This window comes from Hippocampus bargibanti, linkage group LG03 (genome assembly GCF_051943395.1).
Source record: "Hippocampus bargibanti isolate YZ-2025 linkage group LG03, ASM5194339v1, whole genome shotgun sequence".
Lineage (NCBI taxonomy): Eukaryota > Metazoa > Chordata > Actinopteri > Syngnathiformes > Syngnathidae > Hippocampus > Hippocampus bargibanti.
In genome coordinates, this window is record NC_142736.1 from 17,022,101 (window position 1) to 17,309,577 (window position 287,477).

Below are 287,477 nucleotides of genomic sequence, written 5' to 3' on the forward strand. Positions count from 1 at the left end.
ATAGGTTTCAGCATTCCATTCAAGCAGACTTCATTCATCACTTTGTGCAGAAAGGCTCTGAAAAAAATTCTCCAGATTGTTCGTGTGGAAAACCAAATATTCATGTAAATACAATATACAATATCATTTAGGATATAAAAGAGAGAAGCAGTCCCATCTAAGTCTTTATGATAGTTTGGTGAGGCGTCTGCTTATAAACAGGTCATTTGGGTGGAATAGGATCATCTCAGCCAACACAAAATTACCACCAGGAGGTCTCCAAGCAACACAAATTCTTGTTATGTTACATTAAATTACATCCGTTGCAATAAGATTTTGAAAAAACTCTAATTGAAGTTAGCACGCAAAATATCCTCTCCAAAGCATTTGTGACGTATCTGAAATATGGATTTTCACACCATCTGTCCCCCTTGAGCTTTCCTCACCAATGTGCATGAATTGATGAAGCCTGCTTAGACAAGAGGCAAAACGCCCTCTCAGACAACCAGACCAGACCGGTTCCAATCAATAGAATGCCTTGAGAAGCCAATAACCTGGATAAATGAGAATATCCAAAGGCTTGATATACTTTATTACATAACAAAATGAGTAAGAAACTTTTGGCATATTTGAACAAACCCCCCTTTTGTGCTGGGAACACTTTTTGCACAGCAGTTTGGCAGTGCATTCATTACCTTAGCTTTTTTTCAATTATTCAATACTTGCAAGTTTCGGGTCATCATGTTAAAGGGGTATGCAATTGATAATACCAAGGTCAAACTCAAGATAAAAAAAAGCATTGAGCTCATGGAACACAGACAAGTAACACATTTTCTGTAATTACAGCAAGAGTGCAAGATTTTCAGCAAAAATGATCAATTCTATATTTTTCAATGTTGGTCAGTAATTTCCAACAACCTCGCACCCCCTTGACATTGGGACATTTCCGGCTAATGTCTCACACAGACATGATTGGGGAAGTGCTTTAATTTGACGACTTATGACATTCGGAGAAGCAATCAGTCAGAAATGTTATTGCGTTGGTAAGCGAACATCACAGTGGTGTGTTTGCCGTCAGTGTAAAAAAATGGTAATACAGCAAAAACTACAGTGTTTATCTGAGGTTGTGTGCCTCAAAGTCATTCATGTAATTAAATAATGGCCTGTTGTTGTACACGTTAAGGGGGGGGGGGGGGGGGGGGGGGGGGTAATTTTGAATTATCTCCAAACATGAGAATGTTACGGAGAGAAATTCTGTTGTCCATTTTTCATAGACATCAAGCCTATTAATACGGCCTAGCTTGAGACTAAAATCATTTTTCCCTCTTGAAATGAATGGATATGCTCTCAATCCATACCGGCCTCCCCCAGAGCCGACAATTTTTTCCCAAGTGTTCATAATATGAAAAACACTGATGGACATTTTATTAAAACAAAACAGTTAAAACATTATTCAACAGTATGTAAAGAAGTGAACATGTTTCATGTGAAATTGCGCTATTCTTAATGTGCGCGCCTCGGCCACCCGCGGGCAGAGGGTAAAAAATGTCGGCGGAGTATTGTCATATGATCAATCGAGATGGTTGTGTTCAAACGCTTCAAGGCATCCACCACTGCAACGTTGAAGCAATTCATCAGTCCATTCAAGGCTTTTGTTTTTGTTTTGTTTGGGTGCATTTAGCTACACGCACTTAACTTCGGAACAGCTTTGTGGTTGTTGTATTAAGTTCATCCTGTCTACTTGATATCTAATTTTAAGCAGATTCTTTACTTAGGAGTAAAAATTCTTTACTTACTCTGACGAAGGCGGAAGTAGTTGCCGAAATATGTCAGCCATTTGAACACCTACACTGTCTGTAAGTAAAGAATCTGCTTAAAATTAGCTTTGTGGTTGTTTTAAATAATACGCAACATTGCATTTGATGGTCAACTGGGAGTGGCATTCAACAGCTTGAAGCCACTTTTTTGGAAGAATAGCTTATTATCTACCAAACTGATGCTTGTTGTTGAGTTGAATTCACTTCCACCAAACGGCGGTCACATCTCAAATTTTTGGCAACAAGTCAAAGCAAACAAACCCCCCAAAATAATAATAATAATGACAATAATAATAACTGTACTAATGATGGCTTATATCCCCCAAAATCTCACAGGATGCGTTACAGAGCATCACTGTACCAACGCAACCTTGGTGGATTTTTCTAAGAAACATGCTATGTGCACTTCAATCCCCCATAAGAATTTCTTTTATTCGTGAGAAAACAATAATTGGCTGAAGGTCATGACTTATTCTAGCCCCGACATTGCTCTTTGCAAGAATAAAGTTTGACGTGTGCTATTTGAAACACAATTTTGGGGGGGGAACAGGATTCTTTGAAAGGCCATTTTCCGACACAAAATGCTCAATTTCGTATGAAGATTTGCAGCATTGTGTTTCGTTTGAAGTGGCCTTCCCAAGCATTTTTGACAGATTAAATTTTTTTGGAAATGCTCTCACCTTGCGTATCACTTTCCTTGTGTCTTGACATAAAACCTATAATTTGTTAGTGATGTCACAACCCGCCACTTTTCATGCAACCCCTTCACCCTTTAGATTATTTTTAGCATGTTGTGCGAGCCTTAGAAAATGGACGGCAGACCGCAAAATTTCCCCTGGCTATAGTTTAGACCCCCCGCATGATCATTTCATTTCTTAATCATCAAATTCACCATTTTGAAAGTTTGGGGGGAAAAAAGCACAAAGGTATACAGCGTTGATTGACAATAGCCTGCAGACGACTAAAACTCCCCAAATGTACATACATTATGTAGAGTCCTTAAAACAACCCACAGACTGGTGTTGTGGTAGTTTCTTTCAGTGCTGGAGTCCTGGATGCATACTTGTGTGTTTGCCAGTGAAAAGATAACATCTCGGTCCTTTTTCATTGTTTGGTCTGTTTCAGCTTCTCAATGTGATGACAAAGTTTGAGCGCAGGTCCCAACTTCAGTCCCATGTACTTCATAATGACGTCACTGCGCAGCAGCATCAGGGCCTTGCCATCAATTTCCTGCAGGGAGACAGCACACATGTTATCAGGCAGTCAGTCGGATGACAAGTACTTCGCCCCAGGCTCCAAATAACGATGACTGAAAAGGTGATGATGGCAATACAGTGCAGACTGTTGTGGATTTGAGCAAAGGAAGTGGCTGGCTTGGGGGTGGTCGCCTCCACCCCATGAAGATCTGGCATCTTAAAAACGCTATTTGCCATTTTATTTATCTATTCTCATTTATTCTTTTATTCATTATTTTAAAGGTGTGTAATATGGATTACAAAAAAAGTGTGTTCATATAGGTAATGTCCAATTCCTGAGAACAATATATTGACCAATTTAGCATTTTCACTTCGAATTTCAATTAATAAGTAGTAACATGTAAATGATTTCGTTGTAATTGTAATTTGAATTAAAGGACATGCATGGCTGAGAACACGTTATTCAGTGGGAATTATATTCTCTTGTGTGAACATTAAAATGTAATGTAAAATGCAACGTGTATATGAATACATCTTCTTTTCCTTTCGGCTTTTCCCTTCTTGGGGTCGCCACAGCGAATCAGTGTCCTCCATCTTCAGAGGTTTGATTGGCATGTTTGTTTAGACCAAGCTTTTACGTCGGATGCCCTTCCTGACACAACCCTCTTTATTTATCCGGGCTTGGGACTGGCACAAGAAGACATATGAATAAATAAACAAGTAAATTACAATGAATACAAATAAATAAAAGAAAATGTCAGTGAGATGGCCCTTTGAAAAAATTGAATAAACAAAATGGGTTTCATGGAACTGAAATACTCACATGCTTCCTAAAGAGCTCCACATGTGGACCAAGGGTGAGCGGGTCAGCCTCTTGGACAAACCGGATCACATCATCCACTGACCAGGAAGATGCATCGTTCACTGAACTCTCTTTGTCTTGTGTTGCATGCTCGGGGCCTGTTGTTGAACTGGCTGCTGAAGAAAAAAGACAACGATCATGCCTGGAAAATTTCAGAGGCGGGAGACTTTCCAAGGCAATTTATGGAAACAGATGGAATCGAAACTAATCTCTGGGATTCTGCGCACTCCCGTATGGTAGCCACATTCGCCAAGCATGCGTTTGATTTTGAATACATCGCCAGTGTCACCAACAATTTACCAACTGCCTCATAACATGTGTGCTGTCACCAACAGTTTAATCCCCATACCGTTACCCTTCTTTCTTGATATAGGAAGGGTGTGTGTAGGGATCTTCCGCTCACCTTTATGCATATTACAACAACACGCCGATGGGAACCAAAAGTATCACATTTGTACTCATCAGACCAAAGGACAGATTTCCATTGGTCTAATGTCCATTGTCTGTGTTCCTTGGCCCAAGCTATTTTTGTTCTCTTGTTGGTCTTCCTGAGAAGTGCTTTCTTTGCAGCGATTCGACCAGAAAGTCCAGATTCACGCAGTCTTCTCTAGACAGTTGATGTTAAGATGTGTGTGTGACTTGAACTTTGTGATGCATTTAAGTGGGCTCCTATTTGGGGTGCTGTTAACTCACGGTTTCTCAGACTGGTCACACTGATTAAGTTATCCGAGGTCTTCCTTTCCTGGGTCGGTCCTGATGAGAGCCAGTTTCATTTGATGGTCTTTGTTACTGACAAAGCTCTTGAAATGTTTCGGACTGAATGACCTTCACTCCTTAATGTAATGATCGACTGTCATTTTTCTTTGATTAGTTGAGGAGTTTTTGCCATAACATAGAATTGAATAGCTGTCAAAAAATTGGTGTATATAAACTCTAACACCTCAAAACAAAAACGAAGGTCTCACACATCATTGAAAGTTCATCATAAAGCTGACAGGAGAAAATACCATGATGTGCATAGCCAGTAGATGGGCAAAAGGGTCTCTACTTTGAAGCGCCTAAATCAGAGGTCGCCAACCTTTCTGAAGCTGAGAGGGGCTTCTTCACCCCTGATTAATGTGAAGGACTACCAATTTGGTACACACTTCTGACAAAACAAATGTTCTCATATTACATTTGTCAATTGATTATAGTCATTGAGGCAAATATATTAATCATGTGAACCATTGCTCACCTACATCTCCACCAGTGATCACTTTCTTTAGCATTCTGAGAAAATTACCACATCCTCTCACCGGTGAGCTATTTTTCGTACGGAATCGCAGGCCACAAAGGTGGTCCATAGGGGCTACTCGGTGTCAAAATAGTGTACTTCCGCTTTAAGTCCACTTGCCGATGCGATGAGTAATTTGTTGGACGCGAGCCCCACATTGGTGGCGGCGACTCCAAATGAAAAAAAATAAAATCAATAATTTTTACAAATATTAATGACTCAAGTATTCATCTAAAAGTTCTCGATTTTTTAATGTTTTAATCTGGGGTTGTTTCCAAAATGTAAAACTCAATGGACTAAAATAGCAAAAGTATGATTTTCATACAAGAGCCACATAAAAGTAAATTGTCAAATAAGAGTGAAAAAAAAAACCCGTCATAATTATGTGATCCTACCTTCCACGCGTCTGTGTGTGGGCACTTGTCCGAGTTCACTTGGGTTGGAGCTCACTCTCCTTAGAGGAGGAGGCGTGTGCGAGTGTGTGGCGTAATACGGCCGCTCCCTCTTTGTCGCCCGATAGTCCACCGCTATGTGAGAGGCTCGTGAGTTAGGTGCAGAATCTTTTGATGAGTCGTTGTTAGATGGACTGTGTTCCGTGTGAGGCAGTGGTTCTGAAAGAGAAATAAATATGACATAAGCTGGGCTTTCTTCAGAGCAACGGATTTACTGTATGCTAGCGACTGCGGCAAATGATCAAAAGTCCGAGGGGAAAAAAATACATTCACATCATGAATTCATATTTTCATTGTTTTCATCTTTCTACAAAAAATGCAAAGAGAGTACAGTGATATCTCGGTTTACGAACTTAATTGGTTCCCAGAAAGTGTGTGTAAGGTGAAAAGTGTGTCTTTCAAACATTAATTCCCCATAGGAAACAATTAAAAATGAGAATAATCTGTTTCCAGGTCCCCATAAAACATAATTTTCTCCTAAATAAGCCTTAAAACTACACAAAATATACCTTATTTTATGTATCGTATATGTGCTATTGTATTGTAATTAAATAAATAATATGTACAGTATAATAAAGTCGTTTTATTTACCTTAATAATAATAATAATAATAATAATAATAATACATTTTATTTTAAGCGCCTTTCAAAGCTCTCAAGGACAGTTTACAGTCACAAACAAGCAATAATAAAAGTACAATCACAAATAGAATACAATAAATAAAATACAATTATAAATAGAAAGAAGAGAAAGAGCTACACAGAAAATGCCATTTTAAATTGGTGGGTTTTGAGATGGGATTTGAAGGTGGGATGAGAATCAATGTTACGAATGTTGGGAGGAAGTGAGGTCCAGAGTTTGGGGGCAGAGCAGCTGAAAGCTCTGTCCCCCATCGTGCTGAGACGGGCAGGGGGGGCACACAGAGGTGGAGGGAGGAGGAGGATTTGAGGGAACGAGAGGGAATAGAAATTTGAAGAAGGTCAGAAAGGTATGAGGGGACAAGGTTATGGATAGCTTTAAATGTATAAAGAATAATTTTCAAGTTGATTCTATATTTGACCGGGACCCAGTTGAGCTCTTGGAAGGCGGGGGTGATGTGGTGAAAGGGTGGGGTTCGGGTGATGATCCGGGCTGAAGAATTCTGGACGAGTTGAAGTTTGTGGAGAAGTTTCTGAGGGACACCAAAGAGAGGTGAATTGCAATAGTCTATCCGGGAGGTGACAAGACTATGAACGAGGATAGCAGTGGTGTGAGGGGTGAGAGACGGGCAAAGACGATTCATATTGCGTAGGTGGAAGTACGCAGATCAGGTTAAGTTATTTATATGGGTGTGGAAAGATCATGTGCTGTCAAGGATGACACCTAAGCTTTTGACCTGATGGGAGGGAGAAACGGTCGAATTGTCAATAGTGAGAGAGAAACTGTTAGCTTTGCTCAAGGTGGATTTGGTACCAACGAGGAGAATCTCAGTTTTTTCACTGTTAAGTTTGAGGAAGTTATGGGTAAACCAGGATTTAATTTCAGAGAGGCAGAGTGAAAGAGAAGAAGGTGGAAGAGAGGTGTCGGGTTTGCTGGAGAGATAGAGTTGGGTGTCATCCGCAAAGCAATGAAATTGTATACCAAATTTACAAAGAATATTGTCAAGGGGAAGAAGGTAGGGGATAAAGAGGAGAGGATCAAGACAGAGCCTTGGGGCACACCAGAAGATATAGTAGACTGTGAGGTGAAGGAGTTAATTTGGATGAACTGAGAGCGGCCAGAGAGATAAGAGTGGAACCAGCGTAGGGGCGTATTGGTGATCCCCATGGATGAAAGTCTGTCAAGGAGGATGGGATGAGAAATGGTGTCAAAAGCTGCAGTGAGGCCAAGAAGAACGAGGATGGAGAGTAAACCGGTGTCAGGTGCCAAAAGAAGATCGTTCGTGACTTTTAAGAGAGCTGATTTTGTACTGTGGTGGGGGCGGACACCATATTGAAATGGTTCATAGAGATCATTCTGGGAGAGGTGAGAGTGTAGCTGGGAGTACACAACTTTTTCTAGGATTTTGGAAATAAAAGGAAGGTGAGAAATGGTGCAAAGGTTCTTGAAGTCATTGGGATCAGATCAAGGCTTTTTAAGAATTGGTGTGACAGCCGCTGTTTTAAGGGGGGCAGGGACGATTCCTGACAATAGCGAGGAGTGAATAATGGCTAAAATGAATGGAAGGATATATGGCAAGCAGGATTTGACCAGAACTGTTGGGAGGGGATCTAGTTGACAGGAAGAATTCTTGGATTTAGTTATGAGGTTTGAGATTGTAGAGGGATGAGGGAGTTCAAAAGAAGATAAGAGATGAGAGGAGATATGAAGATTGGGGGAGGGGATGGGTACAGAGGAGCCAAGATGCTGTTGGATTTAGTTGACTTTTCAGAAAAGAATAGGAGAGAATTGCAGGTGTCAGAGGAATAAAAGTGAGGCGGGAGAGATACAGGGGGTTGAATAATTCTGTTATAAAGAGAAAAGAGAGCCCGAGCATTTCCAGTATTTGAGTCAATGAGTCCAGAGTAGTATTGTGATTTTGCTTGACAGATACTGTTCTTTTAGAGAGAAAGTTGTGTGTAGAGAGCAGTGTACACATCTTTTTGAACAGTGAGTCTGGTTCTTCGATAAAGTCTTTCAAGCTGGCGTGTTTTCGATTTCATGGAGCGGAGATGAGCGTTGAGCCAGGGTGCAGATCGAGTAAATAAAACAGAGCGGGATTTGACAGGAGCGAGCGTGTTGAAAATGTCGTTGAGGTCCGAGTTGTAGCGGGAAACCAGTTCATCGGGAAGGAGCTTGGGTCCAGAGATAATGAGGCGAACATCGAAGCAAGGGAGTCCGGGTTGATGCCTTTGATGTTACGAAAGTTGATAGTACAGGGTGTTTTGGTGGTGGAGAGTGTGATGGAAACGTTACATGTAACGAGGTAATGGTCTGTTATTGGGAGTTCAACAGCTGTGCAGTTGGAGGGAGTCAATCCAGAGCAGCATATCAGGTCAAGTGTGTGACCTTTTATGTGCGTAGGAATGTCTACAATTTGGCTGAAGCCAAGGCTATCAAGGGAAGAAGTGAAGTCAATTGTTAGCGGAATAGTTGGATTGTCTATGTGTATGTTTGAGTCTCCCAGAATAATTATATTCGGTGAGAGAGAGGAGGGGTGCGTGAGAATCGTAGAAAATTCATTTAAAAAGTCACATTGTGCTTTGGGGGGGGAGAATCGTGGGAGTTGGACCAGAAATTTGGCATGCAATGCATTCAAATGAACACGTTTCAGGGAGCGAGACTGGGAGGACTTTCCATATGTCACAATAAAAAATAGCTAGGCCGTCTCCACGGCTAGAATGGCGAGGTTTGGGAATAAACACAAATCCCGGAGGAGTAGAGTCATTTAGCTGCGAAAAGTCACCAGGAGTTTGCCATGTTTTGTGAAGGCAAAGAAAGTCACGCTTACGGTCTTTGAGGGTGTCCTGGATTAGTTCCCCCTTTCCAGTAAGCAAGCGGATGTTTAGTAGGCCAGAGGTGACAGCGGGGCAGTCCTTCATGGTGGTGGTGGTGTCACACCTAGCAAGGCTGGCTAACGCTCTGTGATCCACTGATCGGCGGTTATTTCTGCGAGGCCGGCGGCGGGCTGACCGAAGGGAGGTGAAGTCCTTCAAGTCATAGACGGGGGGATCTCCGACGAGACACATGGTGGATGTATTTTCGCGGAGGACGACAGGTGATGTCAGCGAAGTGGAGGATCGGCGGGGAGCTCGTCCATTTTGAGCGGATAGCAAGGAGCTCGTCCGCTAAATATTTGAGCCGTCCTTCTGTGGGTCGATGTCCGGGTGGTGTTTAATCGAGGGTGGAAGGCTCGTCCAGCGGGAGCAGAGCGGCTCTGTTGCAGGATAGTGAAGCCATCGTTCAACCGTTGGATGAATTGAACGGGCGGTTGGAGCCGACAGGTAGAATGTCGCAAAAAGTGATCAGCAATAGCAATGAAGTGATCTCTCATAGCAATCAAAACGGTAGATATGATTGATTCTTCTTCTTCTTTTCCTTTTGGCTTTTCCCATCAGAGGTAGAGATGATTGATTGAAGGTTCAAAAAATGTAACGGGATGAGACTGATGTAATCCTATGGTGGCAGAAAATCAAAGGTTTTGCCAGAGAGCAGCGGCAGCACAACGCGCCAGTGTACACTCAAACCGGAATGGTCGTTAAAGTAGTTGCCTCTTGATGATATCGGAGTGAAGTTGCCGTGCTTTGTCTGCGATAATACCCTCACACACTGTCCCCATTCGCTACTTTTCGTTCATCCAAATCAACATAAGTTTTTCAACCTCTTCTATTGCCTGAGACTGTTGCTTAGACAACACAGAAACACCCTTAGCCACACGTAGCAATGGTCGACGTAGCATACTGGTACTGGGACGCTAAGTCACACAACTGCACACCTCGTTTGTGTTTTTCAATGATCTCCTTCTGCTCGAATGTAATTTTCTTTTGTGTCCTCTTCGGCTTAAGACTAGCCTGTGGTGGGGTCTTTTTCGGTTCCCAAAAAGCAAAAGTATCCATTTCATAACAAATCACCTTTGCACTGAGTGCACTCAAAGAAAGTGGGTGTGGAAAAGTCGTCCGGCAGCCACGTTGGCGCTGTTCGTCCGTGTGGTTCGGTGGTGTTCTGCCAAAAACTAGTCCGCCAGCCATTGTGGCGCTCCGTTTGTTTCCTGAAACCTAGTTCGTATGCCAACTATTCTCACAAATTTAATGTTCGTAAGGCGAAAAGTTCGTTAGCTACAGTGTTCGTAAGCCGAGGTATCGCTGTATATGCCTGTATCAGTGCAGTTTATAGGATGCACAATAAATGCAGCCTAATTAAGCTTATAGGACAACCGACGCCTCCGGACAAGCTGTGCCCATAATTTGTAAAATTGCGTCAAATTACTTATACTGGGCGTATTTTACAAAGATTCCACCGCATATAGCTATATTTTACGTTTTAAGACTTGCGCTAATTATTCAGGAAGTCTTGTTTTTGAATTTGTGACGGTTCCTGATGTTACGTCAAGGAAGAAACGCCCCTGACCGAGAAAAGGACACACACTGCATTTTGCGGTACTTTGTTTGGTCTAAAAACTTTGTGTTGATCCGTGTTGACGGCGAAATTAGAAGGAAAACATAAATAACGCGATGGTGAATCGTTGTGTGTTGCACCAAGACAACTATTTGATATTCGCTGACCCAAATTCCGAGCAGACAAATCAGCTCATTTCCAACGGAGTTTGGCGCCATCTTCTGCATTTTCTGGGTGCTACATGACAGGGAACTTCTTTAATTGATTGCAAACATTTATGCTTTCCTCTTCAGAACTATTTGAATCATATTCATAACTGGATGAGTAACAAGAAAGTATTTTCTCCGAATCTGAAGCCATTGTTTTGATTCTCGAGCAAGGCAAGACGTCTTGGCGTGACATCATGAACAAGGTGGCTGGACCTTCTGAAACTGGCCACTTCCGGGTTCAATTTGAAGTAGTTTTTGGACACTTTAAGTCATTTTGGTGTTTTGCATTTGACTAAAAATATCATGTTTTGGGTATTTTAGATGCTATGAAACGTTTTTCTGATGTCAGGAAACAAAAAAAGTGGTGTTGGTTGTCCTTTAAAGGACAGCCGATGTCTCCGGACAAGTTGTGTCCATAATTTGTAAAATGGCTTCAAATGACTTCTACTGAGCGTATTTTACAAAGATCCCACCGCATATAGCTATGTTTTACGTTTTAAGACTCGTGCTGAATATTCCGGAAGTCTTGTTTTTGAGTTGGTGACGAGTCCGTACGTGACGTCACTGAAGGAACGCCCCTGACTGAAAAAAAAGGACACATTGTAGCAGTCCTTCCATCACGTCAATGCTTGTTTGGTCTGAAAACCAGAAAGAGCCAGAAGAGGGCGTCCAAGCTCCATGTAAGGAATTCATCAGCCTGTGGAAACGGGCTGATTAATTCCTCACAGGAGCTCAGTGGCCATTTTATGCCTCTTTTTGGGTGAGACATTTCCCCCCAATGTTGCCTCAAAATGGCACAGAATAAATTCTTTAATCGATTGCAAACATGTATGCTTTGCTCTTCACTATTTGAATTATATTCATAACTGGATGTGTAACAAGCAAGCATGTTTTCCGAATCTGAAGCCATTGTTTTGATTCTCCAGCAATGCAAGACGTCTTGGCGTGACGTCACGGGGGCGGGATGTTCTGGGGGCAGGACTTTCTGAAAATGCCCAATTCACAGCTCAATTTTTTGCAGATTTTGAACACTTTAAGTCATTTTTATTGGTGTTTTGCATTTGAATAAAAATATCATGCTGCGTGTTTTGGGTATTGTAGATGCTATAAAACAGTCAGTTAGGAAACAAAAAAGTGACGTCGGTCGTCCTTTAAGAAGAGGAACTATTTACAAACAACAAAAATGCTTTCTATACTGTCACTCTGCTTTTACAGATCACGGTCGGAACTGGCATGCATGACTCACTTTAAATTCATAATAGGCATTCTCAACATGACATTCACAAACAAACAAAAGATCAGTTATAGTGGACATTTGAATATTTATGCAGGCAATTGTTGAATGATTGACAGAAGACCTCAGGTCTTCTATCAGGGTGCAGTCTGGACTGTCTTGGCTCTCCAAAGAGTGAAAAAAAAACTCCAAAGAGTGGAAAAAAAGAGAAATGTATGTGTGACAAATGACATCTTTGTCAAGGATGAGTAATTCAAATGAGTGAATGATATAAAAAAATTGTAGACTTATCAATACGACTGAAAAAGTGCACATGTGGGCACCAGTGTGAAAATACAAATGATTGAATCCAAAGTTTCTCATTAAAAGTTAATCACTGAACTGTACATATAAAGATTTGATTTAACTAGACTAGAATTACGATTAATAGGAGGCTGTTTGAAAATTCAGGAGGCTGCTCTACTGTTTCAAAATAGTTTTTCACCTGTTTCCAATTATGTTTTTGTTTTAGGGTAGGGTGGAAATGTTTGAACACATTTATATTTGCATTTGTTTTTATACTGTACACACAAACCTGACTTTGTCCTGTCAAAGAAGTGCGTGTTTTTGCTGAAAGGTCTGAACGGCTGTGAGCTAAACAGGCTGACACTCTCCAGATGCTGACACAGGTTCTCCAAGAACCTCAGCACTGTGGACGCACTGGAGACAGAGGGGAGCTTGACATAACGGATACCATGCTCGGAGCGCACTGTAAGACACAACATCACCGCATACTGTATTAGTGTGTGTGAGGAGGAGGCTTGGGGGGGGGGGTCTCTCACACCTGCTCACATGTGGGTTGAATGCATTCACAGTTAAAGGAAAACAGCAGATGGTTTGGGGTTAAGCGCCCTCCTTTTATCAGAACAAACCCACAACCCTCAAGCTGCACAACACCCTCCCACCCAAGCCAAGCTTGCACAAACACACAAATTAATGTTACCCAACCCCTCCCCAGCCCCACTCCCTCAAGGGAGACTCAATCCGAGGTTCCAAAAATAGGTTAGATGCACATGTCACTTCTGATTATAGTCCCAGCATTCATGTCAGACGTGGCCACGGGGGTTTTCTTTTATTTTCATCCCGCATATTAGTAATTTCATCCAAAAATGCAAACGTGCAGTCAATCACATTCATTTCGGAGTGACTTACAATTTGGTCTGGATGATTGCCTCTATGGGGTAGGCAATGTGACATGATGACGGTAATAACCTCCACAGCCCCAAACAGTTGACAAGTGAGTCCGAAAATGGTTTAATGTATTTTATTAGTGTGTTTCTTTGTTTGTATTTGTGCTACCAGCATAACGTGACCATTTTAATCATGTTAACTGCATAAAACAGGCCTCCATTATACTGTACAGAAGCCAACCACCATGTTATATGACCATCTGCACCATGTAGTCTCCTAATTAATATTGTAATAAGGGATTCATCTGATTTTTTTGGTTTCCATTTCTGTGTTTAAAAATAAGCAATGATTTCAAATAAATAGAGCAGAAAATGCATAAAGATAAATCATTCATGATGCAGCTACTGATTTGGTCCGTAACACGTCACAAAATAGATAATAAAATGTTAATCATGTTTTTTTCATTGTTTTGTATGTGTTTCAGTTTTAATTCAACATAAATATGATCCGTGTTCTCTCATGGAGGGCTTCAGAAACTGGAGAATATTGAATGATGAGAAGCAGAATTTCTGAGGATGTGTACCATTTCACATTTGAAAAGGAATCATTATGATTAATTGAGTACCCTCCCCCTAACTGGGAGGAATCAATTACAGTAAAGTCTCGTTATATCGATATCGGATATATCGATAGTCCCGGTTATATCGATACTATTTCTATGCACGCACGGAGAAAATTACATGCAAACAGGGTCGGATATATCGATAGTCCCGGTTATATCGATATTTTTTCGGACTCCCTTGAATATCGATATAACGAGACTTTACTGTAATTTAATGCTCAACGACTTGTCAATGAATTGATCAAATGTTGCACCTCGAAAATACACTCAACACTTTATAAGACACAAAAGACACCCAACACTGAGTAAGAGACTCAACACGCAGCGGCTCCCCTCTCCCGGCAAATTGGCGTTTTCATGTTTATGTTTGTTAAGTAATTATAAGTACCTTGCATGCTGGGTTCGAGAGGACAGTAATTTCATCTGTGCTGTATGTCATGCATATTAGCATATTTAACAATAAAGCTGACTTTGACTTTGACTTTTGAGACGCATGGAATGATCTGCCTTTACAAAGAAACTTAAGATTCATGAAAAATAATCATTTTACAGTGAACTTCCACCGTGAGTGACCAAAACAACTTCAAGCAAGCACGCTTGGATTCTGATTTTGAGAACTGTGTCGCAACAGTATTTGATTTTCATTTGGTATAGGATAGTCTCCTATTTCTTGACAGCAATAGTAGGAAGGAATATTTGCTAGTGTGTGTTTTCTTAAGTGTGTTTTTATTTAGTCTTGCTATATTGCAGTTTTTCACTTTTTGCGAATAGGTCTGCAGCCAATCCCCTACGATGAATACGGGTTCACTTTGTAGACTGAGTATCCATAATATTGTTGCCAAAGATGCGCATGCCGAAAGAAATGATCTCTCCACCTTTATCACATTTTGTAAAGGGCCAAACTGCTTTCAACTATAAGCACCACCCAAATAGCAATTACGCCCTTGTTAATCTCACCGAGACTTTCCAAATCAGCATACACAATGTTCACAGAGCGGAATTGGACCACCAAAATCAATAGAGCAAAGCCCTTCAAGAAGAACAAACAAATATCCTTCCAAATATTAGAAAATTTAATCCATAACACAAGCTAAAAGCAACACAGCGGTGTCAACCCACCCAATATGAAAAGTCCCGAAAAAATAATTCCGTTTTTTTTCTCTCTCTAAAGAATTGTGTTCATGTGTGTGCATTCAAGACTACAGACCTCGAATGACCTCTCCTCCTGTGTGGGACTGGCTTTGCAGGAAGGAGAGCAAAACTGAGGGTTGGTACGTACAATCCACACAGGCTTGGACGGCTTGCTGCAGCACTGCGTTAACTGGAGCTGGCCCAAAGTGGTCTGGGAGCTGCTGCACTAGTTTGCGATCAAGATGGGGGCCGTAGTCACCATGTTTGTTCACATAAACACACACTGGATGGACACAACCAGGGAGAGGACAAAAAAACACATCCACGTGTTTTAATACATTTTCTCACACTGGTCAGTGCATTCCAGCTTATCTTTTACTGTACCGGCTATGACACTAACCTGTGCAGACTACATTTGAATTGTTGTTATGGTGGTTGTCCACTGATACATGGCTAGTATTCAGCCTGGTCTCTCGAGGAGACGTTGGATTGGATGATGAGCCTAGTGACTGTACCACCCGAGGCTTCCTCTAAAAAAAAGAAAGAAAACACCCACCACCAAAAAAGCCTTCGATCATAAGGTAATGATTTACTTAAATTGCATTTGAACAGTGCCAACCATAAACTACACATTACACATTCATCACACCTGACACATAAGATCCATCTCTGTCCTGTTTACGGTTTATGGTGAACCTTCGCTTTATCGTTATTCCAGAGTGCACAGGTCCACATTTGGAGTTATGTGCATTACGTCTAGTGCCATGTTGTGCTGTAACATTTTGACCTCAATGAGCTTTACTGGATGTAGATGCGGCGAGATGAAGAGAAGCTCGCTTACTCAGCCCACAGAGAAGTTGCAATAAATTGTTTGGTTGAACATTTTGGGGCTATAAATCAATATGTACGGTATGTATGTTTGTCTGTCTATCTGTCTATCTGTCTGTTTATACTGTTTGAATTCCTTTTTGTTGTATCACACACTGTTAAAAGACAACCGACACCATTTTTTTTTTTTTGTTTCCTAACTGACATCAGAAAAACGTTTTATAGCATCTAAAATACCCAAAACAAGCAGGATGATATATTTAGTCAAATACAAAACACCAATGAAAATGACTTAAAGTGTCTAAAAACTACTTCAAATTGAACCCGGAAGTGGCCAGTTTCAGAAGGTCCCGCCCCCATGTTCGTGGTGTCACGCCAAGACGTCTTGCCTTGCTTGAGAATCAAAACAATGGCTTCAGAATCGGAGAAGATGCTTTCTTGTTACTCATCAAGTTATAAATATGATTCAAATAGTTCTGAAGTGTTTGCAATCGATTAAAGAATTTATTCCGTGTCATTTTGAGGCATCTGGACAGAAATGTAGCACCAGAAGATGGCGCTGGAGCTCCGTGGAAATGGGCTGATTTGTCTCCTGGGAATTTGTGTCAGCGAATATCAAATAGTAGTCTTGGTGCAACACACAATGATTCACCATCGCGTTATTTATGTGTTTTCCTTCTAATTTCGCCATCAACACGGATCAACACGAAGTTTTCAGACCAAACAAAGTACCGCAAAATGCAGTGTGTGTCTTTTCTCAGTCAGGGGCGTTCCTTCCGTGACGTGACGTCAGGAATCGTCACCAACTCAAAAACAAGACTTCCTGAATATTCAGTGTGAGTCTTAAAACGTAAAATATAGCTATATGCGGTGGAATCTTTGTAAAATACGCTCAGTAGAAGTCATTTGAAGCAATTTTACAAATTATGGGCACAACTTGTCCGAGGCGTCGGTTGTCCTGCTGCTGTTTGTGTGGAATTTTTTCAACAACCAATGACCCATTTAAGTAATTTATGCCTGGTGTGGTGCATTTGAGGAATGCATCCCCTCTGAAAAAGCCATAGTTTCAAAGCATCTTTTCATAAAATATAGCAATATATCGACTCACCTTGCTCCCAGGCTTGGGCCCTCTTTTCCTGTGGGGTCTGGCAGCCAATTGAGCGGCTCTGACTGGGCTCTGTGATGATCCATTGACCGCTGCAGCAGCTGCAGCCTCAGCCGCGGCCTTCAACAATGCAATAGTCTGCGACTTGGGACGGCGACCTCTGACACCCTTGCGAACAGGCAGGGGAGGCAAAGGGTTTGGCAGTCGGTATGAAGTTTGCATCGTGGATGAGGACGAGTTGGAAGTGGAGCGGCGTGTTGTGAGGGAGGCGGACGGGGATGAAGCGGGGGCGAGGAGAGCACCTGGAAGGGTGACTGGAAGAGAAAGGAAAACAGTTTCATGAAACATACTCAGTAAAACGCCAACTTAGTGGTCAATAATGCATTTGTTGTCAAAGGAATTTAACAGAACTCTATGGCTGTTTTGAAATCATTAGGTGGATTACTTCCAGGTTGAGTGAACGCTGGCACATGTGGCTGCCGCTGCTCACCCGCAGAAAATATGTCCTGTGACTGTAAAGTTATATATGATGTGTATTATAAATGAAATGTATTATTATTATTATCATTTCATTTTCCGTACCGCTTATTCCTCATTAGGGTCGCGGGGGTTGCTGGAGCCTATCTCAGCTGTCTTCGGGCACGAGGCGGGGGACACCCTGAATTGGTTGCCAGCCAATCGCAGGGCACACAAAGATGTAAAACAGTCACTCTCACACTCACACCTAGGGAAAATTTGGAGTGGTCAATCTGACTGCCATGCATGTTTTTAGAGTGTGGGAGGAAACCAGAGGACCCGGAGAAAACCCACGCGGGTCCGGGGAGAACATGCAAACTACACACAGGGAGGCCGGACCGGGACACGAACCGGCGACCTCTGCACTGTGAAGCCGATGTGCTAACCACTCGACTACCGGGCCGCCCATTATTATTATTATTATTATTATTATTATTATTATTATTATTTACATGGAGCCATTAATTGTAATGAGAATATATCCAAATGATCAAAGGGCATGAAAATGCTAAGGTACATAAAACTCCTTGATTGGAATAAAAAGGTGAAATCCGAATGGAATTTAATTTAGATTAACAGGGGTGCGAGCGTCATGCAAACAGTTCAACAAAAATAGCCAATGCTCTTGATGGAAATGCATGTCATCATATACTGTACGCTGAGTGAAATGACAGCATCTTACCAGAGTCTGTCTGCGATGGGAGAATTAAAGTACGTGAAATGTGTTTTTGTCAAGATGTTGATTTTATCAAAGTGTCCAAAAACATTTACAACTACTGGGTTCTGGGTTAATAATACAATAAGAAGGTAAGCAAAAAGTTTAAAGTTTATCACGTCTTCCTTTTCTCATTTCCAAAGTTCTACCCACAATAAATAAGAATGATATTACTCAAATTATGGAAACCAGAAATACTCCATCAAAATAATATCAATAATAAAAACAAATAAATAGATAAAATGCAAGGATCAGAGTCATTTGGATGGTATTTTCTGGGAAAAAGAAGAAGAAGAATTTTTTTGGGAAGGACTGGCACCACCAACTCATTTTCCAGAGCAACGTAAAATAACAGAATCATCACATTAGAAGTGATGTAAAAAGGAAAAAAAATGGAAAACGAGAGTGACAACTAGATATTTCGATGCAAACACCTTCGTAGTGGTTGTGCATGGATCTGGCAGTGAATGTGAAAAAGGGGTCAAGGCTTTCATTTAAACCTCCCGGAGAGGTGTTTTGAAGGAACTAAAAGCTGCTTAATTGAGAAGTGGGTGTGGAACCACACAGTGCTTTGTTCCAGTTGTGGAGGGGACAGCTCAATTGCTCACTAGGAGCAGTCACATGAGCAAGCAGAGGGAAAACCACAGCAGTGTGCTTATTTACAGCCAACCCGAGGACTACGTCGCCTGCAAGGCCAATCACAATTTGAGACCAGGGGCCAACTCTCATATTTATGCATTTGCATCTGTTACAATAGTTACACCCAAGCAGGAACATTTTTAACTGATTGTAAATTTAAGTTTGATAGATAGCTTAAATTGGATTTGATTGGCTAAAAATGGACTGGGCATTTTTCTCAAACTAAATGTGCATGTGAGAAGCAAGTGTTATTGTTGGAGATTTCCATCTCATGTTCCAAGTTGTGACAGTATCGGTGACTTTGAGTGTATTTACTTTTAAATGGTGGGTCCAAGCCTGGCAAATGCCATGGGAGTCACCAAATGAGGGTGTATAATTGGCTGTTGTGAGGTCATGTTAGCGACGAGCGGTTCATTGGTTACCATTTTTTGTTGAGAAGTAAATCTAAAAATACAAAACTGAAAGTCATATTAATTCATGATTAATTTTCAAAATGTCAAACCTTTAAGTAAAGAACATTTATGGATCATAAATCTGAAATTGTTCATTGCGATACCTGATTATATTCAACGTTTTGTGCAGGCACCACACATCCCATTCAACAATGGACATATGGCCCAGATCACGACTATATTATTCCAATTCGACCCTCTGACCTCTGTAACATAGCCTGAGGAAACACGCGTGTGCGTGTTGTGTGTGTGAGTGTATGTGTGTGCGCAAGCACATACACCAGAATGAGGTCGGTGAGTGTGTGTCTGCTGCCTGATGGGTGGGGGAGGGGTCCAAAAGAGTTCCTTCTCATCTATTTACACTATCCCCGCTTTTCACAAATTGAGCTTCCTCACATTATCAGTTGTTTCAACCACATACAAATACACGCACACACACACACTTGTTCTGAGCATCGTAAAGGAGCTGAGAAAAGTCCCTCAAACAACCAAATGCGGATGTATCTCTCCTGACTGACATACATGTCTCAAAACACACACCAATAGTAATGAGAGCGCCTAATAACGAGAGTATACGGAGGCTCAATCTTGTGTTAACTGCTTCCTGATGCTCTCTCGCAAACGCACATGATGAAAAACAAATGGGGCTCCAAATTTCCAGCCAATAAAAACAGCTCCAACTGCGGACAATTGAAGTTGAGTGCAGGAAAATCCCTCAAATTACAAGAGTGGATGATTAGAAGTTTTACCAGTTTAAATGCAGATACAAGTTTTACGACAATCAAAACCACACAATTCTCAAATTTAAACAAGAGAACAGTACTTCCTGAATGAGATCAGTGACCAATTTTACCTTATTTCACATCTTGAAGCCTTAACTGATAAATTCATGAGTGTGGCTACCCTTAAATACATTTTGTGTGACTACAAAGAAGTGCAAGTCAACATAGTTGTATTAAGTTCATCCTGTCTACTTGATATCTAATTTAAAACAGATTCTGTTAAAATTGCAAGTCAACATGTTTTGGACACAGCAACAAAAAAAAAAAACTACAACAAAAAAAGACAAATCGAAGTGTCACAAATTTTCTATTGTTAATGCAAACAACATGCTCACCAGGAAATTGCTTCCAAAAAGCAGAAATAATTCAGTGCTCCAGTTGCGGCTTCCCAAATTGTAATAGTAGCAACCGTGGTATCTGTGGGAAAGACAGACTGTCGCTTCCTGTTCCTTTCTCTAAAACAACGCTCCGTTTACAGATTTTCTCTCTCACTCTGTTTCACTCCAAACTTTTGAATGTGCTCTCATCCTCCACACTTCATATCTTCATGTCGGGCAATCTTGGTTCCTTCGCATTACTCGACGCACGACTCTCGCCTGTTTTGAGTCTACAACAAAGCCTGCTGGTGGAAGCTGTTGCGAAGCTTCCTTCCAAATGAATGGGAGGGGGGGTGGGCATTAGAGGGGATAGGGAGGGGTTAGGAGCAAGAGGAGTGAGTGGGTGTGGTGAATGGCATTGGGGGGGGGGGGGGTAAATCCTTTATTCTTGTTATCTCTAGACCATATCGACAGTCTGCATCAGTCACCTGCTTCACAGCGAATCCCCGGGGGAGGGGGCCGTGTCAGGGGAAAAGGGTTAAAGCCGAGGCTCCTGGGAGCTTACAGAGTTGAGAGAAGGGTAGTGGGGTGGGGTGTCAGCTTGGGAGACTGGGTAGAAGGTTCAACTGGATGTGAAGCATTTGAACTCAAACTCATAGTGGGAGCTGCTGTGCACAGAAGCATGCTTTCACTCAAAACACAGTCCAGCACACGCGCACACACATGCTCACTGAGGTCCCCTTTGGTGTAACCCGAGCTCTTTTCAGATGAAAAATGGCCTGGCCAAACGTCAGGATATAGTGGCATGATCAGATATCAGCCTGTCTGCAGAACAATGTGAAGCTTAGAAGGCAAAGGAAGCCCCACAAAAGTCACTGATATCTTTATCAGGCTCTGATAACCACACTTGAATATTGGGGTATAAAAACCCCACATGCTGACGTATTACTACTCTATTTAATGTTGCTTGATTATGTCATTTCCTTAATTGATAGCCACAGCTTTCCACAACAATTTGGCTTTTTGGTTAATATGATACAATTTGGAATTATTTGAAATCATCAACATTGAAATTGGGATGTAATATGACTAGCAGTTTTCATGTTTCATGAAACCCTGACGTAAACATGTGGACTGAACTTCTTAAGCACTGGATTTAACTCAAATCAATGTCATCTAAATTCGACTAAATGCTCAGTCAAAAAATACACAGTAAGATATATTTTTTATATAATACATGTATATTAATTCAGTGCGTTTTTACTTGATGATGCGTCTCCATGGAGCAGCACATTCACAATTTGATTCATTTTGTCACATCAAAACGGCTGCGGTGTTGACGTACTCAATAGGTGTCTTTGTACATGTAATGTAAATGTTACTTATGATTGTCACTAAAAGCACCATTCAAAATGGGATCGGCAGTGTTACACATCTGTATGAAGCAGAGTAAGTGGTATCTCGTCTGTATGGTCTTAACTGCCCAATTTACAAATCTAAGAAGCAAAAGGGGACAAGGCTCAAATTTGGGCACAGTTTGGGGGAAGACAAAGTATGTAGTTCTTCCTATGAGGGTACAACAGAAAATAATTGAGAATAACTGCTTTCGTTGTGTCTGGCAAAAATGTACAGCACAGAACAGAAGATAATAACAAAGCAAAGCCCTCAATGCAAACATGGCACCTGTCTAACTGTGCAAGTTAACCTCTTTAACTGAAGCACACACACACACACACACACACACACACACACACACACACACACACACACACACACACACACACACACACACACACACACACACACACACACACACACACACACACACACACACACACACGCACACACACAGACACACGCACAGTAGGTGTGAAAACATGGTGAAAATCTGTCTTAAATCCCCCACATGAAGTCTCCATGCGAGGACCTCATATCAAGTCGGTGATGTGCAACCTCGAGGATTAACTTAATCTGTTGGCCATGGAGTCTGGTATGGAACTACATCTCGTGCAGACACTAACATATTTGAGCATGAATATAATAATATTGCATAAATCCTGCGAGAATATGGCATATGTCAGTGGTTGCACCAGATGCCTTCATTGAGTAAACCTTCTCCAAATAGACACGTACATTCACCATATAGACCAGTGGTCTCAAACTTGCGGCCCGCGGGCCAACTGCGGTCCCGAAAGAATATTTTTGTGGCCTGCCTCGACATGAAAGATTAATGTTAGTGCGGCCCACATGATTGATATGAATGAAACTTGTGTGTGGAGCTTAACAAACCACTGAACAAACCATGGAACAAACCACCATTTTGGAGCTACAGAGGGAATTTAATCACAGATGACAGACAAGACGCACAAAGCCACATTTCAAATTTTTGCGGACCCATTCTCTTTTGATGTGCAAGATGCCCCTCCTGTGTTCCAAATAGAGTCCTGTGACCTACAGTGCCACTCTGCACTAAAAGCCAAGTTCAGGGATGTGAATGGAGAAGCAGACAAGCTTGGGCAATTTTTGAGAGTTAACCCCCAGCTTCCCTGAACTTTCCCGAATATTCAAGCGGACCATGTGTCTTTTTGGGAGTACATACTTATGTGAGAAGCTCTTCTCCACCTTGAACTTCAATAAGTCCAAGTACGGGTCCAGACTTACTGATGAGCATCTTCAAGTCCTACAGAGTCTCCACTGCCTCCTCCCTCAAGCCAAATGTGGCTCGGCTTTGTGAAAAGAAGCGCTGCCAGGTCTCTAGCAGCAAGAAGTAGGCAAGAGAAGCCATGTTTGGGACAGTTTATGTTCAATATTTTATTTATGTTCAGAAAGTTAAAGGTTAAAGAACCGTGAATACAGACATTTGAAACGTTATTAAAATAATTAGTTTCCTGTGTTTTTTTTTCAGTCGTCTGTATCTGCCTTATGATCTTCTTCTTTTCCTTTTGGATTTTCCCTTCAAGGGGTCACCACAGCGAATCAGTGTCCTCCATCTTCAGAGGTTTGATTCGCATGTTTGTTTTGGCCAAGCTTTTACGTCGGATGCCCTTCCTGACACAACCCTCTGTATTTATCCGGGCTTGGGACCTGCCTTATGATCATTATCATTATTTTATTTATTTATTACTGGTTAATTTATTTTTTATTCATTTTTTCCATTTATTCATTTAATTCATTTTTTTGTGTGTTAAAAATAACGATTTTGAGAACATTGGAATGTTTTATCTGTGCTTTTCTTGTGAAAATCCTGATGCGGCCAGGCCTCACCCAGACTCTGCCACCAGCGGCCCCCGGGTAAATTGAGTTTAAGACCCGATATAGACCATGATTCATGTTTAAAATGTAATATTGTGGTATCGCGGCAAAGATGGGGATAGACCTTCCATTTTCTTTATAGTTTTTGTAAGATTTGATAAAATTCTTCCCTGTACCACATCCTAGAATCTTATAGTATCCACAGGATATCAACCCATTTGTGTGTGATTTCCAGGAGGTAGTCTGCATTAAGCTTTATCGTTTGTCATAAAAATTACATGCCGACATAATCATGACGGCAAACACGTCAAAATAAATATCTTAGTTTAGCCATCACATTTTAAGAACATGAACCATTAACATCAGCGCCAAGTCATGCACAGGCATATACAACTGTTTTGTACCACATCCAACAATTCCAAGGGCCGATTGACATGGCTGGCTGCAATACAGTGGATGATTCGATCAGTTTGATTCATTGGTAATATGATTCTATATTGAACGGCTCAACTTATGATGAGGAGATGTTGTCATGAGTTTCTTGTCATTTGAACAATTCAGTTACAAGAAATGTTGACCAAAGACCTAAGAATAAGGTTGAGTTTTCATTGTCATCCTAAAATATTGTCAAGAGATGCAAAAGAAGCTAACACACACCTGTGGTACTTCATATAAAAAGGACTTGTCGTTATTCATTTGTGGTACTTGACTACTGTAACAATGAATTTCCTTTTCAAATGAATATGGTTATGTATAGGATGTCTTAATCTACCTATCCATGCATTTGATTGATCTCACTTTGTGCATTGTGGCCAGTGCTTCAGTAAAAGTGCAGGTTTTCACATGCAACTCAACTATGACATGAGGTAGCCTCATTCTTTCGTAATGTGTAATGAGTTAGTGTTTACCATTCCTCGGGTGCCAAGATAAGTTCTGGATTAATTTTGTCTGAACACCAAGATAACCACACAAGGACATGCTAATATCAAGTGTACTTCCGAACACTAGGATGTCTGAAAATTACCTGACTGATTACCTTGTTGTTTTTTACTTACAACTCATGATTTATTTTCTTTGGCCAGCTATCTTTTTTTTTAATCAAGTGGAGCTCAGTCAGGAGTAGATCTTTGATTTGTTTATACCGCATATACATATCCTTAGTCATATCCAAGTGTCCTTGGGTGTTTTGAAAGGCGCTTGAAATAAAATGTATTAGTATTATTATTATATGAAGTATATAACTATGAAGGTCCTAGATCAGGGGTGGGCAAACATTTTGACTCGCGGAAGGGGCATTTGGAGGGAGTGTTTGGGCCGGATATACTAAACCTAAAGCATTAAATGTTCAGCTCAGAGCTTTTCAGTTCATAAAATTGTCTCAAGGTATATGCAAGATATGGCATTTACATAATATTTCGCAGAAACTGGGAGGAGGAAATGTAAATAGATTAAAATAACATACGCACTGTGATTTATCAAGATTGCGTCTGTTTTTAATACGTTTCAATCGAAGGTACAAAGTTAAAGAAAGTTAAAGAAAGAAAAGGTTTGTTGAAAAATGGAATCACTTTCAATATTCAAAACATATTATTACACAACGAAATACTCAAGCTCAATAATATCTACATGGGTTAAACTCTGCAAAATCATGGATGGATTGTCCTGACCGCGCGCTCTACAAACTCGCCACGGACACCCTTGCTTTCACACCCAAACAATACACGTGTCTCATTGCCAAGCACACAGACATAGGCTACCTGCAGTTGAAATTTGCATACTCGGCACGGCAGCCAATCGGAAGCCTGCTCCGTGCTTCGGACTTTCCCAAGCGTTATAAGGTAGTGCATTTGCATATCATTTTCCAAAATAGATGCACAGAACCTCAGACCTAACAACATTTGTGACGCTACAAAACTTACAATGTACTTACATCATACCGTGACTGTAAAGTGTACTTGAGAGTTATAAAGGGCGCTTAGAGGCTTGTAGCAGACAACGCAACGCTAACATTGCATTGTGCACCATGACGACAAGCGACAACTGGAGCAACATCTTCAGCCACGGATATTTACCATGAATTAAGCAAGGTGGCATTTGTGGTACGTACAGCCTTAATTTAAAAAAGAACTTGATACCCTGCGACAATGTTTTTTTTTTCCAGTTACTCGTCTTATTGTGTTTCAAGTTGTGAAAAATGGGGCAGGAAGCATTATGGCCGGGCAGGCAACTTTTCAGAGTTGTCTGCCCTGTTGTCCGCTAACTTTTTGTCATACACTGTTTTTACTATAATTTGGACAAGTTCGGCGGGCCGGATTAAAAAGATGGCCGCAGTTTGCTCATGTCTGTCCTAGATCATTAAATGTCCTCAATCATGGACAAATGTAACCAACCCACATAGCACATCCACCGTTTAGGGGGCGAAAAATTAAAGCCTGAAAGGTGAAGGCGATAAGTGTGTATCTATTTCGTGAGCTCAAGAAAAAGACCCATGCTCTCTGGTGTTTCGGGACCTTTAGAGGCAGTTGGGTTTCAAGTGACAACAACAAGATATACTCTGTCCAACCTGCTATTTGACACTGGCCAAAAACCCTAATGGCTCTAGTATCACTATACATTTATGTGCACGGACAGGAAAAAAAAAATCCTAATCTGACTCTCGTCTACATCAATGATTTTCAACCACTGTGCCGCGGCACAAGAGTGTGCCATGAGAGATCGTCAGCTGTGCCGTGAAAAATTATCCAATGCCCCTTTTTGAAATTTACAAACATTTATTAATCATTTTCTGCCAATATTATGTCATTATCCTGTGTCCGTGACGAAAAGACTGGGAGGGTAATTTAATATTCGTCCTTGTGGCAACACGTCACTGATTGCCTCTTTCCTGCGAGATGGTTCGTGGTGTGCAGCAAAAAAAAAATCCAATGTAAAAAAACGTGCCCTGGTTCAAAAAGGTTGAAAAACACTAGTCTACATTATGACATGTATGCCTCCTTCAAATGGATGATGTATCTTGCACTGCCGTCTGGTGGTAAGGGTTGGTAATGCCACAACTCTTGGAATAAGAAAATCATGAGTCAATGCTATGCTAAATTTATGTTTCACACGAGTAGTTTTGTACTGAGGTCTGTACCACAACAAAATATGTATTATATAAAATGAATGGGCGGAAGGAATTTGATCTTGTTTTTTTAATACTCAAATTTGTCATGGGATGTAAAGTTGCCAAAAACAAAACTGGATTCAAATTGGTAAACTGGTGAGAAACATTAACAAAATTCAAAATTACTTCAACTAAAAATATGCTCTGTTTTATTCTGTAACGTGACTGGTATGAAAACCTTTTGAAATTGCTACAAAATATTTTGAAAAGCACCACCCACATCACATGCAGAGTACACGGAGAGTTGGAGTTCTTTAAGCATTTGTAATTACTGTTAGAGCCGTTTAATTTGTATAAGACCATTGTTGATGCTAGTATCCTTTCTTTAGTTGAAATTATCAAGTTTGGTTAGACGTGTTATTGTTTAAATACTCTTTTTTTCATGATACTTTTACACTAAATGAACATGCTTTTCCTTTTACTTTTATTTTTACTGAGCTCACTAAAACTGATGCTACATGATGGCTCCCATGGCTCAACAGTGAGCGTGTGAATGCAAATAATAAGTTACAATCAGCATGAAAAACACATAAATGTCAGTCGGAGACTACTTTTCATTATAAAGTCTGATAATATTGTCAATTTTGACAGATGACGGGGTGGTGGTCTGAAAATTAAACCTCAGAATAAACAGGGGTTGACGATAAAATGATGTGGTTGGTTTGCTCAGAAAGTTACGATGCCTTTGATGATAAAAACAACAAAAAGTAAAATGCTGTTGTCAATTTGTCTGCAATACAGTCAACACTGCTGCGTCATTGAGGAAAAACATCGACATCAAAATAAAATGCAAGCCAAATTAAAGTGAAAGCTTTACTCACAGAAGTTTCCAGGCGGCTGTAGACTGTGTTTCGTCAGCACACACCAACCGACGGGGAAGATGTCTCTGGACTCGAAGGGGCACCAATAATCAAAGGCACCTCGCCAGCCATCAAACATGACAAAGATCTCCTGACCTTTGACCTCGCCCACAGTGGCTGGACAAATAAGGTAAGGGTTCTTCCTGTCCACGGCTTCCAGCTTCATACCAGGCTTGAAGTAGTTTTTTATGGGGCTAACAGGTTCCTAGACACAATTTATTTTTGAGTGAAACATTGTATTTATATCACCCCCCCAAAAAGAAATACATGTATGTTTTTTTGTTGCCATAATTCAAGAACAAACCTTCTTAAAAGCAGAGGCTGGTGCCATCTCTGCTCCACTCAGGGTTCGGAGAAGGAACATTGGCCATGAGGATGCGTTCATTCGAAAGCCTGAAAACAAATACAAGCCAATATTTCATTTATTTTATGATGCTAGTGTGGACAAGCAATGTATTAAAAAGCATGGATCAATGAAAATGTCTTCATTTGCAACAAGATTAAACGTAGCGCCGACTGAAGGATGACTGACATTATGCCAACTACGGTTGGACTGAATTTTTACTGGAGCATTGTACACCTGAAATAGAATCCAAGATCGATTCATCACAAACACAGAATGATTAGGGCACAAGCTGTTACACCTACAGAATGGATTTAGAGTGAATTACTCTTGTGAATGAATAAATATGGATCTATATCTTTCTATCTATCAATTGTTCAATCATGAGTAGGAGTCTCTCATTGGCAGGCTAGAACAGCTTCCATTTTTATTTTAGTTCATCGAAAAGATGTTTGCTGATGTAGACAGGGGGCTCTGGTTATTAAACACCAAACCCTCCCAAACTTTATGGTGCACTGCGACAAAGTTATGCTGGAAAAGAAAAGGGCCTTCTCCAAACAGACCCATGTTCACAGAGTAGAAATGTCTATAAAAATATTGGGAAAGTTTCTAGTATACTTGTGAGTATTTATTTACATGCTACACATGTAAGTGTAGCAGAGGATTTGCCTTGGTAGGAAAAGACGAGTAATAGTAACAACAGTGACAATGGATTTTCTCCATGAAAGCATCCAATTAAGTCGGCCTCTAAAACAGATGGTGCTAAATGGAATCAATACTTTTGTACTGTCTGAAGATGCAAATGTGTAAGGTGGCATCATGAAAGATGGTTATTGGTGGATTAAACGTCTCAATCTTAGATGCAGTCCACTTACTCGTTACCATTTTATGATATTTGGGATATGCTGTTGATTCAATCAGGTTCATAAATGTTTGTGGATCCATCAGGAAGCCTCAATCCTCTGTATGAAAGGGCATGCTCATTTAAGTGTGATCTCACCCAGTGGAGGCTGCAGCATGTCACCATTCCTCTCACAAGTTCCTATAGGTTGGATGTCAGACGAGTCGACCAGTCTCCAGAAGTCATTGGTGTTGTCGCTCCCATCTAGACGCAGGCGTAATCGAGTACCCACCATTCCCATCACAGTGGCGATGCAAACAGAGTTGGAATTGCGCGGGTCACGAGCCTCAAGCTTCATGCCAGCTTTGAAGTCATTGCAGGGGGGGATTCTGGACTGTACACACACAAGCATGCGCACACAAAGGGAATATCCATGACAGGAGTGTAAAGCGAGGTTCATTGGAGTGAAACCATTGACACTACAATGTCCCACTTGAATAATGCAAACCATCTTTTGCTCCACAGCTCAATAGATCATGGATTTTTTTTGTACTTCTTATGAACACAGACATAGGAACTATTCCATGTTGACAAAAAACATTTTTAAAAATCCTTCCACAAGTTCGAATTCAGAGTTGAGTGCATTGAGTGCACTGCAGCAACAAGTTACAAAAAAGGGACTTTTCATGTGAATGGAACACATTCATGAAGTGACGCATGAGCCGTAAACACGGTGCGCTGTATATCCACCTTCTATCTAACGCATTTGCAAGTTCACAGTTTTGCTCTTGAGTCAGTCCCCCGATATGTTTATCCGTTCTGCAATCTACTTGTTACCACTGGCTGCTTTTTGCTCCTTCATCCACCATTTCCTCTTTCATCTAGAACTGCTTCAAACTACAAAGCACATGAGGGAAAAGTGGTTAAGATCGCATAACTGTCCGTGTTTCATGTTGTGTTTATTATTTTACTTTTTGTTCATTATTTTGTATTTTGCTTTGTTATAGCTGCAGCTGATATAAAAGTGCTATATAAATCAGTGAGGGTGCCCTTCTTTACAGTTTCTTCTATATTTTGTTATTCTACTTTTTCCTTTCATAACTTTGCTGCTGTGCATTGGGAATTTCTCCATTGTGGGACTAACAAACATTGTATTATCTTATTGTATTACATTGCATTTCTTTTCGTGCCAGTATGTTTTGTCGACCAATTGCTATGAATTTTTTTCCCAGGGTGGATAGGCAAGACTTAAACACATTAAAGAGGTCTATGTTAATTTTGTGTGTGGAGGGGGTGAATGAATCATACAGTTAATATTAATACGGAAACAAAAAGCCGACAGATAACACAATGGATGAACAAAAAATCTCAATTAAACTGCTGTATGAACATAACTTTACCAATAGCACTTGTCTTAAGTACTGTTGCTCTGTGTGTGAAGCAGTAGCTATATTAGCCCATTTGCAGGATTTTGCATACATCAATTTACTGGACCATCATGTGAAATTATATGCTTTGATTGAACATTTCTCAGTTCAAATATTATTATGTTAAATCTTTTTGAATGCTTATGTGTCATATGGTTGTCAAATAACGTAGCAATTGTTTGAAAATTTATCTGACCCAGATATCCACACAAATTTCCATTAGCCTATCAACGCTGTCTTGTATGCCAAATAATGAGAATAGTTGTTATGTAATCCCGTTAAAAGAATGGTACCGTATGTTTGAAGTTTGAGGGAGTCTTAAACAATATTTTTGATGTTGGCTCTATTTTGCTAATTTTCAAAGGTTGGCGCGGAAGGTATATGTGAAAAGCTTCATATTTAGTAATAATCAGCTACCTGTTTGAAGCAAGTCGGTGAAGCTGCAGTGGAAGAGGTCTCTCTCAGGTAGTCTTCCCAACTAAATGGCTCTGGGGAAAAAAATCAAACAAGGCTGTAACAAATAACACGGCATACACTTTTGAAAAGAAAGACAGCACTTTCTTGCCATTAAACACATTCACTCACTCAAATTAAGAAAAATACATTTTACATATGACTTGGCTGTTTGGTGCAATAAAATATAGTTTTATAGAGTTTTGTGTAGATTATGGTTGCCTTTTTTTTGTTTAGTTGGTTTCCCGGGAAGGGACTAGATTGCCAAACTGCTTGAAAACAATGGGCGCCTAGCATTTCTCACTTTTTCACAGTGAATAGGGTAACCAATGACAAAATTAAGGGGAGCACTAACCATTAGATTTGTCGAGCGCAGAGCCTGCGCCGATGCTCGGCCTCTCCTTCTTCTCTTCTTTCTGATCTGGAATCAAATAATGGTCATTTGCATTGCATACAGTAGGATCACCAGACACTTCATTAGTTGCACCTGAAAACTCAACAGAAAACCATTATTCTTTGCTCTATCAAAAATCCAACTGAAACAAATATTACTAGCATGAGAAGAGACAGACCAACCTTTGTGGGGTGTTCGGGCCATGATGAACAAGATGTTAGCCCACAGCAGCAGAGAAAGTCAAACAGGCTCTTAACTAAAACAACACACCATAGCCCCTCATTATTTAAAAAAAGCACACAAACACCACAGGAAAAAGCAGTGGAATCATAATAAAACAAGAACATGGTTCACTTGGAGCAGTTATTGGGCACACTTTAGCATTATTAATGTTTTATATTTTTACCCATCCATTTTCAAATGCGTAGGTAATTTTACACCAACAGCAGACCCAAAAATATTTTTAAAACAGTCTTCAAAATGAATTATTTCTGTATTGGATTTTAATTACAGATTGTTATCCACCTTCACAGGCTTTCTCAACTAAATCGCGGTTAGAAAACCCACAATGTTTTAAAACATTATATATATTTTTTAATCTCCTGTCTTGAAAACAATGGTCAAAGCAAAAAAAAAGTCATTATTTATTTATTTGTAGTTAGTGATTTATTTAGTTATTAATTTTATTGTATTTGTGTATTTGTGTTTATTTATTTAAACATTTATTTGTTTTATTTGCTTGTTTATTTATTTGTTTATTTGTGAGAAGATTTTCAGATTTTAGTGCTTTACTTTATATGAACCACTGTTGAATTACAGACATAAACAGAGGTAGACATCATCTTTGGATACTTGTACTCAAAAAAAAAAAAATCAAGACAACTGTGATAATTTGGATGTGGTTGTCATTTTCTTCTCCAATGCATTGCAGAGGTAATGAAGAGCCCGGATGTTGGAAATGGCAGCTGGCCAAAATCAAGTTACTTTGACTCTATCTCTGTCATGATCTGGTTGGCGACCAACGTGTGGTGCTGTCGGCCCCGCCTGCACCTGCACAGGTGCTGGTCGTCGGCAGACTGCCACGTTCGGATTGGCGACCAACGGGTAGCGCTGTCAGCCCTGCCTGCAGCCTCGCAGGTGCTGGTCGTTCCAGTCAGGGGCAGTCAAAAGGACTCCCGGCACGACCGTCACTGTATGCAATTGTATGCATTGTGCATTGTATATGCCTTGTATGTTGTGCATATGTTTGTTTCATCTTGGCAGACTTTTATTCTTGGTTTTTCTTTGATACTTTGTATTTTTCTGTTCAGATGATTTTGATGTTTTAGATTTTGTTCCTATTGACTTTATTTTAATACAATTTCTTAAATACAACCTGCTGCTCCCTCCTGCCTGCTTTTTGGGGATCCACAACCGCCATCACCACCTTGCAAACCGTGACAATCTCGGGAGTAAAAAAAAATATGTGACATCCCCACTCTTTTGTGTGTTGAATTCATTGGTTTTTAGAGTAACACTTTAACAATTAATTGTAATATTCATTAAGGTGAAAATCTGACGAAAGATTCCAGCTGAACCATTGTCTAGTTTCCAATGTCGGTTGTCAATATTTAGCTGGGAGAAAATGAAAAAGATGGAAATAATTCAAAATACTGCAGAATGTTCACCAGAGAAGTGACAACTCTGCAATGCCGTGTAATCGCCACTCCCTGTGCGCTTTTGTGTCTTTGCAGAGAAAGCCTTTGAATGGGAAGGAGCCATAAAGATTCCAAGGTGCTATAAAAAGCCATTACGACATGTGGATGTGGGACGTCTCCAGACCCACTTGAAAAGGATTCCAGTTCTGTCACTTGCTCAGCGACAGACAGATTCAGTGTTTGCACACCTCAGTCTGCTCCACTCATGAGGGTCATGCTTCAGAGCTCTGAGAGCAGGAAGCACTTCATTTTTTACAGCCTCCATTTCCACTCGAGCGGCCCCTCGACTGTGATTAGTGTTATGATGCTTCACATGAGCAAGATGAGGGGGAAAAAAATTGGTGGTTTCATGAGCAGTTATAACTTTTGATTGACAGGAGTTGTCAAAGGCATTATTAACATGAGCAGCAAGCGTTGAATAGATGACACCATTTGTGAGAACAAATAGGGCCTTTCAAAATTAACTGCGCATTTCTCACCACACCCACAAAAAAATTGAGAGAAGTAGAATCAGATAGGGTAGTACATGAAATGTGAGTGAAACAAACAAGCGAGAAATGGCATGAGCTGATTTTGCAGCTATACGTAACGTAAATCGTGGTCAGGAAAAAGGATACGGGCAAAATGAGAGATGACAGGTAGAAGGGATCATTTCCCCTCATGTAAACATTTTTAAATTAAACAAAAATTAGCAGGACATAACATCTCCACAGCAATTAAATTTTGAAGCATTTATCGAGATGCCTGATTTAGGATGTATTCACACCAGCATTGTTTGGTGCACTTCAAACGAAACAGGACTTATTTTCCACAATGCTGTGGTCTCAATACACATAAAGTGCGGACCAAAGATTGAGATCCATTTTTTTCAGTGACTCTCGGTGCGTTTCCAAATGAACTCGATGCGGTTTGCCACAGTTCTGAAGAGAAAACACAGTTGATCCACACCAAAATTAAGATCTAAGTGCTTTTTTGAGATTAACATGCCATCATACCCTAGCATCATAAGAAATATTAACCTGTACTAAATATTGATCCTATGTGATTGTTTGTCTTTATCCATGCCACTGCCAGCATGTCCTGAGTCACAGATTCTCCACCGCGTTCCAAAATGTTGAAAATATAATTGCAAAATGTGCATAGAACGTGCAACTCTCCATACTCAAAATTATTTTCTAAGAACTGCAGAAACATACAGATCAACAATGCTGAATGTAGAAATTCCGGGTTTGTGCTTTAGGTTCTGCCTTCATTATGTCTGTCCAATGGAGTCAACCAGTCATCATAAGCGTCGATGTGCTTACAGAATGTGCACTTAGTACGGGGTGGATAAGAACTTCAATAAAAAAAGAGATCCACTTAAAAAAATTAAGCTGACCATAACAATTTTTAATTGTGATGTTCCAATTCATGCATTCTAAATACTATTGTATACATTATAATTATTGTTATTATGAAAAAAGAAATAAATACTTCACAGATTTCATTTCCACTTTCACTGTTTTTTTTTGGGGGGGCGGGGGTCATAACACTTGCGATAAACAAGAAATAACTACATTGGGACTCATAATGACTGCACAACATTGACATTTTTTTAAAATATTGAGCTATGCATTATTTAATGGTATAATTAACGAAAAAATACTTTTTGTCATATTACTTTTCAAAAACGTACGATACCAATGTACTTAACGTTTATCTACAATACATTTAATACTGAAAAAACACTTGTTTTGAAACATTTACTTAGACATTGTGGTGATGCTAGGAGAGCTAATAAAATGTTATCCTGAAGAAAGAATTGATTTTAAACATTTATTTGGTGATGATTGCGATAGATAGGTAAATACAGTAAGTACATCGATAGACATAAATGAGTAATAGAAAAAAGTGTATGACGCATTTCCATTCTTCCCAATTTGGTGGGCGGGACTCCGGTCATTATTCTCAAGGCTAGCGGCTGCTAATGCTGAATTAATAAACACCACACTGGGCTCCAATCCTACTCAGTGGGAGCACTTGTTTACTAAACAGCGCGTGGGAATACAGCGAACACAAGCGTAAAGCGCCGCATTTCAACGGAAACCACTAAACTGTAACAATAATAAGAAGTCGCCTTCAACAAGCGACATGCAATACAGTGGAGTAAAAACACACTGCCAGGACATATCCTCCATGGGGATGAAACGCCGCTATTCTGTCTCAAATGAGGGAACTGGTGGGTGGAATAACATCTTGGGAGTATGCGCTGGAGAGGAAAAATAACAAAGGAACACGTACCGAGGGTTGAAAGTGATTATTTTGATGGTGGAGCCCTCACTTTCTGTCAAATGCAGGCGGCCGCCATGTTCGCTGCAGCTACGCGCATGTCCGTCGTCGCCGCCGCCACCACACACGCACGCGCGCACACGCGAGTACTCAGAAATCGGGGGGGGGGGGGGGGGGATTGAGAAAATAGTTTCCCTCGCCCCAAATGCTATTTTTTTACGCTTTGGTTTGATTACAAAGATGGGACATGATAACAAAAACAATGTTTGCGTCGTTTCCAGATTGCAGGGAAATAAGGACAGTTGTGTCATCGATGAGAAGGTTTCTTCAGCCGTCATCTGTACACATTTGAAGGTTTCGGACGTTTCGCCTCCTATCCAAGAGGCTTCGTCAGCGAACTAAATATATATATATATATATATATATATATATATATATATATATATATATATATATATATATATATATATATATATATATATATATATATATATACAGTAAAGTCTCGTTATATCGATATCGGATATATCGATAGTCCCGGTTATATCGATGCTATTTCTATGCACGCACGGAGAAAATTACATGCAAACAGGGTCGGATATAAATCGATAGTCCCGGTTATATCGATATTTTTTCGGACTCCCTTGAATATCGATATAACGAGACTTTACTGTATATATATATATATATATATATATATATATATATAACAAAGTAATGTAGTTTATTAAATACATTGTAAGAATAAAAATTGTAAAGAGCAGTACATCAGAATCAGAATCAGAATCATCTTTATTGCCAAGTATGTAGAACACACAAGGAATTAGTTTCCGGTAGAACACGCTGCACTAGTATCGTTGTCAAAAAAAAACTGCTAAGTGGCACACATACATTGGGGAGACTCAACAAATTCTCAAAAAAAGACTTTATCAACATCGCAGGGATAATACAAGTGGGCCTCAATCGGCAGTACATTTGCACCTAAAAGCTAGCAACCACTCATTTGACGACAATGAGGTTAAAATCTTAGCGAAAGAACATAGATGGTTTGAAAGGGGGGTAAAAGAAGCGATTCTTATAAAACAACAAAATCCTTCATTAAACCGGTCTGGTGGGGTGAGGTTCAATTTGGATCGTTCATACAATAGCCTGCTTAGGCAAAACAGGTTAGGCAACATTTGTAATGCTGATGAGGTGATACCGGTGGGAGTGGGGCAAATAGGCCAGTCGTTAGTCAGGAATGTAGGAACAATCAGTGGGGGCATCAGGGAGTGGTCCTCTGCTCCCCCCACCCTGAGAGTAGGGACCTATCATAGCTGTGTCCGGCGCCGCCATGTCTGGACATTAGGGATATATAAATAGGGCCGATACGACCAGTCAGACTTTAGTTCGCTGACGAAGCCTCTTGGATAGGAGGCGAAACGTCCGAAACCTTCAAATTTGTATGGATGATGGCTGAAGAAACCTTCTCATCGATGGACCAGTCCTGTACGACTGAGAGCTTACACAGACGACAGTTGTGTCAGTACCTCATCGGCATCTCGGTGGACAGATGACATCATTTTTTTCAGTGGGAGAGCATTGTCGACAGTTCGCACAGTGGATCGGAAACGCGTGCAAACACTGTGTGTGTGTGTGTTATTCTTCTTCTTTTCCTTTCTGCTTTTCCCTTCAGGGGTCGCCACAGCGAATCAATGTCCTCCATTTAACCCGGTTTTGTGCATCATCTTCTCTCACACCAGCTACCTTCATGTCCTCTTTGACCACATCCATAAACCTCCTCTTCGATTTTCCTCTCAGTCTCCTGCCTGGCAGTTCAAGGCTCAGCATCCTTCTCCCGATATAGTCACTTTCTCTCCTCTGGACATGTCCAAACCATCTCAGTCTGGCCTCTCTGACTTTCTCTCCAAAGCCTCTAATATGAGTTGTCCCTGTAATGTACTCATTCCTGATCCTATCCAACCTGGTCACTCCCAAAGAAAACCTCAACATCTTCAGCTCTGCTTCCTGTCTTTTCTTCAGTGGCACTGTCGCCAGTCCAAACATCATGGCTGGTCTCACCACTGTTTTATACACTTTTGCTTTCTTCCTACTGAAACCCTTCTATCACACATCACACCTGAATATTCTTCTCCAGTCGCTCCAGCCAGCCTGGTCACGCTTCTTCACCTCTTTTTTTTTCAAGATGGCGCCTGAGTATGGTCGTGCCGGGAGTCCTTTTGACTGCCACTGACTGGAACAATCAGCAAGTGCTCTCATGAGCCTTGCTTTTTTGTTGTTTTTGTCTTGTTATTGTGTTTTCTTTTGTCACTTTATGTTGTTGTGCGTCACGTGGAACGGATACAGATTGTTTTTGAGCATTTTTGGCCACGACAATCATCAAGGAGGAGATTGTGCTGAGCAGTTGCGCCTTTCGGCAGCATGAATATGCCAGTACTGTTTTTGAATTGAATTTGAACAACTTAAACCCTGACCCTAAGCTTCTAGCCTTGCTCCCTTTCCACCTGGTCTCATGGACACACAGTATGTCTACCTTCCTTCTCTGCATCATGTCAACCAGCTCTCTACCTTTACCTATCATAGTTCCTACATTCAAAGTTCCTACTCTTAGTTCTATACTCTTGGCGTTCCATTTCTCTCTTTTCCTCCGGGCACACCTCCCTACTCGTGTCTTATTGAAAACCATAATAAATGCATAAAACAGCCATGAATTTGAGTGGGAATCATTTTAGCCTATCTCTGTGTAACTGCACCATCTAAATCACAGGTGTCAAAGTCAAGGCCCACGGGCCAAATCCGGCCCGCCACATCATTTTTTTCGGCCTGCGAAAGCAAATCAAACTTGTTAAATTCCATGATGATTGCTAAAATCTGAGCCAAAATTTAATATTTTTGGATGTCAACCACAATAAAAGTCATTCTTGACTTCAGATTTGAAAACAAGTTATTCATTAATTTGCTGTGTGCTCTATATGTAATATTTGAAGGGATTTAAACATTCTAATGGGTTCCCCAAATTCATAACGGCCCTCGAGAGGAAACCATAACTACAATGTGGCCCGCGGCAAAAAATGACTTTGACACCCCTGATCTAAATATAGTGAAGGTTTCGGACGTTTCGCCTCCTATCCAAGAGACTTCGTCAGCGAACTAAAAACTTTTTAGTTCGCTGACGAAGTCTCTTGGATAGGAGGCGAAACGTGCGAAACCTTCACTTTTGTACAGATGACGGCTGAAGAAACCTTCTCATCGATGGACCACTCCTGTACGACTGAGAGCTTACACAGACGTGATCTAAATATACATTTTATTTTCAAAGACTAGTTTAATTTTTGATCATAAAAGGTATAAAATCTAAATACAAACTCAAATTTCTGGAAAACATCCAAACGTGCAGTATATATATATATATCTCTAAGTGTTGACAGGAAAAAAATAGGATTATTCTTGTGAAATTTGTGAATCATCTGAAATTGAATTTGTATGCTCGGATGTGTTGCACCCGTTATGTTGTGCACTGTGGCCGCACCAGCCAGTCGAGGACTATGTATGTATATATTCATTTTTTCTTTCTTTCTTTCTTTCTTTCTTTCTTTCTTTCTTTCTTTCTTTCTTTCTTTCTTTCTTTCTTTCTTTCTTTCTTTCTTTCTTTCTTTCTTTCTTTCTTTCTTTCTTTCGTCGTCCGTCCGTCCGTTCGTTCGTTCGTTCGTTTTCTTTCGTTCGTTCGTTCGTTCGTTCGTTCGTTCGTTCGTTCGTTCGTTCGTTCGTTCGTTCGTCCGTTCGTTCATTCATTCATTCATTCATTCATTATCCAAACTGCTTTAATGTCACTCGCGTCGTTTGGGGATCTGGAACCTATCACAGGTGACTTCAGGCAGTAGGTGGGGGACACCCTGAACCGTATGCCAGCCAATTGCTGGGCACATTCAGACAAAAAAAACATCCACTTTCACACTCACATTCACACCTATAGGGACAATTTAGAATGTTCGTTAAGCCCATCATGGATGTTTTTGGAATGTTGTTTTACAGTGTCAAAGAGTATTTTCCTCACACTGAGTGGGGATTTGTTTTACTCCATAAATGAATTGTGAAGTGGACATGATCTAAAGTTTGTGTCCTGGAGCAAAGAGTGTATATTTGTGTACTAAGAATTGAATCAGTACTCTACTTTTTTCACAATTGTTTTCTAATTGTTTGTAATTCTCCCTCAGTAAAGTATGTGTACATGTTGCACTTCAACTTAGTACTTAAATAACCATCATTCTATCCATTTTTATGAACTTTTATTGACTTTATATCATGCTTCTATTTTTACCTGTCTATTTTTTTCAAAGGTATCTGTAGTGCTCCTTCAGTCCAGAGTTTTTGCTTATTTTTTATGACACTGTGCAATTCAGACCCTCAGACCCTTTACTTTTGTATTGAATTAATTGAATCAGTTCTACTTTTAGCAAAGCCTTTTACACATCTTTCGGCACTTTTACGTAGGGGCAATGTGTGAGTACTTATGCCGCCTCATCTTTTGTACTCCAGTACATTTCAAAGTATTTAATTATTACCCTGATTCATGCATTAAATAATAAATTTTTACACAAGTACTGTATTGGTGTTTTATTTTTAAAAAATGTGACAAAATACGACTTGAACGGACAGTTGGGACGGCAGAAAACATAATGGGCACTGCCCTACCAGCTCCTGAGGACTTGCACACTCCAAGAATCAAGAAAAGGCCACAGAAAATCTTACTGGACCCTGTGCACTAAGCAGGGTTCCTTTTCCAGCTACTCCCCTCAGGCAGACGCTACCGATGTATGTACATTTAATCAGCTTCTTCTCCCTAGCTATCAACTCTCTAAACCATAACCCAAATGCTGTACTGTATAACTGTATAGTGCCTCTTTGCAATTTTGAACAACCCTGCGGAACAGCATTCCGTTATAATCATTGTAGCTCCAGCTCTGTACTCACTTGAACCACTGTCTGCTTGATATTTTGCACAATGTCTAACAGTTATTGCTGTGAGGTACCAATTACACTAAGGAATTCAATTAGATTAGATTAGCCTTTATTAGTGTCCTCCATACTTATTTGTCATGTTGTGGCGGGCACTAGGACCAGGCATCTCACCCAGCAGGTGCACGGGAGTGGGCGGGTGCATGTTACATATATTTCACTGCATTTTCTGTTTGGGAGAGATCCACTTGTTAGCCGTTGGAATAAACAAGCCTTCATATTCAGTCGTGTGTGCTCCTTTACTCAACGGCTACAATGTCTTTTTTATGATAAAGATGATTCTGATTCTGAGTATTTTTACCATATCTGCCTTTATACTTCAATGCTGTATATTTGAGTCTGCACTTTTTTGTTTCATTTTTACTTTTGTGGAAGAAGTGATTCAACACTTCTATTTCGTCCCTTCATTTTCTTTTACATTTACACTACAATTTAGCATGACGTAATCTTTGCAAAGGACTTGTTTTCAGTGCAGAAATGCCACGTGCGGGGTGGTTTTCCTTCCTTTGACGCGGGGTGGGGTGTGCAGTGCGAAGAGAGTGAGGACAGACTGCCGCATGATATGAGCACAACATTCAGAGAAGGAGTTCACGGACTAATCCTTAAAATGTTCGATTCCAATCCGAAAATTGGATGTTATCTTGCCGGTTCATGATGGTGGATGCTGAATGCGATTCTGCAAGGTTTCCATTGGTTCACAGCGGTGTCATTCATTTGCCTGATATTTTTAATACCTACTTGTAATTGGAACCAGCTGTCGATACCCAAGCAATGAACGTGGAGCTCGGGAAGAAGTAGTATCACATAATTTACGCCCCGTTGTCGGCGTTTTATTGACCGAGGATTTTCGCTCTCACCTCCGTCCATTGAGTGAGTGATTTTTCATCATGTCACGACGCAAAGGCCTGATTGGACTTTTTCTCCCCTCTGTCTCCTCACTCTCTCTCACACGCACACGACTGCCTCTTCATTTTCCAACCTCGTCTCCAATGTGCATGACGCCTTCTTGAGCATCCTTACTTCACATCTGTAAGGTAAACACACACACATATACATGCAGATTTACACGCGCGGGCGCCCAGATGCACACAAAACACCGTCTCCGGTGGCATTATTAAATCTTAGTGATCTTAGTGATTGTTCGTTGAGGGCTTTGATTGTGCCGATTGATTTAGTCGGCGCAACGTTGTCGTGGACATACTCGTGAATATAATGTACTGTATGCACGTATGCATTGCTGTGTAGGCTGAGGGCGAAGCGTGGACAGTGCTGGAATGGTGGCACGCTCTGCAACGCAGTTAAACGGTGCAGCGGTGTCAGTGCAACAATCTGTGCATCCGCTCTTGGTCGCATTTTTTAAATCTGTCTCACGTATAACTACAGGAGACGTGTTTGTTACATCTACGCTATCAAAGTCATTCTTGAATTCAGGGTATGTAAGATGCACACACAATGTGATCAGGACAGGATTGTCACAAGGATGTTTCTACATAAGGTTTCTCCACCTTTTCATCGGTGGACCACTCCTGTGCGACTGAGAGATTACACAGACGTATTGTAAGCACAATTTATGTGTATGGGTGACATTGATCTTTTGGACAGATCACTTATTACTTTGTCAGGACAATTGATCTTCAAAGTACAGTGACAATGTAACTGTTAATGGCAAGTCGCATATTCATATATGAGGAAATGTGCTCAAGATAATTCTAAAAGAGGTGAAAACCTGCAATACGGAGGCAACATTACACCCACTAACTTTTAAATAAATGTGAACAAATTTATGAAATAATATATCGGTCACCTTGTAAAGTCATTTTCATGATTTCATTGCAAGACTAATAAAGGCAAATTCAATCCAATACAATACAATGATTTCATTCTATATTTATGGAATTTGTCTGAAGATGAATGCTGAAAAGATGCAGAACAATTTCCTACTGAATTGTTTAGATCAAGGGTGTGAAACTCATTTTTTTGCCACGGGCCACATTACAGTTACAGTTTCTTCTCGAGGACTGTTATGAATTTGGGGAAACCATTGGAATGTTTCATCTCCTCCACATATTGCATACAGAACACACAATAAATCAATGAATAACTAGGTTTCAAATCTGAAGATAAGAATAAAGACTAATTGTGGTATACATACGACAATTAAAAATGATGGTTCAAACTTTTGCAAGCATCATGGCACTTCACATGTTTGATTTGCTTTTTCAGGCCGAATAAAATGATGCAACAGGCCAGATTTGGCCCCCGGTCCTTGACTTTGATACCTGTGTTTTAGACATAAGGTCCTATTTTCGTGCATCTTCATTATCGTGCCTGAGAAAATCTAGTTTAGACGCTGTTTCACCTCACTGTGCGCTCCAGCCCGAATGCACATTAACACTTCAGCTGTGTCTGCTGTAAATTCCAACTGGTGAGCCCCCCCGATGTGTCCTGAAGATTTGGTGACAGAAATTAGATTGTGCTTAGCATAAAAACTGGTGTATTATCAATTTAGTGCTGGGGTAAGTCTAATTTAGATTGTGGACTGGTGTCTAAAAGTTAGCAATTTTCCCCTTCGTTGTAAATTCATTTTGCATGCATTGATCTCCTGCATGGACTTCGGTGAGTTCTTCCACTATGCAGACCACAACGGCGCACACCACCACAAACACACTCTTCCACCGCTGCACGTCTAAACCCCCACACCCCCAAAAATGAAAACTCCTCCCAGATACAAAATTAGACGATTCTTTGTTGTTTATCAATATTGAGCACCTTGATTTCATTCGTGGATCTTAGTGTTAACCACAAGTGATTAAAATAAAACCAAGCGGCATTCCTATCACTAAACTGTACAGTTACCGGCAAAGAACTCCCCAAAAATACATCGTTCTTAATGTGTTATACCAAGGGTGTTAGACTTATTTTTGTCGAGCCTTTAGTTGCAGTTTCCATTGGAGTGCCATTATGAATAGAAACCATATGAAGTCAAGAATAAGTTTATTCACCGATTGATTGTTTGGGGAAAAAAAAACAAAAAACTGGAAACCTGGAAATATGGGTTGATGCAATACAGCTACATATATCAATATGCCTTTCTTGATACTTGCACGATTTACATTTTTTTTCTGAAACGGTTTTGCACATTTACTTTTGCACAGTATACAGTTGACATTTTTATTTTGTTATGCTTAGAATATCTTCTTTTCTATCCTTTCACCCCCCACCCCATCCCCTTTCAAATTGCTGCTGTGGACTGCAAATGTCCCCATTGTGGGACAAATAAAGGCTTTCTGATTCTGATTATTGTCATGAGGGGGTTGGTTACAAGAAAATACTGAGAGTATCACTCATATTTGTCACAAATGAGAATCTGACATTTCGGTTGAGATTTTAGCAAGCATCATGAAAGTTAATATTTTGATTTGCGTTCCCGGGCCACATAAAATGTTGTGGCGAGCCAGATCTGGCCCCCGGGCCTTGGGTTTGACCACAGTGCGTTATGCACATGGACCGAGCTATTAGTGGACTTACAGACTGACTGGCAGACCTGCATTGGTTCCATGTTCTGCTCCACAGCCTCGCCCTATGAGCCACGTGAAGATCCACACAACATAGACACTTAAGGGAAAAATGAACTGTTTATTACATTCACTGGCATGCGAGCTAAGGAGCTTGGGGTCATCCAATACGTAGGCCGCTTGTACGTTGTTGTTGTGTGTGGGTCCCACATAACAAAGACACACAGTTTTGGAGCCTTGTTTTTTTTAGGCGATTTTTTAAATTCATTTAAATTTGGCAAGCTTGTTACCAATCGTTTTCTCGGTGTGGTATCAAATTCACAAGACATTTTTCTGTCTTTTTATAAGGCCTTTAAAAAGATCTTCCACATCTTTTTTAAAAAAAAATATTCTTATTAAAACACACTTTACGGAGTAAAACATAGTCCGTGTTCTCAGTCTGGCTGTCAAGCGATGGGGCATTTTCACTTGGAGGAAATATAAATAAGACAATATTATAATAGGTCTAGTGCGTATTTAAACACCCACATATAATCAAAGAATATCAATTTGTCCACTTGTGAAAGGCTAATTTACAATGTGAAGCAACATAGACAGGCTAACAAAGCTAGCATAAAGGAATTGCTACTTTAACATGGAGCATACAAACTGCATAATTTTTTTCCTAACTGCGACTTGGTAGTTATGCACCATCTCTGCTTCTTGTTTTTGCTCTGAATGACATTGCAACGACCCAAAAAAAATGCATATGAAATTGTCTCTGGTCAAAATGCTGAGTGACGAGTATTTCTACATGGAATCTGAAATCTGAATAGTCCATATTACTAAAACAGAAAAAAATGCACTGACAAGACATACAAGGTGGAATGAAGACAAAAGATGTTAGAAACTAAGTTGTAAAATATTTTAAAAATATATACAATGTTTTAAACACAGGTCAGTACTTTTGATATTTCAGTCCACAGAAAAGGCCATGAAAGCACAACATAAAAGATTATCACTTAAAATCTTGGATGTAGAGAGTTCACAAAAAGTAGAAGTACAAATTAGGTAAGTAATTCTAATATCCTAATTGCTCTCCTCTCACTCATCTTGATGAGACTGAAAGGGACCGGGAAGGTTCAGTGTTGCGGAAGTCATGCTAAAGTCACCCATGATTTATAGATGTCCTCAAGGAAATGTTGCATCTCTGTACATTAACAACCATCTGTGCAGGAATATGACATTCTTGATGTAAGCAATTACACATATAAGCGGAACTTGGGCTGATCCCTTTGAGAATCGGCATTTGAAAAAAAAAAATAACACCTATTTTTCTATAGAAAGCAAAACCTGTGGAAGAGACTGTCTTGAAATTATGAAACAAACACAAAATTATTTTCAAATAAATCTACCAATGACTATTTCGTGCCCTTTGTTGAGTAAGCTGAAACCAACACTGACAGAGAAAAACCACTGCAGCTTTTGGAGAAATACAGTCAATTTGCTCAGTCCTGACAACCATTGAAAACATTTACTTTCTGAAACAGAACTTGGCCAACCAGGAGGCACTTTGCTCTTCATTTTGCAACAGTCTGTGTTACGTTGACAGTGAGATTTGTTGCTGTTTAGCTTGCAACAGTTTGTATCAGACATTGCCTTGTTTTCTTTAAACAAGACCGTTGTGTTCTGCTGCTAGGAGGTCTCACACTCTGTAGTGCATATATATATATATATATATATATATATATATATATATATATATATATATATATATATATATATATATATATATATTTATATATTTATTTATTATTATTATTATTATTATTATTATTATTATAACTTTTTGCAGTTAATCGAACATACTAAATTGTTCATAAGTGTGATTGTGTGTGCGTGAAAGATTGTTCAGAAAAGTGTTCTCTGCGATGAGCTGGCAACTATTTCAGGGTGCGGGCAGCCATGGCTGACTGGTAGGAACGGCCAGGAAACCAACAGTCATATGTCATATGTTGTTATGTCCTTGGGCAAGACAGTGCTTCCAGTACCTGTCTCACTGGTGGAAGGCTGGATGTGAATGTTTTGTGGTTGTCGGTGGGGGTGTCGGCGCAAATCTGGCATTGATGCTCTTGTCAGTTAGCCCCAGGGCAACTGTGGCTGCAGAACATGGTTCACCACTACCCTAATATGACTGTGTGAGTGCATGAATAATGTCACCATTGTGATCCTTTCAAGTGTCAATTTGTTCAGAAAAAAAACATCACATAAATATGATGGGTTCCTCTTAACTCAATAGGGCAAGGAATAGTCGAAAACATACAGTTATCCTTTTTTTCAAATGGGTGAATAAAGTGCAAGACTAACCTGCTAAAGTACAGTGAACAAAATCATTATACCGCTACACTGAGTGTTGGATAATTTCTTGAGCGACATGTCAAAACTATCGAAGCAAACATTGAAATGGTCAAGTACACCATATGATGAACAATAATCTGTGACACATCCCGGCCTGCAATCCTTTCCTTCCTCATCAACGTACAGCTTTCTGACCTTTGGCATGTTTGTTTTTGTCTTCCAGGCACAGCCGCGTGGATTCTTGAAAAAGACAGAGAAAACAGGAGTGATAAATAAAAGAAAATGACATTTACATGCAGCCAAACAGTAGCTTGAGGCATCCAGGGGACGTGAAGACAAAGAGGACTTATGAAGATGGGGTGTGGTCAGAGGCTCACCGCATTTGTAGTGGACTCTACAGTTGCCTCCATCTCCATCAAGATTGTCATCGCTAAAACGCAAGCGTCACTTTTCACCTGCTGGAGGAGCCCTGCCAAATGGTGATGTGATGAATAAGTTTGAAGTCCTTGGCATTGTGGGTGAAGGTGAGTTGCCGGATGTTATTTTGTTCATACATTAGGCGTTCATATGCCTTGGCCATTGGAGACAGAGGTCATTCTCGTCTCAGGTCATGCTGTATAACAACTTTGGGATGTTTTTTTTGTGTATATGACACTGTCTGTGTCTTGTGTCTTGTGTTGTATTGTTTGTCATTTTATGTTAACTGTTATTTTGATGACGGTGCGGGCATCTGTGCTGTATGTGGCACACGGTGCACATTTAAAAATAAAGTTGACATGAACAGGAACATGTCAATGAAATTCTATCACTGTGCAGATGAAAACAGCAGACACCAATGAGAAGGATGTCATCTATGGTATTTTAAACCACAAAAACACTCAGCTCTCCAAGTGTGACAATCATAACCTACTACGTATATTAAAAGGCAATCTCTGCAAAGTGGAGTGGGAGGTTACAGGCGGGAGGGCCGGGGGATTTTCTGGACGAACGAGATTGAGATTTACTGCGGATGTCTTCGACACACATTATGCATTTGGCAGGTTGATACTCATGCATCAAGTGTATTTTAGTGTTTGGCGTCACGATTTGCAAGGTGGCGGTCGACCCTAAAAAAGCCGGCAGGAGGAAAAGAAAAGAAAAGTCATCAGAAAAGAAAAGTCCAAAGTAGCAAACAAAACCATGAGTAAAACATGACAAAAAAAAAACAACAAACCTGACCGGGTGAAACAAACAATGACCCGACACTGAATGGTTATGCCAGGAGTCCTTTTAACTGCCAATGATTAAAATGACCAACACCTGTTCAGCTGCAGGTGGGGCCCTAAAGTGCCACCCGTTGGTCACAAACTAAAACATGACAGCCGTTTATCGCAGCTCTGCCCAGTCAAAGTTTTTCTTTGGGAGGATAACACAGGAGGATGCTCGGGGCCACTGCCAATCAATAACTGCTAGATTTAGCTGCTGAATTCATATTCCACAAATGCAATATTAACTGGTGTACCGTGATTAGACGAGTGGGGCTGCATCGAACATATTATTGTTCAGGTGTTTTGTGGGGTTAGCTTCTCCTCTCAGAAATAATTTCATATAATAAATAAAATAATTTCCAAGGACACTGATTCATTTATTTACTGTGGCGACCCCCGAAGGGAAAAGCCTCAAGGAAAAGAATAAGAATAAAATAAATGTCAATTAGTTTTCATTTTCAATGTTGTGAGTTCTGCATGTGCAATATTTAAGGCAATGCAGTATTCGTAAAAACAAGTGAAATAAATGTTTGGCAGAGTTTGTGCTTCGAATGGGGTCGGTATTTTTATTTTGTTGGTTCTCACTAGTGCGTGTGTGGGAGTCCACAACATAATTATCAGGTTGCACCTTTAAAGCACATCACAGCCTCACGTCTTATCGATCCTCTTTTTCTGTTTCTCTATGAAGGTGCATATGGAGTGGTGCTCAAGTGCAGACATAAGGTAAGGATTCTCATCACTGCAGGTCGATCGTTTATTTTTATGGCATCAAATTTCACAGTTAATATTTGAGGCATCCTTGTGATTAAACTGCGACAAAGTTCAGTCGGAAAATTCTGTAAAATAGGATGAATGTCTATTTTCAGTTTCAGTTTTCAGTCATTTGGTCGATTTCCAGGAGCTCTTATGAAGGAAGTTTCTAAATACGAGACATTCATGGATTTGACAAGAATTGGACTTCCAATGGTGCCTTTATATAATCAATACGTGTGTGTCTTCCTCTGCCTCCGGTTTCTCAGCAGTATGTTTATCAAAACATCGGCAATGTTGCCGCGCTGTGAAGTCTTGCGTGAGTGAATTGCACTCACACAAATTGCTCGGCACTCTTACAGAAGTTACATTCCATTTGAAATCCAAGGGAAGATGACATTTTATGAGATAGGACATGCCAGGGAGGCCAGAGGACCAACAGAACAATTGACAGTGAACACTGCGTTGACAAAATGTTGGGGATATTGGGCTTTCAGGTGAAATTGTTGCAGGATGAACTGAATAGCGGGGCAGATTGCAACAGCTGTGTTTTGGCAGTTGAACTTGGCTTACTTTGATCAACCAATCAGAGGACAGCAAACTTCTTACATCAAGTTCCTTGTGAAGATACATTTGAAATGTGATTGGTTCAAGAAAATTAATCTTGCTTACTTTGGTACTTCATGGGCCTTGCTGTTGTGACCAAATTGAAACTGGTGTTAAAGGAAGATGACTGTTGCTATTATGAACACACATATCAAAATCCCATGACTGGAGTCATCCTATGAATTGTTTAATTTTAGTAAGTGCTACAAAAGGGCCACACGCGATTGACGAATCTGTTCTACTTCTCATCATCAATTATCAGCTTTTGGGATGGCCAATTTTTTTTAGATGGATTTCTCACTGATGTGATTTGTCAACTATTTCTGGAATGCTCTGTGATCGACTGATGACCAGTTTAATAAATATTAAGTTCATAGAGTTGCTTGTTCTTTAGCCACAAGATGACATAAGCCAGTGTTTTCTTGTTTCGGTCCCAAGCCCGGATAAATACAGAGGGTTGTGTCAGGAAGGGCATCCGACGAAAAAGCTTGGCCAAAACAAACATGCGAATCAAACCTCCGAAAATGGAGGACACTGTTTTGCTGTGGCGACCCCTTGAAGTGAAAAGTCAAAAGGAAAAGAAGATAAAGCGTACTGGACTATATGGCGCACCCCCAATGAATGGTGTATTTTTAAACTAAACAGTTCCTTATAAAAGGCAGCCCCAACTATAAGGCGCACCTTCAATGAATGAAAGAAGTTTTCCAAATATAATATATACATCTTCTGCCCTGACCAATAGTTGGTGTGTAGACAGCGAGCTTAACAATCTTCCAATAAAAACACAAAGACGAGAATCCACCATTTAGTATTTTTATGGAAGTCTTTCTTGTAAAACTGCATCCAAACACAAAAAGAATACGAGTGTTGTACAGCATCCAATTATACATATAAAATTACATTATTGAAACAGGCCTATTCTCTAGCTCAGCCATGGGCAAACTACGGCCCGCGGGCCACATACGGCCCGTTAGGCTTTTTAATCCGGCCCGCCGAACTTGTCCAAATTATAGTAAAAACAGTGTCTGAAACTCATGACAAAAAGTTAGCTGACAACAGGGCAGACAATTCTGAAAACCTGCCTGCCCCATTTTTCACAACTTGAAACACAACAAGACGACTAATCACATTAAAAAATAACATTGTCAGTATAAAGTTTTTTTTCATTACGGATGTACCTATCACAAATGCTACCTTGCTTAATTTACGGTATAAATCCATGGCTGTAGATTTAGCTGCAGTAGTCATTTGTCATCATGGTGCACAATGCAACGTTTGCATTGCTGGCTACAAGCCAATAAGCCCCTTTCATAAGTCTCACGTACACACTACAGTCACGGTTTATTGTAAATTTACGTTTTGTAGCCTCACATATGTTGTTAGCTTCTTTTGAATCTGTCTTCTGGGCTGAGGTTCTGTGCATCTACTTTTGAAAATGATATGCACATGCACGACTTTATAACGCTTGCGAAAGTCCGGAATAAAGAAGCAGGCTTCTGATTGGCTGCCGCGCCGAGTATGCAAATTTCAACTGCTGGTAGCCTATGTCTGTGTGCTAGGCGACGCTACACGTGTAAAAATGACTTCAAAATGAATCCGGTAATGGCCAGTTTCAGAAGGTCCCACCCCGTTGTTCGTGACGTCACGTCAAGACGTTTTGCCTTGCTCGAGAATCAAAACAATGGCTTCAGATTCGGAGAAGATGCTTTCTTGTTACTCATCCAGTTATGAATATGATTCAAACTGTTCTGAAGAGGAAAGCATACATGTTTGCAATTGATTAAAGGAGTCCTCCCATATCAATTCGAGCCGTCAATGACAGCAATGTAGCACCTAGAAAATGCAGAAGATGGCGCCCAAGCTCTGTTGGAAATGGGCTGATTTGTCAGCTGGGAATTTGTGTCAGCGAATATCAAATAGTTGTCTTGGTGCAACACACAACGATTCACCATGGCGTTGTTTATGTGTTTTCCTTCTAATTTTGCCATCAACACGAAGTTTTCAGACCAAACAAAGTACCGCAAAATGCATTGTGTGTCGCTTTCTCGGTCAGGGGTGGTCCTAACGTGACGTCACATGGGGATCGTCATCAACTCGAAAACAAGACTTCATGAATATTCAGCGCAAGTCTTAAAACGTAAACTATAGCTATATGCGGTGGAATCTTTGTAAAATCCGCTCAGTCGAAGTCATTTGAAGTGATTTTAAAAATTATGGACATAACGACGTCCGGAGGCGTTGGTTGTCCTTTAATGCTTTAGGTTTAGTATTTCCGGCCCAAACACTCCCTCCAAATGCTCCTGGCCCGGCCCCTCTGTCAAATTTTAGAACCCATTGCGGCCCGCGAGTCAAAAAGTTTGCCCACCCCGCTCTAGCTCATTCAACGATTCTATGGAAAGCATGTGAAATGCTTAACTGACGAAATATTGATGTAGGCTTATAAATAACTTGCACAACAACAATAAAATGTATAATAGTGTAAACGTACTGACAGTTGTGCCTGAACAAGTCAAAAGAAAGAGGATGGACATGGATGTAATCACACCTCTCCACAGTCAGATTTCAAAATAGCTTAAGTGGTTTTAACTAGTTCCACCGCTAGGGGGCACTTTACTGCATTGTAACGCAATTACTGGGGGCAGAACAATAAATGTATAAATGCTTTCCGAACATAAGGCACACCACATTATAATGCACTACAGTAGAGGCTGGTGTTACACAATACTTCTACGAAGGAAAATTGAGTCGGTGGCTGCTGACAGGTGGCGTGAGACCTGGTTTGGCTCAACAAGACTTCACATATAAGGCACAGGGTCATCTTTGGAAGAAAACCAAGGCTTTTGGGTGTGCCTTATACACCGGAAAATGGCTTTTACTTCCATTACATTACATTGACAGGGTTTCAACATCGGATTACTTTCTAATATATTTTGAGTATTTTCAGTATGACCTTGTCGAATGATGTTTCATAGCATTCCATGTCGTGCTGTTGAAATATGTTGAGTGGAGACCCAGGCAGCTGATTTCTGGTTTTCTGATGGAGTGGCCTGCCAAATGATTCCCTTTCATATGAAGTCAATGCAATTTATGTTCACGTGAAGCCAGTCGTACAATTGCTGTACAAGAGCAGTTATTTTTCCTTACTCTGCAGGAATGGTGGGAAAAGACAAACAAGTTGGGAAGGTATAAACAAATCAACGTGAGAGTGAGCATGCTTGAAAGCATGCGCGCGCTGGAATGGAGGAGGTACTGAATTGAATATGTCGACCTTGCCGATAGTAAGTGGGTCACCAGATTAAGAGTCAAAAGCTGAGCTGGAAGTGCTTTTGAGTTACTCATACGAACACAGGAAATAGCGCAAAAGGTACTGGTCCGTGACCTAAGTGAGTGACTGTGATGGCACTTAACTTAATGCATTTCATATGTGTACATCTAAATAATATATTCTTGTATGCAATAGTGTAACTTGGAAGGAATATTTAATAAGCCGAGCAAATGCGTGCCAGCGTTGTGCAATGTTCTACCACTCTGTGTAAGTGTTGTAGCGTATGTGGGTGTGTGTATGGAGGCTTACGTGTTATCGTTTGAGGAATGATGATAGGACAAGCTACATGCTAGCCACTGTTTCCTGATTGCAGTTTTTTCAGTGCTAAAGTGACCTGTGACTGAATCACACGAAACACGGTCAAATGCCTTTGTAAATAGAAGGTATGCTGAATCAAAAACTTGCTGCTCATTGTGAACTTGTGCAGTTTGTGTTGTCGTGAGTGTTAGTGAACCCGTGTTGGCTGGATTCAGTCGTTCAATAATGGAACGCAAACAAACCACCATCACGTGAAGGTCAGTGGTGTATTGGCTCGAGTTGGGATACTTTCCAAAATAACTCAGTGACATCCATTCTCCATACCGCTTATTCCTCATTACCCCCATCATCACCCTGAATTGGTTGCTAGCCAATTGCAGGGCACAAAAAGACGTACAACAGTCACTCTCACACTCACACCAAGGGACAATTTGGAGTGGTCAATCTGCCCTCCATGCATGTTTTTGGAGTGTGGGAGGAAACCAGAGGACCAGGAGAAAACCCACGCGGGCCCGGAGAAAACATGCAGACTCCCCACAGGGAGGCGGAGCGGGATGCAGACCTCTGCACTGTGAAGCCGGCGTGCTAACCACTTGACTACCGGGCCGCCCATAAAGTGATAATAATAATAGTAATAGTAATAATAATAATAATAATAATTATTATTATTATTATTATTATTATTATTATACATTTAATTTACAAGCATCTTTCAAAGCACCCAAGGACATTTTACGAATAAAACCATAAATAGAATGACAAATAATAAAAGAGCTGATTAATTTAAACTGTGAATGCAATTTTAAACAGATGGGTTTTGAGGTGGGATTTGAAGGTGGGAAGAGAGTCAATATTTCAGATATTTAGGGGGGCAAGGTTACGGACACCTTTAACGGACAACCGACACCTCTGATCAAGTTGTGTCCATAATTTGTAAAATACCTTCAAATGACTACTACTCAGCATATTTTACAACGCTACTCAGCATATTTTACAACGATTCCACCGCACATAGCCATATTTTACGTTTTAAGACTCGCTCTGAATATTCAGGAAGTCTTGTTTTCGAGTTGATGACGATCCCCTACGTGACGTCACGGACGGAATGCCCGTGACCGAGAAAGCGACACACAATGCATTTTGGGTACTTTGGTCTGAAAACATCATGTTGATCCGTATTGATGGCGAAATTACAAGGAAAACTAGATAAATAACGCAATGGTGAATCGTGTGTCGCAGCCAATTGCGTTAACATGCATACATAATGTGTATGTTTACACAAATTCATTTCCAACAGAGCTTGTGCGCAATCTTGTGCCTTTTCTGGGCACTACATTGTAGTCCAGACGGCTCGAATTGATATGGAAGGACTTCTTTAATCGATTGAAAACATTTATGCTTTCCTCTTCAGAACTATTTGAATCATATTCATAACTGGATGAGTAACAAGAAAGCATCTTCTCTGAATCTGAACTCTCTGAAGCCATTGTTTTGATTCTGGAGCAAGGCAGTGTGTGACCAATAGTGACTTCACGAACAAGGGGACGGGACTTTCTGAATCTGCCCAGTGCCGAGCTCATTTTGTGGCAGTTTTGAGATACTTTAAGTCATTTTTAATGGCGTTTTGCATTTTACTAAAAACATCAGCGTGTGTGTTTTCGGTATTTTAGATGCTATAAAACGTTTTTCACAAGCAACTTTGAAATAATATGTGTAACCACCACATTTGTGCAGGGTCCTGGTCAAGGGGGCACGTTGAAACCGTAAAATAGTTCAACCCTGACCCAGTCATCAAATGTTGGCCCGGAATATAGTACAGTGGGACCTTGGCTTACGAACTTAATTGGTTCCCAGTCAGAGTGTGTAAGGCGAAAAGTGTGTATCCCAAAAAATAATTTCCCATTGGAAACCATTAAAATGAGAATAATGCGTTCACAGGTCCACATAAAACATACTTTTCTAAGCCTTAAAAGTACACATAATATACCTTATTTTATGTATAATAAATGTAAATAAATATTATTATGATTAAAGAAATAAACTGTACTGTACAATAAAGTCATTTTATTTACCTTTGTGATGGTCGTTAATGGCTTGATGGAATGGAGTGTCCGGTTTCCTCAGCATTAAACACTTTATGAGGAACGTAACCTTCTTCTTTCACCATCTTGAGGAATTAGGTGCTTTCTCTCTGATAATTGTATCTAGTTCTTCACCAATTGTGATCTGTTTAGCTGGGTTGATAACTTTTTGCATCAAGTGTACAGATGACTTGTGCGGGTTATTTGTGGAGCCTGATTGATGGGATATTTTAACCTTCCAGTCTACACTCTGCTTTTGAATTTTCAAAGTTGAAACGAGTCTAAATTTCACTGTTTTCTATCCATTTTCTAACCTTTTTTTATGTTTTTCTTTTATTTTTCACTTTTGTGTTTTAGTTTAAAACTGTCATCTCCCTTTCGTGTTTGTGTGTGTTTTCTCTCACTCTCTCTCTCTCTCTGTCTGCCTGTCAGTCAGTTAGGAAACAAAAAAAATGGTGTCGGTTGTCCTTTACATGTAAATAGAAGTATTTTGTATTCAATTCTTATTTGGTAGGGAGCCAGTGGAGCTGCTGGAGGATGGGGATGATGTGATGAAAGGAGGGTTTGTTTTGTGATGATCCGGGCTGAGGAATTCTGGACTAATTGGAGTTTATGGAGAAATGTTTGATGGACACCGAAAAGTGAGTTGCAATAGTCAATACGGGAGGTGACGAAACTATAGACGAGGATAGCAGAGGTGTGAGGGGTGAGAGAGTGACGGAGGCGATTGGGATGACAGAGGTGGAAATATGCGGATCGAGTTATATTATTTATATGAGAGTTGAAAGATAGTGAGCTATTGAGGATGACACCAAGGCTCTTGACCTGGAGGGAGGAGGACACGGTTAAATTGTCAATAGTGAGGGAGAAACCGTTGGTTTTGTGTTGAGTGGATTTTGTACTGGTGAGAAGAAGTTCAGTTTTTTGCTGTTAAGTTTGAGGAAGTTATGGGAAAACCAGGATTTAATTTCTGAGAGGCAGTGTGCAAAGGATGAAGATGGAAGTGAGGCGTTGGTTTTGCTGGAGAGGTAGAGTAAGGTGTAATCCGCGAAGCAGTGAAAGTGTATGCCAAAATGACGGAAAATATTTCCAAGTGGAAGAAGGTAGGTAAGAAAGAGAAGGGGCCCCGGGACAGACCTTTGGGGCACACCAGAAGACACCAGAGAGCACCGTGAAGTGAAGGAGTTGATTTGGATGAACTGTGAGCGGACAGTGAGATAGGAATAAAACCAGCAAAGTGGGGTGTGAGAAATGCTCAAAGTGGAAAGTCTGTTGAGCAGAACGGGGTGAGAAATGGTGTCAAAGGCTGCGGTCAGGTCGAGGGGGATGAGAATACAGAGTAAACCGGAGTCTTCGGGCATAAGAAGATCGTTAGTGATTTTTATGAGGCCCGATTCTGTACTGTGGCGGGGATGAAACCAGACTGGAATTGTTCGTAGAAGTTATTCTGAGTCAGGTGAGAGTATAGCTGTAAACTTGTGTGACATCGCACATGGGTAAACCTAATATGTATGCCAGCAAAAAATAAATAAAGCACCAGAATATCGTGTGATTAACTTTGAATATAAAAAGAAGCTAAACCTACGCAATTTCTACCAATGTGCATGAAATGGCACGAATCGTCACGTTTTAAACTGCTTTGAGAAATTCTCGAGTGACTCGTGTCCTAAGCAGAATACAAGTCAATGGTTATTTATAACTGAGCTGACACCACAGTGGCTCCAAAGGCCGATGAGTGAAGGTCAGAGGTGCCACATAGGATTAAAACAATCAGCAGCATCCTATGAGATGCTGTCACAGAGCTTGAATGCATCATTCTTGAGCACTGATAATGGGGAAGTCCCTCTCTGAAATTCATATCCGCTTGCCTTCAGCTTCTGCTGCAAGACCCTGTCAGTGGATTATTTTTTCTCTCCTCCGACAACATGTTGACATGATGTGGGTTTTTATTTTTGCTCTCTGATGCGTCTTGAGCCAAACAGTGGGTTTGTGTGGGAGATCTCACGGCCAGCCCCTCACTGTGCACCACCAACACTGAGGCACCTCTGTTGTCTGACCCTTCTAGAAAACAGCACAGTAGAGAGGCATTCGAACACAAGAAATGACCGGCGGAGACTCACATCTCCTGTAGTTCTCATTAGTCTTTCTCCTTTGTATGACTCAATCGTTCAATCTCAGTTTATATTTTGTTTGAATTCTTCAGTTTGCTGAAGAAGCATCTTGGATAAGAAGCGAAACGTCCGACACCTTCAAAGAAGTACAGATGACGGCTGAAGAAACCTTTTCATCGATGGACCACTCCTGTACGACTGAGAGCTTACGCATGTTTTGTAGCGTCATACATTTTGTTAGCTTCTTTTGAATCTTGCTTCTGGGGCTGAGGTTCTGTGCATATACTTTTGAAAATGATATGCAAATATGCGACCTTATAACGCTCGGGAAGGACGGAAGCCGAAGCAGGCTTCTGAGTGGGTGCCGTGCCTAGTATGTAAATTGCCAAATGAACCGAAATTCAGAATTTTCCAACCCGAATGAAGATTTCTAAATCGGAATAATTTATTCTGATTTCGAAATCTTCATTCAAACGTTTGCTTTATCAGAATCGGAATCATCTTTATTGCCACGTATGTAGAACACACAAGGAATTGGTTTTCGGTAGACCTATTAAATAAAGCAAACATTTTCGTTGGACACGCTTGTTCACCTCTTTTCCACACTCTCCATTTCTCTTGACAGTTGACCCCAAGAACTTAGAATTCTCCACCTTCTTTTCTTCTTTCCCCTGTAGCCTCACTCTTTTACTTGGGTCCCTGTCATTCACACACATATATTCCGTCTTGCTGCGACTGATCTTCATTCCTCTTCTTTTCAGGGCAAGCACATTTGCATCATGAAGCGGGAGCTTGGAGAACGCTTCCCATCCCTGATCATTCCTTTACCCCTGACCAACTCCCTCCCACTCATAGCTGTACCGACAAATCGGATGTTTTCAAAAATATCATACAATGATTCCAAGAGTTTGACATACATGCTATAAATTTATTTTTTGTTGACCCCTCGGGGCGAGGGTTTCATAAAGGGGAGGGTAGTGTAACGTCCGGGGCTTGTGAGTTGCATGTCTGGAGGCTGGGCTAGTCGGGAGAGATTACGTCACGGACAGAAGGGAGCGAGAGAGAGGAAATTTCCCCATTGCGGGACGAATAAAGGTATTCTGATTCTGATTCTGATATGTGAGGTCTACTCTGCCCCTCGACATAGTCTGGTTCTGAGCAAGTGTAGAACCATGAAAATGGACACCTAACTTACAGTTTTGACCCAATCAGCTCCTTCTCTCTGGTCGGTAATATTGCATTATTACATGGATGCCATAACAAGCAGACATTGCAGTACCTCCTTTATCATTAACTTGTTAACTAATATGCTTGTTACCTCATTATGAGATGCTAATTTGCATATCTCTAATGTGCCATAATTACTGTTTTCATCTATGCAGCTCTGTCAATCTTTACCACAAGATTTGATTGACTCCAACTACTCGAGATAAATTCCTTTAAACACACTAAACTAATGCAGATGATTTTCGTTCTGAAATCAGGAGGGGGAAAAAATTAACACTATGTAAAATTTGCATGTTGACACGGTCCCCACATGGGCTTTCTCCAAGTAGTCACATTGCGAAAACATGCATGATAGGTTAATTGGGCACTCTAAATTTTCCCCGAGTGTGATTGTGAGTACAAAGGGTGGTTCGTCATATGTGTGCCATGTGATTGGCTGGAAACGAGTTCAGTACTACCCAAAACAGTGGGGATAGGTCCAAAATGCCTGCGAACCTCATGAGGATTCGCGGATCAGAAAATAAATGGATGAATTAAAAAATAAGAAACGAAAAAAAGAAAAAATACAAACAAAATAAAAACAATCATTATAATGAATCATCCAAATCAGTCATCAACCTCATGACATCTCAAGCAAACAAGAAAGAACACGAAAGACCCCCCAAAAATCAGCTGACATCACTACACCAGAGGTTGAAAGAGATACTGATATGAATCACTTTTCACCATGGAGACAAGATCAACATAATTGTTGTCCAGCACTTATTGGATGTTGTTTGATCACGTGATCAGGCAATGAGTGTGTGTGCGTAACCTCTTGACGAGAGCAACTTTTCGCATAGAATGATTCATAGCTGACTAGTGGTCATCTCACTTGTCCGTTTTCCATTTTTTTGCCTTTGTGGTGATTCCTAAATGTTTTTTTTTCTCTCTCCACAGCAAAAATTAGCATGCTTATTCCTGTGACGGACAACACGTGGAATGAATGGCATGCCGTGCATTTGACATTGTGATGCAAAAGCAGACATTTTATTTGACATTTTTTGATTCAGTAAAATAGTTTTGATACCAGGTTGAAGTGAATAGTGTTGTTGATTTTAGGCTAAAAAACAACTAACATTTATTGAATTGTATGATGGCATTTTGTCACGGTTTGTAAGGTAGTGATGGCGGTTGTGGATCCCAAAAAGCAGGCAGGAGGGAGCAGGAGGTTGTGTTTGGCAAATTGTATTAAAAATACAAAGTATCAAAAGAAAACCAAGAGTAAAAGTCTGCCAAGGGGAAACAAACACATGCACAGCATACAATGCATACACAATGCATACAATTGTATACAATGACCCCACAACGAATGGTCGTGCCGGGAGTCCTTTTGACTGCCACTGATTGGAACGACCAGCACCTGCGACGCTGCAGGCAGGGCTGACAGCGCCACCCGTTGGTCGCCAACCAGATCATGACACATTTGAAATAATTGTACTTAGTTATTTATAAAGTTATTTCACAAGTGAGATATACTGTGTATCTACGGAACATTCTGTAATAGCAAGTGGGAAATATCGACAGCATATCTGTTTATCTTTATGTAAATGATAGAGAATAGACAGAATAGAAATTATCTAGAAGTTTCATTGCGTTGTAGGCTTAGTTGGGTGAACACAAGGCCAACAATGGAAGCACAGGAAAACTGGTGTCAATCTGAGATGAACAAACACAGACTGATAAACTGTCATCCTCATGTAGGAGATCTGGTCTTGGACAGAATTTAGGACTTGGTAACTCATTCCCAGGAAGAGATCATTAGCCGGGTTACAAATCTATCAGTTCATGGAAAGACAACCCATTAAAATGTCCATGGTCAGCTGGTTTATGGATGTTGGTGCTTGTAGCATGGGTTGTCCAGGGGTGTGATTTTCAAATATAGAAAACGGACTTTTACTAATGTATCATTTAAATTTGCATATACTGTCAATAAATAGCTTTGCAGAGGGCTGCAGAGATTGGGCGTCGGTCATGAATGGCTGCGTCCCCTGCTGGCATTAAAAGACAATCTTCCTGTGTTCGAGCCTTTGTTCACGTTGAAAAGCTGAATCTGGAACTTGACCAGATTTTTTAATTCAGTGTTGTTACGATACAAACATATAGAACAAAGAATCAGAAGGGACCACAGATGCATTTTAACTATCCGAGCACGTGATGTTTTTTTTTTTGTTGTTGTTTTGCTCTTTATGTTGGTGTCCTACAGTGAAATACTGGCTTCTTGCCAATTACTCGATCTGTAAAATGTTGTTAAGCTGTTCCCTTCAGCATTGTTTTTACATATCAGTTCTTCTGTTCATACAGCAAATCAATTTCTGGCCATTATGAGGCATCGAATACATAGCTAGGAAAAGGACAAGATTGGACACTAAGGATTAGAATTATGTGAATTCTTTTTTTATTCATAGTATATTCAGATATTCATAGTATCCATTCATCCATCACTTTGACACATATGCTTGTGTATTGACAGGAAACCAATGAGCTGGTGGCTATCAAGAAGTTCAAAGACAGCGAAGGTGACCAGGATAATGACAAACACAAAAGAAAAGTCACATCATCACCATTGCCGTCCCCTTTATAATTGTTATTGTTGTGATTAATTTCTCCACACAGAAAATGAGGAGGTCAAGGAGACGACCCTTCGAGAGCTGAAGATGCTTCGCACACTGAAGCAAGACAACATCGTTGAGCTGAAGGAAGCCTTTCGCCGCAGGGGGAAGCTCTACCTCGTCTTTGAATACGTAGAGAGGGTGCGCACTTGTATCTGTCACTGGAGAGTGGATATTTTCACTGTGCCGCATCCACACGCTTAGGTTTCAACTCGTTGAGCCAGCTCAGTTACCTATTAAAAAAATGCATCGCCATGGCAACATGTTAACTTTCTTTTCAGTGAAGAATGGCATTCCCTCACTAAAATGCATCGGTATCAAGTCACTATTGATGCAAAGTTTGAACATTTTATTCAACGATTATTTTGCTGAATGCAAAACACACTCTGAGGAATCAGTGGTCCAAATGAAGCTTGTCATCTCCCTTCAACATAGTTACTTACTTCAACATAGTTACTTGAAGCCCACTTGCAAACAGGCAGTGACAAGATACCATTTTGCCTAAATTGGGCTTCTCAACTCATTGCAGCATAGTTCATTGGCTCCAGGATGCCAAAAGGTTGCAGCAAAGCAATAATTTTTGAAATGCTGAACCACAAATGGCAGAGGGTTACTGTAAAAAAATATATATACAAAAATGTGTTCGCCTCAAGTGGTACTCAACCGACAGCACCAATGGAAAACATTCAAAATATGAATGGCCATTAAATTATTTCACTTCCAATGCATGTACCGCTTGTTCCCTGCGGATTGACTAACAACATCACTCGCCCAAATGGATGGACTGCAGCTACCACACGTCCCTGAAAGAGAGCAAGTGCAATAGAAAGTGGATGACTAATATTAACCTGGAGAAGTAATGTAATGTCAAATTGTTGACTATGCCTCTCAGAACATGCTGGAGCTGTTGGAGGAACTTCCAAATGGCGCAGCCCCAGATAAAGTACGAATCTACATCTACCAACTCATCAAAGCCATTAACTGGTGCCACAAGAATGAGATTGTGCACAGAGGTGAAAACATTTTTTCTTTCTTTCAATTGCGATGTTAATGGGTTTCTGTCTCTTGTGCCAGTCCTCTTGGGTGAAATTTTTGGATGAACCTAAATATGGAGTCATCCTTGTATGTGAACTTGATTTGACCTCCTTTCTGGATCATCATTAAAAGACAACCGACGTCTCCGGACAAGTTGTGGCCATAATTTGTAAAATGGCTTCAAATGACTTTTACTGAGCGTATTTTAATAAGATTCCACCGCATATAGCTATATTTTACGTTTTAAGACTCGCGCTGAATATTCAGGAAGTCTTGTTTTTGAGTTGGTGACGAGTCCGTACGTGACGTCACGAAAGGAACGCCCCTGACCGAAAAAAGACGCATTGTAGCGGTCCTTCCATCACATCAATGTATTTTGCTGTACTTGTTTGGTCTGGGGACCTCGTGTTGCACCCAAAAGCCGCCAGAAGAGGGCGTCCAAGCTCCATATAAGGAATTTGTCAGCCTGTGGAAACGGAGGTGGCCACAGGTGGTCGCCATTTTGTGTCTCTTTTTCATTGAGACGTCCCCCCTCAATGTTGCCTCATAATGGCATAGAATAAATTCTTTAATTGATTGCAAACATGTATGCTTTCCTCTTCATAACTATTTGAATCATATTCATAACTGGATGTGTAACAAGAAAGCATATTCTCCGAATCTGAAGCCATTGTTTTGATTCTGCAGCAATGCAAGACGTCTTGGCGTGACGTCACGAACTGGGAGCGGGACTTTCTGACACTGCCCAATTCGCAGCTCATTTTTTGCAGATTTTGGACGCTTAAGTCATTTTTATTGGTGTTTTGCATTTGAATAAAAATATCATACTGCATGTTTTGGGTATTTTAGATGCTATAAAACATTTTTCTGATGTCAGTTAAGAAACAAAAAAGTGACGTTTGTTGTCCTTTAAGATATGTTGTGAATTTTACTGTGCAAGTCTCATTCAGAGAACAGCACATTTGAGCAATGTTTTGGACTGATAAATTCAATGTCCAATTTATTCACCTATGTTTTTGCTCTTTTGACTTCAAGATGGCACCACGAGAGTGGCTGCCTTTCCATCAGCTCCCGTATTTTGTTTCTCTGCTTCTTCCTTTCCTTTCCTTTCAAAACTTTACTGCTGTGAAATGTAAATTTCTACATTGCGAGACTAATAAACGTAAATCCAATCCAATTAGTTCATATATATTCATATCGGAGTTTTCCTGAAATTTCAACCAAAAACTGAATATCCCTTTTGCATGAATAATACAGCATTGTTTAAAAATTAACAATGAAAAAAGTGGACGGACTATTTTTCCAGATTCGGATATTGGAGTGGATTGGATTCGCCTTTATTCGTCTCACAGGAGAAATTTACATTTCACGTCAGCAAAGTTATGAAAGGAAGAGGAAAGGAAAGAAAGAAGTAGAAAAACAAAATGCAGGAGCTGCTGGAAAGCCAGCCACTCTCGCAGCGTCATCTTGAACTCAAAAGCACATAAAAACATAAATAAATAATATGATAACACAAAGACACAGAGAGTCATTCACTCTTCAGCATTTGCTGTACCCTCTTTGTGACATGAAGCAGTTTTAGATGAAAGTCATTATAAGTTTCTTGCACGCTGCGTCCGAGAGGACAGTCATTTCATCTGTGCTGTATGTCATGCATATTAGCATAGTTGGATTGGATTTGCCTTTATTAGTTAGTTAGTTTAGTTTAGTTTATTAGTTTATTAGTTTATTAGTTGACCATAAAGCTGACTTTAACTTTGACTTGAGAGGATCAAAGCGTCCTTTTCAGCAGTGGATCAGGGATGTCATGGTGGAATGTGCACGTCTACTACAAGCTAAATTTTGAAAGCAAACACTCAGCTGCCGCATCCATTGACGAAAAGAGATTGATAGAGAATAGACAGAAAAGAAGGTATCATATTTAAAAGTTGTGTCCATAATTTGTAAAATCACTTCAAATAACTTCTACTGAGGGTATTTTACAAAGATTCCACCTCATATAGCTACATTTTATGTTTTAAGACGTAAAATATATTCAGGAATTCTTGTTTTTGAGTTGGTGACGATTCCTGTCGTGACATCACGTCAGGAAGGCACCTGACTGAGAAAGCGACACACAATGCATTTTGGGTACTTTGTTTGGTCTGAAAACTTCGTGTTGATATGTATTGATTGGATTGGATTTGCCTTTATTAGTCTCACAGTGGAGAAATTTACATTTCACAGCAGCAAAGTGATGAAAGGAATGAAAGTAGAAAAAAGAAATACATGAGCTGCTGGAAAGGCAGCCACTCTCGCAGTCAAAAGAACAAAAAAAAACTAAATAACAAATAATATGACAGAACAAAGACAACATGACAAAACAAAGACACAGAGAGTCATTCATTCTTCAGCATTTGCTGTACCCTCTTTGTGACATGAAGCAGTTTTAGATGAAAGTCATTATAAGTTTCTTGCACGCTGCGTCCGAGAGGACAGTCATTTCATCTGTGCTGTATGTCATGCATATTAGCATAGTTGGATTGGATTGGATTTGCCTTTATTAGTTAGTTAGTTTAGTTTAGTTTATTAGTTTATTAGTTTATTAGTTGACCATAAAGCTGACTTTAACTTTGACTTGAGAGGATCAAAGCGTCCTTTTCAGCAGTGGATCAGGGATGTCATGGTGGAATGTGCACGTCTACTACAAGCTAAATTTTGAAAGCAAACACTCAGCTGCCGCATCCATTGACGAAAAGAGATTGATAGAGAATAGACAGAAAAGAAGGTATCATATTTAAAAGTTGTGTCCATAATTTGTAAAATCACTTCAAATGACTTCTACTGAGGGTATTTTACAAAGATTCCACCTCATATAGCTACATTTTATGTTTTAAGACGTAAAATATATTCAGGAATTCTTGTTTTTGAGTTGGTGACGATTCCTGTCGTGACATCACGTCAGGAAGGCTCCTGACTGAGAAAGCGACACACAATGCATTTTGGGTACTTTGTTTGGTCTGAAAACTTCGTGTTGATATGTATTGATTGGATTGGATTTGCCTTTATTAGTCTCACAGTGGAGAAATTTACATTTCACAGCAGCAAAGTGATGAAAGGAATGAAAGTAGAAAAAAGAAATACATGAGCTGCTGGAAAGGCAGCCACTCTCGCAGTCAAAAGAACAAAAAAAAACTAAATAACAAATAATATGACAGAACAAAGACAACATGACAAAACAAAGACACAGAGAGTCATTCATTCTTCAGGACTTGCTGTACCCTCTTTGTGATGGTGAAATTAGAAGGAAAACACATACATAACGCCATGGTTCGTTGTGTGTTGCACCAAGACTACTATTTGATACTAGCTGACAAATTCCCAGCAGACAAATCAGCCAATTTTAGTTTGGGCGCCATCTTGGGCATTTTCTGGGACGCTACATTGGAGTCCTGACGGCTGAAATTGATACGGAAGGGGACTTCTTTAATCGATTGCAAACAGTTATGCTTTCCTGCATATACTCTCAATTAATAGCTTGGCAGAGGGCTGCAGAAGTTGGGCGTTGGTCATGAATGGCTGTGTCCCCTGCCGACAACAAAAGACAATCTTCCTGTGTTTGAGCCTTTGTTCACAGTGTCTGAGCAAACATATCTGACAGATATATTTATCATTAATGAAAATGTGGCATTAATTTGTGTTTGGATCTCCCGCTCCTCCAGATATCAAACCAGAGAACCTGCTTATCAGCTCTGAGGATGTCCTCAAGCTCTGTGACTTTGGTGAGCTTTTACTCGCATTGTAATGCATTTTCGCACATGCTCAATTCACTCCACCTTACTCCTAGGCCCTTTCGTATGAATGATTAACATGTTTTCCATTATGAACCAGACCAAGCTTTTTGTTTTCATGGTAACTGATTGTCCATTTTTTAAGAGACATTTTTACAGACTTTCTCAATCTGGCCATGCAATTCGTCATAGTTTGGAAATATGTCAATCCAACGTTCTCCCATTGTAATGGGTTTGGACATAAATGAGGCCTGCGACAAAGTAGTCCCATGTTTTGCTACTTTCTGAACTCCATCACTTCACACAGTAAGGCAGTGAGCAATCTCAAAAGCTCTGATGCGTATCAGGAGCTACTCTCAATCAAGGTTGTTGTGGTTTGCCTTATTTCTGTGCTGCCTTATTTGCCTTAAAGCAGCCAAGCGCTTCATTATCCACAAAGCCCACAATTTCCCACCGTATAGATGGATGGATGGATGGATGGATGGATTTATTCAAATGTGCAATCAAATGTATTTGTTTTTAGTAACTTTTTTTCCCTCGGCTCAGGTTTTGCACGTAATCTCTCTGAAGGAACCGATGCCAACTACACTGAGTATGTGGCCACAAGATGGTATCGCTCGCCTGAACTGCTTCTTGGGTAAGTGAAGCTCAGAAAGAAGGCTGAACACATGAATGCCATTCATGGAAATATGATATACTATAATCAGGAGTATTTTTTGTTTTGTTTGATTTGTGATATGCAATAACCAATGTCAGAAACTGTTTCCATTGTATCTTCTCATTCTTAATATTAAACTTCGACATTTAGCTCTGAACCTTAACCTCCAATTTTGGTCAGATTTGACCTGCTTTGACAGTTTACAGCAACAACAAAAAATCTCATATGAAAGTTTCACCTTGAAATTTGGTTTTTCACCCAAAACTAAAATGTAATTCTTTTGTATGGGGGCAACAACATTTGTGTTGACTAAATATGTCTACTTACATTAATTTAGATTGACCAGCTTGGCAGCAATGGTTAGAATCTTGAAAAAAAACCTACATTCCAGATGTTTTTTCCCAACCGGCTTCAATGGGGGACTTGAAACAGTCTTCAAAACTATCTGTGTTCCTACTCTTTTTCAAAGGTTCCCACAAAAACATGCAAACGTTTGTCTTTGATGGCTTATGAGGGACTGTCACAACAGCGAAAAAGTTAAACAGCATAATAATGATCGTACATTCCAACAGTGCTGGGCAGAAACAGAGCACCGCAGAAATAGAGCTCTTGTGAGATTTTCATGATCAAAAATGCCAGGAGGCCACTTATATGACACATTGTTGTCAACGTGCCCCCTAAAATAGTACTTGCCGAAGGTCGACTTTGCTTTTTGGGTTATTATGTTGAAACACCACGTGTTCCTGGAAAATGAACAAGTTAAGATCCTCATTCTTGTCATTCACTTGCAGATTCCACTTTTCACAAATATTAAAACCTTTGTGGAAATAGGCGAGCAGCCGTGTTGTTTTATCAATATTGTCTTCATTGACACAGACTTTTCCTTCTTCCTAACGACTTTCACCTTTTTTTTTTAGTTATAGTAGTCTTGAGATCAAATATTGTGTTCAGGCAGCTGTGGTTTGTAAAATGTGATTTTCTGCATTAGAAGTCCAGGCTTGCTGGAAGATAGCTGAAGTCACGTCGACTCGGTGCGTTCGCCTGATTTAGCAAATGCCCTGGAAAACTTATCGAGACGGTGTTAGAATATCGCCCCCTCAAATCTTCTCTTCCACCACCACCACCCCCACCTTTGTTCAGCTACTGCCAGATGACTCGCCTTTTCTCACCACGCTCCTCAGCTCCATTCTCCTGCAAATGACCATTTGCTTTATGAGCATCGCTTCCCGTAGGATGTCGTATCATTTTTTCTTTTTCTGCACCAGCAACAATTGTTTTTCTTTCTCTCTCCTCTTCATTTTTGGTGCTGCCACCCGTGTTTTCTCATTTCCTCATTGAAGTCATAATGCGCTGTTAACGACGTGGCACATTTTCTTGTCCATGTTATGTCAGGGCTCCTTATGGCAAAGCGGTGGACATGTGGTCAGTAGGGTGCATCCTCGGGGAGCTGAGTGATGGGCAGCCTTTGTTTCCAGGGGAAAGTGAGATTGATCAGGTTTGTTAACACCCCTTCCCCCTTAAATAAAACATTCAATCATTAAAACCAAGTATATATATCATATTAATTGTTCTTTTTTTACAAGTAGCAAACAAGTAGCAAAAAACTGAATCTACTCATAAAATTCCAAATCCAAATTTTCTACACTAAAGCTAGAAAAGTGTTTTTTTTTTTTTTTTCATTTATTAAATATACATATTTAATATCCAGCTCAAGGTACATGGACCATAATGTTCTCTGTATTCACCATTAAGACAATTCACTACAATAAATACTAGGGAGCAATGATTGTGTTGTGTCTGTTGAAAGTGTTTTTTTCCCCCATTGCTGTTTTTTTTACTACTATATGACATTTATGCACACTTGTCCTCTCTCTGGCATTTTGGCATAAACTGTTTACCAGGGGTGTCATAAAATCATTTTAACCGAGAGCCACATCGGCAAAATGGCTGTCAGGGTCAGATGTAATTTATAATTGTAATTTATACTGTTAATTGAATGCAATGTAAAATAGATTATTCTTTATTTTAAATAACCCCAAATTACTTATGAATGTGAAAACATTACAACTGCATAGAAACAATGGGTATTGCTCATTTAAAACAAATACTTTAAATTTGTCATCTTGAAGAGCAAAAAAGTCAGGCTCGTATTTCTTGAAACAGTCTTCTGTATGCATCAACGTTTCCCATCCTTGACATTTTGGGATAAATATTTTCACCCGAATCTCATCATGAGCATTGATGTGTAAACACCGTCAAGTAGTCGTTTAAATTAGACCGCCAAGTAGTGTCGGTGAGCCGTCACTTCATGCACAAGTAACGTTCTCAACAGGAATTATTGGAAATGTATGCTTTCAAACTTTGGGAATTTCGGGCTTTTCATGCTCTCGCGGGCCACATAAAATTAGCGGGTGGTACTCATCTGGTCCACGGGCCTTGAGTTTGACACAGGTCAGCAATAAGTACGGCATACAGATATACCATACTTATACTTATACCATACTTATTGCTGACATCTGCACACTATCTGCTGCATACAAAATTGTACCGCTTAAAATCTAACATTTTAGTTGTAGTACGAGTAACACGGAGATGGCGACTTATGCAGTTTTACATCAACTGTAACATACGTGTATTAGAGATGAGATGAGATGAGATAACTTTTATTTTATTTTTTAATGTAAAACAGACAGTGTATTGTCCGCCTTGAGGTCCGCCTTCGTCAGAGTGACACTCTGACGAAGGCGGAAGTAGACGCCGAAACATGTCAGGTATTTGAACACCGACAATAAACTGTCTGTAAGATAAGAATCTGTTTTAAATTAGATATCAAGTAGACAGGATGAACTTAATACAACTATAACTTTTATTTGTTTCTCATAAATGTCATACTAAAATGCCCAATACGTGTGTCCGACGTGTGTCCATACTCTATACTACAGAATGCTTAAGATGGAAAGAAATAAAGGCTGACATGGCCTTCAATGACTGAAAAACATTTCTACTCATCAGTATAGCAACTACTACGACTCCTCCAACTACTACGGTGACTACTACTACTACTACTACCACTACTACAATAACTGCACGTTACGAGTAAAAAGATGACTACTTGAAGGCATTTTAGTGATACAAGTTGAGTCCAGGGATCTAAAAGGGGATCTAAATTTGTTTGTATGACTGAAAGTTAGTGCCCCCCCCCCCCCAAAAAAAAAAAAAAAAAAATACATTAATTAATCAACACCAGTCAGTAATGTTTTGACAAACCTAATTCCATAGCCCCCACCACCACCACCACTATCACAACAACAACCACCACCACTACCACAATATCTATCACATTATTAACACAAATAATTGTATGTTATTATTATTTCCAGCTATTCACGATTCAGAAGGTCCTTGGGCCACTTCCTGCTGAGCAGATGAAACTCTTCTACAACAACCCGCGCTTTCACGGAATCAGGGTACAACATACTGTTTTTTTCTCCTTTGTGTCATCTTCCCCGTATAATCTTTCAACCCCCTCTGCCTCATCTTCTTCATGACTGTTTGCAGTGCTGTGACTCATGAGATAGAGCCACAGGAGAAAATGTTCCACAAGGCTTACTATGAATAAGTGCGTCAGAGTGTGTGCAGTTCATTGTTTGGGATCCAGACGTCGAGTGATGTGTGACCTTACCCAATCAGAACATCTGACAAACAAGGGAAAAAAAATGAATTACAAAAATCAAGGATTAACATTGTCGCTGTGTGTATGTGTGTGTCTCAGTTTCCCTCAGTTACGCATCCTCAGACATTGGAGAGAAGGTACCAAGGCATTTTAAGCGGTTTGATGTTGGATCTTATGAAGGTAAAACTCAAACACAATAATGACATTGTTGAATCGAATTTAGAGACAACAAACCCCGCGCCATGTTTTGAGTTTTGTAACTTGACAACCAATGTATTTTACCTATCCTGTGTCGTTTTCTGAAAAATGATCACAAATATTGTGGGGTTAAAAACACTTTCTTTAGATAGCAGAACAGAATAAACCATTTGTTTTAGGGAAGGTGATCATTTCCACTATTCCAAAGTCAAAGTCAGCTTTATTATCAAATATGCTAATATGTATGACATACAGCACAGATGAAATTACTGTCCTCTCGAACCCAGCATGCAAGGTACTTATAATTACTTAACAAACATAAACATGAAAACGCCAATTTGCCAGGAGAGGGGAGCCGCTGCAAGCAGGGCTTAGTGCCGATATTCACATGAATTGTCAGGTTCACTGTATTCAGAATCATAATCAGAAAGCCTTTAATAGTCCCACAATGGGGACATTAGCAAACCCAGTCGTAAATTATGGAAATGTGGTTATTTTTAACTTATGTAATCAAAAAAGAGGGCACCAGGCAGACTAATGACACACAGCGGTTGCTAATGTTTGGCCGTCGCAATTCAAGCCATAGGGCAGTTTGATGTCAGTTTCAGCCGACTATAGATGGTGGGCAAAATGGCAAAGGGGATGAAAATGACTAGATTTATTTGTTGAATTCTTATTGCACAAATGCAATATTAATCAAAGTGCTACGATCAGACTAGGGGGGCCACATCTGAGTGCAAAAAAAAAATCTGCTAGACTTCCCTCTGAAAGCACTAATTGTCTTACTCATCAGAACCTGCTGCTTCTCAACCCGACCGAGCGCTATCTGACGGAGCAGAGTTTGAATCATCCAGCCTTCCAGCCTCTGAGGCAGGTGGAGAGCGAGAGGCCTTCGCCTGCCTCGCCCAACCCTCCACGTTCCTCCAAGAGGAAAACACACCATCATGGAGAGAACACAGTCCCAACAAGGTCCAGTAAACCGCTCTTATAATTACATGTACATGTATGCTATCGATCAATTATCATAATAAGAAAAAAATTCTCTTAAATATCTGTCATGATTATTTTTATTTTAACTGATTATTTTAAATGATTTTTTTAAATTATGATCTCATGGCATCACCAAAGTATCATTTCACTGACTAAACATCCGATCAGACTGCCTCGATGTCCTTCTCATTATGCTCATAGCTACTTCTCAACATTTGCATGAGGACTAAAGTCTGTTATACGGTATGCGATGCTGCTCCATTATATGCTTGTTCGCTACGCCTCTAGTTTACATTTTTAATTATTAACTCATTCACTGCCATTCAGGAATTGAAAATATGACTAAGAGTGCCATTCCCGAATGTGTTTTTTTTTCATGCTTGGGTGCTGATGAGGCATGGCCTCTGCCAATGTTTTTTTCTTTTCCACAAGGGGGCAGCATTTCCATTTTTTTCCATGTTAGGGCTTTGTTCCAGCTTTAGCTGCTGTGAAAGCACTATACTGTATAAACCAATATGTATGTATTGCATTGTATTTTGGACAGCCACCCTCATTTCGCCCATATAATTTTGGAATTAATTCTGTGGGCCCTGGAATTCAAGAGACAATGACAAAACCCCTGGCACTGTAGTGGACACATTTTGGCACGTCTGGCAGTGAATAAGTTAATGTATTTATGTATTTTACAGAGCAAGTATATGCCTGTATTACATTGCTCATGTTGTGCTTTGTATGTGTGTTGATGTTTAAGATCTTAAAGGGTTTTTGTAATCTAATCAAAGTCAGCTGTATTGTCATAACATTGAGACTAATTTCTGCTCGCTCATCTCTGGCGTTTAACATTGTATCACACTCGTTGGTTGTCATCACAAGTCTTGCAAAGCATTTTGGTGTTGAAGTATAACAGACTTTAAGATCTTTTGTTTTGTATTAGTGTTACAACAAACTTAACTGTGTTGGACAAAGTATGCTAAACTGCCCTTCGAAGATCCTCAAGGTGCATTTTTAGTCTCCCATTTCGTGACAGTGAGATCATCACAGACACTTGTGCGCACACGCACAGACACACGTGCACACGTCACACGCGCACTACGCACACACACACGCACACGCACGCACACGCAGACACACAAAGACACACGCAAACGCACAAGCGCTCAGACACACGCTCACAAGCACGCGCGCGCGCATACGTATACAGATTGAAATGTTATACAGTGAGACCTCAACTTACGAACGCCTTATAATACGAACTTTTCATCATACGAATGTCAAATTTATGAAAAATAAGCCTTATAATAAGCATTATTTTCATAATACCCACCATGGCACGTCCATCAAGCACACGACCTTAGGATCTGGCGAAAGTGATCTTTGGTGGTAGCACACGACTGAACAGCGCTCCAGCCGGCGCTACTTTCCACACCCCTTCTCATTGAATGCACACGTCGATCGCCTACTTGGAGCTTTTTGCTGATAATTTTACTATTATGGGACCAGAAAATAAACACCACAGGCTCGTGTTCAGCCTCAGTTCAAATGTGGTGCGTTACTATGAATAAATTGAAGAAACTACCAGCCGTACACGTCTACTCTGCTCTGTTTGTTTGTCATCCAAGACTTGGGGTGCGTTCAGGTTCGAGAATAGCGCACGACTTCTTATGACTCTAGGCTCTTTGGAAAGCATTGTCTAACTGAATGAGCGTCGACAAACACTTGCCAACGTTTTTTGTGTTGCTACACTTGAACACACCCCCCTGTCAAGATGCGATAGAAGTGATTGTGATTGGCTAAAGGGTAGAGTCATGTGTCATGGTAAGCCAATCAGAGCTAGTGTTTTCAGACACACCGGAACAGCGTGTCAATAGTCACGCTAAATTGTAACGTGCGAGTTGACAGCTCGCGCGTGGCTGCCGCTCGCGACAATTCAATTTCATTTCATTTCAACGAGTCACTGTCACCTCACCAGTGACACGATTACGATGAAAGTGCATCGCTATGTCTTTTGCTCCAAAAGTTTGCTTGTGCTCCAAAAGTTTGCTTTGCACGAGGTGATTGTTAGACACGAGTGTGCCATTTTATTCGCCCCGCCCGCCTTCTTTTGTTGCGTTTTATTCCGCATCCGTGGAATCATCGGACTCGCGCCTTTTGTTGTCATAAAATCTCTGCCAGCACCTACGGGACTCGAAGTGAATGCAGATGACATCGAGGAGCGTGTTGCTGACCATAATGAGGTCATCAACACAGAGAATTTGATTTGCCTTCAAGAGGACAAGCAGAAGCAGGCCATTCAACAGTTGATGTGCAAGCATTTATTGAACAGTTCCATTCAGAAAAGGCTATAAGAATCATCAACATGATGAATGATAATGTTATGCCTCAGTGTCGTAAGACCTTACAAGTCAGAACGCAACAGGTGTCAATTAAGAGCCATCAATGACCATCACAAATGTAAATAAAGTGACTTTATTATACAATACAGTGTATTTATTTCATTACAATGCAATAGGAACGGATTATTCCCATTTTAATGGTTTCCTATGGGATTTTTTTTTTTAGATACACACTTTTCGCCTTACACACTCTGTCTGGGAACCAATTAAGTTCATAAGTTGAGGTCTCACTGTACAGTATGCCGGTAGTCATTATGCCACCCCCAAGTGGCCAGATATAGAAAAATCGCACTGAATTTTTAAATGCAACCATAGGAGTCACACCAAGAGCTCAAGCCAGCGCCGCTCCAACAGCAAAGAATGTTCAAGTCTGCCACGTCATGGTGACCTCCATCACCTTGGCAACGAGAATTTCCTGAATGGTAACAAACCCCCATCGAGTTTAAGCCCAACCCTTCACCCCAAGAGCCAGTACCTCTCGCAGACCCTCAATCGCTCTGCCCCGCCCAGCAAAGACCTGGCGAATAACAATCTGCCGCACCTCCTCAGTCCCAAAGAAGCAAAAAACAAATTGGAATTTGATTTCAACGTGGTAGCCTCGCCCAAGTTGCCAGAGCGAGGACATGGTGCAAAGTATGGCCTTGTCAAGCCCAGTGGTTCCTCTCGCACTCAGCAGCAGCAGCAACAACAGCAAGGTGGAAGGCACACCTTCCTGGAAAGCAAGACCAACACGTTACAGTCAGGAGGAGACAAACAACACGGCAGACACACCCACAGCGTGGCCGACTCAACCCACGGATCCATGTCGTCGTCGTCCAAAAGCTCCGCCTCTTATCTCAGCCTGTCGAAGAGTCACAGCGCTCTGAGCGATGCCAAATCTGTCGGGAACCTCAGCGACGGTCGACTCCACCCCGACGACCTAAACTCCAACGCGACGGCCGCAGTGGGACCCGGCGGCCGCTTCTTCCCCGCCAGCTGCCTGGACCTCAATGTCCCTTCGGGGGCCCCGGGGCCACCTGGCAGCCCCTCGGCACGACACAGTGATCGGTCAGGGCACAGCCCCGCATCCCGTAGCAGCAGCAACGTCCGCATGGAGAGCAGCACACTCGACTCCTCCTCCAGGCACAAGTCCAGACTGAAATCTTTGGCTCCCGGTAGGTTGAATGAATATTTACACTAATTCAACCTTCTGTCATGTTTTCACTGCAACCGGACGAGGAGCTGAATGGTAAAATTATCCAACAGGTGTTTAATCCAGTGGCAAGCTGTGGATTTTATTGCTAGGCCTTCAGTAGGCTATGTCTGAATCAATCAGGACTGAAATAAGTGTGGTGTGATTTACTACATGTCCTCTTGAGGGTACCCTAAGCCAGGAAATAACTGACCGGCCTTTCTTAATGATTTTTTCTTGAAAATGTCTTTAACAGTGGATCTCCAACCAAATCTAATTCTTCTCCTTCAGCCACTGTGGGTTGGCAAAACTGTTAGTAAATTAAACAGTATATTTGCTTATGCAGCTCACTACCGATACAGTGTGCTAGCTCTGGCCAGTATGATCTTGTCATTAGGGACTTTTGACCAGAGCAGTTTTCGCCTTCAAGAAGGTGTTGGTATCCCTTTTGGGTTGCCAACTTGAAATCTGATTTGTTAGAGCAACAGTTTGATTGACATATTTGATTGTGAAGGCGTCCGGGTAAATTTCTGACTCTGGTAACAAATGATGGCTGAAACAAGTACAGCAAGTGCTGGAGAATAAATGTCTGTCTGTGTCATTGTGTTGTCATATAATTTGTTATTTAGTTTTTGTTGTTGTTGTTGATTTTTTACTTCAAGATGGCGCCGCGGGAGTGGCTGCCTTATCAGCAGCTCCTGTATTTATTTTTTCTACTTCTTTCTTTCCTTTCCTCTTCCTTTCATAACTTTGCGGCTGTGTTACTTCCGGGTAGAGTGAACGCTGGCGCGGATGGCTGCCGCTGCTCACCTGCACAAAAAATCCCATGACTGTAAAGTGTCCTTGAGAGTTTTGAAAGGTGCTTAGAAATTAAATTTATTATTATTATTATTATTATTATTATTATTATTATTATTTGGAAGCCGCGCAGCAGGGGAGAAGTAATGAAAGAAAACTGAAAGACAATTTGAAGTTATTTAAAAAGAATTCATGGAAAAATATATTTAACATCTCTCTGTGATTCAGATATGTGTAGGCCAGCAGAGAGGGCTTTGCGGGCCCTGAAGGTCCGCCACTGGTTTACTCCAGGAATATGTTTTCTCTTCTATGCCGCCTTTTGATTGGCCCAGCCTTTCATTTCTGGTTCTGTTCCAGAGATACTGAGAGACTTTGTGAATGTTTGTGAATATGTTTGGCTGGGCGAGCCTGTAGAAATTTTATAGCTCAATTGTAGCTCATTGCAAACGTGCCATAAGTCTTCCCTCTCGTTCACAGACGAAGCCAAGGCTCCAGAGCTTTTAGACCCAGGAGGTGGGGGGATGCCCTCCACTCACACGCTGCCCTCCCCACACGACTCATACCATTACGGCTTGGGTTACTCGTCACCCTTCTCCTCTCAGCAGCGGCCTCAACGACATTCCATGTACGTGAGGAGAGAGCGACACCGACCCCACGCCGTAGATCCCGGGATGACGGGCTTACCCCCGCCTGGTCAGGCGATTCCAACGCGAGCTTCTAGTCTGCAGCTTCTCTCCCCGCAACTACAGCACCGGACTACACTCACAGGGCACTCAGTGAGCTCCTCCAGGGAAGACTGCACAGATGGCATGAGCAGGGTGAGCGTGTGTTATCACAATGATTGCCCATGGTGTCAATATCACATTAAACTGATATTTACAATATGGAATCGACGGTCAAGCAACTTTCCGTAAATCTGCTCTGACCTGCATATCTCTCCAACAGAGCGAGCAGTCCCCTAAAGATATGAGTCACCCTTGTGCCCCCATCAAAGATTCAACGAGGGATAACACTGCTGCTTTTCATGCCCAGCGACCGCCTAAAAATGAGGTTTGACTTCCATCGAAGGCAGCTTGTTTTGTTCCGCATCGGTCAATGTTATCAATGCAATGTTGGGCCGTGGATTTAATCACTAGGCCTTCAGTAGTGCTACGTCTGAATCAACACAGACTGAAAAAAAGTGTGGTGACTAAAAGTCCACCAGAGGGTCCCTTTAGCCAGGAAATAACTGACAACTTAATGAAGTCCATTTTTTCATTAAACGTCCCTCTTGAAAATGGCTTGAACAGTAAATCTCCAACCAAATTAATTTTTTCTCATCCTTCAGCCATTGTCGGTTGACAAACCTGCAATGAAATCAGCACAATATATTTGCTTATGCAGCTTGCTACCAGTACAGTGTGCTTGCTCTGGCAGGTATGCTCTTGTCACTAGCGGATTGTGATCATTAAAGCCAGCGCCTTTAAAAGGCCGTTTGTGTGCCCCTTTTGGATTGCCAACTCAAAATCCGATTGGTTAGACCAACAGTTTGATCGACACATTTAATGCTGCAGGGCCCCAGAACTGATTATTCGTACCCTGGTAACAAATAATGGCTGAAATGTAAATGCTTCAATACGAAAACACACATCTGGAAGCAGTGCAATAGGGGAAAAGTAATTAAAGGAAGCTGAAAGACAATTTGGAATTATTTAATAAGAATTCATGGACAAAATATAATTAACATCAGTCCGTAATTCAGATATTTTTAGGCCAGCAGAGAAGGCTTTGCAGGCCTTGATGGTCCGCAACTTTATCAATGTAACTTCACTAAGAAGCTTGTTCTGCTTTTCTCGGTGTCTTGTGCCACGACAAAAGTGTGACTGTACCCTTTTGTATAACGTACAGGTCGGTATGTATCACGACCCTCATGGAGAGGATGGCGTGTCCTCCAAGGAAAACCGGATGATTTTTACAGAGTCCATGCCTCGAAGAGTTGGTAGCTTTTACAGAGGTAATCACTTGGGGTTTTTTTTGGCACACTTAAAAATTATTTATTGAGGCGACCTGGATAAGCTTCAAGATTAATCTTTTCTCCCTTCTGTCCAGTACCGTCGCCCAGACCAGATAACTCCTCATCTTTCCATGAAGGTGTTGGGCAGGGTCGAGGAACGGTCGTACCTGTTGTACCTGGCAACCCCGTTAACATGGTTAACCACTCCAAACGCCAGACTGCATTTGAGTGGTGAGGATCATCCTTTAAGAAAACTACCTTTTCTTCAAATGAACAGTGGCCTCACTTGCATTGAAAATATTATCTGGCCACATTCGGTACCCCAATACAATTGCTTAATAAAAATTCTCCAGCACTACAAAAACAATGATGCCTCATCATACCAGGTGGGATTATAAAATAAATAACTAAATAAAGTGAATTTCTGGGCTGTGATTTTAGTGTTTTTTTTCCCTCACTCTTCGCTCAGTGAACTTATTTATCACATTATAATGGACAATGATTATGTTTTCCCTTTTCAGGAGTGCTGCTGAAGCAATGGTGATGAATCCTCCAGAGCCCACAAAAGAGAAGGAAAAACAAGGCTTCTTCAGAGTCATCAAAAAGAAAAAGAAGAAGACACTAATAGTAAGAATGCTTTGCTGTAATTGATCCATTTATTTCATGACAATTGGGGGAAAATGATTACCATGATGAGTAAAAATCAATGGAATACATCTGAAAATTATTATTTTCGGACGGAGTCAGCTTTGTCCGATTATGAACAAAACTTTCCATTTCACCTGCATTTTAAGAAATGTTTAACCCCCTTCAAGTTTTTTGGTACATTATACAAATGCAATCATAACGTTTTTTATATTCTTAATTTTTTTTCTCTAGTTTTTTTTTTTTTTTTTTAATAAAAATGTCCCTATTTTGTTCATAGGCACTAATGGAACACGCCCTTGGGCCTTTTTTTTCAATACCTTGATATGCAACTAAAGATCCATGTGGTATCTAACTTTTTATTTGGGATAGCCTTGTCGTATCTGTCTGGTTTCATTAAAAAACTTTCAGTTTGTATTCAACCAGCAATTAGAGAACTACAATTGTGGACACTGTTGAGTGGTCATGTGGAGATGATGAGACAAACAGTGAGGCATTTTCCTTTTCACAGACAGACATGGCGGATGGGAGGAACCAAAGTATCAGGAAAAGCATCTTCCCACTGTTTCGCTCCAAGACCACCCTCAAGCACAACTCAGCTGTCCTTCCTGCGGTGCCCTCGCCGATGCTACAACAGCAGCCTCCTCCGCCGCCATATCCTGCCACAACAGTAAGCTTAACACAATAGTAAGACATGACCGCTTCCGTGTGACAATGCGCAGGCCAAAGCTGCACAGGGATTTTCATGGGTCCAAAACCAGATGCCCCCTATGGAAAGAGCATTTTTGCATTCTTGATAAACAGCTAAAATGGTATTTTAGTTGTAATTGTATTTGTGGAATGTGAATGAGGCAAAACAAATCTACACATTTTTATCCTTCTCATTTGTTGACTGAAAGTGTCATCATGGTAACTCACGTACCAGGGAATGACCAATGACAGTTCACCTGTGTCCTGAATCTGTCAAGATTTGCAAGGTGGTGGGTGGTGGTGGACCCCAAAAAAGCAGGCACGAGGGAGGATCAAGGTGTATTTGACAAATTGTATCAAATAAAGTCAGCAGGAACAAAATCTCAAATAACAAAGGTATCAGAACAAAAAGGTCCAAAGTAGAAAACAAACCATGAATCCAACTTGACAAGACGAAACAAACCTGACAGGGTGAAACAAACAATGACCCGACAGTGCATGGTCGTGCCGGGAGTCCTTTTGACTGCCACTGATTAAAAGGACCAACACCTGTGCAGCTGCAGGCGGAGCTCTACGGTGCCACCTGTTGGTCGCAAACTGAAACGTGAAAAAATCTAGTCATGTGATGTTTGCCATCTGAGTTGTGATTGTTCATTAACTGGGAACACAATTCAACACAGAATTACCACAAAGAGGATATGGACCATCAGGCACATAGCAAGTATTTCTGTATTTTTCACATCCTTGTCATCTTCGCCACTTTTAGTGTTTAGTTTGGTGCTACTACGGGGAAGCATGAATCAGTCATTTGTAAAATAATGCTCACCTCATATATTGTTGCTGAAAGGGACATGGCGCTGCACAGGAGCATATGTCCCTCCAGCGGGGCTCCAAGTCATCCTCTCACCACGGAAGCCGTCGGAAAAACCGTGAACGTTCCAGAGACAGAGACCGGGAACGAGAGCATAGCCGAGACCGGGAACGAGATAGAGGAAGAGAGCGAGTGAATGAATGGCCGACAGAGAAGGCAATGGACTCACATTCTCAGGTACATGCTTTGTATTTTCTCTCAAACATGAGTGGCTCTGCCTTGTCTGAAACTAATTTTAAATAAAGCACCTGAAAGCCAAAAGTAGAAGTGTTTGGCCAGAAAATAATGTTGGTCAACGTTTAAATGAACTGGTAGAATCAAATTTAGAAGCACTCTAGTATCAGACAATCAAGATAGACAGAAGTATCACAATGATTATTATTTTTTCAGTAATAAAGAAGTACTGGTACATTTTTCAACTAACTGTACCCTCGGACAACCGAGGGTACAGTTAGTTGTGGAACTGTCAGAAACCCAGAAGCACTGTGCTTAAAGGACAACCGACGTCACTTTTTTGTTTTCTAACTGACATCAGAAAAACGTTTTATAGCATCTAAAATGCCCAAAACACGCAGTATGATATTTGTATTTTATGCAAAAAATTGAGCTGCGAATTGACGTCATGCCAAGACGTCTTGCATTGCTGGAGAATCAAAACAATGGCTTCAGATTCGGAGAATATGCTTTCTTGTTACACATCCAGTTATGAATATGATTCAAATAGTTCTCAAGAGGAAAGCATACATGTTTGCAATCGATTAAAGAATTTTTTCCGTGCAATTTTGAGGCAACATTGGGGGGAAATGTCTCACCCAAAAAGAAAATGGCCACCGAGCTCCTGTGAGGAATGAATCACAGGCTGATAAATAACTTACATGGAGCTTGGACGACCTCTTCTGGGTCTTTCTGGTGCAACACGAGGTTCTCAGACCAAACAAGCATTGACGTGATGGAAGGACTGCTACAACAGGGGCGTTCCTTCAGTGACGTCACGTACGGACTCGTCACCAACTCAAAAACAAGACTTCCGGAATATTCAGCACAAGTCTTAAAACGTAAAATATAGCTATATGCGTTGGAATCTTTGTAAAATACGCTTAGTAGAAGTCATTTGAAGACATTTTACAAATTATGGACACAACTTGTCCTTTAAGTACTCTATTTTGCTATTCTCACGATATTTTACTACGATATGTATTTTTCTGACAAATGTTTACTTTTACCCTCTAAATTTGGGAAATACAGTATATAACTGTTTGAACCGATGATAGTAGTAGTAGTTAGGTTTCTATCAGCTGTGCACTTCATGATGGGAAGTAACAGGTCGACTCGTAAACAGCACCTGATGTCATTCTCAAGCTGTAATTGACACTGACGAGTTATTGAGATGGTGAATTTGTTTGTTGTGGCATACCCGCCATTGTTCATGTTTGATTCAATGAATTGTGAGATGAGGAAATCACCAATGCGTGTTTCTACTTAAATATCTGATTGTCATGATACGTATGATGACCCTGTTAGTGTGAAATTGTTTTCCATATATTTCACCTGAAAGCCAAATATCCCTGACTTTTTGTTTTATGTAATTAATTATTCTTGGGGTTATAGTACTTGGGTTTTCATCCAGTGTTATAGTCAGTACTGGGGAAAAAAGGTTCAAATATGTTCTTGCTTTTGGTATCCCTTGAAAGAAGCATAACTATTTATTAGTTTCTTGACAGAAACCTAATTAATTAAGTTAGGTTTCCATCTGAGTTCGGGCTGCCAAGTGAGTTGGAGCCAGTACGAAAAATGGAGTACTTAAGTAGATTTCATCAGTTGTCCTTACTTGACTTGAGTGTTGATTTTTCAAATGACTTTCCTTCATGTTTCTTTCCCTTGCAGAGCCAACCATTGAAGTCCCTTCGCAGACTCCTTCACATCTCCCCTTCTCCAAACCAAGGCCAGCCTCCTCCTCCTCCTCCTCCTCCTTCCGCAGACTTGCGCTTCCAGCCCCCTCTTCCCAACCCTGCTCAGACCTCCTCCAAAGTGGCCTACACCGAAAGCCGGGGGTACACCGAAAGCCGGGGCCACTCCGGAGCAGGTGGCTCGTCCCAGGCCAAGAGCCGCAAGGCCAGCTACCCACTGCCGGGCCAGCTGGAGTCCGCCTGGCATGTTTCGGCACTGCAGCGGGCCGAGGGCGTGCAGTTCACGGCCGAACAGCTGGGCATCAAACCGGGACAGAACGGGCCCACCTTTACCCGTGCCTCTCGCACCAGAATGCCAAACCTCAATGACCTGAAGGAGACGGCGCTCTAAACGTCCACCTCAAACCGTACCACTTCTGCTACGGTTCATTGTGGCCACACCAGCCGGATTGAAGAGGATCTTGTCTGACTTTAGTTACAGTTTCCGTGAAAGAGTTTTGCACGCATTCGGCGTGATGATATGGAGCCAAGACCGGGTGTGGAAATGCCACAAACAAACACTTGCAAGGGGTCCCACCCATGGAAAGCTCTTTGGTCATTTATTCCAAATTATTGATGTCCAGTTTAGCGTACAGGTCTAGGGTCTAGCTTAGGGTTGATATTATAGTAGTGCTCTCATTGTCCTCACGAATAAGATAATTCAGCACATTCATACAAGGGATGTCTTTTTCCACAACTTATACTTGGCAAACTGGTATGCAAAGAAATCATACGACTAAATTGTGCTGTACTAGTAGCACTTATAACTAGTAGGCATGTGTCACATAAGAGTAACCACCTACACCCTATTAGTTGCACCAAAGTACCCATTAGTAGTTTTGCCTTACTAATAACGTGGTTGTCTGGTATGCGAAAATATCAGACAGTCGTGGAAGACAACCGTGTCCAGGAGGCTTCTAGTGTATGACACACGTCTCCTAATGGGGACAAGATGTGCTACTTCAGAAGCATAGGAGTTTAATCGATCAGTATGATAAACCATACACTGGATATGAAGAGATTGGACTAAATGCCGAAAGTGTTTTCCATCGGTCTCGTCCTTTCGGTATTGCTCTTCTGCCTGGCGGAGTAGAAAACGTCTTCTGCTCCCACCTTCTCACCCGTCACATCCCTCTACTACAGCACATTTGCTCTTCCTGATGGTCAATAAAGCAAATTTTTTTCAGATATTAAAAAAAATCGAGAGAGAAAGAGATTTATATAAACATAATTTATTGTTATTTGATTTACATTTGAAGATATAAGCTATAGTTCCATCTCTAATAAGATATGTGGGATTGTTTAAAGGATATACAGTGTTAAATGTGTAATTATAAGAGCTTTACTTTGACACAGAGATGAAACGATATGTATTTGTTGACAATTCAAAACGTCACAAAGATTATGTAATAGTGAACGTCATTTTTTGTTCAGGTTACTATGATATGAACAGATTTTCATTTTTTTTCTCACTTTTCCGTTCCTTTCATAGACACGATTACCCTCCATGTGGGCAAAAACATATCGTATTAGAGGTGTCGTTCAAGAATATACGTGTCCAGCAGTTAAAAGCATTTTGAGGCTGTTTGTCAACAGTTCTCCTCTTCCTTGCTGCTACTTTTGATTGATTTATTTTTTTGGGTGGGGGTAGTCAAGAAATTGTTATTGTGAAAGTTAAGCATCTTGGAATGACGATAAAACGCAGTCTTAACACAAGTCATTTGTCACTCTTAAGATCTTCTAAAAAATATTACTGTAATGTGTGAAATAAAACTTGGTAGAAAGGCTTCAAACAACAATTATTGCATCCCACTCTTGCTCAAATTTCCAGTGAACAGCTAGTCGCTAAGACAAGCAACTGCATGTTGATGACAGTTCTGTCTTTATGATGTCTGCCTACTATATCGCCACAGGCTCATTCTTTTAAAATGAGTGTTTATTTTCAATTGACTGATACTTGTTTATGGCTCAAGAATTGTTTTCAATTGTCATAATCCGGGGTAATTTATATTTGGAATGAATATTTAGATAGTTAACTAGCAAGATATCTAAATATTATCGATGGATGGATGGATGGATGGATGGATAGATAGATAGATAGATAGATAGATAGATAGATAGATAGATAGATAGATAGATAGATAGATAGATAGATAGATAGATAGATAGATAGATAGATAGATAGATAGATAGATAGATAGATAAAACCAGGACACGCTGCTGTTTAAATGTCAGGTTTTCCTGATGTAAATTATTGCTTTTTTTGTTAACAACCCCCTGCCCCTCCCAGGATTTTATTGACTATTTAGTTGTGTCGGCTATAGGACATTTAATCATGTTTTGTTTTGGAAATTATTTCTATTGGCTTCAGTTTTTTTGGTATTCTAAACACCTGACATATGAAGGCTTAAATTTCTCCATGGTAGATAGACTGATTTGTCTTAAAAATCAAATTGGGGAAAAAAGCAAAAGGCTAGATAAACGACTATATCAAGCTACTGGGCTGATTTAAAGCAATACAATTAATTGATTAACTGACAGAACTGATTAACCAATGTCACTTAAATAAAGTGTAATTGGAGCGGCATATCAGTCAGACCGTTTTTCAGGTGTGCATTGAATATCTAAGAATTTTCCTTGACCTTCCTCATCTTGTGGTTATGGAAATCAATGATTGTATTGGATTTATTTACATCTTGACATAGTTTGCCTTGCCTGTGACCCGAAGCCTTACATTCGCTCATAGACATGAAATCAGCGGCTTCAACCCCCAAGAGCAACCCCAGTCACTTCACCTACCTTCATTTTTTTTCTGCTCTCGACTACGAATGTGTTTCCAAGAGCAGCAGTTCATTGTTTTCAGTAGTGTTTGACAGATGACGTCTTCTTACAAGGTGTAAATAGAAATAACAGAGTGCATCTAGTCAACACGAAAAAGATATCATGATTAAAAGCTACATTTTTTTCAAATGTGTCCACATTTATTGATTTTGGTGATTGAGGAGTCCATAGTAAAACGAAAATACAATGTTGCTTGAAATATGACTTACATTTCAAGGGGTAACAAATAAGTAACTAGAATTGCTATGGTGGCAGTGACCTGACTTCAACTCATCTAGCAGAAAGCGGCGGCTTAGCAAATAGTGAACACGTCATTGAATATAAATTTCAGCTGTTTGACGCTCCCAATTGAAGTTTAATGTCAAATGAAACATAGAACAAAGAGATGACACAATGACTATTTAAAAGAACCAAGCAGTGTTTCCTTAAGACATAATGACAAACACCATTTGTGTACTTCATGTTTAGCACCAATAGTCAAATTTAGAAACATCTATATTAAATATAACATAACAATACTCTAATGGGCACACTGTATATTTTTCCTCCTTTATGAAAAATGACAACATTACAGCGCCTTATTAATCTTCTAAAATGTGTACAAGAAGACCTTCGTTTTTGTCTGCATGCTGTTATACTGCAGTTTATAATGCACAAGCAGGAAAATTCTTGGTCTATTTTTCTGAAGTTTTGGGTGAAGTGAGTTGAGGAGCTTCATTCAGGGAAGAAAACGTACTATGTTGCATTTATTTTAAATATGTAAGAAAATACAGTACACTCAACCTTTTCAGGGATTAGAAATATTTATGGTCTGGGTAGCGGAGCTTCATGCCAATACAGAGTTCACTGTAAAAATACTGAATAACGACTAAATGACATATTGAGGGATTCTTTGAAGATATCTTTAATATCAATCCCATAATCCACGATGGAGCAATTGCACAGGACGAATTATTCTGAAAAATGTATTGGTTTAACCAATAAATTTTTTGCATTCAAATTCAACAACCAGGAAGACATTTGGGAGGGTGCTACAATAACCATCAATGTTTCGCTTCTGATTTCTTTTTTTTTTATTTAACCATCACATTTATAACATAACAGAATTCAACAGAAGAGGGAAAAATAATCACCAAATATTTCCTCATCTCAGCAATTAATTGAATCAATTCAAAATAGATAGCACCAAATGACAAGTTATTTCGACTACCTGATTTTTTTCACAGATGTGAAACAAATGTCGAAACAACCACAAGCTATTATGTATCACCCAATGTATTTATTTATTTGTTTTATAATTGACATTTTCTTGTGAGTCGGGTTTTTTCATTATTTTGAGTATCAGAAATTTAATCAATGTTGAAAATTCGACATTAGAAAAAAAAAATATCCAGTGTAAATTAAATTAAAAACAAATCCAAAAAGAAAGACAGCATAGGTTTAGATAGGAAATGAGATTGTGAAACATAGATTCAGCATTAGGAACATTTATCGAAACAAAATTAAGGAATTGTCATGGGAAATAGGGCAACAACACCGTGGGGTGTTTCTTTCCATTACAGATGATTATAGTCAAGTTATCACCTGTCTTTTCCTTGGAGGCTTGTAAGGAGATGCTTAGTGAGGGCTGTAAAATTCCCTGCTGACCATCTAGTGTCAAAGGAAGGCAGTGAGCGTTTCGGTGAGTTGTCACACACACGAGAGGTGTGTTCTGATTGTTTGTTTTCACATCTGTGCATATTTCCACCATAGCAACGTGCCTCGAATAATTACTCCTTTGATCCGATGCTAGTTCAGTGTGAATGTAACAATTTACGATCAAGGAAAATGAATGCAGCCCGTCTTAGACTGCCCGAAACAAATACAATGCAGAGTTCATTTGCATGCAAAAATGTCAAGATAAACCTTTGGAAAAAATATTTGTGTATGCTCATTACAGAATTGAAGGACATTTTAGAATGAGATGATATAATTTAAGAAGTGCAACAAATAACGTACAAATCCAAAATATATAGATAAATTGTCTCTTAAAACAATGTTTTGGGTCAGATTCTTTCTTCTTTGTAATCATCAAAACATTTTATTTAATCACAGAGGCATTTGGAATAATGGTTATTCTGCTCTGAAGTGTTTGTTCTCTCAAGTCGCACCCGTGGTCCTAAAACCTTTTTAGCAATTAAGAGGAAGAAAAAAAAGAAGGCCCACGATTCAGCAGAGATCACAACACTTTTGCGATTCACTTTGTTTTATGGGGGCACAAAACCCTAATTTTGATTCCCAAAGTGCAATGCTCAACCACTTATTTGGAGCCTTGGTAGTAACTGCAACGGGGTTGTGTCGTACAAAAAAATACGACAAATTAAATATTTAATTAGGGGTGCCAGACAGATTCTAGTCACCGGCCACTTCAAAGTTACATCTTTCCTCTGAAGGCCAATATTAAACATCATTTTTTAATTGACTTGTTGCATTATTACTAGTACACGACAACTTGGTTGATTACTTATTTTGGAATTAGTAAACCACAATAGCATTTTCAATTATTCAGGTGTCAGGTATTTGAACACCTACAATACACTGTCTGTAAGTAAGGAATCTGCTTAACATTAATTTTCAATTATTGTTCAATTGACTGTAAAGAGAGTAACAAAAGTATTGCAAAATCTCAATTGTATTTTTTACATATGACAATTTGACATTTCAAACAGATTTTGGCAAGGATCGTGCAAGTTGACACAGATGATTTGCTTTAGCAGGCCACAGAACGTGAGGCTTGCCAGATCTGAGTGTGACACCAGAAGATTACTTTTGAGAGTTAAACTGGATGAATTAAATCTGTTAGAGGTTTATTCCCTGTTCCTACCAGTGTATTGTTTCACAATACCAGTGCTCAAAATGATTCCCCAATCCTGGAATGTTCTCCAACTGTAATGGAAAGATTCAGAAATAATCAAGGTTCACACATACATTTAGAGTGTTTGGATGGATGAGGTTGGAGGTGAAGGCCTCGAGCAGAGCAGAAGTCGAAGGTCAGGCACATTTGCTCATGCAGAGCAGCAGCTCCAGACGCAGAGCGATACGTGTGTGCCAGCCCAAGGGCAGGATGCGGATATAGCGCGCCACAATGGGCGGCCGCAGGAGGTTCTGTACTGACGAGGAGCGGTCAGAATTCCCGTAAAACACCTGGGGAATTATTGAGAGAAGCGTAAAAGAAAGTTGCGTCTGACAGCTATCACTTGTAATCGTGTCATTTAATACAAAACGTTTTATTTAAGGAATTCTTCTAAACGGTTGGCTGTTTTCAATCCATTATGTAATTCGCTTTTTCTTAAGAAGGTCACTGGCATGCTGGAGTCTATCTACGCACACCCGTAGGGACAAGTTAGAGTGTTCCGTTGAACTGCTGCGCATGTTTTTGGAATTCGGGAGAAAACCAGAGTAGCCGGAAAAAAACCCACTGAGGCATGGGGAGAACATGCAAACTCCACACAGGAAAGCCGACCGTAACCGGAATCGAACACAGCATCTACTAACCAGTTGACCACTGAGCCGCCCTTTTAAATATAATCATTCATTGATTTTCCAATCCGCTTTTCATCACGAAGGTCGTGGGGGCTGCCAGAGCCTATCCCAGAAATCTTTGGGTATTAGGTGGAGAACACCCTGAACAGGTGGCCAGCCAATTACAGGGCACACAGAAACAAATCACCATTCACACTCACAGTCACACCTAAGGAAAAATTGCAGTGTTCAATTTGCTCGCCATACATGTTTTGGAATGTGGGAGGAAACCGGGGTACCCGGAAAAAATCCACACAGGCCTGGGGAGAGCATGCAAACTCCACACAGGAAGTGCGAAGCGTGACATGAACTCACGACCTCTGCACTGTGAAGCCGCCGTGCTATCCACTCGACTACCGAGCTGCCCTCTTTTACAGTATAAAACACTATAAATATAGTGTCCCTACACAGCACAACAATTTGGACATTTTTCTTTTGAGATATACTCACTTTTGTTGCCAGTGGTAAAGACATTAATAGCTGAATTTTGAGAAAATTAAAACAAGTGTGAATATACACTGGATGCAACAAAAGAAATACAATGAGTTTCTCATTGTGTTTAGTTAGTAGATATGTCCACCAAAACTGACCATTCCTATGTATCTCCATGGTTTGTTTTTTTTTGACACCTAACAAAGAGGCTGATGATGATGTTTTTCCAACTGACCCTGTTATTCCCAGTCTGGTCCTTGTAAAAGATCCAGTTGAGTTTTTCATCTGTACGGTACTGCACACTGTATTTGGTCACCCACTCGTCAGCATCACAACGGCCTTGAGTGAGGATTCCCGAGACCACCATAACGTCCCTCAGGTCGATCTGAAGCCACTGGGTGCTGTCTTGGAACTTGGAGAGCCATGCACAGCTGCAGCACAAAGAGGCTGGTCAGTGATTCATGAAAACACAACTGGAGCTTTTTTCATTTTTACTCCTTTCTTCATTCCATCACAGGTTTGCAGGTTGCCTACCCAAATCCTTGACTGTTGAGTCGAGCCTTGTTTGGGAGCCAAGAGGAGAACCACCCGCTATACTGGTCCTGATTAGAGCAGGTGATCTGGTCCGGACTTACTGATCCGGCCTCAAAGCCAAAAGGTTTATGGTATGGACACTCTACAAGAAGAAGGAAATACGGTACTTGGGAAACGCTAGCATAATTAACGCATGAGATTTTGGCCTCTGAGGACTTGTTTGGAGATGGAATGGAAGCTTTATGATGATAATGATGATCAGTGGAAACCTTCAGACCAACAAAAAGAGTGAAACTTTTTTTTAAATTGGGAAGTTACCATCAATTTTACCATAACATGCTTAACTAACACCAGGATGAAAATATCCCATCCTTATTATTTTTTTCTGAACCATTTGAATACAATAAGGTGTGTTATTTATGTATTTATTTTATTTATTTTATTTATTTATTTATTTATTTATTTATGTTTGTTTAGGGGTGGCCCGGTAGTCGAGTGGTTAGCACACCGGCTTCACAGTGCAGAGGTCGCCGGTTCGCGTCCCGGTCCGGCCTCCCTGTGTGGAGTTTGCATGTTCTCCCCGGACCCGTGTGTTTTCTCCGGGTCCTCCGGTTTCCTCCCACACTCCAAAAACATGCATGGCAGGCAGATTGACCACTCCAAATTGTCCCTAGGTGTGAGTGGGAGAGTGACTGTTGTATGTCTTTGTGTGCCCTGCGATTGGCTGGCAACCAATTCAGGGTGTCACCCGCCTCGTGCCCGAAGACAGCTGAGATAGGCTCCAGCAACCTCCGCGACCCTAATGAGGAATAAGCGGTACGGAAAATGAGATGAGATGTTTGTTTATTTATATGTCCATTTGTTTATTTTTGTATACTGCCCAGTTTGGAAAACAACCCAAAATATGTCATTTTTATATAGGTTTGTTTTCCATCGATGAGGACAGTCTTATGACAGCAATTAAAGGGAGTCTCCACGTCGTTATTTAATAATAAGTAAAATGCAATTCTGCTCCATGGTCACCAGAGGGTAGCTCGTATTAAATTCTAAATTGTGTCATTCTGTCATGCTCCACTGGAAATCAACAAACCCAGAAATGCAAATTTAAATTGCTATCTTGTTCAATAAATGTATGACTTTTTTAAGTGTATTTCAATAGAATCTCAACTCAACATTTTTAGTGTATAAAACAGGGGGAAAAAAATCCATGTAGTCCAAATTTTGTGATTCAACCCGGGCGTATAAGAAAAATCCGGTTTGTTGTTTTCAGTAAGCCAGTGTAGCCAGAGTCGCCAAGAAGGAGTCAAAAGGTGCAGTGATACAAACTTTATTATATTGATATATTTTTTAAAAATCCCCATCCTCATGACGTTCTCCCTTGCAAAATGGTTCATATATGGATGTGGGCTGACACAAATGTCCGATAATGTGCCTGAGGGTTAACAGCCAACACTGGAGATCCTAAAAGCAACCATTTTTAATTCTCCACTGCGAGCGATCAGTCAGGGCCATTAGTGGAGGCGTTGGACAGATGGCCATGTTGAAACCCTATGAAGCCGCGAGTCTGTCTGCGCCCTTATGTCCATGACTAAAATAACGACTACAATCCTCAGTTTACGGGGAAAAAAAAGATGAGGCAAGAAAGAGACTTTCACCAAGATGGTTGTAGTCTCTTGAAAAAGAAGTGTGTTGCAACATGCTGCAATTGTGATCAGGCACTGGAAAACATCCAGTCTAATCCCAGCATTACATGGCACAGAGCAGAAGCTCTGTGCAAGGAAATCTGCTGGAAGTAAATGTTTAGAACAGTAAAGCCTCAGACTTGGATGCAATGTAGCAACATAATGAAAAGGTTTGCCTTCATACTTTTTTCATCATCACACAAGACCTATTACGTGCATTTTTGGCTATCTCACTAAAAGGTTTGAGAGCTTGACATTTCAAAATATTTTATGGTAAAAAAAATGTTTGAGGTCTTTAAATTTTATCTGAAATCCATTTATAATTTCATTTTAATACTACATTTCTTAACCAATTGTGTTACAAATTCACTTCCTTAAAAATTTTGGGTAAAAATATTTTAACCATCATAAATCTCACAGACAGACAGACAAACACAGAGAGAGAGACAGAGAGGCAGACAGACAGACAGACAGAGAGAGAGAGAGAGAGAGAGAGAGAGAGAGAGATGTCACAATCTGTCTGTCTGTGTCTCTCACTGTCTCTCTCTGTCTCGCTCTGTGTTGCTCTCTCTATCTCTCTATTTCTCTCTCTCTCTTTCTCTCTCTTTCTCTCTCTCTCTCTCTCTCTCTCTCTCTCTCTCTCTCTCTCTCTCTCTCTCTCTCTGTCTCTCTCCTCTGAAAGCAACTTCTATTGCTTCAACGGGCAATGAAATCATGACTGTCAATTAGATCATACTTCCGACTGAAACCGTAATTACAGAAATATCACAAAAACATATTGCCTTTTTCTTCTTGCTTGGACTGCATATTTAACGACTTTGGGGTGTCGATGTTCCTTGCTGATGGGTCCACCTTTCCTCTCTATAGGAACACATTCACCCTGCAGTGTGATGCATTCATGCATGCATGCGGGTATAAATAGACATCTTCAAACATTTTCCTACCCTTGCACACAGTCTCCCCTCAGTGAGTGATACTAGATTGTATTATTCTATTTGAAAGTAAATGCCAATCTTTTTTTCAGAAGGGCTTTTTTATGCCTACTGGAAAAAAATGTTTAAGTGGTAATGACATTGGCTCTCACCTGGCATGCAGTCCACTCCCCTCACTGAAGAGGAGCCAAAGAAGGAGAACTCAGTTGGTGACACACCTTCTTCACAATTGCATCTGCATGACCTGCTGGTCCATGCTTCGGACATGGTCGCCTTAAAAAACAAAAGCCAGTATTAATATACAACTCTACAGACATATACAACTCTACGTATATTTTAAGACAAAACCGCCAGATATCAACACAGTAAGAGAACTCATTTTAGAACAGACTATTGTATTTGTTTGCCGCCCCCCACCCCCCCACCCCCATAGTGTACAGCATTTCTGACACTAGTAAGAGACCTTGGGCAGACGAGTATGACAACTGCATGTTACGAGTGTATCAAAGGATGCGAACTCGTAGAATTTTACAAAGTCACTAGTACAAAATATCACTTGTACATCGCAAACACCAATATGCCCACGAGTAGTTTTGCCTCAATGGTAACATCTAATTTGTCCTACTTGTGTGTGGAAATGTCATACAGGAGCAGGACAATGTCACGGGAAAGACACAGCAGCTCTGCTCATGCACAGATATAGTTCAAAAGTGCAGCCCAATCACTGGTGTCATCATCAGACACAGAAATGTAACCTTACCTCCAGATGATGCTGCAGATCATCAATACAGTAAAGTCTCATTATATCGATATTCAAGGGAGTCCGAAAAAATATCGATATAACCGGGACTATTGATATATCCGACCCTGTTTGCATGTAATTTTCTCCGTGCGTGCATAGAAATAGTATCGATATAACCGGGACTATCGATATATCCGATATCGATATAACGAGACTTTACTGTAATTTGAATTAAGGACCTGAAATTGAATTCAGGACCACAAAACTGAAGCTAGTAAAATTGTCACATCTTGTACATATGCTTTCCACATAGAAACATGTACTGTAGTTGTCCTACTAACATGCCAAATGTGTCCGAGCACAGTGTAGAAATGTCTTATCGTGATGGAGGGAAATCACATTACGAGTACGACAATCATTGGACTCCCATTCTGAATTTTATTATGAGTGAGGAGGAAAAGCGTACATGGACCTGAAGCTTGATAGGAAAGTTGTTGAATAAATTCTCAAGTAGATTTCAAAAAGATTACCAAAATATTCGAAACAACGTTCTGCTTCAGAGGATGCCACTAAAGACTACAAACTCTGCAATAAACATTGATCTTAGTCTATCGTGGTGGACTCATCATAGTCCAGTATAATTGATTTATCATTTCCATTGTCTGTGAATCACAACTTTTATGTAATAAACAACAGTTTTATGTACAATGCTGTAGTGTTGGTGCAGTTACCGCATACCTCTTGAGCATAGCTGCTGGGGATGACTGTTCAACCAGATGGAGAGCGACAAAAAACAAATGTACAAGCAGCCACAAATGACAATGAAAGACTGTTAGCCCATATTTATCCCCATTTCAAACAAACACAATATGTACAACAATCTGTCAGCATGTGTAGCCACTGAAAATAAGCATAAATACTGTCTGCTGTCAAAATATGAAAGGGAAGCTGTTAATTTTAAATGTTTAATTCTGAGAATAAATTCACAACCAGATGGCATAGATGTGACTACACAGTACGGAATCAGATCTGGCATCACAAGTCAAGAAAGCGAATTATATATCCTACCGTGAGTTCCCATCAAAAGCAGAGTGGGCAGGAAAAGATGCGCGTTTAGAGCCATTTTGCAGCCTCCACACATGCAGGACACAACTGAGCAAGCAAGGAACAAGACAACTGGCACTCATACAAAATGTGGATTACAATAATCCACAGGACTCTGGCGACCCAACCTAATGCCATCTTTATCTGGTAAAGCCCTTCCTATAATTCCACAGATGGTGTGTGTGGTGGGATACTATACCGCTGGTATGTTTGTTATCATTGTGGCAGTTTATGATGGGATTTGCTGCTGAGCAGGAATCTGGTACAAAAAAAAAAAGTCATTTCGAAGAGATTTATGTTGAGTTCATTCAAGGCTGTACACATGTTCTCAAATAAATCGAGGTAAAATGTAACTTGGACTATATAGTGTACTATACTACATACAATATTATATTTATGTAGTTTTAAGGTACATTTATAACATAACAGTACTTTTAAAATGAATGAATGGACGTTTCTGTTGTGGGGAGTAAAACTGACAACAATGTGCATCTAAACTGCATGCATCAAATTCAAAAGTAGACATTGTCACTTTTTTTTAATGGAGTCAAGTTGGGTTTTTTTGTTTTTTGTTTTTATTTCTGGTTTTTGGGGTGAATCAACCCTTTTAGGGTCTTTTTTTAGGTAATATACTGTCTGCTTTTAACAACACTAATGAAAAGCTCTAGAATCCAAGATGCTTTACAAAAGGTACATTTTGATAAATACTATTTGACATCCATATTTCAAACCGTTTTTTAATTGTCATACAGATTTTTTTATGGTGCACAATTAACAAAAAAAAAATACTTTTAAACGGAGATGACACGAAAATCTCTTTTAGACCAAATATTTACATGAATGAACACTTGAAATTTAAATTTAGTATGTCGAATGTAGATGTAGAAGAATTTACAGCAAACAATTTTGGTATCAAAATTAGATGGTATAAAAATTGTGCTTAAAACCACAAAATCAAACTTTTTTTAATTAAAAAAACGGGAAAAAAGTGTTTGGGTCTGTGTTTCCAACATACCAAGGTTGTCAAAGATGGCTGTTTGAGAGTAATTAGGCCTTATTAGGACAAGCTGTTTTTAATTGGATCTCATTTAAAAACACCGCTTTGCACCCTTGCGAATTTTTCATCCAATGCATTTGCTGACTTTTAACTACGTCCTTGCTGTGCTTCAGGAAGGGAAAACTTGCTTGGTGAAGCGCATAGAGACGATCCAGACGATTAACAGACAATCCAGAGCAACAATAACAATGAAGGCTCCTACCCAAGCAAAGATGACAAAGAAGAAGAGGCGTTGCGCTCGTTCTGCTCTCGGAGCTCATCAAGAGGTCAGAATTCCAACAAGAGCAGTAATTTTGTTGCATGTTTGAAATGAAGTCCTTGTGTTTTTGATTGAAATCTATTCCTGCCACGCCAGGAAAAAAAGCTCAAGAACTCATTTCAGTATCAGTCTGAGAAGTTAAACCTTCACATTTAAAGCACAACCGATGTCACTTTTTTGTTTTCTAACTGACATCAGAAAAACGTTTTATAGCATCTAAAATACCCGAAACTTTTAGTCAAATGCAAAACACCAATAAAAATGACTTAAAGTGCCTAAAAAGTACTTCAATTTTAAATCTGAAGTGGCCAGTTTCACAAGGTCCCACGCCCATGTTCATGGTGTCACGGCCTTGCTCGAGAATCAAAACAACTTAATTCGGAGAATATGTTTCTTGTTACTCATCCAGTTATGAATATGATTCAAATAGTTCTGAAGAAGAAAGCATACATTTTTGTAATCGATTGAATGATTTATTCCGTGTCATTTTGAGGCATCAGGGGTGGGAAATGGCGCACCCAAAAAAGGCAGGACATGGCCACAAAGTTGTGTAAGGAATTAATCAGCCCGTTTCCACAGGCTGATTAATTCCTTACACAGACCTTTGTTGACCTCTTCTGCCTCTTTTTGGTCCTACACGATGTTTTCAGACCAAAGTACAGCAAAATGCATTGACGTGATGGAAGGACTGCTACAATGTGTCCTTTTTTCGGTCAGGAGCGTTCCTTCAGTGACGTAACATACGGACTCGTCACCAACTCAAAAACAATACTTCCGTAATATTCAGCGCGAGTCCTCAAACGTAAAATAGAGCTATATGCGGTGGGATCTTTGTAAAATACGCTCAGTAGAAGTCATTTGAAGACATTTTACAAATTATGGACACAACTTGTCCAGAGACGTCGTTTGTCCTTTAAACGTGATAAGTTTGATTTCTGCATTTGGCAGAACAAAATGATTAAATTCCTGAAGATTTCAGTTGAAATGTGGACCCTCTCTTAATTTGTTTTTCACTTTTGGCCTTATTTCAAAGTCTAATATGGAATCTTTCATAGATTTATATATTTATTTAGTTGACTGCCTTTTTAGTTTTATCACTTTTGAATGTGAGACTTGTCACATTGGAAAATCTTCTTCATATTGATATGACGGCAAGGCACATTTTGTAGTTTTCCTTTCCATCTCCTTGCGCAGGTCACAGCAGCCAGGAAGGGGGCTTTGGGCTTCCTGCTCGGTCGTCACAGTTTGCCCAGACCACTTGTACTTGAATTGGTGAGCTTGGAGGCTTCCAGGCTCTCGAGAAGAAAGCGATTCCAAGTGATCACCCTGCCCGAAATTAACGCCGCTGTCACTATTGTGCGACACAAGATTTGTACCAAGGTTGCTGCATGATATTTGAAATGCCAATTGTCTATTATTAAAGTATTTTATTTCAATATGAATGTATGTAATTAAATCTTGCTCTTGCACTTTTTAAAACCCTTTTCAGCTTGTGCTTGCCCATTTTGGTGTGTTTTCAGTAGTGCAGACTGTTCTTAAAAACTTGTGAGTAGTGAGTCAAGTGTTAAGCTTTGAAATCGCAATTTGTTTGCAAAATGTTGCCAATTACTTGTTCTGTAGTGGTGTCATGCTCTTAAAACTTCCATCTCAAAGGATCTGTTTCAAAACAGTTTTTCTCTGAAATGGCAACAAAAGTAGCTTAGAAAATGCCTTAATGATGCAATCAATATTTTTTTGGCAACATTTTCAACGTAATTTTCCTAAATGTCGTGCTGCTTCTGTGTGTGCTTAAAAATTATTATGCGCTTTTTCGCTGCTCATTTCCTGTTTGGGCTTCCGTTGGCAATTTCAATTGAATGCGACTGTAGTCGACGGTTGTAGTTCAATTGCTGCAACTGACTATGTTGGCCATTGCTGTTGAAACGGGTAAATGCCCACATCTGGAAAAAAATGGCAAAAAGAAAAAAAGCCGATTTGCACACTTGAATGGACCGAAGGATTTGGCTTTATGGAGAAAACAGATTCCGCCATGATTCCAATTTGCAAAGAAACAATATCGATGAAACAGTCTAATATCAGTGGCACTTTGACAAGCCCCACGCTACGTTCGCACCAATATAGTCAAGCTTGCAAGTGTGCAGGCTAGCAAGAGTTAACTTTGCGTATTGACCCAGGAAGCTGACTTTCATTCCGATAGTTTGGCTCGTTTTTTTTTTTAACCAATCACAAGTAACGGAAAACCATTCTCAATGATGAGTATTGTCACGTTATCTTAAATACATTCTGACATTTTTGTTAAAATCTGTTTTGTGTGTGTGTGTGCGCGGCGTGTGTGTGTCTGCGCGCGTGTGCGTGCGTGTAGCTTTCACTAAAAACATTTCTAAATATTTTGCTTTTATGGCTCTCTTAGTCCAAAAGGTTCCTGAGCTACGTGGACTTCATCTCAGAACTTCAGAAAGAGCAGTGATTATTCTTTGCTGAGAATCGAGAATTAAAAAGTGACATGTGTGTTGCTGCATCCTTAGTGTTCCAATGATGAAATTAAGACGATTGTAATACCATGGCTGGAGACTTGCTGATCAACATCCATCCTATAGGATTGCATGACGATTCCACCGCCTCTTTCTTGCCTTCATCTCCTCCTCTTCCTCCTCCCTCTCCTCCTGAGCTGCACAGTCTTTGCCTCAGATATGGTCATGAAATAGACAATTCAGACTGCAATGGAAAAGTATCTGAACATCATCTAGTGGCGTCTAAAGTTGGATGTGTGTCACATGGAACGCTCTTATGGTTCGTGGCTCGCTTATAAACACCGTACAGGTAGGAGCGTCACTTGCTTTCATTTTGTTGGCATCCATCAAAGACAAAAAGCCTTGCTAGAGTCAAGGAAGCAGGATTGTTGTGTGCTTTCATTAGCCAATTGCTTTTGGAATTGATTACATTTCCATTTCCCAATTTGTTCAATTTCAAATGCAGTTCCTAGTATGCTATTTAAGCATAATGTATTCTAGACAAAAGTGATGCCCTTCTAGCTTTCTCGTGTAGAGAAAAGTGAAATTCTAACTAAATGGTACAAGGTCTCTGTCTGAAACCTTGTACTATTGGTGTCATATTGATTTAATCAAAACATTTGAGCGAGGGAGAAGTGGGGAATAAATTCAAATTTAAACTTGAATGATGCAAAAACTTGCAATTATGGAAGTCGCAATTCATATTGCAACCTGGATAGATTTGAAATCATGTCTTTTTTCATTTCTCACATCTTTTATTTCACCATCAAGCTGATGATTTCTTCCATATTATTGCTATGCTGTGAAAGACATCCATCTCCATTTTTATCTTTTTTTATCTTATTTTAATGTGTTGTCTAAAATGTGGACATCCAATTATAAAAAAATAAAATACCTTAAATTGTATTTAAAAAAATATGAAAATGGAAACTATTTTAGGTTGGAGCTTGCGATATTATTATTGTTGCTATGCTGTGAAAAACTTTATTCTTAAAATTATTATTATATTTGTAAGATTTTGTTTTTTGCCATTTGAGTTGGCATTTACCCGACAATTTACCATAAAATATCTACTGAAATTTCAAACATTTGCAATCTAAGTTCAAAAATGTTAACCAAAATTCAGCTGGCAAAAGAATTTACAAATTGCGTGCTACTTAAGTCAATTGTTGGGGGTCGAATCACCTTTGATGGTCAAAAAGAAGTGACGTTTTGAATTTGAATACAAATTTTAAATGTTAATTTCTATTTTCTATCATTGATTTGTTGTTTGTACCTTAACCTCAAATCAAGGGCATAGAATCACCACAGGATTTCGGATTGTGTTTTCACGCTCTCTCTTTCTGTGTCAACAGTGTGCTGAGTAAGCCTGCCTCAGCATAGACGGCGAAGCAGACTCCACCTGTTCGATGTGAGCCACCTTTTTCCATTGATGCTACTCGTGGGCTGTTCGTCATGGGATGCGGCGCCTCGATTGCCATAGAGACGCAAGTGACGAGAGTGACAGGTACATCAACTTATGTCTAAACTTTTGCAAAATGTGGTTGACATGGGTGTCTTTGAAGGATGAAAAATGGAATTAATTCAAGATGTTTCACCACCTTTGTTGGATGATGCACCCGAAACAATTGAGGTGTTTCATTGTGTTAATCAGTGGAAGATATTTTCAATTCAATTAGAAGTTGAAAGGAACAAATTGAGGATGCATCGTGAGCATTTCAGTGACATTTCAGAATGAACCCAAAATTAACTTTAACTTTAAGCGGTAACCTTAATTAGAGCTCCTCTAAACTTTTAAATTCATGTGTGGCTGTTTTGTGTTTCTTTGCTTTTTGCAGAAATTGCTTTTCTCAAACAAGGAGATATGATCCATTAATCGAGCGACACATTTTGAATGGGGTCCACATTTGCCTATCCGTGACTCGACCAGTTTCTCTTCGCCTCCGTTGTAACCCACTGATGACCCTCAAATCAATCTTCATGAATCATTTGGTGTCCTCTTAACCTCAAGATATCAAAAAGGACCCCCATGATGAAGCTTATTGTTTCAATACCAATCTACTAGAAATAGGAAATTCATTGGTCCATTCGTGATCAAACACCTGTTGTGAATGTTCCCATTCAGCTCTTTGTTAGCGAAGAACAAATGGCGGCATTTGTCAACAGACTACTGCTGTACGTTTTTGACAGATGCTTCTGATCTCTAGCGTCTCCTCTTCTGTTGTTTGTCCTGAGGGTTGTGCAATTTGCGGCACTCTTCCAGTCCAGCTGTTGCTCTGCACTCCCTGGTGCCTTGTTAACACTCCGCCCTTAAGTTGTCGCTGCATTTACGTTGCTTTGCAAGTAATTCTATTCAATTACACGTTCCAATGTTGACTTCTATTTTTCTCTCCACAGATGAAGCAAAGACACCCAATCCGGCACTAAGTAAGAACAAGTTATTTTCTAAAAGCAGTCTGATAGGGTCATGACCTTATGGAAATCTAGTTGGATAAACACATTGTACTACGTATAGATAACTATGGAAACCAGTTTCAGTATTTGTTCCCAATATCGGTGATATCCACGTTAAGTTCCGTGCACTAGTGTGTGTGTACACCTAGTACTCACTCATAAGACAATTCCCACAGTAATCAAACTGCAAAAGCATACTAATGGTGACGTGATCGACAGGGCGAATGTATTTTTGACATTTCTACATACTATTATGACCACTGTGGTATACTAGTAGCACGGCTCAATGTTGCTGCATGTTGTGTGGCCCATATAGCGATGAAGGCAGCTGTGCTGATCCAGCGCTGGTACCGCCGCTACATGGCCCGCATGGAGATGAGGCGAAGGTACACATGGAACATCTTCCAATCCATCGAATACGCTGGTGAACAGGATCAGCTCCAGGCGAGTCTCCGAGACAGGAAATACTGTGAAATGTCTGTACAATACCTCGTAACCTACACCTTGTTGCTAGCTTTTTGTTTGATGGTGTTTTCTTCAGCTGTCCGGTTTCTTCAGCTTCATGCTCGACAATTTCACTCAGCTGAATGGAAATGGGCCAGGTAAGACGACGTTAGCAATTGAATCCGACAATTGAAGTTTACTTTTTTTTGCCATTTTATTTTTATGTGATGTTCGATACAGTAAACAACTTAGCTCAACAAGCATCAGTTTGAGAGATACTTTAAAAAAAATATGAAAAAAAGATGCTTTAAGTTCTTTATTTCCACTCCTACTTGAACTTTACAATGAAACGAAAGCTTAACCAGAGAAAATTACACATTGTCAATTTAAAAAGACAAAACAATTTTGTTGGAGAAATTCCCCCTCTAGCCTTTTCATATTGAGAAACGTCATAGAGGGTCAAACAAATCAAAGACCCTAGACGCAAAATATGTTTGTCCACAAGTAGTGGAGCAACACATGTTGACAGATACTATTCCAATATTTGCAGCTATAACGATAATATATACAGTAAAGTCTCGTTATATCGATATCCTCGGGAGTCCAAAAAATATCGATATAACCGGGACTATCGATATATCCGACCCTGCGCGCATGTAATTTTCTCCTTGCGGTCATAGAAATAGTATCGTAATAAGCGGTACTGTTGATTTAACCGATATCGATATAATGAGACTTTACTGTATTTTGATCATCTTCAAAAAAAAAGATTAGAAATAAGTTCCTGAGACTTGTTTTTTTCCCAGCAACACTAGAAGAAACAGCAGAGTCAATTGAACTAAGTACAGTAATTCCAGATTTTTATAAATAATTGTAATCTAAATGAGTATTTTTTTTGTAGACTGGAAGAAATTAATGGCATCTCCATTTTGTTGCCCTAACATTATTTCAGATAGAGGTGTTTTGAAATATGAGCACAGTCATGAAATTAATTAAAGCTGTATCTCAAGGCACCACCACACAATGTTTAAACCTTTGTGTCAGTTTCATCATGCACTTCAGCTGAAGCAGGTGTATTTGGAGTATTATTTCATAAAAGTGTTCAAATTCTGTGCCATAAAACAATTTTAATGCTCTTTTTTCACTTTATCCTTTTTTACCACTGTTTTTTAAAAGAGGGGGGGACATAACAGTACATTAAAAACAAGTATTTAATAAGTGTGTGAGCAATTGAAATGGTAAAATCACTTCATGTTTATATGTGGTTGTATTGAGCCTTCAGTCAATCAGATGACGCACCACTTTGGTTTGCCATGCTCTTTTATTTGGATGTGAAAGCCCCTTTGCGTTGCCTAGCAACTAATGTGAACGTGGCGTGTGGGACTGAGGCAGCTGTGGCTTAAGGGTGCACTGACCCACTCATTCATCTAAAAAGCCTTATGCACCATTGTAAAGCTAATCCTCATCATCTAGATAGTCTTCTTTTGAGTCAAATGAAGTGATGGAAAAAGGCCCTTGTTGCAATTTGACACACGATTTTTGTGCGGGGGCACAACAGAGGACATTTATTTCGCCCTTGGAGGCAAATACACAAATCACTGAGGAGGGTAAATAAAGGCTGTTTAGTGATACATAACTGTAATTCTTATAAAAAAGTGGGCCCGAAAATAGGACATCATTTTGTAGTCCAATAATAACCAATTCATACGGACACTATTTTAATGATAAAATATGAGAAAACCAACATTAGTTTCAAGGAGATTTATTGGAAAAGACCTGGATTTTTGATTGGGTGCCATTAGATTTTTCTTTGTTACGATTTTGATGAAGGTGAAGGTGAAGTTTGTCTCTTTTATTTCCCATGAGAAACACTAACAAATGAAAATAATCCGTTCCCAGGTCCCCATAAAACATAATTTTCTGCTAAATAAGACTTAATACTATGCAAAATATGCCTTATTTTATGCATTATAAATGTGCTATCGTATAGTAATTAAAGAAAGTCGTTTTATTGACCTTTGTGATGTAGTTTCCTCTTGATGATACTGTATCAGAGTGAAGTTGCTGTGCTTTCTCGGCGATAATACCCTCACTCACACCCTCCCCTGCTAACTGCTTTTCATTAATCCAAATCAACAGAAGTTTTTCAACCTCTTCTATTGCCTGAGACCGTTGCTTAAACAACGCAAACACACCCTTAGCAAGACGTAGCAAAGGTCGACTTATCGTACTGGTACGCTAAGTCACACAAACGCACACCTCGTTCGTGTTTTTCGATGATCTCCTTCTTCTGCGCGATCGTAATTTTCTTTTGTGTCCTCTTCGGCTTAACACTAGCCTGTAGTGGGGTCTTTTTCGGTCCCACAATAGCAGGAGTACTCCACCCAATAACAAACCACGTCTGCACTCAAAGAAAGGTGGTGACGAAAACTAGTCCGCCAGCCACTGTGACGGTGTGTGGTTTGGTTCGTCCGCCCAAAACTAGTTCGTCTGTCAATGTTTGTAATGCGAAAAGTTCGTGAGCTCAAGTGTTTGTAAGCTGAGGTATCACTGAAACTGCCGAATAAAATCTTAACTGGGAAGCATGACACCGCATTCCATATTAAAGAATACAATTTACAATACAAAAAAACATTTCCAGTTCATGTAGTTAAAGGTACATTTTGAGATGTATGTATGTCTTTCTTTTCAAAACCTGAAGAATGTTGCTATGATTGTAACCCTGCAGTATACCTATTTTTGCCCTGTGATGTCATGACTTCCCTCGCTATGGTCAATAGATCTGATTTCTCAGCTTCTGGAGCCTGTGATTGACCCCTGGTTGGATAGAGAGGCCTGCTACGATTCCATCCACGTTCCAGAGTCGTACGTTGGACCACGGCTGACGTTTCCCCTCTCCGTGTCAGACACAAACACTCTTCTCAGTGCCTTTAAGGAACAGCAGGTACATTGTGACTCTTTTAATTGTCACGTGTATGGAAAGAGCTCTGGCCAGCGCTTTATCGGCACCCCCCAAAATAAAAAAACAAAACCCGAACAGATTTGGGAATGGCGGCGAAAGCGTTAATTGACTAATAAAAAGTCTGAAAATGGCACAAAGAATGGCAAACATCATCACTAGTAAGACGCAGGTGTTCCACTTGTGCGCTGTATCGTCTTACTTCTAACGACAAACAGGATACTAGTACATATACCTTTTTCTGTATTGAATTTCATTGAGACACTTTGTAAAGGACCATAAATAGCATTAGTAGTAGAAACACATGACTAATCAGAAAGGCTAACAGTGTACTGCAGCCTTAGAATGTGACAAGGATCTTCTGCTGCACAGACTCTCCATGCCAGATATGTGCTGCAGCTACTGTATGAGACCAAGAAGCTCCTCAAACAGATGCCCAACATCGTCCACCTTTCCACATCCTATACCAAGGAGATCACTGTATGTGGTAGGTGGATGTTGTCTGCAAACTAACAACAGCAACCTGTGCCTGCTGGTTAAAAGGTGGTTGATGAGCTTAAAAAAACAGCCGGCCACATCTTCGTCGAAGCTTTCCAAGAAAGGACAAAAGACAAGAAACACTAATTTAAAACAGATTCTTATCTTACAGACAGTGTATTGTCGGTGTTCAAATACCTGACATGTTTCGGCGTCTACTTCCGCCTTTGTCCCCGAAAACATGTCAGGTATTTGAACACCGACAATACACTGTCTGTAAGATAAGAATCTGTTTTAAATTAGATATCAAGTAGACGGGATGAACTTAATACAACAACTGACAAGAAACACTGTCTGGGCACTGGTCAGTTATATTTAATTAAATGTGACATTAGGTATCTTAGCTTGAGAAACTGTTTTATTTTTATGTACAATTGCATGATATTTTAAGTGAAGATGTGAAATGAAATTATTTTTTCTGTGATATTTTATCATCAAGTTCAGAATCAGAAAGCCTTCAAAAGTCCCACAATGGGGAAATTTGGAGTTAATGTTCTAACTGTGCAGCATGTTACAACAGGTTACATACAATACCATTAAATACTTTTTAGGCAATTTGTTTTTGATGAACACTTTGGGCTACTATGTGTTCCATTTTAATATCGCTCATGATGGTGGGACCTGGAGAGCAAACCATTTTTTTTATCTTAAAGTGTAATTGATGTAAAAGAAAATTGAGAACCACTTTACAATTATGGAAATTGGCTCTTGTGGTATGCAAAAGAATCACTGCCCGAGTCCACTTTGGCTGATTTTGGTCACAGTTTGCGAGGTGGCGATGGTTGTGGATCCCAAATAAGATAAAAATAATAAGATAAAAATAAGGAAGGAGCAGCAGCTTGTATTTGACAAATTGTATTAGAATAAAGTCAGCAGGAACAAAATCTAAAACATCAAAGTCATCCGAACAGAAAAGTACAAAGTATCAAAGAAAACTATGCGTAAAAATCGGCCAAGATGAAACAAACCTGACAAGGTCAAGCAAACACATTCAATGACCCGACATGGAATGGTTGTGCCGGGAGTCCTTTTAACTGCCACTGATTGGAACGACCAACACCTGTGCAGCAGCCGGCCGAGCCGACAGCGCTATCCGTTGGTCGCCAACCAAAATGTGACAGTCTGCCATTGATTGGAACGACCAACACCTATGCAGGTGCAGGCGGGGCCGACCCCGCCACCCGTTGGTCGCCAACCAGATCGTGACAATTTTAACTTTTAAATTCAACACATTTGCATAATCCATAGGAATATATTTAACATTTATTCACAGGAGCCATGTGTTTATGTATTTTTGCCAATATATGCAGTGACACTTAACGCTCGATATGATGACATAATGATCGATACCACTCTTTTCCTCTTCCGCTGTGTGACATTAGCAGAAAATGGTGTCACTTGGAGGCATCTGAAAAATGTGTCATGATCTCCAAGTTGGCATCAGACAATGTTGATGTCGCATTGAACTTTTTACAATCCCTTGAACTGTCCTCTTGATGCATTTATTTTATTTTGTGCAGGTGATCTTCATGGGCGACTTGATGACTTGCTTCTTATTTTTTATAAGGTAAGGAATGTCTTGACAATATGATTTTAGTTTTACAACAAGCATGTTTTACAGATTGTGGTTAAAATAAGAATGTATCTAGTGGGTGCTGCATTTTCTTGTTCTTGCTTCGTCTTGAACCACTTTGATCAAGAAAATGTGCAAAGAGGAAAACCTTTCTAAACATATACAGTGATACCTTGTCTTACGAACTTAATTGGTTCCCAGACAGAGTGTGTAAGGCAAAGTGTGTATCCCCCAAAAAAATTCCCATGGCAAACCATTAAAATGAGAATAATCCGTTCCCAGGTTTCCATAAAATATAATTTTCAACTACATAAGCATTAAAACTACAGACAAATTACCTTATTCTATGTATAATAAATGTGGTATTGTATTGTAATGAAAGAAATACACTGCACTGTCTAATAAAGTCACTTTATTTACATTTGTGATGGTCATTGTTGGCCTGATGGAATGGTGTTAGAGGTTGGAGGTCAGAGGGAATTGCTGTTTGGAAAGAGAGTCACATTCCATAAGGACTGTAATTAAAGAAATAAACTGTACGGTAAAATGAAGTCATTTTATTTACCTTTGTGATGGTCATTGATGACTTGATGGAATGGTGTTGGAGGTCGGAGGTCAGAGGGAATTGCTGTTTGGAAAGAGGCACATGACAAGAGGACTGTAATTAAAGAAATAATCTGTACTGTAAATAAAGTTTTAGTTACCTTTTTGATGGTCGTTGATGGCTTATGGAGGGAGAGTCACCTTCCATAAGAACTGTTTGTAACTCAACCTCTGGTGTGGCTTCTCTTTGCTTCTTTGGAGACTCATTGTTTTTGCTGATTAAAAACCTCTTAATTGACACCTGTTGCTTTCTGACTTGTAAGGTCTTACGAAACTGAGGCATCACATTATCGTTCATCATGTTGATGACTCTCATAGCCACAGTCCGGATAGCTGCTTTTCATTAATCCAAATTAACAGAGGTTTTTCAGCTTCTTCAATTGACCGAGACCGTTGCTTTGACATCACGGAAACACCTTTTGCAACAGATGCACCTTTGATGGCTTCTCTGTTGCAGAGAATGGTAGCAATGGTCGACTTAGCATAGCCGTATTGGGCCACTAAATCACACAAACGCACACCTCGTTTGTGTTTTTCAATTATCTCCTTCTTCTCCTTGATGTTGATTTTGTTTTGTGTCTTCTTCGGCTGAACACAAGCCTGTGGTGCGGTCTTTTTCTGTCCCATAATAGCAAAATCATCTGCAAATAGCTCCTCGGAGGCGATCGACGTGGGAATTCAGAGAGAGGGGGTGTGGAATGGTACGCCGGCTGGTGGGTGTGTATCGCGAAAAGTAGTACATATTCCAAGGTTTAATTTTCATAAATTTGAAGTTCGTAAACCGAAAAGTTCGAAAGGTAAGTTGTTCGTAAGCCGAGGTCTCACTGTAAATACATTCAATACGAAGGTATATATTTATACTTAAGAGTTGAAGACTTAAAATAGCATGACGCGGAAGGTTTGACAAAATAAGAGTGAACATGACAACAGCACGTACAAGAATGAATGTCGTCAAATTAAAATGGTGTTTGGCGGGCACTAGGACCAGGCATCTCACCCAGCAGGTGAACAGCGTGGGCGTGTTTTGGATGAGATTATCTGACTGCATTTTTCTATGTTCAAGTTAGATCCACTTGTTTGTAGTTGGAATAAAGACGTACTCCAGTCAATCGTGTGTTCTCCTTCCTCAATTGCTACAGTGTCACACTTATACAAAAAATTATTTCGATCCAAATACTGATCAGTTTTGATCTGTGCTTTTCGGGTGATTGCAATATTGATACTTAAACGACTGGTAACCTTAAAACGTCCGATGTTGGTGGCCTAGTCAAGCGAGGATCAGCTTATTTTGACTATCTATGCGCAACCCACTGGCAGGGAACCTGCTGCATTCTTGTCGCTGATTTTACTTTCTATTGATCAGAACGGCCTCCCCTCTGCTGAGACGCCATACGTTTTTAACGGAGACTTTGTGGACCGGGGGAAAAAGTCAATTGAAGTGGTGATCCTCCTCTTTGCTTACCTTCTACTTTACCCCGACTACATGCATCTAAACCGAGGAAACCATGAAGACCATATCATGAATCTCAGGTAAACAAGAAACAGGTGAAAAAACAGCATGTTTAACACTTGTAGCTTGTTCGTGGTCTGACATCTTTTAAAAATGTTTTTGGTTCTTTTTTTTGGACTGATCATTAAACAAAAATCTGTCTTCTTCCACTTCTTAAATGTGAAATATAATTTCTTTGTGTTTATATGTACACCAACATCTAACAAAAATCCTCATTCTTTGGAAGTTTCATTGAAGTAACACAGCAACAATTCTTCATAAAAAGTACCGTATTTTTCACACAATACGGCTGACCTAAAAACATGCGATTTTCTTAAGAGGCAACAGTGTGCCTTTTCATCATCAATATTCTGATTTCATTGAAATTGTATATTAAATGCTCTGTAAAGCACATTGTTACAGCTGCAGCGCTTGTAAAAGCTCGATATAAATATGGCTGTATTGTATTGTATTTCCTTAAGCATAGCTCCATCTAGTGGATGCATAATGCAGCCAAAGCTTCTATTCGGTGCGCTTCATAATGCGTTGTACCCTTTATATGAAAGCAGTTTTAAATTTGTCCATTCATTGAAGGTGCTCCTTATACACCAAAATGTTTTATCGTGCGGTAAATACAGTGAGTGAGTTGGACAGAAATGGCCATCGAGCCAAAGGTTTAAATAATATCAAAAACATGATTGCAGACTGTACCTTTTGAATTAATCTATTCTTGGGGGCGGTCCATTCCAGGTATGGGTTCACAAAAGAGGTCATGCAAAAGTACAAGGTACGACTTAGCAGTGGCATCATGATTCCTTGATGCAGACAATTCCGGATGTATCATGTGTTACTTTTCCTGTTACAGACTAATGGTTGTGAGATCCTGCAGCTTTTTCAGGATGTCTTCAGTTTTCTGCCCATTGCCACAGTGATCGACGGGAAGGTCCTAATTGTTCATGGAGGCATTTCAGACCAGACTGACCTTGACTTCCTCAGTGTCATTAATCGACACAAGGTCAGCAACTGAGGCAAATTCATGTACCTTATATACAGTAAATCAGTCACCAGTAGACATAAAATGTCATTCACCGCTTATTTCGCTCCTGGACTAATATAGACCTTTGACAGCCTAATTTGTAAAGCACAGAACTGGCCCGATTATGTTCAAATTGAGTAAAGGAAAGTTTTTTTTTTCTGATATTATTCAACATATGAGTTATTCCAGAATTTCAAGATCTAATCCAAATCCAAATGATGAATGAATACAGAAACATGCACTTGTGATGACACAGAATATATTGTAATTGGAGTTCAACCATAAACACATATTAAACAGAAGTAACCCAGCTCTGTGATTGACTGACAACCAGTCCGAACCCTACTCTCACCCAAATGCCAAGTCAGTATTTTATACACATGAAGAACATTGTGAGTCCTCTGGAAATGTGCTACATACTGGATAAACAAGACTAACTGACTAACTGAGGTAGTTAGCCTCACATTATTTATTTATGATGATACTAGAGCAAATTCCTTGTGTTTTACACCCTTGGCCAATAAAGGTGATTCTGGATCTGATCCTGATTATTTACCAGGTTAAATCTGCGCTGAGGCTTCCCAGACGCAGTTTGGAGCAGCTGGACATCCGTCAGTTGAACAAACAGATGAAAAGAATGAGATCCACAGACACGTCTCACAGTCACTCTAAAATCCTAAGAACCCCAAACATCAGGTCAAAGCTCAACCAGATGAGGAGTCTTATCAGACACCATCAGTCCTCCTTATCGTTCATTCTGTTTCCCTTGCAGAAGGAGGTGCTCCAGACTGAGCCAACAAGACAGCTTTGCTTCCCTGTCTTCCTCTTCTTCTTCATCCTCTTCGTCATCTTCCTCACTTTGCTCACAGCATACACCACTGTGCTTTTCACCTCATCCGTGCCCGCCGTCTCCCAATATGCCACACAACATTAACATCCTCCAAGTGCCTTTTCTGGATTCTTCAACCTCCATTCCACCTCCTTTGCCTCCACAAAATGAGCAGGAATGGAAACAGGTAACGGGTAGCAGTCCTTTGCTAATGGATTTACAATTTGGAGAGTCAATTATTCGTTTTGTCTTTAACCTAAACTTCTCTCTTTACATAAATAGATATACTTCTGAATTTGCTGTCTGTTGCTTTGGTACCAAGTTTTGGCATTGTAGTACCAAGGAGCTAGGTTGAAGTGATGGGAGAAGCTTCATTGTGACAGGACACTGTTCTGGCTAAATAGAAAAGTGGTCATTTGCTACTGTCTTATGGCCTCAATGGACAATTGCCTCTTGGGCCGGAGGGCATCTGTAGTCAAGTGAGTTGAAGAGTTTGTTTTCCACAAAAGTAGTGCAACATCTTGTGACATCAATAGGATAGCTATTATAAACCTTGTTGAGGTCATGTGGCATCTCGGTGCCAAGGAAATCTAGTCAAATTAGTTGAAAGGTTCATTTGGTTGAAAGCAATGCTGTTCTGTGTTTTTGTTGCACACATAGACAAACAACAATTGCCGCTCAGAATCATACCAAGGATACCATACCATTTAGAGCGGTCAATCAACGTACGATGCATATTTTTAGGAATATGGGAGGCAGCTGGAATACCAGAAACGGGGAGAACATGAAAACTCAACACAGGAAGTGAGCCAGAATATAACCCATGAGCTCTGCATTGAGACAAACGTGTTAATCTGTTGACCACTGTCGCACCTTTATCACTATTCAGTTGGACAAAAATAGTGCTTTGTCATCATCATGAAGCAAATTGGTTGTGAGGTGTGTTGAGGAGTTTTATTTGGACAAATATTTTGCTTTCCCGACATCTTGCACCACGGCGATTACAAACTCGTTATGGGGTAGTCCACATTATTAAAAAAAAAAAATTCACGAGTCAAGGCGGAACCCTCTACCCTGAATTTCTAACTCTTCTCTTCCCTGTAGATTGTGGATATACTGTGGAGTGACCCCAAAACCCAAGAAGGCTGCAGCCCAAACACATTCAGAGGTGGCGGATGCTATTTCGGCCCTGACGTCACACGGAGACTGCTGCTCCAACATGGCCTGCAGCTAATCATCAGATCGCACGAGTGTAAACAGGAAGGTTATGAGCTGTGTCACAGTGGCCAGGTAGCTCAGTTACACTTATCTGCTTCCTCATTACAATATTTGAGATACATTTCTTGTTATTCTCCAGGTGATCACCATTTTCTCTGCTTCCAACTATTATGAGGAGGGAAGCAACCGAGGGGCCTATGTCAAACTGGGAAGAGATCTGGTTCCACGCTTCTACCAGTACCAAGTCAGCCGCTCAACACGCAAGCTCACATTAACTCAAAGGTGTGTATTAAATTAGGGAAGCGACCACGATTATCTTGAAGCGTTGACCACTCAAGTGACCTGACGGTGCATGTTCTAAGAATCGATAGACATTCTTCAAATTCAATGATTAATTTATTGATTCATGAATTTGTTCATTCATTTTCCGATCTGGTTTATGGTATTTACAATGGCAGTCAAACTGCTTTTTAAATTTGCTACTGACTTTAGTTTGCGGTTATGAATGAAATACTGTTTGAAGAAACAATCATTCATTCTGATGTTGATGTTTGTGTTCAGAGTGCGGGCCGCTGAGGGTTCAGCTCTCAAGGCCCTAAAAGAAAAAGTGTTTGCCCATCGTTCCGACCTCATTGCAGCCTTCCAAAACTATGACCAGACTAATACCGGTTAGCATCAAGCGCCGTCTTTCCCTGTGCTTCTACGTATTCAATGTTTTTAATCCACCACAACTAATCTCTAGGTAGGGTGACGGTCAGCGAATGGGCTCAAGTGTTGGGTTCTGTACTGAGGCTGGACCTGCCATGGAGGACCCTCTGTCCTCATTTAGCTCACCTGGCACCAGACGGGGGCGTGGACTATCAGTCTTGCTTTGAGGATATGGGAGCAAAGATTCAGCTGCCTCAGGTGAGCAGACCATATCCACTAACAAGCCACAACATATCTGCTTTCTGCACCGCCACAATTCATCCATCCATGAATCCACTGTTTCCATAACTGTTCAAGAGAATGTTTGTGTTTTTTTATGTATGACTGAAATAAATGATTCTGATTTTCTTTCCGTATTTTTTTTACCCACCACCTCTCTACTGAAATTCCTACTTTTCTCCTCTTGTTTAGGTCACACCTAACCTGGCAGAAACTTTGTTTCGATACAGGACAGACATTGAGATCATATTCAACATCATAGACAAAGACCATTCAGGTAAGAACCAATTAAGTTTATTGCAATGACTGAATTCTGTATTTTTTCTTGACATGCAAGTTCGGTCTCATTATATTCAGGTCTTATTTCAATCGAGGAGTTTCGTCACATGTGGTGTCTCTTCAGTGCTCACTTGGGGGTGGACATCACCACTGGAGCCATTGATGACCTAGCTCGAAGCATCGACTTCAACAAGGATGGCAGCATAGACTTTACTGAGTTCCTGGAGGCCTTTAGAGTTGTGCACAAGCTGGACAACAAAGATCAGCCACTCAAGACAAGTGTACAGTAGGCGCCAGAAGTTTTATTCGTGGATAGCGGGTCCTGGGACTTGGAAATCAATTCTGGATTTTTGTGTGATTGGTGTGTTTATTATTATTAACATTGTCGTGTAAATTGGAGATTCAAGAGGATTCTAAAGTTACATCAACTGAAACTCATATTATCGGTCATTTAAGGTACATCTTATAATTTCACCTGAAAGCCCAAGAACCCAATATGTTTGTGTGTAGTTTATACAACAAGTGGGCTGTGGGGGGCGTGGAGCTCACATAAATTGGGTGGGAACAATAAAAATATGGCCAATCCTGATATTCCCTGAAACGTTGGGTCAACATGCATGGCTCCTGTTTATTTACACTGGTCGTTATATTTCAGCATACCCTGTTCAGTATGTATACTTGATCACTTTCAAACAGTATTTGTTTATCACCATGCACATAAAGTATATGAGTTCACTTGTTGGCATATAATTAAAGTAGTTTCCATTGTGTGATGTTTAGATTATCATTACACATTAACTCCAATTACTCTCATGAATACAAAATATTTCACATGCATCTGTGCATTAACTGGTGTGCTAGTGCATGCAAATTCCGCAATAAAACAGCCTGGACTTAAAACCCAGAACCTCTGAACTGTCAGATGGACACAAGTGCCACAAGTCGACCATGGGTTCGATGCGCTGAGCACATGCCCCGGTGGGCCACTTTTGTAAGAAAAATTGCATATATGCAGTGTCTGAAACTCATCACAAAACGGTACCGAACACCAGGGCAGACAACTCTGAAAAGTTGCCTGCCCCATTTTTCACAACTTGAAACACAATAAGACGACTAGTCGCAAAAAAACCCATTGTTGCAAAGTATTAAGGGTTGTTTTTATGAAGGATGCACCTACCACAAATGCTACCTTGCTTAATTCATCGGAAATATCGCTTGCTGATGATGTTGGTCGTTTGTTCATACACTGTTTTTGCACAATGCAATGTTTGCGTTACGTCGTCTGCTACAATCTACGTGAACTCCTCATTCCGCGATGATTTTAATGTACATTCAATTTATAAGCGCCTTTCAAAACTGTCAAGTACACTTTACAGTCATGGGATAATGTACGTTTACGTTTTGTAGCGTCATAAATTTTATTAGCTTCTTTTGAATCTTTCTTCTGGGGCTGAGGTTCTGTACGTCTACTTTGGAAAATGATATGCAAATGCACGACTTATAACGCTCGGGAAAGACGATAGCACGAAGTAGGCTTTTGATTGGCTGTAGTGCAGAGTATGCAAATTGCCAAACGATCCAAAATTCAGACATTTCCAAACCGAATGAAGATTTCGAAATCTGCACAATTTATTCTGATTTCGAAATCTATATTCAAAGGTTTGCTTTATCAAATAAAGCAAACGTTTCATTAGAAAAAAAAATGTTTTTTTTTTCTTGAAGTTGTCGGCCACCCGGGCTGAGACTTACGTTTTGTAAGTTGTACGCCCGACAGGAAAGTTGGGCGTCCGGGCAGATGCTATTTCAAACACTGATATATCTATCATACAGTACCTAATCAGTAAGTACATCCTTAATATTCCTGCAAATATTTAATTTCGTCCTTTAATGGAACAACACAAAAGTGATAAGAAATTGACATAATCAAGTCAAGTCTTCAGTAAATAGTACATACATAACTCATAATGTATTGTTCCCTCAAAATAGCCATTAATAGTTAAACCACTGGCAACGAAAGTGAGGACAGGTATACTCCCAAGTGAAAGTGTGCATATTTTGTGTGGTTACCTTTTATTTTCCAGAATTGCCTTAATGATCTTGGGTATGGAGCTCACCAAAGCTTCACGGGTTATGACATCACTAGAATCCTCTTCCACTGTTCCATGACTACATCACAGAGGTGGTGGACATTCAGGACCTTACACCCGTTCCATGTCAGAATGCCCCCAGAGAAATGATCAATGGGGTTTAGCTCTGGACACTGCTTGACCAGTCCATCAGCTTTACCCTCTTCCTCTTTAAGAAGGCCGAGGTCATCTTAAAGGTTTGCTTGGGGTCATTATGTTGGAATACGGCTCCACAGCTCAGTTTCCAGGTACATGGTATCATGCTCTGCTTCAGTATGTCGCAGTACATGTTGCCACTTGTGGTTGCTTCAATCAATTGTGGCTCCTATGCAGTCCCAGACCATGGCACTCATGACACCATCGGAACCAACTAAGTACTGTATATTCTGGACTCATCATACCTCATTCCACCATTTCTGGATGATCTTCACCGCATTGATCACTTCGGGTAAAATTCAGGCTGTTGGTAAACTTCCTATAGTCAAGGCCATTTTTTTTCAGGTATTCAAATACGTATTTGTCATTTAGTGCCATATTGCACTTTCAGTGGCCAATCTGAGATCTATAATACCAAAACTGTGCTCAATTTAGACATTTTTACTTCAGGGTGCACTCATTTTTTTTTTTCCAGGGGCTATATATCGATGAAAAGGTTTCTTCAGCCGTCATCTGAACTTCTTTTGAAGGTGTTGGACATTTCGCTTCCCATCCAAGAAGCTTTGTCAGTGAACTAAAGTCTGACTGGTAGTTTCGGCCGAAACGTCCGACACCTTCAAAAGAAGTACAGATGACGGCTGAAGAAACCTTTTCATCGATGGACCATTCCTGTACGACTGAGAGCTTACACAGACAGGGGCTATATATTTATATAAATTCGTCAGTGTTATCCCATGAAGAGATATAGTTGTAAAGCTGCATAAATGTGAGGGGTGTACTCGCTTTTGTGAGGTAATGTAGATCCAGATGAAAATGATGTCCAAAATCCAGGTTTACAAATGAAATATCGAGACTATGTTAACAATATGATATAGTCGGAATAAATGTTCACATCTTTCAGGAGCACCTAGTTTGGGAGGACAATTCAGCACATCAGTTGCGATTTGGGCACTTGTTGAACGGCTGCCTTGCAAGTAATGTTTGCAATAATGCATGCATATTTCCCCATCGTGGGATGGTTATCTTGAAATAAACATGTTTGAGCATTTATACATGTCAAAGAAATCCATCTTAAGGTTGTACTGGTGAGGTACATATTAGGAGGAAAAAAACAAACATTCCTCTTAAGTCATTTCTTCAGTGCGCTGAGCTTTTGTAAATGCAGTTGACTTCGGATGGATGTCGAGGACGTTGAATAAATGTTGGACAAAATAAATGAAATGATTTACTTCTTCACTGCATCAGGCAGCTGGAACCCGGCAGGAAATCATGAACATATGTGATCGCCGCTTTGGACAAATACGTCATGGTGCCGAAACGGCCACTGGGGGCGCTGTCATAGAAAAAGTTGCAGATTCCTGTTGCTGGGTCCTTCTCAAGGAAATAGTCACAGGCATTGTGAGATTTCTGGGGATGGAGAGAAAGAAGAACTTAGTGGACACTCCCACCAAAAATGAGGCTGAGTAAGGTACACAGTACCTGGTCGTTGAGGAACAGGTTGTTGGCCATGTGTAGGATGCACTCCACATGGATGACACCCCCGATGCTGTCAACGTCGACGTCGGCGACCAGGCCCAGAACCGTCAATGTCTCCACCAGCAGCTGTCTATATTCCGGTTGAGGCACGTGGTTGAGAACCGACTCCACCTGCACTGCAAACTTGATCTCTCCTGCTGTCATCTACACAAAAAGCAGGATAATGTGTCCATGTAGTTTAGGTTTTTTTCCTGCTGGTTAGTGAGCTACAAAGTTTTTTTTCACCCGCAAACTGGGATGGTCATCTTTCATCAAGCAGCAGGACACGCAGGAATTGTGCTAATGTAGCCGTTGAGGAATGAGCACACACGACTAAATGTGGAGACGTGTTTATTCCAACGGCTAACAAGTGGATCTGACTGAACAGCAAAAGCAGTGTAATATATGTAACATGAACCGCCCCCTCCTCTGCCCCTGATGGATGAGATGCCTGGTCCTAGTGCCCGCCACACAGCCCCCCCCAGAACACCCAGAAGGGTCAAGGTGAAAATTTTGCAGGGGGCTTAACCAGCCTGCCCCAACGACTATGCAGTCCGTCTTTCGGTGGTGAAGGTGATTCGGGCGAGACCTCAGTGGGGGAACGACACTCAACCCTGGCATGCCGCGGTGAGGCTGGAGGTTTCGGAGGGCGTCCGTGACGTGGGGCCTGGGCAGGCGAAACGTCCTCGCCTGCAACTAAATGAGCCGGTTTGAGCCTGTCTATTGAAATGCCCTCCCTCCGCCCACCCATATCGAGCACAAAACTCTTTTCACCGTGTTCGAGCACTCTAAACGGGCCGTCGTACGGCGGTCGGAGGGGAGAGCGGTGGGCATCGTGACGCACAAAGACGAAACGGGCTGACCTAAGAGCAGACGGAACAAATATTTTGGGGACGCAGTGGTGAATTGGTGCTGGAGTCAGGGGCTCTGCTGGCAAAAGGGGGAATGAAGGTGCACCCGAAGCTTCAGGCAGAAATTCACCAGGAACATTGCCTCGTGGAACATTGCCAGAGGTCTGACCAGCTCTTTATCGGCACCCGTCGCAAGAAAAACCCCATCCATTTTTCTTACCGCTTATTCCTCATTAGGGTCGCGGGGGGTGCTGGAGCCTATCTCAGCTGTCTTCGGGCACGAGGCGGGGGACATCCTAAATTGGTTGCCAGCCAATTGCAGGGACATACAACAACACTTACACCAAGGGACAATTTGGAGTGGTCAATCTGCCTGCCATGCATGTTTTTGGAGTGTGGGGGAAAACGGAGGACAAGAAAAACCTAAACCTAAAATTCAGGAATGGCGGTCCAAGTCATATTTTCAATTTCCGAATAAATTCGGGGATGGCAATGAATGAGTTAATACATGTAACAAAATACTCATAGTCATCAAAAGGTCAATCTTTCACCTCAAAAGAATGTAAGCGGCCCAAGAACACCATTATCAAACGCTGCTGGCCGCATGGGTGAACTTGATGGACAGTGCAGCATGGGAGTCGTATCATAATCATGATCAGTGACATGCAGTGGGGAGGCAGGTGAGGCCGTGCCTCACCTGTCACCATGGTAATATGAAATGAAAAAATAAATTAAACAGTTATATTTATTTTGTGATTTGTACTTTAAAGTTCTTTTCCAATTAACTTCACCATTTTAGTTTTTTTTTCTCAAAATTGCTGAATTTTCACATTTTTTATATATACTGTATAAAGAATGCTGACATGACATTTTAAACAAAACATGTTAACTGTTGCCAATCAAATGGTGAATAAGCTACTCTGTTGAGTTCATATGTTTGTAAATCTGACTGTGATGACGTCAGTGCCTCACCAGCCATGAATCTCACCGCAGGTCACTGATCATGATGTATTTGTGAATTCTGTATACAGTATACTGCATACAGAATGGATATCTATCTCTGCCTGACTGTTTCAAAAAATGGCCACTCACCTCTCTTGTGGTGGACGAGGGTAACACGTAGCCATCAATGGACAGGCCATGACACTTCTGCAGAATCTTCCACACCTTCTGGTAAAAACCCACCGGGACTCGGTTGATGGCTCCATCTAATCTGCGTCTCCTTAGCCACTGGCCTTGCCTCTCCTCCCAGTGCAGCTGTCCATCACCTTGACCAGAGCCCACTGGGGACAACATTCCACTGGGAGTGGAAGGACTGCTACAACGCTGCGGATAAATTTATTGCACTGATTTTTGAAAGTATGATTACATGTTCCAACGGAAGCTCCCCTGAATGCATTTGTTGTGAACCGTGCACTCAAACAACAATTCCCAACCATTGTGCCATGAGATATGATCAGGGATGTCCTTAGAAATTATCCAATTTCCAAAAGTCATGTACATGTATTTAGTAGACACAATACATCTGTTCATCTATCTAAGCCAGTGACATACACTTGACAAACAGAATAAAAATATATTCCACTAGTTAGCATAAAATACTGAATTAACACATTTTTACAATCAGGTGAAGTAAAATATGGCTTAATGACGGTTGGGAAACATTGCACGAAAAGGAAGTGGAACCTTCCAAATTCATGCCACATCATGCGGTAGGTACACTTACAGTACATAGCCTGACTGAGATGCAATGGAACAAGAACCATGTCAGTACAGAAAACACCAAGAGGGGTATTCATGCTTTATGCAACATGCTGCTTTATGTAACAAAGAGGGTACAGAAAGTGCTAAAGAATGAATGCGTCTCTGTGTCTTTGTGTTGTAATATTGTCTTTGTTTTGTCATATTTGTTTTTTGTTTTTGTTCTTTGGACTCCAAGACGGCGCCGCGAGAGTGGCTGCCTTTCCAGCAGCTCATGTATTTTGTTTTTCTACTTTCATTCCTTTTATTGCTTTGCTGCTGTGAAATGTAAATTTCTCCACTGTGAGACTAATAAAGGCAAATCCAATCCAATCCAATGTAAAAATGTGAATTTAGTATTTTGTTGTGGTGTAGAATTACACTGTAACATCGTGAGAGATATTTATTTTTATTTAATACCCTATGACCCTACCGCATTGTACTTAAATGAGAATAATTATGATTACAAATATTGTATTTGGAAAAAATATTGATCTTATGGCTATGTAGTTTATTAAAAAATATATAAATGCAATGAAATAGAATGCAAAAAATAAAGCAGCCTTTGTATAATTCATTTATTGTGCAACTCCTTATGTCATTTGTGTGTGCGTGCGTGTGTGTTTTGTTTTGTATTTTTCACAGTAGGTGAAGAATAAATGCCTGCACAATGCTAGTTTTGTTAACCCACCTCAGACATTTTATATTGTTTGTTAGCTTCGAGCTAGCCGAGTCTCAAAGAAGACACAATTATGTGACTATTTCAAATGAACAATTTATAATTACAGTCAAGTCTCGTTATATCGATATTCAAGGGAGTCCGAAAAAATATCGATATAACCGGGACTATCGATATATCCGACCCTGTTTGCATGTAATTTTCTCCGTGCGTGCATAGAAATAGTATCGATATAACCGGGACTATCGATATATCCGATATCGATATAACGAGACTTTACTGTATCTTTATTTTATGTTTAGTGTGATATTAAACTTCAACTGGTAATAGTAACAATTGAGATATTGTTGCATGTTGGGATGTTACCAAATCAAGCCCCCTTTCCAACCAAATAAGTGATGCTTGTACAGTAAAAAAAACAAGATTGAATCACTCGCAAGTAAAAGTTTGACTGTGAATACTGGAATTGAGGTTGAGGATAAGAAAAATGAAAAAAGATTGCAAGACCGTACCTGCAAAATTCATTTAAGTATACAGTAAAGTCTCGTTATATCGATATCGGTTATATCGATAGTACCGCTTATTACGATACTATTTTCGTTTGCCTTGCACATTTCTAGTCTTTTTATGTATAATTAGTACCGTTTAGTACGATACCCGGTTATTATGATGATCCGGTTATTACGGTGCTCCTTTTCATCCCCCGCCGGCCATTTTTGTTGTTTATATCGATATATCCGTCGCGCCATTGGTCAACTTGGTCACGTGTCTTGTTACGTGAGCCGCCATCGGTCGCGCCATTGGTCGACTTGGTCACATGAGCCGCCATCGGTCGCGCTATTGGTCGACTTGGCCGTGTGACTTTGTCACGTGACACGCCATCGGTCGCGCCATTGGTCAACTTGGTCACGTGTCTTGGTTACGTGTCACGCCATCAGTCGCGCCATTGGTCGACTTGGTCAGGTGACTTGGTTACGTGCCCAGCACCCGTGTAGCAGAGCCATTTTCATTTTCAGACGCTAGCTCGTGTGTAGCAGACGAGATTGAAGTGTTTGTGTTAAAAGGTAAAAATGGGAAGCAGAAGAAGATTGATGACTTTTTTAAATTGTATACATAATACAGTAAGATGTAAGCGTTGCAGTTTCCCTGTTGTGTTATGTACATGCCCACTGTACTGTATATGGATGCAATCGTTTTTTGCAACAATGTTTCTTGTTTTGTCTGCTGAAGCGCGATGATTTTGAAAATTATTAACATTCCATACTGTGTATTAAAGGACAGCCGATGTCACTTTTTATTCAAATGCAAATAAAAATGACTTCACGCCAAGACGTCTTGCATTGCTTGTGAATCCAAACAATGGCTTCAGATTCGGATAATATGCTTTCTTGTTACACATCCAGTTATGAATATGTTTCAAATACACTGTAGTTCTGAAGATTAAAGCATACATGTTTACAATCATTAAATAATTATATGTGCCATTTTGAGGCAACATTGGGGGAACATCTCTGACCCAAAAAAAAGGGAGCTAATGGCCAGCTCCGTTTCTTATATGGCGCTTGGCTGCCCTCTTTTGGCGGCTTTTGTTTAATGCAGTTCGGCGCAGGATCGGATATATCGATAGTCCCGGTTATATCGATATTTTTTCGTACTCCCTTGAATATCGATATAACGAGACTTTACTGTACTTCCTATTAACATACTTTCATGAGGACTTTCAGTGTAGGGAAAAACATAGAACCCTTCGAATGAAAAAATAAAATGAATTGAAAGCAGATGGGGTGTAATGTATTACCGTGGATCGAGGAGAGGTGACATTGCTGCATGTGGAGAGGCTGCCGTTGAGGATCTACATAAGCACATACATGGATGACACATGACATGAAGTTTGAGATGCCTTCATGCATCCTTCGAGCAAATGAGATTATTAACAAATGAGATTATTTCACGATCTTTCACAGAGAGAGCAAGAGAGAGCGGTCATTCGAGTAATGGAACTGCAGCACGAAAAAAAGCAAGAATCATATTTATGTATATATATATATTTTTTGTAAACCCACACTGAGTGGCCGGGAGTCATCCAACTGCAACCAAAGGCAAAAGAAAAACTATTATTGACACACTTCAGAGACCCCATACTAGCCGAATCCCAACTAATTTCATTTAGGAAACCCACCTGTCTGATTTCACTCTTTAGTTTGTGTATTCCTGAGCGCTCTGTCTTGGTGGCTCCGGTGTGTCCTAGTTCATGGATGGAGATGGCCGGACTGGTAGCTGTTGACTGGATGGGTCGCACTGATGCATAAGGACAAAAAATAGATATATTTGTGATGTCCACCTAACCGGCAGAATATAAAACACAATTACAGCCACAAATTAAATCACTCAGATAAAGTACCGGTAGCTGAAAACTCACTGCTTTTTTCCACTCCAAACTCCTTGCCACTGAGGATGTGGTGCAGCAAGTTCTTCATACCAAAAGGACTGAGGCTCATCAGGCTTTCAGAGGCCTCTTCACCTACAATGGATGAAGCCTTTTTGAAACAATTCCATTTGTTATTGTTCATTTTTCATGGTATGGCCAGGTCAGGTTTCCACTTTTTAGTTAGCATTTTTCCTTCTTATGAAGAATATCCTCATCATCATTACCAACGACAGGTTGTTTTAAAAAGTATTAATAGTCGGTTTTAACTCATTCACTGCCAGACGTGCAAAAATGTGTCCACTACAGTGAAAGGGTTTTTGTCATTTTCACTCAAATTCCAGGACCCACAGAATATTGATCAGTTAATTAGTAAAATATTCCTTGAACTCATTCACTGCCATTCAAAATATGACGTGGAGCGCCATTCCCAAATTTGTTCGGGTTTTGGTTTTTGTTGCAGGTGGTGCCGATAAACCGCTGGTGAGACCTCTGGCCATGTTTTTCCCTTCCTCAAGGAGGCATAATTTGCCTTTTGTACAGCTGCCCCCACTTGCACCACAAATTACCCCAGACCCATATTCTTTTTTCTGATGAAAGAAGAGAATCTAGAGATTCTTACGCTGCATTGACTGTTTATGTAGTCCTAAAACACAATATTGTGTGTGTTCTGGAATTTGAGTGAAAATGATAAAACCCCTGGCACTGCAGTGGACACAATTTTGCATGTCTGGCAGTGAATGAGTTAATAATCCATCATCCAATCTATTTTCCAATCCGCTTAGTCCTCACTACAGTCGTGGGGGGTGCTGGAGCATATCCCAGCTGTCTTTGGGCAGTAGGCGGGGTACACCCTGAATTGGTTGCCAGCCAATCGCAGGGCATATAGAAACTAACTGTCACATTTCAGTTTGTGACCAATGGATGGCACAATACGGCTCCACCTGCCATTGCACACCTGTTGGCCGTTTGTCATGAATGGAGTATACCAGCACAACCACTCGGCGTCGGGTCATCGTTTATTTCATGCTGTCAGGTTTGTTTTCAGGTTTTGGTTGTTACTTTGGACTTTTTTTGTTCTAATGCCTTTGTTTTTTTTTATTTAGTTCATGCCAACTGTATTTAAGATCATTTGTGAAATACACCCTGCTTCACCCTCCTGCCTGCTTTTTTTGGGGTCCACCAAAGTGTGAAAGCAAGCAAATTCCTACCAGAGCATCGCAGACTGCGAGCCAACTCGGTGGCCATCACCTGCATGATGAGTCCTATTCTCAGTCGGAGCATGTCTCCAAATAGGGCGGGCTGGGAGCGCACATACATAGCCAGGTAGACCATGATTTCCTGTAAGACCAGCACACATCTCACAGAAGTTGTCACAGGAGGGGAGAGGGACATATCATCCCTTAAGTCACCTGAGTGAGAACAGCAACACTGATGTCCTGACCGCTGGCTTCAAAGATGAGAGCGTTTAGCTCCTCGGGGGGAAGAGGACTGGAAAAGAAATAAGCATCAATGACCTCCTTCTCTCCTCCGACACTCCCTCAACATTCTCTTTTTATTTGCACTCGGAGCTGCTTTTGAAACCATAACCCACTCCATCCGTCTCATCCATCGCGAGTCCTCCCTTATCATCACTGGCACTATTCTATCATGGTTAAAAATCATACTTCACCGACTGCCGTGAGGATCAATAAATCTCAGACCAACACAGCCCCAGTCACCCAAGGTGTCCTCCAGGGCTTGGTGTTTGATACTTTTTACTTTATCGTTCGATTCCTTCTCCTTGGTTACATCATACGCCACTGAGGGCTCAATTTCCATTGCGAGACTGCTGACACCAATCTCTAAATCTCCACCAAATTAAACATGGCTGTGTCTTTCTACCAAGATCAACTGCCTTTCAAACATAGCAAGCTGCATGTACATAAACTTTCTCAAACTCAATAGGAACAAGTCAGAAATTATCCTCATCGACCGCAAATCACTTTACACATCGTGTCCTGACTTCTCACTTTCAACTGACGGCGCTCCCATTCCCACTTCTATACTCATATCAGTATCCTTGATCGGTCAGTCTCACAACCCGAAGACTGCAAGCGCATTGTCTGGCGCGCACCGACAATAAATGAAAATACATCCAAAATCATGATGCCCAATCCGTCACCCATTCCAGCACCAGGGACTACATCATCCCAGACCTCTAACACCTACACAGACTCATCCTCATCCAAGAACAAATCTCCAGTATAAAATTCTTATCACCTGCAAGACATTTCCTAACCTCCAACCTCCTCACGCATCCAAATCCAAACCAAGCACCGGATCTTGGGATAAGGATACTTTCTATTCGCCACGCCATCTCTCCATCAACACTTTACCCACGCTCACACGCTCCCCACTTTTGTAAAACGTATGATGATGATCATGATGATTATTATATTATTGTTATTATTATTGTAAACAATTCAAACACCAACTTTCAAACTGTAGCAACTTTGACTTACACTGTGATGACTCTTTCCCTGGGTTCAGGAGGAAGACCCACGGTAATTTGCTTGTGGTGGGAAATAAGATCTGTGCAGGCCTGTGTGGCACACAAATCATATTTATTTATTTATTATCATATTGAATATCATTAAAAAATAATGTGAATACTGCTGCTATAGATCAGGGGTGCCCAAAATGTTTTGACCAAAAATCAACATTTCAAGATAACTAACCCATACGAGAGGCCATGAAGAACACCCCCCCCACACACACACACACACACACACATACACACAAAGGCCTTGAATTAATTTCACTGCTATTTTAACCAAAAATTGTCATTTCTGACCTCAGCGAGGACTTCCACTCTCTTGCGCAGTATTCCGGAGATGTATCTGATGAGACCCCATTCCTTGCAAGCGCCAGCTTGCACATACAGCTCCTCCAATAGAGTGCGGACACTAACCCAAGCATTACCTGGACCTGATACCTCAACCAGCCAATCAGCTCCTCTAGCCAGCAAACACAAAAGAGCTTTTAAGTAGACAGCCAGATGTATGATTCTTTTGCCACAATTGCTTTTCTTTTTTTCTTACTTCATCATATAGAGAATATAAAGGATGTCTGCTTGGTCTTGCAGAGTTGGACACTCTTTCAGCTGCCTCACTAGCAATGCGAAATCCATGTTGCCCTGGGAGTCTCGCGGCAAGTGGAGATCAGCCGCACTGCGACACTTTGGTTCAATAACAACATTGGTTCAAATAAACGGCAATTTGTTTAGCATATTGAAGGGGAAATCAGCCACATTAAGTCATTTGAAAATCAGCATATCTGCCTACTTTGTGTTGCTTTGCATGTGATGCCGGCTGAGGAACTTCCAACAGGTTGAGAGATTTGCGATGTTTGTTCATGAAAGGGACAACAGGTAGATACATGGAAGACTCTGTAAAGAATACAAATATTCATCGTTGTCAAAACCGCTTTATCCACAGAAGGGTCGCGGGGGATTCTGGAGCCTATCCCAGCTGTGTTCGGCCACTAGGCAGGGGACACCCTGGACTGGGTTGCCAGCCAATTGCAAGGCACACAGAAATAAACAGCCAGGAAAATTTAGGATGTTCAACAAGCCGTCCATGCATGCTTTTGGAATGTGGGAAGAAACTGGAGTACTCTGAGAAAAAAGCCACGCAGGCCGGGGTAAAACATGCACTTTCTAAGTCGGATCATGGCCTTTGACCACCTTTATATGTCGTTTATGCCCCAATATTTTTTCATTTGGAATATTTCAAAGAGCCATAATAGCAAACAAATAGTAATTTCATCAGGAATTGATTATGACTTTTTCAGGGCATGCTTGCAGGGAAATATGCAAAAAAAGGATAACTCACTGGGCACGTTAAGACCTTGAACCTGAGCCATCATAGACAGGATATCTCTGGTGGTGTGTTCAGCACTGAATACGTGATGTTCCCCACACTGGATAGGAGGAAGATGACATCTGGTGGTGGTGCTGTGGAGGAGCTGCGTGAGGTACTGATCAAACATGTCGTTTGAGCCTTTTAGAGTGAAGAAAAAAGGTTTGGGATTAATCTGGATCATTCAAACATATGCTTGCAAAATTGGGGGAATTTTCAAAGTTAGAAACATTTAATGGTAATTAAAATACAATGTCCTCCATCTAACCCGGTTTTGTGCATCCTCTTCTCTCACACCAGCTACCTTCATGTCCTCTTTGACCACATCCATAAACCTCCTCTTCGGCCTTCTTCTCGGTCTCCTGCCTGGCAGTTCAAGGCTCAGCATCCTTCTCCCGATATAGTCCCTCTCTCTCCTCTGGACATATCCAAACCATCTCAGTCTGGCCTCTCTGACCTTCTCAACAAAGCTTCGAATATGAGTTGTCCCTCTAATGTACTCATTGCATTGTGATGTTCACCAGATCTGGTGAACATCTGCATCCTATCCAACCTGGTCACTCCCAAAGAAAACATCAACATCTTCAGCTGTGCTACCTCCAGCTCTGCTTCCTGTCTTTTCTTCAGTGGCACTGTCTCTAGTCCAAACATCATGGCTGGTCTCACCACTGTTTTATACACTTCCTTTCATCCTAGCTGAAACCCTTCTATCACACATCACACCTGACATTTTTCTCCTGCCGCTCCAGCCTGCCTGGACACGCTTCTTCACCTCTTTTCCACACTCTCCGTTGCTCTGGACAGTTGACCCCAAGTACTTAAAATCCTCCACCTTCTTTATCTCTTCTCCCTGCAGCATCACGCTTGCACTTGGATCCCTCTCATTCACACACATATATTCCGTCTTGCTGCAATAAAAAAAAAAAAATACACAAAAAATACATCCGAAATAAAAATGATTATTGTCCCCGACAACGTACCTGAAGGTTCACATTGGCTGTATTCTTCTCCATAGTCTTTCTCTTCGTCTTCAACCTCTTCAAGTAAGCTGTCGTTGTTTTCTTCATCCAAAAAGCTGAGTCGAGTGTGAAATGAAGTGTTCTGTAAACTGGAGAGGTCCGACATCTGGATCCTGAAAGCAAACCAGATCTGGTGAACATCACAAACCAAAATTTAGAGATAGTATGGGGCTTTTGGGTGAAATTTCAGGATGAACCTAATGATCACGAGAAAATTTAGAGGTGAACTTGTTTGAAGCTTCTGTCATCTTTTGAAAGCCCAACTGCGCATTATCATCCGATTTAGTTTGTCTTAAAATTTCACGAGATAGACCATTAGTACAATTTTTTTAGCGAGTGGAATAAATTGTCATTATTCAACAGTTCTGCCACCATGTGTGAAAAATGAGGAAACAAACCTTGCGCCAGCAAAATAGCCATCCTGCAGCTTCCTTAGCGTTGCTAAGATACATGGATCAATTGCATCCCCATCGTCAACTGGGAAAATGAGATACTTGTAAAATGAAAACCTAATCATTATAAAGTGCTGAAAACTGCATTTGAAATGTGCGCCTGCATGGGAGGTAGGTATTATAACCTCCTCCATCCCAACTGAAGAACCCGTCCCCCCTTTTACATCTTAAAAAGCATGAATAGGCATTCATAGTTCATTACTTTATTTGGAATTTCTGCTCATTATCGTTCCATTCGTGTGCAAAATATTGTACTTGGTGCTTAGGTGGCTCATTACCCAGCATGCTGCGGGTGATGGGGAAGGTCAGGGTGGGTCGTCCTGTCATCCTCCAGCAGGAGGAGAGATAGGCTACCTCTGTACGCAACATCTCCACGATCATCTGGTTGTCCAGGGCCAAGTAGAAATGGTGCTGATCCAGAAACTGCACCGTAGAAGAAAAAAAGATTGTGAACATCACAAACAAAGAGGAACAAGGAAATCTTCAAGACGAAGCTTGTTGGACCTGAGGGGTGAATATGTACGAGCGGTTCCTGATCTCATAAAATTTGGATGTTCCCAAAACTCCGATGTGTCTGTAGGGCCTGCCACTCAAATTCAGCTTCTTGCAATTCCCTGTGGTATTGATTGACACAACAAAATAGGATCAGCATCCAGTTGACCACTTTGAAAAAATAAATTAATGTGTCTTTTGTTGGTATTTAAACAGTACCCAGTCGGACATAAATGTGGCTCAGGATTCGAGCAGGCAGGACCCTGATTGGCAGGACTTGAGACAACGTTTGGACCTTTATGTCATGCTCTTTCAACAACTTCTGGGTGTCCTTGGATTCTGCTACGACACAAACTGATACAAATACAAGTTAAAAAACCAAATATATCAATATTTATTCCATATCCTTGATGTCCACCTTCATGTAGCAGTACACTTTTTTGACAATGCACTAATAGAATGACTGCATCATCCAAGTATTTTTCATTATAACTTGACTTTTTACTAGTACTCGTTACTGGTAAACTACTGCACTACATTAGTAACACTATTACTAGTGTAGTGTAGCCCAAATTGAACTGTATAGTGCCTCTTTGCAATTTTTTTGAGGATGATACTAGTGCAGCGTGTTCGACCGGAAACAAATTCCTTGTGTTCTACATACTTGGCAATAAAGATTAGGCCCAATGAATACTCAACTCAACAGTATTTATAGAGCACTTTAAAACAACCAGTAAACATGGGTCACATATTTGGAGTCTCATGGGCCTGACTAGCCAAAATGCCTTATGAGCAACATGTCCTCACGGTATGCACACCATGCCCAACTAATGTGCAGAAATGGCATTTGGTAGTAGAAGGCAGGGAGAGAATAAAACTTTGGTAGTAGTATACAGTCATTCTGCTAGTGCACCCATGTCAATTTACAGTATTTGTGTTTTTATGTTTTTGGACTAACGAGGACAAAGATTTCCACCTTGAACCAACCTTGAACAACAACATCAGGCTTCAAATTTGTGGAGAACCTCCTGTTGAGAGGATCGATCTCTCCTGGTGCCAAAAAGCCCTTCAAACAGAACGCACACACGTTAAGATGGTGTGCATCAACAAATGAGTGTACAAGCTCTATTGGTTTTGTGCTGCATCCAGCTACCTCAGCCAAAAGGCAGCCCAGGATGTATAATGACTGTCCCCACATGTGGGGGACCTGGCCCATAGCTACTCGTTCCACAGAGTGCGGGTTGCTGTACTCTTCCTCCACCTGCAATTACATACAGCTTCATGCTTCCACGTTTAATGAGAATAATCATCATCAATCCCAAATATAAACACAAAGCGACATAAAAAGAGGACGTTGGTTTGAAAGGCTGTTTGAGAAATTAGTGGATATCTTTCCATCCAGGTGATGGTTCGTGGACTAGTATTGCCCTGTGTCTACGTAAATAAGACAATTCCACACACTGACTTTCCCGTCATTCCATGATTTAATCGGGAATTAAAAAGTGTGACGTGGAGCACCATTCCTTAATTTGTTTGGATTTTGGCTTTTCTTGTGGGGGTGCCGATAAAGCACTGGTCAGACCTCTGGCAATTGTTTTCCCTTCTACGGGGGCAGCATTTGCCTTTTGTCCATGTTAGTGCTTTGTTACAACTTCAGCTGTTGTTAAAGCGCTATATGAGTCAATATGTATGAATTGGATTTTGTACAGCTGCCCCCAATTTCAAGGGCATATAACTCCAGACCCATATAACTTTACCAATTAACTCTTTTTTTCTGATGAAAGAAGATAGTCTAAGGTTTCTTACGCTGCATTGAAAGTTTATGTAGTCCTAAAACTCAATATTCTGTGGGTACTGCAATTTGAGTGAAAATGATCAAAACCCCAGCACTGGAATGGACACATTTTTGCACATCGTCTGGCAGTGACTAAGTTAATAACAGGTTCTTTTTCCTGGTACCACTTCAGTTTTGATACACCCCAGTTAAAATCCCTTATGCACTGCTGATCTAGTCGCACATGCGTTCAGCATTCTATCTGTCTATTGATCAGTTTATCCGTCTCCCTGTCTATCCATCCATCTATCTGTATATGCATTCATCCATCCATCCAACCCCAAACCTCCGACCTACCTATCTATTCATCCATCTATCCATCTGTCCACATCAGTGGAGCAAGGTACCTTGTCAGTAGGGACAGCATAGAGTTCGGGCAGCAATTTGATGCCATTTTTCCCCCGGATCAATACGCCCTCCAGTGCCTCACGGTACTCCTGCACCTAAATACGACACGCAATAGGTTTGTCCAATAGTACTACTATGCAAGTGAAAACGTATCCATGTATTTGTATTCCATCATTGAAGTCGTGAGGTTGTCTTTCTTACCTGCACTTGGTCTCCTGTAAAGATACCATCAAGAATGAGGTAGGTCCAGAAGACCGGCCACTCACATTCAATATTCTCAAATAGCTTCAGCTCAGCAGGATCGTAATGCAGCCGGGTTGCGTCCTGGGCAATAGGACAAACTATTTGTTTCACTCATGATGCGAAAATGAAGCTTTAAGATGCTTCATGAAACAGTAGTTGTATGTTTTGACTCTTCTATGTGCACTCTTTTTTTAAGAAAAGGATTTAAAAAATAGCAATGTCAGTGTGCTATCAGCCCAATGTTGAACAAAGAGTTCTATCTTCAGGAGTAAAAAAAATACAATAACCATTGATTTTCCCATCAATATTTAGGCTTCATATGAAAGATTGCTGAAAGGCTTACCTCTTTAGGACAATGATATCCATCTCTGATGAAGCGGCAACAACCATAGCGTCCCTGGCACAGAATACAAGGTTTGTGACATTTCATGAGAATAATACAGTGTGGGTTTCCTGGTTGAAGAGACTTAGTCTACATAGAGCAGAACTCCATCAAGAAAAATGACCAAAAACATATATATATCTCCTGAAAAGTTGACAAAGTTACAAAGTTTACATCTTGTGAAATGATCCTGTATTTTTTCTAACTCGAAGCTAATATTGTGTTGCATGTTACAGGTGGTAACCAGTTAATTGTACCGATAGGTGGAAGAGCATTTAATTATTCTGTTTGTAACGTTACAATGCAGGCATAGAAAGATGCATGATTCGAAGCAAATAAATAATATATTTTGCAGCAAGTACGAGAAATTGGATCATAACCTACAGTTATGCCATAGCACGGTGGTTGAGACAATAAAATACACATTTTCTAGGTACTGTTCAAAAAATGCGGTCTTAAATAGTACCTGCAATTTCCCGATGATTTCCGACTTGGTGATGGCCACCAATTCTGCATCCTCCACTGCAAACGAGGGGAAGGATATAATAGACAGGAGTCCGGCATCTATTTCCTTGGAAGTGGAAGCTCTTGGCAGCATGGAGCACAGGATGGACTAAAGCGTGTCAAAACAGGCAACTCAAAATATTTTTACTTCGATATCTATAAACAGCCGTGGAGGCACAAGGCTCTCCAGCTTTCTACGTATGGAAAGCTCTTTGAACATTTTTGTGATACTCTGATATCCATCAGAAGGTCAATACACAAGTACTGTATGTTGTTTGTACTCATTAGTAAAATAACTGGCTTTCGTTTTTTTACCTACTACTGTACGAATTTCTCCACACTAGCAGTTTGAGAAATGGACCTGTCTTGTTGTGGCAAAGAGATATGAATACTGTTCCGTGCAGGGGTGGCCAAGTCTTGTTGGATACAGTAACGTTGGCCAACACCAAATCATGCATCCACTATATTCATCCAGTAGTACTTTACAATTGGATGTCAAGGATGTCAAATAAATAAATGTCCATAACTGTAAATGCTTTAAATGTCAAAGGTATGTTGTACCTGGCAGTGTTCCACTTCATCAGGAAGAACATGGATGACAGACTTTGGGCCACCGTGGGCACCAAAAAGATCCAGCTCGTCGATAGCCTCAAGAGCGGCCTGGAATCCCACAACACAGAGGACACACGCACACCTTGGATTGGTTTGGTTTGTACTTGAGTGTGCAGTACCTATTGCAGTAATTTCCACCCAAAGTACAAATAATATAACCTTCCTATCTATGCCAGTGACAGATGATCACACACAGGCAGAACAGTTGCAATGTCCATGACATAGCAGGAAGTACATAATTAATCTGTGTTTTTGGTGATATTCCATGACAAGTTTCAAAAGTAAATTGTGTGCCTCGGCTATAGAAGTGGTTGTACGCAGTGTATGAACGAGTATAAATACACTGAGATGAGTATAAATACATTAAACCCCCTTCAACAAAATCTAAGAGTGCATGATGCACTCCTTCTTCAAAAGTGTTTATCATTGCCAAGATATGACAAATATTTGTCTGAATCAACCCCCTCAATTCATTTCAAATTGTATCAAATAGGGGCTAAGGTACCATCAAATGGCACAGAAATAGTGAATGAGCAAATGAAGGTGAACTAGTCCCCCTTCGAAAGATTCCAGAGAATCTTTGTGTCTGGTCACAAATACACAAGGTCCACTGCAATTTAAATTTGCAATTTGAATACCTTTGCGATTCCAACAGAACTGCCATTGAGCTCTGGGATGCCCTGATTGGTTTTGTCACCTCGTTCCCATATGCCATAATCCTGAAAGGAGGCAGCAGGCTTTGGTTCAAAATGTCTCCATTTCTCCACGTTCCCCTCCCAAAATTATGATGCTTACCGCAACCTTGTATGCAGCTTCGATGTAGAAGACCAGGTTTTGGATAAAAGCCACCTCATCCAAGTTGGAGATGATACGAAGACCTGTGTGATCACACATTTTTTAAGGGGGGGGGGGGGGTCTATGATGGGATATCCACAGAACATTGAGGCATTTAAACAAGAACACAAAAACAGTTGCAAAATATGAAAAATGAATGACTCTGTGTCTTTGTGTTGTCATATTTGTTATTTTTTCAAAAAAAAAAAAAAAAAATCCCCAAGATGGCGGCGCGTTAACACGCAGCGGCTCCCCTCTCCCGGCAAATTGGAGTTTTCATGTTTATGTTTGTTAAGTAATTATAAGTGCCTTGCATGCTGGGTCCGAGAGGACAGTAATTTCATCTGTGCTGTATGTCATGCATATTAGCATATTTGACAATAAAGCTGACTTTGACTTTGACTTTGAAAATATCATTTCCCACTGACATGGACCAAAAAAAATGACACAGCAAAAAACATTCACCGTGTGAATTCTTTTTTGTTTTAGCAGGGAGACTTTGGGTCATTTTTTTTTTCTTTTGTTTTTTTATGGGATGCTTGAGATTTTAGGTGTCTGTGTGTTTTGAGTGTGACAATTTTTAGTTGATTTTTTTTTTTGTTGATTGATTTTTGTGTGTTTATCACGGTTTTTCTGCTAGTGGAAGATTCTTTCATGTACATGAGTGGTAAATGTGATTTTTGACCTACATAATAGCTAATACAAACAATCCCCAAACCTGAAGCCGTCATCTGTGCCAACATCAGTAAGTAAATCGAGGTTGCATCCACCTGAAGATGACCCCACTGGTCATCTCCTACTACTGTGGCACAAGTGGGAGTATCATATTTGGCATGCAGACAATCCTTGGTACTCTGACTGTGTTTGAACTTCTCCACCTTTGCAACCTGAAAATAAACAAGACGGTGTCGTGACAGAAGCACAAAACCCCGAGTCAATCGCAAACACGGGCCGGCCTTACTTGTCTTATCATGCAACGCAAAAGTCCTTGCATCAGTTTGACCACACTCTGTTAAGAACAGCACATTACAGGAAATGCAGTTGAACTCCACTCAACTGCAATTTGTCCATGAACATTCAATGGAAAAAAGTCTAAACACCCCTGGTAAAATGCCACGTTTTTGTGATTATTAAATAAAGGTAGACCAAGATGAATCATTGCAAAACTATGACCTATAAACCTATGAATGGTGTATTGTCACACTTGTTCCATATGTAAGGCGCACCATAGTATAAATGAATGATTTTTTTCTCCAAATATAATATATATTTATATAAAAGTTTTCATAATATAAGGCGCATCACATTATAAGGTGCTACAATAGAGGATGCGGTTAAGGACTTTTTGGTGCGCCTTATACACTGGAAAATACAGTAGTCTTTTCCTGACATTTATCGTGCTATGTCGCAAAATTTGTCAACTATTTCTCCATCGATCAATATATTGCTGTACTGTACTGTCAACAGATAATACTGCCAGATTAGCCCATTTGTAATCTTTTGCCTCTCAAACACTAACTTGTATTGAATTTTACAGAAGCACTTAAAATCTTTGAGCCAACATCCATATATGTTAAGCAATTGGGTGGTGAAAGAAAAGAGGAACGGACACTACGGGCTTTCACAAACACCTGTTCCAGTTCATAGGCCTTGGCCTTGTCCTCATCCCGGTCGGCATTCTTGCGATAGGCCATGCCCAGCCCCCACACGGCCAAAATGCTGTACACATTATCCCTCACCCAGGCGTCCTTTTTCTGAGCACTGGCAGGCAGGAGCCCTGACACAGGATTCTGAAATACACAGACACGCGCGCACGCACACACACACACACACACACACACATAACGCACACACACACACACACACACACACACACACACACACACACACACACACACACACACACACACACACACACACACATCACAAAAATCAATAGCAGGCAGAAGAACGGCCCAGAAAGCCTCCTGAAAGGTTTAGTTCACAGCACCACTCTAGTAAGACAATTACATTCAGCACACTGGTAGAATGACTAGCGTGCCCCAGTAGTACTGTATGGAGTACTGTACGGGCGGGACAACTAGTTTATTCATGAATGAGGCTAAACTTCTATGAGGTTATGATTTCTCCAATACGCTATTGCATTTCTGCTTTAGTATTAAGACAACTTTGGTGTAACAGTAGGACAACTACATGTTACTAAAGAGGCAAAACTATCAACGGGCAATTTGTTATCATTATAGTAGAAAAGGATACTAGTACGTTTTTACAGATTACAAAGTATTAGTAATGTTTCATTGTGAATTCGCAGGTCAGTAAAACATATGAATATCAAATCTCAGCTGTTCTACTTCAGAATCACAATCACAAAACATTTAATGGTTCCACAGTGGGGAAATTTGCACATTAGGTAATTTAGTGTGGCCAACTTGTTCTATATGTGTGCTGATTTGTCTTAATAGTGAAGTTTAAGTGTACACAAATGTTAGCGTGCATTAATAAAACAAAGACATTTTAGTGGTAATGTTTTCTCTTCCACTTCCTATGACTAGTATGAACCATTTCTCCATAATAGAAGTAGGACAACTTTGACATACTAGTAGAAGTAGAGGACGATACTAGTGAGTAAAAAATCTATACAAGTGGGCATTTTGGTGCAAACAGCAGGTCCACGAGGCTACTAGTGTATATCACATGCCTTCTAGTTGGGTAATGTAATGTTGTTGTGGTCGGGTTTGATTTCAAACTAGTAGGCCAAATGTGAAATTATTATGGGGGAAAAATATATTGTTTCCAGTAAGCCTGTCATTTTACTAATGGGCTGAATGAGTTTCCTAGTTCGTAGATCCCAAAGATGGATATCAAGTACAACAAACCACAGCTACAAGAATTGCATAAGTAAATTACTGCAGGTTTTCTTGCCCTGCATTAATTTTCACTGAATCTGATCAACTAAAACACTGCTACTTCATTTCAGACCTTCCAAAAAGGAAATATATATATACAGTCATGCTGATTTCTTTTTTTTTTTATTAAATTCCTGAATTGAAAAACTGCTAGCCTCAACTGCCATTCTTCATAGGGCTGATGTTTTTGAGTTCCTAAAAAAGACACGAGCCTCTCACAAGACAAGTAAAGAAAAATGATCAATTATGGCACCATGTCAGTAGAGATGAAAACAACATAGTGGTTGGGGATAGTGGCATCAGCAACGTATGTACAAAGCAGATGTGTCTGTGTGCTTCACGGGGCGAGTCTCAGGCGGGAAGCCTCAATCTACAGCAGGGTTGACCTTTGACCACGTTTGTTTTGATACACTTCACGCTGGTGAAGTCTGAACTTCACGGGACAAAAGAACATCCAGATTTGTCAATGCAAACAAACACACAGCACGTCCCTAAATATTTACTCCCACATCTGATAGATGATCTTTGAACAGTGTTTTGGTTAATTTGTTGGGAAGAGTTTGGATCCACTCATGTGGCTCAATTCAAGACAACTTTTAATGCACTTGTTTCAACCAAAATAACAGATATTTTGTTTCTAACTAATACTTGGTCTCATGTGCAATACATTTTGATTGAATCAAACGACCCAACGACCAGCCACAAAGCCTTTGAGTATATTAAACAAACAGTACCAATAAAGAGGATTCAGATTCTGATCTGAATAAATTGATGTTTTCGGGTTTTGTGGGGGGAAAAAATAAATAATAATAATAATAATAATGCGAATGAGACATTTTTAAATGCTGTGAAAATATGTGGTGCAGGTACTTTTCAAAAATCAGTTTCTATAACTTAAAACTTAAAATATCCCCACCCTTTAAAACAAACATTTATTTACAGTCTTTTTCAGTTCATGTTAATTTTACGACGGGAAAACACACTAAGCTCTCCAAATACCACCACTAGCAGGAAAATATAACCACAGTAATGAAGTGCAGTGGTCAGTGTTGAGAGAAAATGAGGAAGGTGTTTAAATGAATTTGTCAGCTACTAATATTGGAACATTGCACTTCAAAATTGTCAAATGAAAAATGTACTTCAATAACGATTCAATTAAAATGCATCACACTTCAAAATGCTTAATTTAAAGGACAACCGACACGACTTTTTTGTTTCCTAACTGACATCAGAAAAACGTTTTATAGCATCTAAAACACCCAAAACACGCAGGATTATATTCTTAGTCAAATGCAAAACACAAATAAAAATGACTTAAAGTGTCTAAAAACTACTTCAAATTGAACCCGGAAGTGGCCAGTTTCAGAAGGTCCCGCCCCCTTGTCCGTGGTGTCACGCCAAGACGTCTTGCCTTGCTCGAGAATCAAAACAATGGCTTCAGATTCAGAGAAGATGCTTTCTTGTTACTCATCCAGTTATGAATATGATTCAAATAGTTCTGAAGAAGAAAGCATACATGTTTGCAATCGATTAAATAATTTATTCTGTGTCATTTTGAGGCATTCGGACAGAAATGTAGTACCCAAAAAATGCAGAAGATGGCGACCAAGCTCTGTGGAAATGGGCTGATTTGTCTCCTGGGAATTTTTGTCAGCAAATATCAAATAGCCAAAATGGAACTGTATAGTGCCACTTAGCATTTTTTTTTTGACGACGATACTAGTGCAGCGTGTTCTACCAGAAACAAATTCCTTGTGTGTTCTACATACTTGGCAATAAAGATGATTCTGATTCTGATTCTGATAGTTGTCTCGGTGCAACACACAACGATTCACCATCAGATTATTTATGTGTTTTCCTTCTAATCTCGCCATCAACACGGATCAACACAAAGTTTTTAGACCAAACAAAGTACCGCCAAATGCAGTGTGTCATTTCTCGGTCCAGGGCGTTCCTTCCGTGACGTGACGTCAGGACTCGTCACCAACTCAAAAACAAGACTTCCTGAATATACCGCGCGAGTCTTAAAACGTGAAATAGAGCTTTATGCGGTGCAATCTTTGTAAAATACGCTCATTAGAAGTCATTTGAAGCCATTTTACAAATTATGGACTCAACTTGTCCGATGGCGTCGGTTGTCCTTTAAAAGTTAAATACAACACGGTAACACTAAACCAGTAACTCTTTCACAAGCCATATGAGGGAGCAAGCGTACCACTAGGGGACGAGTACCACATTTTGACAATCATTATTTCTGTTGTCTAAACCTCAAGCTCGATTTGGCATCAACTTTCAAATGCAAACACGTATAGAGTACCTGATGACACAGAATAGTCTCCTGGACAAGTCTGGCATATCCATCCAGCCTCACCCCCGAATTACTGCGGCTCCTCATCCTCGCCTCACAGTCTGATTGTGTCCGAACAAGCCCTACGCCACATGTTTAATGTGACGATATGAAGACGCTCCAATAAATCGCCTCTGCACTGCAGTCAGCGAACCATACTGACCTAACGTCGTCCGCGCTCTCCCCCTTCTTCAAGCGGATTGAAGGCTGTTCCTTCAACGCGGAACAGCCTCCACCTGGCTTATTGATATTATTGACAAAAACGGACGCAAAGAAAAAAACAGCGAAAACGTCAAATGCGGTGGTTGGTTGTCACAGACGAGGCTTTTCCGCATGTAGACCAAAAGCGGGAAGGAAAAACGCGTCTTCATGTAACTGCATGTTTTTGTCAACAGATGGGGCTAAATGACTTTATTATTACAGGTGACGTAACCGTTCAACGTTCAGAGTCATTCTGCACCCAATGCTTACCTGCCAGTACGTAATCATTTCAGAATTGGAGGACATTAAATGCATGGGTCATTAGTTTAATTTCTTTAGTTTTGGCGAATAAACCCCCATATAAACTAATTCGTAGAACAGCTGAGATTTTACTTTCAAATAGGTACATGTATATATTCTTCTGACGAAGTAATAACGGTACATTTCAGCCAATCACAATGTAACTCTCTCTGTCTTCTGTCCAATCAGGGCAGGTTTGAGCTGGTTGCTGCCTCACGAATATTTGCTAACAACTAGCACGATGAAATGAGATGCGATTTTGCTAGTCTGACACGAACCGAAAGCAAGTTTGTGTTTGTGCCTATGTGATCTTCCACATCTCAGCGATTGCCCAAGCGACTTAACACCCAAGGTAACGAGACGCGATTTATTTGTAGAAGATTGAAGCTCGATGAACGTCGTGGCAAGGGGAGAAGGGCTTTGCTGATGTTGCCATCCTATTTGCAGAAGAATCGAATATGAGCCGAAATGAAACTTTTCACTCAAGTGTCACAGGTGGTTGTCGAGAGACATTCGAAAGAACAAATTATTTTATCCTATATGAACTGTGAATTGATTTCTGCTTGGTGGCAAAATACAGGTAGTGGTATTTTTTTAAGTTGGTCACTGCATTGATGCAAGGGAAATGGCAAAGCCAGGACTCTCCAGAATTGAATGTTGCCAAGTTGAGTTTATGAAAACATGTTTTGTCTGGTTGTAACTAAGATGAACAAAGTCGTTGCAGATACACTGGATCCGAGAAAGGCTCCGGGTTACGTTTTTATGTTTTGCTTTTGTACTCAATGACATTTGAGAGTAATTTACTCATGTCTTCTTCTTGTCCTTTCGGCTTTTCCCTTCAGGGGTAGCCGCAGCGAATCAGTGTCCTCCATCTAACCCGGTTTTGTGCATCGTCTTCTCTCACACCAGCTACCTTCATGTCCTCTTTGACAACATCCATAAACCTCATCTTTGGAATATAATTAGTATTTCTACCTTTATCGTTTGTGAGTACCGGTACTGTCTAAAAAAGTCATCATATAAATGAGCACACTGAATAAAAGTCTAGGAGAAAAGTGTACCTTTAGAATGTGTTGTTTTATGGAATTCAACAAGTGAGTCTAATAAGACATGTGTAAAAGCATTACTTTTCAGTGGTTATGTATTCCTTTATGCTAAGGGTGTATCTATCTATCCATCCATCCATCTTTCAATTATTCCAGCCGCTTATCCCCATGAGGAACCTTTACCTATTAATGATTAATTCCTGTTTATTCCATGACTCTTGACGTGTAACTTAACTCCTGCAGATGCAGTTCATGTTGCTGTTCAGCCGCCAAGGAAAGCTTCGCCTTCAGAAGTGGTATGTGCCTCTCTCCGACAAGGAGAGGAAAAAGATCTCCAGAGATCTGGTTCAGACCATCCTAGCTAGGAAGCCCAAAATGTGCAGCTTCTTGGAATGGAGGGACCTGAAGATTGTTTACAAGAGGTTAGCTATAACACTAACTATGCCTGCGCAATTTGACAACATTCAATACATAAACGGTTTCACCAAAATCTGCTATTTCCGTGAGAACCCATGCTGGTCACTTAGAATGCCATTTGAGTGTTTTAAATTGTTTATACGTCATATCTATCTTAAGATAAAAGTACTCGTATACCCATTGTCCACAAGAAAAGACAATTGAGTTTAAGCATCAAGTAAAAGAAAATTACTACATCCTGTCCATTTAAGGATTAGGAATTATTCAGGCTTGAATATTGTTTTTTAAATTGTGCCTGAGCTATTGCCAGCCACATAAAGCTCTGGTATTGTGCACTCAATTTCTGTTGAGTTGGGCATGCCAGAAACGCCCTCTCTGTTTAACAAATCTAGGTTGAGGATTTTTTTTTAAATAATTGCGTCAGAGTGTTGCACTCCGGGCATTAGCATAACAACTAAACAAAAAAAAATAAAGCAGCCAGATATAATTTGGTTTCATGTACGACATCACAAAGAGATGGTTCACAATTGTGATAATGAGCAGCTTTGTGTAGTGTTTTGCCACCATCTTCTGGCGTGCATAGGCAATTATAAGCCCCTATTAATCAAGGGAAAAGCCGAAAAGAAAAGAAGAATTTCCGATTTTGGCTATTCGGAGCATAATCTTTATTTCTTTCTGTAGGTTCCAAATTAAGCAATATCTACCTGTTGAAAAATGCAAGAAATATACGTATATGAAACATCGGCTGTAGGAATAAAAATGTGTCCATCGTTTTGAGAATTACATGCTACAGGGAGAAGATATAAAGAAGGTGGAGGATTTTAAGTGCTTGGGGTCAACTGTCCAGAGCAATGAAGAGTGTGGAAAAGAGGTGAAGAAGCGTGTCCAGGCAGGCTGGAGCGGCCCGAGAAAAATGTCAGGTGTGATGTGTGATAGAAGGGTTTCAGCCAGGATAAAAGGAAAAGTGTAGAAAACAGTGGTGAGACCAGCCATGATGTTTGGACTGGAGACAGTGCCACTGAAGAAAAGACAGGAAGCAGAGCTGGAGGTAGCAGAGCTGAAGATGTTGAGGTTTTCTTTGGGAGTGACCAGGTTGGATAGGATCAGGAATGAGTACATTAGAGGGACAACTCATATTAGAGGCTTTGGAGAGAAAGTCAGAGAGGCCAGACTGAGATGGTTTGGACACGTCCAGAGGAGAGAGAGTGACTATATCGGGAGAAGGATGCTGAGCCTTGAACTGCCAGGCAGGAAACAGAGAGGAAGACTGAAGAGGAGGTTTATGAATGTGGTCAAAGAGGACATGAAGGTCGCTGGTGTGAGAGAAGAGGATGCACAAAACCGGGTTAGATGGAGGACATTGATTCGCTGTGGCGACCCCTGAGGGAAAAAGCCGAAAGGAAAAGAAGAAGAAGAAGAAGACAACTGTTTCTGACATGTAATTTTTCTATTCAAAGCATCTAACTAGTGAAATGTGAATAAGAGGTGGCCGCTTCCAAATTCCAACTTGCTTATATATATATTGTGTGTGTGTGTGTGTGTGTGTGTGTGTGTGTGTGTGTGTGTGTGTGTGTGTGTGTGTGTGTGTGTGTGTGTGTGTGCGCGTGTGCGTGTGCGTGTGCGTGTGCGTGTGTGTGTGTGTGTGTGTGTGTGTGTGTGTGTGTGTGTTAGATATGCTAGTCTCTATTTCTGCTGTGCGGTGGAGGATCAGGACAATGAGTTGATCACTCTGGAGATCATCCATCGATATGTGGAGTTGCTGGACAAGTATTTTGGCAGTGTGAGTTTCCACTTATATGCCACACATAATGTTCAGTCTGAAGTTTGAACACACTCACGTCACTGACTGATTCTTGTGTCCTGTGTAGGTGTGTGAGCTGGATATCATCTTCAACTTTGAGAAGGCGTACTTTATCCTTGATGAATTTCTATTGGGCGGAGAGGCCCAGGAAACCTCCAAGAAGAATGTGCTGAAAGCCATTGAGCAAGCAGACCTGCTGCAGGAGGTACTTGCGTGCGTCCAAAACCAGAATTACAAAGCAACAGAGCAGTGGACTTGTAGGTTAAACTGTTGTTCCTCCTACGCTAAAGTGAGGAAAATAAAATGGCGACTGAAACAGTACTCAATATAAAATATGGCCCCGTTATCTTCTTCAGGAGTTTATATCCTGCACAAGAATAAAATGCATTCAGTCGTGTATTTAGATGTGAATGAAGTATTTGGAGAGTTCAAAATTGTTTTGCTGGGTAGAGATTTATAGCTGCGTATTAAAAAATAAAAATACAAGCTCAAATGCCCAACAAAGTTTAATGCTATTGTTACTTGTGGTGTCCGTGCAACGGATTGAACATAGGATTGAACTCTTCAACAGTAGCCAAAATGGAACTGTATAGTGCCACTTAGCAGTTTTTTTGACGACGATACTAGTGCAGCGTGTTCTACCGGAAACAAATTCCTTGTGTGTTCTACATACTTGGCAATAAAGATGATTCTGATTCTGATAGGTGCCACAAAAGCACTATATAAACCAATATGTATGTATTGCATTGTATTTTGGACACCCGCCCTCGTTTTAAATTCATATAACTCCAGACCCATATAATTTAGGAATTAACTTTTTTTCTGATGATGGTTAATGCTTATGTGATATTCTTCTCCATCGACAGGAGGCAGAGGCCCCACGAAGTGTTTTGGAAGAAATTGGGCTGACATAGACTTGACGTTGCCTGAGCAAACATTGGCACATCTTTGTTCACTCCCATTTACTGTGTCAGTGTTGTACTCGTATGTATGTACCGTATGTATGTAATCAAAAGGTCTGTGCTATATTTCTACACAAACTGTGCTCCCCCTCTGATGTCCTGTGACTGTCGTGCCAAGTGTGGTTCAACGATGTCTCCTCTGTAGCAGCTCCAATTGTCGTGTCGTTTATTGTGCAGCATCTCCAAGACCAATGTAGCACCAAGAACATAGCCACAGTATCAATTTGTGGTCAATCTGTTAATTTCCACATCATGTTGTTGTTCTTCTGCTGCATCTGAAAAATGTTCTTTAGATAATTTGACTTTGAATAGACTTAGTTGTTGGGGAGTCTTGACAAGTGTTGTGTAAGTTTGCAGACATGCACTTGAATATGGCTTTTTTCCTAAAACTATTTTTCACAAAAGCAGAAGTGTAGCTATCAATCACATGTAATTATGATACAAACCTGCCCATAAATGAAACCAGTTCAAAAGCACCCACCTAAATGCAATTCAGTTCAAAATGTGTTGTTTCAGTGTAGTGTTACGTTTGTAAATCTCAACCAGTGATTCGCTGCGGCGACCCCGGAAGGGAAAAGCCGAAAGGAAATGAACCGTTTTTTATTTTGTAAAAAGAGAAACGACATCTAAGTCAAAAAAGTGACCCAAATAGAAATAGCTTATTTTCTTGTCATGATGCTTTGGTTTACATTTAAACACTGACATATATGACCAAAGAACTGTGTTTTCTCATTGTAATGATGTCTATGGAAGTCTAATGTGGAGCAAAAGGATATTTGTTTCAATCCAATGAAAGGCACGCTCAATTGTTCACATGCAGCAGCAAAATCAGGAACATCATGTTCCTAAAATGAGAAAAAACAAAAAAATGCAACCACATGGTGTTTATTTGAAACATTCAGTAAAAAAAATCATCTTGCCTTTCTGCAAAAGAAAAAAAACACTTGTATTCACCATGCTATTAGCATTTCTATTTGACAGTGTTTAACAATAAATGTCTTCAAACTGGAAAAAAAATACAGACCCTTTCTTTGCAGCTTGACTTGGCGACATAGTTCCATGAAGAGCACTGACAAGGAGCATTCACAAAGAACTTCAACAAATTAATTTTAAACAGATTATTTTCTTACAGTGTATTGTAGGTGTTTCAAATACCTGACATGTTTCGGCGTATACTTCGTCAGAGTGTCACGGATGTTGTTGTGACGCACCTTTTTCAGCTGGTGTTACTATGATGGCGTGACCTACCTGTCAGATCTGACAGGCAAGTCACACACCCCGCTGTCCGCTCGCCCCTCCAGGATGCTGCTCCAGGTGGTAGAGAGCATGTAAGCTCCCTCATCCCTGTTGATGGTTCTTGGTTCTCGCTTCCGGATTTCAATAGCCTCCCTGATCCAGCGCTGATGTTTGTTTTCTTCGGTGCGGATGACTCTGGCCTTCTCCCAGTCCATGATGTGGTTTTCTCTTTTGCAGTGGTCTGTGATGGCTATTTATGGTGTTCCTGTTGTGCTTGTTCTTTTATTGCTCGTTTGTATTGTTGCTGTCTCCTTCTCACACTCCTTCTTGTGCTCTTTTTTCTTGTATTAAAACTCCTTCCTGTCTCCCCCATGTATGATTTATTGCATGAGTTGCATGGGATTTCATATATTGAGTTGCATTTATTTTCCGGGTGTATTTTGTCCTTTGGGTGTAGTCAAAAGAAACAAAAAATAAACCAAATAAAAAATAAGATGACAAGTTCTTCAGCATTACTCTTTGCACAAAATATAGTTTTTCTCGCCTTACGGTTTATAAAAGTACAGTATATACAGGAAAGTGATGTCATGGCACTAAAAGCCTTGCTGTTAGCCTGTCTGAAATGTTGCATCCATTTTATAAATCAACCAAACATCTTCACAATTGACACATCAGCCGAGAAGAAAGTCATGCAAGCCAGCAAAAACATTTTTTAATGGGAAAAGCCACTAAGAACTTTGTGTTGTCTCATCAACTTGTGTTACAGAACTTTTTTCACACTCAGCGCTTGGACTTGCACTCAATGCATCCTGATGGCGTTCTGCTTTTTTTCCACTTGGACTTTCTGCCGAGTGTTTGTTCACAGTCTCTTCATCCGACTCTTGTGATGAACTCATCGCTTCAGGTGAACGGCTGTGTTTCTTGTGCTTCTTCTTACTTTTCTTTTTGCTCTTTTTCGAGTGTTTATGATGGCGACGTCTCTTGTTGTCCTCATCAGGAACGTTTTGGTTTTCGTCTTCATCATTCGGGCTGTGATGTTTGCTCTTTTCTCTGATTGGTTTGTTTTTTTCTGCGTCTTTTAGCCCAACTCCATTTCTATCTTTCTCTTCACTTTTATTCCGACTTTTCAAATTTGTGTCTCGATCTCGACTCCTTTTCCGGTCTCGACTTTTGCTCTTGGACTTTTCCCTGCTTCGACTTCGGTACCTTCCCCGAGTCCTGTCATAACGTGCTGACCCAAATGAGCGTCTGCTGTCATCTCTTTGGTGCTGGTAAGTCCTCCTATCTCGACTCCTCTCACTGCGTCGGTCGTGTTCCCGTCTGCTGTACGACCTCTCCGATCTCAGTGGGCTTCTGCTGCGGTGACTCCTCCACGATCTGTCCACCCTTCTCTCTGAGTGTCTTTCTGAATATCTCTCTGAGTGACTTCCCTTAATGCTATGGTGTGGGGAAATGTTAAGGTCCCTGTCAGCCTCCCAGAATTCATTGCCGGGGTTTCGGAATACATGCAGGAAATTGCACTGTTTCCCTTTGGGACACTTTTTTCTGTCAAACAGTCCTGGGGACAGAAGACAATAAAATATCATCAACCTCTAGAGCTGCAAAGGGCTGGACAATTTCAATGTTTACAAATGTTCTGGTAAATTTCCATGGCTGAATAAGATGAAGAATTTTGGAAATATTTTAATTACGGGCCAAATTAAAAATTTTGTATTCTCGGTTTGTAACCATGAAATTTCATTTATCGCTGAAAAATCCCTGGAATTTAGAACCCTATCACCTTCACAAATTAAGGCTCGAGTTGTGTGTGTGTGTGTGTGTGTGTGTGTGTGTGTGTGTGTGTGTGTGTGTGTGTGTGTGTGTGTGTGTGTGTGTGTGTGTGTGTGTGTGTGTGTGTGTGTGTGTGTGTGTGTGTAATTGTTGGTAGCTCAAAGGTATTGTGGAGAGGGTTCTTTTCAGTGAAAAAAAAAAAACAAGCCGTGACACGCACCCTCTCCTCTTTCATCTATTATTATCTTTTTTTTTTTTAACTGGTGCTGGAAGAGGGACCATTATGGGAGGAAAAGCCCCTACACGGGATGTACCACCGAACCATAACAGAAGTGGCTGATCTCAAGAAGTCCTATCAGTGGCTAGAGAGGGCTGGCCTAAAGGACAGCACAGAGGCACTCATCCTGGCTGCCCAAGAGCAGGCCCTGAACACCAGAGCCATAGAGGCAGGGATACACCACACCAGGCAAGACCCAAGGTGTAGGTTGTGCAAAGAGGCACCTGAGACAATCCAACACATAACTGCAGGGTGTAAGATGCTGGCAGGGAAAGCCTACATGGAGCGCCATAACCAGGTGGCTGGCATAGTGTACTGAAACATCTGTGCCGAGTATGAACTGGAAACCCCAAGGTCAAAATGGGAAACACCTCCCAAGATAGTAGAGAATGACCGAGCAAAGATCCTGCGGGACTTCCAGATACAGACTGACAAGATGGTCATGGCCAACCAACCAGATATCGTGGTCATAGATAAAGGGCAAAGGAAAGCCGTTGTTGTGGATGTAGCGGTCCCGAGTGATGGAAACATCAGAAAGAAGGAACATGAGAAAATCGAGAAATACCAAGGGCTCAGAGAGGAGCTGGAGAGAGCTCTCACTCGGGGCAGTGACCCCCAAACTCGACGAGTAGTTGCAACAGATCCCGGGAACAACATCGGATATCTCGGTCCAGAAAAGCGCAGTGCTGGGAACAGCACGGATACTGCGCAGAACCCTCAAGCTTCCTGGCATCTGTTAGAGGACCTGAGCTAAAATGGGGGACAGACACCACCCATGAGGGGTGAGACGAGGAGTTTTTTTTTAATATATATATCAGATGTTCTCCGCTATCTTTGGAGGCTCATGAGGATTGTGCGGCAGAAAGGGATAATTCTAAAGCCATGGTGGAGGGCCGGAGGCGTACTCATTCCTAGGAGAAGGATGCGGCAGACATCCGTCAATTCCGGCCAATTAGCCTTCTCAACGTTGAGGGGAAAATCTTTAATGTGTTAGCACAGAGACTTTCCACCTACCTGGAGAAGAACAAGTACGTCGATACATCTGTACAGAAGGCTGGCATCCCTGGGTTCACTGGTTGCTTGGAGCACACCAGTATGATCTGGCACCAAATCCATGCGGCAAAGAAGAGAGATCTTCATGTCATCTTCCTCGACCCGGCCAATGCCTTTGGCTCAGTTCCCCATAACCTTCTCTGGGAATCCTTCAACTTCTTTCATGTTCCATTACCCATTACTACCTTGGTAAAAGCCTACTTCGAAGACCTGCAACTGTGCTTCACAACACCTGATTTCACAACATCATGGCAGCGTGTAGAAGTTGGCATCATGGCAGGTTATACGATTTGACCCCTGGCCTTCACAATGGCCATGGAGGTCATCATCAGGGCCTCAAGGTGGGTGGTGGGGGGTGAGCGAACCAGGAATGGGATCCATCTCCCACCTATCCGGGCATGACATGACCACCTTGACCACTACTGCAGCTTGCACCAGGCGGCTACTTGGATGAAAATCAAGCCGAACAAGTCACGGAGCATCTCAATAGTCAAAGGAGAGCTAAAAAATCGTGAAGTTCTGCATTGGTGATGACCCAATACCAACGGTGTCTGAGGAACCAGTCAAAAGCCTGGGCAGGTGGTACAATGCAAGTCTCAGAGACATAGATTAAGTGCAGCAACTAAAGCAGGACATCACCAATAGTCTGTCTGTGTAAGCTCTCAGTCGTACAGGAGTGGTCCATCGATGAGAAGGTTTCTTCAGCCGTCATCTGTACAAAAGTGAAAAGTCACTTTTGTACAGATGACGGCTGAAGAAACCACTGCCAGGGAAGCTCAAGCTCTGGTGTCTGCAGTTGATGAGAAGGTTTCTTCTGCCGTCATCTGTACAAAAGTGAAAAGTCACTTTTGTACAGATGACGGCTGAAGAAACCTTCTCATCGATGCACCAATAGTCTGGAAAACATCAACAAGACTCCACTGCCAGGGAAGCTCAAGCTCTGGTGTCTGCAGTTTGGACTTCTCCCTTGGGTAATGTGGCCACTCACAGTCTATGCGGTCCCACTCACAACTGTGGAGAAGATGGAGCGAGCCATCACTAGATATGTGAAACGATAGCTTGGTGTTCCACGCTGTCTGTCCAACATCAGCCTCTATGGCAAAGGGGTCCTTGAGCATCCAATCACAAGACTCACCGAAGAGTACAAGTACTCTAAAGTGAGACTTCAGATGACCCTTACAGACTGCAGAGACCGGAAGATCAGTCAAGCTGCACCCCCCTATCAACTGGACGGAAATGGATGCCATCCATCGCAGTGCAGCAGGCCACAGCAGCCCTAAGGCACAGCATCATTGTGGGACACGTCCAGCTAGGAAGAGAAGGGTTTGGCCTTACAAACAAACCATCTTGGCGTAAGGCCTCAACATTGGAAAGAAGTAAAATGGTGATGGAAGAGGTGCGCCGCCAAGAGGAAGCTGAAAGAACTGCAACGGCTGTCTCTCTTGCCAAGCAGGGACAATGGATGAGGTGGGAAGGCCTGGAGAAGAGAAAGCTCAGCTGGAGGCATCTCCGGGAAATGGAGGCAAGCAACATCAGCTTCATCATCAGAGCTATCAATGATGTGCTGCCATCTCCAAAAAACCTCCACCAATGGTATGGCGAAGATCCAACCTGTGACCTCTGTCGAACTCCAGGAACTCTCAAACACATCCTGACCTGTTACAAGGCCGCTACACCTGGAGGCACAACCAGGTCCTGAAGAGTTTGGCAGTTGTCCTTGAGAGCAAGAGGAATACCATCAACTCCTTGCCAATGAGAGCCACCACTTCCAGCTCAGCACCATTGACTTTCATCCGAGACGGACAGAAAAAGCCCAACTATCCTCCTGCCAAACCAGAAGTTGGACAGCTATCCATGGCCCGCGATTGGGAGATGCGGATTGACATTGGCAATTGGTTTTCCCAGCGGAGATTGCAGCCACCACTCTAAGACCAGACTTGGTGCTCTGGTCCCCTTCACTCAAGGCTGTCTACATCACAGAACTCACAGTCCTGTGAGAAAACTTGGGTGAAATCTTAGCGAAAGTACATAGATGGTTTGAAAGGGGGGTAAAAGAAGCGATTCTTATAAAACAACAAAATCCTTCATTAAACCGGTCTGGTGGGGTGAGGGTCAATTTGGATCGCTCATACAATAGCCTGCTTAGGCAAAACAGGTTAGGCAACTTTCGTAATGCTGATGAGGGTCGTTATGCTGATGAGGTGATACCGGTGGGAGTGGGGGTAATAGGCCAGTCGTTAGTCAGGAATGTAGGAACAATCAGTGGGGCCACAGGGAGGGGTCCTCTGCCCCCCCAACCTGAGAGTAGGGACCTATCATAGCTGTGTCCTGCGCCACCAGGTCTGGACATTAGGGATATATAAATAGGGCCGATACGACCAGTCAGACTTTAGTTCGCTGACGAAGCCTCTTGGATAGGAGGCGAAACGTCCGAAACCTTCACTTTTGTACAGATGACGGCTGAAGAAACCTTCTCATCGATGATCTTTTCAGACCAAACAAAGTACCCAAAATCCATTGTGTGTCGCTTTCTCGGTCACGGGCGTTCCCTCCGTGACGTCACGTAGGGGATCGTCATCAACTCGAAAACAAGACTTCCTGAATATTCAGCGCGAGTCTTAAAACGTAAAATATAGCTATATGCGGTGGAATCTTTGTAAAATGCGCTCAGTAGAAGTCATTTGAAGTGATTTTACAAATTATGGACACAACTTGTCAGGAGGTGTCGTTGTCCTTTACCTAAAAAGCATAAATCAAACGTCATCTCACCACAAATGGCATTCTTCCACCGTGTTACAGGACATATCTCGCAGTGAAGCTGCTTGCCGGCATACCATCTTCCGTTAAATTTGATCAAGGCCTCTCTGCACTGCTCCTCACTAGCCAGAAGACAACAAATTGAAATGTATGCTCAAAGTTCAGATCATTTGCTAAGCAGATTTACAAAAACCCTCGTGTGATGCTTACGTGTCAAACTGGACATAAACATTCCCACGCAAGTGTGGCTCATAATTGCAGCTGACCTAAAGACAAAGATCACATCCACATTTTAATCTCAACATAATGATGTAAAATAACAATCGCCCCTGTTTACCTTACATTCATTGTATCTTAATAAGAACTACTGCTGTCTCAATAGTTATCTGACAGGTGCACTTCAGGACTGAGTCCTCATCCCATCCACATATGCATCTCAGTCAATTTGATTGTTATCTAGAAGTTCATTTACTGTAAATCTCAGGAGTTCCATTTACAAGTGAAACCCATACAGATAATTTATAATACAAACACTGGGAGCACTTTTGACAAGGCAAATTCCAAACTCATTTTGCATTACATTTCAATAATATTCCTGTTTTTTTGGAGGGTTTTGTCAGCTCCAAACTGTGATCATGTTGTCAATCTACTCTATGCTCAGGTTTGAGCTACTGAAATACCATATTAAGATGCACGTAAATATGTTTCACTTGAAATAACTTCTTTCAAGGATTGAACATCTACAGTGTGTAACCAGATTTCAAAGTACTTTGCTTGAGCTAATGATGGAAATTGGTGGGTGTCTACTCGAACAGTATCTTCGAACGAACAGGGCCCACTGAATTTTGGCGATTGTGATGGTGATTTACCTTAAATTGGACCACCTTTCCGATGTTCTTAAACTCTGGTAGAACATCGTGGTAGAATTCAGTAAAGGACTCGTGTAACTCTTCCTCACTATGCTCCAGGGAAGCATCCCCGTCGTAGTCGTCACGTCGGGACTGTTCCATGCCGTATGTTATAAACATAGCACGGATCAGTAGAGTGGGGCTGGTGGACGGGTAAGCGTGCTTTCGAGAACACCTTCAAGGTACGAGGAGTGAAATAGAAAAACAATATATTTGCATTAATGTAACAAAAAAACATCAAAAAAGGATGAGACAGAAATAACCAACAAAGACAATTGCTGAATTAAAAAAACAAAACAAAAAAACACAGAAAAGAAGGCAATCCATTGTACCTGTCCCCAAATCGACAGGATCCAGTCTTGAGGAAAAAAGGGCAGTTGGCGACATCTCGCTCTGTGCCATAATTTTCAGATTTTTCAGTTACCGGAGCCTCAGGATTCATCCATGGTCCGCCATTAGCTAGCTGCAAAACAACCAACATGTCGAATTTTGTGGGAAAATTTCCTCCCCTCAATACCAATGTTGACATCACTTGAAAAATAAATAAAATACATGAAACTTGCCCATGGGACTAATTATGAAATGTATTAGGGCCATTCCATGCCAAAAATGTAACATAACACGTATTGTTTGAAAAATGAGTTCAATAAGGAGAGCAAACCTGCAATTGCAGAGGATTCAAGGTATGTACATCTGCTCAGATATTCAGCTAATATCATATGAATACTACATTCAATACCTGAGGGGATAGATACTTTAGGTCCTTACTGCTATCAAACAAAACATTTTTACATCTCTGAAACTATGTTATGAAATTATAATTTTGAGAACAGGTTACATTTGCTGAAAACTTTTTGATTTAGTGTCACGCTAACACCATCAATACGTAACAACAATGTTTCATGAAAATGACTATACTGTGTGCTGGATAGAATTTTTCAGATACAGTATATGTTTTTCATAATTTGACATGGATAACCCGCTCAAGGGACCAAACGGAACAGTTGGTCAGTACCTGATGTTCTGCTTCGTCCAACATTTTCTGACCAGCCTCCTACAAATGGCGTAAAAAGATGTCAGGTGAAAATGTGAATTTAGGCGAAGCATGTCTGTACATTCGTGTTAAGATCGCGTTCACAGGGGTAGATAACAACAGCAACATCAATTTTAACAAAATTAGCTCATTTCAGTACTTTGCAGCTTTTTGGAGAAAAGGCTCAGACACTTAAAACACAAAGTTAAAAGATACAGTACGTCCTCGCTGTGACAGTTGGTGATGCTGGAAATGGGCTTTTGCAACAGTTTCTTTGTTAAGGAGTAGGATGCTTGTTGCTAGTGCCACTTAGTCAAGGAAAGACTCATAAAATTAACAGGCACACAGAAAAAAGTCACACAATAAACTAAATAAGTATTATAAATAGTAAATTAAATTAAAAAGTATTTTCACATCCATACTTCCCTGACAGTGACATATGACAAAATAAGTATTATTGTCATTCTAGACTTCTTTTATATATGGCTCTTGCATTAATTTTTATAATATGTACACTGACAATGGCAAGTAGTCCGTGATTTTTTTTCTATAAATGACAATAAAACTTGAATCACATTTTGAATGGATATCATCAATACTGAAGATTATGTAGAAATGGATATATTTCTCTCCGCCTTCATCCACCCGCGGCTCCTTTCACCTCTCTGTTGCGTTTCTCCTGCTGTTTCTGCTCTTTTTCTTCTCCTTCTCTCCTCTGCTGGGCCTCCCATTCCTCTTTTATTTTCTGCTGTGGGAACAGCAGCAAAACGTAAACATCATGACATGCCAAACAAGAGTTTAAATAGTTCAGTCCTCAACATAAGCAGACAAATCCAAATTATGGATGGATGAATACAAGTCTTCATATACGTTACCATGGTGAAGAAAGTCTGATTCTGGATGATGAAAATCGCATTACCTCGTCATCCTCTCTCCGTTTCCTTGCTGCCTCTTCCTTCTCGGACCTCAGCCGAAATTCTTCCTGTGCAATCCGTTCGCGCTCTTGCCATTCTTCGTGGAGCCGTTGTCTGGGTAAAAAAGTGAGACATGTCTCACACACCACCTGACCCAACTCGGTTTGGTAATTGAGGTGTCACAGCCTTTTCTGGTAGGCACATGTTTTGAGTATTTTGTACAGTACAGCAAAAGCTTTTGGCAAAGTGCAGATCTGTATCCCACCTTTCCTCATCAACAAGACTGGTATCTTCATCATCCACTTCATCCATTTCCTCAGAGGGATCAAGAACGGCTCCACTTTGTTCAGTTACTGAACAACGCATGGTGTAAGTTTATTGTTAGGCATGATAAGATTCCAAACAAGTTGTTTTCATACCGCAGTCTCTCTTTCGGGCGATTGCTTGTCGTTTCCGCTTTCTTCTTTCTTTCCTGGAGGTGGCCTTGCGTTGCTTGTAACTAAATTAAATGGACGACAAAACCAGCATGTATCATTTTCCATGTGTGCAATAAAATAGAACCCCAGGTGCACTCAGCTGTCAAACACAGTGGGCCTGTTTACGTTGGTACTGTACACTTTAGTTCGCTGACAAAGCCTCTTGGATAGGAGGCGAAACGTCCGAAACCTTCACTTTTGTACAGATGACGGCTGAAGAAACCTTCTCATCGTTGGTACTGTATGTCATTCACTCAATTTTCTTTGTGAATATGAAGTTAAGACAGACCAAATGGCATGTGCAAATGAAGAACGGTTAAAGATGCGACCAGAGGCTCCTAGTGTTTGTGGATTCACCCCTAACTTTTGAAATTAACAATTATATTTTTCCACAACCGTCCAGTCCGATTATAACGCACTGGTTTTTGTCGCAATTAAACTCATGGATTCTCTTTGATATGGTTCCTTTGCACCAAAATAGAAGAAGGCAGTGGCAAAACATTGCTTAAGTTTAAAAGAATCTCTACAGAATACCCCAGTATAGTTCCGTAGGACCAAGACAACACAAAACAGCGCAGATCACTTTACGGTATCCTTTCATCATACAAATGTACAATACAGTATATAGAATTATTTGAGGCACACACTTGTGATCAGATACATGTCGTTGTATAAAACGTAGATGAATACAGTATATTGGCACTATGAATGCATTTACGTTCCAACATGAGCCACAGAAAAACACTCACCTTATAGGAGCACAAATCGATGGAGGAATAGAAGCTGCCATCACAGTTAACGATAGCAAACCAGAGACTAAACTCACTTTTACGTGCCCGAGTTCTTTAATATAAGTAAATATTAAGTCATTTCATGTAAGGTTTTAATGTGTGATGGATTGTTCAGGCGATTTCATGAAATGATTGCTTCTATATCAGCTCCGAGCGCACAATACTTTGTATTCACTTCAGGCTTGACTGAGAGAAGTACTTCCGGGTTGGGAAATCATTGCTTCCGACGTCAAGGAAAAGTCCACAGACCGAGGTGCTATTTTTAAATTGCATGATTAAAATTGTAGTTGCTTCAAGGAAATACGTGTATATTTCATTATCATTTATGGCAAATAAAACGATCTCATCATTTAATTACATAAATGAATCAATATATTTTGTAATTACAATTTTGGACAGAATTTATGTCTTCTTTTCCTTTCGACTTTTCCCCTCAGGGGTCGCCACAGCGAATCAATGTCCTCCATCTATCCCGGCTTTGTGCATGCTCTTCTCTCACACCAGCTACCTTCATGTCATCTTTGACCACATCCATAAACCTCCTCTTTAGTCTTCCTCTCGGCCTCCTGCCTGGCAGTTCAAGGCTCAGCATCCTTCTGCCGATGTAGTCGGTCTCTCTCCTCTGGACATGTCCAAACCATCTCAGTCTGGCCTCTCTGACGTTCTCTGCAAAGCTTCTTATATGAGTTGTCCCTCTAATGTACTCATTCCTGATCCTATCCAACCTGTTCACTACCAAAGAAAACCTCAACATGTTCAGCTCTGCTACCTCCAGCTCTGCTTCCTGTCTTTTCTTCCAGTCCAAACATCATGGCTGGTCTCACCACTGTTTTATACACTTTTCCTTTCATCCTAGCTGAAACCCTTCTACCATACATCACATCTGACATTTTTCTCCATCCGCTCCAGCCTGCCTGTACACGCTTCTTCACCTTTTCCACACTCTCCATTGCTCTGGACAGTTGACCCCAAGTACTTAAAATCTTCCACCTTCTTTATCTCTTCTCCCTGTAGCATCACCCTTGCACTTGGATCCCTCTCATTCACACACATATATTCCGTCTTGCTGCGACTGATCTTCATTCCTCTCCTTTCCAGGGCATATCTCCACATCTCTAGTTTCTCCGCCACCTGTTCCCTGTTCTCGCTACAGATTAAAATGTCATCTGCAAACATCATGGTCCAAGGAGATTCTTGTCTAACATCGTCTGTCAGCCTGTCCATCGCCATAGCAAACAAGAAGGGGCTCAGAGCTGACCCCTGGTGGAGTCCCACCTCCACCTTGAATTCCTCAGTCACACCGACACCTCACAACTGTCTTACAGTCATGATACATGTCTTGCACCTCTCTGACATACTTTTCCGTCACTCCAGACTTCCTCATGCAATGCCATAGCTCTTCTCTGGGCACCCTGTCGTACGCTTTCTCCAGATCTACAAAGACACAATGCAATTCCTTCTGACCTCTGTACCTCTCTATCGGCATTCTTAAAGCAAACACTGCATCAGTCGTACTCTTTTTTGGCATGAAGCCATACTGCTGCTCACAAATGTTCACTTCTGCTCTTCGCCAAGCTTCAACTGCTCTTTCCCAGAGTTTCATTGTATGGCTCATCAACTTTATTCCTCTGATAGTACAACTCTGCACATCTCCTTTGTTCTTAAAAATGGGCACAAGTACACTTCGTCTCCATTCTTCAGGCATCTGTTCACCATCTAAGATCTTGTTGAATAACCCAGTCAGGAACACCATCGCCACCTCTCCAAGACACTTCCATACCTCGATTGGTAAATCATCAGGCCATTTGGACAGAATTTATGTGATGCATCAAATATTCAGGAGTCTTAATCATGATCAAACTGAAATGGATGAAAAAATGTAGTCATACTCTGCATATTTTCATCGAAACACGTGAGGAATCCATGCATTATACGTACAGCTTATTCCTCAATAGGGTCGTGGGGGTGTGGCGTCACACGTGCGCACTGGGGCGCGACGTGAGTATGCCTTTCAAGTGCGCCTTTCAAGTCTACACCTTTCAGGTCTTTCAAGCGCATCATCCTGACGCATTCCCATGCATGCATATGCCCTGACGCGGGAGTGCTGTATAAGTACCACCCTTTGCGGTGACAGGGACAGACTCACAGAGACTCGTGGAGACCTGCACAGGCACGCCTGGGCAAGCACGGACAGGTACGGACATGCCAAAAACGAGACTCACATCGGACGTCGGACGCCACGATCAAGCTTTTGGACACATTTCGTCTGTGTGTCTCTTGGCTGTGAGATCTGACAACTAACCAACTTACAAATAAAGAGAAACGTCAAACTCTTTATTGGCGAGCCAGCCAGGAGGATTTTTTCTCCTCCTCAGCCCAATCAACTCTCAGATTTTCGCCGTTTCCCTCAAACAGACCACCCTCACGGAACGCCAGAGTTACCCAGCCCTGAGGCATGACGTCTAGCTGGGTGACAGCCGGCTCTCCCAGCTCCTGCAACACCTCGAGACGGTGGCGGGCAACACTATCAAGGACCAGGGCTTCCTGCGGCACGTCTTCATAGAGAAGCTGACCCCGATGGTCCAAGCAGTCCTGGCGACCACACCGTGCGACTCCACCTTGCATGAATGAGGCCAAACGATGCCGTGAGCCGTGCAAGAAGGCGGGAAACGGCCCCGCCAGGGAGTGAACACGGCTTTCCACTCGCCTGGCGACTCCCCAACCAGCCGGATCATTTATGTCCACGACCAGACATGGGAAAGATGCTTCATGGCCGACTCAACTGCTGAGATCAGCGTTCTTCCCCCTTCTCCTGCAGAGTGCCAGACCCCCGACGCTGGAGTGTCTCTGCAAGCTGCCAACCGCACCACCATTAAGACGTATGGCCAACGGTTCCTCAACCTCAACTTGGGCCTATGTCGCTCCTTCCCTTACATCTTCACCGTTGCCGATGTCCCTCACTCCATCCTTGGCGCAGACTCCCTGCACAAGTTTGACCTGTCCGTCACCATCCGCCGGAAGAGGTTGACTGATGAGAAGACCGGCCTGTCCGTGCTAGGTAGCATGGCCAAGCCCGCGCTTCTTTGTCTCTCGCACATCCCATCTTCTTCTTCTTCATTCCTCACTCTCCTTCAACGATTCCCCGACCTGATCAACCCCAGTCGGGCGACCCTACCTGCATGACGTTGTTCACCACATTGTGACCACGGGCCCGCAAAGTTTCAACGCTTTCGCCACCTTGCCCCGGCGAAACAACGGATTGCTGAAGCCGAATTCAGCCACATGCTTCAGCTCGATATTATCTGTCCATCGGACAGCAAATGGGCCTCTCAGCTGCACATGGTCCCCTAGGCAAAGGCAGGCGACTGGTGTCCCTCCGGTGACTACCGACCGTCACCGTTCCCGACCGACCGAATTATTTCCTCAGAGAACGTCAAAAAACAGCTTTTCATGCCAAATGTTAGAAACCAAAGAGTAAAAGTGCAAATTGGTAACTTTTTTTCAGTTTTTCTCAGTGATTATTTGTGTGAAAAAAAATGATAACACCAAATATCACAATTGTCATTTGTTCAGTGTTGTCCCATGAAAATATGTAATAAATAGTGACCAAAATCAATGGAGTGTACTTTTGTCAAAATGTAAAAACTGCAGGTATATGTGGTAATTTGCTATTATTTTTGTCAGTGCTTGACCTTTGCTTCCCACGCCACTACAATGATTCCAGTATGAAGTCCTGTGTTTCAAAACACTGGAGCATGTTTTGGGTGTTTTTCTTTCCATCACTAAACCCTCATTTACTTAAAAAAAACGTGAAAATTCACTTTAAATATGCTAAGATTTATTGACTACATCAGCCTTAAAAAAAGACTGAGTTCCTCTGTAACACTCATGCATTTTTTTCCCCTGGTGTTCCCTTGAGGAAGAAGGCTGGCCTGGTCGTGCAGCGATAGCAAAGAGCCTGAGGTACCACAGCATACAGGATATTAACCAGCAAAAAGACAGGTTGGTTATCAACAGGAACTCTGTAAGAGAATGGCGTCCGTGTGTGAAGAGAAGCGCCAATATGAGAAAACTGGGCCTGGTGAGAAAAGAGAAAAACATAAAGAAAAGGGGAAGCTTTGCCATATTTTACTGTACTTAATTCTAATGTAAGGGACATGTACATTCTAATATTCGTTTGTAGCCATTTTTTTCCCAATGGAATTTTCTAGATTTCTAGCTTTTCTCTTGGCCCCACTGCTTTCAATACATATACTATTTGCTTCACTATTTATCCAATCGGATGTGAGCTTCTGTATTGCCATGTCCATCTAATCCCTCCAAGGTTCTGTTGCGTCACACGCGTGTATGATTTTGAAGTGCGCTTTTCAACCCTTTCATGTCTTTCAATTCCTTGATCTCCTTGATGTGCGTATCACCCTGACGCATAGCACACACTTGCAAATTGTATAAAAGGAGCTGTCGCGGGACAGAGAGAGGGGGCGAACCACGGGGCAGAATCATCTCGGACTCACGCCCGGCGCCCCCCCCCCCACCCGTTTGCCGCAAAATGACACGGAAAAAAATATTTAATCGATTGCAAACTTGTATGCTTTCCTCTTCAGAACTATTTGAATGATATTCATAACTGGATGTGTAACAAGAAAGCATATTCTCCGAATCTGAAGCCATTGTTTTGATTTTTCAGCAATGCAAGACGTCTTGGCGTGACGTCACGAACTGGGGGCGGGACTTTCTGAAAATGCCCAATTCGCAGCTCAATTTTTTGCAGATTTTGGACACTTTAAGTCATTTTTATTGGTGTTTTGCATTTGACTAAAAATATCTTACTGCATGTTTTGGGTATTTTAGATGCTATAAAACGTTTTCCTGATGTCAGTTAAGAAACAAAAAGTGACGTAGGTTGTCCTTTAAACTACAAATTATGTATGCTCAGTTAGAGTGTCAAAAATTTTTTTCATATTGAACACATTGAGTCACTTGGTGAATTTATACTGCGTAGTGAGTGGCTCTCAAAGTTGCACAGAGCTCACTGTCATGATCTGGTTGGCGACCAACGGGTGGCGCTGTCGGCCCCACCTGCACAGGTGCTAGTCGTCCCGATCAGTGGCGGACTCCCACGTTCGGATTGGCGACCAACGGGTAGCGCTGTCAGCCCTGCCTGCTGCCTTGCAGGTGCTGGTCGTTCCCAATCAGTGACACTCAAAAGGACTCCCAGCACGACCATTCGCTGTCGGGTCATTGTATGCTTTGGATGCAATTTTATGCATTGTATGCTGTGCATGTGTTTGTTTCATCTTGGCAGACTTTTACTCTTGGTCTTTATTTGATACATTGTATTTTTCTGTTTGAATGACTTTGATGTTTTAGATTTTTGTTCCTGTTGACTTTATTTTAATACAATTTCTCAAACACAACCTGCTGCTCCCTCCTGCCTGCTTATTGGGATCCACAACTGCCATCACCACCTTGCAAACAGAATGATCCGACCAACCATCGGTTCCCGCAGTTACAACGGACCGGTCTCATTTCCACCCTGTGCCTGGCAGTCAACGTCCATGTTGAGCCGATGCTTTGTCCCGTGATTGAGTGAAAATGTTCACACTCACGTCCACGAAAAGCGGTGCCGCTTGCACGGCCACGTCAGGTCGAGACCTCCTTCCAAGTGGCCGTCCAGGGTGACACTGGGTGTCTGGCAGTGCACGCCCACGTCCAGCCACGCTGTCGTCGTGCATGTTGAATTGATCGCATCCACGACGAGCCGTGCAACATCCGCGTCCACGTCAGTCCAAGACCCCAATCACCGCTGGATCCTGGAGCTGCAATTGACTGGTCTCGTTTCCGCGGTGCCGGGCAGTTCGCGTCCACGTTAGCCCACGCCGCGTCGAGTTTGAATTGAGTCACTCGACGAGCCGTAACGTCCACACCAACGTCCGGTCGAGACCCGTTCCCATACGGCCGTCCGGGGTGCCACTCTGCGCCTGGCAGTGCAATGTCCACGTCGCGCCATGCGTCGTCACGTGAACATGCGAGATGGATCGCACTCACGCCCACGACGATCCGTGCCGCAGCCACGTCCACTTCAGGCCGAGTCCCGTTCCCATCAGGCCGCCGCCCACATATGCTGCAGAGGCAATGGTTGCCGTCTCCACCATTGTTCCCTGGCGAGTTGGACCTTTTGTGAGACTGTTGGGACTTCTGGAAGCAGTCCCTTGAAGGGGGGTACTGTCATGATCTGGTTGGCGACCAACGGGTGGCACTGTCGGCCCCGCCTGCACCTGCACAGGTGCTGGTCGTCCCGATCAGTGGCGGACTGCCACGTTCGGATTGGCGACCAGCGAGTAGCGCTGTCAGCCCTGCCTGCTTCCTCGCAGGTGCTGGTCCTTCCCAATCAGTGACACTCAAAAGGTCTCCCGGCACGACCATTCGCTGTCGGGTCATTGTTGTATGCATTGTATACATTGTATGCTATGCATGTGTTTGTTTAATCTTTGTAGACTTTTACACTTGGTCTTTATTTGATACTTTGTATTTTTCTGGTTGAATGACTTTGATGTTTTAGATTTTTGTTCCTGTTGACTTTATTTTCATATCATTTCTCAAACACAACCTGCTGCTCCCTTCTGCCTGCTGATTGGGATCCACAACTGCCATCACCATCTTGCAAACCGTGACACTCCCCGAATGGTATGCAGAAGACTCACTGAATTTAATATGTTGCAGTGATTTGAACAGTTTTACAGTTCAATTGTTTTTAACTTACAAGTCCCATATTTTCAAATTTAATCGTTTAGAACTGCTCATTCTTAAACATTTATTTACACTTTCGCACGCCAAGTAATGATTAAGATTGCAATTACCGTACAGTATTTATTAACCTTTTCACATAGTATACAGAGCCATATCGTAAAGCACTTCTTTTAAATCACCCTTTGATTGTGGGTGTTGGTTTGATTCGATGGTCAGAGGGTTGGCACTGGACATGTGTCAAAGTAACCATGGTTGTCAGGGCATCAGCGGTCCTATTTTTAGCTATGTTCAACAGCTGACATTTATACGAATACCACCAATACCAGCATTCCTCCTAGTCTGAAGTCAGCTTCTGTCTTCATCCAGCCAGTGAGTGATGTGTCCACCTGCAGCTCTAACAGATCAGCTGCTTTGTTCCCTTTGGGTTACACTGCCACTCTAAATCCTTAGACCAACCTTTTTGTTTAGTTTACGTGTAAAAACACCTTAAATTAGTCACACATCCACTCATCTCCAGATTGGGCAACATAATCACATTCTGTGTACAGATATCCTGAAAAGGTTAAGTACTGCATTTGTACTTGGTTAATTGTTACCATTGTCATATAGATCTTAGCTTTTTTGCCTTGCAGCAATTGTTTCCAATTATTCCATTGCACATTTTCACAACCATCATTTTTGGTGAGTTACTAAGTAAACTGATGCATCAAGTTTAGATTCCTTGGCCTTCTTATGCACAAACAATGATACCATTTAATACTTTCTACTAAAGAAAACCATATATTTTTTTCCAGCGATGTTGTTTCAAAAAAATGCATTTTAAATGGTACTTACTTGTGCTATTGCGCCTGAATGTACTAGAGTTAGGTCCAGCATCCACTCACACCCTGGAACCAACAAGCTGTACAGAGTCATGATGTAGTATGGGCCCGAGTACAGCATGCTCACCAGCATCTGACAAGCAATTAAAGGATTTTCTGCTTCTGAAATAGGTCATAGGACTGGAGTGACAATTTATAATATCAGGCATCCCAAAAGCCACTAAATGCTGGCTTCCTTTTTCGTTTCTGGTATCATTTGGAAAACGTGAAGGCAGCTTTTGACAGTATAGGCTTTGCTCTGTTTGTCCACATACATTCCCTTGTTTATTGGCGAGGGATTGCCAAATTATTGCCTGGCAAGATTTTCTCTCTCCGAATCCACTTCAACACATATTTGTGAACCTTTCTGGTTGGCACACTGCTCGAAAGCAAAGTATAATTTATGGTATCTGAAGAAAATGTCTCGAAACAGGATTTGTTCTTGACAAACAACCAAAAAAAGTCAAATCCTACAACCACTAGTAAGAATATTGAACACTGTTCGCACAAACTTGGGAAAAGTCTTTTCAGAAGACTGCATTGGATCTCAGCAACCACAAATATTTGATGAGGGGCTTATTTGAAGAGCAGTATAGCCTCGCCTTGCAACTTGATGAGCATAGTAATCCTCCACCTGAAATTTGTGAAGTCCAGAACGTAATCAATCTCCAAGGCATTTGCTGAATTGACCTATTGTCAATGCCCAATTCCAGTGCAGCCCTACAGATGCACTTTTCTCGGATTTGCGTGAAAGCCTGCTAGAAGGCCTTCTAATACCTGGTTTGTGAGGAACTTGCCATGGATCAAGCCATTCAAAGTGATGCTGCAGTGGCTTTTAGGACACTCTGTATGACACCCACGTACACTTACGTGTATTTTAGGGTAGGCCGATGGGTCTTTCACGTATGGCTCATAATATTGCGCGTAATGCTGACACAATGTATTGGAACAATCCAAGGCAATCTAAAGCACCAACAATTAGACTAATGAAGATGTGTTTAAGTCCTTCAATTGCATTTGCGTTTCTTACCAGACCTCTGAAGACACAGAAAGACATAGCTGGGATGAGGTAGATTATAAAAAATAAATCCAAAGGTCTATGGAACAATGTCATCCTCTGAGCTTCCTGTATGTTCTGGTGGAGAAAGGGATATTTATAACATGCACTTCACAGGCTACTTTGTGAATATTCAAAATAAAGTACAACTTCATAAAGAGCAAACAATTTCTAGATGCCTTCTTTTCATCGGATATCAATGGCATACTGATTGGCTCAACAGTGACATTTCCTATTCTGGCTTTGTACATTTTGGGCCATTTTTTTAAACTAAAATGCAGTAAAACGTGCATCGGTGAATGCATCTTTCTTTTGGTATTTTGTTCGATGGATGCAGATAGGAAGGGAAGTCTGCGCAGTCGTGCGGGATTATTGTGGGAAGAACCATAGCTGACTTGTTTTGAATGCACGAGAAGCCGCTCCCTTGGGGTTGTTCGTTTCTGTTTGCCCTGCAATTGGTTGGCAACCGGTTCAGAGTGTACCCCACCTAATGCCCGAAGATACAATAGCTGGGATAGGCTCCAGCACCCCCATTACCCTAGTGAGGATAAAACGGTTTGGAAAATGAATGAATGAAGAATGATAATAATTTATTCAATATATATTATTTATGCAGTGATTCAGAGGGATTTATAAACACCATTGTTTGTCATTATTATGAAATAATAAGTGACCCATCCAATTCCCAAAGACAGGAAACTGTATATGCACAAACACAAAAATTGAGATGTGACAGTTTTTATGCAAGGTGTTTGTGTGCCGGTTTACAACAAAAGTCTGGGGACAGAGCAAACCTGGAAAAAAATTGTATTTTGAAATAAATGTTCCAGTGCCATCTATTGCTTTTTAAAGTAATTTAGAAAAGTTTGTTGGTAAGTGGCCCAAATTATCGTCTCTACTGCACGCCATTTTGAATGTTAGAGGTCGTGTCTTTAACCAGGAAATAAATACGTCTAACTTACCGTCAACTCAACGGTTTGCGTGGAAGGGTGGCTAAAGATGCGGAAACATGCCCAAACAGACAACGAGATGTACAGTAAATGAAGGAAGAAGAGAGGACCTATTTCAGTCCCATATTTTCCTGGAAAAGACAGAAAATCATTTCAAGGTCACAATTGAGATGAAGAAAAAAAAATCATTATGAATGCACAAATCAGTAGAAATACCAAATTAAAATGTGACTATGTACCTGTAAATCCCAATATGGAAAAGGTTGTTAGCCTGATCATATAGTTAGCATGTTTATGTATTTTTAAGATATGAAAAAATATTTAAAAAATTATGCTCTACTGTACTTACCAACAGCATTCCCAAGAAGGTAGATGATGGAACGCATAACAAAAGACCCAACCCAGTAGAGTCCAATAGTTCTGAAGTTGTCCCTTAAAACCATAAATTGTTCATAGAGTACAGTAGAATAGGTACACTCGCCTTTAATAAAAAAATGATGTGGACAGTGCAATACTCACCCCCAAGTAATTGCAGCAATCATGAGGAGGTACATCAGATAATGCACACAGCCATCCCAGTAGGACATCATGTGTCCATGTGCCGTATTAATGTGTGGATCTGCCTGAAAAGGAGAACCAACCATCATAATAAGAAAGAGCTAGAGAAAACATTAACTCAAGCATTGCGGTGGAAACACCCAGCTTGCCTCTTTCAGGTAAAAAGTCACAAATCCATCAATGATGTTGTCCTGCTCCAGCCCGATGATCAAGTTCACTACACTGAAGAACGCATGGACTGCATACACTAGACACATACATGCATTTATTTCAGCAGCAAAATTTGTAGGATAGTATGTAGTATGTAAGTGTAGTAAGTATTTGATGGATCAGTTCTACAGCTACAATAATTGCATCAGGACAACTGCAATTTACACAAGTGTTTGTTTATGTTTTGAGGGCAAAGTTTCATGTGAGGTACAAAGAAACCTTTCATGAATATTTACCGTAGAAAAGAGAGTCTAATGGAGCTTTTCTTTTGAGTATAAAACGGGCAGATATGACCAGAAAGATGAAAGTTGCACATCCAGCCAAAAAGAAGGCTTCTGCGCTATAAGGACAACAAGGAGAGCGGGTTACACACAGTGGAGAGCTCATTTAAACCAACATGAAAATAAATAATACTTATTTGTTCAAAGCAAGCCGGAATTACACGTTCACACTCACCTGTTGTTGTAGACGAGTGAGTTGAACAAGTAACAAATGGGAATGGACATCAAGGAGAGTACAAACACGCCTGTCCCTGCAGAAGCACTCATTGCTGATCATGTGACAGATTTTTTTGTCCTACAATAATGAAGATGAAAAAAATAATTTAGACATCAATAGCCATGATTAATCTATGAATGGCGATATAATTGATGTGAAAATTAGAAATGTATGGCCAAGCTGACGAACTGCTTCTACATGAGTGCTTGCTCAAGTCGCAATGGTTGAGCAGGTGTTCAGTGGGTGACTTTAAATTGTACCTCTCCCTCCCTTCCCCACTCCCTCTCCCTCTCCCTCCCTCCCTATCTCTCTCTCTCTCTCTCTCTCTCTCTCTCTCTCTCTCTCTCTCTCTCTCTCTCTCTCTCTCTCTCTCTCTCTCTCTCTCTCTCTCTCTCTGTCTCTCTCTCTCTCTGTCTCTCTCACACACACACATGCACACATGCACGCACTCACATATACTGTATATACGTATACGCCTTTGTTCTGTTACTATTGGCCAGACCATATCAACACTATCATCGAGCAATGTATGAATATCAATGTCAATGGTTGGATGCTTACATACACATATTAAACATTCTACTTAAATGAAGAGTGTAAATGCTCAATCTAAACGTTTTATTGTGTCTGGTTCTAAATTTGTTTTCGGTCCTTGAAGTTGCTGTTATCATTTATTTTGTCACTTTTACTTTGTCATACAAAATTGGGCATGGACTGATGTCTCTCAGTATTTAACATTGAGTATTTTAGTCAAATGGTCAAGTGATGTGCCAAATGGTGAGTATAGTCTTTGCTTTTTTGAATGTTGCTGTGCCGATGACCATTTTGCGTTTGGGTGCCTTTTACTGAGTGAGTTGCTTGTTCTGTAGCCACAAAGGGACATAAGTCTTCTTGTGCCGGTCCCACGCCCGGATAAATACAGAGGGTTGTGTCAGGAAGGGCATCCGACGTAAAAGCTTGGCCAAAACAAACATGCGGATCAAACCTCTAAAGATGGAGGACACTGATTTGCTGTGGCGACCCCGTCAAAGGAAAAGCCGAAAGTAAAAGAAGATTTTAGTCAGATGTCTCAAGATTTATTCCCACCCTTTCTGCAACCAGTCCTGCTCTTAGTTGTTACTTTATATTTTTACATCCAAATACTTTTTACCTTGCAACTTCCCTGTCCCTGTCGTTTCTGCATGTGGATCCAAATTACTCACAGTCATCTTGAGCTTAAAATACAGTTTTTAAAAGTGGTGTCACTTTCTTGCGCAACTCGAACAATATTTGTCATCTCAGAGCAATATTTAACATCTATTGTCATTGCTTAATCCTTAAAAGGGTCACAGGCGTGAAATGATCTCTGGAGTAGGCGGGGAGCACCCCGAACTGGTTGCCAGTCAAATTAGTCAATCACAGGGCACACATAGGTGAACAATCATCAGTGCTTACAAATGCTTACACCACACACACAAGGGACAATTTAGAGTACTGTACTCTATGAACGAACCTACCATGCATGTTTTTGGAATGTGGAAGGAAAATTAGGTATCAACGCAATTTAAGATAGGAATTGTTACATTAATTACGGTACTAAAAGTAGGGGAACACACAGCAAATTAAATTAATGATCCATCTTTTATATTGTAGGATGCATTAAAAGGTCATGTCAGGTAATAATACCTAAACTAATATTGTGTTGAGAATGCAGTCGTTAAATGTTTTCAACTGTTTACTGACTATCTTACGTGTTGGTTTTGTGTGGGTTGTTCTGTACTACTTTTTATCAAAATATTTTAAAAAACAATTTTGAATGAAATACGTGTGTGTGTGTGTGTGTGTGTGTGTGTGTGTGTGTGTGTGTGTGTGTGTGTGTGTGTGTGTGTGCGCGTGTGTGTGCGCGTGTGTGTGCGTGCGTGCGTGCGTGTGTACGTGCGTGTGTGTGTGTGTGTGTGTGTGTTTATCAATAAAGTTCTGAAAGTTTGTCTCCCTGTGCTTGCGTCATTCCCTGAGCGACGCAACAGAGGCTAGCTAGCCTAAAAGATAGCAGGTGGATGGACATCAAAGTTTAATGGCTCCGACGTAACCAAATGAACTAACACGGTTCTGACTTGGGAACACCCGTGTGTCTATGGCAACCGTTGACAGGGGCGGCTCGACGTCAAACCATGACGTCCAAGAGTCCAGTTCGGCTCAGAGCGGAGCTCGGGTCGGGCTCTCTAATTCCCCGACCGCCGCTATCGGCCCGTCCGCCTCTCCGCCGGTGATCGCTGTTCACCGGGACCCCGGCTTATACAACTGGCAGGCGACGAAGAGCTCCCTGAAGGAACGCTTGTCTTACCTCCTGAACAATGAACTGCTTAGCGACGTCAGGTTTGTCGTGGGTAAAGACAGACAAGCGCAGAGGATCCCGGCCCATAAATTCATCTTGGCCGCTGGCAGCGGCGTTTTTGATGCCATGTTCAACGGCGGGATGGCGACCACCACAGCCGAGATAGAGCTTCCGGACACCGAGCCAGCAGCTTTTCTGTCATTGCTCAGGTAAGTAGACGACACTCAGGTGATGAAGTTATATGTCAAGGGGTTCCCTTTATCTCGTTTCCCCACTATCTCGCATTCATTAGCAGGGGCGTCGCTATTCCTTTCAAAGTGGAGGAGAAACATTCATGAATCCATTTTCTGAACTGCTGGTTGCCAGAGCCTATCCAGTATCCACACCGTCTTTGGGCAGTAGGCGGGGGACACCCTAAACCAGTTGCCAGCCAATCACAGGGAAAACACAGACGAGCAACCATTTGCGCTCACCCCGAGGGACGTTCAATCAAGCTGCCATGCATGTTTTGGGAATGTGGGATGAAACTGCAGGACCCTGAGAAAACCCACAGAGTGAACATGCGACCTGGTGATGGAATTGAACCCAGTGCCTCAGCACTGTGAACGTGCTAACCACTTGATACCGTGCCTCCGAGATAGGAAACTAATTGGAAAAAGAAAAAGGGAAAAAATGATCTCTTTCATTCCCCTGATGCATAGATTTAGAAAAACTGCTAATTCAACTCTGGTTGGGGTAAAACACCACAATAAGAAAGTATAGGTCGCCAGCGGAGAATGCGCAAACTCAACACAGGAAGGCTCGAGCCGGAATCAAACCTTGCACCTCTGCGCTTTGAGGCCCATGTGCTAACCAGTCGACATCGGGCTGCCCTGTCTCCGCAGCAATGATTATCACAATAATTAACAACAATTCAAAACACCCAAGGACACTTTACAATAAAACCAATAAAACAAAGCACTTAACAATAAAACCATAAGTAAAATGATACATAATAAAATAGCAGATAGAACTAGACATTGAAAGCAATTTTAAACAAGTAGGTTTTGAGGTGAGCCTTGAAAATAGGGAGGGAGTCAATATTACGGATGTTGGGCTGAAAGCTCTGCATCCCATCGTGGTGAGACGGGCAGAGGGCACATAGAGGTGAAGGGAGGATGAGGATCTGAGGGACCGAGAGGGAACAGAGATTTGAAGCAGGTCAGAAAGATAGGGAGGGGCAAGATTATGGATGGCTTTGAATGTAAACAGAAGTATTTTGAATTTGATACGATGTTTAACAGGTAGCCAGTGGAGTTGCTGGAGGACAGGGGTGATGTGGTGAAAGGAGGGGGTTCTAGTGATGATCCGGGCTGAAGAATTTTGGACGAGTTGGAGTTTATGGAGAAATTTCTGATTGATACCGAAGAGAAGTGCGTTGCAATAATCGATGCGGGAGGTGACGAGACTGTGGATAAGGATAGCAGTGGTGTGAGGGGTGATCGAGGGACGGAGACGGTTAATATTACGGAGGTGGAAATAAGCAGACCGAGTTATGGTTTTTATATGGGACTGAAAAGATAGTGAGCTATCGAGGATGACACCCAGGCTCTTGACCTGAGGGGAGGGGGACACGGTTGAACTGTCAATGGTGAGAGAGAAACTGTTAGTTTTGTGGAGGGTGGATTTGGTACCGACAAAGACAAGTTGGTTTTTTTCACTGTTAAGCTTGAGAAAGTTGTGGGAAAGCCAGGATTTAATTTCTGAGAGGCAAAGTGAGAGGGATGAAGGTGGAAGAGAGGCGTCGGGTTTGCTGGAGAGGTAGAGTTGGGTGTCATCCGCGAAGCAGTGAAAGTGAATGCCAAACTTACGGAAAATATTGCCAAGAGGAAATAGGTAGATAATAAAGAGAAGTGGCCCCAGGACAGACCCTTGAGGCACACCAGAGGACACAGGAGAGGACCGTGAGGTGAACGAGTTGATTTGGATGAATTGTGAGCGATCAGAGAGATAGGAATGAAACCAGCGGAGTGGGGTATGTGTGATGCCTAGGGTGGAAAGTCTGTCGAGCAGGATAGGGTGGGAAATGGTGTCAAAGGCTGAGGTCAGGTCGAGAAGGATGAGGATGGAGAGTGAACCGGCATCGGCTGCCATAAAAAGATCATTCGTGATTTTTATGAGAGCCTATTCAGTACTGTGGCGGGGGCGGAAACCAGACTGGAATTGTTCGTACAGGTTATTGTGAGTGAGGTGTGAGTGAAGCTGGGACACAACTGTCTTTTCAAGAATTTTGGCGATGAATGGGAGGTGGGAAATTGGACGTAAGTTATTGAAATCGTTTGGGTCTGAGCCAGGTTTTTTCAGGATTGGAGTGACAGCTGCGGTTTTGAGTGGGATAGGAACAATTCCAGTTGATAATGAGGAGTGAATAATGGTAGAAATAAATGGGAGAAGAGAGGGTAGGCAGGACTTGATAAGGATAGTAGGGAGGGGGTCGAGTTGACAGGAGGAGTTCTTGGATTTGGTGATAATGTCTGAGATTATAGAGGAATGGGGGAGTTCAAAGGCAGAAAGTCGTTGGGAAGGCTGGGAGGCTGGGAGAGGGGGGGGACAGAGGACCCGAGGTGCTGATGGATTTTGTTGATCTTTTCACTAAAAAACATAAGCAGAGTGTTGCATGTCTCAGAGGAATAGAAGTGTGAGGGGAGAGAGATAGGAGGTTGTGTGATTTTGTGATAGAGGGAAAAGAGGGCCCGTGAGTTTCCAGGATTAGAGTCAATGAGTCCAGAGTAATATTGCGATTTTGCACAAGTGCTAGAGTCCTTGTAATGGGTAAGGTGAGTTGCGTACATGTCCTTGTGAGTAGTGAGCCCAGACTTCCTGTAAAGTCTTTCAAGTTGGCGAGATTTTGCCTTGATGGAGCGGAGATGGGCGGTGAACCAGGGTGCAGACCGGGTGAATTGGACCGACCGGGACTTTACAGGAGCCAGGGCTTTCAGGGTGTTCGTGAGGTCCGCGTTGTACCGGGAAACAAGTTCATCAGGAGATGAGTTGCAGTCCGGAGTCAGGGTGGCGATCATCTCAGCGAGGGTGGCAACGTTGATGTCCTTGATGTTGCGATATGTGATGCACCACGGGGGTGGAGGGGGGGCTTGGGGAGAGAGAGGGTGATGGAAACAGTGAAAGAAACCAGGAAATGGTCTGTTATGGGGAGTTCATTAGCTGTGCAATTCTTAGGGATAAGGCCAGACATGCAAATGAGGTCCAGGGTGTGGCCTTTTATGTGGGTGGGAAAGTCCAAGAATTGATGTAGACCAAAGCTGTCGAGTGAGGAGGTGAAGTCTTTAGTGAGGGGAAGAGTGGAATTGTCCATGTGGATGTTGAAGTCCCCGAGAATAATTACATTACTGGGACAAGGCAAGAATACAGTTTAGTAAATTGCTCATTGATGTGAATACTTGTCTGCATGTGCCCTGTGATTGGTTGGTGCCTGAGTCATACCTTGGTCTTGGCCAAAGTCAGCTAGGATGGGCTCCAGCGACTCCCATCGAAAGAAGGGCAGACTGTAGATCACATAAGTAAGCAAGATGGATGCCTCATCAAACATTTACTGAAAGATTTCAGTTCTCTTCTCTATCATGCCGTTAACAACTTTGGGATCAGTGAAGTCGCATGCGGTTCACAAGGCCTAATTGCAGAGTCATTTCAAGTTGTCGCTGTGGGTCCAACTATGACTGGTATTAATAGGCCTGCGATGAGATGAAAAGGAAGGCTTTGTAAGGGGTGTCATAGGCCACCTTAGTGTTTAGTGCTTAAGTTTCCACTTGGTACTCAATGGCCTCTTATCATTGCACTGTAAAAACACCTGTCTTGCCTGTCCAGTCTGACCTTTTTTTTCTTCTCTTCCCTAAAAGATATAAACGTGTCTTGCAGTTATTAATCGGAAACAAATACTCCTTGCCTATGGAATTTTATCTGTTCCATCTTGGTTTCATTTTGAATTTAAGATATTCATTCCAAACTAAGGCTGAAACTGTAAACTAACTTGAAGAATTTGTGATGTAAGTGAAAGAAAAATTACAACTTGTCTTTTCCGCAAAGCTATGCATTTACGCACTACTTCATTTAAATAATATTGTAGAGAGAAGACAGACAAATTGTCATGCTTAATCAATGAATAATAAAACAGAATTAATTTAAAAGTTGCCACATTTACCCTGGGGCGGCCCGGTAGTCGAGTGGTTAGCACACCGGCTTCACAGTGCAGAGGTCGCCGGTTCGCGTCCTGGTCCGGCCTCCCTGTGTGGAGTTTGCATGTTCTCCCCGGACCCGCGTGGGTTTTCTCCGGGTCCTCTGGTTTCCTCCCACAGTCCAAGAACATGCATGGCAGTCAGATTGACCACTCCAAATTGTCCCTAGGTGTGAGTGTGAGAGTGACTGTTGTATGTCTTTGTGTGCCCTGCGATTGGCTGGCAACCAATTCAGGGTGTCCCCCGCCTCATGCCCGAAGACAGCTGAGATAGGCTCCAGCAACCTCCGCGACCCTAATGAGGAATAAGCGGTACGGAAAATGAGATGTTTATTTACCCTGCTGGATTCGTGGAAATCAAACCTGAGCTTAAATCGCGTCACCAGCTTGGAAGCGCAGGCGCACCCCGCTGAGCCGAGGTAAAAGCCTGTGCCTCCAGTTCTCTCTTATAAGATTCTGAGGAGAGGTTCAACCTTGCATCCGTTACACATAACGGATGTGTAACGGATAATATAACAGAATGCATATAACCTCCATTACAACGTATCCACCGGTGCGCTTGTAAATAGTTACAAAATAAACACGTAAAAGGCATGTGTTTGCTGTTGACACAGGTCAAACCAAAGCAGTCAACACGCAAACGGGCCAACGGTGAGACACTTCCCAGCTAGCCGCAAATTTGACCTCACAATAGCCAACGCTACACTTTCATTTGATTACTCCCAAGGCATTCACCGGGCTCGGCCCCACATTTAAAAAACACACACACCCAAAGTCATAGACAGTAGAGTGTCAGAATGGTGAATCCCACTGGACAAAAATAATACCTGCTTCTCACATGTGTATTTTGGGAGAGGAGATGTGAGACAATCTCTTTTTTTCAATGGATGCTACAGCTTCATTTTTGCTTTGAAAACTTCGCTTGTAGCAGACGTGCACATTCCACCATGATGTCTCTGATCCACTGGTGAAAAGGAGGCTTTCATCCTCTACTCTTTCATCTTGAACTGCTTCATGTAATAAGGTGTTTGTCTTGTACTCAAACATCACAGAGTACACGGGGAAAGTCGTTAAAATTGCACAACTGTCCATTTTTTAATGTTCCTTTTGTGTTTATTATTTTGCTTTGTGTTGACTATTATGTGAAGTGCTTTGATAAAGCTCCAGCTGTTGTGAATCATGGCGCCCCCTGTGCGGCTGCCTCTACAGCAGCTCCTAACCCTTTTAAAACGTCTTTCCGTTCTACTATTTTATTTATTTTATTTCTATTATGCATAGAATACTCTGTTTTTATCTTTTCTCCCCCACCTCCCGCCCCTTTCAATTCTGCTTCTGTAGATTGCAAATTTCCCCATTGTGGAACTGTTAAAGGCTTTCTGATTCTGATTTGTTGTTGAATCCTTTCAGGGAACCTGTAAGCTCATAACATGATTGGCAGTCCACTGTCGTAAACGCTGTCCCTGAAAGGGTGAATATTCCGAAATTAATTTATTTGATTGACAAGATAAAACTTCTAAAATATTTCATATTTACAGCCCTATCTCAAATGAAGATGATACTCTGCCTCGTTGTTTTTTTTTTTCACTTATAACGAACAGCTTTAAAGAGAAATTTTGAAATCGTTATGTGCGTTGATCACTCCAAAGTTTTCTCTGTTCTTTTTCACAGGTTCCTCTATTCGGATGATGTTCACATTAGTCCAGGAACTGTGATGTCCACTCTGAACATTGCCAAAAAATACGCCGTCCCCGCTTTGGCCACTCACTGTGTGGACTTTGTCAACAAGCACCTAAAAGCAGACAACGCATTCATGTTCCTCACGCAGGTTCTTGCTTTCATTTTCTGAATGTATTTGTCACATGCCTGAGCTTGAAGTCCATTTTTTTGACAAATATTTTTTTTTGAGCAAATGTGCGCTAACTTCGTTGACGTTCAGACTTTTGCTAATCCTGGTTAGCCAGCACACTGTATCATTACCCACAGCGCTTCTGTTTAAATTATGGATGGACCCGATTACCATTACTACTCATGTGCATCACAAACAGGCAGACAGACAGCTGATAGGATTCAAGAGAAAAATAAAATAGAGACCGACAGCCATTCACATTCTCACCCAGTGGAACTGGACCTTATCACACTGATTTTATTGCAACTATTTCTTATCATCACTGAGACATCCTGGCATAAAACATGTCATCTGTCATAGTTTGTTAAATGGACAACTCTACGCCATATGCCATTACAGAATATACTTTTCCTCTTTGCATATATCTATGGGTGCAACTTCGATGTGTCTGAAATCTCTGAAAATTGTTCTTGAATGCTTGAATAGAATTATATCAAAGCGTCTGAACCCTGAATATAATTTAAACTGAGTAAATTATCAAAAGCAAGATTGAGATTTTTTTTTTCTGTTTATGGGTGTCATGTATTGAAAAATAAACTGACACTGTTCTTGTGTTTGCAGGCAAGGTTATTTGACGACCCTCAAATTGCCAGCCTCTGTTTAGACACCATAGACAAAAGCACTGCAGAGGCAGTAAATGCAGAAGGGTTCATTGGCATTGACCTTGGTAAGCGAGCCTTTCATCAAAGTAGTGTTTACATAAATGTCGCTCGTTCTGGGCTGACTTAATTATTAGATTTTGTACCGTAGACACTCTCTGTGCAATTCTCGAAAGAGACACGTTGAACATCAGGGAGACCCGTCTCTTTGAGGCTGTGGTGCACTGGGCCGAAGCAGAGTGCGAGAGACAACAGCTTCCAGCCACCTCGGAAAACAAACAGAAGGTGCTTGGAAACGCCCTACCGCTCATCCGCTTCCCGCTCATGAGTGTGGATACGTTTCCAACAGGTAAGCTAAATACATATTCACTGGCCACAATTTTGAGCACACATGTACCATCGACTGGAATGTACGATACACTTTGACAAAGATCATTGAGCCCTGTTGCGAATAGGAGAAAAAAGTGAATAATTGAAATGTTTTTAACTGCAAATATGAGTGGTTCTCAAACTTTAGTTTTTAGTTTCTTTAAAAAATGCCTTAACCGCAAAATACAATCATCATGTCCGCAAAATACAATCATCATATATCTAGAACAATAGTTCTTAACCCAGGTTTGATCAAAGTACAGTGGTACCTCGGTTCTCGACCATTATCCGTTCCAGAACCCTGTTCGAAAACCGATTTGTTCGAACACCGAAACCATTTTTCCCATTACAAATAATGTAAATCGTTTTAATCCGTTCCAACACCGTGAATGTTCACCTTTTTAGTACAGTATTTTATACATTATTTTATGCATGGAATTGCACGTTAAAATGCTGACCAACACATAAAAAGCAATGTATATCTCAGAAAATGTTAAGCAAAATGAGACAGAAATATGTAACATAAACATAAATGTAACCCAGGATAATTGTACATTCGGAAAGAAAAGAATTATGAATAGGATTTTTTACGTTTGTGGTGGTCTGCAGAAGGCGCAGGTGGACGGAGGAAGGAAATTTATTGTTTGGAAGGAGTCCCCTTCCATAAAAACTTTGGGGAGCTCTTCTGTCTGAGGGATGCTCACACGTTCAAATCTGTTTGCTCCTGTCACGTGCGAGTTGACAGCGGGGGGCGGGGCTGCCTCTCCCGGCCGCCCTCCACCTGCTGTCAATTCTCCAATCACGGACACGGGGCATTTATACGGTTCGCGATCACCTCGCCAATGCGGATGATTGACTCACCTCGGCACCGTACCTGGACTCTTCCTTCGATGCGCGAGTGTATCCGGTCCGAGGTATTTTCCCTGCGTCCCGTAAATTTATGTCATCTTCCGGGATTGCCTAATTTTGCACTCTCGTGTGCCATTTGCTTTTTGGCGTAGTAAGCGGGTCGGATCACCCCCTGCCTTCTTACTCGCTGTGTTTTCTTTTATTTGTGAATAAACATCCTGCTTGGTTAGTACGTCTCTGCTGCCTGCTTTGGGATCCCAAACATTCCACTACGTTTCGACGAGTCAGCTGCCATCACTCTCGCTCGGAACGTGACAGCTACGGATGACTCGGCTACAGGATGTTCTTTTCTCTTAAAATATCTATCCAATGACACTTGCTCTCACTCCCACAGCCACATCACTAGATTTCACAGCCTCCTTATTCTTTAATATCGTACTGATCGTAGATTTCGCCATGCTGTATTCCCTAGCCAGATCAGACACTCGCACACCTCCTTCATATTTTGCAATTTTATATTATATTCTTAAATGCATACGCACTACTTTTCTTTTTTCACTTGTAGCAGCACTTACTTTCTTTGGAGGCATGATTAGGGGCTAAAACTCTTCGTACACCTATATTAAACGCTAGAGCAACACGCAGCACGTCCGCAAGCAACAACAGTTGGCCACGGAGAGAGCGATACACCCGTACTTGAGGCCCACTTGTGAATCAAAACAATGGCTTCATTCAGTGTGCTTTTGTGTTCTTCCGCCGAAGATTACTCCGCCAGCCGTGATGTGGGGTTTGTATCGTGAAAAAAGTGGGTATGCCAAGGTTTAATTTTCATAAATGTCATGTTCGTAAACCGAAAAGTTCGTAAGGCAAGGTGTTTGTAAACCGAGGCCCCACTGTACTTTTAAAAATGTAAGAACCACTGATAAAGAAGTATGATGGGAGTGAAATCACACTGGTATTTATTTAATTACAATCAATGGAACATCCAGCCCCGTAATCTAATCAAATCACTTGGCTCCATCCTTCAGTCTCGTGCAGTGGTTCTTAACCTGGGTTCATTCAAACCCAAGGTGTTTGGTGAGTCAGTCTCGGCGGTTAGACAGAGCCTTTACCATGGGGATTAAGCTACACTGACTCAACCCTTTGATTACTTATGACATCCCCGCTTGGCCATCTGTGGCTGGTTAATTTTGTGCACAATAAAAAAAACATGTTAGACTAATTGTTTTTTTTTTCTATTTTAGATGAAAGTGTTTTTTTATGTTTCGAATTTCGTATAAAATGAGCTGTTTGGGTTCCTCTAACAAGGAACCACGGGTCTAGTGGTTGGATTGTCAAACGTTAAATATAGAATGAGATTTTGTATTACCATATTTTCCAGAGTATAAGGTGCACCCCCAATGAATAGTGTATTTTCATCCTTGTTCCATATATAAGGCACACTAGAGTATTAGGCGCACCTTCAATGAATGAAAAAAAGTTTTCCAAATACTGTATAATATATAAAAAAAAATCAAAATAAAAGGCACACCACATTATAAGGCACTACAATAGAGGCTGTTACTCACTACTTCTTCAACAGGGGAGTGGGAAATGGAATCGGTGGCTGCTGACAGTAGTTGTGAGACCTGTTTTGGGTCAATATTACTTTGTATAACGTGCAGGGTCATCTTTTGAAGAAAATGAAGGCTTTTGGGTGTGCCTTCTACACCGGAAAATATGGTACCCTAAGGCTTGAATACAAATAATTTTTTTGCCCCAAGGTCATTGAGCATCGAACAATTGCGAATGTTTTTGAAGGCAGTCAATGTTCGTTGAAGGTCGAAATTGTTTGCAATTGTTCACCAAGCATTCGGGTGTATTTTTCTTGTCGCAACGATATTCTGAACAAAATGTTTTCCTCTCAGTTCAAATGCAATGTTGATCATGCTCCTGGTGTGTCCAGGCGTTATATCCTTTCTTATGCAAGAAGTGCCTCGTCTGGAAATGTTTTCTATCGGGGTGTGTGAAATGTGTTTCTTACACCTTTAAGCAAACCCCAAATCACGGCCCAGCAATAATGACAGGCCCCGCTGCTGCCTTCGGGGAGAAGAATGCAGCATTAATAGATTTCAGCATGTCGAAAGTCGATGGGGCTACAGCGGTACCAGTGACAGAATCAGGTAAGATGAAAACATGGCCAATCTAATAAATGCATGTTTGATCAGTTAATCGACAATTGCATTTATGACTGCTTCTTCAGATTCAACGTCAGTCGACGAATATCCATTGTGGGCTTTGGTCTGTATGGTTCCATCCATGGACACACGGAATATCAGGTCAACATACAGGTAATGCAGCTGTGTTTTTAATGTGTGATGTCATCGGTATGACACATGATGCAGTTTGAGTGTCGTCACTGCCAAGTTGTTGGCAGCATGGAGAGGGGGTGCTAGAATTTTTAGTATGAAATGCATGCATTACACTGAGCCCAAAATAAGTCGCCGCGGAACACTTTGTCTTTGCTAAACATAACTTCCAGTCGTAAAATATCCTTCCTGACAAGTTCATAAAATGTCAACTGCGTTCTGTCTCACTGAGTTAATGCTGATTAAATGTCATATTTGTTCCCATATGTCACTTATTACAGTATTTTAGGTATTTTGGAAATGGTTCCTACATAATGCTCAACTTAAATGTTCTTTCTGAAGGACATACACGTATTTCTACAAACAAGTGGAAACTCACTCAAATAACTGTTCAATAGAAGTTCACTTACTTTTGCCGCACTTGATTAAAGACAATAATTCTTAATAGATTTATATGCCCCTCACTTTATCTTAAGATGAGATGTAAACACATAATTTCAGTTCACAATTTATTTTGAATTCTCATGAAATGTTTAAGGTTTCCATAATCCCCCACTTAATTTTCCCTTAAAACTAAACCCTAATGAGCAACCAACCAGCAATTTGAGACATATTATCAAATGTGTTACATTATTTTGCAGCACTGTTAGAACATTTCACAATGTTACACAGTGAACCGCTGCATATTCAGTTTGGCATTTGCACAGTTCCCTATTCACCCATTTTTTAATCATCCATTATTCACTGAACAAGTGATTTTGCTGATTATTTTTTTTAGATAATGGAGAGCGACAAACACCTCACCGTGGGCCAGAATGACACTGGATTCAGTTGTGACGGGACGTCAAACACCTTCAGAGTAATGTTCACAGAGCCTGTGGAAATCCTTCCTAATGTCAGCTACACTGCATGTGCCACCTTAAAGGTGAGACACCTTTCCAACAACAACTTTCAACTCACAAACGACCATCAAAGATTCATCATGTTTGTTCATTTTTTATTTAGGGACCTGACTCCCACTACGGCACAAAGGGGTTGAAGAAAGTCACCCAGGAGTCAACAGCAGGGACTAAGACAACATTTGTCTTTTTCAAATCCCCCGGAAACAATAACGGTACCTCGGTGGAGGACGGACAGATACCAGAAATTATTTACTTCACATAGCTTGATGTGGGAAGACTTCACATCGCTTTAATGGCTTTGTGCTTTGTAATTCCAGGGAATGAACTCTGAGTGGCAGCTTGTTTATAGCGAAATGCACAGAAAACAATTCCATGCAACAGAAGCTTTTAAAAAATCAATGCCATTTTCTGCTTCAATGTTATTCGATGTAAATATGTAAAAGATGAGAAAACTGCAGAGTCAGCTGGAGGCAAGCGAGTGAATGTAGGTCCCCACAAGCTGCTAGTGTTCGTTGGTCCTGCATGACTCGAACTTCAGAGTCAGCCATTCGTTGTCAACAACACCACAACTGTCAGTTGTTCTGGTAAGCTGTTTGAGCATTTATTTGATATTCCTTGATATCCAGCTCAGGGTTGAAGTACTTCACTCCTTGTCCCCAATATACTCGTAGGAATGAGCGAGTACAAGTACGTAGTATCGGATCGATATAGCCCTTAGTTCAAGGTATTGGGTTCTTATGGAGTCTGCCAATGTCAGTGAACCCCTTAAAAATAAATACATAAAAAATGTAACATGTAGACTATTTTGTAAAGTGTTACTGCTCCAGCTCTTGTTAAATTCTGATATAAATGATAATGTCTTGTATTTTTTATTTTTTTAATTCGGCTAGTTAACATCTATTACCAGTAGCAGAGCTGTAAACAAGTTTAAGGTTTTGTCTCACTACTATGCGTTGCCCTTGTGTTCAGAAATGTCACACAATAGTTACTACTATTGATTTGGGGCATTAGTGAAAATAAAGGGTGTACCAGTACCGTATTTTCTGGAGTATAAGGTGCACCCCCAATGAATGGTGTATTTTCAAACTGTTTCCATATACCTGTATAAGGCGCAGCGGACTATAAGGCGCACCTTCAATGAATGAAAAAGAAAAATCAAAATATAATAAATATATAAAGGTTTTCCAAACATAAGGCACACCACATTATAAGGCCCTACAGTGGAGGCTTGGGTTACACACACGACTTCTTCTCCAGGGGGAAATGGAGTCTGTGGCTGCTCACAGTTGTTGCGAGACCTGTTGTGACTCAATATGACTTCACATATAAGGTGCAGGGTCATCTTTTCAAGAAAGTCTTGGGTGTGCCTTATCCACCGGAAAATACAGTAGATTGATTTTAAAGGGTGCCTGTGGATGTCAAATGAAAACAAATGGTTTATGAAGAAAAGTGACTCCAAAGACAGTTTGGTTACACTGGTTGTATAAAGCAAGCACATAATAGCTCGCTGTACGTGGCAACTAATGTGTGCAGACATACAAACCCAATTCCCATGAAGATGAGACGCAAAGATAAATAACAGCAAATCATCTTCAACTTATAATTAAATTGAATTGGCTATAAAAAGAACATGTTCAAAAGGACTACGTTAATTATTTTGGCAAATAATACTAAACCTATGACTGAAAAATGTTCCAAAAAAACCCAAGACATGATATTGTTTACCATTGTGTTGCATCACCTTTTACCAACATTCATAAAACGTTTCTGACCTGAGGACAGTCATTGTTGAAACGTTGGAGGTCGAATTGTTTCCTTTTCTTGCTTGATGTACAACTTAAGCTGTTCAACTGTCTCTCATATTTTATGCTTCATAATGCGGCACATTTTTTCGGCGGGAGACAGGTATGGACTGCAGGCAAGTCAGCCTAGAGCCTGTACTCCTTCCGTGCATAATATTCGGCATTGTCTTGCAAAAACAAACTAGGATGGCCGCATATGTCTCTCCAAAACCTGTGTGGACCTCAGCATGAGAATGGTTTCTCTTTCCATTGGCACTCATACAGCCCAATACCATCACAGATGATGTCTTTTGAACTTTGCCATAACTTCATCCCAACTTTGCTTGTGAATGACTAAGCAATCCAGGGAAGCTCCTTTTACTGTATATGTAATCATGGCTCTCACCTTTTCCCAATCAGCCTGTTCACCTGTGGGGTGTTCCAAACAGATATACAGTAGTACGTATTTGATGAGCATTGCTCAACCTCCTCAGTTTTTTTAGCCACATGTCTCAGATTTTTTTTGCATTGTGTTGCAGCCATAAAATCCAAAGTTAATGATAGTATGCTGAAAACAATTGTGGTCAATTTCAACATTAAATAGCTTGTCTTTGTAGTGTATTCAATTAAATATAGGTTGAACATCAATTGCAAATGTATTCTGCTTTTATGGTTGAACAGAACATCCCAAAGTCATTGGAATTGGATTTGTACCTACTCTCGGTCTGCAGGAAGCAAAATTGTGATGTGTTGAAAGGTGAGTGTGAATCAATATTGATATTAATAGAATATTGCCGTTGGCAGTACCTTTGCGCTATCATGGTGGCATGCAAAGCATGTGGACATCTCAATAGCAGGTGAAAAAAAATAAGCAGAAGCACTCAGGTCATGCACACATTTGCAGTGACTTGAATTGGAGAAAAAACATTTATTGAGCAGTTACAAAATTTAGTTCTATACTCACACGGATAAAGCACTAAAATACGTATGCTTCATTAGCTATAGTGGTTAAATTAGGGCTTACATTTTTGGGACTGTCTTTGCCATATTTTTCTGCAAAAGTACGGGAGTAATCAATTTGTGTGAATTCAGTGTTTGGACGGTGAAACAAACGATTGAGGTATGACTAGCCACAGAGGACTTTATATGACAACAACAACAATCTGCTGTATTCCTCAATAGCAACTGGTGGGTGGAAGGTAAGGCCCAGTTAAGGCCGTTCCTAGCATGGGACCTTGCATTAAAATAAGCGTCAGAGGTATCCTGTAAAATGGAAATCAAGGATTTTCAATGCAAAAACTACTTTCCATACATTTCTGCTGACTACTTTGTCAAAGGATACACAAAGTGCTTCTATCAACTCAGTGTGTTTTGTGTAATTGTGTTACTGTTACCTGCTGTAATTCATCCGTTTTTGCCTGGCACTTCTTTGAAATTAAAAGAACAGATTAATTTTGCATTACAGACGAGAAAAAATATTGGTGACTAAAGCTCCCAATGGTTACATTTTTTTATGCTGATGTACGTAATTCAATGTACTGTACAGTGTGTACAAAATGTACTAGGTGTGGCATGTATTTCTTTCCAGTCGACTTCACAGCAACAGTAACATGCATGCGTATTTTGTGCATGTGTCCAGCTGGTGGAAGTTATGTATGCTGTATTTTAATGATAATATCTAAATGCTAATTAATTAAAATGTGAACATATGTTAATTAGTGTCTGTATATAGAACTGTGTGATTACCAGCATGTGTGGCCCTGGAGCTGGGGAATCACTTGAAAACCATTCTCACTGCTTGAGGTTATCACCCAGAACACGGATTATATTGCTTTTGTTGCCATTTCCACCATGTAAATTATACATATGCTATGACTTTATGTAAGGTCGAAGCCCACCGAAGAAAAATGCATGTTTTTTTTTTTAAATGAATCATTTGATTATCAACATGCACAAGGGGTATGGCCTGGTACATTCAAGCATAAAACCAAACAAAATTTAATCATGGGTCATCTAACCATGGCCTGATGAAGCCTCCCACCTAAAATAACCCCTAGAGGGAGATAGTGTCCCCTATCAAACTGTCATACGTTTCCCATTTCACATAGTACACTACTGTATTGGAGGGAAATTTCCTCTGAAATATTCCCGTTAAAGGACAACCGACGCCTCAGGACAAGTTGTGTCCATAATTTGTAAAATCGCTTCAAATGACTTCTACTCAGCGTATTTTACAAAGATTCCACCGCATATAGGTATATTTTACCTTTTAAGACTTGCGCTGAATATTCCGGAAGTCTTGTTTTTGAGTTGGTGACGATTCCTCACGTCACGTCACTGAAGGAACGCCCCTGACCGAGAAAGGACATACTGTAGCAGTCCTTTTATCACGTCAATGCATTTTGCAGTACTTTATTTGGTCTGAAAACTTCGTGTTGATGGCTAAATTAAAAGGAAAACACATAAATAACGCGATGGTGAATCCTTGTGTTGTGACAAAAATGTTGAGCCAATTTCCACACGGAGTTTTGTCGCCATCTTCTGCCTGTTGTGGGTGCGACATTTCCCCCCTCCGTTTGCCTCAAAATGACACGGAATAAATTCTTTCATAGATTGCAAACATGTATGCTTTCCTCTTCAGAACTATTTGAATCATATTCATAAATGGATGAGTAACAAGAAAGCATCTTCTCCGAATCTGAAGCCATTGTTTTGATTCTCGAGCAAGGCAAGTCGTCTTGAGTGACACCACGAACAAGGGGGCGGGACCTTCTGAAACTGGCCGCTTCCGGTTTCAATTTTTTTTTTTTTTTAGTTTTAGCACACTTAAAGTCATTTTTGTTGGTGTTTTGCATTTCACTAAAAATATCATACTGGGTGTTTTGGGTATTTTAGATGCTATCAAACGTTTTTCTAATGTCAGGAAACAAAAAGTGATGTCGGTGGTCCTCTTAATATTTAAAAGCACGATGTAGATTTATACTTAAAACAAACACATATGCAGACGTCACATATACAGCCTCACAATATTCTATTTACTTTAATCACAGTTTTTGGGATTTCAAATTTAACAAAGCCGCTATGGTCCAGAAAACCAACCGAGATCAAAATTGGCTCCATCTAGTGATCAGGAAGTGAATTATGGACGGAGGCAACTCACCCACCTCTACCTAACTGTTGAGTAAAACGGACAAATTAAATGATATGATGGTATTTTTCCCTCTTTTTTGAAAAACAAAATCCTGACTGCACAATATAGCGTGCGTTTTCTGCACGTCCCCACAAGATATAATCAGACTAACAAGCAAAGAGCACTCTCTTTACACGGATGACCTGAACAGCTGCATGATTAACTTACAGTGCAGTTGAACAAGCATAGCAATAAAATGCTTCTTTCGTCCGAGAGTATGTATGAGTGTCAAGCCTTAAACTGCCGATGCACAAGAGCAGAACCACTTTGCTATTCGGATGTGTCACATGCTGCGTGAACGCTGCACTGGCCTGGACCAACCCTCACCCCCTACTGCACTTTCCAACACCAGATGTAGGTCACAGAGTGCTGCAGGGGCTACGTGCGGGGTGTGTGACTTCAGATGTGGGTCGGGGAGAGACCTATGATTGTAGTCTCCACCAAGGACATGGCCCGCAGCACACTGTCTCCACGGCTGTCACTTTGCATCATCCCCAACAGGCCGCACTAAGTCTGACAGGCTGCCAGACAGGCCGAAGGAATTGTCGTGGGCTCCTTTTGCTACTGCCGCTGTTCTCTTGACTGTTTTTCCTCGCTCGCCACCTCGCATAATGGATTAATGACATACTAATTAAAATGTCATGGACATTGAATGGGATTGCAAGATATACCTTTCTAACAAGAAGGAAGGCGTTTTGTAGTATCTGACGTGGTGTTCTTAGAACAGCAAAACATCTTGAGTCACTCTCACTATCGATCTTGGGATCATATGAAACTATGCATGTCAATTGAGATGACTCAACATCAGCAAATATGGACGTGCACCCCATCAAAAAAGGGTGCGGTCAAATTCTGTCCTAGTGTGACCAAATGAAAAAGATGGTCGCACCAGTGTTAACAGTGCAAAAGTTGGAGTGGTAGGAAAAAAAAATGTGTCCATGAGGAGAAATGGGGTGACAATTTGTTGAATGAGTGAAATGCAATTTTATTTTGAGGTTTGTTATTTTGTTTTTATGAAGCTGACCTCCAAAATAGTATAGGAGTGAGAGTCATGTTGAATGTGAGTAGACAGGTTGGGAATCGTTTTCATGACCCCATATATTACTATGTGCCAGAATCCCCCTCAAACTACCGGACCAAGATTTTTTTTCTGTGGGCGTGTGATGGGATGGGAGTGAAAATGCCCTCCTGTAGCCCAATTGAATTCCCTGTCAAATGTGTCGAATTGGATATTCCTGAATTAACTCGTATTTTTTCTTCTGCACTATGGAGGCTTTAAGTCTCTCGCGTCTGTTGAAGGTAAAAGATTAAACTGCATGTTTTGATTCGCTGAATGACTTCCCGTCTCTGGTGGTGATGAAATGTGACAGCACAGATGCAGACTTATAAATGGTGACTTAGAGTTTGTGTGAAACTACCACTCAAAACTAGTTATTGAAATGTCAGCAATCCTAAATTTGATTCAGAATCATTTGATATATGCCGGTTGGGTGAACTGCGCACACATAACCATTCTCAGCTTTCACTGAATCACCCTTCTTTGGTGGTCGCACATGAAATAGTCTGGATGACCAAAATTGCACACTTGAATGTGTGCTTTAAAAAATTGCCTTACCAAACAAAGTCAAGAAAAGGTTTGGAATTTATAAACATCTCTGGTAAATCAAGTTACAGTACCACTTTATTGAAAATGGTCTATCGTGAGCAACTTCGGCAAGATTGAAAACCAGCACAAAGCCATACGCTTCATTTCATTTGAAGTCATGTTTGATCAGGGGTTAAAATAGTTCACTTACAATCTTGACTAAAACATCTAATCACATCACGGATTTACAAACTCGCATACAATAAAAACGGGCAAGATAAATCTCCGCGCCCTCTTCAAGCAGCATATTTTTTTAAGTATTCCCATTTTTTTTTAATGGGTGGAATTTATATTTAGACCATAAATTCATGATGAAAACAAACATTCCTGACACTGTATGAGTCTGGCAAGACATAAAACAAACTAACAGATACAACAATGCCATTTATACAAATGATGAAATCCTCATTGTAGAGATCAGTATCTGTCATAAGGCTGATGATAATGCGAGTAGTTTCCGTGATGGTAGTTTGACCGAGACCCCTCATAGCCTCTGTACTGTCCTTTGTCTTGCCGATGCCTGGAATGCTCTCCTCTACCAGGGCGGTCTTCTCCCCAGTCACGACCTCGTTGACGGTCCTGGTACCTACAGGTCAACAAAGAAAGCAACAACCTTGTTTTTAAAACCTTAAAAAAAAAAAAATATATCCGGTCAGGCATGCACAGTTTTTTTTGAGAATTTGTTTAGTCTCCCCAATGTATTGCTCTTTACGATGTTCATGTTTACAATGTATTGAATAAACTACATTACTTTGTTTTTCATTTGGCAGCCTATCTTTTGGATGCACTAATTTTTGCCTTAAAGTGTTTATCGGTTTGAAATACGTCTGAATTTTGCCTCTTGGATCAGAAGCGGAACGTTCGACACCTTCAAAGAAATACAGATGACTGCTGAAGAAACCTTCTCATCGATGGACCACGCCTGTACGACTGAGAGCTTACACAGACGATATGCAAAGTGATAAAAATCTAGGACATGGCCACATTATTTTATGTGGCCGCGGTGAGCAAATCATGTGTATGTGTCATGATCATGTGTATGTGTCATGATCCTTCCTGAGTTCGAAATGTCAAATTGTAATGGGCAAGAAATAATGTTGATTTTACATCAGCCCGCCGAGGGAAGCCGTAACTCCGAAATGGACCGCTATCCAAAAAATGAGTTTCACACTCCTGATCTAGGATATGAATAGTACACTACAATGTCATGATGGACATTTCATACAATATCTACGAAATATATTATTTTCCCCAACTTTACCTTCTGTCTCTTCCTTCATAGTTTCTCCCGCCACGACCTCTCCAGTCCTCAACTATAGGAGGAGGATCAGCGGGTCTGTTCACATACCGCTGGTATTCTTGATCCTCAGAGGAAAATCTTTGCGCGAACATTTCCTCATATATTTGTTGTTCTTCCATGGTTTCACTCATTCTGGAATGAAGGAGATAATACATGATGAAGAAAAGGTCAAAACACCATGTCCTCGTGGAGCTCTTTGCCATTAGAACCAACAGCCCAATAATAATACGCCGAGCAGACACGTTGGTGCTTTGGAGCACAATTCAATGTCCCTCATAATAATTGGGCCCAAATTAGCAGATATCAAGCCCTTTAAAATCTATAAAACATGTTGTTTTTTTAATAAACATCAACACTTCACAACATATAACAAAGATGGTACATGCACGCGCGTGCACATGCATGCATATGCACACACACACACACACACACACACACACACACACACACACACACACACACACACACACACACACACACACACACACACACACACACACACACACACACACACACACACACACACACACACAAAGTTTCATTTGTTCAGTAACCATGCTTAGAACTCAAAATACCCCTCTCTCTATTCATTGTTACACATTGAAATGGATAGACATATAAAAGTATCATCATTCTCTTTTGCTTATTCGAGGTTGGTTTACAAGGGCAGGAACTTAAGCAGGGAAGCCCAGATTTCCTTTTCTCAACTGGGAGGGTGTTTTTGGCTGACCTCAAGCAAGGCCCCCCTCCCAGTGGGACATACCTGAAACACCTCCCCGGGAAGACGTCAAAGGAGCATCCTGATAAGATACCCACGGCAATGCATGCACGCTACCGTATTTTTTAAACAAGTATATTTTACCATGTCTGGGTCTAATAATACAATGTGTCTTGTGTATGTTAGATACAGAAATAGCACCCGTAACTGATATGTATGTCTTTTAATTTGGAGCACCATATGGCCAAGAAAACATAGTTTATCAATAGGTTGCACAACTCTACCTTGTGTTTCCTTCTTGATGGCTCCCTCCTCCATTATCTCTGCAGTCTTCCGTGATTGGAGGAGGATCACCCGGGCTGTTCACAGACTGCTGGTGCTCTTGGTCCTCGGAAGAAAACGCGCTCGTAAATTCATCCTCTGAAAGTTGTTGTCTTTTTGTAGTGTCACACATTCTGAAATGAGCGAGACTGGTTAGCATGAGGAAAATTGCTACTTCTACATGTACAGTACCATGCAAAAGTATTTGCCCCATCTAAAAACATTTTTCTTAGTTCCTCACTTTGCATCTTCACCACAAGTAACCTGTCATTGTCCTGTGACTCACCCCTACAAGTTGGACCTACTATCTGTTCCTAGATTAGCACGGTAGTTTACCAATAATGTATCATTGCTTACGAGTCAGCAAAAAGTGGCACTAGTTGTGGGAGGGACGGGGGTGGTTAGGCAGTCGTTATATTGAACCCCTTTTCAAAGTGCAGCGGATTGTTTACGCGCTAAGCGAAAAAGAGCATAGGCTAATAGTAAATTGACCCCTATGAATATCACGGACGCGGATTACATGCTTAAAAGGCGTCCCTGTTTATATTTGCTACGCTAAGCCTGCTTGGCTATGTGTTGGCATGAAAGAAAGCGTCAACAACTCGCGTGCATAATAATAACGAGACATGACTCAGTGTATGTCGATACTCACAAAACCTGGAACCAACAGAGCAGAAATGAATAATCAAGTATTTATTAACTACACTTTCTGAAAACATACCTGAGCACACCACGAAAATACTCAACGAATTCCAACGAACAATAAAGTTCGGTGTACAAATAGAAGGGCGCTGAAATTGTTCCCAGTTGAAACAACGAACCGGATCAAAAAGGTTCCGACCGTGGAGCACTCGCACGTGCATTTGATGCGTCTCGATCACCTGCCACTTCGCGATACACACATACATGTCTACGAAAGTTAACGTCAATCTGGTTATTATTACCAAAGCAAAATATATCGAAATACACTGAGTAAATATTGCGCACGGTGGCATATTTATTCTCGAATGACATCCAATTAAATTGTTATATTTGTGGAAAGCGACACCAAGTCCTTGGAAACCATGTAAGTGCACGGGAGAATCAAACTTATGCTCGTATGCTGTTAAATCTGTAAAGTGGGAAACACTTGTGTTTTAGAACAACACATGTCCTTTACTTCAACGTATCAGAATATGCAAGGGTTGGAGGTAGCAAAAATATACCATACACTCGGTATGATTCCTGTGTTTTTAAAAATAGTACAACAGTTTTCAATATTAACGATTTCCATATATCCATCCATCAATACGTACATACATATATACATACATCTAGAAATATTTACGACTCTAAATTGTTGTGCTGTTTATAACAGTCTTTTAGACATAAATGGGACGTATCCAATTAAAAATCGTTTCGCTCATACGCTAATGTGGAAAAGGAAAAAAATGTGGGCGTGTAAACAGGTATAAACCGCTCCGCGTCGCTGCTGCTGTTAGTTGACGCGTGTGGAACTCAAGCCAACTCACTCGAGAGCAGAGGGTGAGGAGTGAACAAAGTCGGGCAGGTGAAAGCCAACATTAACTCCACTAATTCAGTAGCCACTTTGAAGAGGACAGCGAGGTTTTGTTTTTATTATGTTTATGTTTTTTTTTAAATTGAGACGCTCCTGCGTGACGAGGGGGAACGCAAGTGAAAACTTGGTTGACAGGAGCTGGAGGAGGGAGAGCTTGACGAAACCTCAACGAAAGAAACAAGTGTTGGGAGATTTTTTTCCCTTTACGATCCAACAGGATTTGTTTGAACGAGAACGTTAATCTCTGAAGGTGGACTTTGAGTCAGTCACCTTCGCCTCGCGTCACGTTGTAGCGCACAGATCCCCAATATCACAGCGTTACAATGGGGTGAGTACACTCTACAATCCAGATTTACTGAACGCGACACTTGCTCTCATTTTTAGTACTTCAAAATAAATATTTTTTTCTTTTAGTTTTCTCTCTTTCATGTAAAACAAATGCACCACAGCGCACCACATGGATTGTTACCCAAATTAGCGCCTATATCAACGTCGTTTAAAATATATTTTGTACGATTGACACAGAATTGTTGTATAAACTAGCCACAGATCACGGTAAATCGGGATGTATAAAACGTGCTCTTACGGTAATGGTGTCACCCAGCGCTGCCCACTGGGAGTAGGTGTTGCAATTAAGTATGGATGTCGTTGTGGACACCCACGGTGGTTCACTCGAGATTATTTTTCCTTTATGCGGTCTCCGGGTTACAAATTGTCCAGATCGATGCTTGTAATTTACCACTATCCAGTTGAATTCTACGCAATTAACACAATCTTCTTAATGCCATCTGCAGGTTAAGGTGCAGATATTGGATGACTTGTCCTAAACCAGACAATTTAATTCACTGGTGGAATGACCGTGGGACAATAGTAAAATGGTTTTCTTATGAGTAATTTATAATAAACCGCTAATACCGCTATAATTATGCAATGAAACTTTACTAGTAAATTACCATGCCGCAGTAGTAAGACTAGTACATGTTTCACCTGCCCCTGTAGGCTCCAGAATTGATAGAATCACCAAAATATTGCATTTATTTTTCAGTCTTTAATTTTTGTCTTAGTAGCAGTAACGTGGCTGTTGTATACATATGATCAAGTTTGCCTACATGTCTAACAAAATGCAGTAAGGGGGACATTTTTTGTCTTACTAGTAAAACAACTGATCTACTAGGGCACCTTAGTCATAGTACTTCTGCGATTATTGCTATTGAAGACAAAGCACATTCTAATATACTAATATACCTTAAAATGGTTATCAAATACATTTACAAACCATTTATCCAGTATGAAGGCTTTGAGTAATTATTAGTTGTGTGCAACACGTACACATCTTTGCCCCACAAGTAACATTGTTGTCTGACAAGCATGACAGTCATCCTTCGAGTGTCCAGTGATATAATACAATTGATGCAAGAAAACATTCCCAATACGTCAGTGTTTCTCCTGAATTGAGACTTAATGATGGCTGTCAACTCTATTGAATCAATGCTCCAACTGCTTTCCATATGCATCTTTTTTACTTATAAATAACAATCAGCGATGTTGCTGCTGCTCCTCCTGCTAAAATGTGTCTATCCATCCATCCATCCATCCATCCATCCATCCATCCATCCATCTCTCTCTCTCTCTTCTCTCTCTCTCTCTCTCTCTCTCTCTCTCTCTCTCTCTCTCTCTCTCTCTCTCTCTCTCTCTCTCTCTCTCTCTCTCTCTCTCTCTCTCTCTCTCTCTCTCTCTCTCTCTCTCTCTCTCTCTCTCTCTCTCTCTCTCTCTCTCTCTCTCTCTCTCTCAGAGGGAGAGAGAGAGAGGGAGAATGTATCAATCGATTTAAAATTCCACTGCATCAATGTGGGACTATGTTTAGTGTCATTGAATTACTCTTTGGATTTATATGGCGGTATTTCTAAAATTTTCACTCATTGTGAAAATACTGGTTAAGGCATTTACTGAAAAAATATATTGCATTTATTCAGTTTTATTTCGTCAAGTGGATTTGTGAAATAAATGTTGTTGTAGTGTAGTCTAGTTTAAAAAAATTATCTGGAACCAGAGGATTTGATTTCATACAAGCACTTGACAAAATCATTTTCAACAGACCATTTTTTCAGGTTATGTATACGTGCATTTGTTTTTCCTTGAATCTGCAGTATGGAGGAGGGGGAATACATTAATAGTAATTTGTGTGCTTGTGCGCGTGTGCGTGTGTCTGTCAAAAGACAGCAATTGACATTAATTGGCAGTTACTGTAAAAAGAGTGAATTTGGCTCTTGTAATGTAAAGGGAATGCTGCACTACCTGTTTCCCCTGATGGTATTTTTGATTTTAAAGGCGAGTCCCAGAGCAGTGGCTCCCTCTCATTAAGTCTGCATATTAACCAAATGCTTTGAAATGTCGTCCATGGTGTTGTCATTAAACTGGTCCCTGTGGACGTGCAGCCGTGAGCCAGCTGCAATTCATTGTCGCCAACACAGTGACGCTCGCCTGCTTTTCGTCACTGCCAGCACACATCTGACAAGGCCACATAGATCTTTCCATTCTTTAGAGCCACATGTGGGGTCACTTTTATTTTCTCTTCTTTTTTTAATTGGGTGTCTGTGTTTTGCCCCCCTTGGCCAGGGCCCATTTGCTACTAAATGGGGTCATAGATTATCAATAATTTGTACGTCATGTGAACTTTCGTTACCCTCTTGACCTTGACACATTTGAATTGATTTTATTCCCATGTGTAATTTACAATTAACTGCCACTTTCCAGGTTAAAAAGTTCAGAGGTTTATGCCTTTTTATGATGATAGTGTATGCTTTCTAATACTTCTAACTACATTTCACTTACTCATAGGTATTGGCTTGCGGAAGTGTATTGCAATGGACCTGAGTTATAAAGGAATACTTTCTTACTCACAGAAGCCAAAAGCAATACTCGACGCATATTGCTATTTAAAGTAAGTCCTCCCGGGAACTGCACTAACTCTGGTATAGATGATAATCTTCTGGTTGGCCAGAGACTGACAATTGAAGGCTTAACATTCATTGATAAGGCTCACATGTGATGAGGCCCCAGGTCTCTCGCTGTCCCACCAGGAGCGCAGACTACATCAACCTAATCTGTGTGGACCGTCGTTGACTGGTCAGTAAGCAGGCCAGGCAGGAAGGTGTAGAAGGAAAGTGGCTGCACTGGGTGGTGTTAAGAGAAAGAGGAGTAAATTAAATAAGACAGGCTGAAGGCGGATTGGGAGTCTGTTTGCCAGATGGTTGAGGCATGGAAGGCCATCTGCTGCCATGCTGTGACTCGGTGGAGACTTCTCATGTCCTCTTGAGTGCAGCTCATAGATGAAGCCGGGCTCTGTGATGCATAGCCTCAGTTGACCACTGTGCTTGATGGTTAGAAAAATCAAAGCCCACTCGATTTGATGAGCTTATTAAACCCCTTGAAATTAGAAGCGGAAACGTCTTCCAAAAAGAGTTTGTTTGTTGTGGTTTTGGATTCTTCAGTGTAAATGTGACCTTGTCTCTCTCTCTCTCTCTCTCTCTCTCTCTCTCTCTCTCTCTCTCTCTCTCTCTCTCTCTCTCTCTCTCTCTCTCTCTCTCTCTCTCTCTCTCTCTCTCTCTCTCTCTCTCTCTCTCTCTCTCTCTCTCTCTCTCTCTCTCTCTCTCTCTCTCTCTCTCTCTCTCTCTCTCTCTCTCTCTCTCTCTCTCTCTCTCTCTCTCTCTCTCTCTCTCTCTCACACACAAAACACCCTTCTTGCTAGCAAACAATATGTATAAAGAGCATTTTGACTGAGGTGTCTTGACCACCAAATATTGTGTTCAACAACACTATAAAGAACGAGCAGTGTCTCTTCTTTCTCCATACAAAGAAGTTTGTTTCTGTTTTTCCCCATTCTATAGTCATGAGTAATTTGCAGTCGAAAATGGGCTTCCGCTACAGGTTTGACGAGCTGCCACCCTCCTTGTACATATTTAAATCTTGTTTCAAAAACCATTCGGTTTTGTGATTTTTGTTGCGTTTTTGTAAACTGTTTCTCCACCCTGCATTAGTTTTATTTGTGCTACTGTATATCAGCCGTGCATTGCACTTTGGTCCTGTACTGTTTTTCAAGATGTGCTTAATGCAAGTAAATAAATCGGATTGGATTGTTGTGACTTTAAAATGAAGATCAGATAACATTTTATGATTTAATTTCTGCAGAAATTCAGATTATTCAAAAGACTTTTCACACTTTACTCTTGATAACTATCTAAAATTAGTTCGGTTAAACTTCCTCTCTAACATACTTTGGAGTTGTGCATATTTTCTACATGTCCAGATACTGTCATAATGAATAAAATATTGTTCAGCACCAGTAGTAAATAGAGAACAACTGCTTGTAACTCTGCACTCCCACTCACTCCCATTTTCCACCAATGTGTGACTCAGTTCTGTCCATGCAAATTCAAATTTGCCAGAACTCTCTGTTCAAAGTAAGATGGACTTGTATCGTCATTTCTGAAGTGTTCCTAGCTAGCGTTGAGCGTTTGTCTGACTTTTAGTGTGCAATCGTGAATGATGTAGCCTCATTCACCAGGTGGTACAGTATAATGTGTCCAACGCATGTTACACAGAAACCACCTCCTCACTCATCTTTGTTTTCTGGTGGCAGCATTCAAATGATGTCAGTTACTGTCCATAATGACATATTGCAAGCTCATTCACACCAATGTATCAAGGAGCATCGAAGCACACACATTTTATTCATCCTATGTTGACATTGCTAGTATCATCGCTTGACTGACACATTTCACATGTGCCACTGGTATCGGCATCATGCTCTCTTGCAGCAATAATGTGAATCGTACTGCGTGAATACTCAGATGAGAAGCAAAGCCCAATAGGATGAATCAATGCTCAAAAGACCAATAAAAATCACCTACGTCTTAACAACTCTCACAAAACAGTTTTTGATTGAGTTGGTACCTTCAGTTTTAATGAGCAAAGTGTAAGAAAACCTGGAATTACCTATTTTCCTACTAGGTACACGAAGAAAACTCAACTGTGGAGAAAACATTCATTAGTCCTTTTGATTGAATAACAGTTGTTATTGTGGAGTGCAAATCGACAAAGATTTTGTGGGCATGAATGCAAACTATGTTGTTAACTTTCAACCACCCCCACTGTGAAAGAAAGTTACAGGTGAACATTCATTATGCCCCCCCCCCCCCTAAGAAGAAACACCCATCTGTAAATTATTTAAAGCATTAGAGGGCGAGGGTATGGTTTGTATGTTACAGTCAACTGGATAAGGACATACTTTCATTAAATCCCAAATATTCCTAAAACGTACCTGCCATTTTAGTGGGACAAACATTTTTCTGGTGGTGGTTTTTGTCCATCTGTGCTGAAATGCTTTTTTTTTTTTTTTTTTTAAGATGGTGTACTGACGCATGCAGTGAGAGCTGTGGGCATTTTCTGTTTCTATTGATAGTGTGGCAAAATGTTTAACTATGCTCAACATCCTGACCCTAGCCAGTGGATCGCAATCCAAGTGTATCATATCACTTCTATCAAATTTAGTTTGTGTATTTTAGCCTGCTGGTGAAAATCCATCCCAAAGATGACCATGCAATGTCCACTGCATCGCTCTGTACTTTATATACGCGAAATATAAAACATAGAATTTGCACCAAACTTGTGTTTTTTGACAAGAGCATCATCATGGCTCTTCTGCTGTCGCGTGGTGCTATTTCAACTGAGGCACCTGATTATACTGTACTTTGTACAACTTTGCCAAACATACTAAAGTCAAATATGGTCAACACCAGTTCACCTAAAACCCTAGTGAGCACCAATAAACATGGATGGCTATTCACTGGCTATTCACTGTCTCCCTCAATTTTAAAATGACACTGATACTTCCCCTTTCATCCCGTTAAAACCAATCAAGCTGATGCTCTTTATCTCAGAAAAGCAGATCACTGGAGTCAACCGATGGTTGTGAGTGCATCCATGTGTTCAGCATTGACCTTTTACTACTCCTTACTTGCCACTGTGAGCTGGCTCCTGAGATCGCCATTGAGAAGGTCAGCGCATGTGTGCACGCGTGTATAGGCAAGGCAGAAGCAGTGACCTGTAGAACAGGTTTTGTTGTTTTAAACCAGATCAGGAAGAAGATTAGGTTCAAATGGCGACTGTGAATTCATTAGGCTTTGATTTCTGTGAGAATTATAATCCTTGTGCAAATAAAATATTTATTAGCTCATGAATTTCTGTCCCTGACTGCATTTTTTTTGAACCAGCACGATATCTTATACGTATTTGAATTCTGTGCCAATTGTGAACCAAACATTGATTTTAATACAGAGTTGGTTACGGAAATGTGGTTTTCATTGCAACTTTACACGACTTGCAAGAACAGAATGCATTTGTTGTTTCATCCTGATAAACTTTAGGGTAATGCGGTGTATTAACCACAAAAGTTATATATATGTTGTTTGGATGCACAGACTTCCTGTACCTTGCATTTGTCATCAACTACGTATGTGTGTAAATGTCCTACTCTTCCCCATGTTGGTCAAACATATACTAAGGAAAACGTGTTTTGCTTCGTGTGTGTGTGTGTGTGTGTGTGTGTGTGTGTGTGTGTGTGTGTGTGTGTGTGTGTGTGTGTGTGTGTGTGTGTGTGTGTGTGTGTGTGTGTGTGTGTGTGTGTGTGTGTGTGTGTGTGTGTGTGTGTGTGTGTGTGTGTGTTATAGTGCAGCTGGCAAAAAAAGTGGGAAGACATGAGTAATTGATACTTCTACAAATATAATTTTCGACGTAACCAAAGACACAAATATATTTTGAACTAAAATAGGAACAGAATTTGTCTTTGTTTTTAAAGTGGAGATCAATCAGAATCAGAATCATCTTTATTGCCAAGTATGTAGAACACACAAGGAATTTGTTTCCGGTCGAACACGCTGCACTAGTAAGAGGCACTATACAATTCCATAAAATAATCAAGTTTCAAAAACAAGGCAAACATTTTCTTTGCAAAACTATGTCACAATTTATCCATCTCATGGTGGCCATTTTGGGGCGGCCCGGTAGTCGAGTGGTTAGCACAACGGCTTCACAGTGCAGAGGTCGCCTGTTCGCGTCCCGGTCCGGCCTCCCTGTGTGGAGTTTGCATGTTCTCCCCGGACCTGCGTGGGTTTTCTCCGGGTCCTCCGGTTTCCTCCCACACTCCAAAAACATGCATGGCAGGCAGATTGAACACTCCAAATTGTCCCTAGGTGTGAGTGTGAGAGTGACTGTTGTATGTCTGTGTGTGCCCTGCGATTGGCTGGCAACCAATTCAGGGTGTCCCCCGCCTCGTGCCCGAAGACAGCTGAGATAGGCTCCAGCAACCCCCGCGACCCTAATGAGGAATAAGCGGTACGGAAAATGAGATGAGAGATGAGAGATGGTGGCCATTTTGCCACTCAATGTGCTAATAGCTTTGAGTTGGCAGGAGTATTTTTGGTGGTGTTACATTATCACCTGGCCGTGTCTCTCTGGAATCATGGTGTGGGATCCTGCAGGTTTCACGTGCTGTCATGATGCTTTATGACCCTATCTGGCTAACATTTTGAAGGGAAGCCTCTCAATAAGACCACATTTTTGTTCGAAGTTACTGCACTCATGGTGCTGACAGTTGTCACTCTTCTCTGTCCCAACCCCCCAGGGAGCAGCCAATCTACACCACCAGGGCCCATGTCTTCCAAATTGATCCAAATACTAAGAAGAACTGGGTCCCTGCCAGCAAACAAGCCGTCACTGTCTCCTATTTTTATGACAGTACACGTAACAGCTACCGCATCATCAGCGTGGATGGATCAAAGGTATGAGTGTGCCCGGAAATGGCGACGAGCACACAATGAAAACCAAATTTGTTTTAAGAAATGAGAGAAGATTTTTTTTTCACACCCCAATCCAGAGCTTTTTGGATCAGATATGTGTTGACTCTTAATGATAAATATCTATATATGGAAACCGAGAATGAGACTTCCACCAGGGTTCACACACCCGCACGCACTGTCAGTGAATTTTCAAACTCGTTCCAAATGTCTAGTTTTTTTGTCAAGCAAACTTTGCCTGTTCGACTTTGAATGAAAAAAAATTGCAAAAAACCCCACTAAAGAAAAGGTTGAAGTAAAACTGCAATAGATGAAATTATGGTCACCAATTAACTAATTCACTGCCAGACGATGTGCAAAAATGTGTTCACTCCAGTGCCAGGGTTTTTGTCATTTTCACTCAAATTGCAGGATGTATAGAATATTAAGTTTTAGGACTACATAAACATTCAATGCAGCATAAGAAACCGTACACTCTCCTTTCATCAGAAAAAAAGAGTTCATTCCTAGGTAAACCCCACCAGACCCCAAACCCCACCAGTTTCATATGCTCATTCACCGAACCCTTCTTTCAATGACTGTGCCCACTAACTGCAGACTAGACTGAGGGGTGGACCTCTGTGGCGGCGGGACCACCGAACCCCTGACACAGTCTCACCAAACCCCTAGTGTTCGATCGAACCCAGTTTACGAACCACTGTTCTAGAGTAATCTGAATTTGAAATGGGGGCGGCTGTACAAAAGACAAATTCTGCCCACTCGTGGGAGGGAAAAACATTGCCAGAGGTCTGACCAGCACTTTATCGGCAACCCCCCTCCCCAACAGAAAAACCAAAACCCGAACAAAATCGTGAATGACGCTCCACGTCATGCTTTTCAATTCCCGAATGAATTTGGTAATGACAGTGAATGAGTGAATGAAACCACAAAGTATCGAGGGATCACTGTATATGACAAAATATCAGCATATCTAAGTGCAAATATAAATATAGCCAACTGCTTTCACTCCATATTTCATTCCAGATGGGTCATGACTTTGGGATAAAAGAGGAGGTTAAATACTTTCCTGTATGCTATACTGTTTACAATTTTGCTTAAAATGTGTATTAGAGTGACGTGTTTTTTAACTGTTCGGATTTCCGTTTCAAAACAGAATAGTAGCAACTGTCTGTCATGGACATTTAAAATAAGCTTCATTAAAGAGCTCCTCAAATGATGTGTTACATTGCAAGTCTGACATAAAAATGCTTACCCATGTTGTAATTGAAGGCAGAGTCAATATTGGGATTATGGGTAATAATATACACCATTTAAATTGTACAAATATTTATATTCACAACACCACCGTTTCACATTTTGTTGAAAGTGTAGATTATGTTTCCATGGCAATAAGATCCTCTTCTTGTGAAAAGGCAGATATTGTCATGCGATCATTTTTAGCCCTTTGATTTCTTGTCAGTGATTGTGCAAGCACGGTCACAGAGCAGTTGTAACGAAACAGGAGCAAAATCTAAACAAGGTCTGCGGGGATGACTGGCGGAATAACTAACCCAACAGCTGAAGGTTTAGGAGGAAATGTTATCCCATATGAACTTTTTGCACAAAGATTTGTATCGTTGCAAAGAAAGTCCTTGTGCAATGTAACTATAGGATTTTCACACCATTCTTTGGTGAAAATCTCTTTAGAAGCAGGAATGTGAGTTATTTGTGTATTTTTGCAAAGCAATGTTTTGTCAAGTGACTCCCACTGCTTGAAGCCAGCGAGGCAACACTCATCAGGTTATGTCATCACGCAGAACTGACAGAAGATAGCTGGCGACTCCCAGACCACACTGGCTTATTTTTATCTTGCAGGCGCTTAAGAAATGTATTTATTTGTATCCAGAGAAAGAGCATAAAGCTGCATTCATTTCTGATTGCATTATGTTATCGCCAATACTTCCCCAAGGTCAGACCTCCTTTCTGCGCTCTCCCACTTAGGCTTCCTCTTTTGTCGTCTCCCTAACATTACAATCTTGTCTGTACAACCATTAATGATGCCATCTCCTTCTTGCCCACGGGTTTTGGTGAATTCATTTATTTTTTATTCTATTTTTCTTTGGAAAGTACAAAAAAGGACATCTTTTGCTCTCCATCTGGTTGCAGAAAACACCCAGTTTTGTCATTGTTTCAGTTCAGGTCAGCAAAAGTGCAGTGCGTCTTCTCAAAAAAAGCACTTTGTAAAGTATTGAGGAATTTGTGAGAAAAACACCTCTAGTTTGCATACTTCTTATGAACAAACTATGTCTGTCCAGGACAATAGTTTTTGGCGCTGTATGCCCTACCTGTGACAAACTGTCAGCATATATTGGCTCACTCAGAGAACCAGGCGGCTCACCAATGATGACAGAGCAACCAGAAATGCATTCCAAGCCCTTCTGACTCCTTTTTGCCCAGATGTGTGCTCATATAAGCTGATCACAGTACTGTATACAACTTTACTTTTGCTACCCAATTTATTCAAACCACGACACCTTCCAGGAATAAAGATGCTAGCATAATAAATCCTTCAAATAGAAGAAAATTCAAATATAATTTCAATTCTATCAACTTTATGATCCCATGTTGAATTTACTACAATATAATTATTGGCTGGTGAGCAGTCCAGGTCAGGTCACCAGATAGGCTGCAGGTCACTGGGGACCCAAATGAGACTAAGCAGCATAGAAATTGGGTGGATTGATTGTGGGGAATTTTCAATGCATCTTATTATTCCCCACGTTGCTAGCTCTCAAGTGAAAATTACCACACAATTGCGTGATGATTTATTATTTGAGCAAGTTTTGAATTTGGTAAAGAATTACTTGGAGACTAGGCAACAGTTTGCGATGGATACAAGTCACAATAACTAGACATTGGGGTTGGCATCCCACGGGGTTTAGTAATGGTACTAGTGTTATATAATCTGAAATACTCTAAATCTCAAAATCCCTAAAATGCACCCTCTTTGTTCGACATCTCATTTACAATATTACTTCGTCTGATTATGCCAATTCCGCCCATACATATTCAGATATGGAACACATTTCTACAGAGGCTACTCAAGGAGACTCGTAGTTTGAAATGCACTCTCAAGTTACTGGCCAGCGGCACTTTAATTTGGACTTCCTGTGTTGCATTTGATACAGGACTGGCTGTCCACCCCCACAGCTGCCCATGTCACTGCACTCCCCCTCCCTCTGTCACGCTCTCCCACTTGCCTACTCGCTTAATTGCTGTCTTGCATGCACATTCATACCACCTACAGAACCCTTAATGGGTATTATGATGATACAGTAAGTGGAAACAAGCAATGCGCACGCATTTTTCTCAATAATGAAATTATGGGTTCTACTCTTATCTTCAGCTTCATAATAATCGAACCATGCTTTTTAAACTTGCCAATGGTAGGCCTTAACCATCCACATCTTAGTTTTAAGATAATACTTGGGGAATCTAAGTTGGTGAGGGTTGCCGCTTCTATCTTGCAGCAGCCTAGTTTTCCACTATGTATGAACATTAAAGTTTCCTATCGCACACCCATCTTTTAACAAATGTTCCACTTAGCTCTTTTGGAAGAAGTGCCATTCAGGAAACTATTTTGAGAAAATTAGGTCATCATTTTTTTTTCATGAGATGAACCTTTTTACAATACTACCCGTATTCTTATTCTCAAGGTTTTTCTTTCTAGGATTTTTTTGGGGGGTCCGTGTACTTCAAGCCGTTCGAAATGGATATTTTGCGTTGTTGAAAAGGACACACATCTGTCAGATTTGTATTCTCAAGCACTGTCTCCACCGTCAGGTTGCTATGAAACAAGGACTGCCCAGTAATTTAGCCATCTTCAGTTGCTTCTAATTGTTGAGATAAGTGGATCTTTATAGTCAGGCAAATTTGAGTTCATGTGACTTCTTTCAAGTGACTGCTTTTGTTTACATCCATCTGACAGTATAATTCACTCCAACCTGGTCATGCAGAGTTTTAAGTATGAGATCTACTATAGTGGCTTTATGCTCTTGGGTGCAGACAGCACCCGATTTACTACATCTCTGCAACAGGTGACAGTCCTGGAACAAGCAGACAATGTCGTATAATTTGAAGGTTTGTGCGTTGGCAATCCGGTCTTTTGTAGGTCAAATAATGAATTGCTGAATTGGCACATTTACGGGTGAGCGCGCTGGAGTTTTTTTACTCCGTTGGCAGATTGTAAATTGAGTAATTGAAACTCATGAGACTAATCGTGTCCTCACAGAGAGTTTCATGTGTCTTTTTTTCCTCAGGTTATCATCAACAGCACGATCACACCCAACATGATGTTCACAAAGACGTCACAGAAGTTTGGCCAGTGGGCAGACAGCAGGGCCAACACTGTGTTCGGTTTAGGCTTCAACTCAGAGCAGCAGCTTGCTAAGGTAATGGTGTTCACAATCACACACAGCTTATCAATGAATGAATGTACCATAAAAACATTGCGACCAAATGGTCCCATTTCCACTAAGCATTGCCGTCTAGTTCTCCTCTGGATGGTTTGTTGGGGGTGGTGTGTCATATTATCTACCAAAGGGTATGTAGGTGAGATGGTGTATTAATTATGTAGAAAGTGTGACATTATACTAGCAACATAATGGAACCCCTTAATGTATTCAGCAAAAAGAGAGGCGTCAAAATAAACAATGCTGGATATCCTGCATTTCAGACTTTAGTGGGCATACGGTTGTTTATTATCACAGGAAATTTTAGCTTTGTTATTTGAAAATACTATTTTGTAAATTCATCCCAAAAGACAGTTTTGTTTCTCGCCAATAAATGAACTTAGCATGTCACTCAACAAGTACAGTGTTGCTGTTTTTGTCCGACCCTGTGGGTCGGACGGATTTGGTGCCCTTCACAACTGACGAGAACATGTCACGATTTGCAAGGTGCTGGTGGTGGACTCCAAAAAAAGCAGGCAGGAGGAGAGGAGCAGGGTGTTATTGACAAATTGTATTCAATAAAGTTAGCAGGAACAAAATTTCAAACAACAGTCAGCAGACCAAAAAGGTCCAAAGTAGCAAACAAAAGCATACATAAAACATGACAAGGCGAAACAAACCAGACCCGACCCGAAATGGTGCTGGGAGACCTTTTAGCTGTCACCGATTAAAACGACCAACACATGTGCAGTTGCAGGCGCGGCCCATTGATCGCAAACCGAAACGTGACAGGACCGAAATGCAAAAACTGCCAATGTTGCGCTCTCCACTATAGTAAGGGAGATACGGTGTTGTGGGATCCAGGAAAAAACCACAAGACAAGCAATGTGATACGTCTTGACTCAACAGTGGTTTACTTCGAATGCCCCGATCTAATGCAAACGTACGCGCACAACAATTTCCGGTCCAACGATCTAAATCGGTCCGACACGAAACACGAACCGAAGCAGGCGTTCCATGTTTAAATAAACATTTTCGATATATATCATTTGTAAACCAATAGAACTACGCGAATGTAACCAAAATAGGAAATACGATAATTTACAACCTGTCACATACTCCCCCTCAAAATAGATGTTGTCCCCAACATATGTACTAGTAAATACATAAATACGCTGGACGACGTGCCCAAAACAATGACGCACGGTATTATGAACTGCATCCAAATATGAACTATAATAATGAACAGTTTACAGACTGGAACTCTTTTCATACATTCTGTTTACATTATAACAATCAACAATTCACAGACTGGAACTCTTTTCATACATTCCGTTTTACTTATACAGGGCTCATCGGGGTCTTCTTGTTTCCATCTCACTGTTCTATTAAACCGAAGTGTCGATTAACCATTTCTGTAGTATTTCGTGGTATAATAGGGGTGTGCGCCATACATCCAAGGCATTGTCTGTTCACCATGATATGGTACTGTCCCTACATTGTAGCAAGATGGCGAACCAAGGCGATCATACGTGAATACCTTGGGTCTCCTGTGTTCTCGTCGTGGCCGTTGATTTCCCCCAATATCAGGATTACTGGGGGGTGGCTGGGGAAAAGGGGGACACACTGTCACAGGTGGATCATTTTCCGGACCAATGTTGCCCTCCTGAGATTGGTCAACTTCCGCAGCTCCCGGCTCCGTCCCCGGCAGTTCATTCCCCAGTTGATTGTCATCATGGTGGGTTGTCTCCACAAAGCTCACGTCCCGCGGTTCTGGTGAGTCTGGTCGGGTGCTCTGGCGATGCAACACTGGATAATACTCATCCTCCTCATCATCCTCTTCCGGATCCATTTCCGGCATCTTGTTCGGTCGTTGCCGAGTGGACTTTTCCTTGGACTGGGACTGTAGTGAAGTCTCTAATGGCAAATGATCACATGGCAGCAAGAGATTGCGGTGGAGTATCCTAGATCTGCCCTTCCCCCTCTCAGGTTTCAGCTCATAAACTGGAATGTCTTGGCTGACTTGACGAACCACTGTATGAACAACATCCTCCCAGTGGTTTCTCAGTTTGCCTGAACCTCCACGTGGGGTTAAGTTTCGAACCAGAACACGATCACCGGGCAACAGGGTAGAATACTTTAGTTTACTGTCATATAGTCTCTTACTCCTGGCAGCAGTTTTGTTGTTATTTTCTTGCGTGATCGCATACGCTTCCTCCATGCCCTGTTTCCACTTCTTCACATAGTCCTTCTGGTTGGTTTCACCCTGGTTCGAGTCTGGATTCAAACTAAACAACATATCAACTGGCAAACGTGGTGAACGTCCATAAAGTAAGTAAAAAGGTGAGAACCCTGTCACCTCACTTTTGGTACAGTTGTAAGCATAAACGAGTTTGTTTAGTGAGTCTTTCCAGTTACTCTTTTGTTTCTCTGTCAGTGTCTTTAACATCTGGATCAGTGTTCGATTAAATCGTTCAACTTGTCCATTTCCCTGTGGATGGTAGGGGGTTGTCCTTGAACCCGCAACCCCACAATATTCCTTCAGTTGAGCAAAAAGTTGATTTTCAAATTCACCACCCTGATCATGGTGAATTCGAAGGGGGAACCCAAACTTTAAAGCATAGTCATTAAAGATTTTGTTTGCCGCTGTTTTGCCAGATTTGGACGTTGTAGCATAAACTTGAGCGAAACGTGTAAAATGGTCTACTAGCACAAGCACGTATTCATAACCACCCTTACATTTGTCAAGATGCAAAAAGTCAACGGAGACAAGTTCAAAAGGCTGAGTAGTCACAATATTAGTGAGAGGGGCTCTGGTCTCACGGTTGGGCTTTTTGTGTTTTAGGCACACACACTCTCTCAGTACATAGTCCTCTATTTCTTTTTGCATAAAGGGCCAGTAAAAACGATCCCTTACAAGGGAAAGAGTCCTTTCTACACCATGGTGGCCCATTTCATCATGCAGCTCTTTTAACACTGTCACCTTGTGTTTTTCAGGAAGCAGTAGTTGGGTTCTGTTTGCCGTTTTTCTGTACAAAACACCTCTGTCATTAAAGTGTAGCTTGTCCCATTCCCTCACAAGACAAACAACTTGAGGACAATGCTTTCTTAGTTCAGTACCTAGCGGTTTCGTCTCCGCCAGTTTGTATCTAATAATATGTCCTATAATGGGGTCAGTCTCTTGATCTAGCTTGATCTGTCCAACAGTCAATGGGGCTATCGGTGTGTTTAGTGACACCTCGGCACACATAGCTGAGATTCCCATAGACCAAGCTGCACTAGACTCGTTCTGTTGGTCAACCGCTTGTACGGCAGCACTCACAGCATCATACGACATTTCTTTTGTACATCCTTCCATATATGTTACCATATCAAGGGGCATCCTAGATAAACTGTCTGCATCAACATTTTCCTTACCGGGACGATATTTAACAGTAAAATTAAAATCAGAAAGTTCTGCGACCCACCTGCACCCAGTTGCATTTAACTTAGCAGTCGACAGTACATACGTGAGTGGATTATTGTCACTATACACAGTGAAGAATGGTGCATAGTACAAATAATCACGAAACTTGTCTGTGATCGCCCACTTAAGCGCCAAAAATTCCAACTTGCCCGAGTGTAAATTATAATTCTTCTCAGCTGCAGTTAATGTCCGAGAGCCATAGGCTATCACGCGAAGTTTGCCATTTTGTCTTTGGTACAACACAGCACCTAAACCCCGGTTAGAGGCATCTGTATGCAAAATGAAAGGATGCGCGAAGTCAGGAAAACCTAAAACTGGTGGTTGAACTAAACAGTCTATTAGCTGCTCTAACACTGACTGATGCTCATCACTCCACTCAATACGTGTGTTGGAAGACACACTGTTATGTCTCACTTTCCATTTTTGTCTTTGATGCTGCTGAGTCTCAACATTCAGAGGGGCTTTAAGCAAATCATACAAGGGACTAGCGATACAAGAGAAATCTTTGATGTATTGCCTATAATAGCTTAATAGTCCCAAAATGGCTCGAAGCTCACCGACAGTGCCTGGCTGCTTGTTTTTCAGGGCACGCACTGCTGCTGTATCTGCCGGGTCCATTCGGCTCCCCTCAGCAGAGACAATCCTGCCGAGGTACCTCACTTCCGGCTTGAAGAGGTCACACTTTCGGGCTTTGAGTTTTATTCCATTTTCCCTGAGACGTCGCAACACTCGTCTGACGTCCTCAACGTGGTTGTCAAATGTCCCGCTGAAAACAAGAATGTCATCAAGATAGGGGACACATATTTCGTCCCGTAACCCCTCCAGACATTGTTCCATACACCGCTGGAACGCTGCTGGTGCATTCATGAGTCCAAACGGAATTCGAATCCATTCATAAAGGCCCCAAGGGGTCACGAAGGCAGTCAGGTGTCGGCTCCCTTTGGACATGAACCCCTGGTGGTATGCTTTGCCTTGGTCCAGCAGCGAGAAGATGGTGTTACCCCCAAGGGTATCCACCACGTCCTGTACCCGTGGGATGGGGTGCCGGTCAGGGTGTGTTTTCCGGTTCAGCTCTCTGTAATCAATACATAAGCGCAGTGTACCATCTTTTTTCCTGACACAGACGACAGGGGATGAGTAGGAGGAAGTGGACTTTTCCACCCACCCCTGCGCTATCAAGTCCTGTAAATAATCTTTCACCTCTCTGTACATTGGCTTTGGGACAGACATATATGTCTTTGAAACGGGCTCAGTGTCTTTCAACAAAATGTCCATTTGTAGGTTTTCCACACACCCTATGTCGTCGTCCGATTTTGAAAATGATGCCGATTCCTCTCTCAACATCTGCTGAACGGTCTTTCTTTTATCTTCGTCCAAATGAGAAAGGTCAATTGGGGGGTCCCACTGCTCACTGAGAGCGATGGTGGTATTCTGGACATGGACCTCATTGACAACCGCTGAAGGAAGGTCCCTTTTAAATATGTTAGCTGGGTAGACAGACCCTACTGACTGCACTGTACCAATAATAGTCTTTACTGGAAACCTAATATCATGATTAGTAGGGTTCTGGACACTAACAACTATCCTAGGGATGGAACCTGCCTTTACTGAGACCAACGAGTCACAAAGCTCGAGGCCATCTGGCCACTGTGGGTTTTCACTTGGCTCAAAAACCAATGTAACATCTTCCTTAAAGGGCTTAGCCTGTACTTTGCATGGAATAATAAGTGAGCTATGCCTGGCTATAGTGAATCTCTCATTTGTTGTTTTTACACGGTACTCATGTGCTTGTCCCAGACTAACTGCTTTTATGAAAGTGGCAGCTTTATTGCGCTTAAGGTGGGGAAAAGCTAGTCTAACCGATTTCAAGAGCTTTTCTGTATCCCCTGTTTGTGACTCATTAGAGAGGCTATCTAACACAAGACGCTCAATGACATTAAACCCTATGATAGGACACTGTTGCTGGTCACCTTTTAGTACTAATACTGGTACAAGTAGCCCTGGATCATTAGCACCAAGTTTAAATGGTATCTCAAGCCATCCTACATAAGGCATATCCGTTCCATTAGCTGCCACAATATTGAGAGTGTTATCAGGGTCAATAAGCTCATTCACATTTTTCAATGACACGTCAGGTAAGTTCGTTTGTTTCCATAACTCATCTACAGCACACACCTGGGACCCCGAGTCCCAGAGTGCTTCAACCCTTTTGTTACCCAAAAAGCACCGAATAAGACATTTCTTCCCCACTAACTCCCTGACCGAAGGTAATTTGCCACACTGTTTCTTATCTGTACGCTCGACAAATGACTGCTTATATCTCTTCTGAACGCGGCCACATGTATGGGGCTTACATTCCATTTTCATAGCACCACTGTAACGCTGGGACCTATCTGTCTCTGTGGTCACACCATGTCCCACTGGGGTAACCCTTTCTAGTTTAAAGCATGGTTCCTAGCTGAGTTCTGTGCTCTGCAGCCTGCTCTGAAATGTTCACTACTTCCACATTTAAAACAGTGCGGACAATATTCTTCACCTGTCTGAATACAAGAATAACACCTGGGCTGAGGGCGACGGGGCATGTAGTACTGCTGAGGGGCGAACCGCTGCTGGAACTGTGCTGCCCCCCTCATCGACCTGGGGCCTGGTGCTGGGTGGTACTGCTGAAGAGCTGATGGGGAGTGCTGGGTGTAGTAGTGCCTGGCTGGTGGATCTACCTGATATTGTGAAGGTGGAGTGAAGGCGACCTGTTCAGGGTAGTGGTCAGGCAGGCGTTCAGGTCCTCCGCTGGTGGGCTGAGAAGTGGCTGTTGGTTTCTGAATAGTCTCTTTGATCTGGGACACTTCTGCACGCAGCTCTTTTAACAGCATCATCTCTGACCTCATCTCTTTGATCTCTGAAAGGAGTTCATTCGGCACAGTAAAAGTATTCTGCTTTAAGACTGTCTTCTTCCCAATCGGGACTGGTGTGTCATCTAACTGGACAGTGTTCAGCGTTGTCACCCGTGCAGCAGCATTTTTCTTTTTTTCCTGTCGCTCTTTTTCATTTGCACATGCCATGTTTAATTTTTCTAACAGTACTTCATCTGATGTGGTGGTTAGCAGGAGGAAAGGTTGCATGTCACTCTTTACATTGTCACTCTGTAACCCCGTCAGAACTGTGTGCAGGAATAAACTCTGGACCAACGTGGGATCATACTTCACCCCTGATTCAGCCTCTTGAGATGCAGAAAGAATCCTTTGACGAAGATCCATCGCACGCAGTAGAAATTTCTGTGGGGACTCTTTATTAGTCTGCACTTCCGATGAGAGCTGCTTGTACAATTCAGTGGCTCCTCTCTCTTGATAGTGAGATCGGAGAATCCTTCGTAAAGAAGGTAGGGTGAGATTTTCTTTCCCTTCGAGGTAGCTTCTCAACTGCAGACCTGGTGTTATGGCACGAACCACTGCATCAATGATCTCATCCCCCTGGTAGCCTTTACTGAGCCCACTTTCTATCTGTCTGACCAAATTAGGAAATGTGAGTTTATCTTTTTGTCCGAGTTCACCTATTTGTCCAGATATTTTGAAATCTTTGCGCCAGGGGGCAGTGTCTGGGGGCACTATGCTTCTCTTTCGCACTGCATCCCGACCTTTCTCACTTGGTTTGGCTATTCCTAGTTCAAAATCTTTTATACTTTCAATCAAGTCCTTTACACGTAGCAAATCTGACATTCCTTCATCTTCTAGCTCTAATTCAGCTCTTTCAATGTAGGTTGACACAATATTAATTAGTTGGCCTCGAGTCTTTCCTGTAAGTTGCTCTCTTTCCAGTCCAGATATTTGGATTTCAGCACATAACTCTGACAACTGTTGAAAATTCAGTCCAAATAACTTGCCTTTGATGTCCAACTGTAATTCCTCTAACGCCATTTTCGAGAGGGTAGACGCAGTTCAGCTGGCCGGATTCACTTCAAAGTCTTCCAGTGCCCTCTAGTGGTGGCTGTACGCACAGAGATGCAACGAGAGCACATGTAGAAACAAACCAGTAAACGGCGACGCCACTCCGACTGGGTTGATTGGGGATATTCGGCGCGAGCTTCTACCCACGGCGAGTAGACAACACTCGAACGCAAATATCCCAGCGGTGCCTCCAAAATGTTGCGCTCTCCACTATAGTAAGGGAGATACGGTGTTGTGGGATCCAGGAAAAAACCACAAGACAAGCAATGTGATACGTCTTGACTCAACAGTGGTTTACTTCGAATGCCCCGATCTAATGCAAACGTACGCGCACAACAATTTCCGGTCCAACGATCTAAATCGGTCCGACACGAAACACGAACCGAAGCAGGCGTTCCATGTTTAAATAAACATTTTCGATATATATCATTTGTAAACCAATAGAACTACGCGAATGTAACCAAAATAGGAAATACGATAATTTACAACCTGTCACACCAACGGGACTGTTGTGCTTGGCTAAAACAAGGCTTAAAGTGTTCAACTTCACCGCCATGCGTTGCCTAGAACTCATTCCCATCATTTGCAGTTTGCAGAGAAGTTCCAGGAAGTCAAAGAGGCAGCCAAAATGGCAAGAGACAAATCTCAGGAGAAGGCGGAGGTGCTGGCTAATCACACCCAGGTAATGCCTCACTCTTATACTATAACATACTACTATTATTGAAAGCAGAACCGGATGCAGTGTCTGAAACTCGTGACAAAAAGTTACCGGACACCAGGGCAGACAACTCTGAAAAGTTCCCTGCCCGGCCATAAAGTTGCCTGCCCCATTTTTCACAACTTGAAACACAAAAGGACAACTAAACGCCAAAAAAAAACATTGTTGCAAAGTATTAAGGATGTTTTTTATTTATTAAGGATGTACGTCTGTGTAAGCTCTGTCGTATAGCAGTGTTCCATCGATGAGTTTCTTCAGATGACGGCTGAAGAAACCTTCTCATCGATTATTATGGATGTACCTACCACAAATGGTCCCTTGCTTAATTTATCGTAAATATCCGTTGCTGATGATTTTGCTACAGTTGTCCAATGCAATGTTTGCTTTGCATCGTCGGCTACAAGCCTCTTCTTTCCACGATGCTTCTAATAAACATAATGATACATTTAATTTCTAAGCGCCTTTCAAAACTCTCAAGGACACGTTACAGTCACGGGATAATGTACGTTTACGTTTTGTAGCGTCATAAATTTTGTTAGCTTCTTTTGAGTCTTTCTTCTTGGGCTGAGGTTCTGTGTGTCTACTTTGGAAAATAATATGCAAATGCACGACCTTATAACGCTCGGGAAAGTCCGAAGCACCGATTGGCTGCCGTGCCGAGTATGCAAATTACCAAACGAACCGGTTTGTTTTCTTCCTTCAGCGATCGGTATTCGGTTAAATTTTAACCCGTATCCTTTCACAAAACGGTGTGTACAGCCAACAACCACACACAATATCACCATCGTACTAAAACGCGAAGACTTTCATTCATCAAAACCGAAAATGAAAGGCATAAGCTTACAAAACAATGATCGCACTCGCTGACAACTGTTGTGTTTACTTGGCTATCAGCCTCCCGGAAGTTAGCGGCCGATGACGTGATCATAACAAACGACGTCACACTGGCATCTCCTATAACGCTCAGGAAAGTCCGAAAGCAGAAAGCAGGCTTCTGATTGGCTGCCGTGCCGAGTATGCAAATTGATAAACGAATCGAAATTCAGAAATTTCCAAAACGAACAAAGATTTATTTATTCCGATTTTGAAATCTTCGTTCAAACATTTGCTTTATTGAATAAAGCAAACGTTTAATTTGAAAAAAAATCTTTCATTTTTTTTTTCTTGGAAAAGTTGTCAGCCAACTGGGCGGAGACGTTCTGTAAGTGGTACGCCCGACGTAAAAGTTGCACGCCCCCGGCATCTGGGCAGCCGTTATTTCAGACACTGCCGGATGCGGAAATCAACATTGTTTGAATTGCGATGTTGAAAAGTCATGATACCACAAAATGAATACTGTATACTCACAACTAGCTGCACTAGGCCATAACAGTCAACAAAGTGTATCCAGGAAAGGTGGTTACTACTACTGCCTTATGTGTTGTGTTGTATTCCCGTATTTTGTTATTTCATGTTAACTGTTCTGTTGATGGCAACGGCCCTTTCTCTCTCTCTCTCGTGGTTGAGAGGAAAGAAATGTCTTCTCTTCTGTATATTTCACATTGAGTGTATTTGAAGTTTTGACAGGTTATCAAACCTGAGAAAGCTGCAGGTAGCCCACTCACGTAAAAGCGCCTAAATCATGAATAATCCCCTCTCCACCCACCAGGAGTCTGGACGTGAAACGCCATCAATAAACCAAGCTTCCAGCATGAACGGCACCGACGATGAGAAGATTTTTCATGTGGGACCAGAGGCTGTCCTGCTGAAGAATGAGAATGATCTCCTCAAGAGTGCTGTAGAACAGAGGTAGGGCTTCCTTTCAGGATTTTGATTCACACTTTCAAAGCGGTTTCATTTTTTACTTGAAGATTAAGCAGCAGCAGGGATTGATCTTGCTTCCATTGACACAATCTTTGGCAGGACCTCTTGCTCCTCTGATCATTGAGTGTATTTTGAAAATATGAGCCGCTCTTTGGCCATTTGCTATTTATTTACTTATTTTTACGTGCAAACAAAAAATGGAAATATGAGTATGTGGAAAAATTCTTCTTCAAAAAACAAGGACTCAATCTGTTAATTACCCAGTTGGGATTGTCCGATGATGGAGGGAAAAAAAAAAACAATTTTTGGATTTCATTTCAGTTGCCAAAGGTGCACTTATGCACAAATTGCACTTGTATTATATCCTGAGGCTGCTATTTGACATCATGAAATAATTTCCATCTAATGGATGGAGTTTCACGCCTGTTCTAAAAGGGGTTTCTCTTTTTTATTGCTGCTGGGATTATCTCACATTCACATCAATTATCTCAACTACTCTGTTGGCTGAGACTGCTCCACTCACTCGCGACTTCATTAATCCCAATACTCAACGCAGTAAATTATAATTGCATAAAACAGCAGATGTTGTTCCAGATGGGCTGAATATGACCCCAAAACATTATGGTCAACTATGAAATTTTTTCAACTGCATTTATTTATTTTGGTTAGCAAAACAAAGTCAGATGATTTCTTTCTCTCTCTCTCTCTCTCTCTCTCTCTCTCTCTCTCTCTCTCTCTCTCTCTCTCTCTCTCTCTCTCTCTCTCTCTCTCTCTCTCTCTCTCTCTCTCTCTCTCTCTCTCTCTCTCTCTCTCTCTCTCTCTCTCTCTCTCTCTCTCTCTCTCTCTCTCTCTCTCTCTCTAGATTACAAATTTAATTGGTTCCCAGAAAGTGTGTGTAAGGCGAAAAGTTCATCTGCCAAACACTTATTTCCCATAAGAAACCATTAAAAATGAGAATAATCCATTTCCAGGTCCACATAAAACAAATTTCTACTAAATAAGCCTTAAAACTACACAAAATACACCTTATTTTATGTATAATAAATGTGCTATTGCATTGTAATTAAATAAATAAACCGTACTATATAATAAAGTCGTTTTATTTACCTTTGTGATGGCCGTTGATGTGGTTGCCTCTTGGTGATATCCGAGGGAAGTTGCCGTGCTTTCTCAGCGATAATACCCTCATTCACACTGTTCTCTGCCTGAGACCGTTGCTTAGACAACACAGAAACCCCCTGAGCCACACATAGCAATGGTCGACTTAGCATACTGGTACTGGGACGCTAAGTCACACAAACGCACACCTCGGTCATGTTTTTCGATGATCTCCTTCTTCTGCTCCACTGTACACTTTTGTGTCCTCTTTGGCTTCACACTAGCCTGTGGTGGGGTCTTTTTCGGTCCCATAATAGCAAGAGTACTCCACTCGATAACAAACCACGTCTGCACTCAAACAAAAGTGGTGACGAAAACTAGTCCGCCAGCCACCGTGGCGAAAACTAGTTCGGATGCCAAGATTACATTCTCGCGAATTTAATGTTGGTAAGGCGAAAAGTTCGTGAACTAAAGCGTTTACGCTGAGGTATCACTGTATATGTATATGCTACTCACAAGAAGTTAGGGAAGTTGGGGTTCCTGTCGAAATTTCTTAAAATGCACTGACCTTTACAGGTGATCTTAATTTACGTGTAAAATCTTCCCTTTTGTGGGGATGGGGGTGGGGCTGGTCCAGCTCGATACACCTTTGGGACATATCTATCACATCTCGACATCTCCCAACATTACCATGCACATTTAAGCAAGAAGTCATCATTTGAATGGCTTTGTTTAATTCTGCGTCACCTCGGTGGGCACATATACCACCTGTCTAAATGTTCTTTCTTTTCATAACGCTCCACTTGGAACCGTCTCCTGTCTGACAGCAACACCAACGCCAAGAAGTGGGAAACCGAGCTGCAGACGTTAAGAGAGAATAATGCCCGGCTGGTGGACGCGCTGCAGGAGTCCTCGGCTAATGTAGAAAGCTGGAAGAAACAGCTCAGTGCCTGCAAGGAGGAGAGTGACGCGCTCAGGCAGAAGGTAAGACAGTTTTGTGAATGCTGACAAGAAATCTGCACAAATGCATTAAACCTTTTTTTCTGCTTAGCTTGACGTGAGAAAAACAACAAGTCCTCTGAATTTTTGGGGGTGATCGTTTTTCCAGCCCCCAGGGGGCAATTCACATTACATTCTGCTATATTATAGTTTATATACTTGGTTGCACGCTGCAAGCTCACAAGACGAGCACTCATTTACACATGTTATCCAACAAGGAGAAAGGTCAGGATGAGCTCAGAGTGAGGACACCTATACAGTACATAGGTCAGACTGCAGGCTATCCATCCACCATGTTGTACCAGTGGGAGTCGCACCTTGACCTTCTGGCTATATACTGCTATCAATTCTTGCTCAATTATATGTTACTGTAAAACTGGTATATAAAACATATAAAATTAGCTATTTTATATTGGCTCAATGCTAACATAAAATAGGAAAGGCCATAAATGGGCAATTTACTTCTAGTAATTATAAACGTTGAACAACCACTACTTTTAAGACATGCAGAGCAGCGGCACAAATACACATAATGTACAGCATCACTCCGGCAAATATTCTCTCTGCTCTGTGGGAACAAACGACTATTAACAAAGTTTAATTGGGGGCACTTTTCCTCCTCTTTTTATTGCATTTGATTACTGCATAGTACATCACTTACAGTGGAATCCAGTGTTGCCTAATATGTCGTAGCCCATTATGGGGATACTCAGAAGTTGCGCAACCTGAAACACTGTAATAATAAGGTATTTTTTTGGCTGTGAGATTATTACTAAAACGATGGATTCTTACGACTTTCGTACTTGAGATGGTTTACATTTCTCGGAGAAATGCACAGTGTCTTCCTCTTTTTGCCTATGGTTAAGCTTCAAGCGGCTACTTGCAACTGTTATGGTTTTAAAGTACTCTAGTTTCCGGTGTATGAAGCGCACCCAAAAGCCTTGATTTTCTTCCAAAGGTGTCCATATGCCTTATACGCAGGTGCGCCTTATATGTGAGGTCATATCGAGACAGAACATGTCTCACAACTACTGTCAGTAACCACTGACTCCATTTTCCCCTGTTGAAGTGTAGTGCGTAACCCCAGCCTCTACTGTAGCGCCTTATAATATAGTGTGCCTTATATTTGGAACATTTTTTTTCCTTCATTTAAGATGCTCCTTATGCCTCCTCACTTGTGTGTGTTTAGATTGCGGAGCTGGAGGCTCAGTGTCATGAAGCCAGTGAGGAGAAACAAAGAAATGCACAACTGAGCGTGCATGTGCAAGAACTGAAGGCCGAGCTGCACGACAGAGAGCAGGTGAATCCTCATTTGAATTTTGCTGTTTTTCAGTGAGACTGGAAGTGTCACAAGGAGGATTAGAATACAATACAATACAATACAATACATATAATACAATACATATTGATTGATCAGAATCAGAATCATCTTTATTGCCAAGTATGTAGAACACACAAGGAATTTGTTTCCGGTAGAACACGCTGCACTAGTATCGTTGTCAAAAAAAACTGCTAAGTGGCACTATATATATAGCGCTAACAGCAGCTGAAGCTGTAACAAAGCGCTTGACATGGACAATTATCTTATCCAGGAAATAAAGCAGTCACAAAGCTAGTAGAAAACACTCAGGAGTAAAACTAAGATTATGGTAAATCTAAATCATGCGGAGTCAAATGTCAAAGAGTTGTGAGGCAGATTATGAAGGGGACATCCTTGGATTTTCATGGCTCAATTACCTGTTGTGAATTTCCTTCAGCTCTTTATTGTTTTCTTACTCCTTCCACAACTTACTCTTGTCTAACAAACAAGTTGGATACGTGCATTCACACCTTTTGGTCAAATTGATTTGATCTGTAAAGCTGTACAAAAAGTTTCTTATCTTATCATATACTGCACGGTATTTTATCTCTATCTAGAAATTCCACTCAAAAAAACAACAAATCTGAATAGCGTATATTGGTGCGAATTTCAAATATTATGATTAAAGGCTCATTGACCAGTGAGAGTGTGCATTTTCTCCATTAATTATGCAACACCACTGACCCATCGGTCTGCAAATCACGGTAAAATAGCAGATGGCCCATAGAGGCTCATCTGCCCAGTGACTCATTTCTCCTAGACACACACACACACACACACACACACACACACACACACACACACACACACACACACATTCTCCTGGGGTGGTACAAGAAGCAAACTGCTGCAGGTGATGGCAAATATGGGCTTCTCATTATTATGGCAAAGTGTTTCTCACAAAGCAGGGAGGCGAAAAAGGTTTCAGGGCAAAAAGTAACGGACCAACTTGGAAGCACACGGAGAGCTCTCTGAACTGATACTTTGATGTGTAATGGTTACTTTTACTCTATGTTCACCTGAGGTACACAGACACAATCTAATTCAGAAACAAAATGTTGTCCTATGTTTTGTTGAAATGCAGTCATGAAGAAATTAATTTAACAGTATTTTCTGGCGTGCTTGTAATTCTGTAGAATTGCGTAACATCAGAGATACGTAGGTCCAACATATTCACAAAATACTTGACAGACTCGTAATGTGCTTCACATCCACTGAACGCCCTCTCCTCACCTGTCCCCCCCTCCTCCCCACAACCAAGGAGCTGGAAAATTTGAGAAAGCAAGCAGAGATAATCCCCCAACTCATGACGGAGTGTGAGGACATCACTTCTAAACTGCAGGTAAAGCGCACACATCTCTGGTGTGCGTGCGTGTCTGTGTCTGTGTGTGTGTGTGTGTGTGTGTGTGTGTGTGTGTGCGCGTGTGTGTGTGTGTGTGTGTGTGTGTGTGTGTGTGTGTGTGTGTGTGTGTGTGTGTGTGTGTGTGTGTGTGTGTGTGTGTGTGTGTGTGTGTGTGTGTGTGTGCGTGTGCGTGTGTGAGACGGCAGCTTAGTCTGCTTTTGTGGCCGGCACACGACTAACGCCACACAGCGAGGCCAATAAGTGCATTTTATTCATCTCTCGGCCTGAAGGCTCGTGATGTGAACATTCCTGTCATGAATTTCTGATACACGCACACATGCTCACAAATTTCTGTCTGTATCTAATAATAAGGGACCATTACCGGCTCAAACATGTGTGGGTTAGCATCATCCTTTTACAAGCGACTTTCTTCCAGATTGGAACAGAAAGAAAGTAAAATTTGTTGCAGGTGGTAAAATGCTGCTTTTTTAGGTTATTTCCATGTATGTTAATGTTATCTTTGGCGCCGGCTGTCCTCAGAAAGCGCCTCCCGTTTGTCATCTGAACAAAAGGGGCACCTGTTTGTCAGACTTGGTGAAACCTGAAGTGCGAGAGTGCACAGGCAGTGGGTGTGTGAAAGCCAGCTGTAACAAGTCAAAGTTTGAAATAAATCTGAGAGGCCGAACGTGTTGAATAGAGCATGTACTGCCTGGACGGGCCTGGCCGGGCCAGCAGGGGAGCGGAGCCGTCTAAAAGCAACAATGACATGCCTGAAGTTCCTCAACCGGCTGCTCTTTGTTTGTCAATGCAGTCAGATAGATGAACAGAAAAGAGTTTGAGCCCTGTTTTCCACTTCATGGCTCCTAATATCACAACTATGTGGATGTTTTTTTTTTTTTTTTCTAATACTTGTCTACCACTGAATGGAAAAAAGTACACACACACACACACACAGACAAAGCTGTTTTGTCAGCGCTTCTCTATTAACGAAAGGAAAAAAAACAGGGAAGGAAAATCAGATCTTGCCTATGATATGTGGTTCAACAGAATTATTAAAAAAACAAACAAACAAACAAAGTCATATATGGGCAAAAATTACATCGCCCTCAGCCTAATGGTTTTCTGCATAACGTTTTAAAGCCATCACTGCAATCAATCACTTTTTATCACTTATAAGACTTCTGCAACTGTCGGGAGGGGAGTTGGCCCACTGGACATGAACAGAATTGCTCTAGTTGTCTCACTTTTGAAAGGCTCTTTATCCAGATTGCATTTATCTGCTCCTTGCTCAGATGGTCAATAGGATTTCGATCAGTGCTTGCAGAAAGCCACTTCAGAAGACTCCAGTGTTTTGCTTTTAGCAATTTTTTCACTAGGTGTTGGGGCGTGACTCTGTTGCAAGACCTGCAACTCAGGCCACACTTTCCGAAAATTGCCACGTCATTTTTCTCTGGAATACCTTGAGAGTCTTAAGATTTCATTGTAACCCGTACAAATTCCAGACTCCCTATGTCGGAATTTCATTGGGTAGTTTTAATTAATAGAATGAATTTTCATTACATGTGTGCTGTCGATGCGACGGAGGAATTAAAGGTGGAGGTTGGACTGCACCAGCAGTCAGCTCGGAACCCCTTATTTGCTATGGTGATGGGCAGGCTGACAGACGATGTTCGACAAGAATCTCCTTGGACCATGATGTTTGCAGATGACATTGTGATCTGTAGCGAGAACAGGGAACAGGTGGGAGAGAAACTGGAGAGGTGGAGGGATGCCCTGGAAAGGAGAGGAATGAAGATCAGTCGCTGCAAGACGGAGTATGTGTGTGTGAATGAGGGATCCAAGTGCAAGAGTGATGCTACAGGGAGAAGAGATAAAGAAGGTGTAGGATTTTAAGTACTTGGGGTTAACTGTCCAGAGCAATGGAGAGTGTGGAAAAGAGGTGAAGAAGTATGTCCAGGCAGTCTGGAGAGGCTGCAGAAAAATGTCAGGTATGATGTGTGATAGAAGGGTTTCAGCTAGGATGAAAGGAAAAGTGTATAAAACAGTGGTGAGACCAGCCATGATGTTTGGACTGGAGACGGTGCCACTGAAGAAAAGACAGGAAGCAGAGCTGGAGGAAGCAGAGCTGAAGATGTTGAGGTTTTCTTTGGGAGTGACCAGGTTGGATAGGATCAGGAATGAGTACATTAGAGGGACAACTCATATTAGAGGCTTTGGAGTGAAAGTCCGAGAGGCCAGACTGAGATGGTTTGGACATGTCCAGAGGAGAGAGAGAGTGACTATATCGGGAGAAGGATGCTAAGCCTTGAACTGCCAGGCAGGAGACAGAGAGGAAGACTGAAGAGGAGGTTTATGGATGTGGTCAAAGAGGACATGAAGGTAGCTGGTGTGAGAGAAGAGGATGCACAAAACTGGGTTAGATGGAGGACACTGATTCGCTGTGGCGACCCCTGAAGGGAAAAGCCCAAAGGAAAAGAAAATTTCATTTTCATTACATTATTTATATAATGTTGTACTTATATTTCAGGTTTTATTACTGATTTTCCCCCTTAACACGGGGCGCCAATAATTTTGTCAAAGCATTATACAGTAAAGTCTCGTTATATCGATATTCAAGGGAGTCCGAAAAAATATCGATATAACCAGGACTATCGATATATCCGACCCTGTTTGCATGTAATTTTCTCCGTGCGTGCATAGAAATAGTATCGATATAACCGGGACTATCGATATATCCGATATCGATATAACGAGACTTTACTGTATGTATGTTTTATTTAGATAACTTTATTGCTTAAGAAGTGCGTATTTTATGTCATTTCTTTAAATTATGAAAAGTTGAAGTGACAAAGCCACATATTTCTTTCCATTCTTGTTGTAACCTGATTTATGACTTTGGTTTATGCCACACGTTTTATAGAATTTTGCGCTTTTTTAAATATTTTTTTTTGTCATATTGAACTCTCAAAAGACTGCAAGTTTAGTCTAAGCCCGATGGGTGACAGAGCCTTCAGCTGCTCTTCCCCCAAACTTTGGAACTCACTTCCTCCCAACATTCGTAACATCGATTCTATTCCAACCTTCAAGTCCCCTCTCAAAACCCACCAATTTTAAATTGCATTTTCTGTGTAGCTCTGTGTAGCTCTGTCTCTTGTTTCTCTGTATTTTATTTATTGCATTCTATTTGTGATTGTATTTTATTTATTAGTGTGCCTATGCTTGTCTGTGACTGTAAAGTGTCCTTGAGAGCTTTAAAAGGCCTTTAAAATGTAATGTATTATTATATTATTATTAGTGTTTAGTTATTGAAACAACTCTAATTGAAGTGTTAAACAAAAATAATTACATATGATCCGCACTAAAACAGAAACTCTTGGTTTGCCATAGTTTACATTCATGTTCATTTTGCATATTGCAAGCTCAGAACTAGCACACAATGGAAAATGCCATTGGCATGCTAATGGCAATTAGCAATACGTATTCACATACAAACGCTGCAGAACGCTACACAGGCAAGCAACCTAACATTAGTAACAGGCATATACCGTTACTCTCTATACCAGGGGTGTCAAAGTAATTGTTTGCCGCGGGCCACATTGTAGTTACGGTTTCCTCTCGAGGGCCGTTATGAATTTGGGGAAGCCATTAGAATGTTGAATCCCCTCCACATATTACATATAGAGCGCACAACAAATTAATGAATAACTAGTTTTCAAATCTGAAGTCAAGAAGAATGATTGTTATTGTGGTTTACATCCAAAAATATGAAATTTTGGTTAGGATTTTAGCAAGCATCAGGGAATTTTAGAAGTTTGATTTGCTTCCACGGCCCGAAAAAAATGATGTGGCAGGCCAGATTTGGCCCGCGGGCCTTGACTTTGACACCATGCTCTATACGCTGGAATTAAAAACTGGAAAAAAAGTTGTAGACGCATAACTCATTCAGCCCTACTGATGACTCCCCGCTACTCCTTTTTTCCCAAAATTGTGTACCTTAAAAAAAAAAAAGCTTATGTTGGCACTCAAATTTCTGCTCGAGTTAAATGTGACACTGAAGTACAGATACAGTTTCAGGAGTCAGCTGGAGCTCAGAGCCTTGTGGGTGGGTGCAGCACCTATTTAGCACTCCTATTTTAAACTCCTCCCTCGATTGGTATCTATGGCATTAAAGTGTTGCCTCACAGTCTGGATTGCTCGCTTCATCTTCTCGTCACAACAAACTCATAAACGCGCAACTGCATAGTGCTATAGAAAGTTATTGCGATTGCCACATGTTGTGGGAATGTCCTTATGGGAGTGCTCAAGAGCATTCACCCACACATGTACAATATTTTGTAGATCAGCAAATTAGAAAATGGATATATTGTCACACACACACACACACACACACACACACACACACACGTATGTCTACCTTTAGAGTTTTTGCACATTAGATCCACTCCCTTCTACAATTCCTCATCCATTCAAAACATTTCAATGTCTGTGTTCAGCCTAGTCAGGACACTTTAAAAAGACTGTAATTGAAATTCCTACTGTCCCCAAATTCCATACTTGACGGAGCGGAATTGACAAATTGGTTATTCTACACATCTACTTTCATTTCTTTCATAATTTTGCTGCTGTGAAATGTATATTTCTTCACTGTGAGACTAATAAAGGCAAATCCAATCCTTCATCGACATTGCTTGATTGATTTGAACCATTGTGAATACTGTACTGATATGCTACCCTGGCCACCGAGAGGCAGCATAATAGTCACAAACCACACAAATAGACTTGATTTTCTTCGACTATTGCTCGTGACTCAGATACAGTAATTATGTTTTTGTGGGGTAGAAGATAAAGAATATATGCCTGTCGGCATTACTTTGTGTTTACCTGTGTTCAAATACAAATTGCCTCCAAAATGGTGAGAATCAATGCTACCTGTTAGCAGGGCATCACTGCACCGTGCAACTTGGTTCTGTAACAATAATATTAATAATAATGATAATGATGATAATACAGTGATAATGATGATAATAATAATAATACATTTCATTTCTAAGTGCCTTTCAAAACTCTCAAGGTCACTTTACAGTTCTGGTCGTAAAGTGATGGAAATAATTCAATTGGTATTCAAACCGTGTGTTCCGATTTCTTAATGTGCTCAACTGATTACTGGAGGGTGTGGTGAAAGGGACACTAGTCTGTGCCAGTCTAATTGTGATCAAGTTGACATATTTTGTCCCTTGCTGCACAGACCGCCGAGACAAAGAACAGAGAACTGGAGGGAAGGATTGGCGTTCTTCACATGGACGTGGACGACAGTCGCCAGAAGCAGGGCAACGTCAAAGGCGAGCTCAAGAAGTTGATGGACATCCTGGACATCAAGCTGGACGAGCTGCATGAGTTCCGAAGGGGCCTGTCCCGGCTCGGCGTCGACAACTGAGCCCGTCGGCCCGCCGTTGATGTCTTGAGGGCACAAACTACGTGGCGCCCACTCTCCCTCTTAAGGCATTATGGACGTACTCGGAGGTGGAGGAGGAGCGTGCTGTGATACAACCTTTCCTTTTGTGTGCTCGCCAATCTAGAGTCATACTTTGGAGCTTATTCTTCTGGTGGGGTGGGGTAGGGGGGAGGTGACGGTGGTGGGTTGTTTAAGGGCTACAGGTAACAAAACGCAACGGGAATGCTGCAGAGTGTCACTCGAGTAATGATTGGTGTTCTTCTCAAGCCCCACTCCGCCCGCTGGCAATCAATCAGCTCGATCTCAGGTGTGTCACTTTGTACTTGGATTACACGCACCCACGCACGCGACTAATGGCCGTGACACAAAGTGCCTGCGGAGGGGAGAGGATGGGGGAAGGTGAATTCCTGCTGACAAGGAACTCAGGCCCCCCCCACGTGAAAAGCATCCTGCTAAACGGGTTCTAAATGTGTGCAAAGCAGTTTTAGCATATGGTCCATAGCCTCCATATCCCGCTTTGGGTCCTCGTGCATTCGTTGAATGCACTCGTAAGACAGTTTGGTGCACTCATAGAATTAGGTCACACTTGTCAAATTTCTTGTAGTACTAATATGGGTTCCACCACTGTGTGATATTCCTGCATATTTGTACCTAAGAGTCACTTCCTTAGTGAGGTAACCCGGTACCGTTGCCTTCGACTGGTGAAGCAGTGGATGTCATCGACTACTTTTATGTCACTCGTACATTGAACAAATGGCTTTTTCCATGTGTTAGATAGTTAAGATGTCCAGCTTGAGGTCCATATGGACCAGTACATACGGTGCAGATGGACCTGAAGCCAGATTCCGGGTCAAATGTTCTGAGACGTTTACTGTAACTACGACTGACTTTCCCACTTGTAGAGTATTTTCGTCATCCAGCATTTCCATGGACAGGTACACGTGATATCTCTTGCGCTTTATTCACCAACCACGTTATCCAAAAATAATATAAGCCAATTTTAGGGTCACTTTCGTGCAAGCGTGTGCAATAGTACTTTGGGCCGATCTGTTTAAAGGCTATTGGTATGCTTCCGAACACTCATTTTTTTGTTTTGTGTGTGTGTGCGCGTGTGTGATGGTTGTTTGGGGCGAGTGGACATGGTGCTGTTTCACAGGCGTATAATGTGAATAACAACACTACTGCGGGTCTTTGTGTTTGTCTGACATTATTTATTTGGGTGCCTCTCTCCTACGTGTGTGTTTCAATTATGAGCAAAGTCAATCGACATGACGTACAATAGGAACTATACCAAATCCATCTTCTCTCAGAGCTGCTTTGTACAATCTATTTTTAAACATTTACACCAAAAACAAACATGTATTGTCATCCCTGTCATACAAATTGCAATTTGTTCATTTCTGTAATATCAAACATAAAATATGACTTTTTGTTTTGAACTAAATGACTTGTGTAAATACCTGTGACTTCTCTTCATTGTACAGTGTGACTAATTACTTTGTTTAAAACAGTCAGTGAGTTGAGTGAGTGGTACAGTTGTGCAGTGCTGACGACTGCATTAGACCAGCATTCAAAGGCTGGTTAGGGCCACAGCTCGCCTATACTAATTTATACATGGCAATATTAGTTGTCAAAATCATGGTTAGAATGTTTCTGTAATTGCTAAGACACCGGAAGTGAGAGGCTCGTGAAATGATGTTTCACTACTAAAACAGTGGATAGAAATATGACGCGACCAGTGCACATTGGTCAAGATGTCAAATTATACTAATTTGACATCTTGGGGAAAAAAACAATTATGCCTGTAAAAAAAAATAGTTCCCATACCTGGTCAAAAACAAAAATGGAAATAGAAAGAGTCCACATGAAAGCACATCATAACGCTTCCCTTTGACAAGGGGCCTTGAACTGTACACAGTGTTCAACACAAAGTGATGGTGAAACATTTCTGGTGGGTAAAAACGAGGAAGGTACCAGCGCTCTACAGCACTAAACTGAGCCATAATCCTAACGCAAACAAAACCAAAATAATTGGGAACAAATTTACCATTTTTTTTCTTGTCATTGAAAAAAAAACAGCCACAAAACTGTCTGTCAGCGGGATGGAAAAACCCCAGTGAGGAAATATCTGCAGTAGAGAACCGGAGGACAGGTTGCCTTGGCAACTTAATCCCACTATCTGAACACCCCACCTCCACCCCCACATCACACCCGTAAAAAAATGGAAAGCCTACAGTATATAGAGCATCTATTTTTTTCATGGGTCAAACAATAAGGAAATGAAACTTAATGACAATCGAAGGTAGTGCATTTCCTGCCTCGTCAAAATAACTCAACACGGCAATTAATGTTTTAACCTCCCAGCAAAAGTGAAACTGCCACTTTGGTACGCCAATAAAGCTAATGCTAATTTCAAACGCATTCCTATTTCATTTTAGGTGGTTGGTTTGGATTGGATTGGATATGCCTTTATTAGTCTCACAGTGGAGAAATTTACATTTCACAGCAGCAAAGTGATGAAAGGAATGAAAGTAGAAAAACAAAATACATGTGAGTAGACATTTTACCTTTCAATCATTCTTAACTGTACCTTAATTGTCATTAAAAATGGTACATAAACTACAAAATCTTTGAAGTACTTTGTATGTATTTTATTCAGAGCAAGGGATTTTTTTTCATCACAATCTTGCTTCGTGAATTTAACGACCAATTTTAAAGTAAAGTGTGACAGCACCACAAAAAGGTGCAAATTAGTTAGAACTTCTAATATTTGTTTCCTGGCCGTCTCGGTGTGTTGCATTTCAATTAACAAAAGTGCAAAGATGGACTATTCTTTCTGAACTAAACTTTCCACTTCTATCTGCCACTAATCTTTATGATCAATCAAAGTGTCATTTGTAAACACCAGTAAAATAATTGACTTAGCAATTTCATTTACAATAAATTAATTAGCCAATTATTTTATAGGAGAAAAAAAATACACGAGATACTGGATGATGACATGCTCACCCAAATAATTTGGTTCAACAAATCACAGCATTGTTTATTTTGAATCAATGCGACCTATCCCAGTGACGGAAGACATTTGCTACCGTTAGCGACAGTATACTACAATGGTCGTTCTTCAGGATTCGTTCAAGGATGGAAAAGTTTGTGAATGTTCACAGTTTTTTTTCTCTTTTTTCACAATGAAATTTGGACCATGCAGATTCCGGTTAGGGCTTGGCTCTTGACCAGCTGCCAGTAGAAAACAATCAAAGGAAGGTACTGCTTCTCAGAGGACAAGTGACAGTTAAAAACACTCCTTATGGCACGACTTCCTGTTGCCACAGAAACAGTGAGGCTGCTGACTTTAATGACTATTGGAGGTGTGCTCCTCGACACTTCATGGAGGTGGAGCTTCAAGCACCGTTCAAGAGAGGCAATTGACGACCAATAATAACTCGATAGAAACGTAGCTTTTCGTCGTCTTCTTCATCGCCACCGATGTGGGCAACAACAACACGCAAATGTTTATAAGGCTTCTGGATGGAAAGCCATTTGAGGATTTACTCCATATACAATTCCATGTCCAAATACTAGTTAGCCAACTCGATGTTACAAGGGAGGCATTTTACCAAAGTCGTGGTACTGCAGTGTGGGGCCGCTCATGGCCTTCACTAGTGAGTGCTACATCTGAATCAATCAGCTGAAAGTGTGGTGTGATATTACCCACCGTCCACTAGAAGGTGGTGTTGTCCAGAAAATAACTTCTGACTTGAAACATAGGACAACCGACGTCTCAGGACAAGTTGTGTCCATAATTTGTAAAATGGCTTCAAATGACTTCTACTGAGCGTATTTTACAAAGATTCCACCGCATATAGCTATATTTTACATTTTAAGACTCGTATTGTAGCGGTCCTTCCATCACGTCAATGTATTTTGCTGTACTTGTTTGGTCTGGGGACCTCGTGTTGCACCCAAAAGCCGCCAGAAGAGGGCGTCCAAGCTCCATATAAGGAATTTATCAGCCTGTGGAAACGGAGGTGGCCATTTTGTGCCTCTTTTTTTGGGTGAGAGATTTTCCCCCAATGTTGCCTAAAAATGGCAAAAATAAATTCTTTAATCGATTGCAAACATGTATGCTTTCCTCTTCAGAACTATTTGAATCATATTCATAACTGGATGTCGGTTGTCCTTTAAAGGACAACCAACATCACTTTTTTGTTTCTTAACTCACATCAGAAAAGCGTTTTATAGCATATAAAATACTCAAAACACGCAGTATGATATTGTTATTCAAATGCAAAACACCAATAAAAATGACTTAAAGTGTCCAAAATCTGCAAAAAATTGAGCTGCGAATTGGGCATTTTCAGAAAGTCTCACCCCCAGTTCGTGACGTCACGCCAAGACGTCTTGCCTTGCTGGAGAATCAAAACAATGGCTTCAGATTCGGAGAATATGCTTTCTTGTTACACATCCAGTTATGAATATGACTCAAATAGTTCTGAAGAGGAAAGCATATGTGTTTGCAATCGATTAAAGAATTTATTCCGTGCCATTTTGAGGCAACATTGGGAGGAAATGGATCACCAAAACACCCGTTTCCACAGGCTGATAAATTCCTTACATGGAGCGTGGTCGCCCTCTTCTGGCTCTTTTTGGTGCAACATGACGTTTTCAGACCAAACAAGCACGGCAAAATGCATTGACGTGATGGAAGGACTGCTACAATGTGTCCTTTTTTCGGTCAGGGGCGTTCCTTCAGTGACGTCACGTACGGACTCGTCACCAACTCAAAAACAAGACTTCCGGAATGTTCAGCGCGAGTCTTAAAACGTAAAATATAGCTACATGCAGTGGAATCTTTGTAAAATACGTTCAGTAGAAGTCATTTGAAGCTATTTTACAAATTATGGACACAACTTGTCCGGAGATGTCGGTTGTCCTTTAATGCTTGATCACAGTAAACGGCAACAACAACAAAAACAAGAAAAATAGAAACAGAAACGGCACTGAGAGCCTTGCATTAAGGCCACACTAAAAATTAAGGAAATAAATTACAAGAAGCCTGAAGAGTGCGATACAAAATCCAGCCATCTACCTTTTATACTGCATTTGTTGTGTCGCATCACAGTGGACCTGTACTGGTCACCAGTCAATCACAACTAACATTCTGTAGATAAACAACCAATCACTCACCCATTTACGGCTTTATATCATTTATAATCTTGAGTGAAACCAAAATGCATGTTTCCTCTGCGGCAGGGGCAGTATTACACTGGAATTTCAATTTCACTTCAAACGATACCATAATTGTCTGCCAAGACGCACGTGATTCCGCTGCCATATCAATCAGCCGAAGTGTCCAATGACTTTTTTGATATCAGATTGTTTTGCCTTGAGTCATGTAGGCTAGTATTGGCAGCCTTTAGGAGACCCCAAAACCTTGACATAAGGCCAGTATAGGCCCAAGAATAATCCTTGGAACTGTATCGTTAAATGTATTGCTCTGCTCAAACAGCTTTGCCAGTTCTATTTCTTGGGCATAATTCCATCTCTCTCTGATTCTTACAATTTGATAACTAATTTGAAAAACAAAAACAAAATACGATGGGAGAAATGCCGATTGTGTTTTTTTCCCGTCAATTTCAGTGTGGCCCGAATACTCCTTTGAAAATAATGTTATGCTAAATAAACTCCTTCAATTAGAGAGATATCAAGAAAAATCAGCATCTTCTTAATGTACTGTATATTATCTGGGTGATCGTTTCTCTCCCGTCACATGACAATAGTGACAAATGGATGAGATAGTGTGGCTAACGACACTCAATTGTCGCGAGGAGAATTTGAGCCACATTGCTGAAAACAGTTTCATTACCCAGTAGAGGATGACAGGGAAAAAAAGACACACAAATGTGGCCTTAATTTAGGTCGATTAAGTAGCAAAAGTGTCAGAAGAGTAGATTTATGAATGTCCTCAACTGTCCCAGTCTACACTCTGTGTGTCCTCGTCTCCTTTGTCTTCGTCATCAGAGTCGGCCGACACTTTCTTCATCCTCAACATGGCTGCTTTGATGCTGCGCTCCAAGTCGTTGTCTTGCCTGCCGCTGTGCATGTCAGAGGCAACCGGAAGCACCTAAACGTTGACAGCCGGTTCAATTTTAGAGACACTTTTGAAGGGAATAAAAATCTCAACAAGCCCTCTCAGTTTAATTTCTTCTTCACACTTGTTTTTTGATGCATTTTGCTTTGAGTATAACGTTTTGCAACGAGGGATATTTCTATTCAAACTCCACAGTAAACCGAAACGTGGCATCATCAGTTTCAAGTTGAGTTTTAGTCTAAGAAAGGCTTAGCGATTCTCCAACGTAGAACATCTGACCTTTTTCAAGGGGACCCCTTGTCGGATGGCCGACATCAGGCTGCTTCTCTGATCCTCGCAAAGGGGAGCTATCCGGGGCGCGGGGGTCTTCCGAAGCCGGATCTGTCCACGCTGCAGCGAGGCTAACACTTCATCCATGGGCCCTGTAGGAACAAGGCAGTTGAGCTTTTTGTTGACAACCTTCATGTCCCACATCAGCAAAGACAAGGAGTTGGAAGGCTGCGTTTGGGTGGTGGTGTAATACTTCCCGTTAGAAAATAGTATGAAAATGATGTCACATTTTCAAGATTCAAAGTCAACATTGAAGTCTCACCAATATTTTGCGCGAGCGTGTTCTTGGCCGGAAAAGGAGGTTTTTCTCGGGCACTGAGCGCCATTGGTTTGTCCCCGTGGGAAGTGCTGAATGATGATGCTGGTGGCGGAGGAAGAGGAGGAGGTGGTGGTGGGGGTGGTGGTGTAGGTGATACAGTGGAGGTGTTTCCAGGGAGAAGTGGTGGTGAAGGGTAGATTTGGACTAGAATGTCTTGCGGCTGCGCCTTCACCGGAACTGTTTTGTGCTTTGGTGCAGGGCTGATGGAGTGAAGCCCATCAGACGAGGGAGACGGGCCAAGGCTGATGATGGAAAGTGGTTGGGAGGAACAAGACGACTCTGCGGGAGACCTCCGAGATTTGAGTACACACTGACCCTGTCGCTTCTTGAGGGAGATGAGAAGAACAAAGCGACAGATGTGGAAAATGAAAAGTGTCACAAAACTCTTGGTGTATTTTTCACTTTGCAACTAACTGCAGGCATTGATGAGTTTAATTTCCCATTGACCATCAAGCAAGATGCTTTGTGTTTTGAATTCTGATCTTGAACCAAATTAAATTCTTGTCAAAGCACCACTGTACGTACTACTAAAATGACCACAGCATATTAACTTATTCACTGCTATCCCCAAATTTATTCGGGACTTGACAATATGACGTGGGGCGGTCATATGCAAATTTGTCCAGGTTTTGGTTTTTCTTGTGGGGGTGCCGATAAAGCGCTGTTAAGATCACTGGGAATGGTTTTCCCCTTCCATGAGGGGGCAGCATTTCCCTTTTTTACATGTTAGCGCTTCGTTACAGCTTCAGCTGTTGTGAAAGTGCTATATAAATCAATATGTATGTATATTTATTGTATTTTGTACAGCCAGCCCAATTTCAAACTCCAATTAACTCCAGAAGCATATAACCTTAGGCAGAAGCATATAACCTTTCATACTCTGCATTTAATGTTTATCTAGTCCTAAAACTCAATATTCTGTGGGTCCTGGAATTCGAGTGAAAATGACAAAAACTCTGGCACTGGAGTGGACACATTTTCGCACATCGTCTGGCAGTGAATGAGTTAAAATGAGAAGTGTAAAGTAAAACTGAAAAATAACAACAAAGCTGATGATTCCAACTTGATCATTACTTTTTGTTGTTGTTATGACTTCAATATGGCACCTTTACAGCAGCTCCTAGATTTTGTTTTTCTACTTGTTCTTTTTCCTTTTCTCAACCTTTGATGATGAAAAGGTTTCTTCAGCCGTCATCTGTACTTCTTTGAAGGTGTCGGACGTTTCGCTTCTTATCCAAGAAACTTCGTCAGCAAACTAAAGTCTTACTGGTAGTTTAGGCCCTATATATATATATATATATATCCCTACTGTTCAGACATGGGCGTGCCGGACTCTGCTATGATAGGTCCCTGCTCTCAGGTTGGGGGGAGCACAGGGACTACTCCCTGCAGCTCCACTGATTGTTCCTATTGTTCTGACTAACGACTGGCCTGATTGCCCCACTTCCACCGGTATCACCTCATCAGTATTACTAATTCTATTTTGCCTGAGTAGGCTGTTGTACGAACGATCCAAATTGAATACCACAATATCGGTTTAATGAAGGATTTAGCTGTTTTATAAAAATCGCTTCTTTTACTCCCCTTTCATACCATCTATGTTTTTTCGCGAAGATTTTAACCTCATTGTCATCAAATGAATGGTTGCTAGCTTTTAGGTGCAAACGTACTGCCGATTGAGGCCCACTAGTATTATCCCTGCGATGCTGATAGTCTTTTTTTTAGAATTTGTGTAGTCTCCCCAATGTACTGCTCTTTACAATTTTCATTCTTACAATGTATAGAATAAACTACATTACTTTGTTTTTCATTTGGTAGCCTATCTTTTGGATGCACTAATTTTTGCCTGAAAGTGTTTATCGGTTTGAAATAAGTAGGAATTTTATGTTGCCAAAGGACTCTTTGTAATTTTTCAGAAACTCCTGCAATGTACGGTACGGCTACTCCTCTACTTTTTGTATCTTCAGAATTGTTGGTTTCATTCCTTATTCTTTCGTTCTGACATTTGTTAAATGCCCACTGAGGCTACCCACAGTTTGTGAGTGCTCTCCTGATATGTTTTGACTCCTTTTCTCTACCTTCAACGCTTGTTGGTATTAGGTTAGCCCTATGCTGGAGGGTTCTGATAACTCCTAGTTTGTGTTGTAAAGGGTGGTTAGAATCGAAAAGTAAGTAGACTTCTGTTTTTAGCGCCCTGTCCTCTTTTTGTAATTACTTTACAATCCAAAAAGGCTAGTTGATTCTCTTGAATGTCCTCACGAGTAAATCTATCTTTGATGACTTTGCTGCTGTGAATTAGGAATTTCTCCAATGTGAGACAAATAAAGGTTGTAAAGGTAATGTTATTTATGGTTTTATTGTTCTTTTAATTTTAAATTATCCTTTGGTGGTTTGAAAGGAACTTACAAATTAAATCTATTGTTATTATTATATCATCATCATTATGAACAAAGCTAGCTCAAAAAGGGCGTGTTGCGTCAATCTATTCATATCTGTGGAAATGACATCATGAGCAGTAGTAAGTAATGTCTTGTAGTACAGTACAGTACAACAGTACAATTTCTGAAACATGGGTCACTATGACTCATTTTGTGATGTCGGGTCACATACAGTATTGAGTTATTGTGTAAACGTTTGTGGAAGTGAGGCCATCATCACCAGATCATGAGAAACAACTGAAAGGCGGGTCTCTCCATGGAGATGGAGATGCTTGCACCCAGAACACAAAATAAGGGGGGGGGGGAGAGGAAGCCTCGCAGTTTACTGAAGGGACAAAATAAAAGCAGGTTGAAACCTCTTTGAAGGATCTTAATCTGTTGAGAGTCTTCTCTCGCTCCTGGTCCACCCACTGCTTCCTCCTCTGCTCCTCCTCCTTCCTCTTCTCTCGTTTCTATAGACAGAGAGAGAGGGAGAGGTAGGTAGGTAGAGAGAGAGAGAGAGAGAGAGAGAGAGAGAGAGAGAGAGAGACAGAGAGACAGAGAGAGAGAGAGAGGGGAGAGAGAGATGGGAGAGAGAGATCAACACTGCAGGGCGTCGGACAAAATCCGATTGCGGCTCATTAGGAGCCGCTGCCGACGTGGGAGCATCTCTCTGACTGTCTCGTTGCCATGGCGACATACCAAGTGGACCTGATGATGCTGGACGAAAACTCTGGATCTGTGTTCAGCTGCGATCTGCTTCTGCTTGTGGGCCTCCACACATTGGTCCTACATAAAACACACGCATCATGAAAAAAAAAATCTTTGTTGGTTTGAACACTGAATCAAGTCGGTTTTCGCAAACAGCCTCAAAACGCCGTTTTGATCACTGGGGGTTGTATTTTTTTCCATTGCGAGGTTGTTTACAAGTGTGAGGTTCAATCACTTGATGTGTAGCAGGAAGTCACCATTTGTATTTTCTGACTTTGTTGTTTTTGGTCACAGACAGATATATATAAAAAAATAATCCAGGAGGTCTTCAATTTAGAATGACCAGACCCCTTCTTCAGCCAGCTAATTTAATCATAGACACTATGATTTTGGAAACTCTGCAAATATTAGATTTTTTCTTCTTTTAAACACAAATAGTTCAAATTTTAACATTACCACAGCAGATTAAGATCATGATAACATCATGACCTCACAAAAAAAAAAAAAAAAAAGGGGGAAAATGATCTTTTTTTGCAGATTTTTCTCTCTGTTTTAATTCATATCACTATTTTTAATTTTAAGCAGATTCTTTACTTACAGACAGTGTAGGTGTTTCAAACACCTGTTCTGAATTTTAAAAAATATCCTGATCTGTTGGGCAATACTGTCTAAACTTTTAGAATTGCACCCAATGTTCTCAGAATTTTGGTGGGGAATGCCAGAGGAAAGCAAATACCCAGCGAAACCCCAATCAGGCAACTCTCCACTGCGAGGCCAATGTGCTAACCAGTCAACCCAACCATTGTGTGGCCATGATATATAAACAATTCCTTTTTTTTCCTCAATAAAGTGAGTCGCAAGTTAGAAACTTCAGAAAATCAGGAGACTGGTTGAGATGACAGTTGAATACACATGTCTTAGCCACCTATTGCTACTTTTCTATTGGCCAGGGATTCAATCCAACTTGTGGAATTTAAGGAGGTCACAGAAAAATATGTCATTTTAAAAAGTAAAAGCTATTCACTCTCTGCACCTTTTTGTTGCGAAGATATGCTCTCCGAGCGCAGATGTTGCCTCTCTTCATCTCCAGTTTCTGCAGACGTTTTTTGATCTGACAGATGGCTGGAGGCTCGGAGTGATGAAGTCCTGTGTGAACCATGCTGTGGAGCTCCTCTGCATCCTCACACACATCGTAATAGACGACCTCCTCCTTCAGTTCTAAAAGGCATTCCAGTTCCACTCAGTAATTTCAACCACAACCTTACTTCACTACTGTAGAATCAACATGTATCTGATCATTAGAAAATACTATTTTTTTTTGTATTTTTTTAAAAAGAGGTTTGTGTGTGTTGAAATTAGGTTTAAGTGTCTAGCAGTTATGTCACTGGATCATCTCGTACTATCATGTGCATTCAAATGCATTCTGGCCTTCATCATTTGACCTAAAAATGTGTGTGTTTCGCCTGTGCAGCACAAACACCTCTCATCTGACGCCGCAGGGTGTCAGTTTGAGTCACCAGCAGCTGCTCCTCGTTTTTCAGGATCTCAAACTTGGTGTTGTACAGTTCCAGTTGCGTTTCATAGAACTGCAACTCCAGACGGTCTACGGCATCCTGCTGTTGGTCTTGCTCGGATGCCAAACCAGTATTGTCTGTCTGGCTCTGGTTTCTGCCATACAAGGCGGCAAACTGGAAAAAGAAAACATAAAAGAAGGGCATTTCAAGTCCATGAATTATGCATGACCTATTGTATAGAGCAGGGGTCGGGAACATATGGCTCGCGAGCCGCGAGAGTGGCTGCCTTTCCAGCAGCTCCTGTGTTTTGCTTTTCAACTTTCATTTCTTTCATAACTTTGCTGCTGTGAAATGTAAATTTCTCCAATGCGAGACTAATAAAGGCAAATCCAATCCAATCCAATCCATATATGGCTCTTTTGATGATTGCATATGGCTCGCTGATAAATATTACATATTATAATACATATTGTCGTTTTTTTCGTCGTTCATTTCCCGTTGGGGCTGCAGGTGGCGGAAAGCGCAATTTTGATTGGATGACACTGACCTAGAATGGCCGAAAGCGCCATGTTGATTGGATGATAGTGGCCGTCATGTTGAAACAGGTAAACGCCCCTTTAAATGAGCCCAACTTGTGCACTTCAGCGTGAATGCACCGGAGCATTAGAGGAGAGAAAATGTCCTGATTCTAATTTGCAATGAAACAATACCATTGATGAAACAGTCGAATGTCAGTGACATTTTAACAAGCCTCATGTTAACATAAGCATCGACATACTTCTGCGAGAACTAGATTGCAGATAGCAAGTGTGGAAGCTTATGAGCCGTGTTCAAGCTAGCTCGCAGTAACTTCGCCTCTGGACCAGCAAATTGAATTTCATTCCGATAGTTTGCCTGGATTTCTACCAAACACGAGGAACGGAAAACCATCCATGTTAACGGTGAGTACTATCACAAAGTTATTTTAAATAATACATTCTGATTTTTTGTTGAAAAGTGGCCGCGCGTGCGTTTGTATGTGCGCGTGCGTGTGGCTCTCGCTGAAAAACATTTCTAAATATTTTACTTTTATGGCTCTCTTAGTCAAAAAGGTTCCCGACCCCTGGTATAGAGTAATGCATCATAATCCCCTCCGTGCAAATTGTCTGAATACTTTGCAAATATAATAAACAGTACAAGTAAAACGTTTTATAACTGATGTCCATAAAGGAATAGAGTTCTTGGATTAAACTCAGACTGAATTTGGTTAGTTATTTTCAGGCTCAGTTCAAAGAGTATGTTATATGGCAGCTTGATTCCAATGTGAGTTTATTTTTAATGTCAAGTGACTGACATCAGTGTTTGAAATAACGTCTGCTCGGAGGCCCGGGGCGTACAACTTTTACGTCGGGCGTACAACTTTCAAAACGTCTTGGCCCGGGTGGCCGACAACTTCAGAAAAAAAACAATGATTTTTTTCAAATCAAACGTTTGTTTTATTATAAAGCAAAAGCTACAAGCAAATTGCTACAAGCCACGCGGACTCCTCTTTCTAAGCGCCTTTCAAAACGTTCAAGTACACTTTACAGTCACGGTATAGTCCGAATCACGAAACGGGCTTCTGATTGGCTGCCGTGCCAAGTATGCAAATTGCCAAACGAACGTTCGTTTGGCGCTTAGAAAGAGGAGTCCACATGGCTTTTAGCAGACAATGCAACGCAAACATTGCATTGTGCACCATGACGACAAACGACAACTGGAGCAAAATCTTCAGCAAGGGATATTTACCATAAATTAAGCAGGTAGGTACTTCCTTAATTAAAAAAAAACCTTGATACTTCGCAACAATGTTTTTTTTTTGCGATTAGTCGTCTTACTGTGTTTCAAGTTGTGAAAAATGTAGCAGGCAACTTTTTAGAGTTGTCTAGCCTGGTGTCCACTAACTTTTTGTCATGAGTTTCAGACACTGCTGACATCATCTGTGATTCTACAATGTTGTTTTGACTAACAGAGTTGGGCTTTAATTTAATCCCATTTGAAAGGCAAATCATAAAGTTGACATATGTGGTGTTAGTACTAATTCAGCAAGGATCGAGGAATGTCGCCTCATTTTTATCTCCTCCCGCCTTGCTACGCTGCCAATATGACACATTTTGAAAACATGTTCCTGTTCATGGCTGAGCTCTGCTACACACAAATGGAATCTGACTGGAAATCAACCTTTACCTTCTGGAGTGATTTGATTTGAGATGATGTGCTGCTCATTCCACACGCGCGCGCGCACACACACACTCACGCACACGCACGCGCACACGCACACGCACACGCACACGCACACACACACACACACACACACACACACGCACAGAGGCACCATGTTGTGAAATCAGTTACTTTGCTAGCGGTGATTGGGTGTGGGTGTTTTTCACTGATCTCATTAGGCAAAAAAACAACAACAATATACACACATAGTTTCAGACAGCCAGCATCTTTAAATTTGTAATTTAAAGATGATATGCAATGTGCATGTGGGTATGCTGAAAATGTTCTAAATGTCATATTTGTTTTTCTACTTATTCTTTTTCCTTTTCATTTCCTTTCATCGGTTTGCTGTTGAGAATTAGGAATTTCTCTAATGTGAGACAAATAATGGTTATATCATTGTCATTTGAATGTTGCTGTGCTGATGACCATTTTGTGTTTGGGAGCCTTTTACTGAGAATCATCATCTTTATTATTGTTTTTATAAGTTACTTGTTCTGTAGCCACAAGGGGACATACGCCAGTGGCTTCGTTGCCGTTCCCAAGCCCGGCTAAATACCGAGGGTTGTGTCAGGAAGGGCATCCGACATAAAAGCTTGGCCAAAACAAACATGCGAATCAAACCTCTAAAAATGGAGGAGTCTGATTCGCTGTGGCGACCAACCAAAGGGAAAAGACAAAAGGAAAATAATATAATTGTCATTCAAACACCCTTGATGATGGCATACCAATAAAGACAGCCATGTACTGAGAGGACAGGCGCACACGCACGTGCACACAACACAGTGCACAAATCACATCTTAACACAAAAAATACCAATGCAATACACAGACACAAACATTAACCAACAATCTGACAAGACACACAAATTCTGTCTTTCTCACCCACGGAGGGTTTTGAAGATGCTGTGATAGGTTCTTTGTGCTTTTGTTGAGTCTTTTGTAAATAGATGAAAGGATTTTCATAACCAACGGGACTAGCAAGTAAAAGAGTGAGTGTGACCCACTGCAAAGCCTTGCTACAAGACAACAGAGTTGCGTTGATTCCACGTGGACAGAAAATGCAGGAAATCCATCTCCATCCCCCTTCTCCTAACCACTACCACCCTCACCCAGGCAAAAACTCCATTAGGGTGCTATTCATGCTAAACTATTAGCTGAGATGTTCACCTCTTTTTTGATGCTGGCTTTTTTGCTGTTCAGACACATCTCAGTTGATCTCATGTGTTGCAGGGCTTCTTTGGCCAGGAGGAAGCGCAGTTTCTCAAGTCGGGGAACTGCAGAAGCCCAGGCAGCAGCTCCAAAGCGATGCTTATCCTCCTCCATCTGCTTTACCATACCTGAACATGTACGGTATGCGTAGAAATTGGTTATATATGTCCGCATTTGCACAACATCTCATTTTTCTACATTTGGTGATGCTAAATAAAATATGTAGTGATAGTTTCATTTTCTTTTGTTACCTTTTGGATGCGTTTAGAATTATTGTAACATTGATATTGATTTCCATTAGCTTTCAATAGCTTGAAGCGAGCACAATTTGTCTCAGTTTGAAAAAAAGGGAATGATGGCGCTTAATATTGTCGGCCTTGAATGTGTGCTATGTGTATGAAGTTGCAATGCAAGTAAAGACTGCAGTTATCTATTTCCTGCATGCGGGGGCAAAATACACCGAATTCAGGTTATTAGTAAAAAAAATGATTAAACACAATGAGTCACCAGCCAAAGCCTTGGAAGTTTGTGCAAAGTAGGTAACGGTGATATCTTGAATAGACACGACTGCATCTTCCGCTTTGGCCCTCCACTCCTCCGCCTCAACCTCCAGAGCTTCAATCCTCTTAGGACCCAAGTCATCAAACTCCAGGGACTTCTGTGGAAAACAGCAGGGCGGAACATCAACTGTTCAAAGCTTTTCTAACCTGTTGAGAATGGGTTTTGGGAAACTGGTTTCAAACTGTCCGACAACTGCCCTAACAAAAATAACATTTAAAAAAAAATAACATTTGAAAATGGAGCTTCTATTTCAATCAAATGTGATTTCCTGAACATTTCAAGACATTTTCCAGAACAAATGGGAGACATCGTTTCTCCAACACGACCTGCATCATCCCCTGGCCTTCTGTCAATGGGACATGCCTGGAACACCTCATCAGGGAAGGGATCCTCAGCAGATGTCGGAACCATCTCAACCTCGCTACTCTTGATATGGAGTACATACAAGCGGCTTGATTCTGAGCCCCTCACCAATGAATAAGCTTTCTCACATTTATCTGTGAGGAAGAGCCTAGGACCCTCCTTGAATGAAGCTCATCTTTACCGATAGTCACTGGGATTTCATTCTTTCAGTCATGAACCACAGCTCATGACCATAGATCAGAGTAGATTGAGAGCTTTGTCTTTCACTTCAGCTCCTTCTTCCCTGCGACAGACTGATAGAGTTTGCAACTGGTAACATTGAAACAATATATCACGACTTAGTTGATTGATTTTAGCATGTTTAATAAATTAAAGTGGAAGAATTGGGTCCTTCCATTTTTCTGAACACAGCCCTCAAAGTAAAACGTTTGGACATTCTGGTCTTTTAACACCCTCATTTGGTGGAAAACTGACCCTGCAGTCAAGCAATGGAATGAGTACAGTCAGTCGGTGATACGCCACTAATGTCAACCTTCAAGTGGCATGCTTTTATTTACCAGGATCTCCATTTTGTAGAGGCAAGCCAGCTCTCGCATGTCTCTAAAAGGCTGCAGCAGGTACTGAAAGAAGGAAGTGGCCTCAGAGAGCAGGTCCTGGTAAGCCTCATCCTCTTGTGCGTAGATCGCAAGCAGTACCACCATTCGGTCCGCACCATCGTGACTCTGTAGCAACTGAGAGGAGACACAATTCCTCCTCGAATCAACATATTTCACAAAGTTACATTGCAATATGTCAATTAATACCTTTTGAATATAATGGTACATAATGACATTGGTGGATGCAGAGTGTGCGAGTAAGATTGGATTGGATTGGATATGCCTTTATTAGTCTCACAGTGGAGAAATTTACATTTCACAGCAGCATTGTGGCTCTATCCCTGTAATGTTGATCGTCTTTTTGAGCATTTGTTTAGTTTACCCAAAGTATTGCTCTTTACAATCTTCATTTTTTGAGAATAGAATAAACTATATTACTTTGTTTTTCATTGTCAGCCTATATTTTGGATGCACTTGTTTTTGTCTTAAAGTATTTATTGGTTTGAAATCGGTAGAAATTTTGTGTTACCCTTTGTAGTCATCAACATCGCAGGCATAATGCTAGTGGGCCTCAATCTGCAGTACATCTGCACGTAAAAGCTAGCAAGCACTCGTTTGACGACAGTGAGGTTAAAATCATAGCTAAAGAAAATAGATGGTTTGAAAGGGGAGTCAAATAAGTATTTTTTGTAAAACAGCAAAACCCTTCACTAAATCACCACCGTGCTTACAATAGACTTCTTAGGTCGTTACTACATAGGGTTAGTCATGCTGATGAGACCAGAGCTAATGAGGCAATCAGAGCCAGGCATAGAACATTAGCGGTGATCAGACAGACAAAAGAAGTAATCAGATTAATTCAGGGAGTAGTCCACTGCTCCCCCAACTATATAGAAGGGACCTATCGGAGCAGAGGTCTGGCTCTTCGGATGAGGAGCGAAACGCCTGACACATTCAAATAAGTACAGATGGCGGCTGAAGAAACATTTTCGTCAATGGCCCACTCCTGTACGACCGAGAGCCTACACAGACGTATACTCTGTAAAGCTATGGCCGCGTGTGAGGATGGGTGCTGCCATTGAACAAAAATTAAGGGGGCGTGGGAATATGGTGGATAGAAATTAAGAGATCACATGTATTTAACTCCTGCATTGCATTTTACTATTTTTTCAATCAATCTGCGTTGGTCAAACACTACCTTGAATGTGTGACGGCACGATTGCAAGGTAAATAAAGTTGTGAAAAGCGTGCAAAATCTAAGTTAAACAAACACATAACGAATCCACCTGTCGTATGTGACCTTTGGCCCTTGACATCTCGTCGTGCATGCTCTTCTTCTTGAACTCCTGGAGGTTCTCAAAGTAGTCATCCGCGGCGCGCTCATTCTGGGAAAAAAGCGTGTCGAGCACTATTGTCCTGCCGCAAACGTCGATTGCGGTACTGAAGTATTTTTCCAGCTTCCGACACGGGGCGTCCGACAGCCTTCGCTCGTCCACCGAACCACACTTCCGACTCGGGAAGAGTAAATCCCATACAGTCCCGTCTTCGAACTCCGATAAATCGGGAAAACAAGACGCCAAGGCATCGCCGACACACGTTAGCTGCTGATGGATGTGTTTTAAATCGCTCACTGAGAAGAGGCCGGCCCAGCTGCTTTGATGCTCCCCGGTCAAGTTCAATTCTTCTTTTCGTCTACGCCGCTGTAACGTCCTATTATGGCAGGTGACCGCGAACTTACTTTCGATTACGTTCCATTGGACGATAAAACCCAACTTAAACACCTCCGGTTCTTCGAATATGTTAGTTTTTATCGCCACCCACCCGTCCAAAGTATCCGGGCGCTCAGACTTGACGTTGTTCATCGTTGAAAATGTTTGGACACGGGCCTCCTCAAAACTAGGGCTCTGTTTACAACGTCCGCCATTTGCGTGACGCGTGATACATTTAAAGACCACCGAAAAAAAGGATTTCATCTTTACTGTTTACGGCCCGATCAAAGCTAGTCCCAAAAACAAAACGGTGTTAAAATAGCATGTTGGCCTTCAATGGTAGTGTAAAAGCATGTCAGCATGATAAATCTGGTGGTAAATACAACCATTAATGGTTGTATTCCTACACCCACTCTTAGCCCATCTAAATTTCTGTACGCATTCAAAATCAAACCTACAAACTGTCAGGTCACATTTGACCTGTTTTGAAGATAGTTTCGTGCAATTGCCGCAATCCCACACTTTGTCGATGTACCCCTCACATAAAATGAAATAAACAATGAATCACTGTTTTAAAATATCAAACTTACCAAATTAGAATTCACATGTCTTACGTATTTTTCAACATATTCACAACTCCATGATGGATTCAAACCTCTCTAAATTCAAGTCTCACATACTAATTTTCAACAATTCCATTGATTCCCTAGCATTTCGCCTACGTATCAGCCTTTATTATTCAAATGCACGTCTTCAGTACTTGCATTATTTATTATGAAGCCGAGTTTAATGGTGGGTGGTGTCCAATTAGCATCGTTATATCTTTTAATTCATTCACTATTTTCCGTGTCGTCCTCACTACAGTCATGGGGGTGCTGGAGCCTATCCCAGCTGTCTTCGGCGCCAGGAGGGGTACACCCAGAATTGGTTGCCAGCCAATCGCAGGGTACAACGAGACAGACAACCAGTCACTCTCAGACTCGCACCTCGGGACAATTTAGAGTGTTCAATCAGCCTGCCATGCATGTTTTTGGAACGTGGGTGCGTATGACCCAGAGGAAGCCCATGCAGGGAGGGGCAGGGATTGAACCAATGGTCGACACCCTAACGGCGGGCGTAACCCAAGGGTGTCAAAGTCATTTTTTGCCACGGGCCGCATTGTCGTTACGGTTTACTCTCAGGGGCCATTATGAATTTAGGAAAGCCATTAAAATGTTTCAATCCTTCCACATATTACACATAGAGCACACAACAAATTACCGTAATGAATAACTAGTTTTTTAATTTGAAGTCAACAATTACTGTTATTGTTGCTTACATTGGACAATTTAACATTTTGGTTCGGACTTTGGCAAGCAAGCATCACGGAATTTCACAAGTTTGTTATGCTTTCGCGGGACGAATAAAATGACGTGACGGGCCAGATTTGGCCCCCGGTCCTTGACTTTGACACCTGTGCCCTAACCGCTTGACCACCGGGTCGCCCCAGAACATATTAAAATTATGTTTATGGTTCTTTGTGCCTTGCTGTCCCCTGACTTCCACCCAAAGGCAGATGGGATAGGCTCCAGCACTACCACAACCGTAGTGAGGATGAGGCGGTTTGCAAAATGAATAAATGAATATCATACAGTTTAGTAGCAGGTAAACACTAAAAACACTAAGGATACATTGGTAGTTTTCTGCCTGTTGTTAATAGCTGTTGAAAAAGCACAAATACATAAAATGCCCTATCAATAAATAAAAGTGAGTAATAAAATTTAGAAATTACGAAAATCAGTGAATGCACCATGCCATTAGTATTCTACTGTACGTATTTACTTTTGAGTCACAAGTCTGGGGATTTCCACCATGATGTCAGAATAAACCCAAATTAAAAACCTTTAGCCTCACTTATTCTAAACATATATGTTACTGTGTTCAACAAACAACACAGCGTTGGCCTCTATTCTCAGGATGTTTGAGATATTCTTGACATTTGATCAGTGTGTGCCAGCCTCATCTATTTCTGTCACATCTTCTGCGTGTGTTGCTGCTCCGCTCACAGTTTGCAAATGCACGTTGGCCTTCAATTGTGGCGTAAAAGCTGATTCCTTGTGGTGAATATTCCTCCACTTTTATTTCATTCAGCCTGCATGCATTGTCTTCTTATTCAGCATTTATTGCATCTCACTCTGTGTTATAATGTCCTCTCATAGCCTTTCGTCATGGATCTTTATGAGATTTGGGGAAGCAAATTAGATGTCATTGCAGAAGAAGCTGAAGTTCAGGAGTTGAATACAGACGTGGCCAACCCTGTGAAGAAGTCCCCTGGAGTGAAGGATCAGCATGATGATGAGTTTGCCAAAGCTCATATTGAGGTAGGAAACTGAACTCATTGTCTACCTCTTGAGTTTAATGAGGCAGGAAAATGTTCCCAGTTGCATACAGTACAGGCATTGTAGTGCACGGAACTGTCTTATTGTCAGGCACACAGACCGTACTATTAGCCACATTAAACGACTGAATATAAAATAAATGCTCATTCCACACCTGACAACAGCAATGCTTCAAATTGAAAATACTGCTTTCTAAGATTAAAAGTCTGTCAGTCACTGTGTAGCACTGTTGATGGGTGATGCCAGTAACAAACAGCAAGACGTTTAAATGGTCCTGTAATTTGAACTAACTTCCCTGAATTAAGGAGTCATTTTAAATGTGTTCAAACCCTTTCAGAGTGACATGCACAGCACCAGGAATCAGTTACAACAGAAGGTGGGTGATATGGAGAACTTTGCAGGACACCTGGAGGAAATTTTTCTCACTGTAGAGGTAAAATGTTTCCCTTCCTACTTCTTATATCAAGAAAATACTCCAATCATCCATGCATTTCGGAATCTGTTTATCCTCATGAGGGACGTGGGCATGCTGGAGCCTTTCCTAGCTGTCTTCGAGCATTAATAATAATACATTTCATTTATAAGCGCCTTTCAAAACTGTCAAAGACACTTTACAGTCACAGCATATTTTTCTCTACAACATAAACAAGTGAGGCCGATGTGCTAATCAGTCGCAGTCAGTAGTAAACCGTTGGCGGACCGTGGATTTCATCGCTAGGCCTTCAGTTGTGCTACGTCTGAATCAATCAGCTGCGAGTGTGGTGTAATATTCATACACGTCCACTAGAGCAGTGGCTCCCAACCTTTTTTTGCGCCACGGACCGGTTTAATGACAGACAATATTTTCACGGACCGGCGGATGTAATGATATGAGCAAATCGTATTTGCATGTTCTACTAGTGATGCCTGGCTTTAGATCAAAGGTGCATGCGCGCTGCTCCAAGTCAGTCTGATGAGAGCCTACGAGAGTGACACATGTCAATTGCCTTCTCCCTCCAACCAACACAGCTGTCCTAATAAAGAACCTCAACTCTATCCAGAAGTTGTATCATTTACCGAACCCGCTTACACAAAGCAACGCATGGTGTCAGAATTGGTCTGGAAGACAAGAGGACGATAAAAGGACTTGGAACGAAAGATTCCACGGAGGAAAGACATTGAGCACAACCCACGGCAGAAAACGGCAGAAATGGAAGCTTTACGTCCACCCACAGCTCTGCAGCTAACAGGTAACGTGGCTGAAAATTGGAAGAGATTTAAGCAACGTTTTGAACTGTATTTGTCTGCAATTGGAGCTGATGAAAGCCATTCAAAGATGAAAGCATCCATGTTTTTGCACGTTGTGGGAGAGGAAGCTCTAGAGGTCTACAATAACTTCACATTTGATGCTGAGGATGACAAGATGAAGCTGTCAAAAATAATGGAAAAGTTTGAAGCTTACTGCATTCCGAAACGCAATGTGACGTTTGAAAGGCACAGATTCTTCACATGTGTACAGACAGTTGGAGAAACTATTGACCAATATGCAAATGAGCTGAGAAACAGATCAAAGACATGTGAGTTCGGTGGATTAACAGAATCACTGATCAAAGACAGAATAGTGTGTGGCATTACAGATAATAAACTGAGAGAAAGGCTACTCAGAGAATCAGATCTGGACCTGGAAAAAGCCTTAGCACTGTGTAGAGCCGCTGAGACTGTTAAATCACAGGCTAAAGAGTTGCTAAATGATTCTAGCTGCAACTTAGCACTGTGTAGAGCCGCTGAGACTGTTAAATCACAGGCTAAAGAGTTGCTAAATGATTCTAGCTGCAACGTGGATGCAGTGGAAAGAAATGCACACAGATTCAACAAAAACAAGACTGCTGAGATCAAAGCAAGAGTGAGAAAACCCAACAAAAATAGGATACTCAAACAAAAATCTTGTACTCGTTGTGGTACGCAACATCCCCCAAAGCAATGTCCAGCATATGGGAAAATATGTAAAAACTGCGACAAAGCAAATCACTATGCTCGTTGCTGCAGGAACCAAGACATGAAAGGCAAGGTAGATGCAGTAGCTGATCATTATGAAGTGGAGGAACTTTATGTGAATGCTGTAAAAGATGAAAGAGAAGAAAGAGATTGGATCACTACGCTAAAAGTGAACAACATTCATCTAAAATTCAAATTGGATACTGGAGCCAATGTGAATGTCATTTCAGAGACTGATTTCATGAAGATCAGGCCGAGACCAAAAATACATAAAGCAAATATGAAAGTAACAGCTTATGCGGGTTCAGTCAAACCAATGAAAGGAAAATGCATTGTGAATGTGACACATAAAGGCCAATTACATAAGCTATCTTTCATCATAGTTCCAAGGGATGTGCAGGGTCTACTAGGATTGTTGGCATGTGAGAGACTACACCTAGTGAAGAGAGTTTTTGTTGTGGATAGACAAAAAGAGACAGCATATGATCAACTGATGGAGCAGTACAAAGACTTGTTTCAAGGGTTAGGCTGCCTACCAGGAGAACACACAATCAGAGTGGACAAAAGTGTGCCACCAGTCATACATCCATGCAGGAAAGTCCCGTTTGCTCTTCAAAAGCAGCTAAAATCAGAATTGGACAACATGGAGAACAAGCATGTAATAAAGAAAATTGATTAGCCGACTAACTGGGTCAGTTCCCTTGTTGTCGTGGACAAAAAGAATGGAAAACTCAGAATATGCCTGGATCCCAGAGATCTAAACAGAGCCATCAAGACTCGTGAAGAGATTATGGCACAGTTTTCAAAGGCAAAGTATTTCAGCAAGCTAGATGCTTCTTCAGGATTTTGGCAAATGAAGCTGGATGAGCCAAGTTCCAAACTATGTACTTTCAACACTCCGTTTGGAAGATACAGATTCCTAAGACTACCTTTTGGAATTGCTTCAGCTCCTGAAGTTTATCACAAAACAATCAACATGATATATGAGCACTTGGAAGGAGTTGATACCTCGATGGATGACATAATCATTTGGGGTGCCACCAGAGTTCAACATGACGAGAGACTGAAAGCTGTGCTAGAAGCAACAAGAAAAGCAAACCTGAAGCTGAATAAAGAGAAATGTCAGCTAGGTACAACAGAATTGACATTTCTGGGAGATATCCTAAGCAGTGAAGGTATCAGACCAGACCCACGAAAAGTGTCTGCTATAGAAAACATGCCAAGGCCACAATGCAAAAAAGATGTGCAACGGTTTAATGGGATGATCACTTTCATGGGAAAATTTATACCCAACCTGTCAGAAAAGATGGCCCCACTGAGACAACTGAGAAGAAGATAGAATGGCAATGGAATCATGAACATGAAAAGGCATGGAATGAACTGAGGAAGCTACTCACAGAGGAACCAGTACTGAAATTCTATGATCCAGACAAACCAATCAAAATATCATCGGATGCATCACAGAGTGGGCTTGGTGCAGTACTTCTACAAAAACATGAAGGCTGGCAACCCGTAGCATATGCATCGCGTTCGATGACGGATCCGGAAACACATTATGCACAAATTGAAAAAGAACTGCTCAGCATTACGTATGCCTGTGAGAGATTTCATCAATTTGTGTCAGGACAAGAAATCAGCGTGGAGACTGATCACAAGCCCTTAATAGCATTGTTTCAAAAGCCACTAAATGACTGTCCACTCCGTATACAGCGAATGATGATCAGGCTACAACGTTACTCACTGAAGGTCGCATACACCCCTGGAAAACTGATGTATACAGCTGACACTCTATCCAGAGCTGTTGACCCGAAGGAGCACTCGAAGGCTAAACTGGATGGAGAAGTTGAAGCTTACGTACACATGATCACCAGTGCATTGCCAGTTGCAGATGCAAAGATGGAGATTATACGGATGGAAACAAACAAGGATGAGACACTGAAACAATTGAAACAAATCATCAAAAATGGATGGCCCGAAGTGAAACAAAATTGTTCACCAGACGCAGCAGAATATTGGAACTACAGGATGGAGTTATCTGTAGTGGATGACATCATATACAAAGGCAGTAAGATTGTCATTCCAAAGACTTTGAGAAGTGAAATACTCAAAAAGATCCATGAAGGACATCTTGGAATTGAAAAGTGCAAGAAAAGAGCACGACAGCTGATGTTCTGGCCTAGAATGAATCAAGACATCACAGATCAAGTGTTGAGATGTACAATTTGCCTCAAATATCAAGCAAATCAACCGGCAGAGCCACTACACCCACACCAAGCACCAGAAAGACCATACCAGAAGGTGGGTGCTGACCTGTTTTCGTGTCAAGGTAAAGATTATCTTTTGGTCACAGACTACTACTCCCTGTATCCAGAAGTTTGCAGACTGCAAGCTACAACAGCAGAAGCAGTGATAACATGCATGAAGGCCATATTTGCTAGAAACGGGATTGCAAACCAAGTGTTTTCTGATAACGGTCCACAATTCGCCAATGAGAAGTTCAGAAAATTTGCAAAGGAGTGGGACTTTAAACACATAACCTCAAGTCCACATTTTCCACAATCCAATGGCTTGGTGGAAAGTTCTGTCAAGACTGTGAAAAGACTGATGTACAAGGCAACAGACAGTGGAACGGATTTCTACCAGAGCTTGCTGGTGTATCGCACAACGCCGCTCGAGTGTGGTATGCTACTCATGGGACGCGTGCTGAGATCCAATTTACCCATCTCGGAAAACCTGCTGAAGACAAAGGAAGGGGAGAAAGTGAGGAAGATGAAAGAACAACAGAAACAAAAACAAAAGTTCTACCATGACAGAGGAACACGGAACCTACCTGAACTACACACCGGTGACCAAGTACGGTACAAAGACAAAACAGACACATGGTCACAGAAAGGAACTGTTCTGCGTCAGGTCCAACCAAGGTCATACAACATTCAGACAGAGGAAGGTGCTGTTTTAAGAAGAAACCGCCGAGATCTTCTCAAAGAACCAACCATAGCAAGTCAACGAACAGAGACTGTAACAGAGACTGTTGTAACACCTCTAAATCCAGGACATGCTATCCGAAAATCCTCAAGGAAAGTGAAACCACCTGAGAGACTGATTGAAACCATTTAACATGTTTTTCTAAGTGATCATGGTGAAAAAAAAATGATGTGAATGTTTCATTTATTGTTGCAAAATTTAGAAATACTTTATTCAAGTTTAAGGTTGCTAATTACTGACATAATTAAATTCATTACATTTGTTAAAAGTAAAGAATTCCATTAAGAAAGGGAGATGTAATGATATGAGCAAATCGTATTTGCATGTTCTACTAGTGATGCCTGGCTTTAGATCAAAGGTGCATGCGCGCTGCTCCAAGTCAGTCTGATGAGAGCCTACGAGAGCGACACATGTCAATTGCCTTCTCCCTCCAACCAACACAGCTGTCCTCATAAAGAACCTCAACTCTATCCAGAAGTTGTATCATTTACCGAACCCGCTTACACAAAGCAACGCAGCGGATTAAAAAACTTTCCAAAGACGTTTGTTTTTTACTCATTTTGCTAGCTTACGGTGGGCTAATTTTAGCGGTATGTATCACGTGACCTAGACAAGCGTTTTGACATGGGTCAAGAGTAAGTCATAGATGGATGGATGGTAATTTGTCAATTTTTCATTTTATGTAAATTATTTATTCTTTCTGCGCGGCCCGCTACCAAATGACCCACGGAACGGTACTGGTCCGCGGCCCGGTGGTTGGGGACCTCTGCACTAGAGGATGCCATTGGCCAGGAAATAACTTGTGACTTGAATAAATTTAAGAAATTTTTACTATGAACGTGTGGATTCATGATAACCTCATAATATTTTTTGCTATATTTGCTAGCTTCGAAGCTGTCCAACCTTTCTGAATGATGTTCATCTATTCTTGAAAACTCCGTCTTGAAAATGGCTTTAACAGTATATCTGCAACCAAGTCCATTTCTTCTCCTCCAGCCATTGTGGGTTGACAAAATCCCTATTAAATAAACACAACACTATACAGTATTTGTTTATGCAGCTTACTACAGATATAGTGTGCTAACTCTGGCCAGTATGCTCTTATCACTAGCGGCGAGTGATACTATGATTGGCTAGTGATTTGCCAATATTGTGACTAACCAATCATAGTTTGAAAAATTCTGACGATTCCAGCACCTTCCAGCCGGCCTTGAGTTGCCAACTCAAAATCTGATTGGTTAAAGCAAAAGTTTCATCAACATTTATTTTTACGCTCCACGGCCCGCAGAACTGATAGTGAAGGCATCTGGATAGATTTCTGACTTTGATAACAAATGGCTGAAACAGTGGAAAAGCCATGAAAGGAAGCTAAAAGACAATTTTTCATTATTTAATAATAATTCATGGACAAAATATAATCAACATTAGGTTGTGATTCTGATATTTTTATGCAAGCAGAGAAGGTCTTGCAGGCTCTGACGCCCCACCACTGTTGTAAACAACAGGTGCGCCAAAGTACTTTGAGGTGGGAGAAAATTGTTCAATTAGTGTTCCTCTGCCAGATAAACCCCAATAGTTTTGAATTCCCTTAAAATAAAAATAATTGAAATTGTATTTGAAATTTGAAGGTAGACAATGATGAGTGCATAACATCAGTAGCTGTTTGTACAAAGATGAAGCCAAACTAGCTCATCAGAGAAAGCTGTGTCTTTCACCACCCTGGACATACTGTACATGTCACATCCTGTTGAAAAGGTCTTCTCAAGTGTTCAAAGCTCTGCAAATGACACAATACGCAGGACAATTTTGGCAGACGTGAGCAACACTTGGAGCATCACTACACAGATGTTCTTCAGACAATATCGCAGCGTTATGACGAGCGAGCAGCTCGATTGCAAGATGAAAAGAAGAGCAAGCTGGAGGCCCTTTACGCTCAGCTGCTTACCTGTGGGAATACGCTGGATGCCTCCAAGGAGCTTATAGAGGAGGCTAAGGACATTTATCGTTGTCAGGACAATCGAGTTTTTCTCAAGGTATTCATCTATCCATTTTGAAATATGTCTCGCTACCCTTCAATTGTGCAATTAATGTTTTTATCTATCCATCTTCATGTATTAACTTGAGTCCATATTCGTTTTATGACAGACAGTTGTTCCAACCCTTAAACGGTAAGCAAGTGCAAATTTATGATCTGAAGTAGTCCAATTTGTATTTAACAATTGGGATAAATGTCAGAGTTCAAAATCAGTTTTTTTTTTTTTTTAACGTCATCAGAATTGAGGAATTTGCCAAAGAGGAGATGGATCTCACACTGGCAACAAGTCTGGATTTTGAAATGCCACTCGCCGATCTGTCAGATGTCAAAAGCATGATGGACTCCATTAACATCGTTCCAGGTTCGATTTACATTCTGGTTTTGCAATTTTACAACAGTTGGAAATGTGGGCGGCACAGTGATTGACTATAGTTAACATGTTCGCCTCATGGTGCAGAGGTCATTGTTTCGAAATCGAGGGAAGGCGAAGGTATGCGAATTTGCACACATGTTGTCAGTCTCTTGCTGCCTGCTCCAAAGTGCAAGCTGCAGAGGATACATTTTTTTTGTGGATCAAGAATGATTGACATGTTGTTAGCCGATCAAGTACTTTCCCACGGGAATCAATTGGCATGTGTCTAACTGTGTCATACCACAAAAACAACGCCACCATTGAGCTGTAACCGTTTTGATTGCTGATGTCAGTTTATTATTCCAGTGGTGTGGGAATGTATTAAATCTCATTGAGACCCGCTCGTTGTATTTTACTTACATGACAGGGATAAATACAGTTCAGGAAATGCACATTTCTACGTCACTGCGTTCAACCACATCAATGAACATGAACTTTAATCTATTCTTTGCTCATAAAGCATCATTCATACAAAATACGGTCGTTCAAAGCAGACATATACCGGTACTGGAAATCCAAGTTCTATGTAAAATGAAGAAATAAACATCAGTCTATGATATCAATAATTTCAAGAGGATAGTACAGTGAGACCTCAACTTACGAACTTAATTGGTTCCCAGACAGAGTGTGTAATGTGAAGTGTGTATCTAAAAAAAAAATTCCCATAGGAAACCATTAAAATGGGAATACTCGGTTCCCGGGTTTCCATAAAATATACTTTTCAACTAAATAAGCCTTAAAACTACACACAACATACTTTATTCTATGTATAATAAATGTGCTATTGTATTGCAATGAAAGAAACACTGCATTGTATCATAAAGTCACTTTTATATGGCTTGATGGAATGGCGTTGGAGGTCGAAGGTCAAAGGGAATTGCATGAGGACTGTAATTAAAGAAATAAACTGTGCTGTAAAATAAAGTTGTATTTACCTTTTTGATGGCCGTTGATGGCTTATGGAAGGAGAGTCACCTTCCATAAGGACTGTTGGTGCTGTTCGGTCGTGTGCTTCCGCCGAAGATCACTCCGCCAGCCGTAGTGGGTGTGTATTATGAAAATAGTGCTTATTATAAGGTTTAATTTTCAGAAATTTGACGTTTGTAAGACGAAAAGTTTGTAAGTTAAGGTGTTTGTAAGTTGAGGTCTCACTGTATATCAAATACAATGTGCATGGCACCTGATTCGGATAACGCGGGAATGTCCACAGCTCCGTCCGCCCCAGTCATCAACCCACAAATGGTGAACTCGGCCACCCGGACAACTCTGCGTGTGTGCTGGAGTCTGTTTTCTGATGACACGGTGGAGTTCTATGACCTGTACTACAGAGTGGTGCTGCTGAATGTGCCTCAGGACAGCACCACTGCCCCAGAAGGTACATCTGCGTCCCAACACCATCTGTTTTTAATGCCCTTTATCTTTTTTTTTAAGTAGTTGTACTCTTATTTTCGCATTTAGTAAGGAAGGTAAACGTGAAAGAGACCCACTGCACTGTGAAAGAGCTTCTACCTGGTGCTCAATATGAGCTCTGGGTGACAGCCACCAACACAACCGGCATCAGCCCGGCCAGTGAGAAGGCCTTATACATGACAGGTAATTAACGGCAAGTCTGGTTGGAAGCCATGAAGGACTATTGCCGTATTTTCTGGTGTATAAGGCGCACCTCCAATGAATGGTGTATTCTCAAACTTTTTCCATCCATATATAAGGCACACGGGACTATAAGGTGCACCTTCAATGAATGACAAAAGTTTTCCAAATACAATATATAAATACAGTAAAGTCTCGTTATATCGATATCGGTAGTACTGCTTATTACGATACTATTTCTATGAACGCAAGGAGAAAATTTACATGCCGCAGGATCGGATATATCGATAGTCCGGTTATATCGATATTTTTTCTGACTCCCGCGAATATCGATATAACGAGACTTTACTGTATATAAAAGTTTTCCAAATATAATTCACATCACTTTATAAGGCGCTATAGGAGAGAGTGAGGTTATGCACTACTTCTACAGGTGGGAAATTGAGCCGGTGCTTTTGGGTGCGCCTTACACACTGGAAAATACGGTACTTTAAAGTGACCTTGAGAGTTTTGAAAGGCGCTTATAAATGAAATGTATTATTTATTATTACTTTATTATTGTTGATAACTATTCCCAACATATAAAATACAAATACTTTCTCAAAATATTGTTTTCCTCAGCCTCCCATGATTGATGACACAGTCAGGGAGAATCAATGCTAAATCACTACTTTCTCCACAGTTCCATCTCCTCCAGTGATCAAGGAGAGGCAGTGTTGCAGCTGTCCGGAGGCTGCTCTCATCCGCTGGGAATCAGGAAACCCTGACCCTGTTGACTCCTACACCGTGGAGCTGACTGAACTGAAAGACTCCGACGGCAATGAGAAAGGAGTCACGGAGTAAGAGCACCTCAGCACACTACAAGATACACAGCAGTTGGGATTTTTTTTTTCATCCCCTCGTCTTAATCTTCTACTTTGAATATCTTTTCAACCTCATCGATGATGTCAAGATAAAATTGTCCAGTTTATTATAGGCAGTGACACCTCATAAAAATAACATACATATAGGCATCCATCAATTTTTGATGCAACACATGCATCACATTGCCTTTAAACTCATGTGACCCACGTTCTTACAGTGCACATAAAGCAGGATCTGAAAAATATCCTGTCAGAACTCCCCGACTCTCTGGGGTACAGTGCTGCAAGAACAGTTTCCTTGAAAACAGTAATTAGCAGTACATAGCTCCTGTTAATTTTCTACTTTGGGATTTTGTTGTTGTTCTTCTTCAAAGCTTTCATAAACAAAGCCACGTTAGAGCTTGCAGCGGACATTATATGTCCCGTGGTTATTGAATTGCTGAATCAAGATGCACTCTGTCCCAGAAAAATCTATTCTTAGCTTCAGCTCTTCTCCTCAACATTCTTTGTTTATGTGGTGACTCCCGATAAGTTGCTGCATATTTGACTGGTGTCTTTCAATGAGTTCAGGATGTTTTCTGGGGTGAAAAGACAAATGGCAATACGTTTTTCCATACTGTGAGGTGCATGTTTTATGAAAATGTCTCACCTATCCCATTGTCTGGATCAGGTCTGTCGTAGCAGTACCCACATGCCAGTGTTTGATTCAGCTTCAACCAGGTCACCTTTACCTCATCTCAGTGAGAGCGGTCAATATTGGTGGGCCCAGTGAAAGGAGTAAGGAAATATGGATTTCCACCTCTGGTAAGAAGCAACACAGAGCAGACTCTTCCTCACTGGTTTACTGTTCAGGCCACAGCTCAACATTATCCACAAATATTTTGTCCTTGTGTCGGCAGGGTCATTTTTCTATCTACTCGAGGAGACTGCCCATCCATGCCTGTCAATATCTGAGGATGGTTTCACTATTTTCTATGGAGATGAAGAATTGCCAATCAGCGCCATGGCTTTAGACGATGACAACTTCACCAGGTACGACAATTACCAGTAATGTTAAAATTGTGCGAGGATGATGATGGACTGACGTCGAATCGAAATATAGTCGAACCTCAGTTTTTCAACCAGAATCCGTTCCAGCAACCTGTTTGAAAACCAATTAGGTCCAAAACTGAAACATTTATTATAATCAATGTTATCAATGTCTACTTTTTTTTAATTGTGATTGGACAATACAAACACGCCTGCTCACAATGAAACGCTACACGAGTATAATGTATCAGCCACAATGAGACGCGACAAAAGGAAGTGACATGGACGGAAGCTGAGGGGAGTGGAGTCGTGCATTCAGGTGTACTCAGTTTGGTCGAGAACGATTTTTGGTTGTGAAGAGACATAAAAAAAACTAAATTTTTGGTTGAAAAACAAATTAGTCAAGAACAGAGACGTTCGAAAACCGAGGTTTGACTGTAATCCCGAATTAATTGAATACGTAGTTGAAATATACAGGTAACATCCGATTTACGACCGGGTTCCATTCCGACCAAACGGTCGCAAGTCAAAATCCATTCAAAATGTTCATTAGGCTCGGTGCTAAATGACTAGCAAACGACCTGATTCGGACGCCACAGGGGCGGCTGGGAGGGAATCTGGGTCGCCGGTGTTCTACCGGTTGCCCTCTTCCCGGCCTTACCCCGCTCTCCGTGGCGACGCGCGGCCCGACCCCGTGGCCGTCTGCGGTGCCAACGCGCCCGACCCGTCACCTCGCCCCGAAGCAGAACAAAATCTCAAAAAGGCGGCGCCAGTGTCGCCGGCCGTGGACCCGATGTGGCGTCGTCGCCGCGGCAATCCCGCGAGCTGACGCCCGACCCGCCTCAGCTCTAGTCCTGGCCAGTGGACACCCCTTCCTCCGGTGCTATCACACGGTCGATTGCTGTGCGAGAGTGAGATACTGGCTGGCCGGCCAAAATTGTCATACGCGTTGCTGGGCTGCTAGCACGTTGCGGTGCCAGGCGTTAAATTAAATGGAAAAAATACGGTCTAGCAGTCGCGGTCGTAAGTACGGCTAGTTGTAAGTGTGCCAGTCATAAGTAGGATGTTACCTGTAGATGGTCAGACTTCAAATTGGATCTGTGGGGAAATGTGGAATAACGAGATGAATTTATGTCTGCACTGGTGTGCATCTGTCATTAATGTGTGAAAAGATGCATGAATTTGCAGAATGTGAAATGTTCCCAAGATGCCCCAATTGATCTGAACGCTTTGAAATTGATGGAGAAAGGCAAATAATGGTGGAAAATCCAAACAAAATTTCAAGTAGACAATGATTTTTTTAGACCTCCTTTTCAGTAATCATTCTTAACGTGTGTATCAGATGTGTAGCAGTCCTTGGGGATCTGATTCCAGTGCGAACTCGACATTACTGGGAAGTGGAGGTGGATGATAGGACAGAGTTTAGGATTGGTGTCGCTTATGAGGACACAGAGAGAAATTCCTACCTGGGAGGCAACAACACCTCCTGGTGTATGAGACACATCCACACGACTTCTAGGTACTGGAGCCTCAGCTCATTTTGATTTCACTCAATGAATGTTCTGTGCAAAAACGACTAAAATTACTTTTGGAATGGCTGCATATTTATTCAATATTTATCTATAATTTATCTTAAAGGACAACCGACACCTCCGGACAAGTTGTTTCCATAATTTGTAAAATCACTTCAAATGACTTCTACTGAGCGTATTTTACAAAGATTCCACGGCATGCTATATTTTACGTTTTAAGACTCGCGCTGAATATTCAGGAAGTCTTGTTTTCGAGTTGATGACGATGCCTGACATGACGTCACGTCTGGAACGCCCTTGACCGAGAAAGCGACACACAATGCATTTTTGGTACTTTGTTTCATCTGAAAACTTGGTGTTGATCCGTGTTGATGGCGAAATTATAAGGAAAACACATAACGCAACGGTGAATCGTTGTGTGTTGCACTGTTGCGCCAAGACAACTATTTGATATTCGCTGACACAAATTCCCAGCAGACAAATCAGCCCATTTCCAACGGAGCTTGGGCGCCATCTTCTGCATTTTCTGGGTGCTACATTGGAGTCCTGGTGGCTCGAATTGATCCGTAGGTAATTCTTTAATCGATTGCAAACATTTATGCTTTCCTCTTCAGAACTATTTGAATCATATTCATAACTGGATGAGTAACAAGAAAGCATCTTCTCCGAATCTGAAGCCATTGTTTTGATTCTCGAGCAAGGCAAGACGTCTTGGCGTGACGTCACAGATAAGGGGGCAGGACCTTCTGAAACTATCAATTTCCGGGGTCATTTTGAAGTAGTTTTGGGACACTTTAACTCATTTTTATTGGTATTTTGCATTTGACTAAAAATATCAGCCTGCGTGTTTTGGGTATTTTAGATGCAATAAACTATCAATATTCGTAAACAGAAATTTGGTGTAGTATGATTTAAGATGTTTGTTCGCACGAGTACAGTACGTGTTACTTACTAGGACCAACAATAATACGTGTATATTTCATTATCATTTATGGCAAATAAAACGATCTCATCATTTAATGACATAAATGAATCAATATATTTTGTAATTACAATTTTGGACAGAATTTATGTCTTCTTTTCCTTTCGGCTTTTCCCTTAAGGGGTCGCCACAGCGAATCATTGTCCTCCATCTTTCCCGGTTTTGTGCATCCTCTTCTCTCACACCAGCTACCTTCATGTCCTCTTTGACCACATCCATAAACCTCCTCTTCGGTCTTCCTCTTGGTCTCCTGCCTGGCAGTTCAAGGCTCAGCATTCTTCTCCAGATATAGTAACTCTCTCCTCTGGACATGTCCAAACCATCTCAGTCTGGCTTCTCTGACTTTCTCTCCAAAGCCTCTAATATGAGTTGTCCCTCTAATGTACTCATTCCTGATCCTATCCAACCTGGTCACTCCAAAAGAAAACCTCAACATCTTCAGCTCTGCTACCTCCAGTTCTGCTTCCTGTCTTTTCTTCAGTGGCACTGTCTCCAGTCCAAACATCATGGCTGGTCTCACCACTGTTTTATACACTTTTCCTTTCATCCTAGCTGAAACCCTTCTCTCACACATCACACTTGACATTTTTCTCCAGCCGCTCCAGCCTGCCTGGACACGCTTATTCACCTCTTTTCCACACTCTCCATTGCTCTGGACAGTTGAGCCCAAGTACTTAAAATCCTCCACCTTCTTTATCTCTTCTCCCTGTAGCATCACGCTTGCACTGGGATCCCTCTCATTCACACACATATATTCCGTCTTGCTGCGACTGATCTTCATTCCTCTCCTTTCCAGGGCATATCTCCACATCTCTAGTTTCTCTGCCACCTGTTCCCCGTTCTCGCTACAGATCACAATGTCATCTGCAAACATCATGGTCCAAGGAGATTCTTGTCTAACATCGTCTGTCAGCCTGTCCATCACCATAGCAAATAAGAATGGGCTCAGAGCTGACCCCTGGTGGAGTCCCACCTCCACCTTGAATTTCTCAGTCACATCGACAGCACACCTCACAACTGTCTTACAGGCATGATACATGTCTTGCACCTCTCTGACATACTTTTCCGTCACTCCAGACTTCCTCATGCAATACCACAGCTCTTTCTGGGCACCCTGTCGCACGCTTTCACCAGATCTACAAAGACACAATGCAATTCCTTCTGACCTTCTCTGTACTTCTCTATCAGCATTCTTAAAGCAAACACTGCATCTGTCGTACTCTTTTTTTTGGCATGAAGCCATACTGCTGCTCACAAATGTTCACTTCTGCTCTTAGTCTAGCTTCAACTACTCTTTCCCAGAGTTTCATTGTATGGCTCATCAACTTTATTCCTCTGTAGTTAGTACAACTCTGCACATCTCCTTTGTTCTTAAAAATGGGCACGAGTACATTTCGGCTCCATTCTTCAGGCATCTGTTCACCATCTAAGATCTTGTTGAATAACCCAGTCAGGAACACCACCGCCACCTCTCCAAGACACTTCCATACCTCGATTGGTAGATCGATTGGTACCTCGATCATCAGGCCCGAGTGCCTTTCCCCCCCTTCATCCTCCTCAGCGCCCACCTTACTTCATCCTTGCTAATGTTTGCTACGTCTTGGTCTACAACCGTCACATCTTCTACCCTTTGTTTCATTCATCAATTCTTCAAAGTACTCTTTCCATCTTGCCATCACACTACTGGCACCTGTTAATACATTGCCATCTCTATCCTTAATCACCCGAACCTGCTGCAGGTCCTTACCATCTTAGTCTCTGTCCCGCCAGCCTCTAAAGATCAGTCTCGCCTTCCTTGCTGTCCAGCCGAGCATACAAGTAGTCATAAGCCTCTTGTTTGGCCTTTGCCACCTCTACTTTAACCGTGCGCTGCATCTCCTTGTACTGCTGTCTAGTTTCGTCCGTCCTCTCAGTGTCCCACTCCTTCTTTGCTAACCTCTTTCTCTGTATACACTCCTGCACCTCCCCATTCCACCACCAAGTCTCCTTATCTACCTTTCTCCCACCAGCTCACATCCTACTTGTAGGGCATACTCACAAACAACATTGAACATCACGCCTTCAATTTCTAGCTTCAGACTCATCATTCTATTTGATACTCTTTTTACTTCTAAGACATTCCTAACAAACTCCTCTTTTAAGATAACCCCAACTCCATTCCTGTTTCTTTCTTCACCATGATAGAAAAACTTGAAACCCTGACCACAAGGTTCTAGCCTTGCTCCCTTTCCACCTGGTCTCCTGGACACATAGTATGTCTACCTTCCTTCTCTGCATCATGTCAAGAAGCTCTCTACCTTTACCCGTCATTGTTCCTACATTCAAAGTTCCTACTCTTAGTTCTATCCTCTTGGCGTTCCATTTCTCTCTTTTCCTCCGGGCACACCTCCCTGCCCTCCTTCTTCGACCAACAGTAGTCAATTTTCCACTGGCACCCTGAAGGTCAACAGTACCAATGGTGGCCGTTGTTAACCAGGGCATCGACCGATCCGCTATGGGATTCAGAGGTTTGATTCACATATTTGTTTTGGATTTTTTTTTACGTCGGATGCCCTTCCTTACACAACCCTCTGTATTTATCCGGGCTTGGGACCGGCACAATAAGACACTGGCTTGTGGCTACATTGGGACCAACAATAATAATAATTAATAATTCAAAGCTCTCAAGGACAAATACAGAATATTTTACTAGTTGACATCTTGCTCAGCACTAGTAATGCACCATGTCTACTGGTTTTGAAATTTCTCAATATTGTTGGTGAACACAGCTGTACAGTCCTTGGATATTGTTACTCGGTTAACAAAAATCTTCAATAAACTTCTGTGATGCAAATGTACCAGTACTACGAAATTATGAAATACCCATCGACTTAAAAGAATGAACTCAGAAAAAAAATAAAATGGTAATAGCTTTGGACGTTGCAATAAAAGCTAATTGTCAAGGAGTGCCCTAAACCAGGGGTCCCCAACCCCCGGGCCACGTTACATAATTTCCGATTTATTTATTATTTGAGTCCGAACCATGTGTTATTTTGAAAAATGAAAAGTCACAGCTTGCAGCGCATTTCCGTGACGATGGATGGGTCGCAAAGCTCGCTTACTTGTGCGACATATCCAACCTGCTCAATGAACTCAATCCGTCACTTCAGGGGAAAATGACAACTGTCTTCAAGTTGGCTGATAAAGTCGCTGCATTTAAAGCCAAACTGGAATTGTTGGGGCGGCGCGTGAATAACGGTGTATTTGACATGTTTCAAACATTGGCGGGGTTTTTGGAAGAGACTGAGCACGAGCCTTCATTCCCCCAGCTAATGCACGAGCACCTGTCTTTTGCTATTAAAAGTGTTCGAGCGCTACTTCCCAGCCACGAAATGACAAGGAATGGATCCGCAACCCATTTGCCAACAAACCAGGTGAATCCAACAGCATGCTGTTGGATTCAAATGATGGCGGATTGAAAAGTATGTTTGAGACAACAACTCTGCCGGTATTCTGGATTCAAGTGATGGCAGAATACCCCGAGATCGCCACAACACACTGAAAACCCTGTTGCAGTTTCCGATATTTTATGTGTGAAGCGGGGTTTTCTGCAGTGACAGCAACCAAAATAACAAAACCAAAAAACAAAATAATGGGAGACAATGACACCCGAAGTGTCATGCTTATGTCCATTCTACTCTGTAGTTTTGAGTAGAATGGACATAAGCATGACACTTCGGGTGTCATTGTCTCCCATTATCCCTAGATGGGACCGTCTCCTTGCAGAGAAACAAGCTCAGGGGTCCCACTGATTCAGTTTCAGTGAGTTTTTTTATTTTTTCATGCGCTTAGCACTTGTTTTTGTGGTGTATCTTATTTTGAAGGCACGTTTAAACATTACCACGGTGACCATTGAGCGTTAAAGGACAACAACGTCGCTTTTTTGTCTTGCCTTGCTTGAGAATCAAAACAATGGCTTCAGATTCGGAGAATATGCGTTCTTGTTACTCATCCAGTTATGAATATGATTCAAATAGTTCTGAAGAAGAAAGCATACATGTTTGCAATCGATTAAAGAATGTATTCCGTGTCATTTTGAGGCATCAGGGGTGGGAAATGTCGCACCCAAAAAAGGCAGAACATGGCGACAAAGCCATGTACTTTCAGACCAAAGTACAGCAAAATGCATTGACGTGATGGAAGGACTGCTACAATGTGTCCTTTTTCTGGTCAGGAGCATTCCTTCAGTGACGTAACGTACGGACTCGTCACCAACTCAAAAACAAGACTTCCGGAATATTCAGCGCGAGTCTTAAAAGGTAAAATATAGCTATATGCGGTGGAATCTTTGTAAAATACACTCAGTAGAAGTCATTTGAAGACATTTTACAAATTATGGACACAACTTGTCTGGAGACGTCAGTCCTCCTCCTTTAAAGGATTAGGGCTTTAAAGTTATTAACAATATGGCGAACCAAGGATATTGAAATCTCAGTGATGTTAGACTGCAAATAAATAAACCATCTTCTGTATTCTTTTTCTAGGCACAAGTATGAGTTTTTACACAATGGTCAGAGCCCTGACCTGAGGATCACAGTGAACCCAGTACGAATAGGGTTGGCTTTGGACTATGACCGCGGAACACTGTCCTTCTTCAATGTGGATCTGGAACAACACATGCACACCTTCCAGTGTCAATTTTTGCAATCTGTCCACCCGTGCTTTGGCCTGGACAGCCCAGGAGCTCTGACCATACACAATGGCAGAGAGGCTCCAAAATATGCATTCATAGAGCATCCTTAATCTCATAAATAAATGAGTCAGATTAAATGCACATCCTTTGTAGGCATTTTTATTATAGTATTCCATGGGAACAGACATCTTTCATTTTCTGAGAGGAGAAAAAGTTCTAACAACCATCTCAAAGTGATCCATATTCAATTCAGAACAAATAATGTAGGCCGATTTGTTGTCAACAAAAATAAAAATGTCATGCCGGATCAAATTTCCAGTCATTTTAGCACACGTATGCACACATAAAAAAAGGAAAATCCACCAAAGCACACTCTTCAAGTTGGGAGCTGGGGATGCAATTTCATTTTCTGGTACTCTTGGTTTTTTTTGTATTGGATTTCTCTGTGACCGATGCGTCGTCAAATGCCTAATTGCATTCTGTTTATGAAGTCGTTGACGGAGATCTTCCACGTTTCTCTGCTATTTGAAAATCCATAAGTATTTGACAGACCTCTCCAAGTAGATTTTTAATTGCCTATGGATGCCACACGATGGTTGGTGCCTTTGGCCCAAGCACAAAAACAGTGAAGATGTCCGCGCTCAGAAAATTGTAGTGAGTTGCGCTATGTGGGATAAAAATTATCCATTGCTTTACTTTACATAACCTGCCCATATCGATCCTGAAAATATTAACCTTCCTTTCAAATAGAATCTGAAGAAACACACATTGTTTCAAAGCAGCGTGTCAGAGTGTGGAAGTGGATTTTTCTTTTGCGGGAGATTTAAGTGCATCTCCGAAGGGGTCATGAGTTACTGCTCTTACTGCTATGCGTTCTCTCCTCTTCCTCGTCAGAAGAGTCTCCGCCGTAGGGCACCAGCCCCGATGTGTCCATCATCACTTTGGGCTTCTTCTCACACACATCTTCAACAAGACCTGTTGGGGTACAGCGTAAGAGGCAAACAGAAGGAAGGGGGGCGGGGGAGGGGAGTAGAGACCCAAAGGAAGAGCCCCATTGAAGAGCCCCATGTTAGCGGTGGTTTACAGTCGGTTTGATCCCCAGTCAGCCACGTCAGGACACCCATGCCAAGCAGGTCCGAGGACATGTGGAGAGAGAGAGAGAGAGAAAACAAGGGAAAGACAAAAAGACATATAGAAGAAGACAACGTTAGTGGCTCCCAAGCAACCAAGAACATCTCACAGGTCTTCACTCCGTCTCCATTCTTCCACAGGGGTGTGGAGATGCCATTTGATTGAACAGAAAATCTCTCAACAGACCAATTCCTTAAGACGTCACAAATTCTTCTGGGTGGTAAAAGCACTCGTAAAGAAACGCTGCACAAACATGTTGCCAAATTGAGAAAACAGTGGAAATTGAATGAGTCTCCTGGTCAACCAATTTCAACAAAAAAGTTGACTTTCTAAATTTTGTTTGCACCGATTCTAATTTAAACCCTCCACTGAGACTTTCATACTATGTACTACTAATAAGAATATAAGACAAATGCATTGATATTGGGAAAGCATGGTGTATGAGTGTTCAATATTGTGAAATCTTTATTATTGGTCTTTATTAATAGTCTCAACGGTTGACACTGATTTGATTCTGATGATTGCAATTTTAACAAGGCTGCAAAGAAACCATCAAAGGAAATGAGATTCAAATTTGAAAAATGAGCAGATTTATTGTGACTTAAACATTTCTAAATGAGGCTAAATTTATGAGGTGCAAACATTTAAACTCAAGACAGACAGACAAAAAAGGTATTCTTCTTCTAACAAATTATTTTACTTGTGTAACCTGTGCCATTATTCCAAGCAACCGAAAGACCAAATCAGGCCTTTGCAGGTGATAATCTCATCTCATCTCATTTTCCGTACCGCTTATTCCTCATTAGGGTCGCGGGGGTTGCTGGAGCCTATCTCAGCTGTCTTCGGGCACGAGGCGGGGGACACCCTGAATTGGTTGCCAGCCAATCGCAGCAGGTGATAATGTTCACTATATTTGAATATAGATTGTGGTTCTTTTGAATGGAAAAAATATGAGCATCTCAGTTTCAAGAGATTTACCTCTCACATCTTTACAACAGTAGAGGTGATAGATAGGCTGTTTTCTCAATTGGACCACCCTGACATTCAAGAGTGCCACTGGAGAAACGATAAGGCTTTTGCCACCAGAAGTACATCCAGGTTCAACGTGGAAAAGGTCCAGAAAGAGGCACGCGTCATCTCCCAGTATTGGGAGCAAAGAAATGGGTGCATACCCGAAGACCCTGCACTGTTGGGCGGACTGCCTGGATCTTGGACCGGCGTGTCACTGGTTCGCTTCAGTGGGCCAGAGGTGAGGGCAGCAAAGGGAGGTGGCGGTGGAGGCATGAGGATCCTAAAGCGTCAGATTGAAAATATGTATTCCAACCAAAGAGGCTGTTTGTTAGAGAGGAACTAAGTGGAGAACTTAAAAAGGACAAACCTCTCGACTGCTTTGTCCTGGATGACGGGGAAAGGAAATGTGGACTGGCAAAGTGCAGGAGCCTCCTGAGAGTACTTGGCCGGCTGAACAAAAGCCCAACATGTTTATTAAGGTCTTTATTTTCTCCATAGAAGCACTAATTTTAGAAAGACATTACCCTACCCCAAAGAAATCAAATGTGACTCATAAGCACTAAAGTTTACCTAACCCAAATCTACATTAAGGAATGGTGTGTCCTCCTACTTACAATGGTATATTTTGAGTCATTGATGGGAGAAATGAAGCAATATAGCAAAATGTGATCAATATCTGCCGTTCTCATCTTGCCTTTCCCAAAAGAGCACATTCGCAACCGCCCTGGTAATTTGTAATGTCAGGATGTTCGGAATGGGTGTGACTGGGCCATCCCTGGCTTGAATCCATCAGTTGCTCATGATACATGATACAATGTGCAATATGAGAAAAATCAAGAAGAAACGGACCAACGGCAAAATACACTTGGTTTGAGGCCAAAAAGTCCTTAAATTCAGAATCCATTAACGAATTCGGTCAACTTTAAGATTCCTACTGAGTGCAATATGGACTTGATGTAACAAAGGGCTTGCATTTCGACAACTTTATGATTGTAATTACTTGTACGCCGCTTTCTACCTTGAGTACTCAAAAGTGCTTCACACTTTCTGTTGTCTCATTGACCTATTGATGATGAAATATCAGGAGCAATCGGAATTTGTGTGTCTTGCTCAAGGACACGAATACATTGTTGCAATGGCCAGGGATTCAACCACCAACCTCTGTGTTGGAAAGCGACAGCTCCACCAACAATCTGACATACATGGAAATACAATCCGTGACATCTAAGGTTAGTCCAGTAATTGAAGATTTCAGAAAGTGACAAAATAAACACGACAGGTACGGGTGATGCCTATTCAGAGATTCAATGTGTGCAAAGGGGTTTGGCGGAGCCTCTGCCATGGAGGTTCTTAGGAAATTCATTTTGTACTTGTCAAATATAATAGTGTTTGAGAATAAAACATTTGCCATGCAGGGATGAACAGGCATGAAGCAACGGTGACAGTTTGAAGTAGCTGAGTTTCAGAAGCTAAATAACCACCATTATGTTTTGAAGCCAACAAATGATCTTTTTCATCCTCGTGATTTCAATCTCAAACAAAATGTTTTTTTCCCACAACCACCCAGCTCTAGTCTTCGCAACATCCACCATCCAGTGCAGGCCTGACTCTTCATCTCACCTGTTTTTCCTCTGTGCCTTCATGGGGCTGCGGATTTGAACTTCTTACGTCCGGTTGAGCGGGCAAAGATCCGACGACGTCCACTGTTTCGCCGCCAACAACACCCTTAAACACAATATAACCCTTACTTTTACATGATTCTTTCAATCACCAAGACACCTACAAGCTGGTCTTGCCATTTGAAAATCCTGACTATTGATAATGATACCTAATAACATGCCCAACATCAAGTGTTGGCATACCTAAAAATGCTTGCCTTAACCAGTTTTGAATGGATGCTATGCAAGTATTGCGTGGCTTGAGAAATGTATTTAAACACCTTTATGACATGTTGCCACATTTCAGGCCCAAATAAGTATATAAAGACCAGGTAGGATACAATTGTGAAGTGGAACAAAATTAATATACACATACAGTGGTACCTCGGTTCTCGACCATAATTCGTTCAAGGACCCTGTTCGAAAAGCGAGTTTTTTCAAACACCGAAACCACCTCTTTGCTCCTGTCACTTGCGAGTTGACAGCGGGGGCATTGGCGATCACCTCGCCAATGCCAGATGATTGACTCACCTCGCCACCGTACCTGGACTCTTCCATCGATGCGCGAGTGTATCCGGTCCGAGGTATTTTCCCTGCGTCCCGTAAATTTATGGGATTGCGTCATTTTGCACCCTCGTGTGCCATTTGCTTTTTGGCGTAGTAAGCGGGTAACAAATCGCTACGAGCCACGTTGACTCCACTTTCTCAGCGGGTTTCAAAACTCTGAAGTACACTTTTGAGTCAGGGTGTAGTCCGAAGCATGCTTCTGATTGGCTGCCGGTGCCGAATATGCAAATTGCCAAACGAACCTTCGTTTGGCAATTTGCGAGAGGATTTAACAAACATTTTGTGTCATAATTTTTCGCGGCTTGATTGATGTTCGAACGCCGAAGCAAGAATATCTCGAATATTTTGTTCGAACACCGATTTGTTCGAATTGTGAGGCGTTCGAGAACCGAGGTACCACTGTAGTTGTAATTTTTTAAGGAAACAAAAAATCCCAAGAGCAAAATATTTCTGCCCACCTTTGTTGAAACACACTTTACTGCTCTCACAGATGCAGATCTTTACAAGCAAATCACTTTTGAGCATTTGGAGAATGAATTATTTATTTTACCCAATCTTCCTTAGAGAACAGACCGAGTTCAGTAAGTTTCCATGATGAGCATTTGTGCACAGCAGTTTTTTGCTCATTCCACAGATTCTCAATTGGATTCAAGTCTGAACTTTGACTTGGCCTTTCCAATACCGGCTGGTATGTTTTTCTTAAACACACCAAGTGTATATTTTGCTTTTTGTTTAAGGTTATTGTCTTGTTGCAGAGTCAACCTCTGTCTAAGTCTCATGTCATTTGCAGACCCAAATAGGGTTTCTTGCAAAATGGCCCTGTACAACATTTAACCCCCGTTCACTCTTAATCTCCCTTGTCAGCCACCATGACTCGATTTTCGTGACCGCCTTTGACATCTATTGACCACCAATCAATTGGAGCATGCTTAGCAATTTACATGTTTTTGCATGAACAACTTGGGGAAAAAAGAATATAAAATTACCATTAATTCAACCCAAACATTTTAAAGAAAGATCTTTATCCACATGTATATTCAGCCATATAATGATCTTTCTTTAAAATAATATTTTAAAAATTAATAGAAATTTAATAGAAATGATATATCAAAAGTACGAGTTGTATTGATTACTTGGTATCGGTGAGTACTCAATGGTTGGGTATTCATACTGGCATCAGTCTGGAAAAAAAGCGAACATCCCTATTAAATATTAATAACATAATTAAATAGTGAATGGTAACATGAGCAAATGTGTGATTTTGTAAGTGAATGTAGCCCTTCCCAACAATCAGTACAAAAGTAGCAGCTCTCTGTTTCAAAAAAAGGCCACTATGAGTACAGTTCTGTAGTGCTTTAAATGAACCATTAGTTGATTGGGTTGATGAGAAGCAAGTGTAAACAATGCACAGGACTATTTTCAAAAATGGACTGATCAACAAGAATTCAAAATATAAAGGTTACCACAAAAAAAGAAAAAAAAACTTAACTACAACATTTGGAATCTTTGTCATTACCTCCACAAGGTAGGGATTTGGCTTCCGTGGACACACCGGATACTGAACCATTGCCTGAGAAGATTGAGGGGTTGTCGACAAGTTAGAATGACTCTGGAGACCATTTGCATTACTCCAATAACCACCGGCTCCTGGGTAAGCTGAATAGGCTCCAGCATACCCATTGGCTGGGTAGTTATACCAGGAAGACTGGTTAGAGTAATTGCTATTAGGCGGAAATCCATGAGCTGCGTATGCTGAAAGGAAAGTATAGAATGTGGTGTTAACGGCATCCATCATATATATCAGCAACAAGCTGTGACCAACCTATGGTTGGACCACTCACGAAAACACAGGATGTGGGAAGTGTCATGACAAGATTGCAGCTACGCTAACATCTATTGTCGTGATCAGTGCTCAGTCAAAACAGCTCAAGGAAACTTACGTTGAGTTGAGGCAGTTGTTGTGTAGGATGACTTTAGCCGGGCGTGCTCGGCTCTCACCTGTCGGTGGTCATAACAAGATCAAATGAACAAACATTGCACAACGACAGAGTTGATGGACAGTTCAAACGTATTGTGGGTAGGTGCAGAGCACTCAAGACCTATCTCTGTAGATCAGGTGGTTCACACTACTGCAGTTACTCTCGGAGGTAGGTATCAGTGAAAACTCGATGCTTTGATAGCTTCACATTCTTAAACCTCCGTATAGCTCTCATTCAGCTTTAGACAAATGGTTGACTTACAGTTTCCAGAAGACTCTCTGCGAGTCGCTTGGCTGCCTCCAATCCAGCTGCGTTTGGGTGGCTGCAACATAAAGGCCATCATGGTTAAAGTGCAACAGAAGGCCAAAAAGGGACAAGGTATCAAATGACGTTTTATATTGTTATGCGATGGTCAATACATGTTTTACAAACTTCACAAGAATTGCTATAGAAGTGGTATATTTCTATGATGCACCATGTGATTAATCCAAAATTGGTGCTATGCGTAGATACAGCGAGCATTTTCTTTGGAGTTTGGTCTCTTTCATCACCTGCTTGACAATGCCCTATTGCATGGCATACGTTTGTACTAATTAGCCTGGTAGCTGCTCAGAATGCACATTTTAGTGGTAAAATGTGATTAGATTTTTCTTCAGTTTTCTCCAACTCCTCAATGTCACCTTTCCCCCGACCCGCACCAGTAGTAACTCTGAGTTGTCACCAATATTGAGTCCAAATACCTGATAAATTAAGTAATTTAATAGAGTAGAAATAATGCAAAAAACGTATTTTCTGAAGATGATTATTCACCAGTCTGGTAAGTATTGCCCAGGACAATTGATCCAGTAACAGATTTACATATTGGATTTTCCTGTGTATTTCAGGCCTTTATTTTCTTCAAAAGATGCCCGTCCGCCATATACGCAGATGCGTTTTATATAAGAATCCATATTGAGCCACAACAGGTCTCGCAACTACTGTCAGAAGCCACCGACTCCGTTTCCCCCAGTAGAAGAAATAGCACGTAACAGCAGCCTCTACTTGAGGCACCTTATGTGGTGCACTTTTTTTTTGTTCATTTCAGGTTATACTCCGGTGCGCCATATATATGGAAAAAGTTTGAAATTGCACCATTCATTGGGGGTGGGGGCACCTTATACTCCGGTGTGCCTTATACACCGGAAAATATGGCATATTTCCCCCCCAGGGGCAATCAGCAATCTCAGCGAGACCTTAAAATATGCCCGCCGCTGACCCAATCCCATGAATACTTGCCCATGACTCAGAGAGAGCGGAAAAGTATATTACCTGATGTATACGTAAAGCGGTTCAAAAGACTCCCGCTTGGATGCTTGTTCAATGTAGCCGGAACCTTTGCCTCTAAGGAAGACTCGAGCTCCTGTTTCTGTCTGGATGTGACCCAAGTATGTTCCTCCAGGACCTTCGACCTTTTCATTTACATTGAATGACGGCACAGACTGTTCCAGGCCCACAAAGATCTTTGTGTGAACAAAGTTCTATGAAGAAAGGTTTCATTGTCAACACAGATCTTGGCCCGGTACAAGAATACTTTTAACAAAATATGTTGTTGGCAGATGCAGTAAGCCATGGCCTTCTTCTTCAGACCAAGGATCTTCTCTCTGCTATTTAATTTGGGAGGTGGGTATCAGAGAAGGCAACATAGTCTTCACTTGCCTCACTTTCTTTACCTCCGTGCTTGAAGGAGAAGTCAAACGAATTTGTTCAAAAATATGTTCAATGCCGCCCCAACAGTCTTCCAATCAAGTAATGACCACTCACTCAGCTTCAGCAAACAGGTGAGCCGTGATTGGTCATTTCCCGAGTATCAATCAGAACAGCATGTTTAGATGAATGAAGGTGCATAGAACATATTGTGAAGAAATTTTGTGTTGACTTCCCTGATAAAAAAAGATGTTGACATGGAGCAAAAAAAAAGGTTAATTCTGCCTACCCCTGGATGAGGAGCTGCTGGCCGGTGCCCTTGACTCTGTGTTGAGTTGCTGTTGGCTGTTTGGATGACAGGGCGAGGAGGCTGAGGGTACAGCGTGAGTGGGGGAATAATGGGCATGGGTTGACCTCCCGAAGCTGCAGATGCTCTCAACATATCCTCGGCGATGATCTCTTTGATTCGAGCGACGGCTTCTACGTTGGCAGAAAAAAATATGGTCAAAATGTCACTTGCTAATAAACTTAGTGGTATTTAGTCTTTGAAGTTAAGAAATGAAGGGAAAGGGTGAGTGGATCGCTGCCACTTACTATTAACCTGCTCCTGTGTCTTTGCCTGGACATGCAAATACAAAGGTCTTTGTCTAAAAAGAGACAAATTAGACATGGTCATGGACAACAGGGAAGTTCTGTACCCTTCTGATCATTTTACATGACAGAATATAAAGCATATTTTGCTCAGCATGTGTGTGTGGGGAAAGCTCAATTCTACATCCTGCAAAATGATATTGTAAAAAGAGTTATTGTAAAGATGAACAATGACCTGACTGTAAATTGCGCAACATACCTAGGAATCGAAGCACAGTTGGGTTCAGTATGTTGCACGTGTTGACATATTTACTGTTAAATGTCCACTTGTCTTTTTTTATCAAGTTGTACATACCTTAAAGAATTCAAGTTCAACTTGAGTACCGTCATATAGAGGGACCACTTTTCTGGTGTAATAGGCTTCGGTTTATATTTTATCCGATTGGTCCACTAAACGTGACCATTGTTGGTGATTGGTCAACTAGCAAAATAATAGTTTGTGACAGCCTTTGTCGCTAGTGAATCCATTTTTAAAAGGAAGTTAAAGTCTGCTTTTAACACAGATTGTGTATCTAAATACCTACCCTCCAGATTTTTCCCTTTCAACATCAAACATGAAATGTCCTCTAGTGGATACAACAGCCCCACTACACAGTCGAATCTAAAATAGTGAATCCAGAAATATGTATATTAGCACACGTTAAAATATATTTCAAGCATTTTCAAGTCCAATGCTTCCAATGCTTAACTTCCACATACCTCCTCTTGGGTTTTGCCTTTCGTGAGAAGGTCTCTGCAATTTAGAGGCACATCATTTATGTCAACCTCCGTGACAACTAGTTCTTCTGTGGGGGGCACCACAGGTGCACTCGGGGTCTATGTGAGATTTAAAAATAAATCATTCCTTACCATATGGAACCACGGCTTGCATTGCAATGTTTGGTTTATTGAGATAAACGAGTACCAACTTTTGTCAACAATGGTGGGGGAGTCAAAAGTTTCCCTTTTGCCATCAACATAGCATTTATTTTAGCTGCCATGGCGGCGGCCATTTCAACCCCTCCCTGAGGCTCTGGCTTTTCCTCTACAGGCGTTAGGCTTTCTTTTTGCATTGTGAGAGGAAGTGAGCTGCTCAAACTGGACGTGCTGGCAACCGCTGAAACATGATGGGCAATAGTCCTATTGTCCCCCTGCTTTGATTGGGCTGGTTTATCCCATCGGCTGGTTAGACACCTGCAGCGGAGGGGGAAAAAACACCTATGGTTATATTTTTGTTGAACCATACAATTCCATATTTTACTCGTCTGTGACAAGCACATTTGAAAATTCAAGCCTACAACAGGGTACTCTTGTACAATAAATGGGTTTGTTATCCAAGCGTACAAATAGAATTATAAACATGTCATCTAATGCTGTAAAACACAAACATATACATCATATATACAGTATTGTATTTCTTGAATGCAAACAGCTGTTTTGGAACTCACTGACCCGCAAGTAGATTTCTCACATATGTGCTGCATAGTTGTGGCTGTGAGTACCTTGCAAGAGGATTGTCAATGGCTGGATTTAGCTGTCAAGCAACACCAAACTTGAAAGTTGCAACGTGGTTGGTTGGAGTGAGCATGACATGCAACACAAACGTGGCACTGTCATGCTACTGCTATAGCCTCCCTCTATTTCTAAAATCTAGAATAAACCAATCTCGATTTTGATACTTGCATGGAATATATGCCTGCCCTTTGAAATACCATTCCAAAACAACAGCTGACATTCCCACCAGGCCTCTGGTGGGGCACAGGAGGTTTCAAAATATGGCTGTGAGACAAAATCAGCATTTTGGACCCCCAACTTCAGGCCACTGAAATGTAGGTCAACCAATGTTTTATTTGTTAATATCAGCCACGTGTGTCATAAATGGTGACAAACCTGCTTTTACGATATTTGACACCGTGTCATGTATCTGACCAAACCTCAGCCATTTTAGCTGGATTATTTGAGTGCCAGTTAAAATGTATCTTTCAAAATGGAAAGGAAAAGGTTAAAACAAAGCAACTTTTCAAAGACAAACATCTTTGTGCCTTTCTTATACTGTATATGCCTCAAAATCTAATCTAGAAGTATTTATCCATCCATCTATCCATGTGTGAGAGACAGATCAATTTCATGAAGGCAAGGAGACTGGATCGCTGTCACAACCACTAATGATGACTGAAGAAATCAGCAAAGACAAATAAAGCACAAATAAGTAATATCGTACTGTGCAAAGGCACCAAATGCTTAATTTGAATAAAAAAATTGCGATGCCCTACAAAAACTGGGGTTTAAAAAAGTGGATTAGCACCATCAAATTGTTTTAGAAATCAGTCATGGCTTCATCCAGGTTTTCTATTTGCTGTTGCCCTTCAATCAAGCAGAGAGAGATTTGGGCTCTTTTGTGAACGCAGGATCACATGGTGATGATGGTAGCATTCATTTAAGACACGAGGAGACAATTTCTGTCACTTCCCGGTAAATAACTTTCCTATAAATAACTTTGCCAGCAGCTACTGCCAAACAGGCTGAGGCAGTGAGTGCAGGTGTGCCGGCAGCAAGCAATGCTCTTGCGCTTTCATTTACAAAGAAAAAGTCATAATCAGAATGACTTTGTAGATTAAAACTATGCCTAGTGCGTAGGTGCATGTGGCTGAGTGATGAAACGCAGGCAGGTGATTTAAGGAGGAGCAACAGATAATGGATACAGACCAATCAGAAGTAGCTTTGGATTCGACGAGCCAATGATCGTGCAGAGTCAAATTAAGCGGTGACAAAGCCAGGCACGCAAGACAGAGGGGCAAACAATGTAATGTCAAAATAGCTTCTGACTTTCAGATCAGAGTTCAGGGTAAACTTCAAGCAACCAGGAAGCTTTTCTTTGAACCATTGCCTCATTTTATTCTTCCTCTGAAATATTTTTTAGAATGTAACTGAACAAATCCAACCAATTAGCTGGAGTTTGATCAACTACATACATAATTGTCATAAAATGGCATGCAACCACTGGGAAAGTGCTTGGCCACTGGTACTTCAATATAACTTAGTGGTCGTGGGTGTTAATAAGACATTCTAATGTATCAATTTATCTTTGTGATTATGGAGCCCTGTGTTTACTGCCATAAAGATAAATAGGCAATCAAAACAACATTTTATGTACTTGCAGGATTTTTCATAAAATATCTAAAAATTGTACCAATTTGCAAAGTTGAAGGAGTTGGATAATATGTAAAATGCTAATTCCCTTTATGTGCACACTTGACCAACCAGTAGCCTGAAGAAGGGGGTGAGAATCCCCCCCCCCCGCTCTAAATCCTGGAATCTCTCTAAAGACGTAACAATATTAGAGATTAATGATGATAAATATTTTGAAACCCTAAACCTTTGGAGCTAGGAGGCTCAAATTTCAGATTGTTTCAGAGGCGGAAAGTCCCGCACGAGAACAGGGCGCAGCGCGCACCACCCGGTCGGGGAGCGACAGAGAATAAAGATTACCTCCCTCCCACCTTCAGCTTTTACAGGCCGTTTCGGGTTATCATGCACATTTGCCCCTTATATGGACCGTTTTTTTGCCTTGTCTCGAGTCCCCAAAGAAAGATTAGAGATTTTACGGGAATTACGAGACCTTGCGAGACGTACGTGGGCAAAAGAAGTCAAACACTCGCATGTGAAAACATTTACAAATACTAATTATACATTATCAATATTGCAGAAATCCTGCTTTTACTCTGAGAAAACATGTATTAACCCGACAAGGCAGTGAGAAGTAGAGGGAAGAAAAATAACTACAGGATAACGCAAGCTTTTCCAGGGCATTTGATTTTTCCCCCTCTTCGTTTTCTATGACTGGACAAATGGCCAAACGTTTTTCAGGACGCACAATAACCCAGATCCGTGGGTATTTCGTTGGTTTGAGGGGAAAACAATAACACGTGTAATTTTATGCACTTTGCGCCAAAGACTGTCTCAAAGACAAAAAGTCATGAAACCACAATCTTAAATCCAAATGGACTAGAACATTCATGGAAAAAATATACAGTACTGTTTTATAAATTACGTTATAGGAGTTTGCAATAACGTCAAGTTATAGTTTAGGCATCATGGTTGTATTGCGCACGCAACATGGGATTTCCTCAAACGCTAGCAGGCCATGAACACTCCTTAGCGCTGCCGCGGGTTAAAAGTATCATTCAAAGTTCACCAACTTGGTTCACATTTGCCTCAATCCTAAAAATAAAAGATACTTACGGAGTTTGCCCGGCCATTCCTAAAGACATATCACGAGAACGTGAACCGACATGAGTTAAAAGAGTTTGCAAGGATGCTGGACAACGACTGCAGACATCCCAGACAACGTTGCCGGCGACTTGCTGTGACGTATTTCCTGTGGCGCCTGCGTCATCTGTGAGCTGACGGAAGTGAGACAGACCCTTGGGTTTTTATCATTATATAACATTCTCCAGACCAGTCGTCCTGAAGTGCTTTTTGGTTGTGTTTGGACTCGCCCCAAATCTACAATAGACTGTAGTAGTGCCTCATATGTTGTAGTCGGTTCGCCATTTTGTCGTGCTGTTCAAATGTGTGGTTTGTGAAGATTATTCCCTATTTATTCAGCCGTATCACAACATGTATCTTGAAAAGTAATCAACAAGTAATGGTCACGAGGAAAGCTCGTGTCAAGGATGAAGACTGAATCCTGGAAAAAACAATGCCAACAGATGCCACAAGGTGGCGGGAAGACACTGCTAACGAGGCCCCTCAAATCACTTCAACTCAGTTCTCTGCACCAAAATCTCACCAGATGGAGGCAAAGCAAAACTTTGAGCAAATACGCCTACCAATCCACCTACCCATAAAGTATTGCAGAGCAACACATCACACCACAAAGACATATTAATGCTTTGTTTGCATTACATTACCATGTCCAAAATAATGTTGTGTGTTCAGTTCTCCCTTGCTTAATTTATGGTAAATATACCTTGCTGAAGATTTAGCTCCAGTTGTCGCTTGTCGTCATGGTGCACAATGCAATGTTTGCGTTACGTTGTCTGCTGAAAGCCACGTGGACTCCTCTTTCTAGGCGCGTTTCAAAACTCTCAAGTACACTTTACAGTCACGGTATAGTCCGAAGCACGAAACAGGCTTCTGATTGGCTGCCGTGCCGAGTATGCAAATTTTCATTTGGCAATTTGCATACTCGGCACGGCAGCCAATCAGAAGCCTGTTTCGTGCTTCGAACTATACCGTGACAGTAAAGTGTACTTGAGAGTTTTGAAACGCGCTTAGAAAGAAGAGTACATGTGGCTTGTAGCGGTTTGCTTGTAGCTTTTGGTTTACTGAATAAAACAAATGTTTGATTTGAAAAAAAAGTCTTTTTTTTCTTGAAGTTGTCGGCTACCCAGGCCGAGACGTTTTGAAAGTTGTACGCCCGACGTAAAAGTTGTACGCCCCAGGCCTCCGGGCAGACGTTATTTCAAACACTGATTGTACATAATCTCTACTTTTTCTAAGTAAATGGCATCCTATAAATCAAACGCTAGAAATGCTAGAGACCCATGTTAAGTTTTGGATTCCACACCAAAAATTGAGTTTAAAACGGCAGTCAGACATACCTAAAAAAATGTGTTGCCCAGAGTAGCAGTATTTTGTAATAGATTGATATCTTTTTGCTATCAAGATTCATGTTACAGACGGTTCTATCAGGAAACAATGTTTTACTTCGCGTATTGCGTCACTTCATAATTCGACATGGGTTAACAATGAATTTCAAGGCAACATGTGTGTTTTGTTCAACCTATTTGGAACAATCCCATGGATGCAATCATATCTTTTACCATCAGCATGAGATATGCCCGCTCCTGTCTACCAGAGGGTATAAATGCTAATGGCTGAAGATTCTTAATTTAGCACCGGTGCAGTTATTTTACCAGTGGCACCGTGTAGTGGGCCATTCCTCTTTCACTGGAGATCTGCTGATCATTATTCAGTTTTTCAAGTCTGAATCATGAGTGAAACATTTGCCCTACGTGTCTTGGCGGCATAATTTGAGGTTTGCTTCCGGACAGCAACTTTCTTGTCACAGAAATAACTTGGGGCAAATGATAACTGGAAAAGCAGTCACATGAGTGGGAAGAGGCACCGCTGTTGAATAATCTCTTTTTATTTTTCATTGAACAGTTTCTATTTTTTCCGTGCCCCCAGACCAAGATGTGAATCAGAAGGAAGAAACAAGACTTCTAATTGAGTGTACAGTTGTGTCATTAGAGAAAAAAAAACATACACAGTAACTGCCTTCATACGACAAACCGTTATTTGTCTATGGCATTTATATACTGTTTTACAAGTAAATATTCTTCATCAGCAACAATTCAAAATTGTATAATTAGTAACCAAACTGAATCCACCTCTGAAGATGAATCTGCTCCCCGGGTCAGTGCGGAAGGATGCTGGAGACAAGTAGAACGATGTTGGGATTGAAATAAATGTGAGGCCGCTTCAAAACAGTGATAGACAGTTTTCTGATGCACATCCTCCGTCATTAGCCAACTCATTTTCTATACACATGCTCTGTATTGACCACCAAATTCACAGGTATTCAGATCACCATCACCGTTGATCTCTTTTGCTGCAAATCCAGTGTAAAAGTCTATAAAAATATTGAGATTTATTTGAACATAACCTGACTATGTTATAATAAAAACTCCAGATGTCTCTTGCAGTTGCACAGTGGGATGTACTGTATAAATATTGTATAAAATAAGGCAAGTCCTTTCAGTAGGATAAACCAGATACAAAAAAAATTCTGTTCGGGGGAAAAAAAAAATTAAAGTCAAAATGATTTTCACATCTCTGCTGTTGTCAAATGTCAAGCGGTTTGCAGCATGAAAAAGGAAAGTGAGGCTTGTTGGAACAATGATTGCATCCAAACGACAACTCCTGATGATCAACAATAGCCATTCTCCAAATGCAACAACCCAACCCGCTGACACAGAGACATTCTTAATGTGGTTTACAGTGCAATACAAATCTCTGGAACTGGTACAGTAATCTTGATCAGAAAATAAAACGGATACGAGTAACTCCTGACTGAAATGATTGCCTTTGGCTTTTTCCCCCTTCTCGATTTTCTGATTTAGCAACAAGCTCAAGTGGGATATTTTAAATGGAAAATATGGCAAATTGAAATAAGTGAGCATACCAAATATAATCTTATTGTTCAGCTATGATTGTTGCATTCTGAGAGTTTTTGTCCACTCGCACATGCCAGTGACGGTATGCCACTTGGATGCATGAGCAGATGTTGAGCAAAGAGGAAAAAAAAATGTTCTTTCATATTTCAGCCTCCAGCAGCATAAGGAGCAGTCTTGCTTTACTGAATGAATAAGGATGGAGGATGGAGGCGATTGTATGACTTGACTCGTATTGAACACCTTCATTTATTCGCACCACATTTCCATTCTCTCCTCCAGTGTTGCTGGCTCAGTCAGTAAACAAGCAGTTTCTCATCAAACAGCAAGGTCAGTTTCACAGGCCCGTATGGTGCACACGGGGCTGAAGCTTATCCACGAGGCCTGTCCGGGACCCCTTCTCATGTCATAACCAGCCATACTGCAAATGCCTGAGAGGCACGAGAAGTTCCAAAGGGCACTGCCGTGTGTCCAAGTCTACTTTTTTTTTTCTTTAATTCCACAGTTGTCCTCGGACAAGCTGTAAGTGCCGGCGATATCAGCGCTGCAGTTGCCTGTTAGAACGTCACTGTACGCACCCACACAACACAACAAGGGGGAAGCCACTGCTTACTCTGGAGGCGGTCGCAGGGTATGCAGCTTTCGTTCATCCAGGCCTTTCCAGTACTTGAAGTTGTTTTCCAAGTGCTGCATAAGATTGGGGAAGTCTGCAAAAGCTGGAGACAGTTCAAGGGAACCGTTTATTATCAGTGATCAGATTTGCAGCTTTTCTTTCAAATTCATGTACAGTATTTTCCATCTGAAATTATTATCCATGTACGCAGTCAACTTCAGCATTTTTGTGGTTTGGCATTTGCCAACCTCCTGTATTTGTGATTCTGTGAGGGGGATGAAAACTCTTTGATAAGTGTGGTGTCAAGACAAAACCATGCACAATGTAAAATACGATGGTCACTTGAGATACAACTTTAATTCCTGTGCAATTATCCTCGTAATGAAAAACACATTTTTCCAACTGACATTAATGGCAATGCTAATCCAGTGAAGTCTCTAAAAAAGCCAACACATTTTTTATGTATTTTATTTCATAAGAAAAATAGCACTCTATCATATTTGGACTCTACAAAAACATACATTTTTACAGTTAAGCATTTTGGGCTGTAATTTATGGACATTGCACTACCTCTTGCATTCATGGAGACACACACTCCTTCGTAAAGTGCAGTAAAATTAGGCGTTACGGACAGGGAATATTTATTATTTGTTCATTTGCACAAGGCAGTCAATCACAAGACACTATTCATACTCACACTTGCAGCAATTGAGAGCCTTTTGAAACTAATGTTTCGAAACAAATCCCCAAAATCACTTTACAAGCTCTTTAAAAGTTCCCTCAACGATGGAAATGCCCATATTCCTCTCTGAATAAACTCTTCAACTATAATATATTGTTCTAGTAATCGCTGTCTTACCATCCCAAGCGTCAAACATGTCCGTGATGAAGTAGTCTATAAAAGAAATCTGCGACTTTGGGATACTACATGTGTTTCTGTCAAAGACAGGCATGACCACTGGAAGGCCTTGCCTCTTCTCTTCATCTGTCTGTAACAAAGACAACACTCATCATCATCATCATCATCATCATCATCATCATCATACGGTCCTCACATGAAAATTATAACTCATCAAACTTTCTTGGTACCATATTTTTCTCAGAAAACAAGGCAATTACACAGCCCCGCTCACGCTACTGGAATTTTTACGGCCATTTACAATGTCTATTCAATGAAACAAGGAATTATCAAGAAGATGGAATCATGTCACGCTCACGCAAGTCTTAAGTAATAACTGCCACATCTCAGGCAAGTCACATGGCAAGTCAAGTCAGGAAACGTTTTTTCAGCTATTTCCAAGCTATTTCAACATTTACACAGTTTACGTCAATGGCTGACTGTTAGTTAGCCTAAAAGTTGGATCATATCAGGCTAATTTGAGTCAACTACCAAATGTGTCAAAGAAAAGGTTGAGAAATGTACTGATCTTTACTGGGTAGAGTGATTCTTAAAAATTAAAAATTTGGTCAGCACACTTTTTACAGGCTAAAGTCCCCAATGCTCTTGCTACGGAGGACTTGATGATATGGTCATTAGTCAAACACTGCATGAGAAAGCGTAGCAAGGGAGGTGTTTGACTGAGTGACAGACTAAGTCCCAAAAGGCGCCATTCCTGGCATGAGTTTTTGTCAAGTGAAGCCACAAGGTATATACACAATGATTTGATTCGATCGAGTCCAAGTCAGAATGGCTAAAATACTCACCCCGGTCTGAGAAACTCTACATAGAACCAGGAGAATATTGTTAAGTCTCACAACAACGTGTGGAGTTGACTTCCACTTCAACAAACCAAGCAATACAGTAAAACTGTATACTTGTTACAGTAAAATGTTACACTAAAGCTTTCATGTCACCTGTGCGAAATACTCCTCAGAAATGCGCCCGGCCCATTCTATACACAGTTCCAGAGGCCTGCATGGATTGGAGATGTCCGCACACTTAATCAGCATTCGCTTGACAAGGATGCGATTCTCAGGGGACGTCAAAATGCTTTTCACTGACTCCTCGTCATTATTACCCTGAAAACAGACAGGTTATATGCACAAAATTAATGACAACACGTCACATGTACAAGATATATACACTCTAATTTGTTTCAACGTTCACTGGTGCAAACCACATGGGCTTTGTTGTCTGATATTCTTGTCCTTCAAGCCCCAGTGTTCGCACATAAAGGACAATCACACCTTTATCAAACAGGTGAAAGGTCAAATCGCATAATTGAAAGTTTGATTTGCATCTGCTGCGTACGTCTGAAAGAGAAAGTAAGCCATTTTATCAGTTATCCGAAGACAAGAAGCTTTAAAAGTCTGTGCGGGGCATTCCACACAAGGATGAGAAAGATGATACCAAGTTGTAGAATTCTCTCCTCACACAGATATATGTGTCGATGGATGGCAACGGCAGATTACAAGTTATTTCTTAAACAGATTTATTTTAAGTACCCGTGAGTTCATCTCACCCCGTTCTCCTCCAGGGCAGCCAGCGGCTTGTTGATGCTGTTGACAAATTTGTTGACATGTTCAAAGTGCTTGGTCATCTCGGTGGCAAGCACCATGTCAATGATTGCCTGGCGGAGTTGTCGATACTCATTCCTGTGGGTGGGGATAGGCAGAGACCGTAGATTAGTAAATAACACGGAAAATGAGCGTTCCAATTTAAATGCGGTGACAGCAGAGATGAATGGATGTTTTGTTCACAGGCGCCCCTTCCCCCTTCTCACCGGGGAGCCGTGCACGTGAACCATTATGCTTTGACTTTGAATCACATTAAATCCCGATTATGTACACAAACACACAACACTTTAACAACCTGAAAGCAGTACTGCGTCAAGTATTTTGGGTTTTAGCGGAATGAGCATAGCGGCGATCACCATTGCTTTATAATTGATTGACATGCAACATTTTTGTATCATCCATTTCAAAAAGCTTAACTAAAAGTTAAAGCCTATTCACTACTTTTAATTTAACTGAAGCCAAGATAAGGTGAACATTTAAATCACTCATTTTGTATCTAAATTCTGCATTTATTAACTCATTTGCCACCATTTCCGAATTTATTCGGGAATTGGTTTTGGTTTTATTTTTTCTTGCGGGGTTGCCGATAAAGCGCTGGTCAGGCCTCTGGCAATGTTTTTCCCCTTCCCGATGGGGCAGCGTTTGCCTTTTGTCCATGTTAGCGCTCTCTTACAGCTTCAGCTGTTGTTTAAGCGCTATATAAACCAATATATATGCATTGCATTGTTTATGTAGTCCTAAAATTCAATATTCTCTTCAATTTGAGTGAAAATGAGAAAACCCCTGGCAGTGGAGTGAAGACAATTTTGGGATGACAGTGACATATCGTCTGGCAGTGAATGAGTTAACATACAAAGTAATTAACATCATGTAATTGTTACAATAAACCATGGTCCATAACTTGAGCTTTCAAGAAAAAATAGATACCACTCACCTAATAATAAACCGTATGATTTCTCATGGAGTAAAAAGTGAAACCTTTATCAGAAAGTCAACAGCCGCTGTTTATAAATCAAAGGTCACCATGAAAGTGTGAGCCACTCTGTGGTATTAATGTAAAACATGTTATGCTAACATGCTAACATGTTGATGTCCGATCGCTCAAGGGTCAAAAGGGTCATGTGTGTAGCAAGCTAGGCAGCATCCCTTGGGGAGAGAAGGGGCCAGAGCGTGGGCACGAAATAGAGAAATTATGACTTGACACACAGCTTGGGCTACCTTTCCTCTTGAGAGGAGTTGGACTCTTGTCCACTCTGGAATTGCCCATAATGAGAGGTGCAGAGCAGGTACGGGCATACTCACACTACCGTCTGGTGGAGAGACGGATTCTGACTGTTCTTTTTGCCTATGCACCCACTTTTTGTATTTGTATATAGACTGTATATATTTTGCAAAATTGCAATTAAATCAGGATATATTTGGATGAATCAGTGACAATACCCCAACGGTTACCCGCTGCTATTATCTAACAATGTGACTAACCATGTTTTGAACAATGCATATTTAACTCATTTACTGCCGGACATGTGCAAAAATGTGTCCACTCTAGTGCCAGGGTTTGTGTCATTTTTCACTCAAATTTCAGGACCCACAGAATGTTGAGTTTTACAACTACATGAACACTCCAGTGCCAGGGTTTGTGTCCAGTGCCAGGGTTTGTGTCATTTTTCACTCAAATTCCAGGACCCACAGAATGTTGACTCTCATGTTGCCTCTCAGAAATTAAATCCTGGCTTTCCCATAACTTTCTCAAGCTCAACAGTGAAAAAACTGAACTTCTTCTTGTCGGTACCAAATCCACCCTCCACAAAACTAACAGTTTCTCCCTCACCATTGACAGTTCTACCGTGTCCCCCTCCCCTCAGGTCAAGAGTCTGGGTGTCATCCTCGATAGCTCACTTTCCTTTCACTCCCATATTAATAACATTACTCGGTCTGCTTATTTCCACCTCCGTAATATTAACCGTCTCCGTCCCTCGCTCACCCCTCACTCCGCTGCTATCCTTATCCACAGTCTTGTCACATCCCGCATCGATTATTGCAACGCACTTCTCTTCGGTGTCAATCAGAAATTTCTCCATAAACTCCAACTCGTCCAAAATTCTTCAGCCCGGATCATCACCAAAACCCCCTCCTTTCACCACATCACCCCCTGTACTCCAGCAACTCCACTGGCTACCGGTTAAACATCGTATCGAATTCAAAATACTTCTGTTTACTTTCAAAGCCATCCATAACCTTGCTCCTCCCTATCTTTCTGACCTGCTTCAAATCTCTGTTCCCTCTCGGTCCCTCAGATCCTCATCCTCCCTTCACCTCTATGTGCCCTCTGCCCGTCTCACCACGATGGGATGCAGAGCTTTCAGCCGCTCTGCTCCCAAACTCTGGAATTCACTCCCACCCAACATCCGTAATATTGACTCCCTCCCTATTTTCAAGGCTCATCTCAAAACCCATTTGTTTAAAATTGCTTTCAATGTCTAATTCTCTCTGCTATTTTATTATTTATCATTTTACTTATGGTTTTATTGTTATGTGCTGTGTTCTATTGTTTTTATTGTAAAGTGTCCTTGGGTGTTTTGAAAGGCGCTTGAAATAAAATGTATTATTATTATTATTTTACAACTACATGAACATTCAAGACTGCGTTAGACCTTATAACCTTATAATCACTTCTTTCATACCAAAAAAAGTTAATTCCTAAGTCATATGGATCTGGAGTAATATGAGCTGCAAGTGGGGGCGACTGTACAAAACGCAAATAATGCCCCATTGTGGGAGTGAAAAACATTTCTAGAGGTCTGACCAGCGCTTTATCAGCACACACAAGAAAAACCAAAACCCAAACAAATTCGGGAATGGCTCTCAACGTCATTATTTTCAGTGAATGAGTTAATGGATAGTTTGCCAACAGCAAGTTAAGAATTGAACTAGTAATTAGGGGTTTTACCATTGGTGAAAATGACAATTGAACAATTGGATATTTGTGTTTTGAGGTGTCAGTGGGCTTGTTGTACCTTTCAATGTTCTTAAATATGTTGCACTTATCATCTCGGGTTGTGATCTGAAAGGCGAGAGCTGCGTGGTGGCTCTCCAGTACAGCAGTGTCATTGTAGAGGATTGCCAGCTCGCTTCCCGCGTTGCACAGAAAGCTGTTCGTGCGGCCCGGGTGGTCCACGTCATGTACGGTGGCAGCAATCAAGGCAGCAACTTCATCAATGGGATCTAAGCTTTGCTGTTATAGCAAACCACATGAAAAGCATATAAAGCAAATATGAACACCACATGTTACATTCGAGGAAGTCCACCTTGCTGCTATGGAAACTAAAACTGAAAATGCAGATGTAATGTAATGTACATGACACATGCTTCAAAGAAGAGGCATAAGTTCTGATGCGCTTTTAGAGGGCAATTTTTTTTAAGAATTGTTAACTAAAGCATATCAATGGCGTGGGCCGGAATCCTCATCGCTCTACCTCTAAAATCAACACTTTTCCCCAAAATGACATGTTCGCTTATTCACATTCTCTTGTCAAAAAGTACAAATCATTTTGACCACATTAGATTGATTCTTGATTTGTAAAAATAAATAAGACCTACTTGTGTGGACTGACCAATAGTAAAGGTATGAGAACATTTGAAATGACCACATTTGAACGTGATAAAACATGCTTATCATGACATTTAATATCACATCATGACATCTATATTTTTTTTTCATGACAGCTATAATTTTTCATAAAATATATATATATATATATATATATATATATATATATATATATATATATATATATATATATATATATATATATATATATATATATATGAAAGTAAAGTCTCGTTATATCGATATCGGTTACATTGATATCGGTTATATTGATAATACTGCTTATTACGATACTATATTCATTTCCCGGCCGAATTTCTAGTCTTTTTATGTATAATTAGTTCCGTTTAGTACGATTCATGGTTATTACGATAATCCGGTTACTACGGTGCTCTTTTTCATCTCCCGCCGGCCATTTTGCTATATTTATATCGATACACGCCGTCGTCGCGCCATTGGTCGACTTGGTCACGTGACTTGGTCCCGTGAGTTTGTTACGTGACCAGCTCCCGTGTAGCAGAGCCATTTTCATTTTCAGACGCTAGCTCGTGTGCAGCAGACGAGATTGAAGTGTTTGTGTTAAAAGGTAAAAATGGGAAGCAGAAGAAGATTGATGACTTTTTTAAATTGCATACATAATACAGTAAGATGTAAGCGTTGCAGTTTCCCTGTTGTGTTATGTACATGCCCACTGTACTGTATATGAACGCAATCGTTTTTTGCAACAATGTTTCTTGTTTTGTCTGCTGAAGCGCGATGATTTTGAAAATTATTAACATTCCATACTGTGTATTAAAGGACAGCCGATGTCACTTTTTATTCAAATGCAAAACACCAATAAAAATGACTTCACACCAAGACGTCTTGCATTGCTTGTGAATCCAAACAATGGCTTCAGATTCGGATAATATGCTTTCTTGTTACACATCCAGTTATGAATATGATTCAAATAGTTCTGAAGAGGAAAGCATACATGTTTGCAATCGATTAAAGAATTATATGTGCCATTTTGAGGCAACATTAGAGGAACATCTCTCACCCTCCCCAAAAAAAAGAGGCATATATGGCGCTTGGATGCCCTCTTTTGGCGGCTTTTGTTAATGCAGTTCGGCACAGGATGGATATATCGACAGTACGGTTATATCAACATTTTTTTTAACTCCCGAGAATATCGATATAACGAGACTACTATATATATACAGTAAAGTCTCGTTATATCGATATCGGATATATCGATAGTCCCGGTTATATCGATACTATTTCTATGCACGCACGGAGAAAATTACATGCAAACAGGGTCGGATATATCGATAGTCCCGGTTATATAGATATTTTTTCGGACTCCCTTGAATATCGATATAACGAGACTTTACTGTATATATATATATATATATATATATATATATATATATATATATATATATATATATATATATATATATATATATATATATATAATTTTGTATGAAAAAATGGGTCTGGTGTTGAGAATTTGCATTAGTTATAGCCTTTATATGCAACTGCATTGTCCCTGTCGAATGAAGATTTATTATTCTTCCTAATATTACCTACCATACGGTGTTCCTTTTGCAGTTTTGAGTCAATGCAAAATAAATAAATGAATAAATACACAAATCAGTCAAATGACGGCTCATATCTCAAATACCTTGTAAATGGGGTCACTCATACCTCGGGGCCCCTCAGTAGAGTGAAAATGGATGCTTGCAGGGTTTTGAATGTTGATGTTCTTTTGAACCAAGATTTATCAAAAGTACTAATAGAGTTGGGGATTAATGTGTGACTTCAAGCGAATGTTTGTGCAGCACCCACATATCCTAGTTATTAAAAACATCTGGTAATATAATTGACTGTCATGTCGCCAAAGAAGGCTCACATTAAGGATCCTCGAGTGAATCAATTCAGTGAGAGCATGACCTCACAATGACCTCATCGCTTGGGCTAAACAGAAAGCTCACAAAGCTGCTTGCCTGACACCCCTTTTTTAAGAAAACATTCCAATTTCAAGCTCTTCAGCTCATTCAAAACATCCATCAATTTTCCATACCGCTTATTCCTTATTAGGGTCGCGGGGGTGCTGGAGCCAATCCCAGGTGTCTTCGGGCACGAGGCGGGGGACACCCTGATTTGGTTGCCAGCCAATCGCAGGGCACACAAGGATAAACAACACTCTCACACTCACACCTACGGACAATTTGGAGTCTTCAATCTGCCTGCCATGCATGTTTTTGGAATGTGGGAGGAAACCGGAAGACCCGGAGAAAGCCCACGCAGGCCCAGGCAGAGCATGCAAACTCCACACAGGGAGGTCGGAGCAGGACGTGAACCGGCGACCTCTGCACTGTCAAGGCGGTGTGCTAACCACTTGACTACCGGGCCGCTCAATTCAAAACATGTTAGACACGATTTTCCAGGCTTGAAGAATTCCCACATTGTCAATGTTCAACACTATTTACGATAAAATAAAAAAACTTTAGACAAAAAGATTCACACATTTAAGAGATACAGTACTGTGTTTTACATGGTTACCTTGTCAATCTCATTTCTTAACTATGTACAGTGAGACCTCAATTTACGAACTTAATTGGTTCCCAGACAGAGTGTGTAAGGCGAAAAGTGTGTATCTCAAAAAAATTCCCATAGAAAACCATTAAAATGGGAATAATCCGTTCCCTGGTTTCCATTAAATATACTTTTCAGCTAAATAAGCCTTAAAACTACACACAACGTACCTTATCCTATGTATGATAAATGTGCTATTGTATTGTAATGAAATAAATACACTGTATTGTATAATAAAGTCACATTATTTACATTTGTGATGGTCATTGATGGCTCTTAATTGACACCTGTTGCTTTCTGACGTGTAAGGTCTTACGAAACTGAGGCATCACATTATCATTCATCATGTTGATGATTCTTATAGCCTTTTCTGAATGGAACTGTTCAATCAACTGTTGAATGGCCTGCTTCTGCTTGTCCTCTTGAAGGCAAATCAAATTCTCTGTGTCGATGACCTCATTATGGTCAGCAACAAGCTCCTCGATGTCATCTGCATTCACTTCGAGTCCCGTAGGTGCTGGCAGAGATTTTATGACAACAAAAGGCGCGAGTCCGATGATTCCACGGACGCGGAATAAAACGCGACAAAAGAAGGCGGGCGGGGCGAATAAAAAAGTATTGATTTTAGAGGCACACTCGCGTCTAACAATCACCACGTGCAAAGCAAACTTTTGGCGCACAAGACATAGCGATGCACTTGCGTCGTAATCATGTCACTGGTGAGGTGACAGTGGCTCGTTGAAATGAAATGACATTGAAGTGTCGCGAGCGGCAGCCACGTCCGAGCTGTCATCTCGCACGTGACAATTTAGTGTGACTATTGACACGCTGTTCCGGTGTGTGTGAAAACACTAGCTCTGATTGGCTTACCATGACACATGACTCTACCCTTTAGCCAATCACAATCACTTCTATTGCATCTTGACAGGGGGGTGTGTTCAAGTGTAGCAACACAAAAACGTTGGCAAGTGTTTGTCGCCGCTCATTCAGTTAGACAATGCTTTCCAAACAACCTAGAGTCATAAGAAGTCGTGCGCTATTCTCGAACCTGAACGCACCCCAAGTCTTGGATGACAAACAAACAGAGCAGAGTACACGTGTACGGCTGGTAGTTTCTTCAATGTATTCATAGTAACGCACCACATTTGAACTGAGGCTGAACACGAGCCTGTGGTGTTTATTTTCCGGTCCCATAATAGTAAAATTATCAGCAAAAAGCTCCAAGTAGCATTCAATGAGAAGGGGTATGGAAAGTAGCGCCGGCTGGAGCGCCGTTCGGTCGTGTGCTTCCGCCGAAGATCACTTTCGCCAGACCCGAAGGTCGTGTGCTTGATGGACCGGCCGTGGTGGGTGTGTATTATGAATATAGTGCTTATTATAAGGCTTAATTTTCATAAATTTGACGTTCGTATGATGAAAAGTTCGCATTATAAGGCGTTCGTAAGTTGAGGTCTCAGTGTAATTGAAATCAGTCCGACATTCAAAATATTTGCGACATTTAGGACATTTTCGGAAATCTTCCTGTTCATTTACCACTTACTTCCGAATTTCTAGAGTGATTAGAACTTGCAAAATGTTCAGTTAACTCATAGTTAACATACTAGTAACTATTACTATCATTCAAAAATTGAAAATAATAAAAGACATTGCCAACATTTTACATTTTAAATTTGTTTACATTTTAAATTTGTACATATTTACCTTTTTTACCACTTTTCTTGATCAATTCCAACTTCAAACTTTGCTTATTCTGGACATCTTTGAAACTATTCTCACACAATTTCTATATGTTCTCAATAAAACTCACAATTTGAAAATATTGTTTTTTTTAGTCTCCCGGTACCTTTCACATTTGTTGACCATTTTACAGTACTCCAAGTCTTACATTGTGATAAATTACGTTTGAATTCATTCCAGAGAATATCAGTTCAGCCTCAACTGAATTCCAATTCCCGCAGAAATGCCATTCTCAACGGGCAAAAGAAGGAATCTTTGATCCAATTCCATCATGCAGGTAATTATGTTGAACAAATAGCAAACAAATGCTGTTCAGTTATATACCAAATACGTAACTGTAAATACAATATTAAACCAACAATGTGGAAGAGAAAGTCAGAGAGGCCAGACTGAGGTGGTTTGGACATGTCCAGAGGAGAAAGAGTGACTATATCGGGAGAAGGATGCTGAGCCTTGAACTGCCAGGCAAGAGACAGAGAGGAAGACTGAAGAGGAGGTTTATGAATGTGGTCAAAGAGGACATGAAGGTAGCTGGTGTGAGAGAAGAGGATGCACAAAACCGGTTTAGATGGAGGACATTGATTCGCTGTGGTGACCTCTGAAGGGAAAAGCCGAAAGGAAAAGAAGAAGGAGAAGAAACCAACAATGTGCCACTCTGATTGTCAGTGTCAAAAGTGAGCATTGTTAATTTGGCAGAGACAGAATTCTAGATATCTGCTCTTCTATTGGAGCTTATGTGTGTTATGACTCACCATAATCATTGATTATCAACAATTGTCTGTGACTTGTGACTTTACCTTGACTCTCTCCTTGCACAGAAAATACGCGGTGGCGTGCAGGACGTCTGCCGCGTGGGAAGAGTTGTGGTAGGAGTTACTGGCGTGGTAGTTGGCTTCAATCACTTGTAGCCAGGAGCGCAAAGTGGTTTCCGGGCAGTTTAGGTACTCACAAACCCCAAAGCGGGAAAATATTTTCAAACCCAAAAAGGTCAAAGGCCTGGAAGGAGGAAATCCATCATGGCAATATTTGAGCATTTTTTTTTTAATCTTTGAAACAAGGTCAGAAATAAAAACAGCTGCCTCACCGTTTCATGGTTGCAGCTTCTAAGTTGAAAACGTCAAAGTCCCAAGAGTCCTCACTCTCCATGGTTTGAGCTATACGAGGGGGGATGTCGTTTAGGGAAAGCGGAGTGGCTAGGTGACTGGGGATGTGATGGGGCTCTAAATGAAAAGAAGGATTTAAAAAGAAGTAAATTACCATTTTGACTGCTCCTGTGTCCTGCTTTGGAAAACATTCACCCCAAGAATGAAATTGAATTATTTATTTCAACTTACGTTTTGTGGAAAAGATGTATTCGTTTCCTGATAACCTCCGTAAACCATCCTGCAAATCGTGAAAAAGAATATGGAATTAGCTAGAATGTAGAACGAATTAGAATATTTTCAGTGGTAATGTTTCATAGGAAAAATGGAAGTGCTCAAATTTACTGACCCTTACATGGTTTTGTAAGTTACACAGAATATACAATGAATATGACACGCTTAACACGCTTTATAAATGGAAAAGTGAAGTTCAAATATGTAAGGGATAAAGATTTATTCTCTAGTTTAGAAAAACACATATATATGGGACTCCACCCCCTGCACGCCCCATCTTTCTAAGAATACTATATTGCAATTTATTCTACCATATGAATTGTATCACTTTTGTTAAGTCCCTATAAACTGAAAATTTGACACAATTACACACACACACACACACACACACACACACACACACACACACACACACACACACACACACACACACACACACACACACACACACACACACACACACGCACACACGCACACACGCACACACACACACCACACACACACGCACGCACGCACACACACGCACACACCACAGAGAAGAGTGTGCTGAACAATCTTGAAAAAGTTGAATGATAAAGAAAACTGTACAGTATACCAAAAAAGTGAAGCTTCAAAATTATCAAAATTCAAGTACAATAATCCCTTGTTTCTCCCGGTTAATACGGACCGGGACCACCCGCAATACACAAAAAAAACGCAATGTAGGGAACCCTACATGTATTGGCAAATTTATATGCGTTTGAGTACAAAATATGTTATAATGTTATATATAAGATCAAATATAGTGGAAGACAGTACAAGACATGCATCAAAAAGCACAGTAAATGTTTGTAGTACAGTACAAAACTCTAATGCAATAAAGTAAACAGTCCACGATCAAAATACAGTATAATATTTACAGGTACACTGCACGTCTTTCTTGATGTAACGCACGGATTCATTAACGTCATAATGGTGTGCAACAGCGGCATTACTTTGG

At 41.2% G+C, this 287,477-nt stretch overlaps 15 protein-coding genes and 2 long non-coding RNA genes across 36 annotated transcripts in view; 7 read left to right on the forward strand and 10 right to left on the reverse strand.

The window, feature by feature from the left end:
- Window positions 1-1,177: 1,177 nt before the first annotated feature.
- scml2 (Scm polycomb group protein like 2) lies at window positions 1,178-35,204 on the reverse strand. Of its 2 annotated transcripts, none has more exons than XM_088992296.1 (14): window positions 35,083-35,204; window positions 31,288-31,361; window positions 31,067-31,132; window positions 30,676-30,746; window positions 28,991-29,225; window positions 27,952-28,040; window positions 27,609-27,852; window positions 16,955-17,265; window positions 15,419-15,548; window positions 15,095-15,301; window positions 12,670-12,843; window positions 5,523-5,738; window positions 3,816-3,967; window positions 1,178-3,026 (listed from the first exon to the last, which is right to left on the reverse strand). In XM_088992296.1, the coding sequence occupies exons 2-14, from the start codon at window positions 31,307-31,309 to the stop codon at window positions 2,901-2,903; spliced, it is 2,043 nt and encodes a 680-aa protein (XP_088848422.1). In that variant the 5' UTR covers window positions 31,310-31,361; window positions 35,083-35,204; the 3' UTR covers window positions 1,178-2,900. The 2 variants fall into 2 exon arrangements, with proteins under 2 accessions (XP_088848422.1, XP_088848421.1); XM_088992295.1 differs by having other exon boundaries at window positions 3,816-3,970.
- Window positions 35,205-40,454: 5,250 nt separating this feature from the next.
- cdkl5 (cyclin dependent kinase like 5) lies at window positions 40,455-83,976 on the forward strand. 2 transcript variants are annotated; one of them, XM_088992297.1, is made up of 21 exons: window positions 40,455-41,120; window positions 46,162-46,462; window positions 47,874-47,908; window positions 60,056-60,101; window positions 60,199-60,335; window positions 61,087-61,207; window positions 64,931-64,990; window positions 65,546-65,636; window positions 67,050-67,152; window positions 69,038-69,124; window positions 69,430-69,510; window positions 70,322-70,497; window positions 73,227-74,065; window positions 75,358-75,698; window positions 75,826-75,930; window positions 76,768-76,873; window positions 76,969-77,104; window positions 77,395-77,500; window positions 78,030-78,188; window positions 79,056-79,256; window positions 80,964-83,976. In XM_088992297.1, exons 2-21 carry the CDS (start codon window positions 46,426-46,428, stop codon window positions 81,375-81,377), a joined length of 3,381 nt encoding a protein of 1,126 aa, XP_088848423.1. In that variant the 5' UTR covers window positions 40,455-41,120; window positions 46,162-46,425; the 3' UTR covers window positions 81,378-83,976. The 2 variants fall into 2 exon arrangements, with proteins under 2 accessions (XP_088848423.1, XP_088848424.1); XM_088992298.1 differs by lacking the exons at window positions 40,455-41,120; window positions 46,162-46,462; window positions 47,874-47,908; ... (2 more) ...; window positions 61,087-61,207; window positions 64,931-64,990 and adding an exon at window positions 65,196-65,305 and having other exon boundaries at window positions 80,964-83,975.
- On the reverse strand, window positions 78,045-79,176 carry LOC148900518 (uncharacterized). Its single transcript, XR_016114463.1, has 3 exons — window positions 79,035-79,176; window positions 78,672-78,805; window positions 78,045-78,177 (listed from the first exon to the last, which is right to left on the reverse strand). It is a non-coding gene; the product is annotated as an uncharacterized LOC148900518 (long non-coding RNA).
- Window positions 83,977-84,107: 131 nt separating the features above from the next.
- rs1a (retinoschisin 1a) lies at window positions 84,108-92,992 on the reverse strand. 2 transcript variants are annotated; one of them, XM_088992299.1, is made up of 6 exons: window positions 92,818-92,992; window positions 92,488-92,513; window positions 91,160-91,280; window positions 88,394-88,535; window positions 88,095-88,290; window positions 84,108-87,049 (listed from the first exon to the last, which is right to left on the reverse strand). In XM_088992299.1, the coding sequence occupies exons 1-6, from the start codon at window positions 92,888-92,890 to the stop codon at window positions 86,897-86,899; spliced, it is 711 nt and encodes a 236-aa protein (XP_088848425.1). In that variant the 5' UTR covers window positions 92,891-92,992; the 3' UTR covers window positions 84,108-86,896. The 2 variants fall into 2 exon arrangements, with proteins under 2 accessions (XP_088848425.1, XP_088848426.1); XM_088992300.1 differs by lacking the exon at window positions 92,488-92,513 and having other exon boundaries at window positions 84,109-87,049; window positions 92,818-92,922.
- On the forward strand, window positions 92,899-95,510 carry LOC148900520 (uncharacterized). The gene is made up of 3 exons (XR_016114464.1): window positions 92,899-93,000; window positions 94,024-94,176; window positions 95,364-95,510. It is a non-coding gene; the product is annotated as an uncharacterized LOC148900520 (long non-coding RNA).
- Window positions 95,511-96,810: 1,300 nt separating this feature from the next.
- On the forward strand, window positions 96,811-111,328 carry ppef1 (protein phosphatase, EF-hand calcium binding domain 1). 2 transcript variants are annotated; one of them, XM_088992306.1, is made up of 19 exons: window positions 96,811-96,989; window positions 98,035-98,186; window positions 99,077-99,106; window positions 99,450-99,577; window positions 99,675-99,735; window positions 102,358-102,521; window positions 102,909-103,023; window positions 104,594-104,640; window positions 106,613-106,779; window positions 107,489-107,525; window positions 107,604-107,753; window positions 108,334-108,470; window positions 108,547-108,790; window positions 109,708-109,893; window positions 109,961-110,103; window positions 110,383-110,489; window positions 110,564-110,727; window positions 110,941-111,025; window positions 111,152-111,328. In XM_088992306.1, the coding sequence occupies exons 2-19, from the start codon at window positions 98,135-98,137 to the stop codon at window positions 111,196-111,198; spliced, it is 2,064 nt and encodes a 687-aa protein (XP_088848432.1). In that variant the 5' UTR covers window positions 96,811-96,989; window positions 98,035-98,134; the 3' UTR covers window positions 111,199-111,328. The 2 variants fall into 2 exon arrangements, with proteins under 2 accessions (XP_088848432.1, XP_088848431.1); XM_088992305.1 differs by having other exon boundaries at window positions 96,817-96,989; window positions 111,106-111,328.
- Window positions 111,329-112,854: 1,526 nt separating this feature from the next.
- phka2 (phosphorylase kinase, alpha 2 (liver)) lies at window positions 112,855-136,776 on the reverse strand. Of its 4 annotated transcripts, XM_088992301.1 has the most exons (33): window positions 136,558-136,776; window positions 136,365-136,477; window positions 132,773-132,931; window positions 132,103-132,150; window positions 131,860-132,028; window positions 131,103-131,185; window positions 130,946-131,026; window positions 130,257-130,355; window positions 129,658-129,804; window positions 129,153-129,206; window positions 128,768-128,890; window positions 128,566-128,661; window positions 127,538-127,645; window positions 127,372-127,450; window positions 126,604-126,738; window positions 126,397-126,506; window positions 126,171-126,315; window positions 125,839-125,917; window positions 125,402-125,553; window positions 124,395-124,562; window positions 123,846-123,949; window positions 123,603-123,739; window positions 123,356-123,518; window positions 123,024-123,103; window positions 121,932-122,010; window positions 121,731-121,860; window positions 120,514-120,615; window positions 120,274-120,392; window positions 120,158-120,181; window positions 119,893-119,946; window positions 116,768-117,001; window positions 114,789-114,989; window positions 112,857-114,716 (listed from the first exon to the last, which is right to left on the reverse strand). In XM_088992301.1, the coding sequence occupies exons 2-33, from the start codon at window positions 136,440-136,442 to the stop codon at window positions 114,543-114,545; spliced, it is 3,714 nt and encodes a 1,237-aa protein (XP_088848427.1). In that variant the 5' UTR covers window positions 136,443-136,477; window positions 136,558-136,776; the 3' UTR covers window positions 112,857-114,542. The 4 variants fall into 4 exon arrangements, with proteins under 4 accessions (XP_088848429.1, XP_088848430.1, XP_088848427.1 ...); XM_088992303.1 differs by lacking the exon at window positions 132,103-132,150 and having other exon boundaries at window positions 112,855-114,716; window positions 136,365-136,776; XM_088992304.1 differs by lacking the exon at window positions 119,893-119,946 and having other exon boundaries at window positions 112,856-114,716; window positions 136,365-136,776.
- Window positions 136,777-137,097: 321 nt separating this feature from the next.
- LOC148900523 (AP-1 complex subunit sigma-2) lies at window positions 137,098-142,144 on the forward strand. Of its 3 annotated transcripts, none has more exons than XM_088992310.1 (6): window positions 137,100-137,247; window positions 137,738-137,881; window positions 138,185-138,363; window positions 140,030-140,138; window positions 140,227-140,364; window positions 141,026-142,144. In XM_088992310.1, exons 3-6 carry the CDS (start codon window positions 138,185-138,187, stop codon window positions 141,071-141,073), a joined length of 474 nt encoding a protein of 157 aa, XP_088848436.1. In that variant the 5' UTR covers window positions 137,100-137,247; window positions 137,738-137,881; the 3' UTR covers window positions 141,074-142,144. The 3 variants fall into 3 exon arrangements, with proteins under 3 accessions (XP_088848435.1, XP_088848436.1, XP_088848438.1); XM_088992312.1 differs by having other exon boundaries at window positions 137,123-137,247; window positions 137,805-137,881; XM_088992309.1 differs by lacking the exon at window positions 137,738-137,881 and having other exon boundaries at window positions 137,098-137,247; window positions 141,026-142,137.
- Window positions 141,706-152,772, reverse strand: zrsr2 (zinc finger (CCCH type), RNA-binding motif and serine/arginine rich 2). Of its 3 annotated transcripts, XR_016114465.1 has the most exons (12): window positions 152,295-152,770; window positions 151,489-151,568; window positions 151,335-151,422; window positions 151,075-151,183; window positions 150,817-150,903; window positions 150,138-150,176; window positions 149,455-149,585; window positions 149,084-149,297; window positions 148,425-148,480; window positions 148,227-148,336; window positions 142,277-143,915; window positions 141,706-142,190 (listed from the first exon to the last, which is right to left on the reverse strand). XR_016114465.1 is itself a non-coding variant. In XM_088992308.1 (11 exons), exons 1-11 carry the CDS (start codon window positions 152,333-152,335, stop codon window positions 143,086-143,088), a joined length of 1,782 nt encoding a protein of 593 aa, XP_088848434.1. In that variant the 5' UTR covers window positions 152,336-152,772; the 3' UTR covers window positions 141,706-143,085. The 3 variants fall into 3 exon arrangements, 2 of the variants coding, with proteins under 2 accessions (XP_088848434.1, XP_088848433.1); XM_088992308.1 differs by having other exon boundaries at window positions 141,706-143,915; window positions 150,817-150,900; window positions 152,295-152,772; XM_088992307.1 differs by having other exon boundaries at window positions 141,706-143,915.
- A 3,336-nt stretch (window positions 152,773-156,108) lies between these two features.
- LOC148900525 (transmembrane 6 superfamily member 1-like) lies at window positions 156,109-163,423 on the reverse strand. The gene is made up of 10 exons (XM_088991292.1): window positions 163,178-163,423; window positions 162,958-163,061; window positions 162,661-162,758; window positions 162,473-162,576; window positions 162,303-162,385; window positions 161,966-162,084; window positions 160,977-161,081; window positions 160,817-160,909; window positions 159,921-160,040; window positions 156,109-156,414 (listed from the first exon to the last, which is right to left on the reverse strand). Exons 1-10 carry the CDS (start codon window positions 163,267-163,269, stop codon window positions 156,223-156,225), a joined length of 1,110 nt encoding a protein of 369 aa, XP_088847418.1. The 5' UTR covers window positions 163,270-163,423; the 3' UTR covers window positions 156,109-156,222.
- A 1,773-nt stretch (window positions 163,424-165,196) lies between these two features.
- LOC148900526 (BTB/POZ domain-containing protein 1-like) lies at window positions 165,197-178,510 on the forward strand. Its single transcript, XM_088992313.1, has 8 exons — window positions 165,197-165,742; window positions 171,430-171,586; window positions 172,229-172,334; window positions 172,418-172,615; window positions 175,517-175,646; window positions 175,727-175,814; window positions 176,611-176,757; window positions 176,838-178,510. The coding sequence occupies exons 1-8, from the start codon at window positions 165,333-165,335 to the stop codon at window positions 176,994-176,996; spliced, it is 1,395 nt and encodes a 464-aa protein (XP_088848439.1). The 5' UTR covers window positions 165,197-165,332; the 3' UTR covers window positions 176,997-178,510.
- Window positions 178,511-183,368: 4,858 nt separating this feature from the next.
- Window positions 183,369-186,489, reverse strand: LOC148900527 (uncharacterized). Its single transcript, XM_088991294.1, has 4 exons — window positions 186,411-186,489; window positions 185,653-185,823; window positions 184,612-184,782; window positions 183,369-183,936 (listed from the first exon to the last, which is right to left on the reverse strand). Exons 2-4 carry the CDS (start codon window positions 185,820-185,822, stop codon window positions 183,768-183,770), a joined length of 510 nt encoding a protein of 169 aa, XP_088847420.1. The 5' UTR covers window position 185,823; window positions 186,411-186,489; the 3' UTR covers window positions 183,369-183,767.
- Window positions 186,490-187,185: 696 nt separating this feature from the next.
- homer2 (homer scaffold protein 2) lies at window positions 187,186-221,170 on the forward strand. 2 transcript variants are annotated; one of them, XM_088992321.1, is made up of 9 exons: window positions 187,186-187,575; window positions 194,929-195,085; window positions 199,399-199,530; window positions 207,527-207,619; window positions 209,304-209,443; window positions 211,384-211,540; window positions 212,745-212,855; window positions 214,177-214,257; window positions 219,503-221,170. In XM_088992321.1, exons 1-9 carry the CDS (start codon window positions 187,571-187,573, stop codon window positions 219,689-219,691), a joined length of 1,065 nt encoding a protein of 354 aa, XP_088848447.1. In that variant the 5' UTR covers window positions 187,186-187,570; the 3' UTR covers window positions 219,692-221,170. The 2 variants fall into 2 exon arrangements, with proteins under 2 accessions (XP_088848447.1, XP_088848448.1); XM_088992322.1 differs by lacking the exon at window positions 194,929-195,085.
- Window positions 221,171-221,405: 235 nt separating this feature from the next.
- On the reverse strand, window positions 221,406-238,600 carry whamm (WASP homolog associated with actin, golgi membranes and microtubules). Its single transcript, XM_088992314.1, has 11 exons — window positions 237,351-238,600; window positions 236,026-236,199; window positions 235,052-235,202; window positions 234,503-234,672; window positions 231,058-231,265; window positions 230,611-230,795; window positions 229,569-229,655; window positions 229,244-229,339; window positions 226,393-226,774; window positions 226,080-226,222; window positions 221,406-225,833 (listed from the first exon to the last, which is right to left on the reverse strand). Exons 1-11 carry the CDS (start codon window positions 238,035-238,037, stop codon window positions 225,675-225,677), a joined length of 2,442 nt encoding a protein of 813 aa, XP_088848440.1. The 5' UTR covers window positions 238,038-238,600; the 3' UTR covers window positions 221,406-225,674.
- On the forward strand, window positions 237,648-258,366 carry fsd2 (fibronectin type III and SPRY domain containing 2). Of its 5 annotated transcripts, XR_016114466.1 has the most exons (15): window positions 237,650-237,786; window positions 238,638-238,814; window positions 239,972-240,133; window positions 240,489-240,584; window positions 246,910-247,143; window positions 247,256-247,278; window positions 247,385-247,506; window positions 248,768-248,932; window positions 249,016-249,150; window positions 249,830-249,986; window positions 250,681-250,814; window positions 250,910-251,042; window positions 252,382-252,558; window positions 257,767-257,851; window positions 258,077-258,207. XR_016114466.1 is itself a non-coding variant. In XM_088992316.1 (14 exons), exons 3-14 carry the CDS (start codon window positions 239,981-239,983, stop codon window positions 258,333-258,335), a joined length of 1,788 nt encoding a protein of 595 aa, XP_088848442.1. In that variant the 5' UTR covers window positions 237,648-237,786; window positions 239,821-239,872; window positions 239,972-239,980; the 3' UTR covers window positions 258,336-258,366. The 5 variants fall into 5 exon arrangements, 4 of the variants coding, with proteins under 4 accessions (XP_088848442.1, XP_088848441.1, XP_088848443.1 ...); XM_088992316.1 differs by lacking the exons at window positions 238,638-238,814; window positions 257,767-257,851 and adding an exon at window positions 239,821-239,872 and having other exon boundaries at window positions 237,648-237,786; window positions 258,077-258,366; XM_088992315.1 differs by lacking the exon at window positions 257,767-257,851 and having other exon boundaries at window positions 258,077-258,366.
- Window positions 258,367-258,368: 2 nt separating this feature from the next.
- Window positions 258,369-271,257, reverse strand: LOC148900531 (KH homology domain-containing protein 4-like). Its single transcript, XM_088992320.1, has 14 exons — window positions 271,127-271,257; window positions 267,814-268,078; window positions 267,605-267,721; window positions 267,430-267,506; window positions 266,849-266,901; window positions 266,544-266,734; window positions 265,880-266,088; window positions 264,833-264,893; window positions 264,533-264,590; window positions 264,109-264,344; window positions 261,988-262,092; window positions 260,735-260,817; window positions 260,529-260,647; window positions 258,369-259,200 (listed from the first exon to the last, which is right to left on the reverse strand). The coding sequence occupies exons 1-14, from the start codon at window positions 271,153-271,155 to the stop codon at window positions 259,070-259,072; spliced, it is 1,734 nt and encodes a 577-aa protein (XP_088848446.1). The 5' UTR covers window positions 271,156-271,257; the 3' UTR covers window positions 258,369-259,069.
- A 3,024-nt stretch (window positions 271,258-274,281) lies between these two features.
- Window positions 274,282-287,477, reverse strand: part of pde8a (phosphodiesterase 8A) — an 82,731-nt gene continuing 69,535 nt past the window's right edge. For all 4 annotated transcript variants that reach the window (XM_088992323.1, XM_088992324.1, XM_088992325.1 and 1 more), the window contains 8 exons: window positions 286,457-286,505; window positions 286,207-286,342; window positions 285,920-286,118; window positions 280,213-280,430; window positions 277,141-277,273; window positions 276,533-276,697; window positions 275,538-275,667; window positions 274,282-274,781 (listed from right to left, as the gene is read on the reverse strand). In XM_088992323.1, coding sequence (XP_088848449.1) covers window positions 274,675-274,781; window positions 275,538-275,667; window positions 276,533-276,697; window positions 277,141-277,273; window positions 280,213-280,430; window positions 285,920-286,118; window positions 286,207-286,342; window positions 286,457-286,505 — 1,137 coding nt within the window. In that variant the 3' untranslated portion in view covers window positions 274,282-274,674. The remainder of the gene's footprint in view (window positions 274,782-275,537; window positions 275,668-276,532; window positions 276,698-277,140; window positions 277,274-280,212; window positions 280,431-285,919; window positions 286,119-286,206; window positions 286,343-286,456; window positions 286,506-287,477) is intronic.

Bases quoted from the DNA above. Each gene is read 5' to 3' on its own strand.
- scml2 (XM_088992295.1), bottom strand. From the start codon at position 31,309: ATGGCCCGAACACCCCACAAAG. The intron at 29,226-30,675 runs GTAGCTGATTAT...GTGTGTGTACAG, and splicing joins CACCGACTTGCTTCAAACAG to TCCAGAATCCCCCCCTGCAA. The intron at 5,739-12,669 runs GTTTGTGTGTAC...TTTCTCTTTCAG, and splicing joins CTTTGACAGGACAAAGTCAG to AACCACTGCCTCACACGGAA.
- cdkl5 (XM_088992297.1), top strand. From the start codon at position 46,426: ATGAATAAGTTTGAAGTCCTTGGCATTGTGGGTGAAG. The intron at 46,463-47,873 runs GTGAGTTGCCGG...TTCTCTATGAAG, and splicing joins CCTTGGCATTGTGGGTGAAG to GTGCATATGGAGTGGTGCTC. The intron at 75,699-75,825 runs GTGAGCGTGTGT...TCTCTCCAACAG, and splicing joins GCACAGATGGCATGAGCAGG to AGCGAGCAGTCCCCTAAAGA.
- rs1a (XM_088992299.1), bottom strand. From the start codon at position 92,890: ATGTGTGGAGGCTGCAAAATGGCTCTAAACGCGCATCTTTTCCTGCCC. The intron at 92,514-92,817 runs GTAGGATATATA...CTGGTTGAACAG, and splicing joins GCTTTTGATGGGAACTCACG to TCATCCCCAGCAGCTATGCT. The intron at 88,291-88,393 runs GTAGGCAACCTG...TTTGTGCTGCAG, and splicing joins CTCAACAGTCAAGGATTTGG to CTGTGCATGGCTCTCCAAGT.
- ppef1 (XM_088992305.1), top strand. From the start codon at position 98,135: ATGGGATGCGGCGCCTCGATTGCCATAGAGACGCAAGTGACGAGAGTG. The intron at 98,187-99,076 runs GTACATCAACTT...TTCTCTCCACAG, and splicing joins GCAAGTGACGAGAGTGACAG to ATGAAGCAAAGACACCCAAT. The intron at 110,728-110,940 runs GTGAGCAGACCA...CCTCTTGTTTAG, and splicing joins CAAAGATTCAGCTGCCTCAG to GTCACACCTAACCTGGCAGA.
- phka2 (XM_088992301.1), bottom strand. From the start codon at position 136,442: ATGAGGAGCCGCAGTAATTCGGGGGTGAGGCTGGATGGATATGCCAGA. The intron at 128,891-129,152 runs GTAAGCCTTTCA...CCTATTGCCCAG, and splicing joins GATATCATTGTCCTAAAGAG to GACGCAACCCGGCTGCATTA. The intron at 120,616-121,730 runs GTAGGAATTTGC...CATCCATTGTAG, and splicing joins TCGCAGTCTGCGATGCTCTG to GTGAAGAGGCCTCTGAAAGC.
- LOC148900523 (XM_088992309.1), top strand. From the start codon at position 138,185: ATGCAGTTCATGTTGCTGTTCAGCCGCCAAGGAAAGCTTCGCCTTCAG. The intron at 140,139-140,226 runs GTGAGTTTCCAC...TGTCCTGTGTAG, and splicing joins TGGACAAGTATTTTGGCAGT to GTGTGTGAGCTGGATATCAT. The intron at 140,365-141,025 runs GTACTTGCGTGC...CTCCATCGACAG, and splicing joins AAGCAGACCTGCTGCAGGAG to GAGGCAGAGGCCCCACGAAG.
- zrsr2 (XM_088992307.1), bottom strand. From the start codon at position 152,335: ATGGCAGCTTCTATTCCTCCATCGATTTGTGCTCCTATAAG. The intron at 149,586-150,137 runs GTACTGACCAAC...GTTGTTTTGCAG, and splicing joins TGGACGAAGCAGAACATCAG to CTAGCTAATGGCGGACCATG. The intron at 148,337-148,424 runs GTAAGCATCACA...TCTTCTGGCTAG, and splicing joins GTTTATGTCCAGTTTGACAC to TGAGGAGCAGTGCAGAGAGG.
- LOC148900525 (XM_088991292.1), bottom strand. From the start codon at position 163,269: ATGAGTGCTTCTGCAGGGACAGGCGTGTTTGTACTCTCCTTGATGTCC. The intron at 162,759-162,957 runs GTAAATATTCAT...GTATGTGTCTAG, and splicing joins ATTAGACTCTCTTTTCTACG to TGTATGCAGTCCATGCGTTC. The intron at 162,085-162,302 runs GTAAGTACAGTA...TGTCTTTTCCAG, and splicing joins CCTTCTTGGGAATGCTGTTG to GAAAATATGGGACTGAAATA.
- LOC148900526 (XM_088992313.1), top strand. From the start codon at position 165,333: ATGGCAACCGTTGACAGGGGCGGCTCGACGTCAAACCATGACGTCCAA. The intron at 171,587-172,228 runs GTTCTTGCTTTC...TTGTGTTTGCAG, and splicing joins CATTCATGTTCCTCACGCAG to GCAAGGTTATTTGACGACCC. The intron at 175,815-176,610 runs GTAATGCAGCTG...TATTTTTTTTAG, and splicing joins AATATCAGGTCAACATACAG to ATAATGGAGAGCGACAAACA.
- LOC148900527 (XM_088991294.1), bottom strand. From the start codon at position 185,822: ATGTGTGACACTACAAAAAGACAACAACTTTCAGAGGATGAATTTACG. The intron at 184,783-185,652 runs GTAGAGTTGTGC...CCTTCATTCCAG, and splicing joins CATCAAGAAGGAAACACAAG to AATGAGTGAAACCATGGAAG. The intron at 183,937-184,611 runs GTAAAGTTGGGG...GTTGACCTGTAG, and splicing joins TATGAAGGAAGAGACAGAAG to GTACCAGGACCGTCAACGAG.
- homer2 (XM_088992321.1), top strand. The intron at 195,086-199,398 runs GTATGAGTGTGC...TTTTTTCCTCAG, and splicing joins TCAGCGTGGATGGATCAAAG to GTTATCATCAACAGCACGAT. The intron at 212,856-214,176 runs GTGAATCCTCAT...CCCACAACCAAG, and splicing joins AGCTGCACGACAGAGAGCAG to GAGCTGGAAAATTTGAGAAA.
- whamm (XM_088992314.1), bottom strand. From the start codon at position 238,037: ATGAAATCCTTTTTTTCGGTGGTCTTTAAATGTATCACGCGTCACGCA. The intron at 236,200-237,350 runs GTGGATTCGTTA...GTCTCCTCTCAG, and splicing joins CCAAAGGTCACATACGACAG to TTGCTACAGAGTCACGATGG. The intron at 230,796-231,057 runs GTGTTTGTGCTG...AATGCCTTTTAG, and splicing joins CCTGCGGCGTCAGATGAGAG to AACTGAAGGAGGAGGTCGTC.
- fsd2 (XM_088992315.1), top strand. From the start codon at position 238,794: ATGCATGTTTTTGGAACGTGG. The intron at 249,987-250,680 runs GTAAGAGCACCT...TGTCTGGATCAG, and splicing joins AATGAGAAAGGAGTCACGGA to GTCTGTCGTAGCAGTACCCA. The intron at 251,043-252,381 runs GTACGACAATTA...CGTGTGTATCAG, and splicing joins GACGATGACAACTTCACCAG to ATGTGTAGCAGTCCTTGGGG.
- LOC148900531 (XM_088992320.1), bottom strand. From the start codon at position 271,155: ATGTCTTTAGGAATGGCCGGGCAAACTCC. The intron at 264,591-264,832 runs GTAAGTCAACCA...GACCACCGACAG, and splicing joins CAGAGAGTCTTCTGGAAACT to GTGAGAGCCGAGCACGCCCG. The intron at 259,201-260,528 runs GTATGCACCCAT...GTACCCCAACAG, and splicing joins CAACAGTGCAGGGTCTTCGG to GTCTTGTTGAAGATGTGTGT.